This window comes from Eptesicus fuscus, chromosome 25 (assembly GCF_027574615.1).
Source record: "Eptesicus fuscus isolate TK198812 chromosome 25, DD_ASM_mEF_20220401, whole genome shotgun sequence".
Classification (NCBI taxonomy): domain Eukaryota; kingdom Metazoa; phylum Chordata; class Mammalia; order Chiroptera; family Vespertilionidae; genus Eptesicus; species Eptesicus fuscus.
The window spans coordinates 11,347,258-11,625,461 of NC_072497.1; the positions used below are offsets into that span (position 1 = coordinate 11,347,258).

Consider the following 278,204-nt stretch of genomic DNA (forward strand, 5'->3'; position numbering starts at 1 on the left):
TGCTCCTTTATTTTTTTAAAAAAATTATCTTTATTGTTGAAAGGAGGCAGCCACTCCATGATTCTCTCTCATCATTGATGTTTCTATCTCTCTCTCTCCCTTCCTTTCTGAAAGAAATAAAAATATATTTTAAAATAAACAAGTAAATGAAATAAGGTATATGTTTAATTCGTTTTCCAATTTATTCTTTTTTTTTTAAAAATATATTTTATTGATTTTTTACAGAGAGGAAGGGAGAGGGATAGAGAGCTAGAAACATCGATGAGAGAGAATCATCGACCAGCTGCCTCCTGCACACCCCCTACCAGGGATGTGCCCGCAGCCAATGTACATGCCCTTGACCGGAATCGAACCTGGGACCCTTCAGTCCGCAGACCGACGCTCTATCCACTGAGCCAAACCGGTTTCGGCCCAATTTATTCTTATTAAAAAAATAAGATCAGCCCTAGCTGGTTTGGCCCAGTGGACAGAGCGTCGGCCTGTGGACTGAAGGGTCCCGGGTTCGATTCCGGTCAAGGGCATGTACCTTGGTTGCGGGCACATCCCCAGTGGGGGGTGTGCAGGAGGCAGCTGATCGATGTTTCTCTCTCATCGGTATTTCTAGCTCTCTATCCCTCTCCCTTCCTCTCCGTAAAAAGTCCATAAAATATATATTTTTAAAAAAGAGATCATGTATTCTATCCCTAGAGCTTGATTCTCGGGGAGAGTTTTGGGGTCTTGGCGTAGAGAGGGAAGTCGTCTGTGCTGGTGTACGGCCCCCTCCCGGCCACCAGGAGGTGCCGATGAGGTGCTGAGGGCGGCCATGGCTTTGATGGGGCCCCCAAGAAAACACGGCAGAGGAGTTGGGGAGAAAGATGTGGGGAGAACAGAGAGTGCTGCTTTACGGTTTGACCTTCTTCCCCAGGCTGTTTGAGGTCTGCCTGTCCGTCCCAGAAACCACTGAACCCTACCCTTTACACGCGTCAGTTTTATGGCCTGGGAAACCGACCTCAATAAAGTGATAAAAAAGGGGAGAGCCACCTGTCAGGAGAGTTAGAGGGGGACGTGTAGGAAGCCGACCCGCCCACGGAGTCCGGGAGCCGGCTGGCTCTGCGTGGCAGCTCCTTCCAAGTACATGACATCGCTCCTAAGGAGAAGTGTGCGTGTGTGTGTGTTGGTGTGTGTGTGTGTGTGTGTGTGTGTGTGTGTGTGAATGCTTTCCCGGGCTCTTGGTCATACGGGCCATGCTTAGGGCTTGAAATGATCATGTCCACAGCAGCCGGCTGATTGGCAACTTTTGTTTTTAAATGCCATTTAAAAAAAAAATTCTCGCCCTAACCGGTGTGGCTCAGTGGATAGAGCGTTGGCCTTCGGACTGAAGGGTCCCGGGTTCGATTCCGGTCAAGGGCATGTACCTTGGTTGTGGGCACATCCCTTCCCAGGGGGTGTGCAGGAGGCAGCTGATGGATGTTTCTCTCATCGATGTTTCTAGCTCTCTGTCCCTCTCCCTTCCTCTCTGTAAAAAATCAATTAAAAATATTTTAAAAAATTCTCACCTGAGGATATTTTTCCCCATTGATCTCTAGAGAGAGTGGAAGTGAGGGAAGAGGGAGGGAGGGAGGGATGATGGGAGAGACACACATCGATTGGTTACCTCCCACACCACCACCCCCCTCCCCCCGCCACTTGGGCCTGGACCTGGACCTGCACCTCAACCGAGGTGCATGCCCTTGACGGGACTCGAGCCCGGGACCCTTCAGTCCACAGGCCAACACTCCATCCGCTGAGCCACACGGGCCAGGGCCCAGCCCTTCTGCTCCCCGTCGGAAGAGGCCCGAGGGAGAGCAGGGTGTAGCCCTGGAATGAGGAGGGCCTGCGGGCACACCCCGGGCGGGAGCGAGCCCCATCCCCCTCAGCCCGCAGGAAACGGTGACCCAGCCCCGCAGCCACGCCCAGGCATCACGCTGTGGAGGAGCGGTGAGACATCCGCCCGGCCTGGGCGCTCATTGTGTGCGTGCGGCCTGAGATGACGCCCTGTGGTCGGAGCAGGTTGCACGAGGTGCTCCAGGGAGCCGCTGGCGCCGGGCCACCCGGCCAGCCGTGTCCCCGGGGATTAGGGCTGCCCTCGGCGGCCGGGTGAGCGGGGAGGTGTCTGCCTCTGCATTCCAGCGGATGGAGCTCACAGGAACCGGCTCACAGGAACCGGCGATGGAATTTCAGCCCCAGCCAGGAGCCAGGGCCGCCCTGGGGGGCGGGGAGGGGAGGCCTGCACCCAGCAACATTCCTCAGATAACTCCGGGCCTGGGGTTCGAGGGCTGCGGGGCAGGGGGAGCCAGGTTGCACATCATGGTCTCACTGGCAGGCTTCTTTCTTTCTTTCTTTCTTTCTTCTTTCTTTCTTTCTTTCTTTCTTTCTTTCTTTTTTTTTCAAATCCAGAGGTGTTTTAATCTCCCTGCCTGCTGTCCTCAAGAGTCCTCAATGGGTCAGGGACAGGGCCACTGTGAGAGGAGCACAGAGAAGGGAAGCTGGAAGTGGGGGCTTACCCGGAGACTCGGACCCAGGTCCCACTTGTGGGGAGCCAGCTTGGAGTGCCTGGGGGGACAGGCAAGAACATAGGACCACCTTGGTTGCTGGCTGGCTCCCTGGCCTCCCCTCAGCATCCTGTCCTCTTGAGGAGCCATTTACACAGGATCCCAGGTGGGGCTCAGTGTCCATGTGAGGCCACAAGGGCCCTCAGCCCAGGACGGCAAGCACACAGCCTGCCTTGGGTTCCAGAGGAGCAGCAGGTAGGTTTCCAGGGTTGAGCAGATCGCAGCAGGACAGACCGCCTGGGTAAGGTGGTTGCAGTCCATTTGTCTGTTTCCCAGGGCTGCTAAGGTGGTAGGATGGCTCCTGTACCAGCCGGTAGGTGATGTATCTGCCTGCGGTTTCGCTGGGCCGGATGATCCTCACTACCCGCCCTCCTGGGCCTTGCACTCCTCTAGTGTCTGGTCCAGCTCGTCCTGAGTCACCAGGTAGCCTCGGTCATGGCACAGCTGCACAATGGTCTTGCGAATCTTCCACAGTCGGTAGGTCTCCTCCTCGTCCTCCATGCCTACCTACCGCCGCTCGCACTCACTGCGCCTGTGCCCGCCCTTTCTTTCTTTTTTTTTTTTTAAATGTATCTTTATTGATTTCAGAGAAGAAGGGAGAGGGAGCGGGAGAGAGAGAAACATCCACGAGGAGAGAGAATCATGGATCGGCTGCCTCCTGCACGCCCCCACCTGGGGATCGAGCCCGCGCCCTCTATTCTTTCCTTCATACTTCCTTGTTAATTTTGTGTTTGTCCCCGGCCAAAACTTCATGACTTCAGGAGTAAGTCTACCTAGATATATTTTAAAAGCTGGGAAATTTTAGTGTCACCTTTTCATCTGTTTGGACACGAATGTTCGTAAAATGAGATACGTAGAAGAGTTATGCTGTTATTGAGATATTTTTAGCCCTAGCTGGTGTGGCTCAGTGGATAGAGCGTCAGCCTGTGGACTGAAGGGTCCCGGGTTCGATTCCGGTCAAGGGCACAGGCCTGGGTTGCAGGCTCGATCCCCAGGATCGGACGTGCAGGAGGCAGCTGATCCATGATTCTCTCTCATCATTGATGTTTCTATCGCCCTCTCCCTCTCTCTTCCTCTCTGAAATTTGATTTGATTGATTTCATTGGTTTGTAGGGTTGATTTTACTTCATTTGATCGAATTGATTAGATCTGATTGATGGGTTTCTTTGATTGATTGGATTGATCTGCTTTGCCTTGATCAATTTGATTGACTTGCTTTGTTTTGCTTGATTTGATTTGATTTGTCCTTTTTATTACTGATGACCCGACTGGCCTCACCTCCATCAGCTAATAAATGATTTATCTTCTTCGGCCAGGGCTCTCACTAACATGTAAAGAACATACTAACATGGATGCCAAGAGGGAAATGCAGCCTGGCTGGTGTGGCTCAGTAGCTGAGTGTTGACCCAAGAACCAGGAGGTCTCCGTTCGATTCCCGGTCAAGGGCACACGTCCGGGTTGCGGGCTCGATACCCAGTGTGGGGCGTGCAGGAGGCAGCTGATCCATGATTCTCTCTCATTGTGGATGTTTTTCTCTCTCTCTCCCCCCTCCCTTCCTCTCTGAAATCAATCAATCAATCAACCAATCAATAAAAATAAATGTATCCTCCTGGATCAGAGGTCAACACTCAACCATGGAGCCGCGCCAGCCGGGCTGAAATACTTTCCACATTTAAAAACCATGTACAGCCCTACCAGGTTTGGCTCAGTGGATTGAGCCTCAGCCTTCGGACTAAAGGGTCCCGGGTTCGATTCTTGTCAAGGGCACATGCCCGGTTGTGGGTTCAATCCCCAGTAAGGTGTGCAGGAGGCAGCCAATCAATGATTCTCGCTCATTGATGTTTCTATCTCCCTCTCCCTTCCTCTCCGAAATCAATAAAAAAAATATTAAAAAAAAAATAAAATAAAAGCAGTGTACACTCTCCGATCGCCCTCTTGAGCGCCCTTCCCTCACCCCTGTTAAATGCATCGCCTGTGTGACCGGGCGGGGCGGCGCCCTCTCCCGAGGGCCCTGAGGCACGAAGCGTGTAGGAAGGAGGCCTGGGTGTGGAGACGGCGGTCTGAGAAGGACTTTGAAGATTGTTTTCTCATCTGCTCTCTATTTTTCCTCCGAAGCGGGGGGCGAGGTGGGGAGGCCTTCGGGGAAGCTTATCTCTGTCTTTCGCCATAAACCCTTTGGCTCCTACACGGAGAAGAGTCTCCAGCTAAGCGTGGCGTGGCGGCAAAGGTGAAGCGCTCGGCGCTTTGAAGTGAAATCTTTTTTTTATTTTTTTTATTTGTTAGTGGAATGAGACCCTCTGTGTGCCTCTCTCCTTCCCCTCCTCCCTCCGCTTCCCAGGTCGCTAACTAGCATCTTTATTATTGTCATCTTTAAATTCCTCCTTTCTCTCACCCTAGCCCGTTTGGCTCAGTGGATAGAGCGTCAGCCTTCAGACTGAAAGGTCACGGGTTGGATTCCCGTCAAGGGCATGTCAAGGGCAAGCACCTCGGTTGCAGGCTCCATCCCTGGCCCCGGTGGGGGTGGGGGCAGGTACGGGAGACAGCTAGGCAATGTGTCTCTCTCACATTGATGTTTCTCTCTCTCCGTCTCTTCCCCTGCCCCTCCCTGCCACTCTCTCTTTAAAAAAATCAATGGAAAAATATCCTCGGGTGAGGATTAACGGCAACAACAAAAAACAGCCAAACGTTTCTTTCTACAAACGGCATGTAACTATGATACCAGAAAATACTTTACAAGTGGAAAGGTTAAGGGAGGGATGAAAGTGTTCAAAGACAGGGTTGTGGCCCGGCCGGCGTGGCTCAGGGGTGAAGCATCGACCTAGGAACCAGTAGCTCACGGCTCGATTCCGGGTCAGGGCACACGCCCGGGTTGTGGGCTCCATCCCCAGTAGGGGGCGTGCAGGAGGCAGGCGATCCATGATGCTCTCTCATCATGGGTGTTTCTCTCTCTCTCTCTCTCTGTTCTCTCTCTCTCTCTCTCTCTCCCTCTCCTTCCTCTCTGAAATCAATAAAAAAAACCATATACTTTAAAACAAAACAAAACTGCCCTGGCCGGTTTGGCTCAGTGGATAGAGCGTCGGCCTTCAGACTGAAGGGTCCCAGGTTCGATTCCGGTCAAGGGCATGGACCTTGGTTGCGGGCACATCCCCAGTGGGAGGTGTGCAGGAGGCAGCTGATCGATGTTTCTACTCTCTATCCCTCTCCCTTCCTCTCTGAAATCAATAAAGATATATTTTAACAAAACACACACACAAAAAACACACAAAGCAAAACTAAACACACACACACACACACACACACACACACACACACACACACACACACGGGGCTGTGGTTAGGACTCCCCAGCGAGGGGCCAGGCACTTTGGCAAAGACTCGGGGACCGTAGCCATGAACGCGGGTGGGGTCAGCAGTGTCAGGTCCGTGTGTGCACGCCGGTCTTTCAAACCATCAGCAGGCTTTGCTGTCACGGAGCGAGGGAGCGTGCCCAGAACACACGCCCCGCGGCTCTTCCTTCTCGGGTTTCTGCGGCTTCGCCCCGCGTCTTAGGAGGAAAGGCTCGGGGCCCTCCCTCCCGTTGTTCCTCGAGGAAAGCGGGTGTTGAATGTCGACTCAGATCCGGGGCGGTGAGTGTAAGTTCAAATGGTTCTTCCAGATGAGGCGTTGTCTCCCGGAGGGTTTGTTTTTTTCCTTTTTTTTCTTCCCTAGTACAAATAAGCATACAGCACGTCGCCTTTTCCAGTGTTTTCTGATTTCCATGCAGATATTCCAGCCCTTTGTAGAGCACGAATCTGGATCGTTCTAGAAATTGCTCTGACGGAGAGAAAGGATGAGGGAGAGGGAGAGAGAAACATCGATGCGGAGAGAGAATCATGGATCGGCTGCCTCCTGTACGCCTCCCACTGGGGATCGAGCCTGCAACCTGGGCATGTGCCCTTGACCGGGAATCGAACTGTGACCTCCTGGTTCACAGGTTGACGCTCAATCACTGAGCCACACCGGCTGGGCATATTGTTTTATTTACTTATGCATTCAATGGTTGATTCTTTTTATTTTTTAATATATCTTCATTGATTTCAGAGAGGAAGGGAGAGATAGAAACATCAATGATGAGAGAGAATCATTGATCAGCTGCCTCCTGCATGTCCCCTACTGGGGATCAAGCCTGCAACCCAGGCATGTCCCTTTGACCGGAATCAAACCTGGGACCCTTCAGTCTGCAGGCTGACGCTCTATCCACTGAGCCAAACCATCCGGGGCTGCTTGATTCTTCCATGTGCCCTGATCGGGGCTCGAACCATACAAAGACAACGGTGTATATAAACCATACATAGACAGTGGGTATATTTAGTGTCCTCATAACTGTTTCAATGAAATATCTTTAAGATTTTACGCATGAATCTACATGGAAAAAGGAAAGTGACGTTCCTCATTGATTATGCAATCAGTATCTTGATGTTTTCCCTTTGACATGATGACACAGAAACTTGAGCCGTATGGCACATTGTGTCTAAGTCTCAATTGAAAAGACCGCCGGTTCTTGAACGCGTGTTCAGATTGTCCGCATTTCCCTCCCCCCCCCCACATGTGATGAGCATCTCGGTGCACGGCAGTATTTATTACGTGTGACTGTTTCCTTAGGCTAAGCTCCCACAGGTGGGATTACTGGGTCACAGCCCTGGATAGACTTAAGATCGCAGTTACAGATGTTGCTAAATTGTCTTCCCAAAAGTTTGTCCTAGTCAACAGGCTGGTAGCAAAATATCTATACTAATAAAAGGGTAATATGCTAATTAGACCGGGAGACCTTCTGGACGTCCTTCCAGACAAAGCCATGGTGGCGGGGCTGAGGCAGAGGCGGTTAGGGGAGAGCAGGCGGGCAGGGGGGGCAGTTGGGGGCAAGCAGGCCGGCAGGGGTGCAGTTGGCAGTGATCAGGCCAGCGGGGGCAGGGGGGGGGAGCAGTTGGGGGCGCGGTTCCATTCCGGGTCAGGGCACATGCCTGGGTTGCGGGCTCCATCCCCAGTGCAGAGCATGCAGGAGGCAGCCGATCCATGATTCTCTCTCATCACGGATGTTTCTCTCTCTCCCTCCCTCTGTCTTCCTCTCTGAAATCAATAAAAACATAGTTTTTAAAAAATGTACCGAAGCACGGTGACCGTGGCTCGATTCGCTTTGAGTCTCGCAGGGACTTGCCAGAGAACCTTCCTGAAACCTTCACCGTGGACATCAGCTGGTGTCCCGACCTCTGACGTTTCCCTTTAGTCGAGCGCAGAGGAGCTGAAGTTGGCGTCTTCCCGAGCTGGGCCCGGTTGGCTCAGGGAGCAGCCCAGCCTGGATCACTGACGATAAGGGGTTTTCACGCCTGCAGTTATCCAGCGGGATCCGTGCCTGTTGAATTGTCCTGGAAAGGCCCTTTTCTCTGCTCTTCACGCGCCTCCTTTCCCTGTCCTCTCCGACCCTGAGCGGTAGTTGCTAAGGACAGCAGTTTCTCAGTATCTGCCGAGGAGGGGAGGAGGGGCTGGTTCCAAGCCCCTGTGGGTACCACAGTCCATGGATGATGCTCAAGTCCCTTATAGGAAGTGGCCATAGTATTTGCATATAACACATATTTGCATGTAATGTGTATTTCCATATTACATGTATTTGCATATAAGATATATTTGCTATACCATATTTGCATATAACACGTTACTATATATATAAAAGGCTAAGCGACCATTGCATCCAAAACGGCCGAACAGGCTGTGTGGGGGCGACCAGGCCTGAGGGGGGGCAGTTGGGGCGACCAAACCGGCGGGGGGGGGGAGGGCAGTGAGCGGCAACCAGGTTGGCAGGGAGGGCAATTGGGGTGACCATGCCAGCAGGGGGTGCAGTTTTGGGCGACCAGGTTGGCAGGGCGGGGGGGCAGTTAGGTGTAATCAGGCAGGCAGGCAGGTGAGCAGTTAGGAGCTAGTGGTCCCGGATTGTGAGGGGGATGTCCTGTGGACCGGGCCTAAACTGGTAGTCGGACATCCTCCGAGGGGTCCCAGATTGGAGAGGGTGCAGGCTGGGCTGAGGGGACACCCCCCCACACGAATTTTGTGCATCGGGCCTCTAGTTTGCATATAATGCGTATTTGCATATAACATGAATTTGCATGTAACACCTATTTGCATATAACGTGTATTTGCATATAATGTGTATTTGCAAAGAGGCTACAGCAGAGTGTGCTTACACAGCCCCTTTATTCCTAAGGATTCAGTTTAGTGCTTGGTGTCCGACAAACTCTAGGTTTACGTGTTGGGCCTTTCTGAGATTTTTTTCACCGCAAAATATTTTTTTAAATCATCACCCAAGGATATTTTCCCATTGATTTTTAGAGAGTGCAAGGGAAGAAGGAGGAGAGAGAGAGAGAGAAAGGAACACCTGTGTGAGAGAGACACATCAATTGGTTGCCTCCTACATGCGCCCCCAACTCGGGCTGGGATCGAGCCTAAAAGCAAGATATGTGCCTTTGACCAGAAAGGAACCCACAACCTCTCTCTCTCTCCCTCTTCCTCCCTTCCACTCTCTCTAAAAACCAATGGAGCCCTCGCTGGTCTGGCTCGACCTGCAGACTGAAGGGTCCCGGGTTCGATTCCGGTCAGGGGCATGTACCTGGGTTGTGGGCACATCCCCAGTAGGGGGTGTGCAGGAGGCAGCTGATCCATGTTTCTCTCTCATCAATGTTTCTAACTCTCTATCCCTCTCCCTTCCTCTCTGTAAAAAAAAAAAAAAAATATCAATAAAGTATATTTAAAAATAAAATAATATAAAAATCAATGGAGCCCTAGCTGGTCTGGCTCAGTGGATAGAGCGTCAGCCTGCAGACTGAAGGGTCCCGATTTCGGTTCCCGGTCAGGGCACATGCCTGGGTTGTGGGCTCCATCCCAGTGTGGGGCGTGCAGGAGGCAGCCGATCCATGATTCTCTCTCATCATGGATGTTTCGCTCTCTCTCCCTCTCCCTTCCTCTCTGAAGTCAATAACAGAATATTAACACTTAAAAAATAAATCAGTGGAAAAATGTCCTTGGGTGAGGATTCACAACAACAAAACACACGGAAGAGCCTTTTGCATCCCGTGAGTTCCCTGAGCACTCTGCACCCGACCGTCACCAGGTCCCTCCTGTGCACCCTCCCCGCAACCCCCCCCCCCCCTCCGGGACGGGGCCCCAGGCTTGCTCTAAGTCCCACGGCCAGCCTAGAGCTTGGGAGAAATCTCTCTCTTTATTAGATTCCGAATTAGATCTCTTTGCCGGAGGAAACAGACAGATCTCCAGGGGCCCCGCCGCGCCGCCCAGGGCCAGGCCCAGGTCTCTCCGTGTGAGCGGGAAAGGGTATTTGCTAGACATTCCTTTCTGGCCAGAGCAGTGGTCCTGACACGCAAGTCGGGGAGCATTCTTTATTCTTACACGAACGAGACCAGCGCTTTCAAAACAACCAATTTAAGGAACTGGAACGCGTTAGGCATCTTTGTCCTCCTTCCTTCTAGACGTCCAAGGAATGGGAGGGTCAAAAGGGGCCCCCGAGCCCGGCCAGGGTGGCTCAGTGGTTGAGCATCGACCTATGAGCCAGGAGGTCACGGTTCGATTCCCGGTCGGGGCACGTGCCCGGGTTGCGGGCTCCATCCCCAGTAGGGGGTGTGCAGGAGGCGGCCAATCCATGATTCTCTCTCATCAGTGATGTGTCTACCTCTCTCTCCTCTCCCTTCCTCTCTGAAACCAATACAAATATCTGTAAAAATAAATAAATAAAGCCTTTCCTGATTGAATAAGAAATTAGCCTTTTTTTGTCTCAAAAGCTAGCTAGGCATCAAGTTTGCAAACAAGTAAAAAAATGTCAAATTCTAAAATCGTTGAGCACGATGATTTTGCTAGTTTTCCCTCGATTTAGAGACTTTCATGACCACGGATTCCGAGGGACCAGCAGTCCCTCCAGGTCAGTGGTCGGCAAACTCATTATGAGTCCACAGAGCCAAATATCAACAGGACAACGATGGAAATTTCTTTGGAGAGCCACGTTTTTTAAACTTAAACTTCTTCTAAAGCCACTTCTTCAAAAGAGACTCGCCCAGGCCGTGGTATTTTGTGGGAGAGCCGCACTCAAGGGGCCAAAGAGCCGCATGTGGCTCGCGAGCCGCGGTTTGCTGACCACGGCCCTAGTTTATTGTCTTGCTGGTGTATCAGCTCGGAGCGGACCGGGGCAGCGGTTTGCTGAGATGAGCTGAGGTCCCTGCTCGTTCCTAACAGGGTGCATTCCGGGTCCCCCCCGGGGCTTTGCCCCGGACGGCTGTCCGCCGCAGGCTTGTCTCGTGGTGACCACGCCAGTCCCCGCCGAGTCCCGTGACCGAGATGCGCTGAGGGTGAGGCCGGCTCCCCTCCCCCCACCGCTGCGGGGACCAAGCTCCCACGAGCCGAGGGCCTGATTCGTTCCGACAGCGCGCAGTGGGGGCTTCGCGGCCTCTGCGGCCCCCTCCCGGCCGTGCTCTCTGCGGTCCCACCCTGCAGGCCTTACTCACCCTGTCGGCTGCTTCTTTTCTTTTTAAAAATATATTTCTATGGATGTCAGAGAGGAAGCGGGAGGGAGAGAGAGAAAGATGGAAACATCCATGATGAGAGAATCATGGATCGGCTGCCTCCTGCACGCCCCGCTCCTGGGGATCGAGTCTGCACCCCGGGCACGTGCCCTGACCTCCTGGTTCCTAGGTGGGCGCTCTAACCACTGAGCCACGTCGGCCGGGGCGCCTTTGTTTTATTTTAATTTAGATCTTTGAGCCTGTGGTTCAGAGCGATGTCTGATGCGGTTCTTGGCGCGGTACCTCGAATTCTCAGCAGAACGTAAGGTAATCTGGAGATCCGTTGACGCCAGAAAGATCTCTAGATTTACCTGGAGAGAAACATCCCTTTTTTGGCCCATCCCCTGTGAGATCCTCACATCAGGAATGGCTTTATTTTTTTATTTTTACATATATTTTTATTGGTCTCAGAGAGGAAGGGAGAGGTAGAGAGAGAGAGAAACACCAATGATGAGAGAGAATCATGGACCGGCCGCCTCCTGCATGCCCCACACTGGGGATGGAGCCCTCAACCCGGGCATGTGCCCTGACCGGGAATCGAACCCGTGACCTCCTGGCTCCTAGGTCGACGCTCAACCACTGAGCCACCCTGGCCGGGATCGGGGGCCCCTTTTGCCCCTCCCATTCCTAGGACGTCTAGAAGGAAGGAGGAAAAGATGCCTAAAGCGTTCCAATTCCTCAAAGCCACGAAGCCTGGTCTAGGCAAGGAGTAGGCATCACTCCCTGGCCGAAAGGAAAGCAGGTCCGCACTTGAAATCCACCAGGTGGGAGCCCGGCCGGCGTGGCTCAGGGGTTGAGCGTCAACCTATGAACCAGGAGGTCACGGTTCGATTCCCGGTCAGGGCACACGCCCGGGTTGCGGGCTCATCCCCAGTGGCGGGCGTGCAGGAGGCGGCCGATGGATGATTCTCTCTCATCGTGGATGTTTCGCTCTCTCTCTCCCTCTCCCTCTCCCTTCCTCTCTGACATCAATAAAAAAAAATATTTTCAAAAAAGAAAGAAAGCTCAGAGCTGCTCAAATATCCCGAGCTGTCAGGGTGCAGCCCCACCCGTGTGGGTGCTAGTCTGTGCAATCCCACTCACCCTGCAAGGAGGCCATTTTCAAGTGCAGCTTTGAACCTCCAAAATCCCTTTGTTGTCCTGCCTGGGGTCCTCCTCGGCGTGTTCAGGGCCAGGCAGCCCGGAGGAGACCTGACCTCCTCACCGCCAAGGACCGGCGCTCTCCCGTGTCTGAAAGTATGTTTTTGTCCAAGTCTCTTGGAATTGGGTTCTGTTTGTTGTTTTGTTTTGTTTTTTTTTTACTTTCTATTCCAGCCTGCACTTTCATCTTTGTTTTCTATTTTGCATTTGAATTTGCACTTCAAGGCCCAGCAGAGTCCTCTCGGATTGAAATGCACTAAGACTTCCATCTCCAAGGAAAAGATTTCGATCCGGAGCGCGGAAGGCACACGAGAGGCTGTTGTATAATCGAGGGACAGCACAGGCCATTCCACATGTGTGCTCACAGTGCCATGACCTCTCCCGCCTCGCCCGGGAGCGTTCTGGAGTTTGTAAGAGAGATAACCAGCAGGGCCCGGCCGGCGTGCCTCCGTGGGTGAGCGCCAAACCATGAACTAGGATGTCAGGGTTCGATTCCCGGTCAGGGCACATGCCCGGGTTGTAGGCTCCATCCCCAGTAGGGGGCGTGGCAGAGGCAGCTGATAATCATTCTCTGTCATCCCTGGTGTTTTTTTATTTTTATTTAAAAAAAATATATCTTGCCCTAGCTGGTTTGGCTCAATGGATAGAGCGTCACCCTGTGGACTAAAGGGTCCCAGGTTCGATTCCGGTCAAGGGCACGTGTCCGGGTTGCAGGCTTGATTCCCAGGAGGCAGCCAATCCATGATTCCCTCTCATCATGGATGTTTCTATCTCTCTCCCTCTCCCTTCCTCTCTGAAATCAATAAAAATCTGTTAAAAATATATATATATTTGTTACTGATTTCAGAGAAGAAGAGAGTAGGAGAAAGAGATAGATACATCCATGATGAGAGAGAATCATGGATTGGCTGCCTCCTGCACGCCCCCTACTGGGGATCGAGCCCGCAACCCGGGCATGTGCCCTTGACCGGGAATTGGACCATGACCTCCTGGTTCCTAGGTCAACGCTCAACCACTGAGCCACACCAGCCGGGCTCATCATTGATATGTCTCTCTCTCTCTCTCCCCTCCCTTTCCCTTCCTTTCTGAAACCAGTAAAAACATGTAAAACCATATCCTCATGTCACCGTGACTCCCGCCGCGTCTGAGGGATCTCGCTCTGACCTCATTTCCTGTTTTGCACACTTTCTTAGCGCGGTGTGTGCGGGGAGCCGCCCACTAGCTGGCCGGGAGCCCCGGGCTGGCGGGCCCTGGTCACCAGCCCTCCACGCGTGCTCCGTGCCTCCCGAGGGGAGGGTCTGGCTCCTCTTCGTCTGGTGGGAACACGGTGGGCATCCAGAGCCCGGAGCGCTGGGTCGCCTCCGCCCTGCATCCCAGCCCGCCTGGGAGGGGTGGCCCAGGAGGCCCGTCCCCGCGACCTTGACCTTGGGCGGGTTATCGGGCGCACATGGCCTGGGCTTCCTCCCTTTGTCTGCAGGCATCAGTCAGTAGATGCAGTCGTAGTAGGCACGGCCCATCCTTCCTCAGCCTTCCCGTTGCTCTTGCCCTCAGTGCTAGATGGTTCTCTCGCCCTGGCTGGTTTGGCTCCATGGATAGAGCCCGGCCCGAGGACCGACGGGTTCCGGGTTCAATTCTGGTCTAAGGGCATGTTCCTGGGTTGCAGGCTCCATTCCCGGGCCTGATTGCATGCAGGAGGCAGCAGGTCGAGGTGTCTCTTGCACATTGATGTTTCTCTCTGCCTCTCGCTCTCTCTCTCCCCCTCCCTTGGGGGAAAAAAAAAGATTATTCTCTGTTTCTCTCTCTCCCTCTCTCTCCATCTCTTTTTCTCTCTTCCTCCTCCCTTGGGAAAAATAAAGATTGCTCGCTCTCGCTCTCTCTCTCTCTCTCCCTCTCTCTCTCTCTCCCTCTCTCTCTATCTCTCTCTCTCTCTTCCTCGTTCTCTCTCTCTCTCTCTCTTCTCTCTCTCTCTCTCCCCCCTCTCTCTCTCTCTCTCTCTCTCTCCTCCTCCCCCCCCCCCCCCGCCCCAGGCAGGATGTTTCTCGGCAGCAGCATCTCTGCTTCTCGCTCACAGCCCTGCGAGGGACAGAGCGTCCCTGCCGGGAATTGATGAGCCGCGGCATGTGAAACCCACAGGGCACCGCTCTCCCGTCAGGTCTCCGCTCGGTGGCGAGGCAAGAGGCCTCCTCCACGGAAGCATGTTCCTCGTGCATCCGTCCCAGAGACCGTCCTAGGGGCACGGGACACCCCGCCTGGCCATTCCCGGGGACAGGGTGCTGCACAGGCCCGCCTCCCAGCGAGCCGCTTTCCTCCGTCTCAGCCAGCCTGCGACACGGGCAGGGGCCATCGCACCATGACGCCTGTGGCTGTCGGTGTACGAACATCCTTCTGCACGCTTTCTGTAAAAATGGCCTGGCCCGGCCGGTGTGGCTCAGTGGATAGAGCATTGGCCTGCGGACCGAAGGGTCCCGGGTTCGATTCCGGTCAAGGACACAGGCCCGGGTTGCAGGCTCGATCCCCAGTAGCGGGTGTGCAGGAGGCAGCCGGTCCATGACTCTCTCTCATCATGGATGTTTCTATCTCTCTCTCCCTCTCCCTTCCTCTCTGGAATCAATAAAAATATATATAAAAAAAGATTTGGCTCTAACCGGTGTGGCTCAGTGGATAGAGCATCGGCCTGTGGACCAAAGGGTCCCGGGTTCGATTCTGGTCAAGGGCATCTACTTTGGTTGCAGGCACATCCCCAGTAGGAGGTGTGCAGAGGCAGCTGATCGATGTTTCTCTCTCATCGATGTTTCTAACTCTCTATGCCTCTCCCTTCCTCTCTGTAAAAAAAATCAATAAAATATATTTAAAAAATAAAAATAAAAGAGTTGAATAAAAGGATGCTCAGGCCTCGTGAGGAGACATCCGTGTCCACAGGGCCGTGCAGGGAGCTTAATAACGGTGTGATGTCTGTCTGGTGCCCGGCTGGTGTGGCAGCGAGGGGACCCCGGGGGCGTGGCCCGAGCAGAGTCCGTGGGAGGCGGGTTGAACCTGATTCTATCCTGAGTGGCCCCGCTCCTTCGGCGACCTTGACCTCGGAGCGGAAGCCTGGGCCCTGGGAGTGTATTTACAGGGCACATTCTTTGTGGGCCAGAGAATGCAGAGACGCAAGCTTTCTAACGTCGGATAAACACTGCCGATGCCCCCAGACACGGGACCTCTTACATGGGCGCCCCTCCCCAGCCTCTCTCGGCCTCACCCCAGGCCCTGCCCAGTGATTTGCATGGGGATGGGGAAGTCAAACAGCAGCATCATGGTGTGTGTGTGTGTGTTTTAATTTTTATGAAGTGCATCTAATTTTTTAAAGAATATATTTGTATTGATTTCAGAGAAGAAGGGAGAGAGAGAGGGAGAGAGATAGAAACTTCATTGATGAGAGGGAATCATGGACGGGCTGCCTCCTGCACGCCCCCTACTGGGGATCAAGCCCACCACCTGGGCCTGTGCCCTGACCGGGAATCGAACCCGGGGCCCTTCAGTCTGCAGGCCAACGCTCTATCCGCTGAGCCACACCGGCCAGGGCGCCGTGGCTTCGATGTTACTTCTGGAAGTACGTGTGACGTTGAACCTCCTCTTAGGGTTTTTGTGTTGAGGTTTGTATTTCTCTTCCCGGGGATTTTCTCTGTACTTTCCCCATTCTGTTGGCTTATCATTATTGTTATTTTTTTTTTATTGAACTCAGAGAGGAAGGGAGAGGGAGAGAGAAACATCCATGATGAGAGAGTCATGGATCGGCTGCCTCCTGCACGCCCCCCACTGGGGATCCAGCCTGCACCCGGGGCCTGTGCCCTGACCTCCTGGTTCAGGGGTTGATGCTCAACCACGGAGCCGTGCCGGCCGGGCTGCTGGCTTATTTTTCATCTGTTCATAGGAGCCCGTCCTAAATGAAGGGAGTTAGCTCTTCGTGTCCCCGTTGCGAGTATTTCCCCGACTCATTGTTTGGTGTTGAGTGTCATGTCCTGCATAGAAAGTGACTGTCCGTCCCATCCCTGTCCCCTCCCCACCATAGCCACTCTTCTCCCAGGCTTCCTCTTATGACTCCGTTTTTACATTTAGAAACTTTGATCCTCTGACGTGCAGAGACTTTGACATTGAGGTGGGTATGAGGAGTGAGAGGAGTCCGGCTTTGTCTTTTCCCAGCTAGCTACCTTCCCTAGCGGCATTGACCACGCCGAGCAGTGACCTCTTTCCTTCCCATGCTGCCTTCACAGTCACCTCACCCGCCTTTACCGTGTACCTTTATGGGGCATTTCGTTCTCTTAAGCATTTCGAATCCTTTATCGCGGTCCACTGATCCGTCTAGTATTGCTTCTCCGATTCCAAACTGGTTTTCGTTGTGTGTTTTTTTTTGTTGTTAACCCTCACCCCAGGATGTTTTTTCTCCCAGTGATTTTTAGAGAGAGTGGAGGAGAGAAAGAAAGAGAGAGGGAGAGAGAGAGAAAGAGAGAAACATCAATGTGAGAGAGACACATCAATTGGCTGCCTCCCACACGCGCCCTGACCTGGGCCGGGGATCGAACCTGCGACCCAGGTGCGTGTCCTTGACCGGGAATCGAACCGGCCACCCTTGGGGCCCAGTGCTGTAACCACTGGGCCAAATCAGCTAGGGCGAGGCTTCCCTGTTTTTGTTAAACCCACCTCACCCCTCACTTGTTTTCGCGAAAGGCGAGTCCTCCTTTTCAGCAGGTCAGGCCCCGTGCAGGGCGCTCTGCACATCCCCCGTCCTGTTTTCCGACCTGACCTTTGAGTTCCATGAAAGCGGCCTGTGTTGTGTTGGCTATTTTTATTTTTATTTTGTTGTTTTTTTTTTGCCCGTGAATAAAATGTCCCAACCTCAGGACGGCTTTGTCCTGCCGTAGATCAGCTCCCACACACATTCCGCGGACACACTGCGTGGGGAGCGCACATAATAAGACGAGGAATGCCGCCCGTTTGTTTGCGAACCAGGGTGGAGTGTGCACCCTGAACCCCCCCCCCTGGCCCCCCGCCCCCAGAGCCACATTCAAGTACAGAAACGGCCTGGACAGCTGGCTCAGAGGTCAAGCATCGACCTAGGAACCAGGAGGTCACGGTTTGATTCTGGGTCAGGGCACACGCCCGGGTTGCGGGCTCGACCCCCAGTAGGGGGCGTGCAGGAGGCAGCCAATCCATGATTCTCTCCCATCATTGATGTTTCTGTCTCTCTCTCCCTTTCCCTTCCTCTCTGAGATCAGTTTTAAAAATATACAGAAATTGCCAAATTTGGCTCAGTGGATAGAGCGTCAGCCTGCGGACTGAAAGGTCCCAGGTTCGATTCCGGTCAAGGGCACGTACCTTGGTTGCGGGCACATCCCCAGTGGGGGGGTGTGCAGGAGGCAGCTGATCGATGTTTCTCTCACATCGATGTTTCTAACTCTATCTCTCTCCCTCCCTCTCTGTAAAAAAATCAATAAAATATATTAAAAAAATAATAAAAATAAAAATATACAGAAATGATGTGTTTAGACCACTGGCTCCCAACCTTTTTTTGGCCACGGCCCACCTAAGCATCTCTAACATCCTGATGCCCCCCTCGGTGACATAGAATTCTTCTTATTAAAAAAGGGAACTCCCATTCACATGGAGGAAGCCTCAAAGGCCATGAACTTGGTCTAAACCAGCTGCCAAAGAACATGGCCTCCATGAGAGAGAAAAACAGAAGGACGAAAGAAAGGACAGTGGACGTACTGAGGAAGAGATCACTAAGGAAGTGTTTAAAAAAATAATAATAATGTGAAGGGCTATGAAAAAATAGCAAATAAAGTTTCAAAACATGTAACAGAGAACTGAGATGCAAAAATATGTCACCGTATGTATGTATAGGCTGTCCACGAGGCCCCTCGAACCCTAAGACATTCACTGTGAATAACGCATTCTTGAATCGCCCCCCTTAAACATCAAACTGCCCCCCTGGGGGCGTGTGCCCCACGTTGGGAACCACTGGTCTAGACGCAGTGGACGCTTTTTCTTCATCAATAAAACACACCCGTCACAGCAACCTTTCTACTTCTCGAAAGGTGGAAGGCGAGCTCTCAATATAGTTCGTGACGTAAGCCCGTGCTAAATCTGAGAGGGAAAGGGTGTTGGCGTTTAGGTGGGTGTCGTCAGAAGGAGCAGGAGTGTGTGTGTGTGTGTGTGTGTGTGTGTGTGTGTGGGAGGGGGGGCGGGGCAGGACTCAGGGACATGGGGGTCAATCATGCCAGACCTTCAGGCAAGTCTCCATGGGAAGCTCTAGCAGAGAATTCCTACGCGGCTATTTTTGAAAGGGAGAAGGCGTCTGATCACCGAAAGGAAAAGAAAAAGGAAAAGAAAGCTTAAAGCTGCATTGACATCCAGGTCTCTGGCGGTTCCATGTTTCTGTCTGCTGACCAATCATGGGCAGAAAGCTCCTTTTATTTGTTTTATTCTATACCTTTTTATTGATCTCAGAGAGGAAGGGAGAGGGAGAGAGAGAGACATCCATGATGAGAGAGAATCATGGATCGCCTGCCTCCTGCACACGCCCCGACCAGGGCCTGAGCCTGCAACGGAGGTCCATGCCTTTGACCAGAATTGAGCCCGGGACCCATCGATCCGCAGACCGACGCTCTCTCCACGGAGCCAAACTGGCCAGGGCCAAAACATCACATTTTGCACATGGACTTAGAGTTTGGCAAACTGTATCTATCCCAAGGAGGCAGCGCCGCCGAGCAGTCTTGTCATTTCCCCACGTGTTACAAGCCGGGTGGGAGCCCGGGACAGATCAGGTGCCTCATACATGATTCATGGGCGCCCAGCGGCGGCGTGGTGCGCGCCCGGCGACCATCTGCTGGACAGGCAGGTGCGTGTTGCTCCTCCCACGTGTGGCGGGTCTCTCTTGTGAGAAACACACCGTGGCATTTCTGTGTGTGTGTGTGTTTTAAAGAATATATCTTTATTGATTTCAGAGAGGATGGGAGAGGGAGAGAGGGAGAGAAACATCCATGATGAGAGAGAATCGTGGATCAGCTGCCTCCTGCACGCCCCACACTGGGGATCGAACCCACAACCCAGGCCTGTGCCCTTGACCGGAATTGAACCCGGGACCCTTCAGTCCGCAGGTTAACACTCTATCCACTGAGCCACGCCGGCCAGGGCCACCTTATCCTGTAACGCGGGATAACATGGTGTAAGTCGCTCTCACAGGCTACCATTCTTCCGGCGGATTTGGGTGTGGGTCTACGGAAATCGCTTTCATGTTCCTGAAGACAAACGCCTTCGATTCCCTTGTAAAAGTACATTTTATAGAGCTTTGAGTTGTCTTATTGTTTTTTTTTTTTCTTTTTCAAGGTCCTGGTGTTTATTTTCGTTTCGCTATGTGGGTAAGTCACCACGGGGGACCGGTTCCTCTGACTCAGCTTTTATGGCACAGCCATTGTGTTCAGTATGAAGCTGGTGTGTGTGTGTGTGTGTGTGTGTGTGTGTGTGGAAATAGAGCCCCTCTAAAGGGTATATTTCTCTTTATCTAACCTTTATAAATACTTATAATAATTACAAATATTGTGCCCGGCTGGTGTGGCTTAGTGGTTGAGTGTCGTCGACCTATGAACCAGGAGGTCACCGGTTTGATTCCCGAGTTGCAGCCCGATCCCCAGTAGGGGGCGTGCAGGAGGCAGCTGATGGATGATTCTGTCTCATCATTGACGCTTCTCTCTCTTCCTCTCCCTTCCTTTCTCTGAAATCAATAGAAACATATTTAAAAAAAAAAGAAAATATAGAAACAAAAAATAATATATAAGGCCCTGACCGGTGTGGCTCAGTAGATAGAGCGTCGGCCTGCAGACTGAAAGGTCCCAGGTTCGATTCCGGTCAAGGGCATGTACCTTGGTTGCGGGCACATCCCCAGTGGGGGGTGTGCAGGAGGCAGCTGATCGATGCTTCTCTCTCATCGATGTTTCTAACTCTCTGTCCCTCTCCCTTCCTCTCTGTAAAAGAAATCAATAAAATGTATTTTAAAAAACTAATATATAAGTATCAAAAAGGTACAGAGAGCCTGGCCCACATGGCTCACTGATTGAACGTTGACCTATGAACCAGGAAGTCACCAGTTTGGTTCCCGGGTTGCGGGATTGATCCCCAATAAAAACATTTAAGAAGAAGAGGAAGAAGAGGAAGAGGAAGAGGAAGAAGAGGAAGAAGAAGAGGAGGGAGAGGAGGAAGAAGAGGAGGAAGAAGAGGAGGAGGAGGCGGAGAGGAGGAGGAGGAGGCGGAAGAGGAGGAGGAGGAGGCAGAGGAGGAGGAGGAGGCAGAGGAGGAGGAGGAGGAGGAGGAAGAAGAAGAAGAAGGGCCCACAAAGGGGGAATGTGCCTGCCTAAGGCTGACCAGAAGGGGTGCGAGCCCGACCCCTCCCCACGCGCCTGGAAGGCCGGACCTTAAACGTGGCCATCAGGCGCTGAGCCCGGCCGTCAGGCGCTGCCGATGTCGTCTGCACCGGGTTGAGGTCGAGTCTGGCTCGTTCAAGCCAGAAAGCTGACCGAGCAGAAGGGCAGGAGGGGAGAGGAAGGGGGGAGTTTCAGCCCAAATATTGAGCCCACGGGAAATAATTGATGCTTGTGTACAAAGGGCCTGCTGATGGAACACGGCTCTTAGCTACTCATTAAAAAAGAGACCCACCCTTCGGGGCTGTCTACTTCGCAACACTTCGTTACCCTGTAATTGGAGTTCCCGGGTCAGCAGAATCTGAAACGTGGGCAAGTCCCTGGATGCTGTAATTTTACTTTGTGGCTGATTCCAACTTGCTCTGCGCTCCGGGAGTCTGACCGGGAGTCTGACCGAGGGGCGTTCTGTCGCGGATAAGCTGTCAAGTACTGATATGCCTCTCGGCTTTACAGCCAGAGGGAGCAGGACCAGTAACATCTTTAGTTTTTTGTTTTTTAAAAATATATTTTATTGATTTTTTTTTTTTTACAGAGAGGAAAGGAGAGGGATACAGAGTTAGGAACATCGATGAGAGAGAAACATCCATCAGCTGCCTCCTGCACACCCCCTACTGGGGATGTGCCCTGCAACCAAGGTACATGCCCTTGACCGGAATCAAACCTGGGACCTTTCAGTCCGAAGGCCGACGCTCTATCTACTGAGCCAAACCAGTCAGAGCAACATCTCCAGTTTTTTTGTTTGTTTGTTTGTTTTTAATCCTTAACCGAGGATAATTTCCATTGATTTTTTTTTTTAAGAGAGAGAGGAAGAGAGAGGGAAAGACAGAGAGGATCATCGATGTGAGAGAGACACATAAGTTGGTTGCCTCCTGCACACGCCCCGACCAGGGACCAACCCGGGGAGGAGCCTGCAACCGAGGTACGTGCCCTTGACCGGAATCCAACCCGGGACCCTTTGGTCCGCAGGCCGACGGTCAAGAGCTCTCAACAAGTTACAGTCAAGATGTTTGCCCAGCCTGAGTGGCTCAGTGGTTGAGCATTAACCTATGAACCAGGAGGTCACGGTTCGATTCCCAGGGAGGGCACGTGCCCAGGTTGCGGGCTCGATCCCCAGTGGGGGGCGTGCAGGAGACAGCCGATCTGTGATTCTCTCTCATCATGGATGTTTCTATCTCTCTCTCTCTCCTTCTTCCTTCCTCGCTTTGAAGTCAATTTTTAAAAAGTATAACAAAAATTAACAAGCTTTTCCTGGAAAAAATCCTGTGAAAAAACCAGCTATACATTGGGAAGAAAATATTTGCAAACCACATATTCAACCAGTCCTTGTATCTAGACTATATAAAGAACTCTCAAGACTCAGTAGTAAAAAAAAAAAAAAAAAAAAGCCTTGGCCAGTTTGGCTCAGTGGATAGAGTGTCGGCCTGTGAACTGAAGGGTCCCGGGTTTGATTCCCAGTCAAGGGCACGTACCTGGGTTTCGGGCTTGATCCCCGGGGCGGGGGGGGGGGGGCGTGTAGGAGGCAGCCGATCCATGATTCTCTCTCATCATGGATGTTTCTATCTCTCCCTCTCCCTTCCTTTGAGATCAATAAAATTATATATATATTTTTAAAAAAAGTCCTGCCCAGCTAGCGTGGCTCGGTGGTTGAGCATCTACCCATGAACCAGGAGGTCAGGGTTCGATTCCCCGTCAGGACACATGCCCGGGTGGCGGGCTTGATCCCCAGTAGGGGGCGTGCAGGAGGCAGCCGATCCATGACTTTCTCTCATCATTGCTGTTTCTATCTCTCTCTCTCTCTCTCCCTCTCCCTTCCTCCCTGACATCAATAAAAATATATTTAAAAAGTAGACAAAAGACATTGACATGGAAAGGGATGTGCAGGTGGCGAGTAAGCACGGGAAATGCTGTTTCACATCCCAGCCATTAGAGAGATGCAAAAGGAAGCCGGGAGATAGCATCACACACCTGTCAGGACGGCTAAAAGGAGACACAGTGGCAACAGCCAGCGCCGACCAGGGCGTGGAGAAACTGGACCCTGCGTGCGCCGCTGGTAGGAGTGTAGGATGGCACGGCCAGGCCGGAAAAGAGCTTGGCAGTTCCTTCCGAAACTAAAAATGGATTTACGATAGGACTGAGCATTTGAATTCTCGGGCACGTATCCCAGAGAAGTGAGGAGCTCTTGGCATGCAAGGATTCGCACACAAATATTCATAGAAGGCCCTGGTCGGTGTGGCTCGGTGGATGGAGTGTCGGCTTGGGGACTGAAAGGTCCCGAGTTCGATTCCGGCCGGTCGGGGGCATGTAACTTGGTTGCAGGCACATCCCAGTGGGGGGTGTGTAGGAGGCAGCTGATCGATGTTTCTAACTCTTTATCCCTCTCCTTTCCTCTCTGTAAAAAGCAATAAAAGCTACACTAATAACAGAGAAATAGGCAAATTGACCGTACCTCTGCCTAAAAATCAGCCAATCAGGAGTACATATGCAAATTAACCCAACAAAGATGGCGGGTTAATTTGCATATGCAGGTGTGGAGCGGCCAGGCGGGATGTCTGCTATGAGGGGGAGGGCGGGGGGCCGGAGGGAGCTACAGGAGCAGTGCTCTGGCTGGGAGCAAGGACTGCAGGCTCCCGGGCGGCCCGGAGCGAAGCCAGGGGAAGGAAGGCCTATTCTTGCACAAATCTTCGTGCAACGGGCCTCTAGTATATATATAAAAACAAACAAACAAATATTCATAGAAGGTTTAGTCCTGAGAGCCAACAGCTGGAACCTACTCAGGTGTCTTCCAATGGGTAACGGTGACGTCAGAACATCCACACAGTGGAAGGAATGGGCCAGCCAGCGTGGCTCAGCGGTTGAGTGTCAGCCTATGAACCGGGAGGTCACAGTTCAATTCCCGGTCAGGGCACATGCCCGGGTTGTGGGCTGGATCCCCAGTAAGGGGCGTGCAGGAGGCAGCCGATCCATGATTCTCTCTCATCATGGGTGTTTCTCTCTCCCTCTCCCTCTTTCTTCCTCTCTGACATTAATAAATACATTTTTATTTTTTAAAAAAGGAAGGAATCTGTGATACATGCAACAACGTGTATAAACCTCCAAGAAATTGTGCTGAGTTGAAAAAGCCAATTCAGAAAAGGTCGCACACTGTGTGATTCCAGTTATGTCATATTGGTGAAGGAATATAATTATAGAGATGGAGAGTGGATTTGTGGTGGCCAGGGGTTAGGGATTGGGGGTGGGGGGGAGAAGATAGTTGTGCCTCCCTCTCTTCCTCTCCCTCCCTCTCTCTCTAAAATCAAACAAAGCATGCCCTTGGGTGAGGATTAAAAAAGGAAAAAAACCTGAGAAAAAAATTCAAAAGACGGGCACGTCGTAGGAAGAGATAATATAAATAATGCGTCGAACAGGGAAAAATGAATGAAGGAGTGAGTGAAAAGTAGGCTGCGTTGCTAAATGTTCCAGTCCAACCGCCTGGACTATCTCTAAGGGAGGAATTCAGACGAGAGTCGTGGGGTGTTGCCCACACGTCTCAGTTGAGTTGCATGGATTGTATGTGCAAGAAGGGTTTTATGCTATTTTAGGCGCCGGTTTCTTTCTGCCTTCGGGATATCAGAGAAATGAATTTGGCTCAAGAATGTTTCCACTCAACCCCAAGAGTCAGGAAACCACACCCTTTTAAAACACAACCCTTGCTCTCTCTCTTTCACACACACACACACGCATGCACGCACGCACGCACGCACGCACACATGCTGAAGCTCAGCCTGGTGTGTGTGTGTGTGTGTGTGTGTGTGTGTGTGTGTGTGTTTAATGCGCCCAGCTTTCATACAGCTTTTCATTTCCATGGACTATGCGCTCGCCAATGGAAGTATTAATCACGTTTAAAATTAGAGCTTGTCCCAGGAACAAAGTATGTAGCGTGATGATATGTTATCTTTCCACCATGGGTTCGATCCACAAAGAGCCACATCCCACGCCGGCCTCATCGTGTCAGGGATGAGCAAGACCTCGGCTTGTGACTCCTCAGAGCCCCGAGAGTTGTGGCTAGCAAGGGCCTTAGGATGCATCTGCCTCGGCCCCCGCTCACGCATACCTCCCCGCCCCCCATGGGACCCCACTTCTCTTGTGCCCATGAGACCACTTTTGCACCAGAAGATGTTTCCCAGATTATCCAACTCATGCTCTTCTTAAAAAAAAACAACCAATTTTTTTTCTTTTATTGATTTAGAGAGGAAGGGAGAGGGAGAGAGAGATAGAAACATCAATGATGAGGAGAGAGAATCATGGATCGGCTGCCTCCTGCATGCCCCACGCTGGGGGTGGAGCCCGCACCCCGGCGTGAGCCACGCCCCTCATGCTGTTTTCGATGCTTTCACCATCTTGGTCCACCCTTTGTCATCCAAAGGGAACATTGATTTAGTGTTGATGAACCGGCTGGCTTTCCTTCAGCTGTTCGTGATGCCCTTTCAAAAGGAGAAGCCAGGACTGGCAGGGGCAGGAGATAAAAAATGCTCTCCCAACCCAGCCGGCGTAGCTCAGTGGTTGAACTTCAACCTGTGAACCAGGAGGTCAGGGTTCGATTCCCGGTCAGGGCACATGCCCGGGTTGCAGGCTCCATCCCCAGTGTGTGTGTGGGGGTGTGGGTGTGTGCAGGAGGCAGCTGATCCAAGATTCTCTCTCACCATTGATGTTTCTCTCTCTCTCTCTCTCTCTCTCTCGCCCTCTTTCTTCTTCTCTATGACATCGATAAAAACATATTTTAAAAAAGAAAAGTCTATATTATCGATGTCCTCTCCCTCTCCTGTGATTTGTTCTAAGTTGACCATCCACTGTCTCTTTTGGAAATAAATGTAGATATTTTACTTCCTTTTACAAGTTATTTGAAATATAAAAATCTATTTGCTTCTTTTTAAGTGGAGTGGCACTAACGTTTCTATATTTTGTTTGTTTTAAAAGATAATTATTATAAACTAGAGGCCCGGTGCACGAAATTCGTGCATGGGGGTGTGTGTCCCTCAGCCCGGCCTGCAATGTTGCCGCCAGCGTCCCTCACCCCTGCCTCTGGCCAGAGGCCCCTCCCCTCCCTCCGTGTAGCTGAGGAGCGGACACTGGGCTCGAGTTGCCGCGGCGATGTTGCCAGTGTCCTGCCCCGGCTGCTGTGGGTGCTGCCATCTTTGTTGTGGAGTGATGGTTAATTTGCTTATTACTCTTTTATTAGATAGGATGCTTTTTAAAAAATATATATTTTATTGATTTTTTACAGAGAGGAAGGGAGAGATATAGAGAGGTAGAAACATTGATGAGAGAGAGAAACATTGATCAGCTGCCTCCTGCACACCCCTTACTGGGGATGTGCCTGCAACCAAGGTACATGCCCTTGACCAGAATCGAATCTGGGACCCTTCAGTCCGCAGGCCAACGCTCTATCCACTGAGCCACACCAGTTAGGGTGATAGGATGCTGTATCACAAACACTGTAAAAATAAAATCCAAACATTACCCTCAGAGGGACTGGACCATTCAGCTTCTTTTTAGGAATCAGTCTCTCTCTCTCTCTCTCCATATATATGTGTAAATAAATACACAGAAATTGATCTGGAAATATACTCTCTGTGTATTTGTGCCTAAAAAGATCTTCTTTATTTAATGTTACAATGACTTTATCGGCAGAGGAGAACTCTGAATCAATTTATAGAATTTTTAACCCCCCCCCCCACACTGAGTTATGGCATCGGAGTAAGATCAGGAGTATTATTATTACTATTATTTTTACAATGCTTTGATACAGTTCTCCTACTTGTAGTATTTTGTATGTCGTAGATTCTCTCCTGGGACATAATCGAGAACCTCCTGTTCCGTCCCAGTGTTCTTGAACTTCCCCTTTGCATTTCATACACACACTCCTATCTCGGGCCCGAAATAACGTAAATATCTCTTTCTAAGGATATATATATATATATATATATATATGTAACGGAAATATATACATAGAAAACATAAACCTGTAACATGTGCGTGTGCCCATCGTTACTCCTTGGGTCACGGCTGTTTTGCCAAGTGGCTCATTCTAAGACTCACGAAGATTTTGCACACGCTGTGTTTTTTTTTTTCTTCTTTTTTCTTCATTCTGAGCCGCAGACACCAAAAATCCCACAGGAAGTTGTCTTTGTAAGTGTTGTGGTTGTTTCGCTTCCTGTTCAGTGTGCATGAGATGATCAGAATTGAGATAAAACTGTGGAACCGAAAGAGATTCTTGGGGGAAGCGTTACTTTGGGGGAGAAGCTCAAACGTGCGTGTATTTCTTCCCAACCAGAAATCTGGAGGAGCTCTAACCACTCTCCTACCTCAGCCTTAACGTTGTGGTGGAATGTCCACGTTGTTTTGGTGTTTCGTGGGTAAACTCTTTGTTGCTAAAGGGGCAACTGAATTCTGCTTTCCATGTCTTAGTGAAAGCATCTCCCCAAATATAAACCAAAGCGACGGAGCGGTCCTTTTAGTTTTTGACAACAGTGTTTTACCATTATTATTATTTTTTATTAATCCTCGCCTGAGGATGTTCTTCCATTGATTTTCAGAGAGAGAGTGGGAGGGAAGGGGAGAGACACAGAGAGAGAAACATCGATGTGAGAGAGACACACTGATTGGTTGCTTCCCCAATGGGCCCTCGTTGGGGCCGGGGATCCAGCCTGCCTCCGAGGTACTATGTGCCTTTGACTGGGATCAAACCCGAGACCCTTCGGTCTGCAGGCCAACGCTCTACCCACTGAGCCAAACCAGCGGCTAGTGCTACCATTATTTTTACAAAGGATACAAAGTTTCTCTGCGTTTTTGGAGCAAAGGTGATACATAAAATATACATCCGTCAGTTTAATTTAGATATAAATACCATGGAACAATTTAAAAAGGACACTATAATTCAAGGAAGGGTTTTTAAAAATATATATATATTATTGATTTTTTTTTTTTACAGAGAGGAAGGGAGAGGGATAGAGTGTTAGAATCATCGATGAGAGAGAAACATTGATCAGCTGCCTCCTGCACACCCCCTACTGGGGATGTGCCCGCAACCAAGGTACATGCCCTTGACCAGAATCGAACCTGGAACCCTTCAGTCCGCAGGCCGACGCTCTATCCACTGAGCCAAACAGGTTAGGGCCACAACTACCTTTTAAAATAAAAAGTCTCCCACCTTCATAAGAAATAGCGTTTGCTCATAAGGACATATTAATTACAGTTCTTATAAGAAGAAATAACACTGTGTCTAAAAACAAAGAAAAATACACACATGACTTTTTAAAAAAGTGACTTTAACCATTTCTAGGCAAGGGAGGTTGGCGAAGGGGGGGTGATAAGGCTTTGATTTGAAGAGTGCCATTTATCCTGGTTCAGGTAGCTTTGGAATGCAGAATATATGGTACTTTATATTGAAAATCTTAATTGTTTATGTATGACATACAGATACTTACTGGTTAAGATAAGTGTGATCTTTTCATACCGCTGAATTCGAAAGAGAAAACCATCATGTAGAACTTGATGTTTACGCTTTTATCCAGCTCTGGTGTACCTTTAGTGGCTGTATCCTGGGTTCTTTAAGGGTGTTATCATTTAAGGTTACTAAGAATTCCTGGCATGTGTGAGGAGCTTTGCATTTTACCAAGTGTAGGGTAACGCTTCTTTGCATGTTCCTTGGTGTTTATCAAGGCCGCCGGCCAGCACGGTGGGCAGTTTGAGTAATGGCCCAGTAAACCGGACCGTGGACTGCACGTCTTTGCACAGGCTGAGCTGGAAGAACTGGGTTTAGAATTGTAAGGCAGCCAGACCCCTCTCCACTCACTACTAAGAATTTCAGCATTTAAAAAAAAAGTATATATATATTTATTTTTATTGATTTCAGAGAGGAAGGGAGAGGGCGAGAGAGACACATCCATGATGAGAAAGAATCATAGATCGGCTGCCTCTTGCACACCCCACACTGGGGATCCATCCTGCAGCCGGGGGCATGTGCCCTAACTGGGAGTCCAACCGTGACCTCCTGGTTCATAGGTCAACGCTCAACCACTGAGCCACGCTGGCCGGGCAAGAATTCCAGCATTTTTGATGGCGACATGTATTTTTTTAAGATCTGGCTCGTTGCACTTGGAGAAAAAGACTTCGGATAGACCTCGAGGGCTTAATGTGAGTGAACCAGCCTGCTTGCCCGGAATGCCCGTGACCTCATTACCGGTTTTACTCAGGTCAGTCGGGTTGTCAAGAATCAGTGTAATTATTTTGACCTTGTTAGGAGCTCATCAGCGATGAGAGCCAGGATGCACTTTACAGAAAGAAGAACAAAAAAACACACCGCACACCACAGGCATGTTGCCTCCCATGGAGCAGCAGGCCCCCAACACGTGGTGCAGCTGTGAGCACCGTTATTTCCCAGGTTAAGGAAGGATGCGCGGGTAGGAGGTGCAGGGGCTGGGGCTGATCTAGGACAAAATGGATAAGTATCTTTAGAAGTTTAAAAAAAAAATAGGATTGGGCTCAGGGGCTTGTTGCTTGGGGGCGATTTCCGCCGGACCCTCAGTTAAAAACAAACAGGAAGACTCGCGCGCCGGCGGAAACCAGGCCCCCAAGTTACTTCGGGAAACTGGCCTTTTCCTTCCGCGACGGGGGGCGTCCTGCAGCAGGAAGCGGGCGGGGGGCGCTGGCCCCGCCCACAAGAAGGCCCCGCCCACCGCATCCAAACCACGCCCCCAACGCGCCCCTGCCCCCCAGCGTGGCCCCGCCCCCTCCCAGCTGAGCATGCTCAGTGGGCCGCGCCGCGCCGGCAGGTTTGCGTGGCCGCCCGCGGTTGCCGGCGCCGGCTCAGACCGCCGACGCCGCGTCCCTTCCCCGCGCGCTGTTCCAGCGAAGTTGCGCTGAAGCCGGTTTCCGAGGAACCTCCGGGCGGGCAGCGGGGACGGCAGGAGGTCCCCGGAGGCTGCGGAGGGACGAGCGGGCGAGGCGGACGCGGCCGGGCAGCCCGAGCTTGGGGAGGCCGCGCGGGGCGGCCACACTCGGAGGGAGGGAGGCGCCGGCCGGGCGCGCCCCGTGGAGAGGACCCGGGCGGGGCGGGCCGGACGGGCGGGCGTTCCCCGGACTTTTGTCCGAGTTGAGTCCCCTCCCCGTGGGCCGGGCCTCTCCCCCCCGCCTTCAGCCCCGCTCGCTCCCGGGAGATGTTTATCTGCGCTGTGGCGTGAGGAGCCGGCGGGCCGGTGGCGCGGAGTTTCAGGTCCGGGGAGCCTCGCGCGGCGCCGGAGGGAGACAAGATGTCGGCCAGGGCCGCGGCCGCCAAGGTGAGCGAGCGCCTCCCAGGGCCGCTGGGGTCCGTCCCGAGCGCGAGTGCGGCCGCCGCCGGCGTCGGGCCCGCGCCCCGCCCTCCTCCTCCCCGCGGGCGGCGGCCCGGGGGCGACGGCGGGCACCCCGGGCGGGGGCGGGGGCGGCGGGCGCGCGGGGCCGCCGTCGGGCAGGTGCATCGCCGCGGGCGTCGGTGCCAGGCTCCGGCTCACGGCGGGCGGGGCGGGGACGCGCAACAGGTTCCGCGCCGGGGAACTGGGCGTCGGGAGTGGGGGCTGCGGGCCTCCTGCGGTGGGACGGAGGTCGGGGTTGGGGGGGGGAGGTCCCCCCGCCAGCGAGCCCGGTAGCCGTGCGTTTGGAGGGGCGGGTGGTTCGGTGCCGGCGAAACCGTGCAGTTTCGATCTGATGTCACTCGCGGTGGAATGCGCGCCCCGCCGATAAGACATTGAGGCTGTAAAACACTCAGCTGGGCAGTAGGTAGTCTTTTTTTTTTCTTTTTTCTTCTTTCTTCCCGTCCTGTATTATTTATCGAAGGCAACATTGAAAATTTAAAAAACAACAACGCACTTTTTAATAGTTTCGTTTGAATTTAAAACTTTCAAAAAAGTTAACACCAAATACCCTCCCACCGAGTGAGTGGACAATGAGATGAAACTCTTAAAAGTGAAAACAAAGATCTGTGGGTCTCAGAAAAGAAAAAAAAAAAAAAGTAACATTGTTCTCTCTGCAATTTGTTTTTTCCACGCGTTTTGAAGTCTTCTGCTGTTTTCTGGGTCCTTCGAAACCTTGTTTCCAAGAACCCGTGAAAAATCCTCTCCTTTTGTACATTGTGATCTCTTTCATCAGAAAGAAGTTACTTGTTCTTCAGGAACACAGAGGTGTGAAGAGTAAAAAGTCTCCCCCTTAGAAGATAAATTCACCACTTGAAACAGTGTGGGAGTACTTGGACAGTTTGTGGTTTTAGGTATTTATTTATTTTGTGTTTTTTTTTTCTATTTGAGATGTTTATTCAGAGTATCTGGGAGCAGGTACATAATAAAAGGCCCGGATTGTGGTTACCTTTAGTCCTGAGTAAATTCTTTTAAGGAATGTAGTATTCTTTCTTTAAGAAGACTTTAATAATAATAATAAAAAAAAGACAAGAAAAAAAAAGAAGACGACTTTAATCGGGTTCTTTTGACTTGATAGCAATGAAGACCAACCTAAAGATAAAACTTGATCCGATGACTTAAAAAAAAAAAAATTTTTTTTTTTTTTTTTGCTTTGATTTTAAAATAAACGCACAGTATGTACCGCCGATGGGGCTTGCTTTCCGGGGAGGAAGGCTTTGCTTCCCAGATTACAGAGAATGTCACTTTGTTCCCCAAGTGGGATCTCTCCCGCTTGGTAGCCAAGACAGCACACTTTTCAGAGGTTATCTGGAGGCTGGGGAGAAGTGAAGTTTTCCGTGGGTTGCCCAGTAAGACGGTTTAGAAGGCGTCATACTTTTCCCCCTGAATTACGGCATTGAGGTTTTACGCCGTAATGGAAAGCATCACACGTTAAATACTGCATTGTAGGGAGTGTGCATTCTTACATTCTTATGAGTAGAATGTGAGTTGACAGCTTATTTTTGTTTGTGTTGTGTTTTATTTTTTTAAAACCCTCACCCGAGGATATTTTTCCATTGATTTTTAGAGAGAGAGGGAAAGACTGGAGAGAAATATCGATGTGAGAGAAACACATTGATTCGTTGCCTCCTGCACACGCCCTGACCAGGGCCCGGCCTGGGTGCCCTTGACCGGAATCGAACCCAGGACCCTTTGTTCTGCAGGCGGACTAGGGCTGAAAACTTATTTTTTTAAAATGCTGTATTCCGAAATGAAATAATACTCAGCCATCTGTTTTCAAGTCACATTTATTTCTTTAAGGGAATTAAAGTGCTTACTAAAAGGTAGGCTCTGTACTCAATCTCTTTCATATCATACTCTTGTTTCTCCCCCCTCCCCCCCAGTTTAAAAAGGAAATGAAGACATTAATTTGGCAGCTTGCTTTTTTATTTTTAGCATAATAGTTTGTAGAACTCTAATACCTTTGATTTGATGTTCTTTGTAATGATTGAGTGGTTTTCTGTCCCAGAAACCTGCTATGGATCATCATTGCCTAACTTGTTCCCAGGATTTTGCTATTGTAGTAAGCAGCGTTATATTATTATATTTATGTACTTATGTAGTATTACCATATGTCGAATTTTTAAAAATGTAATTTTTGGGTCAAAGGGTATGTGCACTTAAGTTTCTGATAAATACCAGTAATTTTTTCTCCAAAAAGATTGTACTGAGGAATTCATATAATAATTATTGGTAAATTGGCAGCAAGAGGGAAAATTAGAATATGTGATTAAAATAACGTAGATTATTGGAGAGAGGATGGATTATTGAGTAAATAGTGCTGGGACTGTTGGTTAATTTTTTTTCTTTCTTTCTTTTCATTTTAAGTCTGAGTTTTCCTCAGGCCATAGGCGAAAAAAAAAAGTGGTTTTATTTTTGTTTTGTTTTTTTGCAAAAGAGCAAATAAAGCAAATCATAGAACACTAGGAGAAAGTGTAGGATACTTGTAAGAAATACATACCTGAGTTACAAAGGGCTTCTCTGTACTAATATTGACTTTAGAAGTAATAAAGGAAAAGGTTTTGATAGGTGTGATACACACCTGGATTTGTGAACACAATTGCTAGTGTATCTGATACAAAATGACTCAGATGTTGGAATCAGGAATTGGAGGGTAGCTCTCCGTCTCACCAAAGCATTGTTAATCATGCAAGGAAGTGGTATGAATAATTATTAGAATCATTCCCATTGGTTGAATCACGGAAGTTGCAGTGGCTTCTGCATTTTCAAGCTGTGTCACTTTGTGGAGAAGTTGTAACATTTAAAATTGTGCTATTCTATATAAGCTTGCCAGCTCTTCCTGCTGGCACATTTCCATTATGTCACAGGGACAGCACCTTTCCCCTGGTCATCTCTAAAAGTGTAGTGTGGTTTGGTATGAGAATTCTGTACGCCTCTTCTCAGGAATCAGTTCATTGTATCAAGTGGAGCATTAGTAGATGAACACTGGGAAGTTAAGAACTGTAGAAATTAGCCAAGTTAGTGAACCAAACCAATTGAAAATTAGCCTTTACAGACAGGGATTGTGTCCGGAATGGCTGTTACAATGTAGTTCTAATGTTGATACTTACTGATGAATGCGTATTTGTTTCAGATTGCTTTAAAGGTAAAGGAAAAAGTCACTGTCCTTTCTGAGGATTCACTTGGTTGTGTAGTAAATTTTCCTGGACCTGATAAGTTTATACAATAATCATTACTCACTAGAAATATTTTGATAGTATTTAAGGCAAAAGGCTTTTAATTTTTTATGTTGGCGTGTTTGGCATTTTAGACATTCCTGGTCAAACTTTCATTTATGTACTTAGCGGATAATCCTGACTACAGTTGCAACTCTTATGTTTGTTTTAGGACAGCTCTGTTAGCTGCCTTTTTTTTCTTGAAATCTTCACCCGAGGATATTTTTCCATTGATTTTTAGAGAAAGTGGAAGAGAGAGAGAGAAAGAGAAACATGATGTCAGAGAAACACATCGATCGGTTGCCTTCTGCACACGCCCTGACCAAGGCCCCGGGCTGGGGAGGAGCCTGTGACCGAGGTACGTGCTCCTGACGGGGGAATTGAACCCGGGACCCTTTAGTCCGCAGGCCTATGCTCTCTCCACTGAACTAAATTGGCCAGGGCTCTGTTAGCTACTTTTCAAATCATACACTGCCCTTTCTCCCAGGTGGTGTAGTAGCACAAATAATTCAGTTTCTGGGTGTGACCCTACCGTGATAAAAATTCCCTTTCTACTGAAAGACCCCGAATCTGGCTGTAAGTTCAGGGGTAGTGCCTGCCCTTCATGCCTGGCTCTCGGTCACCCCTCAGTATGGGGTGCTGGTGCACATGGCAGTGGCTGAAGACAAGTTAGTGGGTTGATCAAAGCTATTTTTTTATTACTAGAGTTATTCTTTAAAATCAAATGTTAAGTAAGATGAAAAGATAGTTGATGTCTAAGAGGATATTTCTGAAATACTTGACTGGAACTTGCTTTGCATCTCTGAGTTTTAAAAGACAATCTTTTAGGGAGAGAGAGTTTTAAATGGAATTTAAAATTGGCGTGTGCGTTTCAGAGCAGATTTTCAGGGTAAGGTAGCAGTAAAAATAGGCCTTGTGCTGTCTCCGACCTAGAGTCCTCCTGATTTATTTATTGCCGAGAAGGCGGCTTCAGGTTCCTCCTTTATGGGGCAGCCAGGTGCTTTATTTCCATTCCTCCTCAGGCAGGTACATTCTTAATCCTGAGCGTGTGTGCTGAGCACATGCGCAGGGAATTTCATTTTACACCCGAGGAATGGATGCCAATAACTAACTCTGATCAGCTAGACCACAGAGGCACTGCTTTAAGGCTTCCGAAAACCGCCCCGGCCGGTTGCTCAGTGGATAGAGCTTTGGCCCTGAGGGTCTCCCGATTCCCGGTCAAGGGCAAGTATGTGGTTGCAGGTTTTGGTCCCGCAGGCTCTGTGTGGGAAGCAACCAGTCCTTGTGTCTCTCTCACATCCGTTTCTCTCCCCTCCTCCTCCTCCTCTCTCTCTTTCCCTCCCTCCCACTCTCTAAAAACCAATGGAAAAAAATAAAAAATATTCTCAGGTGAGAAAAACACACACCAAAATAAACAAAACCAATGTTGCCAGAATTCATACCCTAAAACACACCATTTGCGATTGAAGAACAAACCCCTGACCGTTGTGCATGTAGAGTTAGCTACTGAATCTCAGATGGCCCTTAACATGATTAGCTCTCTCCATGTAGGACATGATGATCAAATCTAGGAGGGCATCGGTAATGACTGATTTTTTTGCTTAGTTCACCAAACATTAACCGAGCACATTTTGTTTTGGATCCCTGTTCTTCAGAAGCTTATGGTTTTCAACTGTATACTGTAATAATCGGTTGTGAACTGCATAACTCATTTTTAAAATCCAAAGAATACATGTTGCTTACTCATGAAAAATAAGTGTGAGCACAATTGTGGTCATCTTATAATAACAGCATTCTGGTGTACTTTTGGTGGGGGAAAGGGATGCAATTATACCTAAACTCGGGGCTTGCTGAAACAGTTGATTTTTTTGCATTCTTTGTTTATTTTTTTAAAAAGCTTTCATTAAATCTGGATACATCCATGTGTTTAGTAAAAGTATTTCCCTAGGGGAAAAGGTTAAGAACTAGAAAGTAATTAGAATTTAGTTACTTATGACTCCTTGAATGTACTGCTGTGGGAAACGTACAGGATGCTGCTGGCTGTACTGCTTATTTAGGGTCGGACAAGCTGTGAAATATGTAACAGTTTGGATCTTTTTCAACAGATACTGCAAACCTGGCATGGCCCAGGCACTGTTTCAGACGGGAGACAGAGCCGTGCACATAGGGTTGTTTGCACCCAGGCAGCGTTTTAATGGTGTGGGCAGAGAGCAACAGGTGAAATGCTATGCGCGATGAAGAACGCTGGAATCCCTAGCGTGCTTTCTGTGGTGCCCGTTTTGTGGCTTTTCTTTATAATTTCACCGCTTAATCATGGATGCCTTCACACTAGTTTTGCCTGTGAACGTTGCGCAGTCTGTTGTGTGTGGCTGCTGCTGCTCAGTATTGTGTCAGATGATTGATGTTGTGGGTAACTGTAGTTCATTAGTTCTCATTGTATTCACGCATGAAATTCCCAGTACTCCATTGTGTGAGGGCTCGCTGCCAGATTGGCTGGGAAAAAAGACTTTGAGTTAGATGTTGGCGATTTCTTGGAGAAAAATAGTGTATACCTCTGTCAGGGGCAAGAGTTAGATGAGTGTGCCTACTAGTCACCGGTGTTCACCTGGAAAGCCAGTGTCAGCCCAGCCGAGGGGGCTCAGTGCGCTTCCACCTCTGCACCAGGAGGTCACGGATCGATTCCCCATCAGGACACATGCCCGGGTTGTGGACTCGATTTCCAGTGTGAGGCGTGGAGGGGGCAGCTGATGAATGACTCTGGCGCATCATTGATGTTTCTCTCTCTCTCCTTCTCCCTCTCTGAAATCAATACAAATATATTGAAAAAATAAAAAGAAGCTAGTTTTAGTTTTGAGGGCATTTTATGGCTAAGGTCTTAAAATCCATCATCTTAAAGTACATTTTTATAGATATCCATTTATTTGACTCTGATCAGACCAGTAAAAGCCAGAATCAGGCAAAATACATGCTTTGGACAGAAACAACTAAAAACAAGTCTACTTTTCAGAGCATGCATGTAGGGAATTTGCCCACGTGACACCTAGAGGCACTTTGGGAGATGTATTTACTGGTGGTTTTTGTCTTTCGCAGTGCTAAGTGTTGGAATATTGAAACAAACACACAAACATATCCCAGCTCCATTTGGATGCTGCGTGCCTCTAAAGTCAGAAGGCAGCGGCCATGGCAGGAGATGTGCCCTCTGGTTGTAAATATGAGGATGTGTGTCGATCATAAAGGATGGCCCCGTAATGTCGAACACCGACTCTGACAAGCTAAGTGTGTTGTGTGCACATTTCACTTCATCTTAACGCTGGCAGGTACTATTTCTACTTATGGGTGAGACTCCGGTAGCTAATCGCACCCCTGCGTGTACGCTTTGTATTCCTGCGAGCAGACGCTAGAGGTTCTCGCCCTGGCGGAGTGTCTGGAGCTGCCTGGAATGGCGCTGGGTGAGTCCATGAGTCATGAGGCCGGGAGAGAGTGGGGTCAGAGAGCGCAGGCTGGGCTGCGGAAGTGGCTGTTGCCCAACTCCAGCTGGTTGGCACCGGGGAGCCAGGCCAGCTCTTCCAGTTTCTTAACGCAGGTGGTAACCCAGATGTTTGTGTAACTTACCCCCAGGTGTTGCCAGCTGATGGCCTTCTCTTCTCTTTTCACTTTGAAATGCATTACCTGTGTAAAAGTTACTGTGTAGTAACCCACGGAAACACCATCCACATCAAAGACTGGACAGTGCCAGCTGCTCAGACGCTCCACCCACTGCTTGCCTCTTCCTGGTGACGGCGGCACCCTATGCAATGGAAGGGCGCACTGTCCGACCGCAAGCTCCATCTGTGGTGGCCTTCCTGTTCACACCTTCCTCCCCAAGGCAGCCACTGTGCTCACCTCGCTTTACGGTCAGATGTGGTTGCATATGCATCCATTCATCTTCACTGCAGCCCAGGATTCTGTTGTATGACTAGACCATGATCGATAGACAGCTGTCCAGGATTCTGTTGTATGACTACACCGTGACTGACAGACAGCTGTCCAGGATTCTGTTGTATGACTAGACCATGATCGACAGACAGCTGTCCAGGATTCTGTTGTATGACTAGACCATGATCGACAGACAGCTGTCCAGGATTCTGTTGTATGACTAGACCATGATCGACAGACAGCTGTCCAGGATTCTGTTGTATGACTAGACCACGATTGACAGCTGTCCATGATTTTGTTGTATGACTAGACCACGATTGACAGCTGTGCAGGATTCTGTTGTATGACTAGACAATGATTGACAGCTGTCCAGGATTCTGTTGTATGACTAGACCACGATTGACAGCTGTGCAGGATTCTGTTGTATGACTAGACAATGATTGACAGCTGTCCAGGATTCTGTTGTATGACTAGACTAGACCATGATTGACAGCTGTCCATGATTCTGTTGTATGACTAGACCACGATTGACAGCTGTCCAGGATTCTGTTGTATGACTAGACCACGATTGACAGACAGCTGTCCATGATTCTGTTGTATGACTAGACCACAATTGACAGCTGTCCAGGATTCTGTTGTATGACTAGACCATGATTGCTGGACATCTGGTTATCTCCTGATTTTGGCTGCTAAGAATCATGCTTCCATGAACACGTGACTGTGTGTCTTGGTGAACATTGCACATATTTATGCGTGTAGGCACTGCCACTGGATTATTTAACGTGTCTTCAGTTTTAGTAGGTAACGTGTTCTGCAGAGAGGTTGTACCACTTACACTCCTCTTCTCCGTGGCTGGCAGTTTCTGTGCTCTGCATTTCCAGCACACTTGGTGCCAGGTCCTGTAAGGTGAGCCCTTCCAGTGGGTCTGAAGTGTCATCTCAGTGTAGTTTTCATTGACGTTTGTCTGACTGATGAGCAACTTAAGAAAAATTTATTTCAGAGAGGAAGCTAGAGTGAGAGAGAGAAACATCATTGATGAGAGAGAATCGTAGATCTGCCTCCTGCACGCCCCCACTGGGGATCGAGCCCACAACCCAGGCATGTGCCCTGACCGGGAATTGAACCGTGACCTCCTGGTTCATAGGTCAGTGCTCAACCATTGAGCTACACTGGCCAGACAATGAGCCACTTTTTATGTTTATGGCCTGATCAAGTCTTTCGTCCGTTTTTTTTTTTTTTTCCCGTCCGCTTTTATTTGGGGTTATTTTTTCTTGATTTGTCTCATATTTTTGGGGGGATCAAAACTAGATTATATGTACTGTAGATACAGTTTTCAGCCTGGTAGTAACGTCTTCATGGTGTTTTCATGACCGGAAGTTCTTAATTTGAATGTGGCCTGAGTGTAGTGACCTAGAGAAAGGCCAGCCAGGGAGGCGTTTCCAGAGGGGGACCTGTCAGCTGGCATGATCTTGCAGAGAGGACTCGGGTACAGTCACCCTAAGTCTTTATGGCTTTATGGCTCTAGGCTCTGGACTCTGAGTCCTGGGTCTGCCACTTAGGAAGGAGCTGATTGCTTATCTGTGAAATGCCGCAGATAGAATACCAGCATCCGCTCAGGGTGGCTGTGGGCTTGCTCAGCACAGGGCCCAGCACACCGTAAGCCCCGAGGTTAGTTCAGAAACATCCGAGTGAAGCCCATTTTAGTGCCAGGGAAGAGGCACATAGGAATCATGTCTGTGCGTACACTTATATCGACAATATAATGTGTGTGTGTATTTATATATGTGATACTGGACAAATGTCAGCCTGAAGGTTAGGAGTCCCAGCCCAGCAAGATGTGCTGTGGTTTCAAAAATGACCCTTGAGCTCCCGAGATACTTTTTAAAAATTGCAATCACATGAAAGAAGAGATGCAGTCTTCAGTCGGATGGATTTGGGGATGGAGAGGAAAGACTTCTCAAACCAGTGCCCCTGGCTCAGCTGGGAGGTGTCGGTGGGTGACTGAGTGACAGCACATTCTGTTCAGTTTTTACCTCCGGAGACCTCGTCTCTTTCCACTGTTCCATCTGTACTTTTTACCATTTACACACCCTTCCCCAGCACACATACACACACTATCCTCTGTTATAATCTCTATTCCTGTAATAGCCTCCTAAGCAGTATCATCCCTCCCCCGCCCTCTTTACAATCTGTTTTTCTAAAAAGATCTTTTCAAAATCCCTGTTTTTTAGTGCCCCCCCCCCCCCCCCCCCCCCCCCCCCCCCCCCCCCGTGCTTCAGGGCACACACTCATTCTACAACTCCTAGGCTCTTACTGCCTCTAGGAGTGAAAGCCAACTCCATCCCATGGTCACCAGGCTCCCACGGGATCACTTGGCCCTGCCTCCGCCTCCAGCCTCATCTGCATCTTTCTCCTTCGTGCTCGCTGATCTCAAACTACGCCGGCCCCTCTGGTTCCTACAGGTCTGCGAACCCGGCCAGGTTCCTCTGGAGTTCACTCGGCACTGTTTTCCTTTTTCTTGTTTTTATGTACGCCTGTGATTACTTTTTAATTGTGGAATTTTTTTTGGGGTCATCTAGTTCTCCCACTAGACTGTATGCCCCATGAGATCAAAGGTCGTGCTGATTGTATGACTGTCTGGCATATAATACTCTCAAATATTGTTTGAATGAATGAGAGAAGCATGCTCCTACCCTAGGGCTCTTGCATGAGCTGTTTTCTCTACCTAAAAAGCTTCCCACCCCCATCCCTCCGTCACCTCGCACCTGTCCAGTTCCTCTCCTCTGGAACCTTGCCCTGAACCAGAAAGGAGGCTAGCGTTCTGCCTTCCCTTCCCTTACTTCCCCTTTAGAGACTTACAGCAGTTGTACCCACTGACTGCTGGCTGTTTGCTTTGCCTGTATCCTCCCTGGCTTCTCCTCAAGGTGGTTCCGTTCTTCCTTTTTTCTTCTAAAACATTTGTAGTCCCCAGGGTCATCTTGGTCCCTAGGTAACTGGATCTGTTCTCTCGGGTTTAATACTACTTTGCTGATTACTCCTGAGCCCTTATCTCCTCCAGATCTCGGTCTTGACCTTCAGACGAACTGCCCACTGTCCATATCTCTGTGCCGATCGTTCCTCAGACACCTTAAATTGAGGATTTTAAACTAATATTTATAATACTCTTCCTGCCTTTTCACTCAGTCACCTAATTCAGAAACCTGTCATCCTTGACTCCTCCCCTTTCACTTTAGCTTTCTGATTGGTCTCCCTCCCTCAGATCCATCCTCCCACACAGCAGCCTTCAGAAAGAGTTGGACTGGCATTCGATTGCCTAACCGCCCTGGTGTTTCCCCTGGAGCTTACGATGGTAGCATTACGAGACCTGTTGCGATGGTGCTTGCGGCTTCTCTTTTCACTCCTTCCACTCCACACATTGTACTTTCCGGCCATATCAAAGCCAGCGTCGTGTGCAGCTCCATCACAGCGTCAGAAGCCTTGCCGACATGCTGTTTCTGCCCCCGAAACAACTCCCCCTTTTCCTGGCCATCCTTCTAGCTCGAGCTCAAGTGCTTTCTCGGAGATCCGGTCTGTCTCATAGCAGGCAGGGTCCTCGCCATCCTCCGTGGTCACCTCTCCTGTACACCATTCATTTGTGTGGTCAGCCTTCCCCTGGAGCCCTGGGGAGGAGGAGGGACCTCATTTGCCTCCACAGCACTGAGTATATCTGGTCAGTGTTTGTCGAATGAATGAATGAACCTCTTACTAAGTAGCACAGGGTGGTGACATTGAACTGGCTGCCTCTACTCGTATGCATAGATGCTGTTAAGGAGGGAAGGTTTTCTTCATCTGGAGAGCACTTGCTGTATTTATTGTTTTGCACCTGGCCTTCTTCCAGCGACAGGTTCGCCTGTGTTTTCAGTTCTGTCCTCCTGCCTTTCCCCCATTGCTTTGTCGTCAGCCCTGGAGGACGGGAACCTGCCTGGACTCGGGATCTGGAGTTTGGCCGGAAGCCCTTCAGAGTTGGTGAGCTGAGCGGTGTCTTTGCCAGCTGGAGCGCAGAACAAAGAAACCAAACAAACTCTTGGTGGAGTCTGAAATGCAGCTTTTTGCTTCTTCAGAAATTGCGATTCTAGTCAGCGATGCTGACTTAGAAATGCACGGAGAACCCAGAGCCCAGCAGCCACGCGGTGCAGTGTCCCTGCTGGAGTGCGGCGTTGATTCTGAACTTGCAGCCTGTTTGGAACTGGGACGCTATTGGACCACAACTGGAATTACAGTCTAATGGCATTGGGGGCCAGGGAGGACTTTTTACTTGGGAAAATCTCATCCGATCCCCTAACTTTGGGAGGACAGCTAAGGCCACCTGTCTAGGTGACGGCAGATTTGGGCTCTGATCTCGCTCTTTCTGCTCTAGTTCGTTCTCTGTTTCACAGCGTGTTTTCAGTTACTCAGGGGTGACTGACAGGGCTGGGATCCTGCAGTAGGAGCAGCACCTTGTCCGTGGTTTCCCACAAACCTAAAAGCTTTGGGAATGAGACTGATAATCACAAGGTCTTTGTCCAAGTTACACAATTATGCTTCCTGCTCTTAAATGTATTTTTATTGATTTCAGAAAGGAAGGGCGAGGGGGAGAGAGAGAGAGAAACTTCAGTGATGAGAAAGAAGCACTGATCGGCTGCCTCCTGCATGCTCCACACTGGGGATGGAGCCCGAAGCCTGGGCATGTGTCCTGACCAGGAATCAAATCGTGACCTCCTGGTTCATAGGCTGATGCTCAACCATGAGCCACGCTTGCTGGGCTCTTTTTTTTAAATAAGAAAAATGACAAGCACGTTTACAACAAGGATGTTGAGTTTTAAAATCATTTATTTGACTAGGTAACAGATGAACCTGATAGAACACTGCCAAAGGGCTCCTAGTGGAGGAAAACAGGATTCCCCTCCTCCCCCCATTCCCATTTCTGCCCCCGGGGCCACTTGCTGCTTAGATAGTCTCCAGAGGAAACCCTCCTGCTCTTGCCTTTCTGTAGCGCTCTCGAAGGAGTGCTGATGCGTTTCCTAGTGCAGACGTCTCACATGAGTGTGAGCCTCCGGTGTCTGAGCCACTCACTGCAGGCCCCTGCCCCTCTGCCCTTCAGCAGGTTATAGGGTGTTTTTCACCGTAGCAGAGTGGAAAGAATTCTACGCTGGGAACCATGGGCCTGACAGCTAGGCTTTCGTTCTGTTGTTCCTCATTTGCACACCCCAAGTCTGTGTCTTCATCGACCTGCTCCCCCTCGGTGCATTGAGAACTCTGTGGGGTCTGCCTGGTTACACAGCAGCCTGGGGAGAATTGTGCTGCTTTTGCCACTGAAGGAGCCCAGGGGCTGGAGAGAAGAGATGACAGGGTTCACTGACTGAACTGGGAGTGAGTGCCCCTCTCTCTCTCTCTCTCTCTCTCTCTCTCTGTCTCTCTGTTTTATGTGATAGGATTGCAAGGCATAACTCATTTATATATTTATTCTGGATTAAATTGGGTTAGTGTGTTTGCTGCTCAAGAGCCTAATAGCTACCTACCCTTTCTGCTGTTTCACTCTCTGTGTCCTTGTACATAGGCCTCCCGTCTGGTAAGTCACGCTAACAAGACTCCGCTTGGCTTTCCTGGAGAAGCGAGGTATCTGTATATATAAAAGCCTAAGTGACCGGAACGCCAGAATGACTGGAATGCCTGGTCACTGTGACGTGCACTGACCACCAGGGGGCAGATGCTCAGTGCAGGGGTTGCCCCCTGGTGGTCAGTGTGCTCCCACAGCCAACCTCCCATGGCCAGCCAACCTCCCGCGGTCCCTCCCCCTGTCTGGCAGGTCCCAGTCGGCCCTGATTGCTGGCCAGGCCTATGGACCCCACCCGTGCACAAATTTTGTGCACCGGGCCTCTAGTTATATTATCACCCTTCTCGGGGAAGCCATTGAGCTAGTTGAGAGGTGTATTTTTCTAATCCCTCCAAAGAAGAAACATACTTGGATTGGAATGCTGAGAAGAATTGTTTTAGTATTTTTATTTCCCCCCTTATCTTACACAAATAAAATAACTTGAATTTCTCTTACCGAATGCCTCTTGATATAAATCCCTTAGTAACAGTAGAATAAATACCTTTCATAGTTAACAATGAAACAAAATAATCTTCTTAAATATTATTTGGTTTTCCTCAAAGCTAAGTGAAAAACAGTATTTGAAGTTTCAAATGGGATTTGGTAAATGTGGTTTAAGAGACTTTGGGAATGGAGAAAGGAAAGGCCAAAGCTAAAATAATCCCGTAATCTCTTCATTGAAGATGAGGATGTCAGCACTGTGTCTGTCCTTGCAGCCCTCTTCCTACTCACGTTAAACAGATGAGGCTGACAGTGTGTAAGCTGCTTCATAGAGTTAACAGTAAACGCATCTCCCATTGGATTAAAATTCTCTTAAAGTGGAAAACTGTGGTCATCACAGCCACACGGAGGACGATAAACCCTTTCGTACCAGAGACCTTGCCCAGGCATTTGCTGTTACCAGGTCACTGTCAGTTGGCACGATGGGGGAGGGATTGAGGAGGCAGGGGCGCCATGCCACTGGGTAGAGGAGTGGGTCAGCAGGAGCTGAGCTCGAGCTATGCAGGCAGTTCTCATTTTTGTATGTCAGCCAGGATGAGGCAACCTGGAAATTACTGCAGTATCTTGATCATGTATATTTTAGTAGAACTCTTTTAAAAAATATATATTTTTATTTATTTCAGAGAGGAAGAGAGAGAGAGAGAGAGAGAGAGAGAGCGAAAGAAACATCAATGATGAGGAGAATCATTGATCAGCTGCCTCCTGCACGGCCCCCAGTGGGGATCGAGCCCACAACCTGGACATGTGCCCTTGACCAGAATCGAACCTGGGACCGACGGTTCAGTCTGCAGGTCGATACTCTATCCACCGAGCCAAACCTGCTAGGGTTATTTGAGTAGAATTCTTTTTAAAAAAATATATTTTATTGATCCTTTACAGAGAGGAAGGGAGAGGGATAGAGTGTTAGAAATATCGATGAGAGAGAAACATTGATCAGCTGCCTCCTGTACACCCCCTACTGGGGATGTGCCCGCATCCAAGGTACGTGCCCTTGACCGGAATCGAACCTGGGACCCTTCAGTCCACAGACCGACGCTCTATCCACTGAGCCAAACCAGCTAGGGCTTGAGTAGAATTCTTAATGCTTAGCAGAATTACTGATACCATCATTGCTTCACATTGGTGGAGGAATTTTCTTTTAGTACATTAAATCCTGGTCAATTTTCGTTAAAACCACAAAACAGATTTGTTTCCAGCGGAGGTCTCATTAAAGGGAGGTTTGGCTGCACTTGACGGGAAGATTGAAACAAAACGCTGGGAAGGCGGCGGTTTTATCTGTGGGAGCGAACAGAGAGCCTTTCTCTCCCTCTCATTCATCCGGCAGGAAGGCGAATCCAGTTGCTGTGAATTTAGGGAAGCAGGCTTCATACGGATTCATTTTCTAAAGTAGCATCAGTCTTCCATCAAAATTGCTGTGGGGAAGGAGAAATGGGCCCCGGGCACCTCGCTGGGCCTCTCCCCTCGATGGGCATCTCCTGTGATGTTAGTGATGTTAATGACAGCGGTGCAGTAAATGGAAAACAGACTCAGTGTGACACAGGCAAGTACAGCAGTGGTAAGGAGTGACACTCTGAGAATGCCATGCTCAGCATTCTCCCCGCCACCCCCTTGGTTAACGCTGCAGAGGCTTGAAAAAACTTGTTTATAGCCCTCGCTGGTGTGGCTCAGTGGGTAGAGCGTCAGCCTGAGGATTGAAGGGTCCCGGGTTGGATTCTGATCAAGGGCTCACACCTCAGTTGCAGTCTCCCATTCCCAGCCTGTGCAGGAGGCAACCGATCGATGTGTCTCTCTCACATTGATGTTTCTCTCTCTTTTCCCTCTCCCTTCCACTCTAAAAATGAATGGAAAAATATGCTCGGGTGAGGATTGACAGAAAAACCAACAAGGTTTGTTTATAGATGTATTATATTCAGGAACACTAATTTCAAAAGTGGTCACAGTAAAAGAGATGGAATCACTTTAAGCTTCCAAGATCCATTAACCCAATTTATAGGACATTTATTTTGAATTCTTCAGTGCTCACCGGTGGATGGTAATGCATTTCCCTCCCTCGTAAGCGTTTCTTTATAGTAGATGACTCTCAGTGCACAGTGGTTTGAGGAGTGCCTTCATGGGAGCGTGCATCGCCCTAATTTTATGGTGATTCTTGGGGAGGTGTTTTTGGAGCTTTTCTTCATTGTGTGTGTGGATGTGTGTGTGCAGTGGTATCCTAGAAAAACCGCTTTTTTTTCCATAGAAACAAAGCCCAGAAGACAAATCTGTAGCAAAATCTTACCTCGGCGGGGCAGAGTGTTAACGGTGATAGTAAAGCAACCACTGACAGACCTGTCAGATGGTCCCATCTCAATTCCTGGAGCCTGAGTATTTGTAACCCTGGAGCCCAGAGGTGTTTGACTTTCCCTTTTCTTTGCATAGCAGACGGAATGCTTTAAACTGTCGCCTGTGTCAATAGATATTTCACAACAGTCCATCCCAACTTTGATTCTTCCCTACCTCACGTTAAGTATAAAGTTGCAGCGTGAGCTGGGTCTGGCAAGAAAATGAACAGAGAACGGCCTCTGTCCAAATTAAGTTAAAAACACAGGAAGTTCCTGTGAGTCGTTTCCTGTCCCTTCCAACAAAAGCAAACAAAAAAACCTCCCCTAGTTATGCAGCTCTTTTCAGAGTTGCTAATGTGAATAGTATGACTTCTGATGTGCTAAACGGTTTGCTGGGTGTTCTCGCTCACTTGATTGAAGACGTTTTCCTCAAAGACAAATGCCTCGTTTTTCTCTCTCTCCCCAGAGCACAGCCATGGAGGAAACGGCTATCTGGGAACAGCACACGGTGACGCTTCACAGGGTGAGTTCTGCTGCCGTGAATCATGGTGCGCAGCTCAGGATGTTGGCAGCTCCGGACACAATGGGGGAGAGCAGATGTCAGGAAGCCGAAGAAAGGGGCGAGCTTTCCTCTGCCCTGCTTAAGATTAGAATCGCATAAACTCTCCCCAAGGTCAGCACTGACCCGGCTGCTTCCCAAACATCCTTTCCCTGGGCATCTGTATACTTGCCTTTTACTCCTGACGGAAGAGATCACTGACTTGGTCAATTTGGAGGGATCAGATAAAAGACGCTGTGCCCTGGACACATGGTAAACTGCTTCGACATTTCTGAGGACAGATGCATGTGTTGTAGGCTTGGGGTTTTACATTAACCAGGTCGTGTGGGCAGTAAAATCTTAAAGGAGGCTTTTGGATTTGAAACACGCAGACCCCAAGCCATCGCTTAAGCCAGTGGTCGGCAAACTCATTATGAGTCAACAGAGCCAAATACCAACAGTACAACGATTGAGATTTCTTTTGAGAGCCAAATTTTTTAAACTTAAACTTCTTCTAACGCCACCTCTTCAAAATAGACTCGCCCAGGCCATGGTATTTTGTGGAAGAGCCACACTCAAGAGGCCAAAGAGCCGCATGTGACTCCCGAGCCGCAGTTTGCAGACCACGGGCTTAAGCAGTTGCAGATGGACACAGAGCAAGTAGCAGAAAGCTGGGTCAGAGTAAGAGCTTGTCTGCCCTGCACTTGCATCCTACGCTGTCTCTTCCCCTTTACAAATGGGCAAGCGATCCCATCCCCTTCTAAAGTTGTGGTCTCCACAGGTGGTGGTGTGTTGTTTTTTTTAACTTATTGACGAGAGAGAGAGAGAGAGAGAGAGAGAGAGAGAGAGAGAGAGAGAAACATTGATTTGTTGTTCCACTTATGCATTCATCAGTTGCTTCTTGTATGTGCACTGACTGGGGATCAAAACTGCAACCTTGGTGTGTTGGGACGATGCTCTAACCTACTGAGCTACCTGGCCAGGGTCCACAGGTTTAAATTGGGCTAATGGCACCTATTTGTGCTTGACATAAAGTAAGTCTCTCCCATGATCCCCCTCTGAAGAGAGCTGACTATTACCCTGCCCTGTAGAGAGCGAACAGAAAGAGATTAGAGAACATACTTGGCCCTCACCAGCCGTGTCCTCACCAGGAAAGTGGGACGGGGAAAGCGTTTCTGAACTCGGCCCTGGTTATCTCAGGAATGTTTGAATCTGCACATGATCGATAATGGGTGCATTAATTATTAAAAACAGCGATTTCAGATAAGATGCAGTGGGTTTTTCTTATGCCTCCCTAAAGGATGATAAAAGAAATCACTAAATAATACTAATGTTAACTGTTAATTTATAAGGCTAAAATATGACTTCTGTTTGTTTGAAATGTACTGATAGGTAAAATATTTCAACCAGATTAAACATATAAAATAACTTCATACCTTAAAATTATTTAATTAGCTGGTATTATTTTATCACATTACATTTATTTTCTGAATACCTTTATTGTTTTCGTTGGTATGACTGACATACAGTAAAATTCATGTGTACAGTAAAATTCAACTGTACAGCTTAGTGTACAGTTCCGAGTTTGGCAAATACATGTAACCACCACCACAGTAAAAATATAGAGCAGCCATCACCCTGAAACTTGTGCCCATTTATAGTCGGCTCTGCCCCTCACCCCAGCACATAGCAACCGCTGATGTGTGTTCTGTTCTTACACAGAAATGTCTAGCCTTTTCCAGAATGCCATGTCAGCGAGCTCACACTACATATATGTAGCCTTTTGAGACTGGTTTCTTCTAACGTATTTGAAATTTCTTGTATCAGTAATTCTTTGTTTTATTTTCTTTTGTTGTTGTTAGTTTCTTCTTATTGCCCAGTAATATTCCAGCATATGAATGTAGAGAGATTTACTTACTCATTCTCCAGTTTTGATACATTTGGCCTGTTTTCAGTTTTGGGTGATTATGAATCAGTCTGCTCTAGTATACACGTTTTTGTATGAACCTAACTTTTCATTTCTCTTGGGTAAATACTTAGGATGGAATTGCTGAGTCTTATGGTAAAGGAATATTTATCTTATAAGACGCTGCCAAACTGTCTACCATTTTGCATCCTCGCTGCTAGTACGTATGAGCTCCAGTTGCTGTGTATTTTCACCAACCCTCGATATTATCAGGGTTGTTAGGGTTTTTTGTTTTCTTAATTTTAGCCACACAGATAGGTGTATAGTGGTATGTGGTTGTGGTTTTAGTTTCTAGTTCTCTTAAGACGAATGATGTTGAGTATCTGCTTATGTGCTAACTTGTCGTCCATATAGCTTCTTTGGTAAAATGTGTTCACATCTCTTGCCCATTTTTAATTGGGTTATTTGTTTTCTTATTATTGAGTGTTTTCTTATAATTGTGGTAAAATACACCAAACATAAAATTTACCATCTGTTCAAGTCCTTTGCCCATTTTTTAATTGGCTCATTTGTTTTTTTAATTGTTGAGTTGTAGGAATTCTTTACCTACTTTAGATATTAACCCCTTATCAGATATGTGACTTGCAAATATTTTTTCCTATTCTATGGGTTGTCTTTCCATCTGTTGAGGTGCACAAAAGTTGTTCCTGAGTTGTGAGAGTTGTTTCTATACTCAGGATACACGTTTAATTTCTTGCTGTCTTTGTCAGAAACCAGTGACCCTTTGTGTGCGGTCTTTCCTTGGTCTCGTCTGTTGGTCGAAGTGTCTGTCTTCCTGCAGTTACTTCTGCCGTGACTGTCACAGCTGTAAAAACGGTTTTCTTCTTCGTCTGTTGGTGTGGTCAGCTTCTTGCTTTTGGAATGTTGAACAGTCTTGCATTCCCACGATAAATTTCACTTGATTGTGATATAGCATCCATCTTCTATATTGGATTGATTTGCTCATATTTTTTGAAGATACGTGTTTCTGTGTTCATCAAATACTGGTCCGTACTTGTGTGTGTGTATTGTTCTTACCTGGTTTTGGTGTCGGGGAAAAGCTATGCGCATCAGAACAATCCCTGCACAGTTGATGCTACTTCTTCCTTCAGTGTTTGGTAGAATTCATCTGGACGCTTCTTTGTGGGAAGGCTTTTAACTATAAATTCAGTTTGTGATGTTGTGTAGGACTGTCCAGTTATGTGTTTCTTCTTTGTTAGCGCTTCTTTTTGGGTAGCTTGGTAATTTGCATCTTTCAGAGTATTTGTCCCTTTCATCTAATTTATGAACATAAAGTTGTTAACAGTGGTCTCTTATTTTATTGCTATAGGGTCTGTAATGAGGCCCTGTTCTTATTTTTGATATTGGTCATTTGTGTCTTCTTTTATTTCTTGGTCTGGCTGGCTAGAGGTTTAGCAATTTCGATTGATCTTTTCAAAATACCAGTTTTTGTTTTCATTGATATATTTTGTTTTGTTTTTTATTTGATTGATTTCTGCTCTTATTTTTATATTTCCTTTTTTCGGCTGATGTTGGGTTTTAATTGTTCTCTTAATAAGTTCTTAAGGTAGAAGCTAGATCATTCTTTTGAGACCATAGGTGTAATTTGGCATTATCACATTCCATTTGTTTTTCCCTAGTACCTCTTAGTTTTTAAATAAACAAAATGAAGTAAGACCCATTAGCTAAAAGATGTTTCTCCTTCCTACTGTTTTGCCTCGTCTTGTTAGGCATGCACGTGTGGGGAACACGGTATTTACTGCAGATCACTAGCTGAGGGAAAGCAGGGAAAGCTCTTGAACGTTGAGAAATCAGAAACCCTTTTCTGAATGAGCTGAGTGTCACACATCCTCGGCACAGTGGGCACAGTCCCCGGCACGTCTGAGCGCCCGTCCAGAAGATGAGGGCCGTTTCTTCTGTAGCTGCCTCTCCCGTGCTCAGTGTCCTCCGCCGTGGGAAGGGGCCAGCCCACAGAGCTGTCCCACGAGTTCCGTGGCGATGAGCTGGGGATGCCGTTCCCAGAGCTGCTGCGCTGGGCCGAATGGGAGTCCTCAGCACCGTCCCTGCGGGCGTGGTGTTTGGGAGGTTCTTGCCGTAGCCCTGTCGGTGCGAGCCGACTCACACCAGCCACACTGCACTCGGCTCACTCTCCGCCGCTGCAGAAGGGGCGTTCAGGTAGCCCGTCCCTGGTGTTCTGAGTTGGTCCAGGGTAAAGTCTGGCTCTGCGAGAATATTGTTGGCTAGCTTTTCCTGTCAAGACCCAGGTGATGTTTTAGGCTTTGCAGGCCGTTAATCTCTCACGACTACTCAACTCTGCGCTGGCATTGCAAAAGCAGCCATAAATAGTAGATGGACAAGTGGGTGTGGCTGCGTTCCAGTAAAACTTTCTTTACAAAACTGGGCAGCTTCCCAGCTCTGGCCAGCAGGCCAGGGTGTCTGACCACTGGCGGAGAGCAGTGACTTCCGTTTTCTTACCGTGAAGAGAATCCTCTGGGCCATCCCACCTGTGAGGTTCTGAGTCCCTCTGTCTGCCTCTGCCTAAATCTCCCGTTGAAATGGAGGGCCATGGCCTCCGGCTTCCATTTCTGAGAGGCATTGCCAGAGGAATGAGAAGAGCAGTAAGCGAAGGAGGTGATTGGAGGCTGTCATTTCGGGGCTAGCCATGTGTGGCCAAGTAAGGACAAATCCGTGTTCTTTGACATCTGATGGTCAATTACATGTAAGGCAGAAGTAACTTTGTCTGTTAAAAGAATAGAAAGTCTGTAGATGAAAACACAGTAGTTTCTGCTGTTAGCTGTCAAGAATAATGCACGATGTGCTTCTGCGTTGCCCATGCTCCTGTTGGCATGCCCAGAGGAGACTCTTCACCTGGAGTGTTAGATACTCTGAGGCCCACTCTCCCAGGCGATCGGTGGCCTCCAGCCAGCCTGCCCTCCTATTCACTCTGCCAGGCTGGGGACGTTGTTGCTGGTCCGCTGTGTGCCACGCACGGTCACACCCCTGGAATGATGCCGGAGAAGAACTACAGGCCGACTGCTGGCCTCGCGGGCTCTGCTCTGCCCACTGGCCCTGAGTGACAGTGGATATGGTCCTCAGGTAGCTGTCCCCCCTGTCTCCCATGCATCGTAAGCTCCTTAAGGGGAGGAAATGTTCGTCGGTGTTATATCCCCGTAGTGCTCGGCACTTAGTTAAAAGCCCAATAAAAGTTAATTTCCTAGGAGACCACCCTAGTCAACAAAGTCACTCTCAGGAAGTCCGCATAGCAGCCTTACGTATGTAATGCGAAGACATCCATAATTTACGATTGTCTAGCCTTCTTATTAAAGATGTAAGACGCAGGTGAAATTAATTTTATTGTAGATCTTATTTAGCTCAGTATATCCAAAATAATACCATTTTCAACATGTGAGCAATATTTAAAAATTGATGTACTTTTGTTTTTCCATAGTCTTACAAAACCAGTGCACATTTTACAATTTCAGCACATCCCTGTTAAGACTAGCCACATTTTCAGCACTCAGCGGTTACATGTCTTTTGTTTATCATAAATTTAGTTTCCCTGCCAGGCAAAGGTTTGAACACAAAAGCTATTGCCGCTCATGGCTGCTTATGGTCTCAAAAAGATGAACTATGGTGAGAGGAAAATTCTTGGATGCTCATTCTTCCATTCAAAAGCTACAACATAATGTGTGTGCACATGCAAATAAGTGAGATCATATTATACTGCTTTAACCCTCCACCCCACACCCCAAAATAATTAACATTATCTTGGACATTTTCTCATGTAAAAACCAACTACCTTCTGACACACCTAAAAATTTGTGTGGTAAAGAGATATGAGAAAATAGAATATTTTGCATTTCTATTGAGAATTCCACCGTAGTCTTTCAGTGAGTCCAGCCCCAAGCCTGCGATCGCCTCGGAGAAATAATAATTCTGCTGCTGTCAGAGTTGATGACTGGGAACAGGGTTAACATGTTTTCACATGTGCTGTTCCTCTTCCCGTGTAAACAAATGGCTTTCCCATGTCTCCTGCAGCTGCTGCTAATGCAGTTCTTCCCCTAGTCTGGTGGAACCGTATCCCCACACGTAAGTGTATGTCAGTGCTGTCGCCGGTCCTCTCGGGGTCTCTTGTCGCGTGGAGTGTCAGGGTGTCACCCTCGGTGAGCGTCCCGAGGCCGGGCGTGGAGACCGCACCCGTCTCCTTGCCCGTTCGCCAGCTTCTCGGTGCCCTGGCTCCCTGGAGGTCGGTTTTACCGGATAGAGCTCTCGGGCTCACTGTTCCTCTGGAGGATCTCTGCATTGTCTTTGGCATGTCACGTTGCTCTCCAAACGTGATGATAATCTAAGTTTCTTTTCTTCCTAAGTTATGAGCTCTTTTTAAAGTTCCCAGTTAGCTCTTGAATTCTGTCACCTGGGTTCATGCTTGCGTGTTCTGTGGGGAAGTGACTCTGCTGCTCCTTGTCTTCATCGTGATGTTGTAAGGGATTCGATCCTGACACTCTTTTTGCTTATTTTTATGCGAAATTAGTTTCTTTGAGGTTTTAGAAATTGGCTTAGTTTCCTTGCACGTGTGTGTGTGTGTGTGTGTGTGTGTGTGTGTGTGAGAGAGAGAGAGAGAGAGAGAGAGAGAGAGAGATGCATGTGTTATAGAACATACCTGCTGCTTTCTGACACATCTTTTTTTTAAGCAAGAGTCTTGTCATACTTTTTTTTATATATATTTTATTGATTTTAGAGAGGAAGGGAGAGGGGGAGAGAGAGAGATAGAAACATCAATGATGAGAATCATTGATTGGCTGCCTCTTGCACGCCCCCTACTGGGGATCGAACCTGGGACCTTTCAGTCCGCAGGCTGACGCTCTATCCATTGAGCTAAACCAGCTAGGGCTGACACTTACATCTTATCTCTGCGCCCTTTGGACACGTTGCCCTGGCTGTTCTCTGCTTTGTCTCTGCTGTTCCTGTCCTGTCAAGGCCGCTTCCCTGCCAGCAGCGCCTCCTGTGTGGAGCTGGGCCGAGGGCGTGGCGCCCAGTGTGCAGAGCCCGGGGTTACACAGCTCCGGGGTTCAGGCTCCATGGCAGGTCCTGTTCCCTCCTGCGGTTGGAGTAGGCAGTCCCTCCGTGTCAGCTGCTGTTCCCACGTTGTTTTGCCATTCTTCCCAGCGAATGCCTGTTATTATTTGGGGTTCTCAGGTCGTGGGTGTGTCAGACACCTGTGGCTTTCCTCCCAGGTAGCTTAGCGCCGATGTTTCAAGTCTATGCGCTCTATGGTTTCAAGTCTTTAATCCCCGTGAGTTAATTTGTGTGTATGGTGTAAGATAGTGGGCTAGTTTCATTCTCCTTTCTGTGTCTGTAGATTTGTCTTTTCTGAACATTTCCCATGAGTTGAATTATACTATAGATGGTCTTTTATGATTGGCTTCTTCACTCGGCATAATGTTTTCAAGGGGGTTCATCTATCTCATAGCATATGCTAGTACTTCATTTCTTTTTAGAGCAAATAAGAGTCCATTGTAAGCATGTACCACACTTTATTTGTCGGTTCACCAGTTGGTGGGCATTTGGGCTGTTTCTCTCTGTGGCTCTAGTAACTGCTGCTGTTAGGAAATGTGGGTGTAAGTCTTCGTGCAGGGAGATGCTTTCATTTTTCTCGGGCCTGTAGGCGTGAAGTTGCAGGTGGTTTATTCCTTTTTAAGGAGAGTTTTTTCCTTTTTGCCACTTGAGTAGGCTTTGGGGTGGGAGTGAAGGTCGTGACGTACACCCAGGCCCCGGTGGACATGGTCTCGTGGTTTGCATGGCAGAGGGCTGTGGAAAACATGCGGGAAGATGCTGCTCTGGCTTATGATTCCGGACCCCTCGGAGAACTGAGGTTTCCTTACACTGCTCCGCATATTTCACTTCCTCCTCAGCAAAGCGATGGTGTGGATTTCTTTGAGATTATCTTAGTTCTTAAAGAACATTCGAGTAATTGGCAGTTCTTACTATTCTCTTACTCCATTTAATGCATTAGAGCGCATGCCCATTCCAGGCCAGATCCTTTGGTGAGTAACCATTCGGGCAAGGGAGTGGGGACCACAGATGAAATACTATTGTCATTTTTGCATTTCAATGTTTTTAGTTTGTAGAGTGCGACATAATGAACAGCTATTTTTCTTAATTAGTGACATTTTACTGTGATTATTACTCTAGGCTCCGGGATTTGGATTTGGAATTGCGATCTCTGGTGGGAGAGATAACCCCCACTTCCAGAGCGGGGAGACCTCGATCGTCATTTCGGACGTGCTGAAGGGAGGGCCCGCCGAAGGGCAGCTGCAGTAAGTGTGTCCCCTGGGCGCTGTGCTCGCATGGGGCCGGCTCGGGCCCTGGGCGCTGTGCACTGACCGCCCAGCAGGTTCTCTAAGTGAATGTGTGTTTTTCCTTATCTCGATCCTGAATGGAAAGTAAGTACATGAACCTTAGATAGAAGGTCACTGTGAAAATAGTGGAACAAACAGCGTTTACTCAGTTTGAGGTAGAATCTAGCCTTTAGGAACCTCTCACCCTGAGCCTTGCTGTTTTGTTCAGTAAGGTTATCAAGAGAAAGAGGCCAAAGATACACTAGCAAAAAAGTAAGAGTATAACCAGAAGGATTAAAAGAAAATCAAAAGAGAAGGAGTATTTATTTTTTTAAAGGGAGAAGAACTTTTCCCGGCTATATAAATAGTATCATTTATGCCCTGTACTTGTACCAGCGGAATTACTCTGTGTTGTGGTACCTGCTCAGTCCTTTAGGAAACGGGTTAATGGCTTTGTTTTGTTTTTGTTTTTTAATATATTTATATTGATTTCAGAGAGGAAGGGAGGTAGAGAGAGAGAGAGAAACATCAGTGATGAGAGAGAATCATTGATCGGCTGCCTCCTGCACGCCCCCCACTGGGGATGGAGCCTGCAACCTGGGCATGTGCCCTGACCGGGAATGGAACCGTGACCTTCTGGTTCAGAGGTTGACGCTCAAGCCCTGAGCCACACCGGCTGGGCCATGTGTTAATGGGTTTAAAAAAAAAATGAATGACCTGTGGGTACTTGCTAATAAGCGTGTTTGTGAGAGATCTGAAAGTAAATAGTTTGACATTTCATCACTGATCTGAAGACAAATAGATTACCTAGTCCATAATTACAGTATTTTTTAGAAGTACTCATCTTGAAAATACCTTCACAAACTTATCTGTATGTTTTTCTCTAACGTGCTATTTTGGTGGCTTTTTTCTTAGGGAAAATGACCGTGTTGCGATGGTTAATGGAGTTTCGATGGATAATGTTGAACATGCTTTTGCTGTTCAGCAACTAAGGAAAAGTGGGAAGAATGCAAAAATTGTGAGTCTCTTTTACCTTTAATCAAGTAAAGATACCAGCTTTATTGTCGATAGCATTTCTGGTGTTTGACTGTGTCCTTCCTCTTTAAGAAAATGAAATCTGGGGAATATTGAGGAGTAGAAGAGGTGAAGTGGCACTGATCTCTATCGATGTGTTAGCAGTTCCATAGGAAGGGAAGAGGTGGATGGAAGCATTGCCGAACAAGCACAATATTTCTGTCCAGTGAAGTGAATTGTAGAGGCCCTCATCAGCAAAGCGTGGACCTGCAGCCAGCTGAGGGGAAGATGATTCAGGGCTGGAGTTGTCATGGCAGATGATTGAGGGTCAAGAGGAAGTCATTTAAATATCGCACATGATCTCTCATGCAAACGTGGGAGAACTGATGGACTGAGAGAATAGGAGAGGATGGAGGAGAATCGCAAATAAGATAGATATGGAAAAGTGTCAGAAGTAAAAGACAGGGCGTGGTACCCAAGATGCTACAGCCCTCTGATGAGACCAAGTGAGTACCAGGTGAGAAGGCCAAGGGCAGACCAGGCCTCAGAGGCCACTTGACCAGGAAGTAGACCTTGACCAAGTGCATGTAGACCTTGACCTCCAGGGAGCGAAGGAAGTAAGTGGACCTGGAAAGTTGGACCAGTGACCAGGGTCATTGAGGCAAGAGAACCTGGAGAAGTAACTCACACAGACCAGAGATTACATCCTGGGGAGACAGAGACACTGCAGGCAGAGTGTGCTGGTGACGGGGAGCCGCGTCTGAGCGCTGACACTGAGCTGAACATAGTGTGGAGGTGGAATACGTTACTCTCCTGGAGGTCCAGCAGGGCCGTCACAGGCCTTGATACTGACGGTTCTGAAGTTATTAAGGAGTCAAGTTGGGCTTGCAAGTTTGCTATGGTTTGGTAGCAACTACAGTAGTATTTTAAAAATATATTTTTATTGATTTCAGAGAGGAAGGGAGAGGGAGAGAGGGAAAGAAACATCAGTGATGAGAGAGAATCATTGATCGACTGCCTCCTGCACGCTCCCTACTGGGGATCAAGCCTGAAAGCCAATCGAACCGTGACCTCATGGTTCATAGGTCAATGCTCAATCACTGAGCCACGCCGGCCGGGCCTATAGTACATTTTTGTTATTGGAGTAGAGTGCACCATTTATTTATTCAAACCACCAGTAATTGTTAGTTTTCCTTTAGGCTTGTGATGATTGCACCCAGAAGGTCTTTCTGAATTAAAGCAAGGACTTTCTGAGGCCCACTCTCCCAAATTTGGTTCTTAAGCAGATCTCTATCAGGAGAGCAGAAAACCCAACCATTATGGGAACGTATTCCTTGGTGATGTGTTATCATTGTTCCTTATTTCTCTCTGATTCATAATTAACTTAAAGTGGCACCAGAATAGTGTAATTTTCCTCTCTCTCAGGAACGGAAGCCTCCTGTGCTTGAAAGCAGTCACTCACTCACAGTCTTCTCTGTAGACCATTCGCAGGAAGAAGAAAGTTCAGATTCCTGTGAGTCGTCCTGACCCGGAGCCCGTGTCCGAGAACGAGGAGGATAGTTACGATGAGGACGTGCCTGACCACAGAGGCAGCCGTGGGGGCACGGTCAGCAGGCGGAGTGAGAAGAGCTGGGCGAGGGACAGGAGCGCGAGCCGCGAGAGGAGTCTGTCCCCGCGATCCGACAGGCGATCGGTGGCCTCCAGCCAGCCTGCCAGACCCACCAAAGTCACGTTGGTCAAGTCTCGGAAAAATGAAGGTATCCATCTTCTCGGTTATCGTTTCCATGGAAAAATTTTACACAGATTTTAACGAGAAGTGAACGTGCATCTCTTCCTGTCTTTGCTTTTGTTCCCTGTTCTCTCCGTTCTTGTGTCCTGCTGCTGCTGTAAGTCAGCTCCTGCTAGGACAGCTTCAGACATTACCTGTTTTCTCTTCTTTTTAAATATATTTTTATTGATTTTAGAGAGGAAGGGAGGGGGAGAGAGAGAGAAACATCAATGACAAGAGAGAATCATTGATCAGCTGCCTCCTGCACGCCCTTGGAGTAAATGAATAAATTAGTATAAGGAATATTTTGGAGTCATCTCTGTTCTGGTCATTTGTTACTTTTGGACAGAGTTTCCCATATTTCTCTGTGACACAACAACCTTTTCTAAACCACATAGTAGATGGCCTAGATCCCCTAACAGTGGTCGGCAAACTCATTAGTCCACAGAGCCAAATATCAACAATACAACGATTGAAATTTCTTTTGAGAGCCAAATTTTTTAAACTTAAACTTCTTCTAACGCCACTTCTTCAAAATAGACTCGCCCAGGCCGTGGTATTTTGTGGAAGAGCCACACTCAAGGGGCCAAAGAGAAACATGTGGCTCGCGAGCCGCAGTTTGCCGACCACAGCCCTAGAACAGCGGTCGCCAGCAGGTCGTCCGTGGACCCCTGGTGGTCCGTGAGGTCCAAAAGGTTGGCGATCGCTGCTCTCGAGAGTCATTTTCCTTTTCCACCCGAGTCTGTTCCTGCTTGTGGGCACTCTGTATGTTTGCCTTAAGTTAAACTGTAACTGATGTAACTTTTAGAAGTTCGAGTAGATCTCTTAACTTATCTCCTATTAAAAAGTTCTCTATTTCCCATCTTGGTTCTTCTTCTTCTTCTTTTTAATGTAGTGGCACTAAGAGTCCTTTTCCCCCTTCTAGTAGCACTAGCAGTAACCCTTCTTCTGTTGGCACTGTGTTGTAGTCATTGTTCTAATGAAAAAGGAAATGTACAGCTCTGCAGACCTCTGGACTCTGCTGGTGGTTTCCTCAACTCTGACCGACTCCTCGCCCACGGAGGCAGTTACTGTTGCCTCATTCCTGGCTCCTTGGTGGTGTGAAAAGGGCAGGAGTGGCTGTCTGTCTCTAGCCCAGACCCACCTGGCTAGCTGTCAGCCTTTGTCTGCACTAACACCCAGGAGTGTGTGCTAATGAATGCCCTGGGCATGGCTCTCCAGGGCCACAGGCACGCAGGATCAGATAGAAAGACTTTTGCTCTAGAAACTTGGGAAAACAAAAACAGAACATGCGTGGTAAGGCAGGCCATCCCTGGAATTGTCCTTTTCCAGAGTTCTCCGCCTCACCCGCCAGAGAGAACGGGTCTTCTCCGCGGGGCGGGGCCCCTTCAGGAAAATGGGAGCGCGGTGTGCATGCCATCTTGTGTTTGCCCCATGCACTTGCCTCTGCTTGCACACTGAGTGCAGGCTCCCCGAGGATGGAAGGCAACGCTGTCTTACAGAGGGGCCAAGAATAAGTTCTTGGTACTGATTCTGTTTTAAAACTTTAAAAAACACATACATTTTTATTGATTTCAGAGAGGAAGGGAGAGAGAGAGAGAGAGACATCAATGATGAGAGAGAATCATTGATCGGCTGCCTCCTGCACGCCCCCCACTGGGACAACCAGGGCGTGTGCCTTGACCGGGAATCGAACTGTGACCTCCTGGTTCTTGGTCGACACTCAACCACTGAGCCACACCAGCCGGGCTATTTTAAAACTCCTTATGCAGTGATACTTTTAAAAGTCTGATACTTTTAAACTTTAAGTGTTTAGGATTTTGCACTAAAGACATTTCGATATGTTATTTCAGAGTATGGTCTCCGACTGGCCAGCCATATATTTGTGAAGGAAATTTCACAAGACAGCTTGGCAGCGAGAGATGGCAATATTCAAGAAGGCGATGTTGTCTTAAAGGTACACTCTTACGTTGTAGTGAACGGAAACAGAAAGCGAGTTCTGGTGGGACCACATGGCTTCTGCCCACATTTGAACAATTTTCCCAAAAGAATTGAAATTCAGGGTTTGGGGGCTGGCTACACGTCAACACCGATGTCCTTCGTTAGGCATAGAGTCATCCTGAGAGAATGCATCGCTCTGAGTTTATATCACTCACTAGTAGAACCACGGTGTAGGAAGCTGTGTTCCTTTTTATGCCACAAGTGGTTTTGACACCTGCTTTGGATATTATTGAGATGTTTATTCTGTTAGTTTGCTGTATAAGTTATAGAAAGTGGCGGCGTTGGGAGAGGGGCTAGGGGATGTGGGTTTTCTGTCAGGGCGACAGTGTAGTAAAGATGTTATTGTTCCGGGAAGGAGGAGGACTTGGGAATAAGCAAACGGTGAACAATGTTTTGGGTTGTACAGCGAGCCAGGGAGCAGTGTAGCTGTTCCTGTTCCTAGTGGACGTGAGTGACTGTTTGTATTTGTGTCATTTGCTTCCCACCCATGGCTGCTTTTCTGTTGCAGATCAATGGGACCGTGACGGAGAACATGTCCCTGACGGACGCAAAGACGCTGATTGAGAGGTCGAAGGGCAAGCTGAAGATGGTGGTGCAGAGAGACGAGCGGGCCACGCTGCTGAACGTGCCTGACCTCTCGGACAGCATCCACTCCGCCAACGCCTCGGAGCGGGACGGTGAGGGCAGGCCTCGTCCGGGTTCCCTTTACGTGACCAGTTCTTAAAGTGCTAGGGACGCTTGACGTGTTCGAGTGAAATAATTTCCTACAAGCCAGCCACCTTCAGAATCTAAGAATTACAGTTGTATATGCATGGTTCATTTTACTTTCCCAGTTTTACAGAGAAGTAATGAACATGCATCAGTGTGTAAGCTTAAGGTCTAAGCGTGATGATTTGATTGCATGCATGCTGAACTGATTGCCACAGTTACGGTGGGGTTGGGTGTTTTTGTTTTTAAGCGTCCACATGCGAGTGAGGCCACGCAGTGTTTTGTCCTTGTCTGACTTACCACTTAGCACGATGCCTTCCAGGCCCATCCATGCTGTCACTCTGTGTATGTTTTCCTGTGGGCAGCACACTACTGCTCATCAGTGGCCGCTGAAGTCACTGCTTAAATCAACCATTTTACGTGAATTAGATTTAGTGCTTATCTCCATTGTCATTGGAGTATCTTATATTTCACTGAGCTCATTTCATGGGAAACTAAATGGCCCCCTTTTATTTAACAGACATTTCAGAAATTCATTCGCTGGCATCGGATCATTCTGGTCGGTCACATGACAGGGCTCCCCGCCACAGCCGGTCGCGATCTCCTGACCAGCGGTCAGAGCCTTCTGACCATTCCAGACATTCGCCACAGCAGCCCAGCAGCGGCAGGTAATCACAATGTTTTTTAAAAATATATATTTTTATTGATTTCAGAGAGGGAGGGAGGGAGGGAGAGAGAGAGAGAGAGAGAAAGAGAGAAAGAAACATCAGTGTTGAGAATCATGGATTGGCTGCCTCCTGCATGCCCCCTACTGGGGATCGAGCCTGCAAACCCGGGCATGTGCCCTGACCTGGAATTGAACTGTGACCTGATTCATAACTCAACTTTCAACCACAGAGCCACACTGGCCGGGCGGTAATCACACTCTTGTCCAAAATAGAATAGTTATGTGTGCTAGGTCTGTGTTTCTAGCATTACTTACAAATAAATCTAGAAGATAGATTATGTCTGTTTTTCTTTTCTTTTCTTTTTTTTTAAAGATATATTTTATTGATTTTATACAGAGAGGAAGGGAGAGGGATAGAGAGTCAGAAACATCGATGAGAGAGAAACATCAGAAACATCGATTAGCTGCTTCCTGCACACCTCCTACTGGAGATGTGCCCGCAACCAAGGTACATGCCCTTGACAGGAATCGAACCTGGGACCCTTGATTCCACAGGCCGATGCTCTATCCACTGAGCCAAACCGGTTAGGGCTATGTCTGTTTTTCTTAATCAATTTAGGTATTTCTTATCTAGAAAATCAGAGGTCAAACTTCTCCTTAAAGGGCCAAATAGTAAAATATTTTAGGCATGCGAACCATGCAGTCTCTTGTCACTACTCAGCTGTCTTTGTATCACAGAAGGAACCGTAGATAATATGTAAATGAATAGGCCTGGCTGTGTTCCAATAATACTTTATTTATAAAGACAGTTGGCCCACAGCTGCACTTTGCTGAGGCCTGCAAGCTTACATAATCCACTGCTCAGGGAAGGTAACCATAGTAGGAGTCCTCTATTAGTCTGGTGTATAGAACACGGGTTCCAGAGTGCAACCTGCGGACCAAAGCCAGCCTGCTGCCTCGTTTTGCAAATAAAGTTTTATTACAACCCTTTCTGCAATAACATAATTAAAAGGTTGCATCAGAGGCTGCATGGCCCACAGCAGAAAAAGTTAGCCAATCCCTGATCTAGAATGTTAAAATATATTTTTTTTAAGCTAAAAAACAATATATGGGTAGAGAGAAGGATTACACTGATTTTCTTCAGACCTTGTAGTTTGTTGCTCAGTTTGTTTTGTGTTTTATTCAGTCTTATTTCAGAGCTCACTCTGGGCCAAGACTTGTGCCTGTGTGAAAACACCAAGTTTTAATGTGAAGTCTAGAATACGTTAAACAGCACAGCTCTAGATCTGCATGTATTATTGAATAATGCCTCCATCTCTTGGTAGATAACAGAAATGCTCTAAAGAGAGCATTGATTTTCCAAATGTTAAGAAAAATGTAATGGAATTATGTGAGTCCCATCTGAAATGTTATTGAAATCATAATAATTGTATTACATAATAATTGTACTATAATCATAATACAGTATTTTCATTGGCTGCCTCCTGCACCCCCCCCCCCCCTGGAGTCTGCAACCTGGCATGTGCCCTGACTGGGACTCGAACCATGACCTCCTGGTTTATAGGTCGGCGCTCAACCACTGACCCACGCCGGCCGGGCACCTGCTGGCTTTTTATAACAGTTTGACAGCTGTTGGAGGAAGCCCTGTCATCGTGTTTAAAGTTGTTCTCTTACAAAGGCCGTTCGCAGCCTTCTTCACGCCCGTGACTTCCCGTTTGATCCTTGTGTAGTCACCGGAGCAGAGAGGAGGAGAGAGCGTCCAAACCTGGGGCTGTCTCGCCGCCCGTGAAGCACGCGGACGATCGCGCCCCGAAGGCAGTGGAAGAGGTCACCGTGGAGAGAAATGAGAAGGCAGCATCCGCTCTTCCAGGTGAGCCTCGGGCACCCAGTCGGAGGACATGCCCTCAGGCTGCGGGGTTTGGGGGCACTTCAAAGGTGCTGCTAGTATTATTGTTAGTATTACAGCTACCGCTTCCTGCGTTGAATCTGTCTGTCTGTAACTTCCAGCATTTTCTCTCTGGTGGAGAGTGGACAGTAGGCATGCATGGGTAGTTTTCTGGGTAGGAATTCCTCATGGTTCACAGCTACTCCCCGTGAGGAAGGCTGTTCTCCCGCTGCTCCCTGAGAAGGACTGTTAGGGTGGCTGAAGGAGCACAGTGTAAGTTGTCCGCTTAATGAACGTGTTTTCACAAGCACTAGTAAGTGTGCCCTGTAGAGCTGTGTGTGAGGTCAGACAGAAGAATCTGCAAGGTTTCGAGATCTGCTTGCTTGAAAGGCCTGAGATTTCGGTTCAACTGTCTCTTAGCTCCTTTTCTCAAATCTTTGGCTCTGCTTGTTGAGTGGTGGGAATGTGGATGATTAAAAATAACTTTCTCATAGGGAAGATGGAAGGCTGCTGGATGGCCACAGCAGAAATGTAGGCTCTCCTAATTCTTCGTCTTCTGTGGCACTTCCTTACGCCTGGATGACTCAGGCCCTCCCAGCTGGTCCTGTGGCAGGCACGGGCGATCCTGTCACACCATGCCTGCTGCAAAGACGTTAGAGTTTGTTACTGACCCACACTCTCCACATGTAATACACGTGCCTTACCAGGTTCTCTGAACTTACATGTTTTGCAGACTGGCTTCTTACATTATTTATTTTTAATAATGATTTCTGCACCATTTAAATGTTCTCGCTTTTAGAACCAAAGCCTGTGTATGCTCAGGTTGGACAACCAGATGTGGATTTACCTGTCAGCCCGTCTGATGGTGTCCTGCCCAATTCCACGCATGAAGACGGCATCCTTCGGTAACGCGGCTTTGACTTGTGCTGTCCTCTCTATCCGTTACTAAGCGCCATTGAACGTGAGAGTTCAGTTTCGGTCCATATGGCGTATATTTAAAAACACTGCATACCATTAATGCTGTGATTGGGTTTAAAAATTATTTATATGATAGAATCAGAGATTAGAGAACAACAAGGAACTTTCTGGATATGTACTTTTTTCTCATCATTGTCTCCTACCTAGTTTTTAGGTCATGAATTAAAAAATTGTTTTCTATTTAGACACCAGATGTTTGACAAACTTCGTAATGCCCTAGCATTTTTTTTTTTTAATCAGTGTTTCTCCATTTCAGCACTATTGACCTTTAGGCCAAATCTCTGTTTCTTAGTGGCCTGTTTAGTAGCATCCCTGGCCACTAGCTGAGAGTACACATCCCTCCTTCCCCAACCCTCCCCCCAGGTGTGCCAACCAGAAATGGTTCCAGACGCAGCCCTGGTTGAGAACCTGCTCTGGATTAGTTAGCGTCTCCAAGTTTTTATATCCTACACTTTTTATCACTGTATATTCTTCAGTGGATGGGATTGAGATGTACATTTTATAACCAGGTTCCCGCCATCTTGATGATGGAGTTAGTGTGTCCTGCTGCCTCTGTGGTGCCGTGACGCGGCGCTGTGAGACTGACGGAAGGCTGTCCTCCCGCAGTAGTGTGGGCCGGGCCACATTTCAGACCTGATGGTCCTTCAGTTCATTCTGAGTATGGCTTCGTGGTAGCAGTTTGCTGTAACTTCTCCAGCCTCTCTTCGCCGTTTCAAAGGAGATACTTGTTTCAACAGGCCCAGCATGAAACTGGTCAAATTCAGAAAAGGAGATAGCGTGGGTTTGCGACTGGCTGGTGGCAATGATGTTGGAATATTTGTCGCTGGCGTTCTAGAAGATAGCCCTGCAGCCAAAGAAGGCTTGGAAGAGGGCGATCAAATTCTCAGGGTACGTCCGCGCACTCAGGCATGTGGGGTTGAAGCACGTAGAGCTCAGGGAGAGGCGTCAACATGGCAGACCCACCATACGACACAGAATAACCTACGCCACGGTCTCTTGAGCCAACTAAACATGCAGACCAAGAACACGAGGCCCGGCTGTGCCGGGCCTGTCACCGGTGCCCGCGTTTGCTCTGGTTGAGGGCTGCGCTGTGTTGTACACCGCGTGGTGCTCTGGTCTCATTGTGACCCGCAGGACAGAGTAAGTCCGAGATCCCTGTAATAGGCACCTTTTAGTTCAGCTACACGTTCAGGCGGCAAGGCTCTGCCGTGAGCCACGCTCAGCAGTGGCCAGCATCGGGCGCTGCTCCCCGTGGGAGTGGGCGTGGCTGCCGTCCCCACAGCCCCGGGGACCTTCTGCGCCCAGGGACGGCTCCTGCACGGGGAGCGGGGGGTTCCTCCAGGCAAATGTGGAGCTGCCCTGGTTCTGCCCTCACCCCCAGGAGCCAGGGAAGCCCAATGGTGCCGCCTGCTGCCTTCTCTTTTGCCTGCCTTTTTTCTAGCAGTGTGGCCAGTAACATGGGGACATCTTTCCCTGTCTCTTCCCTTGTTAAAATACCCACACTCCCGCTAGTGCGCCCTTGTCATCAGCAGGTCCATCTCCCGAGTGTGAGTTCTCACGTGCTCTACTTCTCACCCTCCGGCTGTCCGTGCCCCTCGGTCCTGGCGGCTCCCTGCCCGTAGGCTCCCTCCTCCTGTGTCCTGACTCACTCTCCGACCCACAGTCCCGTGGGCCATGTTCCTCTCGTCCCCTCCTGCTCTTCAGCCTCCTCTGTCGCATTTCTCTCTGCTTCCCTTTCGGTCCGTGCTGCCATGGAGGTGAGTAGTCTGGCTTCCTCCGTCACCACTGCGCCTCTGCCGTTCATAAGCCACCAGAGGCCTCGTGGCGTCTGCAGCCTGCGCTCTCCTTGTCGTCCTCGCTGAGCTCTGAGAGCTCGCTACCCTTCGTGAACACTCCCTTGGGCTCCGCAGCACTGCCCTCTGTCCTCCTCTGATCGTGGATGCTCCTTTCCTGCCTTCCTCAGTGACTTCCAAACTTGGGGAATACACCCATTTAGAACTCTCTCTCAAAAGTGTCTTTCTGTTTTGGTTGTACAAGTAGTGCAACGCGCAGTCACACTGACATCGGGACGAGGCCCTGTTGGTCCTGAGGAGCGGCTGATGCAGTAACTGTCGCCTGGCAGCCGCTGAGCGTACCCCAGTCCTCAGATGTTCTCACAGCGATGCCTCAGCGCATCCGCTGTTTCTTTTCCATCTCGTTTCCTGCTTATTTCTTTTGCAGAGTCTTTGCACATTTACAGAACTTATAATTTAAATTTTTAAAGCCAGAGATTTTTCAGTAATAATAGGTATTTAGGATTAGAAGTTGTCTTTGGTCTAAAGTGGTTAGATTTTGCACTGAATAGTCTTTAAAGTCAGGGTGCATGGTGACTGCTATTTATTTATTTATTTATTTTATAAATATATTTTTATTGATTTCAGAGATGAAGGGAGAGGGAGAGAGATGGAAACATTAATGATGATAGAGAACCATTGATTGGTTGCCTCTTGCATGCCCTCGACCCAGGCATGTGCCCTTGCCCGGAATCAAACCTGGGGCCCTTTACTCTGCAGGCTGATGCTCTATCCACTGAGCCAAACCAGCTAAGGTGTGACTGCTCTTTAAATGAATTTACACCTTCACTCACTTCACTTGGTTTATGCTTTTTTAAAATTATATTCTTTCTCCAAAGTCAATGTTTCCATCTGACAGATGTGGTCTTTTTAAGTTAGGTAAACTGAGAGTAGTTGCTTCCTGTGTAGATAAGCGTTTTGTGACCCATAAGTACGGCCACGAGTGACTTGTGAACGGCCTTTTGACAGGTCAACAACGTCGACTTCACCAACATCATCCGAGAGGAAGCCGTGCTCTTCCTGCTCGACCTGCCCCGGGGGGAGGAGGTGACCATCCTGGCGCAGCAGAAGAAGGACGGTGAGCGCCGGCGGGAGGCGGGAACGGGACACAGGCTGTGGGCAGCTGCGGGCTGAGATAGGAGTTCATTTCCTTTTAAATCCGGCGCTCAGAGTCGGGTGAATGGGTTCATCTCACAGCGCCGTGATAGGACCACCCAGCCTTACGGCGTTCCAGCTTAAGGAGGATGCCGACCAACCCAGGGCGAGGCTCAGGAAAATCCCTTTGTGCATTCGCCGGCAGAAGCACACAGAAGCGCCCAGGGCATCTGCCGAATTCGGGGCCGACGTTATCTGGGCAGTGCTCTGGTGTTGGTTAGGGCCCACGCCCCGGAACGCCTGGTTCTCTCTGTCCCTGTAGCACAGGGCTCCCCGCCTCGGCCCCGACGGGGGGCTCAGGCCTTCTTTGTCGTGGGGGCTCTTCTGTGCCTTTAGGGCACTAGGGAGCATCCCTGGCCCCCACCCACTAGTGCCGGTAGCACCCACACCCTCCTCCCCACACCTCTCCTGCAAAGTGGAGGTGCTGGCCTTCCCATCTCGTGAGGTAGTGGTGACGTGTACGTGGCCAAGTGCCCGTCACGGTCCGGGTCAGCGTCTGGTGACACTATTATTTTGTTGTTAGTATCATCAATAGCCTCTTCGCATCGTGAATTCTCATCAGCTTCATTTCTTATCCCACTAGCCATTGATGGTGTTTTTGTCTTGATTCTTTTTAGTTTACCGCCGCATCGTAGAATCAGATGTAGGAGATTCTTTCTATATCAGAACCCACTTTGAATACGAGAAGGAATCTCCGTATGGACTTAGTTTTAACAAAGGAGAGGTGTTCCGGGTCGTGGATACCTTGTACAATGGAAAACTGGGCTCCTGGCTCGCTATTCGAATTGGCAAAAATCACAAGGAGGTGGAACGAGGCATCATCCCCAATAAGAACAGGTAAGACTGTTTGGCTGCTCCTCAACCCAGTCAGTAACGAGGACAGAGTTCAGTCCCCTGGGGGATGCTGGGAATGTGAAGATTCATCTTCATTGTCTCATCGTGTCTGTAATGGTCCCAGTGGTACAACCCCTTCATTTCAGTGTAACCAGTAAGATGTAAGCTGCATGTGAGATTCTGTCCAGAATTTTGACAGTTCACTCCTTGGGGGTCTTCTTCCATTCTGTGGTTTTAAAACACCTTTATGTGATGGGTGTCTCCTCTCGCGCAGGGCTGAGCAGTTAGCCAGTGTGCAGTACACGCTCCCTAAGACAGCAGGAGGGGACCGCGCTGACTTCTGGAGGTTCCGGGGCCTTCGCAGCTCCAAGAGGAATCTCCGCAAAAGCCGGGAGGACTTGTCGGCCCAGCCGGTGCAGACCAAGTTTCCAGCCTACGAGCGAGTGGTCCTCCGGGAAGGTAGTTTCTCCTCCGCACACGGGCCCGTCCCCTTAGTGTCCACGTGCTTACGGAAGACAGGTATAAACTGTGCCGCTCTTCCCGGATTTCTCCACAGCCGGGTTCCTGCGGCCGGTCACCATCTTCGGGCCAATCGCCGACGTGGCCAGAGAGAAGCTGGCGAGAGAGGAACCGGATATTTACCAGATTGCAAGTAGGTCGCCTCCACGCTGTGGTGGGAGGCTGAGGGGTTCGTTCACTTGGTGCCCCTCCAAGGGCTGGGCTGGTCTCTTCACCTGAGAGAAGCAACAATTTGCTTTTGTTTTTTCAAAATATATTTTTACTGATTTCAGAGAGGAAGGGGGAGAGAGAGAGACAGAAACATCAGTGATGAGAATCACTGATCCACTGTCTTCTGCACGCCTCACTGGGGATCGAGCCCACAACCTGGGCAGGTGCCCTGACTGGGAGTCAAACCATGACCTCCTGGTGCATAGGTTGACGCTCAGGCACTGAGTCATGCCGGCCGGGCTAAATTGAATTGCCATATTTGACAATTTCTCTTGGGCAAGTGACCATCTTAACTTTGGCTCAAGTTCCATTTCCTGATTCTCTTTGAGATGTTGGTGTTGTTTACTGTAGAGTATGAGTTTTGATGTTTTGAACATACTGTGTCCCAGTATTGCATTATACAGAGGTTTGGGGGCGCCCCTTTAAACCTCGCACCCGAGGCAAGGCCTCACTTGCTTCTTCTAAGCCCAGCCTCGTGGGAAGCACTGGTCTAACCCAGCGGTTCCCATTCAGGGCAGATCCTCCCCATTGGCCGCCCGGAGCCATTTTTGTTGTCATAATGGGAGCGAGGGAGGTGGGGGTGCTCCTGGCATGTGGTGGGTGGAGGCCGTGGCACAGGACACCAGCTGCGGGTCCCAGTGCCCAGCGTGTCAGCAGTGCCGGTGGCTGAGGCGTTCTCATCTCGCCGGCGGCAATTTGATGTTTTGTCTTGTCCTGACTCCACGAACAGAAAGCGAACCTCGGGATGCGGGGACTGACCAGCGTAGCTCCGGCATCATCCGCCTCCACACGATAAAGCAGATAATAGACCAGGTGAGCGCAGCAACGCTGGCTTCGTTCTCAGCTGCGAGTGTCGAGTGTCGTGGTTCTGAGCGGGATGCGGTTTGGTTCATTTGAAAGTAGAAAGTCGTTTTTCTACAGTTATTGCCGGTGTACCATGCCGAAAGGCGTAGTAATGGTCCCTTTCAGGGGAATAGTGTTACATGCATCTGGAGATGGTTTTGGTTGCCACGAAAACAGTCAAACACATCAACAGACTGTTCACATTGCCTTGCACGGCTCTAGTTTACCTGCGATCCTATGGCCGGGAGTCTGCTTTTACTCTGCAGACCATGTCAGGAGCATTAAGTTGTCATACGTGTAATCACTCTAACGCCGTGATTTTCAGCCGGTGTGCCGCAGGAATTCTTAAAACATGCGATACCTGATTATTTAGTCAGGGTACTGACCTTTTCCCCTTAGATTGTCAAATAAAAAATGACCAACACAACAGTAACCATCGGTATGAATGAATCAGAATTATACTTTTTTTTTTTTTTTGTCACAACAGCAAAAAATTACAGTATGTTTTTTGGTGTGCCACAGAATTTCAGTACTTAGTTCATGAGCTATGAGATGAAGAAAGATTGAAAATTGCTAATCTAACCGAACACAGGCAGTATCGTCAGCTTGCAAGTATTGGGGCCAGCTTGAAAGTGAGCTGCTTGAAGTTGTTTATTTGTTGTTAGGTTGGGCTAGACATTGTATTGAATTAATTTCTAATGACAGTTTCCTGAGACGTCGGAGCACATGTGACGTCCATCACGATTGGTGATAGTCAGGCGGTGCCCTTTTCTGTGCTGACTCCAATTCCCTGTCTTGTGTCCTCACTCGTTTTTTGTGTGTTTCCAGGACAAACATGCTTTATTAGATGTCACACCAAATGCAGTCGATCGCCTGAACTACGCCCAGTGGTACCCGATCGTGGTCTTCCTTAACCCCGACTCTAAGCAAGGCGTGAAAACCATGAGGATGCGGTTATGCCCAGAATCTCGGAAGAGTGCCAGGAAGTTATACGAGCGGTCTCATAAACTGCGGAAAAATAACCACCATCTTTTTACCAGTGAGTGTCGTAAGGCCTCTCAGCCTGAGTGTCTGGGCAGCAACATGTGGGCCAGAGCGCTGTGTCGTTCAACACTGAACCTCTGCCACCTTGGCCTGTGAGGCTGCCCCGGGCAGTGCAGGCACGTGGGGAGAAAATGACCATAGGGCAGGGGTCTGTCCTCAACCCCATCTTTCAAACGGCTCAGCGACGGTGCGTGAGGCTGGCAGGTCCAGTGGCCTCGCTGTCAACCAATGTCCTCCATTTATTTTTCAGCCACAATTAACTTAAATTCAATGAACGACGGCTGGTATGGTGCGCTGAAGGAAGCCATTCAGCAACAGCAGAACCAGCTGGTTTGGGTCTCAGAGGGAAAGGTAAGACATTTCCTATTGTCTCATCTTTTAACCTGCTTTCTACATCACGTAACTGATCGGAGATGCTTTGGGTTCCTTCGTTTTCTAATGGGTCTGGTTTTTATCATTTGTGTGGAGGGGTTACGTGAGTTGTTTTTGGTGGCAAGATATTCCGAAATTCTCTCAACTATTGACTTACCACTTCAATGGTGTTTCCTCAAAAGCCCTCTTAAATGATAACTAATGGACAGGGCTGGGTCCTGTCTCTGCCCCTGTCTCGCCTGGGAATGACTTTGAACCTGGCTTCAGTTTCCTCCTGTGAAAGAGGGGAGCCTGGTGGGCGACAAGAGCATCCCCCAAACGCTGCCCTCAGCACAGGACGTTCAGGACTCGCTGTGAGGACAGAGGTCCCTCTGAGGGCCAGGGGCGGGCCCCCTGCTGCCCGTAGCCCCGCAGGGAGGGCACGGTCTCCAGGGCCTGCTAGACTGACAGGTGCGCTGCCCAGTCCATGCCCAGGGGTCTGTCTTCCCCACTCAGCACCTGCTCACATTCTTGCAGCACACCCCGGAGTGTCGCTCAGAGTAAGACTTCCTTTCGGCTTTAAGGTCTGATTTATCCACATCCAAACGGCAGGCTTTAAAGCACCCGTTTCTGCTGTCACTCTTCCTGGTGTGGGCCGTCTTTCCCGGAGCGGTCTGTTGGTTCTGTTGGGAGAGCTGATGTTTGCTCACAGCGGACAGTGCAGAGAACTTTTTGATTTCAGTGTCTTACCTGAAGCATCCGTTCTGGCTGCTAGGGGAGGTTGTGAACGTCTGTTTTTTTATTTTGTTCTCCATATTCTCCATCGGCTTGGGCTGTGTTGTGCCTGCCCCTGCATGGCCCCTCCCCCCGCCTGGCTGTGATGCAGATGCTCGGCCGTGCATGCTGCATGCTCCGGGCCCGGCATGGTCCCCACCCAGGACACCCAGCCCGCAGTGCAGAGGCTGACACGCTCCCGGGAGGGGGGGGGGGGGGGGGGGCGGTGCTGCTGCTCCCACTGCGCCATGCAGAGCGCCTGTCCGGACCCTCCCCCTCAGCACCGCTCGGGCCAGGCTCTCTGTGAGCCCCGTCATACTCTGAAGAACTGACACGCAGCTGGGACCCCTGAGCCACGGGAAGCGGGGAGAAAAACCACCACCTGGCAGCCACCGCCTCACTAACCTCCTCTGCCCGCTGCTCTGGGACAGCACTCCCTGCTGGCGCCCTCTCTCGGCCAGACTGCTGATCGCACTGGTGGTTCTCGGATGAGATTAGCTTGGCAATGCAGAGCGCACTGTCTCCCTACCTGAGAGGTTAAACCCTCAGAGCTCCCTTTCTTTTCTGTCCTCCCTCTTCGTTTCCTTTCTTTGCTTGGATTTCAGAGTAAAGGTCTAACCCCCCCCCAACTTCTTATGTGAGGAAAGTAGGCTGTTTGTTATCAGGATGGATTGTTGCATTCGGTAAATCAGAGAGAGTGGTTACAGTTTAGATCAAGCTTGATTTATCCCCCCCTTCCATTTCCCATCCAAGTGTATTTTACCTGAACGATCCTACAGCACTCCCTTCACACGGCCTCTCCACGCTCGCTGCGGCTCTGGCTGCTGTGGAGAGCCGTGCACGCCCGACGCAGTCCTACCCCCTCCTCACCGAGAAAGGTCGTCCTGAGGCGGAGCAGGCGTCTGTCCCCTCCGGTCCCTGCAGCCCTGCGTCGGGCTCACTGGCCACTTCCTGCCTGGCCTGCTGGGCAGCAGCGAGGTGGTTGTGAGTCCCAGTTGCCCTTCCCCCAGGCCTTCCCTCTCCCCTGGCCGGTGCTGGGTTGCAGTCCTCAGCCCTGCAGGGTCAAGGTCACAGCAGAGGTAGGGAGACTGCTCTTCTTCAGCAGCACAGAGAGAGAGGAAGCCACGGAGGTTCGGGGGGCAGACCCTGCCGGGACATGACTCCTCCTGTCCTGAGCCTCCAGGAGGCCCAGCACCCTCGTCTTCCCACCAAGAAGGCAGTGCAGGGCCGGCTCTTCCTCAGCAGGCGCGGCTGCGGGGAGCCTCCAGGTGGCTCCGCCTCACGTTTGTCCTGGGCGTGGACGAAAGATTGTCAGACTTCTGGGTGCCACCCCCTTCGGCGCTCATGCTGACTGCGCACCGTGTCCAGGCGAGAAAGACCTTTGTGGACTGTTCCGTGTGATCAGTCCAAGGGTGAGGTCTTGTCCAGTGGCAGCCTGTCGGTGCCGCTCTCCCCTCCTTCCTTCGGGCACCTCTCGTCCTCTCTGACGACAGCGCCCTCGATCTCGGTCACTTGTTAAAGAGAGTCCGGCTGCGTTCCTCCCGTGCCATCCGCTGGTGCTCCTCTTTGAACCCTCACAGAAAAACGCGTAGGGGCAGCCAGTCCTTAGTGAGGCTTTCCCTTGTGTTGTACAGAAGCTTAAGCTCTGCCTGGCTGGTGTGGCCCAGTGGGTGAGCATCAGCCTATGAACCAGGAGGTCACGGTTCCATTCCCGGTCAGGGCACATGCCCGGGGTTGTGGGCTCGATCCCCAGTAGGGGGCGTGCAGGAGGCAGCCGATCCATGATTCTCCTCTCTATCATTTCTACCTATCCCTCTCCGTTCCTCTCTGAAATCAATAGACATATTTAAAAAGTAATAAAAGAGGCTTAAGCTCTTCCTCCACTACAGTGTGTTTTCATGGCTGTTCTCACGCGCTGTCCTGTCCGTGTGTCCCTGTGTGCGCGTGGTGTGGCAGTACCTTCCCCCCCACCTTGCTTTGGGCTGACACGCTGCTGACTGACTGGGCTTAGGAACCCGAGTGGTGCCAGGATCCTTTCCTTGTCTTCCGGGCTGGGCCCCAGAGGCCAGCTCCGTCCTGATTGGCCAGCGACATTCCCTTCATCCAAGCACAGGTCTCCCGGGTGCTGTGTGTCTGCATGTGCGCGTGTGCAGTCTTCTTGACCTGTCCGCAGCGGAAATGTCGAGAACTCGGGGTGATTTCTTCGAGCCCGATCCCTGTCAGCCTCCCTTGTGAACGCAAGGCCCTCCCTCACAGGATACTGAGTAAAACTTGTAATTTACTTTCATTTGACCCAGGCGGATGGTGCTACCAGTGACGACCTTGACTTGCATGACGATCGCCTGTCCTACCTGTCAGCCCCAGGTAGCGAGTACTCAATGTATAGCACGGACAGTAGACACACTTCTGACTATGAAGACACAGACACAGAAGGCGGGGCCTACACTGATCAAGAACTAGATGAGACTCTTAATGATGAGGTGGGGACCCCCCCGGAGTCCGCCATTACCCGGTCCTCTGAGCCCGTAAGAGAGGATTCCTCTGGGATGCATCACGAAAACCAGACATTTCCTCCTTACTCACCACAAGCGCAGCCACAGCCCGTCCATAGAATAGACTCCCCGGGATTTAAAACAGCCTCTCAACAGGTAAGCGGCACGCATCCCACGGTGCGCAGATAGGGTGCATTGTTGGATTTGAGGATGGTGGTTGAGTTGAAGAATACATTCTGTCCCGGCCGGCGTGGCTCAGGGTTTGAGCGTCAACCTATGAACCAGGAGGTCACGGTTCGATTCCCGGCCAAGGGCACATGCCTGGGTTGTGGGCTCCATCCCCAGTAGGCGGCGTGCAGTAGGCAGCCGATCCATGATTCTCTCTCATCATTGATGTTTATCTCTCTCTCCCTCTCCCTTCCTCTCTGAGATCATTAGAAATATATCTTTTAAAAAATATATATATTCTGACCTTTTTCCAGATTAAGAAGTAACTTTTAATTTCGAGTTGAGAATACCAAGGACTTAATTCTGTGTGTGCTCGTCTCACACAGCAGTGTACTGAGTTTCCTTTTAGCATAGGACCTAGCGTCATAGCTTTGTTATTCTGCACGTTAGCGACGTATGTCTTCAGCCACGATCCATGGAGGTAGGAAGCTGGCAGTGACCAGAAGCACTATTAAAGTATCTCAAACCCTTCACAGAAAGCAGACGCCTCATCTCCAGGCCCTTACCTTTCGCCCGAAACAAACCCAGCACCACCCACCTCTGCTGTCAATCACAGTGTCAAGTTCACTCATGTCAGAATGGAGGCGCCCACCCCTCCCGCCTCTCACTCCCCACCAGCTGACTCTTTGCCAACACCCAGGGCCGAGGCCGCCCACTCCCTGCTCAGGGACCACGGAGCTGCACTGCCGTCGCATGTAGACCCACCACAGGTACCCGGCCGCGGGCCCACGCCTCGCTCCTCTCCGGTCCCTTTGCTTCACCCTGGGCCGCACAGAGCGCTTCCGGCAGCAGCAGCATTCCGTCCGGTGTGCATGGCTTCCGGTGGCACGTGGGTCATTGCGGGTTAGGCCTGTCATTGAGGTTTTTTGCTTTATATTTTTTTAAATCTTATTTTGGGGTTTTCCGTGTCTTCTAGAATTCCTTACTATATAATGGAGACCCCTCCTAGACGTTTTTCTTTTTTATAAATCACGGTGTGTGCAAATTTTCTTTGTGATTTTTATTTTCAGTGTCCAATCAAGGGGAATGAATGGTTCGGGGCGCTGATTAACTTTCTGCTAAGTGGAATAATGAACGCAGTGTTTGTTTATTAGCTCAGGCGGGCACGTAAAGCCCCCTGCACTGCACATGTTGAGCTCTCGCGGAAACTGGCTTCTCCACTAATCTCCGCCCTGGTCATAACCAGTGGGGCACGCCGCTTATGGAACTACAGGAAGCCGTAGTTCTGTTACAGTCGGTGAGAAGGAGAGACAGGCCTGTGCCCTTACCCCTGGCTCTTGTGTGCAGGTGTACCGGAAGGACCCCTACCCCGAGGACATGATCCGGCAGAATCACGTGGTGAAGCAGCCGGCTGGGGGGCACCCCGCGCTGAGGCCCGACAGGGACCCCAAACCCAGCTACGAGCCTCATGCCCCGTACGTGGAGAAGCAAGCCAGCAGGGACCTGGAGCAGCCCACGTACAGATACGACTCCGCGGGCTACGCAGACCAGTTCTCGCGGCACGTGGACCACCGCCTGCGCTATGAGGAGCGCATCCCTGCCTACGAGGAGCACTGGTCCTACTACGAGGACAAGCAGCCCTACCAGCCGCGGCCCTCCGACAGTCAGCACCCCCGGGACCTGGACCCCAGGCAGCACCCCGAAGAGCCCTCGGAGCGGGGCTACTTCCCGCGGTTCGAGGAGCCAGCCCCTCTGCCCTATGACAGCAGACCCCGCTACGACCAGCCGCCCCGGACCTCCACCCTGCGGCACGAGGAGCCCCCGGCTCCCGGGTATGAGGTGCATGGCAGGTACAGGCCCGAGGCGCCGCCCCCCGCGGGCCCCCAGGCCCCTGAGCCCAAGCAGTGTTACGAGCAGTACCCACGGAGCTACGAGCAAGTCCCCGCACCAGGCTTTACCTCAAAGGCAGGCCGCTACGAGCCGCTCCACGGTGCTGCGCTGGTCCCTCCTCTCGTACCTGCCTCTCAGCACAAGCCGGACGTGCCGCCGCCCAGCACCAAGCCCCTGCCTCCGCCCCCGGCTCCCGCCGAGGAGGAGGACCCAGCCATGAAGCCCCAGTCCGTGCTCACCAGGGTGAAGATGTTTGAGAACAAGAGGTCTGCGTCCTTGGAGAACAAGAAGGATGAGAACCACACCGGCTTTAAGGTAAAGACGGGACTGTCTCTCCCTCCCCCCCACCCCCCCCTTGCAGCCTGCTTTGTCGTGATCTGTTCCGGGCGTGTTGGTCTTATTTTTGCAGCCTCCAGAGGCAACGTCTAAACCACCAGGGGCTCCCGTCGTCGGACCTAAAGCCACTCTTCAGAGTCAGTTCAGCGAACACGACAAGACCCTGTACAGGTGGGTGCCCGTGCTGGGGTGGGAGTGGGGCTGGCCCGGCATGGGCCCTCTTGGGCAGGGAGCCAGCCTTCGTGTGAGGGAGAAAGGAAGAGGGAGACCGTCTGTCTGTCCTTGAATGACCTGCACCCTGTCTGACTAAAACGGTGGCCCTGGACAGAAAGGAAAGGTCTTCACTAGACCTCTAGCAGGAAACGTGGAAAATGCGTTTTTCTAGCCAGTGATTGAAGTAAGAGGGTTAAAGCCCTGACACTGGCAGTTTGGCTGCACATTGGCTAGAATAGCAATCAGTGAGTGTGCGGTGCAGTGAGGGGGGCCCCGGGCCGCGTCGGGGGTGCTCGGGTCCTGGCGCAGCCGCGAGAGAAACCTGGCCAGCGGGCCCTCACCGGACCTCCGGGTGCTGCTGAGAGACAGGCTGGATCGGAACACGGCCTCTGCTTGACGGACGTGTTCAACGTGCTTACAGTTGTGCTTGTGATAGAGGAACTGTCTGTCGTATACATTCTCCTCTTGAATAATGTTGGGTGCTCTTCACGAACATAGAAACTATGTGGTGTCTCCTTAGCAGAATTGTTAGCAGATGAGCTGTGCTATGAAAACTAAGAACGGAAGCTGAGCCCTCCTTAAGTGTTTCCAGACGCACTGAGCAGAGCATGACCGCGGTGCATTCATTTGCCTGAAAACTTACCTTCTTCCCCATCTGCTTCCTGTGCCCTCGAGCACTATGCCCCTTACAGGCTGTTTCCTTGTCTGCGGACCATTTCTTGGTCCTGGATTAATGTTCCTACACATCTTTTAAAGTCTAAGCCTCTCCCGGTCAGTGCTTGTTGCTGACCTTGGCCTGGGTACTTTGAGAAGTTCTCCACTGGGTTGGTTCCATTTCCCTTTCTCTCAATAACTGTTTTTAACCTGCTGTGAGGCCGCTAACCAGATCATTGTCAAGCTTAGTAGATGGTATTGAACCTGTGGGCCGGAAGCGGCTGCCTTTTGAGCCTCGTGTGTGAAGACGTGGGAGGTAAAACGTCCATGTTGACTGGGGCTGCTCAGCAGTCACTGAAGGGTCGCGGTCAGCCATTTCCAGGCCCCAGTGTCCTGGTGACATCACCACCTACAAGGTTGTCCCGTTTGCCGTTCATTGTCAGGATCCCAGAACCGCAAAAGCCTCAGCCGAAGCCCCCGGAAGATATTGTCCGGTCAAACCACTACGACCCCGAGGAGGATGAAGAGTACTACCGGAAACAGCTCTCCTACTTCGACCGGAGAAGTTTTGAGAACAAGCCTTCCGCACACATTCCCGCAGGCCACCTCCCAGAGCCGGCCAAGCCGGCTCACCCCCAGCATCCGCCAGGCCTTTCTAGTTATTCCGCGAAGTAAGTCATTTAGCCCGAGACTTAACCTTTTGAGAGGGAGATGCCACATAAAGGCTCGATTGTGTAGCGCAGCCATCTCGGGAAGCTCCGTGCATCTTGAGGGCGATGGTTGAGTGTGTGGTACACGCTCTCAGCAGCCTCCAGCGGGTCAGCGCGGGCACGCGTCCTAGCTGGAGGCACTGCGTTTGCCTCTGTTCTTAAACTCTCAGAGCAGATGCAGAAAGTGTTTGCATTAGGAGAGGTGTTAACATCAAAGGTAAGAAAGGATGGCTGGACCATAAGAGTTTCAGAGAGGAAGGGAGAGGGAGAGAGAGAGAAACATCAATGAGGAGAGAGAATCATGGATTGGCTGCCTCCTGCACACCCCCTACTGGGGATTGAGCCCGCAACTCGGGCATGTGCCCTGACCGGAAGTCGAACCTCCTGGTTCCTAGGTCGACACTCAACTTTTTTGGTAAGAGAACCTTTATCTGGTCCAATCACAGGTAGAAGAAGTAATTCCTAGAGGAAGTGGGCTTAGGAAACAAGTTATGGAGGCGAAGGAAGGGCCGTGGGAGTGAGGAAGCCAGTGTAGCGTGCCCGGGTCGGGGAAGGGGAGGGAAGGCTGGGGCCAGGAGGGAGAGCGCCTTGGTGGATATTTTTAATGACATTTCGTTGCGTTTGCTGCGAATTGCTGCGTTAGATTGACGGTTTTCTTTCGTTTTCTATTGCGCTTGCTTGGCCGTCCCCTAGATTTCTTGGCTCTTACCCTAGCTATGACTACTTGAGAAGGAGCGTCAAGTGGTAAGACTGGCGTCCACGTGAGGCTGTTCCATCAGGTGTGCCTCCCCCTGTCCTTGGCGTTATGTGCACTTCCAGATTCGAACCCACCTTCAAACGCTCGTGTCAGTGCGGAAAGCCAGCTAGCGGCGCAGTTTTAAAGCTAACGGTCCAACGGGAGTCTGTGAGGGTCACTCGACGTGTGTGTTGTGGGTGCACATAACGCCAGGCAGTCGGCTCTGCGAGGGTGTAGATGGCGGCGTGCCAGTGATGGGTCTCTGCAGGGTTTCTCCTGTGTGCGTTTTCTGTGTCCCATGTGAACAATGGCAGCCTGAGCAAATAAGCGTGCGCAGCACAATCTGACTTCAGTGAGCCTGAGATGGAGCAGGATCTGCTCCTCTAGCTGTTCACAAAAGATGGATCTGGGAGATCAAGGGCCAAGTGTAAAGTGAACGATGCCCGCTCCCTCGTGCCCTGGAGCGGCCACACTCGCTCGTTGACCTGGTGTCTCTGCCCTCGCAGGCCGAGTTTGCAGAGTTGTCCCTGAGACCGATGGCCCAAAGCCAAAGGCATTCACTGCCCAGCCCTCGCTGAAGGAGGGGCTGGCTCCACGTGTGCACCGTGTCTGGGCGCACCGGAGTGGCCTTGGCCCTCAGATACGACATTGGAAGTGAGCCTAAGGAAGATTTTGGCCTGGGAATATTTTTTAAAACATTTGCAAGACATTTTAAATTGTGAACAGCAGAGTGAGCTAGTCCACGTGTACCCAGAATTCCGTTTGCCTCTGGTTGCCATCGCCTGGGTGTTTCCCTGCAGTGCCTGTGTGTCTCTGCATTCCTTGTGCTGGTGAACGGTGGGATTTGTTTGCCCATTTTGCTAGAGGAGCTACCATACTCATAAGAGCACATTGTGAAATTTCTAGATAAAAAAACAGCTTAGCGATACTTGGAGAAGGAGAACGTGTTTTGTCCGTGTGAGTCCGTGTTCAGGTGTTGGCATTGTCTTCATTTCTTCACAGGGGCAAGTCTGCTGACGCTGATGCCTTCGGCGACAGACGCTATGACTCAGTCCAGCCCACGCCACCCCCACCCCCGCTGCCCGCCCAGTACTCCCAGCCTCCCCAGCCCAGCTCCAGCTCCTCGCTCCACGCCCACGCTAAGGGAGCCCACGGGGAAGGTAGGACATCCAGAAGATGGCAGCATCACTATAATAGAGTAATTCTCAAAAAATTAAATTCTTGCCGAAACCGGTTTGGCTCAGTGGATAGAGCATCGGCCTGTGGACTCAAGGGTCCCAGGTTCGATTCCGGTCAAGGGCATGTACCTTGGTTGCGGGCACATCCCCAGTAGGGGGTGTGCAAGAGGCAGCTGATCGATGTTTCTCTCTCATCGATGTTTCTAACTCTCTATCCCTCTCTCTTCCTCTCTGTAAAAAATCAATAAAATATATTTAAAAAAAAAAATTAAATTCTTGCTTCTAAGCACATAGTTTTTCATGTAAGAAATATTACATAGCCCAGCCGGTGTGGCTCAATGGTTGAGCGTTGACCTATGAACCCAGGAGGTCACGGCTCGATTCCCGGTCAGGGCACACGCCTGGGTTGCGGGCTCGATCCCCTGTGTGAAACTTGCAGGAGGCAGCCGATCCATGATTCTCTCTCATCATGGATGTTTCTATCTCTCTCTCCTCTCCCTTCCTCTCTGAAATCAATAAAATACATTTTTTAAAGTTTTAAAAATAGTTGTGTATTTTTTTTCCAGGTAATTCGGTGTCATTGGATTTTCAGAATTCTCTAGTGTCCAAACCAGAACCACCTCCATCTCAGAACAAGCCAGTCGCTTTCAGAACGATGAGCCGCGAGGAGCCCGCTCAGCCCACCTTCTACCCCCAGAAAGGTTTCCCAGACAAAGCGCCCGTGAACGGCACCGAGCAGCCTCAGAAGACAGTCGCCCCAGCCTACAACCGCTTCACCCCCAAGCCGTACACCAGCTCCGCGCGGCCATTTGAGCGCAAGTTTGAAAGCCCTAAGTTCAGCCACAACCTTCTGCCGAGTGAAACCGCTCACAAGCCTGACGTGTCTTCAAAAGTCCCGACTTCTCCCAAGACCCTGGTGAAGGCCCAGCCTCCCGAGTTTGACAGCGGAGTGGAGACCTTCTCCATCCACGCCGAGAAGCCCCGGTACCAAGTGAACAACCTCAGCGCCGGGCCCCGAGCCGTTCCCGGGAGGTGAGAGCCCCCTCCTCCGGCCTCGTGATCTATCAGACAGGAGTTGATGTTGCTTAGCTGATTTGGGACTTGACATGGTCGTTTTAGCTCAAACTTGAACCTGAGTACTGTTTTTTATTTTTGTTTGTTTTTTTTTAATATAATTCTATTAATTTCAGAGAGGAAGGGAGAGGGAGAGAGAGATAGAAACATCAACAATGAGAGAGAATCATTGATTGGCTGCCTCCTGCAGGCCCCCCCACTGGGGATCAAGCCTGCAACCTGGGCAAGTGGCCTTGACCAGACTCAAACCTGGGACCCTTCCAGTCCACAGGCCGATGCTCTATCCACTGAGCCACACTGGCTAGGGCCTGAGCACTGTTGACCAAAACGTTGCCATGAAGGCTATCGTGCAAGAGGCACAAGAAATAATGAAGCTGATGGTCCCCTGTGGCCTGTAGGCCTTTTCCTTAGCCCGCTTTTACCTGGGACTGGGTCGAGTGACATTGCTCTGTGCCCAAGGTCGCACGGCTGGGGTGCGGGGAGCATAGATCCAGCCCATTCTCTTACCAGCCATGGCTTCCCGTGACCCCAGAAACAGCGGCATCCATGTTCCTCGGCCACTGTTCACTCAGCAGTGATGTTAAAAGAAACAAAGGTGGCCCTGGCCGGTTTGGCTCAGTGGATAGAGCATCAGCCCGTGGACTGAAGGGTCCCGGGTTCGATTCCAGTCAAGGGCATGCACCTTGGTTGCAGGCTCGATCCCCGGCCCTGCTCAGGGCTCGCGTGGGATGAGTTGCCTTCAAAAAGGAAATGGATCTCTCCAGGGAGAAGCTGCTATAAGCCCTGGGAGTCACATCGGCCCCTGAAAGCGTCAGCTGTTCCCGTAGGGCCCTCCCTGGGGGCGGGGAAGGGGAACAGAGTGCAGCCCGTGCAGGGCGGGAGGGACTCACGCGAGTTTCTGACCTCAGCCCGTCGGCAGTGGAGGAGGACAATGACGAGGACGGCCACACCGTGGTGGCCACGGCCCGCGGCGTGTTCAGCAGCAACGGCGGGGTGCTGAGCTCCATCGAGACGGGCGTCAGCATCATCATCCCCCAGGGAGCCATCCCGGAGGGCGTGGAGCAGGAGATCTACTTCAAGGTCTGCCGCGACAACAGCATCCTCCCGCCGCTCGACAAGGAGAAAGGTAACGGGGCTTTCTCGCTCCGCGTCCCTAACTCGGCTGCCGGGAGCTGCGGTGGGAGGACTATCGGGCCCTCTCCTGCCAAGCAGAGCTGCTCCTTCATCAGAGTGCCCGGCTGGCGTCCCGGCACGCGGTGTCCCGCAGCGAGGCCACGGGGCTGGGCCTTCCACTCGGCGTGCTCCCTTCCTGCGTGACAGGCCGTTGGGCGTCGCTCCTCCCGTCTGCGGCGGTCTCAGCCAGCCTCTCCACGTTGGTCTTTGAGTCATTCCCTCTTCCATCTCTGGAGACGGGGGAGGGAGCACCCGCTCAGCCAGGCTTTGCTCTGTGCCTGTCACCTGCTGGAAGAACCAGCCTCGGGGACAGTCTGACTCCCCCCCGGGCCCAGCACTAGCACACACCAGCAGGGAGGGAGTGCCCTGTCAGGCGTGACAGTCCATGTGTGGGGGCTCCTTAAGGAATCGGGTGCTGCTGCTCTCCCTGTCTTCCCGCATCTGTTAGGGTGCCGTGATGATCAATGCTACGGCTCCTCTTAGAGCCTTTGAGTGCAGCTTCCCTGCTGGGCACGCATTCCTGTCCCTCACTTCCCAGCATCTGGCCCCAGTACTAACGCATGGTGGCCCTGCGTGAGCCCCCACACCAAGTGAGTGGCATTGAAAACGCAGGATGTAGGTCACGTATAAGAAGTACGTGTGCATGTCCCTTACACTAAAGAACCTGTGCCCGCCTGCAGGAGCCAGCAGCTCTGGCTGTTCATCCCTGGAAATGTGGCTACTTGGAGTTAAAATGTGCTGGAAGTGCCACACACGCGGGTTTCCCAGATTTAGTGTATTGACGACATGTCCACGTGATTTGGGGATACACTGGGTTAAAGTCGCTGCTAGAACATGTAGAACTACCTGTGTGGCTTCCGTTCCGTTTTCCTTAGTGCTGCTGTAGAGAGCTAAGCCATTAGCTTGTCATTAATATTATTAGAAGGAGAGGAGAACCGGGTGCAGAGGAAGACAGCCATCTAATCTCTCCCCCACCTCCAGGTGAGACCCTGCTGAGCCCGCTGGTGATGTGTGGGCCCCATGGCCTCAAGTTCCTGAAGCCCGTGGAGCTGCGCCTGCCACACTGTGCGTCCATGACTCCTGACGGTTGGTCTTTTGCTCTAAAATCATCCGACTCCTCGTCGGGTATGCTCCTTCACTCTGTCCTTTGGGGCTTTGGGACTGTCATTGATTAACCTTGGGCTGAGGGCGCTCCGGGCTGTTAGCAAACCTTTGTGCTGCATCGACTGAATGAGCAGGGGAGGTAGAGAGGTGTCTGCCTTTCAGCCATTGGTGATTGGCCAAAGGGTGACTGTTTCTTGGTGTGCAGCAAAATGAGGTCTTCTGTCACAGTTTTTAAGATGGGAGGCCTGGCCGGGCAGCTCAGTTGGTTGGAGCGTCGTCCTGATAACACTAAGGTTGCAGGTTTGATTCCCGGTCAGGCACATGCAGGAATCAACCAATGAAGCTTGACTAAGTGGAACAACAAATCAATGTCTCTCTCTCTCTCTCTCTCTCTCTCTCTCACTCTCACTCTCCCTCTCTCCTCCCCCATTCCTCTCTAAAAAATAAATACGTACATACATAAATAAGTAATTTTTTTAAGGTGCAGTGGGAGAATTGATGCTATCCTACATATGCAGGCATTTTCACCTTCTTACTAAAATGATTTGACTCCTTTTATATGATTCTATTTTGGGTCACTGTTCTTTAGTTTTTCAATCCTCAACGCATGTGTAACAGGAACTTGAAAGACAGAAGACCTTCCCCTGGGATCACACCTGGCTGTGGCTTTTCAGTGTAAACATCTAAGTCACTTCTGCTGTGCACACTACTTTTAAGTGGATTTGTGTTACGGTCCTAATTGCACAGCTTCCATTGTATTTTCACGTTTCTCACTTCCTTGGGCGACTGGTCAGTTCCCAGTTGGAACTTGGTGTATTTGGGGTTTGGTCACTTTGCTTGATCCTGATCTAGAAAAATAAGAATATGTAGTCCTGCTTCTGAATTTTTGGTAAATCTGGTGAGCATTATGCAGTATGATATTAAAGTGGTTTCATTGCTAGCTTTACCCAGTGGCCAGGTAAGTCTCTATTGAACGAGTAAAAAATGTTTTACATAAATGTTAAAGGCACGCTTTAAAATTAAATACCCATTGCATTTTGAAGTTACTTATTACATGTTCCTACAAGCTAATATCTTTTTAAAGTATGATGCTTTGTAAAACACTGTGTAATATGAAGTGAGAATTCTTGTGATCCGTCCACAGTGTGTTAATTATCATAGTTTCAGGTTATAATCTAGGGCAGTGGTCGGCAAACTCATTAGTCGACAGAGCCAAATATCAACAGTACGACTGAAATTTCTTTGGAGAGCCAAAATTTTTAAACTTCTTCTAACGCCACTTCTTCAAAATAGACTCGCCCAGGCTGTGGTATTTTGTGGAAGAGCCACACTCAAGGGGCCAAGGAGCCGCATGTGGCTCGTGAGCCGCAGTTTGCTGACCACAGATCTAGTGGGTCAGCATTTCTATGCCTTACCGTGTGCTCACGCCACTTAATCGAGTCATCGTCTAGTTTGGGTATAAATGCAGCATGATAAGGACATAGAAGGAAATTGTATGTAAACATATGTATGTCTGTTGGCCTGTGGTTGCAAAGCGTTGTGGGTAGTGACTACAGGTGACGTGAGCTTGCTTCCCTCACAGGTGACCCTAAGACCTGGCAAAACAAGTGTCTTCCTGGAGATCCCAACTACCTGGTGGGAGCCAACTGCGTGTCTGTCCTGATCGACCACTTCTGATTCCGGGACAGGACCTTGCTGCGTCACGTGAGCCTGGGCCGGCCTTCCTCTCCGAACAGAACCACTCTCCCAAGTATTACACGTCCCCGAGCTGATGCTGCGTGGGCAGTGCTGAGCGCTTTGTCTGAACTGACGCTTCGAGAGCGCCCTCCTGCGCCCTGGGCAGAAGACAACGTGAACTGCGGGCTGTGCCGGAAGAACGTGGCCTCGGCGAGGGGTTCACAGACGTTGGCTTCGTAATGATTGTACTTCCTGTGGTCACTGCTTCACTTCACACACTGATTTCCGTTAAAATACCAGCCAGGAAAGGGGTGCATCCGCGTTCTGTTCTTTTCAAAGTACACGGTTTCCCACTTGACGGTGGCCCTGGCCTGGCGCACACACGTTATGTTATTATGCATGGGGTAACACGCACACATCTAAATGCACCCGGGATAGAACACGTGTGGTGGACTGAACCAATGGACAGCCAGCGGATTGATCGCCTTGGGCAGAGGGTCCAGCAAAGACGCAGACTGACGGTCCATGAAAACATGCTTCTTGGGGAAGGGCACCAAAGCACGTGCCTGTGCCGGGGCCTCTGGATCTCGAATTAACCACGTCACCAGACACACTAACCAGCAGGAACGCCTTACCTCCTGTTCTTAACCCTTCGGTCGTCTCTGTGTAGGCTGGGTCTCATGGCTTCTGGCACATCGGACACTGAATCATGAAGCAGGTTGAGCAGATTGTGGATGGTGGTTGCAGGAGCGTGCGGTCACCCAGAAGGGAATGATGGTGTGATTTGGGGATTTTTTTGGGCAAGGGGCAGTGGTAGCTTTGTTTCTTGTTTTTTGTTTTTTCTTTTTGGCTATGCATTCAAAAATTTTGATGTTTTAAGGATGCTTGTACATAACGCGTGCATACCACTTTTGTTCTTGGTTTGTACATTAACTTTTATAAACTTTCCCTTTTTTTATACATAAACAAAACCAAGTTTCTTAAGGCTACCTTTGTATTCTCTCCTGTACCTCTTGAGCCTTGAACTTTGACCTCTGCAGCAATAAAGCAGCATTTTTATGACACACACAAGGTCATTTTTTTAAAGAAAAAGAAATGCACAGAGTTGTTACATTTTTAAGTGCTGCATTTAAAAGATACAGTTACTCAGAATTCTCTAGTTTGATTAAACTCTTGCAAAATACCCCTCCTGTAATTTGTGATACACTGCTGTGCCCTAAAGTGTATTTTTGTACTAATAGACGATTTATTACGGCACATCAGCACGACTTCCGTTTGGATAATACACCACTACATTCTGTTAACCATTAGGTGTGACTGGATTTCTTTTGCGGTTATTAAAAAAAAGTCTCAAATTTCTAAATCTGCAGAATAAAACTTTTAAAATAAAGCGCTGGCTTGGTCTGTTGGCCCAGTGTTTGTGGTTTCGTGCAACTTGGTAAGCCTGTTTTTAAATCCTGCCCACAGGAGGCCTGGTGGGTGGGTGCGGCGCGTGTCCCCGTGGCCAGAGGGTCCTGTAGGATGAGCAGCGCCGTCACTGAGGCCTGGAGACGGAGCAAGAGGAGAAGCATGTGCCCCGGAGAGCGTCCCACGCGTCTATCAACGTGCGTGCGTGTGTTGGTGTGTGTCCGTGTTCCCTAGAGCCTCCTGCAGGCCCCGTCCTGGGGATGGAGCCCACAGCCCAGACATGTGCCCTGACCAGGAATACAACCGTGACCTGGTTCATGGGTTGACACTCAACGACTGAGCCACCCTGGCCAGGCATGTTCCTTTTTTAAAGAAACTATTCAAGGACTTCCGGTTCAAGGTGACCCTCATCCTTCAAAACCAAATGATGAATTTTACTCCATTATTTTCTGTTCCGTTGATGGATGAGAATTATCAACTCCCGTGTGCCTTGACTCAAAATTTTTATTCGCTTTCCCTAAAGGCATAACTTTTTTTTTTCATGTATAATTATGTTTGAGTCCGTGTGTGTGGACGTGAATAATTGCTTAGTCTAATGAAATCGTGGCGGTGTATGTTTCTTATAACCCGATTTAATAGTAATGCCAGTTTAGTGGATTTAAGTGGAACTTACTTCTTAGCCTCATTGCCCTCCTGGAACAATTATTATTTCCCAGGGGCTCCTCACAGAATTCTCATCAGTAGCTCAGAAGTTTCAGGAACTTCAGTGTTCACACGAGCTTAGGATATAGAATTCAAATGAATAGATAGTAGTTGACCACTACCTGCTAAGGACTTGTCAGGTGTATTACAGGGTCCTTATTAACCGAATACTGTCACCCAGCATTCATAGAGTGCCTTCATCGTTGCAAAATACTTCTCTATATTCACAATCTTATTTTTATGTTCATTGATAAGAGAACATGGGTTGGTTGTCTCCCATATGTACCCCGACTCAGGATGGGACCTGCAACCCAGTTAGGTGCCCAGACCAGGAACTGAACCCACAACCCTGGCATGTGCCCTGAACGAATGGAACCGGTGACGACCTGGTTCATGCGTCCATGCTCAACCACCGAGCCACACCAGCCGGGCAGTAATTCTGTATTTCGTTTTGAGGAGCAGCCAGATGGTTTTCCATTCCCAACAGCAATGAACAGGGGTCCAATTTCTCTACATCCATGCCTTCACTTGTCATTCACAGGGGTTTGCTTTTTTAGTATCTTTTTATTGATTTCAGAGAGAGAGAGACATCAATGATGAGCAAATCATGAATCGGCTGCCTCCTGCACACCCCTCACTGGAAATCAAGCCCACAACCTGTGCATGTGCCCTGACAGGGAATCGAACCTGGGGCCCTTCAATTTGCAGGCCGACACTTATCCACTGAACCAAACAGGCTAGGGCTAGTAGGTTTTAATATAGTCATCTTGAATGGATGTACTAGTCAAGAGGTATGTCATTGTATAATTTTCTTATGGTGGTAAACTATACGTAGGATAAAAATTACCGTTGGAGCCCTATGTCGGGTGCAATTGGGTTACATTGAGGACATTCCATTGTTGTGCAGCCATCCTCGGCACCATCCATCCACAGAACCCTCATCTTCCCCAACTGAGACTGCCCATCAAACAGTCACCCCCCCCCCCGCCCCACCTCCCTTCCTGTGGCCCCTGGCAACCACCCTTGTACTTTCTGTGTCTGAACGGGACTACTATAGGTACCTCACATAAGTGGACTCCTACAGGATCTGACCGTCTGTGGCCGGCTTATCTCCCTCAGCACGGGTCCGCATTTCCTACCTTTTTACGACACCACATTTTGCTTCTCCACTCATCCGTGGATGGGCCCGTGGCTTATTTCCACCGATTGGCTATACCCATGGGAGTGCAGATACCCCGGAGTCCCTGCTTTCAGTCCTTGGGGGCGTAGACTCAGCAGTGGAATGGCTGGATCCGTAAGGATCATATGAGAATTCTATGTGTCATTTTTTATTTTATTTTTTGGAAACACCATATCGTTTTCCCTAGTGGCTACACGGGTGCCTTGGTGCTTAGAGAGCCTTTTGTTGGGGGTGTGAATAAATGAATGAGTAAGGTGACTACAGGGAGACGGAAACTTCCTGGCAGTCGGGGGGATCCTGCTCTGGCACTGATCCAAGCCCTGCGAATTTCTAGAGAACGTCTCCAGGAAATGTGAATTTATACGCCAGCGCTCTAAAGGATGCCTGAAGGGGCTCCGTCCTGCGAGAGATAAGGACCCGAGGAGAAAGCAGCACTGGCCGCAGGCCAGCGTTTTGAGGTCAGCCACTTTATCTGCGGCGTTCCCCACCCCCTGTGCGTCCCTCGGCCATCCCATTAAATTGGAAAATGGATCCCATCCCTGCTAAGGTGTTGGCTGATAAAGGCTTGAGCTATTGCCCCTTCAAGGGGAATTTGCATTTTAATAGAGGCTCAGCAAGCCCCAAAGGAATCGATATCTCTAACGGTGAAATTTCAAGCATCCCGGAGGCCCCGCACAGCGTTTCTTATCCAACTGAGGGTCTCGCTCCGATCACCCACAGGCCTGGGGGCATAACACACCATTTCCCGTTAGCACATACTATGCAACGTTGCCTTTTTATGCCTCCTCCCTTCAGACTTCTTAACACTCCTGGGTCTCTTAACATGTCAACAGTTTTTCCCCACGCAGGGTGGTCTTTAAATCGTCACCCCACCCGGCCACAAGGCGAAATACGACCATCAAAACTTGCCAGCTTTCTTGGTATTCCAAGGAAGGCGGCGATAATCAGGTATATTTACAATCTTAACCTGGCAAAAGGGAATGGAGATGATTTAATAGGTCCTTTTTTTAAAAAAAAATGTATTTTTTTCATTGATTTCAGAGAGGGAGAGGGAGAAACATCAATGATGAAAGACAATCATGGATCGGCTGCCTCCTGCACGCCCCCTACTGGGGATCGAGCCTGCAACCTTTGGCCGAGGGCCCTAACCGGGAATCCAACCTCGACCTCCTGGTTCACAGGTCCACGCTCAACCATTGAGCCACTCGGTCCGGGCTTAATAGGTCCTTAAATTCGTTTTGTGCGGTTTGTGTTACACCCAAACTTTCCACTTGGATCTAAAGCCTTGCAAATGAAAGGTGGGTCCCAGACCTCCGTTGCGGGCTGGGGATGTTTTCCATGCAATTCCTTCCGGGCCGGGTCCTCAGGGGCTGGCCAGGGACATGCTGCCACTGCGGCAAAGCGGCGCCCGGGATCCCGCAGTTGCGCTTGGAGAGGCTGCTCGCTGCCGCCACGCCTGGGGCAGAGCGTTTGGAAATACTGATCACACCTGCGCTCCCCACCGGCCCGGCGGTCTCTATGGCTCCCCGACCCTCACCCCCAAAGGCGCGCACCCAGGCTCTGCCCGCGGGCCCGGCTCGCAGGCCACTCCAGCGCCCCAGCCCGGGAGGCGGCTGCCCTCGCCCTTGACACGCCGCCCGCGGTGCCCGCTTCCATCCCTGCGACCCGAAAGCCGCCACGGCCGCACCTGCGCCTGCGCGCTCCCGGCCCAGCGCGCGGCTCCCAGGACAGACCGGCTCGCGCACGCGCACGCGCACACGCACGCGCTCGGGCCGGGCAGCGCACGCGCACGGGGAGCGCGCGGGAGACGGCGGGAGAGGGCGCAGCGCAGCGCGGCGCGCCGGGCGGCGGCGGCGGCGGCGGCATGGACGCGGGCACCGGCTGGGGTTGCGGGCGCCCGGCTCCCCGCCCGCGGCCGCCGCACCCCCCGCGGCCCGCAGCGACGCCGCCCCCGCGCCCGGCGCAACTTGCCGCCTCAGACCCGCTGTGAGGTGAGGCGGCGGCGCCGGGCCGGGCAGGGGGGCGCGCGAGACGTGCGGGCGGCGGCGCGATGCCTCCGGCCGGCGGTGCCCGCGCGCTGCCCCGCAGCCTGTCCCGCCTGCGCCCGTGCCCCGGCCGCTCCCGCGTGGTGCTGGCGCTCGGGGCCACGCAGATGGCGCTCGGCTGCCTCATCGTGGCCGTGAGCTTCGCCGCGCTGGCGCTCACCACCTCGGCCCGCGTCCGCCACTCCTGCCCGTTCTGGGCCGGCTTCTCGGTGAGTGTCCGCGGCCGGGCGGGCGCGCGGGCGGGCGGACGAGCGGGGGACTGACTTCCCAACTCCGGGCGCGCAACTCCGGGGACCCTCCCACCCCACACCTGGCCTCGGTCCGAGCGCCCTTTCCCTTCCCTGTCGCGGAGCCGCCGTTACTTTTCGGAGAGGAACCAGCCGGGTTGCCCGCCCTCCGCCGGCCTGTGCGCCGTGGACCCGGCACCCGCCTCCCCCTTACCCCCCGTCCCCCGTCCCTCTCCCCCGTCAGCCAAGCGGCTGCGACCCGGCCGGGGACGGGCTGGGGGTGGGGGGTTGAACCGGGTCCGGGGCTGCGTCTCGCCCGGGAGGCTCAGGGCGCGGGGACTCGGCGGCGGGGACTCGGCGTTTCCCGCGTCCGCAGGCGCCCCGCAGCCGGCGTCCGGGGCCACGTTTTCTGAGACCGATTTTCAGGCGGTTGATTCCCCATGAACGAAGCCTCCGTAGGGGAAAGCCACCAGGACCTCTCTCTTCAGGGCTTGTCTCCAAGAGTTGGTTGTTTGGCCATTTTATAGCCTTTTGGTGAAAGTTGCTTCCTCCCTCCCCCCTCCCCCCATCCCCATCCCCAACCCCATCCTCATCCCCATCCCCAAATTTTTTTAAAAAAGTGGACCGCCCAGCCGGCAGGGCTCAGTGGTTGAGCGTTGACCTATGACCCAGGAGGTCAGGGCACAGGCCCGGGTTGCGGGCTCCATCCCCAGTGTGGGGCGTGCAGGAGGCAGCTGATCCGTGATTCTCTCTCATCATGGATGTTTCTCTCTCTCCCTCTCCCTTCCTCTCTGAAATAAAAAAATAAAAATATATATATATATATTAAAACATAAATTAATTAAAAAAAGAGAGTGGATCCATGGAAACAGGACAAATATACGCAGCCCCTATATATTTATTTGTAAAGAGAGGCAGGCACGTCTGAGAACTCTTGGCATCTGTGGCCGCCTTGGGGCTTAGGCATAAGGATCCACTCAGTATATGTTTTGTTTTGTTTTTTAAATATATTTTTGATTTCAGAGAGGATGGGAGAGGGAGAGGGAGAGAGAAACATCAATGATGGGAGAGAATCATGGATCGGCTGCCTCCTGCACACCTCCTACTGGGGATGTGCCCGCAACCAAGGTACATGCCCTTGACCGGAATCGAACCCGGGACCCTTCAGTCCGCAGGCCAACGCTCTATCCACTGAACCAAACCAGCCAGGGCCACGCAGTATGTTTTTGATTCCACCTTCGGGAAATCCAAGAGCAAGGCTTGGGGATGGATGGATGTGTGGTGTGTGTTCTTGAGTTTTGCATTTTCAACATTTCTGCCCCGCCTCGTGGGCTGGCGTGCGTGTCTTTGGCCTCTGTTGTCTGATTCCACGGCGTGGCTTTTCACATGAGGTCCCAGCAGCCGGAACGGGGATCGGCCCAGGTGCGGTCGTTCAGCCTAATGGGGCATCGTTATAAAAGCCTATCTCAGCCTCAGGGAGGGCTGAGGCGTGGAGGGCTGATTAGGAGAAAGAAGCAGCGGCCACAGCTGTGAGTGCTGGAATCGGAGGGAGGAGGCTGGAGGCAGGGATCCGGGAGCCGTGGTTCAGATGGGCCACTGACTATATATAGTCTCTGCACATCTGTTGCTCAGGGCTTTTTTGGTGTTATTTAATATGCATTGTTTTCGTGTCGGCTGTCTAGTGGGCGCTGAGGTTGGCGCGTGCTGGCACCCGCCCACAGGTGGCAGACTGGTAACTTTAGTTTCCCTTCATCACCCCTCTCCGTATACTCTCTTTTCCCATTGTGCCTTAGCCATGACTTTGGGACTCCCAAAGGGCGTAACCGGAGCTGCCTTTAAAACACACACACACACACACATATATATAATTGATTTCAGAGAGGAAGGAAGAGGGAGAGAGAGAGAGAGAAACATCAGTGATGAGAGAGAATCATGGATCAGTTGCCTCCTGCATGCCCCCCACTGGGGATGGAGCCCACAACCAGGGGGCATGTGCTCTGACCGGGAATCGAACCCTGACCTCCTGGTTCATAGGTGGACCGACGCTCTACCACTGAGCCACAAGGGCCAGGCACTATCCCTTTTTAAACAGAGCCCTTCAGTGTTCGTGGCTGGATGTTTTGATGTTCAGCCTAAGCTTGGCAGAAAAATCTGCCTGCAGGGCCCTGGGGGCCGGGTCTTCTAACCGGGTTTGTCAGTCGGCCCCTGTACTGCTGGGTAGTTCAAAGCAGGTGGCCCCCGAGTCTTTCTTTTGCCCTTTTCAAAGGTCAGGGAGAGCTGATCTGAAACCAGGCAGTGAATGGAAAACAGCTTTTCTTTAAGGTTCAGTACTTAAGGCTAAGGCATCCCCCAGAAGGAAATGTTTAAAGAGGGATTTGAAGAGAAAATCTCGCTGCACAGGAAAAGAGGCTGGCTTCTGAAAGACCCTGACTTCAGATTTCAGAGAAGAGAGAATCCTTGAGTGATTATTTCCTAGAGCATTTAGGAAACACCGGGTTCACTGTTGACTAGTATGAAACTTCAGCACCATGGAGATTGGCAGTGGCTTAAAGAGCGGAGAGTTCACCCATGGAGGGTACAGACGTTACAGAGGGAGGGCAGGTGTAGTCGTCAGCGTGGGTGACCATACTAAGTACCACAAACTGGGGGGCTTAAGCAACACATGTTTATCTCTCACTGTCCTGGGGGGGCAGGAAGTCCAAGTTAAGGGCGCCAGCAACCAGTTCCTGGTGAGAGCTCTCTTCCTGGCTTGCAAATGGCCACATGATGGTTGGGGGGAAGAGAGAGGGAGAGAAAGAGATCTGCTCTCTTCTTTTTCTGATAAGGGCACTAATCCCAACATGGGGCCCCACCCTTATGACCTCATCTAACCCCAACCACCCTCTAATACCATGCCATTGAGGACGAGGGGCTTCAACATATGAATATTATTGGGGGTGGGGTGGGGGAGGAGACACAGTTCAGTCCAGAGCAGCAGGGGTGGTAGTTATGAAGGGCCAAGGGAGAATATTGGTGTTCTTGCCTGTGATTACCTAGGCTTGCTTTTGTCCTCACCTAAGTTGAAATGTTTCCATTACTCTCTCTTTTAAAGCAGTAAGCACAGACCTATTAGATGCTCCATATTTGTTGGTTCCAAAACAGATCATGGTTTTATGGGCCTGAAGGGTGTGCTGTGATGGAGGACCAGGATCAGCAGAGCCCATACCTAGAAGTAGGATTCCTGGAATGGGCACCTTAATGTCATTAAAATTGCCAAATTGTTCATCTAATTTCCCTGCTTTCTATTCCTATGGCTTTCCCTGTTCTAAACATTTCCTATAAATGTGTACCTTCTGTGTCTGGCTTGTTACTTAGCACAATGTTTTCAAGTTCATTCGTGCCAGCAGGCAGAGGGAGGGGACGGCGACCGGCGGTGGTGGGGTGGCGATGGGGGTCAGGGCCAGCTGCTCGCCGGCCAGCACCGTCCCCCAATTGGCCCGCCAGTCACCTCCCACAGAGGGAGGCCACTGGGGGCGGCGGCGATTGGTCCTCCAGTTGCCTCCTGCAGAGGGAGGCCACTGCTGGTGGGGCGATGGGGGGCGGGGCCGGCCAGCGCCATCCCCCGATCTGCCCACTGGTCGCCTCCTGCAGAGGAAGGCCAGACTGTGGCTTAGGCCCGCTCCCCATGGGGAACGGGCCTAAGCTGTCAGTTGGACATCCCCCAAGGGCTCCCAGACTGTGAGAGGGCACAGGTTGGGCTGAGGGATCCCCCCTGAGTGCACGAATTTTTGTGCACTGGGCCTCTAGTTTCATATAAATGGGTACCTTCTGTGTCTAGCTTGTTACTTAGCATAATGTTTTCAAAGTTCATCCATGTTGTAGCATGAAACAATACTTTCTTTTAATGGCAAATGATATTCCATTATATGGATATACCACATTTTGTTTAACCATCTATCAGTTGGTGGACATTTGGGTTGTCTCCATTTTTTGACTAGTCTGATTAATGTGACTATGAACATTAGTGTACATTTCAGTTCCAGAATTTCTGTTAATTTCTCTACTTTTATTATATTATCCATGTGGTGAGATGTTGTTCTACCACTTTCCTTTAGTTTTTTAGTTATGGTTTCCTTTAGTTCTTTAACATTTAAAAAAGCTTATTTAAAGTAATTGTCTAGTAAGTCCAACGTCTGTACTTTCTCACAGGCAGTTTATTCTTTATTGCCTTTTCTTTTGTGTTAGACCATATTTACTTGTTTCTTTCCATGCCTCCTATATTTTCCTTGAAGAGTGCACATGTTTCACATTGTCATGTCATAACTCTGTAAATCATATTCTCCCCTCCCATTGGTTTTGTAATTTCTCTGAAGGAATTTTGTGAAGCCTGCATTTCTTATTGTGTGTGGCCACTGAGGTATCTGCTTCATTAGCCTATGGTTTGCTAATGATTAGCTAGAAGTTTTCTTAAATACCTGGATCCACAAAAGTCTCCCTGTATTTGCTCTGTGTGCATGTTGGGGCACACCTTTAATAATCAGCCAGACAGCCCGGCCAGTGTGGTTCAGTGGTTGAGCACTGACCCATGTACCAGGAGGTCACTGGTTCGATTCCTGCTCAAGGCACGTGCCCAGGTTGCTTTCTGGTTAGTGTATTGTTTGCCCAAACTGTTAGCATTACCCCAGGAAGTAGAGATTAAAGTGTTTACCTGGAAACGTTTTGACCAAAACATCCCTGGGTAGGAGCTTTAGCTGTGGGAGAGTTCCCAGTCAAAGGAACTAAAAATAAGCCTTTTGATCTGGTGTTCCAGGGAGCCACCAGACACGTCAAAAGAAACAATGGCATTTTCTAGTGAAAGAGCTCCTTTCTGATTCCTCTGATGTTATGATTGTGGGCTGCTCCCTACAAGGCCACCGCTGGGGAGTGAGCGCTGGAACCGGAGTGGAAGGACCACAAAGCCCAGTGTTCTTACTGAGATTCAGTCGCTTTTGTTGAACAAACCCTCCCTGTGTTGCTGTACGCCTTTGATACTTTTTAGAGTTCCTAACAAGTTGGTTCTGACCGTTTTTGCAGTTTTCCCGTAGCTTTTATTGAGAGGTAGAATTTTGCAGCTCTTTAATGGGGTCCCTCCCTCACCTTCTAATAATCTAGAAAAGTTTATTTCAGCATATTTAAGATTATTGTAAAGTTTCCAAAAAGAACACCAAACTTCCACTAATTATCCTTGACTGTTCTTGGCTCCAGGAAGTGTAATTTATATTGTGTTGCTTTGTGGTGTTTCTAAAAACACCCAATTAGCCTATTTTCCTAAACCAGGGTTCCCCTCTCGTGGATGCTTATGGGGCCAGACAGGTAACTAAGGAAGATGCTGCCTCTGATGCTTCTGTCAGCTTCCAGAAGCCAGAGTTTTTTGTTATTTTCAGTTCTTATTTTATTTTATTTTTTAAAATATATTTTATTGATTTTTTACAGAGAGGAAGAGAGAGGGATAGAGAGTTAGAAACATCGATGATAGAGAAACATCGATCAGCTGCCTCTTGCACAACCCCTACTGGGGATGTGCCCGCAACCAAGGTACATGCCCTTGACCGGAATCGAACCTGGGACCTTTCAGTCCGCAGGCCGACGCTCTATCCACTGAGCCAAACCGGTTTTGGCTCAGTTCTTATTTTATTGACATGAAATTCACGTAACATAAAATGGAACTTTTAAAAATATATATTTTTTATTGATTTCAGAGAGGAAGGGAGAGGGAGAGAGGGATAGAAACATCAGTGATAAGAGAGAATCATTGATCGGCTGCCTCCTGCACGCCCCCACTGGGGGTCGAGCCCACAACCCAGGCACGTGCCCTGACCGGGAATCGAACTGTGACCTCCTGGTTCATAGGTAGATGCTCAACCACGGAGCCACACGGGCCAGGTTGTGATGTGGTTCTTAATTTCTCCTTCATTTTTTGAAGGATAGTTGTATAGGATAGACAGGTTTTTGTTGACACTTTTTTCTTTCAGCACTTAAAAAATCTCATTCCACTGCCTTCTGGCCTTCATTGTTGTCTTTTTAATTCCCACCCAAGGATATGCTTTTCATTGATGAGAGAGAGAGAGAGAGAGAGAGAGAGAGAGAGAGATTAACATCAACAACAGCAAAAGGATGAAGTGCACCCACCCCCTCCCCAAGAGGGTGCACCGTGGGTCTCCCAGCTCTGGGTGTGGGCATGGTTCTCAGGAATCTGCATGGGTCTCTCTGAACCACCGTCCCTGCCCCATCTGAGATGAGCAGGTGTCCCTGCCAGGTGTCTTTCACAACCACATCCTGTGGCCCTCATGTTGGCGATGGGCAGGTGTTGGGTAATCGGAGGCCATTATTTGCCAGGCTTGGTGTTTTTCTGGTATATATATATAAAAAAATCCCTGAGACATTTCATAGACATCAGTGTGTATCCGTTCTCTGAGCTCTAAGGGCTAATAACCAAAGCCAGAATCCTGGCTTCTTGGTCTCCTAGCAACCGATTCTCTCCTAGCCCTTTTTTTCTTTTTTTGAACTTTTTGTTGAAGTCTAACATACACACAGAGAATTGCACAAATTGTCGGGTGCTCTGTCAGCTCCATGTGTTTTTTTGCAAAATGAACATCTCTGCAGAGGCAGCACCCAGATCAAGAAGCAGAACCTCCCCTGCACCCCAAGAGCCCCTTGTGCCCCCTTCCTGTGACTAGCACCCCAAAGGCAACCCGTCTTCTGAGTTTTAGCAGCCTATATTAATTTTTGCTTGATCTTGAAATTTACATAAACGGGAACAGAGTATGCATTATTTAGTATTGGATTTCTTACACGAAGCAGCATGTTTGTGAAATGCCATCCGTACCGTTGAGTGTAGCTGAGGTTCGTTGGTGTCCGTTGCCATTGGATGAATATATCAGATTGACTTATCAGTCTGCTGTTGACGGGCATCTGGGTGGTCTCCACGTGGAGCTGTTAGGGTCGGTGCTGCCCGATGCATGCTTGTATGTGGACTTGGGGGAACAGGTGCCCCCGTTTGGATGGCGTGTGCATGGGAGTGGACTCTCTGGGCATAGGGTACACATGCGGTCACCCGTCCTGGTTACTGATAGTTTTCCAAAGTGTTGACTCGATGGCCTCTCCCTTCAGCGCTGTGGGGGGGTTCTGGTTGCTACTTGATGGGCCTTGGTGGTCCTCGCGTGGCCGTTTTGGTGGTCCTCGCGTGGCCGTTTTGGTGGTCCCCGTGTGGCCGTTTTGGTGGTCCTCGCGTGGCCGTTTTGGTGGTCCCCGTGTGGCCGTTTTGGTGGTCCTCGCGTGGCCGTTTTGGTGGTCCTCGTGTGGCCGTTTTGGTGGTCCCCGCGTGGCCGTTTTGGTGGTCCTCGCGTGGCCGTTTTGGTGGTCCTCGCGTGGCTTTTGCCCCAAGGAAGGAAGAGCCACTTCCCTGCCCTTTGCCCCCAGTGGCATTTCCACCGCATGCTGGCTGTAAGTGTCTCCACTCGGGCAAAGACTGAGGAGCACGCAGGCTTTGCTTGGGAGGGGCTCCCGGCATCCTGCTCCTTCTTGTGGCCCCAGCTGCGGTCTCGTTCCCTACCTCTGTCTGTGCTCATTTCAGATCAGGGGGAGAAGTGAGGTTGTCCAGTCCGGGGAGGGTAAGATGGCTGGACCCTGAAGCTCCTTGGATTTCCGAAGAGGAATGTATGGCATCTAGTGCCTATCACTAATGGCTTAAACTCTCTATAGAGGTAGTCAGACAGTAAAACTGAGCCGTAAGCTTTAAACAGCGCCGGGGGTAAAGCAGAGGGACGCAGAGAAGTTGGAAGTAATGGGCAAAGATACACAAGACAGGTACCCGGTGGACAGAGCAACATTACATCCAGGCAGGAGGCATCCAAAAGAGTGAGGAAGGTTAGTTTAGAATAGCAACAGGTAAATTCTGCACCGGAGATAAAAGTGTCCCGATCCTTTACCAAAAATACAACCTCAAAGTCCATAAAGTAAAATACAGCGAGAAATTGACCAAAGCACAGTTGCGGTCTAAAAGGTGCTCATTTCCGCCCTTCACAGATAAGACACAATGAATAAAGATAAGACACGATTTATAATACCAAAGGACAGTTGAACAGCTATGTACCAGTGTTCTGCCGGCAGACAAATACCCATTTATTTCAAGTATCCATGAGCCATTTTAAAAATGGATTACATTCTAGCTCTCAAGAAGAGCACCAGGTTATTCCCAAAATACTGTAGAAATTGTGTATCTGTGACTGCCATGTGACAGCCCTGGAATCGAGCCGTGACCTCCTGGTTCATGGGTCAACCCTCACCCACTGAGCCACACCATCCATGAAATTTGATGAATTTCGGTGCCAACATGCAAAATACTTGTAATAGCGATGAATTCATCTGCTGGCTTTTTATCTTAGCGTTCCAGACTGGTGCGATGATCTCATCTCGATTTGGTGTCTGGCTTTTGAGGGCGCAGGACCCAGGTTATAATCCCCCCTGTTTTTAAACAAGTCCCCGTCCTTGGAACAGGCCAGGCCTCTGTGCCCGGGACCCCCACCCACGTCTCTCCCAGGCCACGCGGGGTGGCGGCACCTGCCCGCTGTGTTAACATCTTGCGGAAATGAAGGCCCTCGTCTGCTTAGCATTCCTCCAATGTGCCAGTGTCGTAACCTTATTAAAAGAGGAGATGAGGTGGCCTGGCACTTCCTTCCTGGGTGCTCGCCAGCCTTCTGCTCAGATAATCCCCTCCCCACGATCTGGAGCTGGCCGTGATTGACACTGGGCTTATTGATTGCGGCTTCCTCCGCTGGCTTTTCTTTTCATCTCCAGGACTCCCCATTACGTTTTAAAATGAATATTTAAAAATCCATCTAGTGTATAACAAAGTCAGAGTCAGAGCATCAAGTGGCTGGTAATGCAAGCAGCCGTCCCGGCTCTGCCCTGTGCGAGCGCACCCTCGCCCCAGGGACACCCACTTCCCAGTCAGCCAGGCTTGGTTGCTTTTATTCCTTTTTTGTGTGGGGAAAACAAACAGTCCTTATTTTTTAAAAATATGTTTTTCTTGATTTCAGAGAGAGGAAGGGATAGAAAGAGAGAGAGAAACATCAATGATGAGAATCATGGATCGGCTGCCTCCTCCACGCCCCCTACTGGGGATCGAGCCCGAAACCTGGGCCTGTGCCCTGACTGGGAATTGAATGTGACCTCCTGGTTCATGGGTCGATGCTCAACCACTGGGCCACACTGGCCAAGCTAGAATATAGTCTTGACTATTGTATTTGTTTGACAAACGAAAGTGACAGTAGGGTTAAGTATACTCGGCATTTATAAAATGAAGAGGAAAGCTAGTCAGCCAGGCTCTGTGACAACATATTTATCATGAAGATCACAGGGAACAAGGCAATACATTTACAAAATAGGACAGTGTCAGGCATGCCCAACTTCCATGAAAATAGGTAAAAATAGATTTCTTACCATTTCTCCTTTTTTATAACTGACCCCATCTTGTTCTCAGACGCCTGTTGTCAGGATCGTTACTGTCTTGAGAAAAATCTCGTTTGTGGAAAAATGCTCTGCAGCGAGGCACATAAAAAAGTTGTGATGTGACAAGTTTTCCATTAAATGAAAACTAGAAAGCGACCAGAAGATAGCGGGAACGCTGGCAAGCTTTTTTTCCCCTTGTCAATTTAGAAGTGACGGGAGAATGGCTTCTATGATTACTCGCCGTATGAATTGGAAAACAAGGGATGCCAACGTGGACGTTATGTTTCTTTGATGGTGGTCAGGCAGGCCCAGACTCTTGTAGTCTCCCAGGTAGCATGTACAGTCATTAGCTTAGAAGATTCCTAACAACCTGTTTGTAATCGCTCAATTTCTCAAAATATGGTAATGACTCGACCCTAGTTGATGATGGTCCTTTAAGCACTGGGGTAGCCCTGGCCAGTGTGGCTCAGCTGGTTGGGCGTCGCCTTGTGCACCTAGAGGTCGCTGGTTTGATTCTTGGTCAGGGCACATGCCCAGGTTTCCCGCTCGATCCCGGTAGAGGGCGTGCAGTAGGCAGCCCATGGATGTTTCTCTCTCTCCCGTCCTCTCTCAAAATCAGTAAACAATCTTAAAAAAAAATTTTTTTTAAAGGAACTGTTACAGCCAGCTGGCATGGCTCAGTGGTTGAGCATCAACCTATGAACCAGGAGGTCACTGTTCCATTCCTGGTCAGGGCACATGCCCGGGTTGTGGGCTCGATCCCCAGTGCAGGGTGTGTAGGAGGCAACCAGTTGATGTTTCTCACATCAGTGTTTCTCTCTCTCTCGCCCCCTCCCTCCCTTCCACTCTCTCTAAAAATCAGTGGCACATTCATATAACTTTTATTATAGTGTATTGCTATAATTATACTTTATTAGTTATTTTTGTTTATCTCTCACTATTCCTAATATATAAATTAAACTTAATTTATATGGATAGGTATGTATGAATAGGAAAAAACACAGTATCGATAGGGTTTGGTAGTAGGGAGGTTTCAGGCATCCATAGGGGTCTTGGAACGTATCCCCTATGGATAAGGGGGGCAGCTGCAAAGTCATTCTCTGTATCTTCCATTTTCAGTCAAGGAAATGAGGCAAAGGGAACGCCCCCAGATAGTTAGATCCCCGGCTGAAGGACTGAGACACCCTACGTGCAGTGGAAGGCCTAATAAGGGGGAAGACTGATAAAATGGACCACAACTCCATCAGCATCCTGTGTGTCAGACACCCACCCCCGGAACTGGCGAGTCGGGACATAGCACTGTCTCCCTCCCCATCCATCCCTATTACACTAAAAGCAGCCACAAATCAATAGGGAGGCATTAATGTCCCATGGCAACGTCTGCAGCAGACTCTCGTCGAGAGTCACTGGGCACGTCGCTGAAGAGATACCAAAGGCAAGTAACCGGAAAAGTGCTGAACTCAGAAGATGCAAATGAAAATAGCTCCTTTCTTTGTGTGTGTGTGTGTGTGTGGGGGGGAGTTCCCCCAAGCTAGTAAAGAGCCTTTACATAGGCTCTCAGTGTGCGTGAGCTGTAGGGGTGACTACTCTCATACCCGCTAGAGGGAATGACGGAGGTGCAGCCTTTATGGCTGGTGACTCACGGGTCCTATTTCAAAGGATCTAGACTAAAATCAGCGACGGCAATGAAGCCTACGTGTGAAGCTATCACTGTGGCTTTATTGTTAATCCTCACCCAAGGATATTTTTTCCCATTGCTTTTCAGAGAGAGTGGGCGGGAGGGAGAGAGGAAGGGAGGGACAGAGGGAGACAGACCTGTAGCACAGTTCCATTTTGTTTTCCCTGCTGTCCTTTTGTCCGTCCACCCAAGACTCAGAGTGGATCCTTGGCTATCTGGGGGGAGGTGGTGGTCTCCAGGACCATTAAAGATAGGTCAGATCAGAGCTGGTTGTGCAGGGTTATTCTTCCCAACCTCCCTCCCCCTCTCCCTCTCCCTTCCATTCATTGTCCCATCCATCCATCCACCCACTATCCACCCATCCTTCTACTCACTCGTCCATCCATCCATCCATCCATCCATCCATCCATCCATCCTTCCATCCACCCACGTACCCACGTCCTCACCCCATCCACTCACCCATCTATCTACCCACCTACCCATCCATCTACCCACCCACTCACCCATCCATTCATCTATTTATCCTTCTACCCATTTCTTCATCCACCCACCCAGTCATCCCTCCATTCATCTGTCCGTTCATTCATTGATCCATCATCCACCCACCCAGTCACCTACCATTCATGCATAAAGATCGGAGTGCCTGCTGTGTGCCCAGTCCTGTGTTTGGAGCTGGGGTTATATATGTTAGACAAGAAAGACCAGGTCTTGCCTGGTGAGCTCACGTGGCTGCCAGCAGTTCTGCTCACCCATGACTATATTTAAACTTTCATTTGGCAAGCGTCAGGGGTGACTGACAGCTCCATCTTTGTATTTTGTGGTTTCTAAATGTGACGCTGTTTCTTGACATTTTCATTATACTAACTTTGATATGAGCTGGTGAATGGCAGCACAAGAAAACCCCCACGTTATCAAACCTGTCAGTTCTGGGTGCTCTTTATAATATAGTGACGCATTTGGCAATGTGGGCGTGGACTGAGAATACTGGCCATTTTATATTCTGTGTCCTAGTCATGCATATTTAAACAATTCAGAAAATTTACTTTTTCCTTTTAAGAAAAATGGGAAAGTGATGCTTTCAAAAATGGAAATATATATTTTTGAGTGTGTGAGAGTGTAGCTGTCCAAAAGCTTCCCGTGAGAGAATTGATTAGGGATGTATAAGGCTAACCACAGGGCTGTTCTCAAATCAATTTCAGACTTCCAGTGATTCTAGGAACATCCCGTCCCAGTTTGTGCTTTGATCATTATTTTACTCCACCGACTCTTAAACATGTCTGTTTTCTCGCTTGATATTCCGTTTGAAAGATAATTTGTATAATAAGTAAGTAGGTTTGGTGCGTATTACAGTATTCCATCGCCAGAAAGAGCCAGGGAGTATTCTGCTCAGGTGGTGATGGATTTGTTCATCTCTGTGTCAGTTTTGCATGTTCAAGGTGAAGAGGTCTTAGAGACTGTCCTCACAGGGAAATGCTAGAAGATAATGCAGCAACCTGTGTTTATTTTAGAAGGAGAAAGGTTGTTGAGCAAATTTCTCTAGGCCAATGGTAGGCAAACTCATTAGTCAACAGAGCCAAATATCAACAGTACAACGATTGAAATTTCTTTTGAGAGCCAAATTTTTAAAACTTAAACTTCTTCTAACGCCACTTCTTCAAAATAGACTCGCCCAGGGCCGTGGTATTTTGTGGAAGAGCCACACTCAAGGGGCCAAAGAGTTTGCCGACCACGGCTCTAGGCTTTCTGTAGGTGAGATTTCTAAGCTCGTTCATGTAAATGAGCAAACAATAGATATCTTCAGAAAAATAACTAAACGCCTCTGCATTTATTTCATTTCTGAAAAAAAGAAAGTATGGACGTGCATAAGCCAAATGCAGAATATTATTAATAACAAGTAAATCAGGAGATGACAAGAACTGGCATAAACAATGCAGCAATGAGCAATTAAAACAAGAAAATGTGAAGCTAAGTTTGACTGGTTGCTACCAATGTGGTTGTTCAAAACATCTGGGAGGTGAGGGGGCGTAGAAAACACAGGTACCTACAGAACCTGCAGGCATGTGTGTTATCGCTATTCACGAGTTGGATATATAATTTTAAATAGGTGTTTAAAAAATTGTATAGAAAAGAGATGTATAATTTCCAAGTGTCTCGAAAAAGGAAACAACAAACCAATAGAAAAGTTGACCAAAAAAGCAAACACAGGAATAATAGAAACACAAAAGACAAGAAAATATCATAAACAAGCATGAACACAGCAGGGGACATCAGCTCTGTTAGCGCTGGAGGGACATTCCGGCAAAAGCCCTTGAAGACGAGGAAAGCACAGTGGGTTAAGTGCGGCTTCTGGACTGGGAGAGAGCTGGCGAGGAGAAGTGCGCGGTAAGAGCTTAGGTGCTCAGGGGGCCTCCGCCAACGTTTTGATAAAATCCTGGGCTCCCTCTGCGGTCCGCGTCCCCTCCCCCGCCCCACGTCGTGCATAACTTAAACTTGCAGTCAACTCCGTGATAAGATGTCTTTAAAATGTGTTTGCTGTAACTTCCGAATCCGTGATCTCAATCATTATCCTAAAATGTTCTAAATTGCTTCTTCTTCTTACCGTTGGTAGTGTGCCGCATATTATTCCATTCTGATTTTTCCGCTGAGCAAAACGTAATTGCTTTTGTGGAACATAGCTCTGTGGATGGTGTAATCAAATATTAAAAATAGAACTGCAGGGTTTTGCAGAAAATGCAATTAAAGAAGCCGTGGACGTGTGTGTCTCTTCACTCCTTTTCCTAACTTCTTTTCAGACTAGGGCTATTAGAGAAAATCAGATCTTGATTTGAGGTGATTTATATGGAAAAATGTATTTGAATTATATTTGCAAGATAATATACACTACTCATATGTTACATGAAAGTTCCTTTTTCTTTTTTAACTCATTATTGCGCATAGGGCTGGAGACTTAAAACAGCCTTTCTTCAGTATGGATTAAAAAAAATTTTTTAGTTTATTTTTAGAGAGACAGGAAGGGAGAGAGGGAGAGAGAGAGAAACACCAACGATGAGAGAGAATCATGGATCAGCTGCCTCCTGCACGCCCCCTACTGGGCATCGAGCCCACAACCCGGGTATGTGCCCTGACCGGGAATCGGACCTGCGACCTTTCAGTGCATGGCACGACACCCAACAACTGAGCTGCTGGGGAGGTCACTGCATCTGTCCAGGGCCACCTGGTCAGAGGGGAACGATCCCTTCATGCCACCAGCCTCCGTTTCGGGGTCGTAGGAGTGTCTGAACCTGTAGGTGGACATGGGCCATGAGTGAGGGGCAGGGGTCTAGGTAGAACCTCGATGTCCCGTGTGTCACTTCATCTAGACCAGGGGTGGGGAACGTCCGGCCTACAGGCCGCATGAGGCCCGCGGGGTCATGTGGTCTGGCTCTGCCAAGGCATTGGGGGTGAGTTGATGAAGTGTTTGAGCAGATAGAGCAGGCTGATTTTTAAGTGGGTAATTTTGCATGACCCGAGAGTGATGTTATGAATATCCAGATGGCCCTTGGCAGAGAAAAGGTTCCCCACCCCTGCTCTAGACAGTCGGCGGCGGGCTGGTCCTCACGCCCGTGGGATGGTCAGCAGTGCAGGACATCCCCCTGCCCCTTCCTCCTTTGTCCTCCTGACGCTCGGCCTCCTCCCGGGCCTCACTAAGTGCCAGGACACAGACTCGCTTGGCACACACGTCTCTGCCTGGGCAGCCTAGGAGGACCAGGGCGGGTCTGAGGGCAGAGGGCAGGAGAGAGGGCCACCTGGGGGTGGAAGGGCCCAGGGAGGGAGGCTGGCAGCCTGTGGGCCCCGCAGTGGCCAAGTCTGGACTGCAGAGGGCGCTCCGAGGTGCCACTGTGAATGTTGGGGAACTTGGGGGACACTTCAGGGCAGGAATTCCGCGAATGGAGTGTGCTCTGGGGAGATGAGCTCAGAGGGCTCAGAACAGAGGAGCACAGTGCGGGTCTGGCCCTGAGAACAGGCCGGCTCCCAGGAAACCCCGGCCAGGGCCCTTTAAGGGACAGGTTTTGGAGTCTGCATACGTACGTAGTGTGTGTTTATAGCATTAGGACAGTGGGCCTTAGTCATAATCATTTGGAAATGGAGCAACGATTTTTCTACCAGACAGGTCCGCCTCCTGTTGTAATTGCAGTGGGTTTAAAAGTTGATGCAGGTCTGTGAGTTCGCGGCGTAATTAGACTCTGAAAGCTTTTCATTACACTTAATGTGATTTTAATGGAATTAATGTACTGTACCAACAAATACATTGTTTTTATTGCGCAAAGAGGACACTTCTGAAAGGAGAGAATCAAAACGACTTGCAAATGCTTTACCTAACTTGCTTCCCCAGGCGGGGCGACACACCTGCCCACTTCGCTGTTCCTTTCCCACGCGGGCTCCGGAGGAGGAGAGGGCGGGAGGCTCTCACCTGCCCTTGGGGGCTGGTTGGATTTCATCTTTGAAACTTGCATTTATGTCTTTTTAAAAAAATAGTTTTTTTAAAATTGATTTCAGAGAGGAAGGGAGAGAGAGAAACATCAATGATGAGAGAGAATCGTGGTCCTGCTGCCTCCTGCACGCCTCCTACTGGGGATCGAGCCCACAACACGGGCATGTGCCCTGACCGGGAATCGAACCGTGGCCTCCTGGTTCCTAGTTTGATGCTCAGTCACTGAGCCACGCCAGCCAGCAGGGCTGCTTTTATGTCTTAAATCTGAAGTGCCCCTTTCTGCTTGGGCCCTGACTGCCTGGGTGACTCATCTTCATAGGAGACCTTGTGGGAAAACACTAGGACCTACTTACAACGGGGCCTCCGGAATAGGGCCCTGCTGAAGGGGAGCCACCTCCTCTCTTCACTGTGCCTGTTGGGATGTTGGGGTGAAGGTGAGGGGACCGTCCAGGATTTGAGTGACCAGGAGGAGGGGTGCCCTGTGGAAGATAAAGATGACAGCGGGACACTGGGTTGGGGAGAGGGAGTGCAGGTGCACTTTTGGACAGGAGCTGAGAGGGAGACCTGGGGCTCTGTGCTAGAGAATAACCTGCGTGTGTGTGTGTGTGTGTGTATGCGCGCACGTGTGTTCTAGAAGCGATCCTTCAGGTTGCAACTGTCCATACTGTTTCGATTGTGTGCTAAAGGTCCTGAAGCATCTCACCATCCTGCGCCGTTTGTCTTTGCAGGTGCTGCTGTCAGGACTCATTGGTGTCGTCTCCTGGAAAAGGCCTCTCTCCCTCGTGGTAAGTCGCACCTGCTCTCCGTGGTGGCCTTGGGACAGGGCTGTGTCCTCTGTGGTGTGAGCGCGTCCAGGGCGATGGGCGCAGAGTTGCGCATGTGGCCTGCCTGCTCCGCTTCCGGGAGTGCCGCTCAGGTGTTTGCCTGAGATGCTCAGGGGCCTTCCTCTCTGTTTGCTCCCTGCCGGTGCCCTCCTACGAGGACATGCCGCGAACCAAGACGATCTAGTAAGTGTAGATGCATTTTGTCTAGACGGGGAAACACGTGCGTGCATATAGGTATGCTCATGTATGACCACACAGATAGGACATGTTTTAGTGGAGTGCAAGGAATGTCAGCTCTCTGTGTGTTTTGGAGACTGTGCGCCTCTGTAAGGGATGTTTATCGGAGTAGAAGAGTGAAGAGAGAAGTATCGCTCATCCTGGCCCGTGTGGCTCATTTGTTTGGATGTCATCCCGTGCACTGAAAGGTCACTGGTTCGATTCCTGGTCAGAGCACATGCCTGGGTTATGGGCTCGATCCTCAGTAGGAGGCATGTAAGAGGCAGCCTATTGATGTTTCTCTCTCCCTCTCCCTCTCTCTAAAAATCAATACATACATTTATGTATATGTATATATATTTATGTATCTATCTAATAAAAGAGTAACATGCCAATTGACCGCACCTTCGCGACACCCACCAGCCAATCAGGAGTGCGTATGCAAATTAACCCAACAAAGATGGCGGGTTAATTTGCATACATAGGTGCCAAGCGGCCTGGGGCGGGGCAGGGCAGGGCGGGATGCTTGCATCGTCTCCATGGCGATGACGCAGGCGTTCCGCACCACCCCAGCCGTTCTGGGCCTCTGGGCACCTTGGGAAGGCGGAAAGGCGGCTCTGGCCAGAGCGAAGGCACTGCCGGCAGCCAGGGGAAGGAAGGCCCGTTCTTGCACGAATCTTGGTGCATCGGGCCTCTAGTTTGTATATAAGTGAATGGTTTCTCACGTTGCTTTGGGATGGTCCTGGGGAGACATGGAACGGGGATGTTGGTTTCTCCATCTCTAAAGCACCCCAAGCAAATTTGTGTCTGTGGGTCTACAGGCATGTTCTTCTCCGCATACGCATGAATATGTTTATGTGTCCACGTCTGTGCTAGGGCAGGAGGTTTTCCCGGCTCTGGTGGATAATGGAAAAGACGGCGTGGCTTCTTTCTTTTTTTGTAGTAATGAATTATTTACATCTCTTCTTTAAGTGATTAGACTTGGAGGTGATGACATGGACCGGGTAGTAACGGAGATAGAAAGGAACGTGGACCACCCAGCTAATGTGGCTCAGTGGTTGAGCATCGACCTATGAACCAGGAGATCGCCGGTTCGATTCCCGGTCGGCTGCCTCCTGCATGCCCCCTACTTGGGATCCAGCCCACAACCCGGGCATGTGCCTTGACTGGGAATTGAACCTGTGATCTCCTGGTTCATAGGTCAATGCTCAACCACTGAGCCACACCAGCCGGGCTGCATCGTCCATTCTTGACAAGAGTTGTCTTGTGTCCACCTTGGAAAGCCCTGCCTCCTCTAGATTGCCTCCCTTCCTAATGGACTTGCTTTGCCCTGGAGCCTTCACATTCTCCTAATAGGAAAAAGTCGTTAAGGAAAAAATAAAACCTCAGACGCTGAGGTAGCTCTCATATAAGAAAAGTAATAAATGAAGTGTCCCTCGATTCAAAATGCGTCTTCTTTCACTAAGAAGGCAATTACTGTTATAAAGATACAGCCTTAGAAAAATTATTATGGCTGAGAAGTGTGTGCTGTGTCCGACCACGGCACAGTTAATTTTAAAAGTATTACCAAGCATACAAATCATAAGACTGAAATGCTGAACTATACTAATTTGAAAGTGAATTTAATATGCTATTCTGAGGGACTGTCTGTACTTACCCGGCTTTTAAAAAATTGTAACTTAGAGGCTATTAGTTACCAGATTTTCTTCCAAATGTCCAACCTCTTTTAATGAAGAGTATTACTCAAGGACCTTATCTTTCATCTCCGAATAGTTTCATGTGGTACAATAAGTAACGGTAATATTGGAACATCCATATTTCACCCTGATTGTATGGGTATTAAATCAAATTGTTGCATTTTTATCAAAACACAACAATGCTGATTGGGAATGAAAAGAAGTCTCAAAGGATCAAATTTGTTTTGCTATGTTTGCTTTGATTCCCCAATAGAAAAATGGATTGAAATTGATTTAAGAATAGCGATATGTAGGCAATATGATCTAATGATGAAGAGAAATTTACTTTTTCTTATTTTTTTACGAAGAGAATTTTTAAAAATCAGTTACACTGATTATTTGCACGCTGACTTCAGGAGGGAGAAAGAAACGGTCTGCCTTTCGTATAATATATGTGATATTGTTAACAAACACAGGTCTTTTAAAAATATATATATTTTTTATTGATTTCAGAGAGGAAGGGAGAGGGAGAGAGAGAAAAAAACATCAATGATGAAAGAGAATCATTGATCTGCTGCCTCCTGCATGCCCCATACTGGGGACCGAGCCCGCAACCCCAGGCGTATGCCTTGACCAGGAATCGAACCGTGACCTCCTGGTTCATAGATTGAAGCTCAGCCACTGAGCCAGGCAGGCCAGGCAATACATGCTCATTTAAATGTCATTCTCTTGCAAATTCTAAGTCGGCTGAACACAGGGCAAAACCTGGATGGGTTTCATCTAATGGGAACAAGAGAGAATTTAAATGCTCATGCCTCTTGGTTAATGGAATCTGAAAAGCTGTCAAATGACAAGGGATGGATAATATCGTGCGATAATAAACAAATGAACCAAATGATTGGCCTGGGGGAGCAAGAATGGAAAGAAAAAAGCCTAGGAAATACCCAAAGGCAAGTTAATAAGGAAAAAGGACTAAAACGTCCCAACAAATGAGATAATGACAGCGGCCCACCGAGGAGAGCGCCGGGCTGGCTGGCAAACGTGGGCAGGCAGCTGGCATGTCAGAATGAGCGGCAGCTGGGCTGTGGAGGATGAGTGGGAAGGACGGGCTCGTAAATGGCAAGATGATGAGTGAGTTAGTAAATCTGTCAGGTGATGAATGAGCTGACGATCCCCATCGGACAGATGACAGAGAGGGCCGAGTGGAAAGGCAGTCAGCGCAGACAGCGGGAGGCAGAAAGCCTGCGTACCCAGAACCGGGCACTTGCAGATGCAGTTTCGCCTGGCCGGGTAGGTCCCTTGGTTGCTGCAACGTTGTCCCTGAATGCCAAGGAGTCAACCAGTGAGTGCGGAAATAAGTGGGACCACAAAACCATGTGTTTGTCCCTCTCCCTCTCTCCGCCCCTGCTTTTCTCCATCCCTCCTCTCTCTCTCTCTCTCTCAAATCCATTTTAAAAATTTAAATGCACCCTAGCAGGTTTGGCTCAGTGGATAGAGCATCGGCCTGCAGAATGAAGGGTCCCAAGTTCAATTCCAGTCAAAAGCACCTACCTGGTTCAGTCCCCAGCCCCGATCAAGGCACATGTGGGAGGCAACCAATCAACATGTCTCTCTCACATCGATGTCTCTCTCTCTCTTCCTCCCTCCCTCTCTCTCTCCCCCCCTCTCTCATCCCCCCCTCTCTCCCTCTCCCTTTCCCTTCCACTCTCTAAAAATCAATGGGAAAAATATCCTCAGGTGAGGATTAACAACAACAAAAATTATTTAAATGCAATTTTATATGCACGAATAGGGTCATGTAACCAATCACAGTATTTGATCTGCTTTGGCAACAACATACCGGAACTTCCATTAAAAACAGATTGTACACAGTGTGCTCATGGCTATGAGGACTGCTTTGCATTCTACGCCTACCACCTGCTAGCTGTCAGCGTCTTCATTCCTGGGGGTTTTCACCTATAAAATGGGCATCCTGCTAGGAGGGCCTTTCCTCGTTCAGTAGGAGGTCACTTGAGGATTAAAGTCCGGATGGGAAGCTTAGAACAGCACCCGGCACAGTATAAGCCATGAAGAGCGACTGCTAGCCGCTTTGATAGGGTTTCTTTCTCGGAGTGTGCGTCCCGTCTGACACCTCCTCGGTGTCCACAGCAGCAGGGGGTCCTCCCCAAGACTTCATCCTGGTTGAGTGGAGGAGATACTGACGAGTTCCCTTCTCTCTTCCCGGACGGTAATGAGGATTGCAAACATTTTGGGGAAGGGAGGGTGTCTAGGGTATTTTTTTTCTTTATTTTTCAGAGTTTAGTTTTCAAATTTGAGAAACAAGAGTTAAATTTAAATTCCTGTTTGTAACTGATTCACAAAAAATAATAATTTAAGTAAGATTAAAAGGAAAGTAATGAAATTAAAATCCAAGAAACAAGTCAGTCAAAAGACACCCACAAAAATTCTTTGAGAAGAGTTATAAGTACATTACCCTCTGTTACTATGGATTAAGATAAAATAGAGAACATGAATAGAGAAATAAAAAAATGTAATAATGTAAGGAAGGGATTTTATTTATTTTTAAACAATTTCTAATATATATTTTTATTGATTTGAGAGAGGAAGGGAGAGGGAGAGGTAGAAACATCAGTGATGAGAGAGAATTATTAATCAGTTGCCTCCTGTACACCCCCTATTAGGGATCGAGCCCAGGACCAGGGCATGTGCCCTGACCGAGAATCGAACCGTGACCTCCTGGTTCCTAGGTGAGCCACGCGGGCCGGACTCCGTTGGTGATCTTATAGCTCATTCGATCTAAACATCCTTGTGCTGCCACAGAAGAGAGTAGGGTTGGCTGAGTTTCTTGTCTCAAATAACTAGTTGGGGCTTTGCACAATGGTCTGGCTTGGGCCTCCCCCCCCCCCCCGCCCCCCCCCAGTCCCTAGTAAGAAAACCTAGAAAAGCGAGAGTGGATAGAATTTGGAAGACAGTGTAATAAATAGATGCTTTTGTTCTTTTTTTTTTTTTCCGAGTCCCTGGCACAGACTCTCTAAAACCATTCCAATTTCCGGAATGCTGAGCGTGCCTTTTATATGCTAATTGTGTTGGTGTGGAAAACCCCACACAATCTCATATTTCCAGTCATCTGCCACGGAGGAACAAGGCGGCTGCGCCACGAGGTTCCAGCGTCTCCGTATCACGGGGAGCAGGGCCTCGCTCGCTGGCTCCGGAACAGCTGAGGAATATGCGGGGCAGAGGCAGAAGCGAGGTGTGCTTACTTTGCAGAGTTAAAAAAACCAGGATCGGTATCTTGGGTGCCTGCACTTCGAGTTTCAGGTTCAATTTCCCGTGTGATTTCTAGCAGCTGGGCTTCTCTGTGGTGTCCGTGTGTAGAGGCAGGGGCTACGGGAAGGTGGGTGTCCGTGGGGAAAGCGTGTCCTGTTTGCAGATGTTGGTTTCCACCTAATAATGACCAGTTTGCAGCTCAGGCGCTAAAACCCACCCATAGAAAACAGCCTGCCCTGGCCGGCGTGGCTCCGAGCCTGAGCATCGACCTAGGAACCAGGAGGTCACGGTTCGATTCCCAGTCAGGGCACATGCCCGGGTTGTGAGCTCCATCCCCAGTAGGGGGCGTGCAGGAGGCAGCCGCCAATCCGTGTTTCTCTCTCATCATTGATGTGTCTCTCTCTCTCCCTCTCCCTTCCTCTCTCTCTCTCTCTCTGAAAGTCAAGAAAACATATTAAAAAAAATAAATGCGAGGTTTTCCACATGATGTGGCCGTAAATTCAGAAATCTCTCAATGCAGGCGATGATAAAAGACACGAGCGAGCTACACAATGTACGTTTAAACGACTGTTTGTATTTGAAATTCACAGAACAGCACCGAAGGGAAAGTGAGCTTAAGTCCAGACTTCAGCTTGCTGCTCTTTCACGCTAAGACACAGTGGTTCCCGGAGTTAAGGAGAAGCCTGCCATCCGCCCCTCCCCTCCACATCTGCCTGATTGCAATTTATCTCTCTTTCTTCCTCCGTAGAGTTCCTGTGGCGATCACACGCTTTCCCCCAGAGGGTGAATTTTCACTCCTGTCTGCTCTGTTCCTTGCCGTTTCCAAATCATGTATTAGCGGTGCCACGGTGAGGGTTTAATTCTCACGTTGTAATTGGATTCCTCGCTTCTGTCTCCGGTCTCTTGTGATCGGCATCTCTCCGATTATCGCCTCCAGCCCTGCCCGGACGGGCGGTATATTGGTGTGAGGGTCTCCGGGTCCGGGAGGTGCTAGGGGAGCGCCCGTTTTCTTCCCTGTTGTCAGGCTCTGTTTCCGTGGTCCTTGTGGTTCCGTTTGTTTCCCTGCTTGCCGGGGGTGGTGTGTTTGCCCACACTCCCTGCCGCGCTGTCTCGCTCATACGTGACGCAGTCTGTAGTGTGTGTCCCTGCCTCTCCTCCCTGACGACCTTCAGCCAGCTTGCCATTCCCTGTTAGAGACGATGCCACCTGCCAGCCATGTTTTTCTCCCCGCCCGCCCCCAGCGAAGCATGGGGAGAGTCCAGGCAGCCTGAGCCCTTGTGGAGGCCCTACGCTCTTGACTTTGAGTATTGTGTAAGTAAACTAAATGTAACATTCGCCCCCGCCGGCGTGGCTCAGGGGTTGAGCGTGGACCTATGAACCGGGAGGTCACGGTTTGATTCCCAGTCAGGGCACATGCCCAGGTTGCAGGCTCGGTCCCCAGTAGGGGGCGTGCAGGAGGCAGCTGATTAGTGATTCTCTCTCATCATGGATGTTTCTATGTCTCTCTCCCCCTCCTTTCCTCTCTGAAATCAACAAAAATCTATTTTAAAAATAATATGATCAGCATTTAAATGGCAGCTGTTCACATTTTCATTTCACCTGACCAGGTAATCATCCTGTATGTTTTGTATAAAAGAAAGGCTAGAGTGTCTAGATGGTTTGAATAGAGAGACACATTGGAAATGCAATGTCCCATTTAGTGACTGCTTTAAACAGTTGGGTTCTTGGCAAATGAACTTAAAAATAAAAAGAGCTTGGCAAATTTTTTTCTGTAGGTCCTAGATCCCTTGATATAACTTGCTCTTGTGGGGAAAAAAAATATGAGACAAGTATAAAAAATGGGCTCAGTGTGATAGAAGAAAAGTCTGTGTGGTTTTTTTAGAAATGTGCTGAATTCTGAGTTAATTAAAACCAAGACGTCACGTGATATTCCGAACGTGTTATATTTAGCTTTTTCCTTAAGAAGAAGTCACCTCTTCTCTGTAAATGTAACTCTCTTGGTTTCTCAAATCTGCCAGCCACACAGGATCATGGTTCTCCTTTAAGATGCAGGTGAACAGCTTGCACCTTAATGCCCATATTTGGGAAACCCAGCATGCTCCATTCCTGCCCTCCACCCCCAAGACTAACGGGCCTGGTCTTAAAGGTTTGCCTGGTCACCCTGACTCCGGTTTCCTGCCCTCACAGGAGAGTTTTGTTTGTTTGTTTTCTATATTACATTTAAGTCTATGAGCCATTTTGAGTTAGTTTTTGCATATGATGTGACATGTACGTTGAGGTTGATAACTTGAATTTTTCCAGCACCATTAAAAAAATTATTTTTTTATTGATTTCAGAGAGGAAGGGAGAGGGAGAGAGAGATAGAAACATCAGTGATGAGAGAGCATCATGGGTCGGCATGCCCCCTACTGGGGATGGAGCCCGAAACCCGGGCACGTGTCCTTGACCGGAATCAAACGTGGGACTCTTAGGTCCGCAGGCCAGTGCTCTAACCCCTGAGCCAAACCAGCCAGGGCGAGCAGCACCATTTTTTTGAAAAGATCATCCTTCTTGTCTGGCCAGTGTTGCTAAGTGGTTAGAGGATCAGCACACGGAGTGAAGGGTCTTGGGTTCAATTCCCAATCAAGGGCACCTACCTACCTCAGTTGCAGGTTCAATTCCCAGCCCCTGTCAGGGCGCGAGTGGGAGGCAATCAATCGATGTGTCTCTCTCACATTGATGTTTCTCTCTCACTCTCCCCTTCCCTCCCACGCACTCTAAAAGTAATAAAAACTTATCCACAAGTGATGATTGAGAAAATAGACATATGCAGTTCAGTCACACTGAAGGCAAATAAGAATTCTCCTGGAAGCTGGTAAAGCTCGAGTCCATTAAATAGCCAGGCTCCTTTATATTAGATTTTCAAATGAATGAGAAATTAATGAAGAGCTCTCACAGTCGCCTCGGAATGGGCATAGTTATAGCCCTCTCCTGCTTGCCAGAAATAAGCCCACCTCATTTTTCCCTGCCAGCCGTTTCAGCGCCTGTCGCCTGTCGCAGAAAACGGGACAAGGGTGTTTCCCACCACAAAGACAGGTTTTGGGACCTTTGAGCCGTTTGTGAGCTTTGTCAGTTCTGGAACATTCTGCCTTGGCGTGCAGAGTCCCTGTTTTTATGTTTATTTGCTTACATATCAGTTATTCTCCAAGTCAATTCCCCAATGTTGGTTTCCAAACGGCACGGTCCGGGAGACGGGCATCGCGCTCGGGATCGCTCCTCACGGTGCGGGCCTGTCCGCTGAGCACCTCGAGCTGGTGCGTGAGCTGACGATGGCCCCTGGCCTTCCACTCCTTTGATGGATTCACTTACTTTTTTTCACCAGAGGATATTGTTCCCATTGGTTTTTAATTTTTTTTAGAATATGTTTTTATTGATTTTAGAGAGGAAGGGAGAGAGAGAGAGAGAAACATTAATGATGAGAGAGAATCATAATCGGCTGCCACCTGCACACCCCGAACTGGGGATCGAGCCCGCATGGACCAGGAATTGAACCATGACCCCCTGGTTCATGGGTTGACACTCAACCACTGAGCCACACAGGCCTGGCTTGTTAGAGTTTTTTTTAAAATCACGGATCGACAGTGAATTTTCTCTTAGGACCTTTCTTTCTGTTGTGAGATGATTGTGGGAGAGATGGCCTTCATCCTGTTAATATGGTGAATTGCCTCCATTGACCTTGAGTGTTCAGCCAACTCGCTCTCCCAGATTCAACTCACCTTTCTCGTGCTGCATCTCGGTTTGGTTTGTCTGTGGCTCAGGATTTTTTATTGCATCCTCATTTTGAAAATGTCCTTGTCAGAGTTTTATATTAAGATTAGGTTTTCTTCATAACACACCAGGGAATAATCCCTTTTATCCTTTCCTGGAGGCATTTATTTGAGACCAGTGTTACTTCTTTAAATGCTCAGTAGCCCATGCCTAACCAGTGTGGCTCAGTGGATAGAGCATCGGCCTGCGGACTCAAAGGTCCCGGGTTCGATTCCGGTCAAGGGCATGTACCTTGGTTGCGGGCACATCCCCAGTAGGGGGTGTACAGGAGGCGGCTGATTGATGTTTCTCTCCCATTGATGTTTCTAACTCTCTCTCCCTCTCCCTTCCTCTCTGTAAAAACTCAATAAAATATATTTTAAAAAAATCAGTAAAATATATTTTAAAAAAATAAAATAAATGCTCAGTAGCCCAGCCAGTGTGGCTTAGTGGTTGAGCGTCGACCCTAACCGGGGACCGAACCTGCAACCTTGGCATATCGGGACGATGCTCTAACCAACTGATCCGCCAGGCCAGGGCTGAGTTGCGTTTTCTCTGATGTGGTTTCTTTGCTTGTTCTCTGTCAGATGTTGTGTTTCCTCCCCAGCTTGTATCATTTACGTTTTCAGCCTCCTGCTTCTGCCCTCCGTATGCTGATTCTTCCCTCGTGGCTTTTATTTCATGAACTTTCGGTCCTGTATTGCGTGACACAGCTTTCCGCGGAGCCTCCGAAAATAGTATTTGGTTTTCAGCAGGGACCGTGCTCTGTGAACACTTTAAATGAAGAGGGAAAAAAGCCTGCTTCTGCTCTAGAAGTATTTTGTTGTGCTGTACTCCCATCTCCTTCTGCTCTCATTATGTTTTTATCATGCGCTCTATTTATGCCTCCTCCTCGGTTCTGCTCCATAGTAGCCATCTGTTCTGGAATTTGGCTGTCTCCGTCCTTCAAACCACGGCACTTCTTAGGAGGCACATGGGTTTGCTGCGCCTGGTGAACCAAGAGGTCACAGGTTCGATTCCCGGTCAGGGCACATGCCCGAGTTTCAGGCTCCATCCCCCGTAGGGGCCATGCAGGAGGCAGCTGATCCATGTTTCTATCTCTCTATCCCTTTTCCCTTCCCCTCCACCTAAAATCAATAAAAACATTTAAAAAATGTAGAAATGTCATCCTGGCATAAGATTAACCAAGTATCAATGTGTTTGGATTTTAAGATTAAATGGCAGTGAGTGGGGCTGGATTTCTGTGAATTGTAAGTCATAATCACGCCTGGGCCCCTAACAGGCGCATCCGTATTAATGTATGTGTGAAACTTCCCAAAGTACAGTCTTTAAATGTCCACAGTAACCACCGTGAATTCAGTCACTTGCTTAGAGGTAAATGGGAGAGGCATAGAAAGCCTGTATGAGCAGGGGAGCCACTCGGATGATTATAAACAATTCAGCAGGCCAGGAAAACTTCATCAGCACGTTCTTAATGGCTGATTGGATCCTAGGAGGCAGACCGTTGGCTAAGATTTGCCTTTTCCCACACCGCCTCTCTCTGCCTTGTAGGATTCAGAAAATGGGGGGTCGGGGAGGTAAAAACCCAGTCATGCTTCCCAAGATGCCCTGCCCTAGCTGGTGTGGCTCAGTGGATAGAGCATGCCCTGCCCTAGCTGCCCTGCCCTAGCTGGTGTGGCTCAGTGGATAGAGCATCGGTCTGTGGACTGAAGGGTCCCAGGTTCAATTCCGGCGAAGGGCACAGGCCTGGGTTGCGGGCTCGATCCCCACTAGGGGGCGTGCAGGAGGCAGCCGACCAGTGATTCTCTCATCGATGTTTCTATCTCTCTCTCCCTCTCCCTTCCTCTCTAAAATCAATAAAAATATATTTGAAAAAAAAAAAAAAGAAAAGAAAGAAAGGATGCCCTGGTTTTTCCAACCACATTAGGGGATGATGTTGCCAGCTTCGAGGAGCAGGTATCCTCTAGTAAAATCAGCTCCTGCCTGGCCAGTGTGGCTCAGTGGTTGAGCATCAACCAATGAAGCAGGTGGTCACAGTTCAATTCCCAGAGAGAGGGATGGAAACACCAATGATGAGAGAGAATCATGGATGGGGCTGCCTCCTGCACGCCCCCTAATGGGGATCGAGCCCACAACCTGGGCATGTGCCCCTGACCGGTATTCCAACCATGACCTCCTAGTTCATGGGTCAACACTCAACCACTGAGCCACACTGGGCAGACACGTGTCATTATTGTGTCATTATCAGGTAGCCCTTTATCTGTGATTTAACTAGGATGGCTCTTTGTTACCAAGGAGCGGACCCAAGGGATTGTATTGTTCAGTTCACACATGGTGGCGGCATAGATTCGTCATTGCTTTTCTTCCCCAGAAAGCCTTGCTTGTGCACTAGGTCACTATCAGAAACTTGAACGCCTTTCTCTGGTTCTGCCAGAAATACCAGGGAACGCAGAGGAGTATCCAGTAGACAGTAAAGACGAGAGCGCCTGGGCAGGCATTGCAATCAAGGAGATGAAATAAGCAAGTGATTACTGAGAGCCATCGAAAGAGGGATGGGTAGTTGGCATTTCTCTGTTCGATGCATTGGAACTCTTAGCTGGTTTAGTGTTTGCCTCAGATAATTTTTAATATTTTCTATTGGGTCTAGTAATAAAAGTATTAAGGTCATTAACATAAAGTGTTTGAAAATGTTTTTCTTTTTTTTAACCACTTTGTCTTTATTACTTCACATGCTGAACAAAAAAGCCACAAATGTCATATTCAGATCACATTGAATTTCCTGAAAATTTGCATGTGGGTAACTGCTATGGCATGCTGTACCTCTGATGTTAAAATTGACAAAAATATATTTCATCTCCTGAAGCAAGAAAATAAACATTGAAGTTCACTTTTAAAAGAAAATAACTTTCCATGGCCAGTGTTGCCCAGTGGTTGAGCATCAACCTAGGAACCAGGAGGTCACGGTTTGATTCCCGGTCGGGGCACATGCCTGGGTTGCAGGCTCGATCCCCATTAGTGGCCATGTGGGAGGCAACCAATTGATGTGGCTCTCTCACATCTGTGTTTGTCTCTCTCTCCTCCCCTCCCTTCTACTCTCTTAAAAAAATCAATGGGAAAATACCTCCAGTGAGGATTAACTAAAAACAAACACAAAAACCTGTTATCTTTTCTCACCCGTTTGAGTATGACAATCTGCTGCCTGGGTAAAGATGCCATTGATGGACACTGATGATTTTCACAGTCACAGGGGGTAGCTTAACCTGTGGTGCTGCTTGGTAATTTAAGTGAACACCTTAGCAAGAAAAAATAACACACACACAAAAGAAAAGAAAACGCTGAAATATCAGTTCAGTTGTTGGCAGTGGCTTTCATCTTATTTCCCATTTCTCTGTCTCTTGGTTGCTGAGTATTTTTTTAACTCGGGGTACAGCTGATCTCTCTGGGGGAGTTTTTCGCAGAATTCTCAGCTGCAGGAGGTTTCTTTGGGACTTGACCTAACTTTAATTTGCAAGGACATAGAAGCAGATGAATTTTCTCATTGTAAAAACAAAATGAATGCCTCGATGATGTATTTGCTTTTTGTAGCAGGCTTCTGTCAGTAGGATTGATGCTTGAGGGTATTTTGTTAGATCTTGTGTGGCACGGAAAGTTATTACTCAGAGTTTACCCGATTTCAGCTGGCAAACTTGCATCAGAACAGGGAATATCATTTTGTGTTTAATATTGCAGTTCTAGTGCCATTATCAGATTGCATTTTCATGCTGAATTACAAAAATTTTATGTCACTAACACTTAATGATATTTGTAATAAGATGGTGTTTAGATGCTATTCTTCAAATAATGTGTTTTGAATTGCTTTCCTTTGAATATATTTGCACTAAAGAGGAACTGAGTTTAATTTGGTTCTTTAAAGAGTTTACCCATTTCCTGGGTAGTTTTAAAAAAACAAACAGGTAGCCCTGGCTGGTTTGGCCCAGTGGATAGAGTGTGGGCCTGCAGACTGGGGAGTCCTGGGTTCGATTCTGGCCAGGGGCACATGCCCGGGTTGCGGGTTCGATCCCCAGTGGGGGACATGCAGGAGGCAGATGATCAATGGTTCTCTCATCATTGATGTTTCTATCTCTCTCTCCCTCTCCTTCCTTTCTGAAATCAATAAAGATATATTTAAAAAACAACAACAAAAAACAACAACAGGTAAATTCGCCCAGCTGGTGTGGCTCAGTGGTTGAGCATGGACCTATGAACCAGGAGGTCAGGGTTCTATTCCCGGTCAGGGCACATGCCCTGGGTTGTGGGCTCGGTCCCCAGTAAGGGAGGGTGCAGGAGGCAGTTTCTTCTTTGCAAATCAATAGGAAAGGAGCACATTTGCTAAGATCCATAGAAGTAATGGCAGAAGATTTCAGATAGACCGAGTTAATGAAATGACTCATGGTGGCTATTAGAGCTGATACACACACACACACACACACACACACACACACACACACAGTGTACACACCATAGACTGAGAGAGATGATACCCTTGGGTTCTCTGTTCTTTCTCATCAAACCCTCAGGCTGATATAGTAAGAATTAAATTTAAGAGATTCACATTATCGAAATTCTTGATCAGTGATGCCCAAAATTAAGTGGTAATCTCTTGAGAGAGTGCGTTTGTTTGTAGCGCCTTCTTACTCATTTCTGCTAAAATGGTGGTTGTTAACGAGACCAGGTGCTTTCCAAAAGATGAACTAGCTTGCCCCAGCAAAAACACTTCACTGAAACGAAACGTGCTTTATGGGTGGTTTGGTCGTAGTTGTCTAACTGACGGAGTTTGATGCAAAAATATCAGTGCTGGCACAGTGAAAGGATGAGGCAAGCCTGCCCTTACCACGCCTTCCTTCTTCATAGACTCTCGGGGCCCTGGAGAAGGTGACTGGTGGGACATGGTTAGGAGGCCTTAAACTCGAGCCAGGGGAGGGGGTGGCGAAGGCAAAGCCGGCGGGCGTCCTCTGGGGCCGTGGTTCATTCCCGCCCAGGTTTGCTAGAAGCGAACCCACTCACTCAAGGTGCAGGCTCTTGCCTTCCTGTCCACCTTCTGTTTCTCCCACGTTCATTGAGTTCCCTCCATCTAAAAACATTCCCAACCTTGACTCTTGATATTTGCTTTTTTATAAAACATAAATTTATTTGTTTGTTAATCCTCACGGGAGGATGTTTTTTCCCAATGATTTTTAGAGATGGGGCGGGGGGAGATGTGAGAGAGCGACATGGATTGGTTGCCTCCCGCACGGACCCCACTGGGAGCAGGGAGCAAACCTGCGACCCTCAGGTGCGCCGGCAGATGCGCTAACTACTGACCCACACTGGTCAGGGCTATTGATTTTCTTTTTAGAGAGAGGGGAGGGGGAAAAAAGAGAGAAATATCGATGAGAGAGACCATCGATTGGCTGCCTCCTGCACACCCCTCACCAGGGATCGAGCCCGCAACCCGGGCATGTGCCCTGACCGGGAATCGAACCCGCGACCTCTTGCTTCTTGGGACAAGGCTCAGCCACGGGCGTGACACTGACTGTCTGTATCGCTGTCCCGGGCCAGAACCGAGCCGCACCCTCGTGGAGGAGTTGGGGCTCCGGGGCTCTCCTTGCAGGGTTGGGTAAGGACGACCCTTTCAGTCTTTCCCAATCACCAGTGCGGTAACCTGCGCGCCTGCCGGCATCTGAGGACTCACGCATTGCGTCGCCTTCGTGACGCAATGCGCGCAGCCTCCACCGACGCACCGCGCAGTGTCTGTGACGCAATACGCACGCCCCCTGGCCCCGCCCAGATGCCCGGCGCGCCGATTTACCCACAATTCCCACTGCGCGCGCCGCTCTCCAGTCGCCGCTTCCCGTACCGCACGGCTGAAGTTCCCGCCGGGGCCGGGCTCCCGCCGCCGGGGACATGCTGCCGAAGCCGCGGAGCCGGGGCCGCCCCAGCTCCCAGGCCGACAGGGACTCGGGCCGCGGCGGAGACAGCCGGGCCCCGAGAAGTGCTGTCGCCGAGGAGGCCCCGAGCACCTCCCGCGGGGGGGGCGGCTCGCAGGACCCCCGCCGCTCCTCGTCGCAGGGCGGCCGCCGGGCCGACGCTCCCCTGGCCGTGGGGCCCAGGTCCCAGAAGCAGCTGGAGCTGAAGGTGGCCGAGCTGGTGCAGTTCCTGCTGATTAAAGACCAGAGGAAGATCCCCATCAAGCGCACCGACATCGTGAAGCACGTCCTGGGCGACTACAAGGACATGTTCCCCGACCTCCTGCACCGCGCCGCCGAGCGCCTGCAGTACGTGTTCGGGTACCGGCTGGTGGAGCTGGAGCCCAAGAGCAACACCTACATCCTCATCAACAGCCTGGAGCCCGTGGAGGAGGACGCCGAGCTGCGGGGCGACCAGGGCACGCCCACCACCGGCCTGCTCATGATCGTCCTGGGGCTCATCTTCATGAAGGGCAACACCGTCAAGGAGACGGAGGTCTGGGACTTCCTGCGTCGCCTCGGGGTGTACCCCACCAAGAAGCATCTGATCTTCGGCGACCCGAAGAAGCTCATCACCGAGGACTTTGTGCGGCAGCGGTACCTGGAGTACCGGCGGATCCCGCACACGGACCCCGTGGACTATGAGTTGCAGTGGGGCCCGCGAACCCACCTGGAAACGAGCAAGATGAAAGTCCTGAAGTTTGTGGCCAAAGTCCACAATCAGGACCCCAAGGACTGGCCGGCCCAGTACTGCGAGGCCCTGGCGGAGGAGGAGGACAGGGCCCGACCGCAGACCAGCGCCCCATCTCAGACCAGCGCCCGATCTCAGACCAGCGCCCCATCTCAGAGCAGCGCCCGATCTCAGACCAGCGCCCCATCTCAGACCAGCGCCCGACCTCAGACCAGTGCCCCAGCCCCCTCCTCTTGAAGTCATAGGTTCCGGGGGACTCCTGGGGACGAGGGTCAAAGGCACAGGCCTGAGAGGGGTGTCAATGGGGCAGAGGGCCTATTTCTGTAAAGCTGAAATGTGTGTAGCTTTAGGATGTGTTTGCAAACTTTTGTTCTTTTACTGTTATAAAGTATTTGGTTCCAAGTTTTCATTTATAAAAATATGAGAGGATTTATTTTGTTTTAGTGTCTGTATTTTGTGTGTGTGTGTGTATATAAATTTGGCTAGCTTTATAAAACTAATTGGAAAAGTTTGTACTGTGATTTGGAACAAAGAACATCAGTCATTTGTGTTGGTGCCAAGTCAGTATAAGTGGCTGTTATATGGCCTCCAAACTGCCCCAGTTTGTAAGGAAAAATAAAAGCCTTTATAAATTAAAAATAAGAATATTGCTGATATCCTCTTTTTTTGCCTCAGCACAGCTATTTTATGTTTTCTACGTATAAGAAAATTGTATTTCCTCAGCAACTTTTTTGCATTCGTGATTATTATTTAGCTCTGTAGCTTACGATTTAGCTTTTTTCCTTCCCTCGTTATAATAAATACTTTATCTTTGAAGCAGTTAAGCATTGTGCATTTTTTAAGTCGTGATTAAAGTCCTGAGAAATTTCGTGACTCAGAACCAACGTTTTTTTTAAAAGGACAGTTTTTGCTACATATTACAGTAAATAGTGTTTTGTAGAAGTTGCTTTACGTCCAGATGTGCGTGTGCACATGGCATCATGACGTGAAATACATTTCTCTTACAGTGACAGGTCACAGAAAAGGCAGTAAACCCTTTAGTGATGAACTGCACCTGCTTGGGGAGCAGACGCCCTGGCTTCAGATTCAGGCTCCACCTGACCACGTATATTCAGGCAGGTTTCTTTACTTGCTTACAGCCGTTACCTCACCTGTCAGATGGGCTGCTGCCGCCGATATGGTGGTAATGTGACAATTAGATGTGGAAGTATCTGTCAGGTTCTTGGCACCATGCCTGGGGTTTAGTACTTTGTTCCTTACATTTTTAAAAAATATGTTTTTTATTTCCTTTGGTCTGGAGCAGTTAAAAAATTATTTTTAAGGTTTCCTTTCATTATCGGTTTCCTTTCACTATCTTGCTCGAAGTCATTCCTAGAATTTGAATAACTGGTTCGAAAGTTATGGCAATATTCTAGTCTATGGTTTTATGAAAAAAAACATAATTCTTGGTATACGGTGAGTATAGCCCATATAAAATAGTAAAAGCAGGGAAATTAGATGTTAAGATTGCCCCTGGCTATTGTAGGATAGGGAAAAGGGCATAGGTTCTGAGGTGGCCAAACTGAATTATGGCTCATGTTTTGTCAGCATGGTGATTTGGGGTAGGTTTTCAGCTCTCTGAGTCTCAATTTATCTGCAAAAAGGGGAAAATAGTAACTATAATTATAGGGGTTTTCCCCCCCTAATCCTCACCTGCGGATATTTTTCCATTGAGTTTTAGAGAGAGTGAAAGGGAGAGAGAGTGAGAGAAACATCGATGTGAGAGACATGGCTTGGCTCACACACATGCTGACCAGGGCCCGGGATCAAGCCTGCAACCGAAGTACATGCCCTTCACTGGAATCGAACCCGGGACCCTTCAGTCCACAGGCTGGTGCTCTATCCACTGAGCCAAACCGGCCAGGCTGTAGTTTCTTGTGTGGATTAAATGAACCTGAAGAAAAGAGCTCGTGGTCTCCACTCTCCCGCCGTAGCTTCTGCAAAATGCTGCTCACGGAGGCTCAGCAAGGAACTTTCAGGGGTGAATAGAATTGTTTTGGGGGAAGAAACTGCAAATTAATCATGAAAACAGTTAAAAAAGGGAACTGGATCAACCCTCCCCTGGAAGTATCTACAAGAGTCTGGTGGGCAGGTGGGGGCACGGAGGAATGGGGTGGGCTCCTGGTTCCCTTCTGTTGGAGGGAATCGCATTGATTTCATCGGTGGAATGTAGTTGGCCCTGCAGACCTTCCTCCTGGTTTGCATTTTCTTTCCGGCGGAGCATCCTGCCCACTGGCCGCGTCCCTTCCCCTCCGGTGTGTTCTCACACTGCATTTTCCTCCTTATGGGGAAAACGGTCATAACCCAGCCCATTATCAGTTCTGTCTGAGGCACATCCCCCCCCACCCCGCCTGCCCCCCACTTTTCTCATAGAGATGTTAACAATTTACCATCAGCGAATTGCCAGGTGGTTTCAGTTTTAAAACAGAAAGCAGTACCGACCAGATCTTTCCTTCTCACCCTTCCCAGAGGGGTCGGAAGTCAGTGGGTCTCGTGCCGTTGCAGGGTTCAGAGCTGTGAAGTACAGAGACACGAGCATTATGCGGTGGTGTCTGGCGAGCTTTTCCACCTGAAGACTTGGCGTTAGATTGTAGCCCTGTGCGACTTGCTGCTTCATTGGACTTTGGTTTTGAGATTTTGCCAGTTAGATCTGATTCATCACTTTATTGTTCTTCCATCTGGGGGAATAAGTTTGTTTATCCATTCCCTAACGCTTACGTTTTTTTCCAGTTTTTTGCTATTTGCAGGCCGTAGACATGGTGCTTCCTTAGGCATGTGTGGGAGACTTGTGTATGGTTCCACTGCCAACATTTCAGAGCTCCTTGGTGCCGATCCTCTCTCCTGCGCCTGCCCCAGCCAGGTGGACATACCTCTGTGCCTGCAGGGAGGTCCCAATGCGGAGTCCTTACTTTATTCGACAATGTATCGATCCCCTCCCATGTACAGAGCACACGGCCTGCCATTTTCCTGGGTCTAAAAGCTAATTCTCTTTTTTAATTGAAAAATGAGAACAAAATTGTTTTGATGCACTCACCATACACACACACACACACACACACACACACATTCACTTAAAATCGACTTACCAAATTGATTTCTAAAGTCGGGAGAGAAAAATCAATGTAACAAATTATAAAATATAATAAATATGATCGTTACTAAAGAGATTCATCCTGTAACAGCACTCACTGTGATCCCTAGGAATATTCCGGTGAGGATTGAAAAAAATAACAATAAGTAGAAGAAAGGTCTTCTAAGAAATAAACTTCCTTCATTTGATTTTCTTTAGTGACCAGTTGTTATTTTTGAGGCTCTGGAAAGCTATTTTGAGACTGTCTGTTGTATAGTATTTTCAAGTTTAGCCTCCTCAACACTGTAGCAGGTATTTCCAATAAGTCATGGTACGGCCCATGGCTTTTCAGAGCGTACCTTTTCTGTTTGATGTGAGGGAAGCCGCGCTTGCAGTTCTGAGAAACAAGACTTTTCCTTTAAAACACGCCACGCGTGTAACGACGGGAGCGACGGGAAGCTCTTCGGCAGCCAAATCGTCTTCGCTGCGCGCCTCTCCGGGTGAGTCACCAGCTCTGTGCGGGTCTCTTGCAGGTCACCTTTTTCATGCTGCTGTCCGCCGTGTGCGTGATGCTGAACTTGGCCGGCTCCATCCTCTCCTGCCAGAACGCTCAGCTCGTCCGCGCCCTGGGAGCCTGCCAGCTGGTGAGCACAGACCCGCCCGCCTTCCCTGAGGGGTGGCTGCAGGGGGTCACTGTAAGACAGCTGTGTCACCTCCCGCCTTTCTTCGGATATTTCACGGCTGTCTAAGGCGGTGGTCGGCAAACTGCGGCTCGCAAGCCACATGCGGCTCTTTGGCCCCTTGAGTGTGGCTCTTCCACAAAATACCACGGCCCGGGCGAGTCTATTTTGAAGAAGTGGCATTAGAAGAAGTTTAAATTTTAAAAATTTGACTCTCAAAAGAAATTTCAATCATTGTACTGTTGATATTTGGCTCTGTTGACTAATAAGTTTGCCAACCACTGGGCTAAGGAATTGAGTTTAAGGTGGTTCGTTTCTCCAAATTCTCCCAGACGAACGCGTGTACCACTCTGTAAATCAGTTACTAATAGAATATTCCTACGGATCACAGTGAGTGCTGTTTCAGAATGAATCTCTTTAGTAACGATCATATTTTAGCATTTGTTGCATTGATTTTTCTCTCCTGAATTTTTAAAAATCAATTTGGTAAGCTGATTTTAAGTGACTGTGTGTGTGTGTGTGTGTGTGTGTGTGTGTGTGTGTGTGTGTGGTGAGTGCATCAAAACAACGTGGTTCTCATTTTTCAATTAAAAAAGAGAATTAGCTTTTAGATCCAGGAAAATGGCAGGCCGTGTGCTCTGTACATGGGAGGGGACCAGTAAGGTGCTTGTTGCACGGAGTGAGGACTGCATAGCATGATTTAGTTGCAGGAGCAGTGATACACGCATGTGGCTGGGGCAGAAAGGGAAGTATGTCCAGTCACACTGAGTAAGTGTGTGGTGGAACGTCTAATAGGACCTTGGCTGCTGGGTATGGGGGCATTAGCATTGGTTTCTTTTTTAAATATATTTTTATTGATTTCAGAGGGGAGAGGGAGAGGGAGAGAGAGAGAAACATCCATGATGAGAGAGAATCGTGGATCGGCCGGCAATGCCCCACACTGGGGATCGAGCCGGCAACCCGAGCGTGTGCCCTGACCTGGAATCGAACAATGACTGCCTGGTTCATGGGTTGAGGCTCAACCACTGAGCCATCCCAGGCAGCTGACAGCACTTTAGACCAGAACAAAGTCATTTGGCCACAGCTTGGTGACAGGGAGACCACGTGGCAGCCCAGGCCTTCACCCCACTATTGTCTGTGTCCGTGGGTTATGCATATTTTGTTCATTAGATTCCGCATGTGAGTGAGATCATGTGATTCTGTCTTCCTCTGATTGGCTTATTACGCTTAGCATAACACTCCCCAGGTCCCTCCATGCTGTCTCAAAGGGGCAGGGATCCCTGCTTTCACTGCTGCATAGTGTTCCCTGGTGTAAATGTCCCACAGCATGTGTGTTTTTAAATATATTTTTATTAATTTCAGGGAAGAAGGAAGAGGGAGAGAAAGACAGAAACATCAACGATGAGAGAGAATCACGGATCGGCTGCCTCCTGCACGGCCCCCCACTGGGGATCGAGCCCGCAACCTGGGCATGTGCCCTTGACTGGAATCGAACCTGAGACCCTTGAGTCCGCAGGCTGACGCTCTATCCACTGAGCCACACCGGCCAGGGCGTCCCACAGCGTTTTTATCCACTCGTCTGCTGATAGGCACTGGGCTCTTTCCAGATGTTGGTCATTGTAACTAGCGCCGCTATGAACACGGGGTGCATATGTTCTCTCATGTTCGTGTTTCTGGTTTTTAAGGATATATTCCTAGAACGGCTCGCTGGGTCAAACAGCAGTTCCATTGTTAATTTTTTTAAGGAAGTCCACGCTGCTCTCCACAGTGGCTGCCCCAGTCTGCGTTCCCACCAGCAGTGCACGAGGGTTCCCTTTCCTCCGCATCCTCGCCAGCACTTGTTGTTTGTAGGTTTGGTGACGGCAGCCACTCTGACAGGTGTGAGGCGATACCTCCTTGTTTCAGTTTGCATCTCTCTAATGATCAGTGACTTTAAGCATTTTTCATCTGTCTCTTGGCCGTCTGTATGTCCACTTTGGAGAAGTGTCTAGTTAGGTCCTTTGCCCATTTTCTTAAGTTGGATTGTTTGTCTTCCTTTGGTTAGGTTGCGTGAGTTCTTTATATATTCTGGAAATTAACCTCTTATCCTTGGCAAATATATCCTCCCATACAGTGGGCTCCCTTTTCATTCTTAAAAAAAATAATAATAATTTACTATTTTCATGATCTTGAGGTTATTTACATCTACTGTACCTTATGTGGAAATGCAGTACTGTGTTTTAAAATGTACTTTAAAACTGGTCGTCTCCCAAGTGTTCTGTGAGTGGACGATTCCCCAGCAGGTTACCCTTGGGGATTGGCTTTCTTCCCTCGGGGTGATTCACAGCTTCATCCGGTGTGGCCACCAGGCTGTCCCTCTCCACGGGGTAGTGTCCGTGGTCTGTAGATGGGACCGTCGTGGGCCATTCCCTGTGAGGGCCATCTCTGCTCCCTCGGGTTTGGCCATCGTGCGGAAGGCGGGGGGAACGTCCACGTGTAGACTTGGGACCAGCCTCTTTGGGCCGAAGGCTGTCGTCGGGTTTTTCCTGAGGCTTGTGGCTGCATTGAGTGCCTGCACTCCAGCCTCAAAATGGAAAGCGTCCGGTAACCAAGGCAACACCAATGATGTAGCCACAGCCCTCGGAAGAGCCCCACAGTAACCAGGGCAACCTGACTGAGCTTCGTCCTGGTGGAGCATCAGTTACGAGAGGACACGCCGTAGGCGGCAGGTTCGGGAAGGTCGGGCTTGAAAGATGCAGGAAAACGTGGCTGAGCGTCCGCAGCCCCCTTTGAGGCGTGTCTGTCGTCGTCTGGTCTCCTTCACAGCTCCCGGGATTGCCAGAAGGTGTAGCTTTTTAAAAAATACATGTTTTTGGCCTGGCCACATGGCTCCGTGGTTGAGCATTGACCTATGAACCAGGGAGGTCACAGTTTGATTCCAGGTGGGGGCATGTGCCCAGGTTGCTGGCTCAATCCCCAGTGTGTGTGTGGGTGTGTGTGGGGGGGGGGGGGGGTTTAGCTTATCAGTGATTCCCTCTCCTCATTGATGTTTCTGTCTCTCTTTCCCGCCTGGGCTGGTGTGGCTTAGTGTGCTGGGCATTACCTCCGGCACCAAGAGGCTGCTGGTTGGATTCCCGGCCAGGGCACAGGCCCAGGTTGCAGGCTGGATCCCCAGTAGGGGGCGCGCAGGAGGCAGCCAATCGATGTTCCGGTCTCACGTGGATGTTTCTCTGTCTCCCTTCCTCTCTCTCTAAAAATCAATGAAAATACTAAGAAAATAACACCAACAACAAACCACATTTGCACTCTGAATGTTGACCCCCCTTAACCTCATCTGCTGTGCACCCCGACCCCAGGACCCCTCCGCTCAGAGAGGTTCTGTGGCTTGTCCCAGGTCACCCCGTGGGCGACGGTCACCCCATAAGAGAGTGGGTCCGATTTTGTCCCTCGTGCTTTGGTTTCTCTGTGTCTTGGCTGGTTCATTGCCCTCAGGGACGGCTGTCCACTGGGTATCCCCGAGATTCGCAGGCTGCCCGCGGGGGCACCCCCTCTTTCTGTTGAATCAGCCCTTCCCACTCCTGGCCAGGCGGACAGACCAGCTCAGGGCTCCAGAGATTCATGGGAAACGGCAGCACCTTCATCTGCAGAGCTCGGCTTCGTCCCGTGGCCCGACCCCCAGGGCCGCTCCGGCAATAAACCCGTCGGCCCCGCACGCCGGGATGTCGGGGTCAGGGAGCTCATCGGGAGGTTCCTGGGATTTCCTGAGAATTAATCAGCCCTTCAGTGAGACACGGAAGATGTATGTCCACGTCTGTCCCTGTGTCGCTGAGGGGGGATTGGACGCCCAGCCTCCCTGCCTTGTCCCCGAGGACGCTGTGCGGCCGCTTACGTTGACCAGTGACTCCCAGGCCCAGACAGGACCACATGCAGTCATTCTTCTCGCGGTTTCTAAAACGTCTTCAAGTGGTTGCAGCCCACTTTAAAAATAAGTAAATATTTGTGATTGCAGAGAGGAAAGGAGCGGGAGGGAGAGAAACATCAATTTGAAGCCATTCCTCCCCATGTTCTCCATGGCTTTTGCCAACAAAATAAAAGAAACATTTTTGACTTCATGACTGAGACTAAACGGGATGTTTGAACTGAGGCGTGTGCGTGTGCGTGCGGCTGCGGTGTGCCCGCCAGGCTGCGTGCTTGTGGCGAGCTGTGCCCGTGTCCCCTGTCCCGTCAGATTAAGTTTGACAGCGTGGAGGTGTGCATCTGCTGTGAGGCGCAGCACCCGGCGGCCGGCTGCAGCAACCTCGGGGAGACGCTGAAGCTGAACCCGCTGCGGGAGGACTGCAACGCCGTGCGGCTGACCCTCAAGGTGACGCCCCGGAGCCGGCCCGCGTCCCGTCCGAGCACACGGCGTTTCGCGCGGTCTCATCCATGTGTGCGTGCTCTCGGTGCGCGTCCCCCGCGGTCAGTTAGGTCCAGAGGGACTCTCTCGGGGACTCATCTCCGAGGGTCACAGATTTCCACTGGAGGTGCCGTTTCTCCTCGGTTCCCGTTCTTACCTCCTCCCTTTCCTGCCCGGGCGGATGTGAAGAGGGTGGGAGGGGGTGGAGGTCTGGACGAACTGCGATTCCTGCTTCCCTAACGTGTTTGCTGTCCCGCCGTCAGGGAACAGATGGCTGCTGACTTTCCCTTTTTTAAAAATATATATTTCTATTGATGTCAGAGAGGAAGGGAGAGGGAGAGAGATAGAAACATCCACGATGAGAGAGAATCATGGACGGCTGCCTCCTGCACGCCCCCACACTGGTGATCCAGCCCCCAACGCCCTGACTGGGAATCGAACCAGCAACCTCTTGGTTCATAGATCGACGCTCAGCCATGAGCCACACCAGCCAGGCAAGGCCAGTGTTGACTGTGAAAATAAAAAGTCTCAGTACAAAGCGTCCGTGAGGTGGAGGCGGTTGGCAGGCTGGTGCTGGACTGGGAGGCGTGCTCAGGGCTGCCCGGCTGCCCCGGGCGCTGACCTCCGCGTCTCCCCTCGCAGGACCTGCTCTTCAGCGTGTGCGCCCTCAACGTCCTCTCCACCATCGTGTGCGCCCTGGCCACCGCCATGTGCTGCATGCAGATGGTCTCCACCGACATCCTGCACCTGGTGAGTGGCCCCCGGCCCCTCCTCCGGGCGGGGGGGAGGGACACCGACGGACGGGCGTGGGAGAGTGGACATCTGGCTTCCCGCCAGCAGCCCCGGGGACAGCATGGCCTGACGTCCCTGGTGCGTGCAGATCCGTGGAGGTCAGTGCGTGCCGCCCTCGGGACGAGAGAGGACTTGTACTGTGGTGCCATCGGCGTGTTCGCTTCCGTGCTGTTGGGTGGACAGAGCCCTGCCCCTCGGGGTGCTCCTGTGGGGCCACAGCCTCTAGTCCAGGCCGCCCCTGGGCCCGCCCTCCAGGCCCGGCGCCGCCTCAGGCTCCGCGTTCCCTGAGCTCACAGGAGGGCTGCTCAGAAGGTGCATTCTTCTCAGATGAAGAAACTGCTCACCTGTGCCCTTTAGATTTTTTAAAAAGTTATGTTTCCATTGATTTCAGAGAGGAAGGGAGAGGGAGAGAGCGAGAGGAACATCAATGGTGAGAGAGAATCATGGATCGGCTGCCTCCTACACACCCCACACTGGGGATGGAGCCTGCAACCCGGGCCTGTGCCCTGACCGGGAATTGTGACCTGCTGGTTCCTAGGTCGATGCTCAGCCGCTGGGCCACACCGGCCGGGCTCTAGTCAGATGCTTTGCAGAGGAGGACCCTTGCAGGAAGGGCTCTGTGTAACGAGGGCCACTGTGCCTGGTCTCAGTGCTAGGAAGGGGTCAGCCCAGCCCCACTCAAGGCCACCAGCACCTTCACCTCCCCAGTTCACCCAGGCCTGGTCCAGCCGCCACTGTGGCCGGCTCTCCTGGGACCCACAGGGACCTTCATGAGGCCTGGGTTCAACAGAAATGCGTCTGGGTGGCAGGTGCTGCGTACCTATCAGACAGAGCAGGGCTGGTGGGCCTCTGAGGAATGAAAAGCTGGTTACTGCCTTGCTGGTGTGCTCAGTGGTTAGAGCATCGGCCCACACACCAAAGGGTGGTGGGGTCGTCCCCCAGTCCCGGTGAGTATGTGTGTGGGAGGCAACCAGTTGATGTGGCTCACCTTCTCCCTCCCTTCCTCTCTCTCTAACAATCAATTTTAAAAATAAAAAAATAAATGTAATAGAAGGTGTGTTTACCGGCAAGGCCCAACAGTTTTAAGTGACGTAAGTCCCAAACCAAAGCTCGTGTAGTGAGCTCACCTACACCCAGGCCACCCAGCTGTCCCTCACTGTGCCCCTCTCTTTTCCAGTTCCTCCCACACAGGGCGCATCCCACCAGCCCTGCCTGCGTGACCCCGCACGGCACCATCCTCCACCAGACGCTGGACTTCGATGAGTTCGTCCCCCCGCTGCCGCCTCCCCCCTACTACCCTCCCGAGTACACCTGCACGCCCACGGCCGAGGCCCACAGGTGGGTGCGGCCGCCGATGCCTCGGGGACGGGCTGACGCAGGGGCGATGGGGACGATCGGGCAGATACACGGGCAGAGGCCGCGCCCATCTTCAGCGGAGAAGCTGGGGGGTGGGGGGGACAGGCCATGAGAGCAGGTTGGTCAGAACAGACAGAGCGTGGGCAGCGGAGGGAAGGGACTCAGAGCGAGAGGGTTCTCTGGGGCTCTCTCCAGGGACACGGAACCAAACCCAGGAAACCGAGCCACTGGTGATAATAGCCATCGATAGGACTTGGGATTGCTGGTTAAAGATGAGTTAGCTGTGGGATCATTTTAATTTTAATTTTTTAAAATATTTTCTCAGAAAGGAAAAGAGAGGGAGAGATAGGAACATCAGTGATGAGAGAGAATCATGGATCGGCTGCCTCCTGCACGCCCCCTGCTGGGGATCGAGCCTGCAACCCGGGCATGTGCCCTGACCGGGAATCAAACCTCAACCTCCTGGTTCCTAGGTCGACGCTCAACCACCGAGCCATGCCGGCCGGGCTTCCACTTTAATGGACAGAGCCATTGAGTGTATTGACAGTGGTGTTATCTTTCCAGAAAACTAAAGCTAACACTGCCGAGCGAATTAGGCTTTTACTTCACCAACACGATGAGTGTCCGACCAGGGAAGCCGACAGGCGAAATGTCAGCCTTTGGGGGTTCCTCCCCAGGGGGTGACAGGCGGTGTTCGCCTCCGCAGGGGCCTCCACCTGGACTTGGCTCCCGCTCCGTTCGGCACCTTGTACAGCGTGGCCATCAACAGCCCCGGCCTGCTCTACCCCGCGGAGCTGCCCCCGCCCTACGAGGCCGTGGTGGGCCCGGCCCCGCCCAGCCAGGTGAGACCCGGCCCGGGAAACCGGCTCCCCGCACGGGGCCTGCTGCCCGCGTGGGTCTCTGCCCGAGCCTTCAGCGAGCCGGTGGGACGTGGGTGTCACTAGCCCGTGGTGGGGGGCAGGCAGCAGGGCCCGAGGGCAGAACCTGGGCCCCAACCCTGGCATTGGCGCCTCTTCCCCTCGGCCCCCTCAGGCGTGTCTGAGCCTAACAGCTGTACTTTTCTCCCCCACTTCTACTGCCTGTATATAAATTTATGTATCTCTATTGATTTCAGGGAGAGGAAGGGAGAGAGAGAGAAGCATCAATGATGAGAGAGAAGCATCGATCAGCTGCCTCCTGCACACCCCACACTGGGGATGGAGCCCGCAACCCGGGCATGTGCCCTTGACCAGAATGGAACCCTGGACCCTTCAGTCCACAGGCTGATGCTCTGTCTACTGAGCCAAACCGGCTAGGGCGCCTTTATATATTTTTTAAATTTTTTTTATTGATTCAGAGAGGAAGGGAAAGGGAGGGAGGGAGAAACATCAAAAGTCACAGAGAAATGGCCTTGCGTTGGACCAGGGCGTCCTCCGCCTCACACCCCAGGACTTTCAGGGGGACGGGGGACATCAGTGCCCGCCGCACAGAATTTCCTACGAGAAGGTGGGCTCCGGGTCGCCCTCCTGACCGGCCCCTCGCTGCCTGTTTCTGGCTGCAGGTCCCGAGCACAGACCAGCAGGGGGCCCAGACCAGCTCCCGGGACCCCGACGCCTCTGCCGGCTTCTGCGCCCAAGGTAACCTCCCCCGTCGGATTGGAGATGAGATGTTTTTCCTTTTTTTTTAAAAAAAAAATGTTTTTATAAACTGATGGACAAAAAGATAGATACAGAGGCAGTAAAGCGTCAAACAGACTGTCAGATTACAGCGGGGAGGTTAGGGAGAGGTGGGGAGATAAGAGATCAACCGAAGGACTTGTATGCATGCTTATAAGCATCACCAATGGACGCGAGACACTGGGGGGTGAGGGCATGTATGGGAGTGGGTGGGGGGCAATGGTAAGGTATGTACACATATAATACCTTAATAAAAAAAACAATAAAAAAATGTTTTCACTGGTTTCAGAGAGCACCAGCCGCCCAGGCTCCCAGGGTGGCACTGCGCCAGGCCCCAGCCACCTGTCCCCCGATGGCCCCGCGGGGGCCCCGCCACCAGCCCGGCACCCCGGCCTCGCCTCCCCCGGGGACCCCAACGTGGGCACACGGACACCTCCGGGCCCTGGCCGCCTGGCCCGCTCCACCAGCGACCCCACCGCGTGCTCCTCCGGGGCTGCAGGTACGACCGCCCCGCCCACCTGCGGCCCCGCCCACCTGCGGCCCCGCCCACCTGCGGCCCCGCGTGCTGGGAACCCAGTGACACGTGGTCTGATGTTCGGGTCCCCAAGGGCGGTGGACAGTCTGAGGCCCCAGCTGTGCCGCCAGCAGGCCCGCTGCTCTGCCCGGGACAGGAGGCGGGAAGTCTGGGGTGATGAGAGCCTCCGGGCTGCTCACCAGCTCGGGCCGAGGTGCCGAGCGCCAGGCTTTGACCCTGAGCCTTTGGGGCTCCACCCGGGACTGGCCCGGGCTGTGCACTCCCCGCCAGCGTCCCGGGATCTTGTTGCCCAGATTCGGCCTCTGTCCTCCCCTCCTGGGGCCGCCCGCCGCACCGGCTGAGCGCTGATTCTAGCCGAGGGGACGGAGGGGGCCTCCGCCGGGGGCCCTTCTCCCCGGCCGCTTTGCTTGTGCCCGTCCACAGCCCCTCGGCCCCGGGAGGTGCAGCCCGCCAGGCCAGTGCCACCTTAGCGCGGAGCTGAGGGGCCAGGAGGGACCAGGAAGCAGGACATGCCCGCCGCCGACCCAGGACCCAGAGCTCCCAGCAGAACGCGGTCCCTGCGTGTGTCGGCCTTTCCGAGAGGCACGGGGTTTGGTTTGGTGCGGGCCGTTTTCACACGTCGTCTTTCCCCTTGACTTCCAGTCTCCCGGTCTCGCTCTGCCGTGGCTGCCTGCGCCCGCCGACACCAGCCGTCCCCACCCGGGCACCCCGACACCTGGGAACCGCAGCGGCGCCCGGAGCCCGAGGCCTCGCCTTCGGTCGCCAAACAGCGGCCGCGCTCCGTCGTGGACAGCAAGGCCCACGCGGGCCCCGGGGGCCTGGTGGCTAAGTTTCTGGGGCGCTCCAGCTGCCCCCTCGCCCCGGCAGAGCGCCCCGTGGAGGGGGCCGGCTTCAGCGCGGCCGTGCTGGACCAGGTGTGACCGCCCAGCTGTGGGCGCGGACACGGACAGGCTGGCGTCAGAGGGGCCTGCGGGAGCCGTGCTCGTGGGGGTGGCTGCTGGCCCCTCTCCCAGGGGGAGCCGGTCCATCGTATCCTTGGGGGACACACGGCCTGCCCAGCCCAGTCACACCGAGGAGGACCGTCCGTCTCGTGTCCCGTGGGAACCCTGGTCTTGTCAGGCACATGGGCTCGGACTGACCAGCGGCACAAGCAGCCGGGGGCAGGCGACTGCCGGGTAATGAGGACGCGAAGTACTTCCCGCCCGGATCCTCCCGGTCTGGTTCCCAGACGTGGACAGAGGTGGCCCGGAGGAGGAGGCTGCTTTCTCCTGACCTGGCCCCGCTGTGCCCGCGGGCTGAAGGGCACCGTGCCAATGTGCAAAGGGCAGGCGTGGCAGGGGCTTTGTGGGGAGCCCATCTCAGCCCTCCCCCCGCGGGGGCCTCGCCCCGGCGCGCTCTCCACTGTCTACCTGGTGCGAGTTCCACGGAGCCGACACTGTGACTGAATCCGTAACAGGAAGCCCTTGGGATGAGCCGCTGCTTCCCGCTTTTCTTGGATCTGCCCCCCCGCCCCCCACCCCTGGACTGGCCTCGAGGGTGGAGGTCTGGGGAGAGGCCCGGGGCCCCCGGATCCGTGTGTCTCCTGAGAAAGCAGATCTCTGCCGGCCCAGCCAGGCGGCGGCAGCCGTGTCGGCGTTGGGAGGACCCAGGTTGCCATTTCTTTGCAGAACACCCCCCGTGGGGTCTGCGGGAGCAGCCAGGCGGCTGGGCACCTCTGCAGCCACGGCAACACCCGGACCCACAGCGCAGCCACCAGCACCTGAACGGCCCTGCCCTGGACGAGGCCGCGAGAGCCCACGGGCCTGGCGTGGGGAGGACTGGACGGGCCCCCGCGGCTGCTCGGGGGCGCTCCCCTCTGCTCTGTGGTCACGGCGGCCGACGTGAGAAGGGGAGCCGGGTGTATAGGTCGGGGAAGGAGCCGTGTGATGGTCCGGGATCGACTGGCCGCTGCGCCCCGCCTCCGCGGACAGACAGGACCCCCCGGACACGGCAGGTGAGGGCGAGCACCTCGCGCAGACTGCACGGCGGGAAACCTCTGGGTTCTCTCCTTTAATTAAACGTACGGGTGGCTGACGTGGGTTCACGGGGCACGGTCGATGACGTGCTGTGTGCACAGGCTCACCAGCCGCCTCAGTCGGTGGGTGAAGAAAGCTGGGACTTATTTACGGGAAGGGGCTGGGGAGGGGACGTGGGAACGAAAGGGCTGCAAGCGCCGAGGCCGGACACGGGGTGGTGATCCCCCCTCACGTGCCCTCACCGGGGGACACCTGTCCCAGTGGGTCGGCCCGAGCTGGTGGCCTGGCGTGCGGCCGGAAGGCAGGTAAGCGCTCAGGGTTCTAGGAGTTTCCATTCCCTGTTCGACCTGGTGTCCCGGGGCACTTCCTGGTCCTTGCCCGCCTGTGGCGAGGAGCTTCCACGTGGCCGCGAAGGGCTGTCGCCCCGAAGCCCTAACAGGTAGGACCACACGGGCTCGGGTGGGCTTCCGCGCTACAAGGTCCGTCTGCGGCACCTTGCGCCCAGCACCCCGTCACACCTCCTCCCGTCACCGTGTGTTAGGACCCCCACCCCACCCCGCGCCTCTGGCAGCCACAGCAGCGGTTTGTGTCCCCGATTCTCACACCGGGGTGACAGCGGGCGGCTCAGAGCTGTGTCTCAGGTCCGCCATTTCCTCCGGCTCAGGCCGAGGGTTCCTTACGCCCGGTCCTCTAACGCGGGGCGCGGGTTGCCGTGTGCCGGCCACCGTGAATGCTGCTGCAGTGGACACGGTGCGTGTCTCTGAACGCAGGGTTTGGAGTTTGGGGGCGCACGCCCAGGGGCGGGGTTGTGGGTCGTGGGGGAGCTCTGATCTCAGTCTCTTAGGAAACGCCAGACCGCTTCCCCCGGTCGCTGCACCATCCACGTTCCCAGCAGCAGTGAGTGAGGGGCCCCCCTCCCACAGCCTCCCCCCCACTTGCTGCTGGTCCTGTTGAGAATGCCCCTCTGGCAGGGGGAGGGAGGTGGGAGCTCTGCAGCTTGGAGCTCATCTCCCCGGTTTCTGTGTCTGTTGGGAGGGCATTTTCCGGCCTCGGGCCCTTTCTGATGGGGTGCTGGCGTGGCGTCGGCCGAGGTATTTCTGTTTTGGAAACCAGCCCTTTGGCGGAGCTGCTGTTTGCGAGGAGCATCCCCATCTGGCCTCTGGGCCTCGGTGTCACTTCCTTGCTGTGCAGCTGTTCAGGGTGATGGGGTCCCAGTCACTCATTTCTGCCTTTCCTTCCTGGCCTCGGGGTCAGGTTCATAGAGGCTCCCTGTGACCGGTCCACGAGTTTGGTACCGTTTCCTTCTGTGGTTCTGGGTCTTACATGCGGGTCTTGGATTCGTGTTGCGTTAACGTGTGTACGTGGGGGGACACTAACCCCGTTTCATTCGTTTGCATGTGGTTTTCTCAGCTGAGGGCTTCGCAAGTCCCCAGCCAAGTTCCTGTGAGGGCTTTCCAAGGGGCCCCCGTCGAGCTCTGGAGGGGCCTTTACAGCGTCTCGGGGGTCGCGGGGTCACAGTGTCCCTGGGCCAGGCCCTGGGGGGCTGTCTGCAGTTGTGCGACCAGGGAATGAGGACCGCCCGCCCGGGGGGAGCTCGGGCTCCTGTGTGTGAAGTGCTGTTGGATTTGGATTTTGTGTATCATTGGGTGCCCTCCCCCCACACCTCACTGTCAGCCGTGGGTTTCCTCCCCAGGCGCCGTTCAGCCGCCCTGGGCCCCACGGGGAGGCCCCTTCCCTCCAGCTCCTCCCCCCCCCGAGGGTGTGGGCTCCCCGGCGGCCCCCTCACAGCCAAGGTGGGTCCCCTTGTTCAGGGTCCCCAGGCTGACAGGTGGGGCCTCCCCACGCCAGGTGACACGGACCGTGGCCCCGGAGAGAAGCCTGGGAGCCGGGACAGGCTGCAGGAGACCCAGGTGAGGAGACGCTGAGGGGGTCCGGCTCCGTTCCACACACGCGTGCACCCCTCCCGGGGGCCCAGGTGGCCTCTCCCCAGTCGGCAGCCTGTCTCCCCACTGGGAAGAGGGGGAGCCAGGTGGCCTGTCACCATCGCTGACCCTGCTTGCCCCCGGCCGACCTGGGCGGGGAGAGGCCCGGAGGGCCGCGGGGCGGCGTGCAGAGGTGCGTGCAGGTCCGGCGCCTCCGTTACAAAGCAGCACACGGTGAGGACGACGTCAGGTTTATTAGGTTCAGCGAGGCTCCCTAAGGTGGCGCATGCAGCACACGGCACGCCGTGCCGACGGGGACCCGAGCGCAGTGGTCAGCGGGTAAGGCTTCTTGTCACAGTGTATCTCCCGGACACGCGCCGGCGGCCGGCGGCCTCGGGGGCAGGGCTAGGCTGGGGTCACCGCCCGCCGGGACGGCTCGCCGGGAGGCGCCTGGCCCCCAGGAGGGGCGGGGCCGAGGTTTCTGTGTTTTTGGGAAGCACGTGTGTGTGGACGGGGATTGTAGAGGGGCTGGTGCCCGGGCTGCCCGCCTCGTCCCCGGAAGCCTCCGGGCTGAGGGCCTGTGGGCGGAGTCAGCCCCGTGGGGTTGCTAAGGAGGGGGTTTGATGTTGTGGCCTCGTCCTTTCTTTACCTCAGCAACGGCTCCTCCTCGGAGTGCAAGTCCGTCGTGCCTCCCCAGCGTCACTTAAGGACGTCCTGAGCGGGGCCTCCCAGGACCCCATCCCGCCGCCCAGGAGCTGGCTGTCGCCGGGCCTCGCTCGCGCTCGGAGGACAGACTGCACAGCACAGGTACACACACCTTTGTCCGCCCGACGAGAACAGATCGACGCGCACACGTGGCGGCTCTCCTTGGAGGAAGACGGACCTCTCGTCGGGGGAGCGTGGGGTCCGGCCTCGGCTCCTAGATGTACAGCGGGGTCTCCTGGCCCGTGAGGAGCCGGAACATGGCGGCGGGCATGGTCTTCATATGAATCTGCCAACGAGAAGGGGCTGAGGTCTCCCCCCGCCTCCCGCGCAGGCTGAGCAGGCGGCACGGATGGGAGGGGCTCGCGTGGGGCCTCGGGTCTCACCTCCCCGACCGAGTTGGACAGAGCCTGCACGATCTTCTCGTGGGCCGTGGCCACCACGCTCTGCCCGTTGATCTCGATGATGCGGTGGCCGACGCGGACGCCCCCTCGCTCGGCGATGCCACCCCGCATGAGGCTGCAGATCTGAGCAGACAGACAGGCATCAGCACGGGGTCCCGCCACACCGCCCGGCACGCCTGCCCCCAAGACGGGAAAGGACTCCACCTGCAGGCGCTGCCCGATGGTTATCGTCTCTCTCAGGTTGTTTTGTCTTTTTAGGGATCCTCACACCTAACGCAGGGACCCCACAGGGACCCCGCCTGTCACAGCTGGAGTTGGGGGGCAGGCTGCCCTTCTCAGAAGGCGGCATCTCCCAGCGGGAGACTCGCTTGGTGGGCGGTGGTGTGTGGGGGGGACCCATTTAGAAAAAGCGACAACGGGGTCGTCAGGGCCTGTCTGCCCGCGGCGCCCTGTGCTTTGGGCGTCGTGAGGCTGAAAATGGAAAAGGCACTTGATGGGAACAGACTAACTCCGACGTCGGCAAACTTTTCCAGGGCACCTGGCTGCCTGGCACCGTGTCAGTGGGCACGGCCGTCCCAGTGAGGAGAGACCGGCCGGCCGTCAGGGCCTCCGTGCACGCCTGTGGCCTGGTTACTGACGCCGCGGGCCCCGCTACAGACAGACCCCGACTGCCCACCGATGCCCCCACTTCCAGCTGGAGCCCGGGGACGAGGGACCTCACCCTGTGAAACGGGACAGACCACGGCATTCCCGACCCGCCCAGCCTCAGACAGCTCCACTTCCTGGTCCCTGCCCGGACGGACGGACGGACGGACGGACCGGGGCCCAGCAGCACATGCATCAATGGACTAGACTGACAGCCACCCCCACATTCATGCGGCGCGAGTCACAGCAGCCACGAGGTGAGGCAGGTTCTAGGGGCGCTGCCACGGCCTCCACCACAGACCCCCAGACTCGGGAGGTGCTGGGCAGCAAGGCTGCCCTGACACAAGGGGCAGAACCGGCCCCTCCCAGCTCGGGGCCCCGCCCGCAGCAGGCAGCGAGGGGAACGTTCTCTGCCTTCCAGGAGGTTCCCTGCACCAAGGACACCCTCCCGCGGCCCAGCGCAGGCCGAGAACAGGAGCCTGGGCTGCAGAGCCGGCCTGACAGCTCCCGGGCCGCTCGCTGTGGTGGGAGTGAGTCGGACGCTGCTGGGGGCCGGGAGGGGCCCGCCGCCCCCCTGCCTGGCTGTGTCCCGGGCGGACCTGCGCCCAGACCCGAGCGTGGCCGAGGGAGCGGACTCACAATCCCGTTCTGCACGCTGAAGCCCAGCTGGTACTTGAGGTCCGGCCGCTTGATGAGGACCGTGGTGACGGGCGGGCAGCTGACGATGTTGAGCTTCACTTGCGTCTGGTTCTTCAGACCCTGCAGAGCGGGACGGGGTCAGGTGAGCAGGCCGAGCAGGAGGCCTGTGTCCCTCGGAGGAGTAAAGGCGTCGCCCACCCTGACCCGCGGGCAGGGAACCCAGGTGCAGGGTGTGCTGTGGCCCGCGCCCTGAGCTGCCCTCTGCTCGGGGCAGAGCCAGATGCCGGCCCCAGTCACCGGGGGGCCTTCCTGGGGGAGGACGGTGGGGACAGGAGTGCCTGGCTCAGTGGGCGTCTGCCGGTGTCCACGCGAGACGGCGCCACCGAGAGCCAAGGGCGGCTCGGGCCCCGAGAACGAGACAGGAAGCGCCCAGGTCTTGGGAGGGCGGCCAAGCCTCCCCACGGCTCCTCAGGCCGGTCCTCAGCCCAGAGGCGGCTTGGGGCTGCCCGGAGCGGGTGGGCGGCCGCACACAGCCCCTCAGAGCAGTGGGCCAGCGCCCGGCACCCACAGCCCCCGGCGGGAGGCTCCACGCCACCCAGGCCAGGGGCACCACTGCCGGAGGCACGTCCCTCGTCTGTCTGTGAGGGCCAGCTCCTGGGGTCAGGCTGACGAGGGGGGAGAGGTGTCCTGCACCTCGACCACGGTGGGCGGGGACAGACCAGACAGGCCACAGCGGGGCCGCCGTCCGGGGTCCCTGAGAGACCCATCCGCCTCACCCCTGTGGGGCCTCAGGCTGCAAGCAGCAGGCCCACCCTCTTACCGGAGACCTGCCTCCCAGGTGACCAGGCAAACCAGGACGGGCCGGTCGCCCTACACCTCCAGGCAGCGTGGGGCAGCCTGGGCTACGGGACAGCCCCGCGAGCGGAGGCACAGCCTCAGGTGGGTCCCTGGACCCACGCCTGGAGCACAGGGGGGCGGGGCCGCTCGTGCGCCTACCTTGATGATGCCCTGGCAGGTGGCGAGGGGCAGCCCCACCAGGCTGGTGCCGTCGATGGACATGATCTGGTCGCCGATGCTCAGCTTCCCCGAGCGGGCGGCGGGGCCCCCGTTCATCATGTTGGCCAGGATCACGGTGGGCAGGATGGAGCCCCAGCCCGACTCCACCACCACCACGCCCAGGATCTCGCCCTTGTGCTTCTCCAGCTGCAGCTGCCGGGGGGAGGGGGGTGAGTGGGGCCATGTGGGGCCCGGAGCTGCTACCCCCACCCCACCCCCCGGCCTCCAACCACCCTGGGAGCAAAGACTCCGGACTCGACCCTGAGCCTGGTTGGCTTTTGCCTAAAAAAGTCCTTTTCTTCTCTCACTTCACAGTCTCTCTCAGGGAGCTGCCTGTCACTCCTCTCCTCACAGCAGCCGCCGGTCCACGCGCCCCAGGGTCCCGGCTCCTGTCACAGGAGCCCCACGTCTTCACTCCTCGTCGCTCCAGACTCCCCGGGCGGAGCACCCAGCACCCAGGTCCCCCTGCAAAGCGCCCTCCCGCCGCTCAGAACCCTCCGGGCTGGGAGCGGGCAGCCCAGCAGGAAGGCCCGCCTCCTGGCCGTTGGACAGACGTCGTCCGCGCTTCGTTCCCAGGCCCTCCTCTCACCCAGTGCCCAGCTCCTCGGAGGCAGGGGCCAGAGGGGCATCGCGGGCGGCGGGCCTCACCTCCTTGCAGTTCTCCGAGTTGGAGAAGTGGACGAGGTCGTCGTTGTACATCTCCTGGGAGCTGACGAGGTCGCTGTACTCCTTCTGGCTCAGGTCCTCGGGGTTGATGCCGTTGGCGCGCAGGAACTCCTGGTAGGCCACGCTGAAGGCCTGGCCGATGGACTGCGCGATGAGCTGGGCCTGTGGGGAGGGCACCTCAGAGGGCCGCGGCGGCGCTGGGCACGGTGCCCACGGGAGCCTGAGGGGAACTGGGCCGCTCCGCGGCCGCCCGGGGCCTCCTGCTGCCGGACCTGCGGGCCGGGCTGACTGCCCACCGGACGGACGGTGCAGGGCGGGCACAGCGTCAATAAAGGCAACCTGACCAGCTACCTGCTCACGACCACGGTGACCACTGCTTCCTCCCCCCCCCCCAACAGGGACGCGAGCCCTGGGCCCTGGGCGTGTCCCGTCCTTTCCCCCGGCTCAGAGCCTGAGGCCGAGGGGCCCAGGGACCCCAGGGATGCCCCGGCCTGGACTCACCCGAGAGCCCGAGGAGGCCCCAGCCCTCGGGAGCCAGGACCTGCCCACCCCATGGGGTCTCCACCTTCTCCCTGCACCCCTAGGGGACAGCTTGCAGGGGCTGCCCAGCCCCCCAGGAGGCCACCCCCGCATCTCTGTGCTGCGGGCTCCCTCCCCTCTCCCCTGGCCCTCCGGAGCCCTGTGCCCGACTGGGGTGGGGCTTGGACCCGGCACACGGGGGCTCCCCGCTCCGAGGGGGCCGAGAGGGCAGGGGCAGCTGCTTGGGCCCAGCACCTTCATCTGTGCAGCTCACCTACCCTGCCTGGGGGACCGAGGCTCAAAGAGCCACTGGTGTCCTCATGCCGCCTCAGGGTCTCCAGGTGCTCCTCTCTGCTCAGACCCTCCGCCCGGCCTCACCTAGCGACCACCTGGGTGGGGCCACCCTCTGGGCCCTACCCTCTGGGCAGCTGCGGGGCGTCCCCTCACCCCCACCAAGGGAGTCCTTCTCACTCCTCCCAGGACGAGGGCACGGGCACACACAGCTCACCTCCCTCCCTCAGGACGGACAACACGGCCACAGCAGCTCCGACAAGCCCCCTGCCCGTACCCCTGCCCTCAGCCCCGTCCTCAGCCCCCTGCCCGTACCCCTGCGGGGCCGGCACCCGGAGCCTCTCCTCCCAGGGCCCTAGGACGTCCCCAGGCCCGCGCCTCACAGCGCCCTCCTGCCCGGGCACCTGCGTGTGGTGGAAGGAGGTGTGCACGGGGCCATGTTCAATGTCTCCTCCTGGAAACGGCCGGGCCCACCGCATTTCGGGGACGTCGGCTTCTGCGAGAAGCCTGACCGCCCCGCCCACCCCGTCCTCGACAGGAAGCGGTCGGACGTCCCCGAGGCCCTCGAGCAGCAGCCAGGTGGCCCCCACTAGGCGCCTGGCCCCGGAGCCTGCGGGCCTGCAGTGCTGGGGTCCGCGCGGTGGGCGCTCACTCACGTCCTCGGACTCGAACACGTGGCAGATCATCTTGTACTGCTTCTTCCCCTCGGGGGCGCCCGGCGTGGTCTCGATGCAGTCCTGCGAGGCCGCCCGCGGCATGCGCCGCCGCGCCATGAGCACCACGATGTTCCCGATGTCCGCGATGTAGGAGATGGTGCGCAGGGCGTGGTCCATCATGGTTTCCTGCAGGGAGGCCGGGTCAGGGAACGCTCGGACACGCCTGGAAAGCACGCTCCAGCCCCGGCCTGTGTGGCTCCGTGGATAGAGCACCGGCCTGTAGACTGAAGGGTCCCGGGTTCCATTCCGGGTCAGGGCACAGGCCCAGGCTGCGGGCTCGATCCCCAGTAGGGGGCGTGCAGGAGGCAGCTGATCCGTGATTCTCATCACTGGTGTTTCTATCTCTCGCTCCCTCTCCCTCTCTGAAATCAATAAAAATACATTTAAAAAACAAGTAAGTGGGTTTTGTTTAAAAAAACACTCCAGTTCATGGTTCCTTGAACCCGACACGCGTGATGCCTGGGCCAGACCCCTCCTGGCCTGCGCCCTGCGTCCTGCTAAGTGCCCCCTGGGGGACAGGCCCCCCCACAGTCCCCCCCCCCCCGCCATGCGAATCACAGCGTTAGAGAACAGAGCGGGAGAGCAGTGACTCACGGCCAGGGCCAACCCGCCTTCATTCACCCCAAAAGGACACTCTGGGAGCAGGTGCAGGGGGCTCTCATCCCTGGGAAGCCCGACCCGCCTGGGCCCAGACGGTGCCCCGCAGAGCGCGTACCTGGCCCAGACCCTGCCCCGCGGACGAGGGAAGGAAGCCTCGAGGCCAGTGTTCGCCGCGGGGCCAGTCCGCGGAGGGAGCCCACACCGCCTGGGCCGCGTCGGGGACACGGCAGCTCCCTGACCCCACGGGTGGGCCCCTCGGCCCCTGGAGGGCCCGTCACCCCAAGGAGGCTGCACACAGAGGCCCTGTGTCCTCTCCCCACAAAGAAAGCCGTTTCTCAGCCTCCCAGCCTCCCCTCCTGCCAGGACACTTCTCCTCCCAGCGGTGTGTCCCGCTCGGCTGGGGGTGGGGGTAACCACAGGGGCCACGTTTCCGGGAGGGACACGGGAAGGGACCGGGGGGAGGGGGGCTCCCCGCACCTCCCCATTCTGGCCCGTCGGAGCCGCCTGGTCAGCCTCTCGGTGCCAGAGATGTGGTCCCCCCACTTCCCAGCTCAGGGCAATGGGGGGCCGCTTCCCACGGGCGGGGCGCCTCCTGGCGGGGCCCCAGCACGGCCAGGCCCTCCCACCGACCGTCCACGTCCACTCCCCAGCCCCTCCCGGCTGCTCCTCCCCAGCCCCGGCCGCACTTCACGTTTCTCAGTCGGACCAATTTCCTGCCGCAACCCTCCGGTCACCCTCACCGGCACCTGGAACCCCGTGGCCGCCCACACCCAGACCCGTCACCCCCGACGCCCCCGGGCAGCCTGACCCCAGCTCACAGGACCGCCTGGCCCGGCCTCCTGGGACCCGGGTGCCCGCTGCAGCCAGCCCCGCCCCTGGCCACTCCGGCGCCTGCGCCCGCTCACCTGCGTGTCCGCATTGAGCACCTTGATCCTCTGGGTGGAGATGAAGAGGTCCACCTCCGTCAGCGTCTGCGCGTCCCCCTCCGAGTGCTGCGGGCGGCGGGGGCACCGTGAGCGCGGGAGCCGCTGGGCAGAGCCCGCCTGTCCCCCCAGCCCAGGGGACGCCGCCCGCCCGGCGTGGAGCTGCCGTCGGAGGGAGAGCTGCCGGAGCCCAGAGCGGGAGCTGCCGAGTGAGCTCTGCGGAGCGAGCGAGCGGCAGGGGAGGCGGCGCTCCGAGGAGGCTGAGCGCAGAGGGAGGCCGCACCGTTCCGGCTCAGCATCCGGAGTCCCGCCGCCCCCACGCGCGGTCTCGGCCTCAGCCACACCTGGCTCCCGCAGGGCACGGTCCGCGCCCCGGGCTGTTCCTTAGACTCGACCCGGGAAGAAACCGCCCAAGACGCGGGGTTAAAACGTCAGCGTTTTCTTCCGATGGGAACCGTCACCGTCACTCATCCCCCGCCCCCCAGCAGGCTGGGCCCGTCTTCCACAAACCCCGAGGGCAGCACAACCCCGAGCGGCCGGCCGAGCGGACGGCCTGCGTGCTGCCCTCGCCGTGGCCTGGGACAGGCGGGGACGCTGTCACACGCGCCCGTTCTGTCACCTCCTGGAGCACGCGTCACGGCCACCGGCTTCGGCCACCTGCCCCCGGCCCCGTCTGCGCCCCCATCGCGGCGGAGGGGCGAGGAGGCAGGCGCCCGCTTTGGGACGGGTGAGCAGCCCTGGAGCCCCCGCGCCTGATCTTTCCGTCCTACGCGAGCTCCGCCCAGCGCTCGGGGGAAGGCTCCCGTGGGCGCTCGGCCGCCACGTCGCACGGCTTTCAATGCCCACGAAGACGAGGGAAGCCAACGATTCGCTGACAACAGCCTCGGGACGGGCGGAGCTGCTCTCCCGTCTGTAAAACGGTCCCTTCCCATCCAGGTGCCTTTCAAGCTTGGTTCTAGGACTTTTGCTAAAAAATGGCTCAGTGGACAGAGCGCTGGCCTGCGGGCTGAAGGGTCCTGGGTTCGATCCTGGTCAGGGCAAAGGCCCGGGTTGTGGGCTCGATCCCCAGTGGGGCGCGTGCAGGAAGCAGCCGATGGATGATTCTCTCTCATCGTGGATGTTTCTGTCTCTCCCTCCCTCTCTCTGAAGTCAATTAAAAAAAAAATTTTTTTTAAAGAGGCTCCAGGTGGGGAGGGAGGCCTGAACCTCGTGCCGTGTAAGCTCAAGCGGTGCCAGCCGAGCCTGCCGGGCTGTCCGTGCGCCGGGAGCTGTGCGAAGGGCAGGCACTTACTGAACAGCCAGGTTTGCAAACAAAGAACAAAGACTCTCCCGTCCGCACGCCTGTCACACCCCAGAGAGTCTGCAGGGGGGAGGCGTCTCTCGGGGGCGCGCGGGAACTTCTATTACCCGGGCTGAGTAAATTAAGCTTAATGAGTCTTTAGCTATCGGAACGGTTTAATTAATTCTCCACAGGAGGCCGCATGAGCCACGTCACGTGGCCGCTCCGATGCCCCCCTTAAACACGCCTGTGTGAGGCCCAGCGTCAGCCACGTCCCAGCACCCCAACACTCAGACGGAAACGGCAAAGGGCCGGGTTCAATGCTCCCATCGGGGGCGGGCACCATCAGCGCCTGCGGTTTCATTAAGCCCGCGTCTGCCAGGAAGAGGAAGAGCCATTGGCGCGTCATCTGTGTTTCCAGTGGGGACCCCCCTCCCCCGCCGACCTGCTCAGCACGAACAGCGACCCCGCGCTACCCACCGCCTTCTTCTTAATCTTAGCCGCTTTCTGCATCCTCTGCCGCGTGTGGGAGGGAAGACAGAGAAGGGAGGGCGGCAGAGTTACTTCCGCGTCGTCCACACCCCAGCGCTCGGACCTCCTGCCCAGGGGACGGAGCGGCCACCCCCTCCCTCAGTGGGCACAGGGCTCCCCCCCCCACGCGGGCCGGAGGGTCCTGACCCCGGGCGCGAGGGCGAGGCTGAGGAGGGGCACAGCAGGCAGGGCCCGCTGCCCTTTGGGGCTCACGCTGAGCACCCCGTTCCCTCTGAGGACGGGGGGGGGGGGGGGGGGGCTCGCCCCAGGGCAGCGCACCCACAGGCCGCCCGCCCTCCCCAGCCATCCGCTCTGGGGCCTCGGCCTCGTCCTGCCCAGCGCGCCCGGCGGTCAGCCAGGCGGCCACCTTGCGGAGCTGCGAGGGGTGGTCTTCCTCGAGGCCACGAGGTGGATGAGACGCGCGGCCTGTTCCCCTCCCACAGGCACCGGTTCTCTCGCCACGAGGAGCCCAGGCGGGAGCTGAACGGCCGCTCCCGTTCGCGTGGCCTCTGGGCGTGGCCGGTGAGCACGGAGCAGCTGCCTGCGCCCGCCCCCCCCTACCTTGACGCGGCCGACGGCCTCCTGGGCCTGCATCATCCGGATGTTCTTGGACGGGTTCCGCTCCGACAGCAGCTGCGTGGAGCCCAGGTAGTTGGCAGCGAAGATGATGCCGTCGATGAGGTCCTCGGGCTCGCAGGGCCCTGGAACTGAAGGGCCCCGTCAGCTCTCCGGGGGGCGCAGAGGGCGTCCCGGCCAGGCCACGGGCGGGTCACGGCGGGCGCCCTGAGCCCACGGCCGTCCGCACGCCTGCGCTGAGCCGCACTGGGCCTGGGAGCCCGCGGGTTCTGAAGGTGACGGTCGGCCCTGGCTCAGGAGGGGCCCCGCCTGCCCCCGTGGCAGCGCTCGGGGCCACTGCCCCCCTCAGGCCCTTTGGTGACAGGTGAGGGGCGGTGGGAGCCTGACCCGTTGGTCTCACCGAGCCGGCGTGACCGTGAGTGAGGAGGGGAGGCTGCAGGAGGGGGCCCAGCGGGAACCTCCCGCCCACCCAGCGGCAGCCGAGGTCCAGGGTGGGGATGGGGCGTCCCCTCCGAATCGAATTCCACCTGCGGAGGCTGCTGCCTGTGCACCCGGCCTCGGCAGAGCGTGGTCGGCTCCCCGGCCTTTCTGAGTCCCCATGCCCGTGGCAGCCCAGGCCCCCGAGGAGCTTCACTCAGACTGGCCCCACCGCCCCCGAAGGAGCCCCAACGACCTGGGGCATCTGGGGACGGGGCGGCTCCCGGTGCAGAGGGGCCACCCGAGGCGCCCGCTCCCGGGAAGACGCGGCGAAGCCCGCCAGCCGCCCCCCGCGCTCCGTCCTCCGGGGCTGCTGCTCCTTCACGCGAGGGCGAGGGGCGCACAGCCCGCCGGCCCGCCCGCCGCCCTGGCACCAGCAGGGAGAATGGGAGCCGCAGGGAGGGGCCGGCGGGCGGGCACGCAGCCCCGAAGCAGCACGCGGAGCGTCCACCCTGAGCTGAGGCCACGGGAGGGAGACAGGACAGGGTGAGGCCCCGAGGCGACCGGTCCGTCCGTGGTCCGTGGACGACACCTGTCCTCCCCGAGTGTGAGAACGCGTCTGCACAGGACGAGGAGGACGGGGCTGCGGGCGCCTCCCTGCCGGAGGGAGCCCAGGCCTGCCCACCTCCCAGCCGGGAAGGGCGGTCCCGAGCCGTGCCCTGGACCCCGCCCGCCCGCCTCCCGCGGGGGCTGTGGGGAGCTGGGTGTGCACAGGGGCTCCCAGGGACTCCTGACCCGGGGGGCTCACTGGCCCTGAGCCCTGAGCCTGCCCCTGCCCTCCGGGGCTGCGAGGACGGCTGGAGCGTAGGCCTCGAGGTGCAGTCCCGCAGAGCCCACCCTGTCCCCGCCAGGAGGCAGACCCCAGACGCCCCGGGTTACACGCAGGAATGGTCCACGTCACGTCAAGTGACTTCGCCCGAGACCACCATCACCCGCGCAGGCCCGAAGCACACGGAGCCCCAACCCAGCATGAGGACGGCACTAGATGTAACGCACACGGAGCTCCCAGGCCGACACAGTCACCAACTAAGGCTCCAGGACGGCGTGCGGTGAACGCTGTGAGGGAGGACCCGGGCGCTGCCCTAGGAGCTGAAGGGTGAACCGGAACCAGCCACGGGAGGAGAGAGCTCTCCGGGCTGAGGCAGGAGCAGGTGCAAAGGCCCTGGGGTGGCACTTAGACCAGACACAAAGTGCAAACCGCCTGGGCGTGGGGGTGCGGGCTGGCCGCGGGAACAAGCCGAGGCTACGGAGACAGCTCCAGGCAGACGGGAGGGCCCGGGGCCTCATCCAGGACTCGCTGCAGGATATGGGGAAGTGACGAGGGCCACACCCAGGACTCGCTGCCTTTAGACAGTAACTGGCTGCAGAGAGGCACGCTGGTGCGGCCACTATGGAAAACAGTGTGAAGATTCCTCAAAAAAACCTGGAGGTAGAATTACCACAGGACCCAGCAATTCCATTTCTGGGCACTTCTCTAAAACACACACACATGCCCGTGTGGCTCAGTGGATAGAGCATTGGCCTGCGGACTGAAGGGTCCCTCCCAGGTTCGATTCCGGTCAGAGCACATGCCTGGGATGCGGGCCCCATCCCCAGTAGGGGGCATGTAGGAGGCAGCCGATCAATGATTCTCTCTCATCACTGACGTTTCTCTCTCCCTCCCTCTCCCTTCCTCTCTGAAGTCAATAAAAAAACATAAAAATAAATACAATAAAAGCTGTTGAGCAAAACACGTTACTTTAAAAAACCACATACACACACCAAAAAAACCCCACCACGAACTCAAAAGATACATGCACCCCTGTGTTCTTCGCAGAATTGTAACAGCCGGACATGGAAGCAACCGAGGCGTCATCAATGGACGAGAGGATAAAGAAGGGGTGATGGTCACCCCCCACGGGCTCTGCAGCCTCGAATGACCAGACGCACGGGGACCTTGCCTGGCCCAGCACCATCGCACCCCCATGGAGAGCTTTCTGCACAAGCGCCGCGGGGGAGCCCCAAAGCCTCAGCGCCCCGTGCTTTGCCGGCACACACACTGCCCCCCAGAGGAGATTCGGTCGCTTACCAGCCACAAAGCTCGGGAAGGAGGCCGCCTTCTTTGTCTGTTGGGGGGAAAAGACAGTGACAGGTGAGCAGGGGCCCCAACCAGGCTGGGGCGGGAGCAGCTCAGAGCGAGCGCTGAACCCGGCCCGGCCCTGAGGTGTCGGCTCCAGGGGCGGGCGGGCCTCGCTCGGGCACCGAGATGGCGGGAGGGCGCGTGTAATCGACTCCCGAGGAAAACCCTGCTTCCATGTTATCCTCGGAAAGGGAGGACGGGGCGCAAGAGGCCGTTGGCTAACACCGGGGACACACTCCGTGCGGCCGGCCTCCCCCGAAGGCTCTGGGTGGACGGGGACGGGGACCCGCTCTGTGCGGCCGGCCTCCCCCGAACGCTCTGGGTGGACGGGGACGGGGACCCGCTATGTGCGGCCGGCCTCCCTGAAGCCTCTGGGTGGACGGGGACGGGGACCCGCTCTGTGCGGCCGGCCTCCCCCGAACGCTCTGGGTGGACGGGGACGGGGACCCGCTCTGTGCGGCCGGCCTCCCCCGAAGCCTCTGGGTGGACGGGGACGGGGACCCGCTCTGTCTGCCGGCCTCCCCCGAAGGCTCCGGGTGGAAGGAGACCCGCTCTGTGCGGCCGGCCTCTCCCGAAGCCTCTGGGTGGACATGGACCCGCTCCTTGCGGTCGGCCTTCCCCCGAAGCCTCTGGGTGGACGGGGACGGGGACCCGCTCGGTCCGGCCGACCTCCCCCGAAGGCTCTGGGTGGACGGGGACGGGGACCCGCTCTGTCTGCCGGCCTCCCCCGAAGGCTCTGGGTGGACGGGGACGGGGACCCGCTCGGTCCGGCCGGCCTCCCCCGAAGGCTCTGGGTGGACGGGGACGGGGACCCGCTCTGTCTGCCGGCCTCCCCCGAAGGCTCTGGGTGGACGGGGACGGGGACCCGCTCTGTGCGGCCGGCCTCCCCCGAAGCCTCTGGGTGGACATGGACCCGCTCTGTCTGCCGGCCTCCCCCGAAGGCTCTGGGTGGACGGGGACCCGCTCGGTCCGGCCGGCCTCCCCCCGAACGCTCTGGGCGGACGGGGACGGGGACCCGCTCAGTCCCGCCGGCCTCCCCCGAAGGCTCTGGGTGGACGGGGACGGGGACCCGCTCTGTCTGCCGGCCTCCCCCGAAGCCTCCGGGTGGACGGGGACCCGCTCTGTGCGGCCGGCCTCCCCCGAAGCCTCTGGGTGGACGGGGACCCGCTCTGTCGGCCGGCCTCCCCCGAAGCCTCTGGGTGGACGGGGACTGGGACTCGCTTGTCCGGCCGGCCTCCCCCGAAGCCTCTGGGTGGACGGGGACGGGGACCCGCTCGGTCCGGCCGGCCTCCCCCGAAGCCTCCGGGTGGACGGGGACCCGCTCTGTGCGGCCGGCCTCCCCCGAAGGCTCTGGGTGGACGGGGACGGGGACCCGCTCGGTCCGGCCGGCCTCCCCCGAAGGCTCTGGGTGGACGGGGACGGGGACGGGGACCCGCTCGGTCCGGCCGACCTCCCCCGAAGGCTCTGGGTGGACGGGGACGGGGACGGGGACCCGCTCGGTCCGGCCGACCTCCCCCGAAGGCTCTGGGTGGACGGGGACGGGGACGGGGACCCGCTCGGTCCGGCCGGCCTCCCCCGAAGGCTCTGGGTGGACGGGGACGGGGACCCGCTCTGTCTGCCGGCCTCCCCCGAACGCTCTGGGCGGAGGGGACGGGGACCCGCTTGGTCCGGCCGGCCTCCCCCGAAGGTTCTGGGTGGACGGGGACGGGGACCCGCTCTGTCTGCCGGCCTCCCCCGAAGACTCTGGGTGGACGGGGACGGGGACCCGCTCTGTCTGCCGGCCTCCCCCGAAGGCTCTGGGTGGACGCGGACCCGATCTTTCTACCGGCCTCCCCCGAACGCTCTGGGTGGCAGGGTAAGGGGACCCGCTCTGTCCGCCAGCCTACCCCGAAAGCACCGGGTGGACGGGGACGGGGACCCGCTCGGTCCGGCCGGACTCCCCCGAAGGCTCCGGGTGGAAGGAGACCCGCTCTGTGCGGCCGGCCTCCCCCGAAGGCTCTGGGTGGACATGGACCCGCTCCTTGCGAACAGCCTTCCCCCGAAGCCTCTGGGTGGACGGGGACGGGGACCCACTCTGTCTGCCGGCCTCCCCCGAAGGCTCTGGGTGGACGGGGACGGGGACCCGCTCGGTCCGGCCGACCTCCCCCGAAGGCTCTGGGTGGACGGGGACGGGGACCCGCTCGGTCCGGCCGGCCTCCCCCGAAGGCTCTGGGTGGACGGGGACGGGGACCCGCTCTGTCTGCCGGCCTCCCCCGAAGCCTCCGGGTGGACGGGGACCCGCTTGGTCCGGCCGGCCTCCCCCGAAGGTGCTGGGTGGACGGGGACGGGGACCCGCTCTGTCTGCCGGCCTCCCCCGAAGGCTCTGGGTGGACGCGGACCCGCTCTGTGCGGCCGGCCTCCCCCGAAGCCTCTGGGTGGACGCGGATCCGCTCGGTCCGGCCGGCCTCCCCCGAAGCCTCTGGGTGGACGGGGACTGGGACTCGCTCTGTCCGGCCGGCCTCCCCCGAAGGCTCTGGGTGGACGGGGACGGGGACCCGCTCGGTCCGGCCGGCCTCCCCCGAAGGCTCTGGGTGGACGGGGACGGGGACCCGCTCGGTCCGGCCGGCCTCCCCCGAAGCCTCCGGGTGGACGGGGACCCGCTCTGTGCGGCCGGCCTCCCCTGAAACCTCTGGGTGGACGGGGACGGGGACTCGCTATGTGCCGCCGGCCTCCCCCGAAGGCTCTGGGCGGACGGGGACGAGGACCCGCTCGGTCCGGCCGGCCTCCCCCGAAGATTCCGGGTGGAAGGAGACCCGCTCTGTCTGCCGGCCTCCCCCGAAGCCTCTGGGTGGACATGGACCCGCTCCTTGCGAACAGCCTTCCCCCGAAGCCTCTGGGTGGACGGGGACGGGGACCCACTCTGTCTGCCGGCCTCCCCCGAAGGCTCTGGGAGGCAGGGTAAGGGGACCCGCTCTGTCTGCCGGCCTCTCCCGAAGGCTCTGGGTGGACGGGAACGGGGACCCGATCTTTCTGCCGGCCTCCCCGAAGCCTCCGGGTGGACGGGGACGGGAACCCGCTCTGTCTGCCGGCCTCCCCCGAAGCCTCTGGGTGGACGGGGACGGGGACCCGCTCAGTGCCGCCGGCCTCCCCCGAAGCCTCTGGGTGGACGGGGACGGGGACCCGCTCTGTCTGCCGGCCTCCCCCGAAGGCTCTGGGTGGACGGGGACGGGGACCCGCTCTGTGCGGCCGGCCTCCCCCGAAGCCTCTGGGTGGACGGGGACGGGGACCCGCTCTGTCTGCCGGCCTCCCCCGAAGCCTCCGGGTGGACGGGGACCCGCTCTGTGCGGCTGCCTCCCCCGAAGCCTCTGGGTGGACGGGGACGGGGACCCGCTCTGTCTGCCGGCCTCCCCCGATGGCTCTGGGTGGACGCGGATCCGCTCGGTCTGGCCGGACTCCCCCCAAGCCTCTGGGTGGACGGGGACTGGGACCCGCTTGTCCGGCCGGCCTCCCCCGAAGGCTCTGTATGGACGGGGACGGGGACCCGCTCTGTCTGCCGGCCTCCCCCGAACGCTCTGGGCGGACGGGGACGGGGACCCGCTCGGTCCGGCCGGCCTCCCCAGAAGGCTCCGGGTGGAAGGAGACCCGCTCTGTGCGGCCGGCCTCCCCCGAAGCCTCTGGGTGGACATGGACCCGCTCTGTCTGCCGGCCTCCCCCGAAGGCTCTGGGTGGACGGGGACGGGGACCCGCTCTGTCTGCCGGCCTCCCCCGAAGGCTCTGGGTGGACGGGGACGGGGACCCGCTCTGTCTGCCGGCCTCCCCCGAAGCCTCTGGGTGGACGGGGACGGGGACCCACTCTGTCTGCCGGCCTCCCCCGAACGCTCTGGGTGGCAGGGTAAGGGGACCCGCTCTGTCCGCCAGTCTACCCCGAAGGCTCCGGGTGGACGGGGACGGGGACCCGCTCTGTCTGGCCGGCCTCCCCCGAAGGCTCCGGGTGGAAGGAGACCCGCTCTGTGCGGCCGGCCTCCCCCGAAGCCTCTGGGTGGACATGGACCCGCTCCTTGCGGTCGGGCTTCCCCCGAAGCCTCTGGGTGGACGGGGACGGGGACCCGCTCGGTCCGGCCGACCTCCCCCGAAGCCTCTGGGTGGACGGGGACGGGGACCCGCTCGGTACGGCCGACCTCCCCCGAAGGCTCTGGGTGGACAGGGACGGGACCCGCTCTGTCTGCCGGCCTCCCCCGAAGCCTCCGGGTGGACGGGGACCCGCTTGGTCCGGCCGGCCTCCCCCGAAGCCTCCGGGTGGACGGGAACCGCTCTGTGCGGCCGGCCTCCCCCGAAGGCTCTGGGTGGACGGGGACGGGGACCCGCTCTGTCTGCCGGCCTCCCCCGAAGGCTCTGGGTGGACGGGGACCCGCTCTGTGCGGCCGTCCTCCCCCGAAGGCTCTGGGTGGACAGGGACGGGAACCGCTCTGTCTGCCGGCATCCCCCGAAGGTTCTGGGTGGACGGGGACGGGGACCCACTCGGTCCGGCCGGACTCCCCCGAAGGCTCCGGGTGGACGGGGACGGGGACCCGCTCAGTCCCGCCGGCCTCCCTGAAGCCTCTGGGTGGACGGGGACCCGCTCTGTCTGCCGGCCTCCCCCGAAGGCTCTGGGTGGACGGGGACGGGGACCCGCTCGGTCCGGCCGGCCTCCCCCGAAGGCTCTGGGTGGACGGGGACGGGGACCCGCTCTCTCTGCCGGCCTCCCCCGAAGGCTCTGGGTGGACGGGGACGGGGACCCGCTCGGTCCGGCCGATCTCCCCCGAAGGCTCTGGGTGGACGGGGACGGGGACCCGCTCGGTCCGGCCTGCCTCCCCCGAAGGCTCTGGGTGGACGGGGACGGGGACCCGCTCGGTCCGGCCGGCCTCCCCCGAAGCCTCCGGGTGGACGGGGACGGGGACCCGCTCTGTCTGCCGGCCTCCCCCGAAGCCTCCGGGTGGACGGGGACCCGCTCTGTCTGCCGGCCTCCCCCGAAGCCTCTGGGTGGACGGGGACTGGGACTCGCTCTGTCCGGCCGGCCTCCCCCGAAGCCTCTGGATGGACGGGGACGGGGACCCGCTCTGTCTGCCGGCCTCCCCCAAAGGCTCTGGGTGGACGGGGATGGGGACCCGCTCGGTCCGGCCGACCTCCCCCGAAGGCTCTGGGTGGACGGGGACGGGGACGGGGACTTGCTCGGTCCGGCCTGCCTCCCCCGAAGGCTCTGGGTGGACGGGGACGGGGACCCGCTCGGTCCGGCCGGCCTCCCCCGAAGGCTCTGGGTGGACGGGGACGGGGACCCGCTCTGTCTGCCGGCCTCCCCCGAAGGCTCCGGGTGGACGGGGACGGGGACCCGCTCGGTCCGGCCGGCCTCCCCCGAAGGCTCTGGGTGGACGGGGACGGGGACCCGCTCTGTGCGGCCGGCCTCCCCCGAAGGCTCTGGGTGGACGGGGACGGGGACCCGCTCTGTCTGCCGGCCTCCCCCGAAGCCTCCGGGTGGACGGGGACCCGCTCTGTGCGGCCGGCCTCCCCCGAAGCCTCTGGGTGGACGGGGACGGGGACCCGCTCTGTCTGCCGGCCTCCCCCGAAGGCTCTGGGTGGACGGGGACGCACTCTGTCTGCCGGCCTCCCCCGAAGGCTCTGGGTAGACGCGGATCCGCTCGGTACGGCCGACCTCCCCCGAAGCCTCCGGGTGGACGGGGACGGGGACCCGCTCGGTCCGGCCTGCCTCCCCCGAAGGCTCTGGGTGGACGGGGACGGGGACCCGCTCTGTCTGCCGGCCTCCCCCGAAGCCTCCGGGTGGACGGGGACCCGCTCTGTGCGGCCGGCCTCCCCCGAAGGCTCTGGGTGGACGAGGACGGGAACCGCTCTGTCTGCCGGCATCCCCCGAAGGCTCTGGGTGGACGGGGACCCGCTCTGTGCGGCCGGCCTCCCCCGAAGGCTCTGGGTGGACGGGGACGGGGACCCGCTCGGTCCGGTCGGCCTCCCCAGAAGGCTCCGGGTGGAAGGAGACCCGCTCTGTGCGGCCGGCCGCCCCCGAAGCCTCTGGGTGGACATGGACCCGCTCCTTGCGGTCGGCCTTCCCCCGAAGCCTCTGGGTGGACGGGGAGGGGGACCCGCTCGGTCCGGCCGACCTCCCCCGATGGCTCTGGGTGGACGGGGACGGGGACCCGCTCGGTCCGGCCAGCCTCCCCAGAAGGCTCTGGGTGGACGGGGACGGGGACCCGCTCTGTCTGCCAGCCTCCCCCGAAGCCTCCGGGTGGACGGAGACCCGCTCTGTGCGGCCGGCCTCCCCCGAAGGCTCTGGGTGGGCAGGGACGGGAACCGCTCTGTCTGCCGGCATCCCCCGAAGGTTCTGGGTGGACGGGGACGGGGACCCGCTCTGTCTGCCGGCCTCCCCCGAAGCCTCCGGGTGGACGGGGACCCGCTTGGTCCGGCCGGCCTCCCCCGAAGGTTCTGGGTGGACGGGGACGGGGACCCGCTCTGTCTGCCGGCCTCCCCCGAAGCCTCTGGGTGGACGGGGACGGGGACCCGCTCTGTCTGCCGGCCTCCCCCGAAGGCTCCGGGTGGACGGGGACGGGGACCCGCTCAGTCCGGCCGGCCTCCCCCGAAGCCTCTGGGTGGACGGGGACGGGGACCCGCTCGGTCCGGCCGACCTCCCCCGAAGCCTCTGGGAGGACGGGTACGGGGACCCGCTCTGTGCGGCCGGCCTCCCCCGAAGGCTCTGGGTTAACTGGGACGGGGACCCGCTCTGTGCGGCCGGCCTTCCCCGAAGGCTCTGGCTGGACGGGGACGGGGACCCGCTCTGTCTGCCGGCCTCCCCCGAAGGCTCTGGGTGGACGGGGACAGGGACCCGCTCTGTCTGCCGGCCTCCCCCAAAGGCTCTGGGTGGACGGGGACCCGCTCTGTGCGGCCGGCCTCCCCCGAGGCTCTGGGTGGAAGGAGACCCGCTCTGTGCGGCCGGCCTCCCCCGAGGCTCTGGGTGGAAGGAGACCCGCTCTGTGCGGCCGGCCTCCCCCGAGGCTCTGGGTGGACATGGACCCGCTCCTTGCGGTCGGCCTTCCCCCGAAGCCTCTGGGTGGACGGGGACCCGCTCTGTCTGCCGGCCTCCCCCGAAGGCTCTGGGTGGACGCGGACCCGCTCTGTGCGGACGGCCTCCCCCAAAGCCTCTGGGTGGACGGGGACGGGGACCCGCTCTGTCGGCCGGCCTCCCCCGAAGGCTCTGGGTGGCAGGGTAAGGGGACCCTTTCTGTCCGCCAGCCTACCCCGAAAGCTCCGGGTGGACGGGGATGAGAACCTGCTCTCTCTGCCGGCCTCCCCTGAAGGCTCTGGGTGGACAGGGAAGGGGACCCGCTCTGTGCGGCCGGCCTCCCCCGAAGGCTCTGGGTGGACGGGGTCGGGGACCCGCTCGGTCCGGCCAGCCTCCCCCGAAGGCTCTGGGTGGACGGGGACCCGCTCGGTCCGGCCGGCCTCCCCCGAAGGCTCCGGGTGGACGGGGACGGGGACCCGCTCTGTCCGGCCGGCCTCCCCCGAAGACTCTGGGTGGACGGGGAAGGGGACCCGCTCGGTACGGCCGGCCTCCCCCGAAGGCTCCGGGTGGACGGGGACCCGCTCGGTCCGGCCGGCCTCCCCCGAAGCCTCTGGGTGGACGGGGACGGGGACCCGCTCTGTCCGGCCGGCCTCCCCCGAAGGCTCTGGGTGGACGGGGACGGGACCCGCTCTGTCTGCCGGCCTCCCCCGAAGCCTCCGGGTGGACGGGGACCCGCTCTGTCTGCCGGCCTCCCCCGAAGGCTCTGGGTGGACGGGGACGGGGACCCGCTCTGTCCTGCCGGCCTCCCCCGAAGGCTCCGGGTGGACGGGGACCCGCTCTGTGCGGCCGGCCTCCCCCGAAGGCTCTGGGTGGACGGGGACCCGCTCTGTCTGCCGGCCTCCCCCGAAGCCTCTGGGTGGACGGGGACCCGCTCTGTGCGGCCGGCCTCCCCCGAAGGCTCTGGGTGGAAGGAGACCCGCTCTGTGCGGCCGGCCTCCCCCGAAGGCTCTGGGTGGACGGGGACGGGGACCCGCTCTGTCTGCCGGCCTCCCCCGAAGCCTCTGGGTGGACAGGGACGGGGACCCGCTCCGTGCCGCCGGCCTCCCCCGAAGCCTCTGGGTGGATGGGGACAGGGACCCGCTCCGTGTGGCCGGCCTCCCCCGAAGCCTCTGGGCGGACGGGGACGGGGACCCGCTCGGTCCGGCCGGCCTCCCCCAAAGGCTCTGGGTGGACGGGGACGGGGACCCGCTCTGTCTGCCGGCCTACCCCGAAGCCTCTGGGTGGTCATGGACCTGCTCTGTCCGGCCGGCATCCCCCGAAGGCTCCGGGTGGACAGGGACGGGGACCCGCTGTGTCTCCCGGCCTCCCCCGAAGGCTCTGGGTGGAAGGAGACCCGCTCTGTGCGGCCGGCCTCCCCCGAAGCCTCTGGGTGGACGGGGACGGGGACCGGCTCTGTCCGGCCGGCCTCCCCCGAAGCCTCTGGGTGGACGGGGACGGGGACCCGCTCTGTGCGTCCGGCCTCCCCCGAACGCTCTGGGCGGACGGGGACGGGGACCCGCTCGGTCTGCCGGCCTCCCCCGAAACCTCCGGGTGGACGAGGACCCGCTCTGTGCGGCCGTCCTCCCCCGAAGGCTCTGGGTGGACTGGGACGGGAACCGCTCTGTCTGCCGGCCTCCCCCGAAGGCTCTGGGTGGACGGGGACGGGGACCCGCTCTGTCTGCCGGCCTCCCCCGAACGCTCTGGGTGGACGGGGACGGGGACCCGCTCAGTCCCGCCGGCCTCCCTGAAGCCTCTGGGTGGACGGGGACCCGCTCTGTCTGCCGGCCTCCCCCGAAGGCTCTGGGTGGACGGGGACGGGGACCCGCTCTGTCTGCCGGCCTCCCCCGAAGGCTCTGGGTGGACGCGGATCCGCTCGGTCCGGCCGGCCTCCCCCGAAGCCTCTGGGTGGACATGGACCCGCTCCTTGCGGTCGGCCTTCCCCTGAAGCCTCTGGATGGACGGGGACGGGGACCCGCTCTGTGCGGCCGGCATCCCCCGAAGCCTCTGGGTGGACGGGAACCCGCTGTCTGCCGGCCTCCCCCGAAGCCTCTGGGTGGACGGGGACGGGGACCCGCTCTGTCTGCCGGCCTCCCCCGAAGCCTCCGGGTGGACGGGGACCCGCTCTGTCTGCCGGCCTCCCCCGAAGCCTCCGGGTGGACGGGGACCCGCTTGGTCCGGCCGGCCTCCCCCGAAGGCTCTGGGTTAACGGGGACGGGGACCCGCTCTGTGCGGCCGGCCTCCCCCGAAGGCTCTGGGTGGACGCGGACCCGCTCTGTGCGGCCGGCCTCCCCCGAAGGCTCTGGCTGGACGGGGACGGGGACCCGCTCTGTCTGCCGGCCTCCCCCGAAGCCTCCGGGTGGACGGGGACGGGGACCCGCTCCGTGCGGCCGTCCTCCCCCGAAGCCTCTGGGTGGACGGGGACGGGGACCCGCTCTGTCTGCCGGCCTCCCCCGAAGGCTCTGGGTGGACGGGGACCCGCTCTGTGCGGCCGTCCTCCCCCGAAGCCTCTGGGTGGACGGGGACGGGGACCCGCTCTGTCTGCCGGCCTCCCCCGAAGGCTCTGGGTGGACGGGGACGGGGACCCGCTCTGTCTGCCGGCCTCCCCCGAAGCCTCCGGGTGGACGGGGACCCGCTCGGTCCGGCCGGCCTCCCCCGAAGGCTCTGGGTGGACGGGGACGGGGACCCGCTCTGTGCGGCCGGCCTACCCCAAAGGCTCGGGGTGGACAGGGACGGGAACCGCTCTGTTTGCCGGCCTCCCCCGAAGCCTCAGGGTGGACGGGGACCCACTCGGTCCGGCCGGCCTCCCCCGAAGGCTCCGGGTGGAAGGAGACCCGCTCTGTGTGGCCGGCCTCCCCCGAAGCATCTGGGTGGACATGGACCCGCTCTGTCCGGCCGGACTCCCCCGAAGGCTCTGGGTGGCAGGGTAAGGGGACCCTTTCTGTCCGCCAGCCTACCCCGAAAGCTCCGGGTGGACGGGGACGGGAACCTGCTCTCTCTGCCGGCCTCCCCCGAAGGCTCTGGGTGGACGCGGACCCGCTCTGTGCGGCCGGCCTCCCCCGAAGGCTCTAGGTGGACGGGGACCCACTGTGCGCGCCGGCCTCCCCCTAAGGCTCTGGGTGGACGGGGACCCGCTGTCTGCCGGCCTCCCCCGAAGGCTCTGGGTGGCAGGGTAAGGGGACCCTTTCTGTCCGCCAGCCTACCCCGAAAGCTCCGGGTGGACGGGGACGGGAACCTGCTCTCTCTGCCGGCCTCCCCCGAAGGCTCTGGGTGGACGGGGACGGGGACCGGCTCTGTCCGGCCGGCCTCCCCCGAAGCCTCTGGGTGGACAGGGAAGGGGACCCGCTCTGTCCGGCCGGCCTCCCCCGAAGCCTCTGGGTGGACGGGGACCCGCTCGGTGCGGCCGGCCTCCCCCGAAGGCTCTGGGTGGACGGGGACGGGGACCCGCTCCGTGCGTTCGGCCTCCCCCCGAAGCCTCTGGGTGGACGGGGACGGGGACCGGCTCTGTCCGGCCGGCCTCCCCCCGAAGCCTCTGGGTGGACAGGGAAGGGGACCCGCTCTGTCCGGCCGGCCTCCCCCGAAGGTGCTGGGTGGACGGGGACGGGGACCCGCTCGGTCCGGCCGGCCTCCCCCGAAGGCTCCGGGTGGAAGGAGACCCGCTCTGGGCGGCCGGCCTCCCCCGAAGCCTCTGGGTGGACATGGACCCGCTCCGTGCGGTCGGCCTCCCCCCGAAGCCTCTGGGTGGACGGGGACGGGGACCCGCTCGGTCCGGCCGGCTTCCCCCCGAAGCCTCTGGGTGGACGGGGACGGGGACCCGCTCTGTCTGCCGGCCTCCCCCGAAGGCTCCGGGTGGACGGGGACTCGCTCTGTCTGCCGGCCTCCCCCGAAGCCTCCGCGTGGACGGGGACCCGCTCTGTCTGCCGGCCTCCCCCGAACGCTCTGGGTGGCAGGGTAAGGGGACCCGCTCTGTCCGCCAGTCTACCCCGAAAGCACCGGGTGGACGGGGACGGGGACCCGCTCGGTCCGGCCGGCCTCCCCCGAGGCTCTGGGTGGACGGGGACGGGGACCCGCTCTGTCTGCCGGCCTCCCCCGAAGGCTCTGGGTGGACGGGGACGGGGACCCGCTCTGTCTGCCGGCCTCCCCCGAAGGCTCTGGGTGGCAGGGTAAGGGGACCCTTTCTGTCCACCAGCCTACCCCGAAAGCTCCGGGTGGACGGGGACGGGAACCTGCTCTCTCTGCCGGCCTCCCCCGAAGGTTCTGGGTGGACGGGGACGGGGACCCGCTCCGTGCGTTCGGCCTCCCGCGAAGGCTTTGGGTTGACGGGGACGGGGACCCGCTCGGTCCGGCTGGCCTCCCCCAAAGGCTCTGGTTGGACGGGAACCCGCTGTCTGCCGGCCTCCTCCGAAGGCTCTGGGTGGACGCGGACCTGCTCTATGCGGCCGGCCTCCCCCGAAGGTTCTAGGTGGACGGGGACCCACTGTGCGCGCCGGCCTCCCCCGAAGGCTCTGGGTGGACTGGGACGGGGACCAGCTCTGTGCGGCCGGCCTCCTCCCGAAGGCTCTGGGTGTATGGGAACCCGCTCTGTCAGCTGGCTACCCCGAAGGCTCTGGGTGGACGGGGACGGGGACCTGCTCTGTCAGTCGGCCTCCCCTCGAAGGCTCTGGGTGGACGGGGACGGGGACCCGCTCTGTCAGCCGGCCTCCCCCGCCGGCTCTGGGTGGACGGCGACCCGCCCTGTCAGCACGCTCCACCGAAGGCTCTGGGTGGATGGGGACGGGGACCTGTGGAGAGGGAGGGGCCCTGCGGACTCGGCCTTACCTCCGGGAGGTTGTTGTTGTCCACGGGCCCGTTGAGATCGGAGCGCTGCTGCTTGCGCGGCTCCGGACCGTTTCGCACCTGGAGACGGGAGAGAAGGAAGCCAGAGCTGGAGAAGCCGTCTGGTACAGGTGTGCAAACAGCAAGTGTACGTAGCACGTGTGCATGTTAAAGCAGGGGTTTGTAGTGTGTGTGTATAAACGTGTGTGGTGTTAACATCAACAGCACATGTGAGTAATTTGTACACACAAACTACGTGTATGCAGTATGTGCACACATAAACTTCATGTGTGTGTAGCACATGTTCATGTAAACTGCTTGTATATGCAGTGTTGTGCATGCGTGTGCCCTGGGTGAGCTGCAGGGCCCCTCCTGCAGGGGGCGCCTGGCCCAGGACCATCCTACACAGGTCCCACTGGAGCCTGTTCCTTCCTGAGCTCCGAGGTAACTTCCCAGGGCCACTGCCTGCACGTCCCACGCCGGCCGAGGCGCACCGCGGGCTCCCACAGGCAGGACAGGGCTCCCCCCACGCTGGCCAACCCTTTAAGGAAAGCAAATTCAGGACGTGCCCCGACTCCCTCCGCGGTCCTGCGCCCTTGCCAGGTCCGTTCACACAGACCCTGACGGTACTGTACCGTCTTGTCTCTAAGAGCTCTACCTTCCCCGGGCTGAGCGCACGCACAGCTGCCCGAGGGCCGTGCTGTCTCACTAGGAGCCGACAGGCGTAGGAATCTCCAAACGCCGAAACACCAACAGCCGCACCGACAGCACCTGCTGGACAGTGAAGGTCGGTGTCCCCTCCAGATTCACAGGCTGAAAGCACCGGGTGTACTGGTCAATGACGCGGGTTTGGCGTGCGGTCAATGACGCACATGGTAACCTTCCAGGTGATGTAGCAAGAGGTGGGGCTTGGACAGGTGGTCAGGATCATGGGTGAGGAGGGCGGGCCCTGAGGGATTGGGGCCCCTGCAGAGTGGCCTCGGAGCCCTCCCACACGAGGACACGGCGTTGGCGCCATCTGTGCACCGGTCCTCACGGACACGGGCCTGCCTGCATGTGACCGGGACGCCAGCCTCCGGAGTGACACTGCACGCTGTGGTTTGTCAGCTGCCCGCTCCGTGGGCAGCAGCCTGAACCGACTAAGAGCCCACCCTCCTGAGAGGGTCCGGCTCGGGCTGGAGTCTGACTGTCCCGGTGGAGGGAGCGCCAGGGATGTAGAGCGAGAATCTCCCCAGGACAGGATACCCCGGGCATGGCGCCACCTGGCGCTGGGCCCGTGGCAAACGGGAGAGGCGTCCCCTCTAGGGCAGTACAAGGTCGTGTAACTCCCCAAAGTCCGCGGGCCGGCCCGCCGGCCCTCCCTCACCCCCCCCCCCCCCCCTGCAGGAGTCCGCATTTTCTCCAACTTCCTCCCGACCACTTGTCACCATGACAACCACAGCTGCTACCGAGGCTGCCGGGTGGGCTTGTGCTGCTTCTCAGGAGATCCCATCTGCTCTCCAGTTCCCACCTCCGGGGAGGGGGCTGGGCAGCCTGGACGCAGCGTCCAGAGTGGATGTGGTGGGCCCAGGGCTGCTGGCACCTCAGATGAAGATGCTTCCCCCGAGACACAGCAGCCAGGCACCTCCCCAATAGGCTGAGCATCGTCCCCTGCACGAGGAGGTCAGGGTTCGATTCCCGGTCAGGGCACACGCCCGGGGTGTGGGCTCTATCCCCAGTGTGGGGCAAGCAGGGGGCAGCCAATCCATGACTCTCTCATCATGGATGTTTCTCTCTCTTTCTCTCTCTGGAATCAATAAAACACAGTCACACATTTTTAAAAGATATAAAAATCAGAGCCCGGCCAGGGGTCCCCTGGTCCCTGCAGCCCACAGGGAGGGCAGGGCCACGCCCTCCCGACAACCTCAGCGCCTTCAGCTGGAGCCCGCATCGGCCACCCCCAACGCAGATGGCCGTGAAACATGGGAAGTGCCATGTGCTAATGTGGCGGGACCCCTCCCAGGGCCCCCATGGAGCTCTGAAAACAGAACGAGACCATGTGGCCGGGCCCGGCCCCACCCGCCAGGACCAGGGCCAGCTGCTCCGGGCCGAGGCGTGCGGGTAACAGGCATCTGCTCCACTGAATGAGCTGCTCTATCGACACCGGCTCCGGCGGGAAAGGAGACCAGAGTCTAGCGTGTCAATGCCGACTCCGTCCGCTCGATTTCACCGACGATACGGCACAGTTGCCCCCAGCGCCGTGCATGAGACACAGTGACCAGCACACACCCTCTGGCGCTCACGGGCACTCACACCGTCACAGTGTAGGCCTCCCGCCTCCCAGCTCCTCCTGAGTGACAGGCGTGTCAGTGCACGCGACAGCAGCTTGGCGCAAGCCCAGCACGATCCCCAGTGGACAGTCCACCTGCCCTCACACATGACTCCGTGTCAGAGACCCGCCCCCCACCCCACCGGGGGTAGAGGCGTGATCCGTGAGGTGACAGCCTTCTCTGGAAATCCTTCTACGTTCCCTGTTTCCAAAGGCGGCCGTCACCGCGACTCATCGACTATTCCCACAAAGATGCCCTCCCAACTCTGGGAGGTGGGAGGAGGGGAGGGTGGTCAGCTGGCACCCTCTGGGCGACGGATGCTCCACGGGGACCCAGCCAAGGTCCCGCAGGGTCACAGGAAGGCCTGGTTCAGGACCCTGGACAGCTCCCCGACCAGCAGCCCTCCCTGACCTGGAGGCGCTCAGGAGCCAGGAGGTGAGATGTGCCCAGAGCCTGGCTGCGTAGCCCATGAGGCGGGTGGGGGAGGGGCTCTGTAATGGTGCTGGCGATAAAGAAAGAAAGAAAACGACAACATTGTTCTTTTCCTTTCCTTCCTCAAGTCACTCCCGAGATCCTCATCTGCAGGAGGACAGGAGTCAGACAGAATTTACCCTCCTAACAGGGACCCCCTCGGGTGGTGGCTCTTACCAAAGTCGACCTGCGGTTGACAAGCATTGTGGCGAGACCCACTGGGGAACGAGCCCACGGGTCTGTCTTTTCTTAAAAAATGTATGTTTATTGATGAAGCGAGGAAGGGAGAGGGAGCGAGAGAGAGAAACATCCATGACTAGAGGGAATCACAGATCGGCTGCCTCCTGCACACCCCACACTGGGGATCAAGCCCGCAACCCGGGCCTGTGCCCTGACCGGGAATCGAACTGTGACCTCCTGGTTCCTGGGTCGATGCTCAACCGCTGAGCCACGCCGGCCGGGCCAGCAGGTCTGTCTTTATATCTCTGGGGGGAGTCCCAGGCCCAGGGCGGAGGTGTCAGAGGCCCTGATCTCAGGACACAGGCCACGCGGTGATGCGAGGAGGGTGGCCCTCCAGGAGAATCAGTCCCGTCCCTGCCAAAGCCAGCACACAGCAGACCACCCAGGCACGATGACAAGTTACCATCCTTGTCACGGCTGCGGAGCCGTGATGTCTGGTGCTGGACAAACACGCTCTTATTGGTCAGCAAACCCCCCACAAGGGGCCCCGGTGACCAGCCCGGTCCCCCATGCTCCCACCTGGAGCTGCGAGGCCACGCCTGGGGTCCTCGCCCCCACTCACCACCTGGCTGGCGGAGAGCAGAGGCCAACAGGGTGGGCGCGAAGATGCCACTGGATCCAGATGTCTCGCACGTACGCGGACGAGCACACCCGCGTGCTCCCTGGAGGGATGCGCAGGCGGACCGCACACACCACACGGTGTGCCCGAGCGGAGCAGTCAGAGGCCAGGGAGCCCTGACAGTCGCGTGGCACGGGGACTGCAGGCCCAGACCTGGGGCCTGAGGTGCTTGCCCGATGGGGAGCGCCCCAACATGGCAAAGCCCGCAGCACACGCAGAACCGCCACACGTGATGGGACACCCCGAAGGTGAAGTCAACACCTGCTTGATAATCTCTCAATGGAACAACAGGGCCCCGGCTGGTGTGGCTCAGTGGACAGAGCGTCGGCCTGCAGACTGAAGGGTCCCAGGTTCGATTCCCGGTCAGGGCACATGCCTGGGTTGCGGGCTCGGTCCCCATGAGGGGACATGCAGGAGGCAGCTGGTCAGTGATTCTCTCTCATCACTGATTCTCTCTCCTTCTCCCTTCCTCTCTGCTATCAATAAAAAGTATATTTTTAAAAATTTAAAAACAAAATATTTTTTTTTAAAGAAAGAACAAAAGAGCTGGCCGGCATGGCTCAGTGGTTGAACGTCGACCTATGAACCAAGAGGTCACGGTTCAACTCCCGGTCAGGGCACATGCCTGGGTTGCGGGCTCGATCCCCATTAGGGGGCGTGCAGGAGGCAGCCGACTGATGTTGCCCTCTCCCTGTCTCTCTAAAAATCAATGAAAAAAACTTTAAAATAAAAACAACAAAAGGCACCGAATTATGCTCCTTATCTCCCAAACACAGCTCTTTCTATATATGTTCAAACGCCTGAACTCTCCTGGGGGAGAAACCTGTAAAAAAAGGCTAAAGCAGTTCATTCGCACTCTGTCCACAGAACCAGCCAAACAGCAGTCTCTTGTCACAAACCTCATGATCCCGTCTGTAAGCACTCAGATGGGCTTTCTGAAGGCAGCTTCCCCAGTTGTTTACTAGGACCCGCGCTTACGTTGTTATAATTAAGGAAAATGCGCGTGACTAGAACCGACAGGCCTCATGCGCATGGTTTCTTCTCCGAGACTTTGTCAAACCTCCACACAATTATTTCCAAGATGGTTCTTTACAGCAAACTGCCCAGCACACCATGGCCCCACGATCTCAGCGAAAGGTCACCCCAACACTGGCCACAGCGGCAGGCTCCTGCCAGCAGCCACGCCCTCGCCCGTGTCCTGCGGCCGTGACAGCCCAGGGAGCACCCCACCAGGAGCAGGGCCAGGGCCAGCAGGCAGGACCCCATCTCTGTGAGTGGGTTAGGGTGTCTTTGGAGAGCACAGGTTGCCCATCAGCATTTCCTAACGCCCCTGAGGGGTGAATGTGAGTGACAGGTGAGCATGAGTGACAGGTGAGCGTGAGTGACAGATGAATGTGAGAGGTGAGCCTGAGTGACAGGTGAGCGTGAGTGACAGATGAAGGTGAGTGACAGGTGAGCGTGAATGACAGGTGAGCATGAGTGACAGGTGAGCGTGAGTGACAGGTGAATGTGAGTGAGAGGTGAACGTGAGTGACAGGTGAGCATGAGTGACAGGTGAGTGTGAGTGACAGGTGAATGTGAGTGAGAGGTGAACGTGAGTGACAGGTGAGCATGACAGGTGAGCATGATTGACAGGTGAGCGTGAGTGAAAGGTGAGCGTGAGTGACAGGTGAGTGTGTGACAGGTGAATGTGAGTGATGGGGCAGAATGAAGCCCATGTTCTGAATGGACCCTGGGCTCTTGGGGTCCCACGTTCCCGTCCCGGTAAGCCGAGTCCTACCTGCTCTTGGGGCCACGTGGGCCTCTCCTCGGGGGTCCTGCCCTTGGTCTTGAGGCCTCTCGGGGGGTCTCCGGGGAGCCTGGCCTGGGGAGGGAGGCTGAGCGATGTGGGCCTGCCCTCATGTCTGCTGGGGCCGCGGCCGGCCTCGCTGGGCAGGCCTGCCTCTGTGGGGCCCCCCGGCCCTGGCTCGGGCCCCAGCATCGGCGCGTGCTCGGGGCTGGCCTCCCCGGCACTGGCGATGCTGGTCATACTCAAGCTCATCTTGATCTCGGCCACGATCTGGTCGATGTCCTCCTCCTGGTCCTCCAGGTCCCCGCCCCGGCGCCGGGGGCGGTAGGGAGACGCGCCGCCCGCATTCCCGTTGGCCTCCGGGGGGTAGTAGTCCCGGTAACTCTCCTCCTCGTCGGGGCAGTAGTGAAGGCCCTCCTCCTGGTCCGGGGCCTCCAGCACGGACGCCTCGTCCTCCGGGATGGGGAGGTGGCCGCCCTCGTGCCCGTGGCCCGCCGAGTCCGTCCAGTCCTCCACGGCCTCCTGGCACTCATCCGTCTCCAGGCAGCCCTCGCCGTGGCAGCCCTCGGCCTCCAGGTAGCTGTCGTCCTCGGGGCAGTAGCGGATGTAGTACGTGACGCCCTCCTCCTCGGGGAGGCCCTCGTCATAGTCCTCCTCCTCCGACGTGTTGTTCACGTAGTCGGAGCTGGAGTCCCCGTCGGGGCTGTGGTCGGGGCTGTGGTCGGGGCAGCCCCGCTCGGGGGGCGGGGGGCTCTCAGGCCGCACTAGGCCTGGGGCCACGTATCCCTCCAGGGGCAGCTCGGCGTCCTGGCCCTCGGGCTCCTGGCCGGGGGGCGCGGGGCCCGGCCGGGCTCTGTGGTCCAGCATGCTGCTCGCTGTGCTCTGGCGCGTGCGGTGGGCCATGGCAGGGGCTCACGCCGCCATTGTCATCGGGAGGCTGCCGCTGCGGGAGGAAGGTCAGAGAGAGCAGTCAGCACCCCACGAGGCAACGGGGACCCTTCCGGGTGCTTCCCCTATTGACGTACATCTGTTCAAACAGCGTGCCCTCCCACCCCAGCTGGCACGTCTGTCAGAAGGCACAGCCGTGCAGAGAGAAGGAGGACAGGCATGGCTCCAACCAATCTCCGAACGTCTGCACCCTAAAAATGCAGGTGACCCAGGCCAAGGTCAAAGGATCTGGTTGTTTGCTCTCAAACACAGAGAGAAGCCCTGGCTGGTTTGGCTCAGTGGATAGAGCATCGGCCTGCAGATTGAGGGTCCTGGGTTCGATTCCGGTCAAGGGCACATGCCTGGGTTGTGGGCTCGATCCCCAGTGTGGGGCATGCGGGAGGCAGCCGATCCACGATTCTCTGTCATCACTGAGGTTTCTCTCTTCCATTCCCTCTCCCTTCCTCTCTGCCTAAAATCAGTAAGAACACATTTAAAAACACACAAAAAAGAAGCAACAGATGTTTAAACACACACACACACACACACACACACACACACACACACACCCGAGGCTGCAGGCCGGGAAGCCACCGCCCCTCAGAGCGGGGCTGGGCCTCGGCGGCCTCCCGGCACCACCCCCCTGAGAATGTGTCAAGTGACGGAAGGACACTGAGTGACGTGTCACCAGGGAAGGAGGTGCGTCTGCCGCAGCCCAGACCGCCTGGGAGGACGCGGAGGGGCCGCGGCGCGCTCCGGAGGACGGGGGTCACAGGTGCTGCCGTCACCGGCCCACGCACAAGCTGAGGTGAAGAACCATCCTGGCGTCGAGCGGCAGTGCCCTGTGCGCCCGGGAGCGTGTGGTCAGCCGCTTTGGAAGATGAAGGTCACTTCCCGCAGGACTGGCCGAGGCCGTTAGTGCTGCGCTCGCTCGGGGACCGGACAGACAGGTGCCCGGCCGGATCCGAATGCCCACCACCGTCTACCGCGGGGCCTCACGGGGCTCCGCTGAGCCCCCTTTGAGAATGCCAGCCGACACACTCGTGTCATTAACAAGAACGAGGCACCGTTAATTAGACCAGGGCATCGTTAATAAAAAATTACATCCAGAAAGGACTCGCTTCCCTCGACTTAATCACACGGATGATGTTGGCTCGACCTATCGCAGCTCCTCGGGCTCCTTTCTTAGCACAGTTTTCATCTTTTAGAGAAAAGTGTCAGTGGATTTTTTTTTCTCTCCCGACATGCAACTTAAAAGAGGGGGGAAAAAAGGTTGGGTGTCAGAGCGGGAATTTGTCGAGTCTTTGAGAACGCACATGGCAAGTCTAGAAGCAAATCGTAATGGCTGGCCTCCTGTCCTTTCTCCTCTTCCTCCAAGGCAGGAGACTGAGATTAGCCACTGAGTGCGACGCACGCCCCACCCAGGATGTGGTTCCTCCTCACAGCCTCCCCCAACCCGGAGCCCCCACGCCCATCCCCCTGAAGGGGCCTCCCTCCAGCAAAACAATCCCACGGCGGAAGCAAGACCTCACTCCACGCGGGGCCCCTCTCTCTTACCGGAAACGAGTGGTCTGGCCAGGCCGGGGAGACCCTCCGGGCGATGAGATCTTTCTGGAATAAAACAGAATGAAAAGAGGGAATTACTCTGACTTCGGAAACAACACGGTGCTCGCAGCGCGCTCCTTCACGTGCAGAAATGTGAGTGAGTGAGCGGCGTTGTCAAAGTGTGCCGGTGATCACTGAGGAGAGGGTCAGAAACGACCGGAAACAAAGTAAAAAAAAAAAAATGTCGCTTCAGCTGCCTTAAGAACACAAATACAGGGACGGCTTATGTTCCCTCAGGAAGGAGGGACTGCCCGCATTTCAATGAGGCGCCTCACGCCCCATGAATATGCATTTCCCCACCACAAAGCTGGACGCTCAGGGTGCACAGAACCATATCCGGGGACACGTTCAGACCAGGAGAGTGTGCCCGTGGGGGCTGGGGCTGGGTTGGCGGGGGGATAAGAGGAGAGGGAGGGGCAGGCCCCTCTCCTCCCCCCTGCCCAGGTTCACAGCCCACCCTGCCTCTGGGATGGGTGGTTCCTACAGCAAAGAGAAAAGAGGCCATGACCTCAGCTGCTCTCAAACACAGAGAGCTCTGCAAGTTGAAACCGCAGGGGAAGGGTCTCAGATTGAAGGGTTGGAGGCTGGGCCCCGGGTTGGAGCTGGACTCCTTGAGGGGAGGAGAAGCAGATGAGCAGGAAGCCTGGCGTCCGCAAGACGACGGGGACTTATTAGTCTTTATTAAAAAAAGTGTTTCCTGATTTTTAAAGGAAGCGGAAGGGAGACAGAGAAACATCGACGTGAGAGTGAAACATGGACCGGCTGCCTCCTGCACGCCCCCCAATGTGGATGGAGCCCACAACCCGGGCATGTGCCCTGACCGGGAGTCGAACTGTGACCTCCTGGTTCCTAGACTGACACTCAACCCCTGAGCCGCGCCTGAGCACCGTGGGCCTCCAAGATGACCATGTGCCCAGGAACCCAGCTTCCCCCTCTTCCTCCAGAGACTCGGAGCGGTCTGTGGGCTGGGCCGGCTTCCCTGCCCGCTGCCATCCGGGGTTGCCCACACCTGGAGGGAGGAGCCGGCCCTCAGACTGTAGGTCTCATTCATAGCAGCCTGAGTACCCCCCATGCTTCAGATCCCCCCAAAGCCCGAGTCCTCAGCCAGCTTTGGAAGGACGTTGGAGCATTGCTTATATAACACGCTCTTCACCCGCAGAGCCAGGCCCGCATCAGGACCTGATTGAGAACCGGGTTTTAAGTGTTTATTTATAGGCATCACGCAAACACCCTGGTGGCCGGGGGAGGCACCGGGCTCTGGGCTCCGGTCCACCACAATTCATTAGCATTCTCCCCGTGCCTGTCTGCTCTCATCTCCCCGGCAGCAGGCTAACTGCAGGGCAAGGTCACCACCACGGGCCCAGCACCAGTTTCCATTTTCTCCAAAGAAAAGGATGCATTTCTTTTGTTTGGCTGCAATGCCTCCCCCACCCCCTCGCATGCAATAGCTAAAGCAGGGGCGTGTTATTCTGATGACCTGCCTCTCTGACGGACAGTCCACCTTGAAGATGGGCCATGGACGCAGAGACCAGGCCAGGCCCTGGGGGTCGGCTGTTGTCTCCCAGCTGGCTCTGTGTCCAGCACCCAGCCAGGCACAGCTGGGAGGGTCTGCTCCGTCCCCGCAGCCGGAATGAACACACCGAAGCAAACAGGACTGGGACACTGGGATTTTCTCAGCCACGAGGGCCTGGCCATACCTCCTTCTGCCCAGCACAGGACCCCGTCCTCTTTCTACCCCTCGGAGGGAAGCGGCTGCCGTGTTGAGAGGAAATCAGCACCACGGAGAGCTGCCCCCAGCATGGACCAGGTGCGCGGACACTCAGTCAGCACCACGGAGAGCTCCCCCCCTTGGACCAGGTTGTGCACCTCAATCAGCACCACGGAGAGTTCCCCCAAACGGACCAGATGTTGTGGGGACCCCTTGATAGGCACTATGGAGAGGCCCTCATGGACCAGATGTAAGGGTGCTCAGTCAGCACCATGGAGAGCTTCCCCTGTGGACCAGAGTGTGCACCTCAATCAGCACCACGGAAAGCTCCCCAACAAGCCAGATGTGGTGGGGACCCCTTGATAGGCACTATGGAGAGGCCCTCACGGACCAGGCGTGTGGTGCTCTGTCATCACCACGGAGAGCTCCCCTGGACCACACCTGAGGCCTCCTGCCCACAGCCCTGTGAGGTCCTTTTCCAAGTGGCTCCCCCAGCCCCAGTCAAGCCTTCGGATGACGGTCTCCCTGGCGCACATCTCGACCCTGAGCCAGAACCAACCCACTGAGCTGCTCCCAGACTCCTCACTCACCGATTCGATGCCCAAGATCACAAATGTTGGCTGTTTTGCACCAAGTTTTGGCCGTAATTGGTTGCATAGAAATAGAGAACCCGTACGATCATAGTCTCTATCTTAAGCAGATTGTGGCTACACATTCTTCTTCTCTTTTTTTTTTTTTTTTCACCTTTTGGTGTGGTGAATATTTTATAATAATTTAATCCAAAAGCTTGGGTTAGGTCAACACTCTGGTTTGCAGTCCCAAGTGGCGGATCCTAAAAGGGGGTGGGGACACACGATAGGCACGCACGCCACCCTGGTGGGTGATCAGGGACATAAAGGACTTAGGGAAGCCCCGTCTAAGGGGTGGGGAGTCATGGAGAGCTGTCACTGGGCAAGAAGGGGCAGAGGATTAGCTCTATTAGCATCGTAAGATGGGGAGACTCTGTAGGCTAAGACAGTGGGAGCCTGGGTCTGAGAGGCAGGCCAGCACATCCCCTGGCAGGCCTTGAGGGGTGTGTGTGCATGTGTGTGTGTGTGTGTGTCTGCCTGTCTGTGTCTCGCCTTCAGGTTCCAGAAGAAGCAGAAGTGCATTCCATTCCTTAGAAGTGGCTGAGCTGGTCCGAGTCATCTGACCCAGTAACAGAATCCGGAACCAGGGAAGTCTGGCAGACCTGGCCGGTATCAACCTGAACCATTCAAGACCACTATGTTATATCCCCTTTAAGGGCCTGAATCCAAAACATCACCACACGGGCAACTGTCCTCAACGTACTCGTCCAGAGAAGGGCCGTGTCCCAGATCCATCTTAATGGCAACAATCCCTTTTCTCGCCGAGACATGACAACCGAAGCAACAATGATGCCTAATAGAGTCTGAGCTTGCTTTCCTTTAAAAATAAAAATAAAAATCCCTCGGTTGAAGTGACAGAGTGTGGAGAGCGGCAACAGTGTTTGGACAGGATCAAACCTTGGACTAATGAGAGGGCACAGTCCTCTCATGGCGAAGTCACGTGCAAGTCCCAGTTGGAGGCAGAGCCCTCCCAGCACAATGTAGCCAAAGGCTATAGCTGTAAGCTTGAACCTATGGTCTGGACACGTGGTCCCACGTGTCTGAGGGATGTGGGCGTGATAGAGTTCAGGTGCCTGTAATGGAATAGATTGGAACATTGATACCATCTTGACCACACCCTTACTTTACCTCCTGGAATCCGGCTGTAAAATAAAGACTTGGCTTGTGGATGCTGTCGCTGTCTCTCCATCAGAGAAGCAGCATCCCACTGAGACTCAGCTTTCATTCTCGTCTGTCTTTTCTCAATCCTTCACCGCCCCCACTCAGGCTCATCCTTGGCCGTGCTGGCGCGGCACAACAGAGGAGTTTAAGCACGCTTTCAGCGTTCTCTTTTTGACCTTGGCTTTTGGGAAAATGACTGCTGAGAGTCTGGACCGACTCTGTTTGTTCTCATCAGTCACTACGCTCTGCAGGCCCTTGAGGATGGGAGCAGGAAGATGGCGACAGACGTGGAGGGGGAAGGGAAGCGTGCTCACTGTGGGAGGCGCATGAGATGGCAAAAGACAGTGCAGGTGACTCTGAAGTCCCCGTGCCCAGCAATGCTCGACTGCCACCTTGCAGGGCAGGACGCAGACTGGACAGGCCGTGCTCAGTCACTTGGCGCCAGGCCCGGCTCAGGTACCATCCTAAAGTCATGATGCCCCTCAGAACCCCTCCCATCACCACCTCAAGTCCAAGGATCCCTTCTTCCCACCCCCTCACCCCCCGAGGCAGCCAGAGGCAATGCTACGGGGGTTCCGAGTCCAAGACCCGACTCTAGATCCCGCCTCTGCTTACGCACTGGGACCAGTGTCCCTGCACCGCACTGAGCCTCAGGCGCCACATCGGAACCACAGGAGATTGCAATGGAGGAGACTGCGGTCACATCATTTGCAGGACACGTGTGGCCAGAGAAAACCCGAGGGACTCTACGCGAGGCTGCTGGAGGGCAGACCTACACCCAACTCAACCACCACCACGAAGGTCATTTCCAAAGAGACGCCACCTAGACAGGAGCCGAAAACAAAAACCTAGGAATCCATGTAATGTAAATATCTACACACACACACACACACACACACACACCAGACTGGTACAAAAAGCCCACCTGCTCCTCTGCTGAAAGACAGGAGGAGACCCAGGAGAATAAGGTCTCCACAGGCTGTGAGCGTGGTTTTATTTGGGGGGTGGTTTTCTGAGCACATTTTTACTTCCGAGTCGCTTCCTGAAGGTAGGATGGCCGAGCCCCTACCTGGAGCGCTTCGTACTGTTCCACAACTTCGCCAACAGGATGGAGACTGCTGTCGAGCTTGGGTTTCTGTCCCTCGGCGTAATTTTAACTCGATCCTCTTACATAAGGTGTTGAACATCTTTTCGTTCACGCAAAAGACCATTTGCACCTCCTGGTTCATGGGTTGTTGCTCAACTACTGAGCCACGCCAGCCAGGCCCTTTTAATTTTTAACTCGATTGGATTTTAAGGAAATGAGCTTTCTCTGTGATTCTAGCTGCACTTACCAGTATTGTTCCTGGTTTATCGTTTGGTCTTTCACCCTTCTTACGGTGTCTCCCCCCCGCCCCCCTTAACGGGAAGGTGTTATTCCCCCGAATGCAACGGAATTCATCAGTCTTTTCTTACGTTGCTTTGCGTTTTGGATCATAATTTCCCACTACAGACTATAAAAGAACCCATTTGCATTTTCTCCCAGTACTTGTGATAGCTACTAGCTATCAAGAGCCCTTTGAAATCTAGGCTGGGAGATGATCAATGATATCAATTAAGCTTTTATCTTAATCCAAGTGGCTACTGTGAAGTGATGGAAATACGTGTTGGTCTCTGCCCTAGTGCCCGGCACACAGAGCGCCTGAAACCCGTACAGTGTCCCAGGGGTGACCACACTTGGAGCGTCTTTGCTCCGATAGCTGGTCTTCGGCCTGGTCGCTGACAGATCCTGAAACCCTGGTCATTTCTCGGGTGGCACGAGTGTCTGTGGCCAACTGAGGCGATTCTGTCTAGGCTCCGGGATGGGGACTGGGTCACCATAAAGTGCAAGGCATGATCAGAAGCTTGGAATTTTCAGTCAACCTATGGAACCAGGAGGTCACGGTTCAATTCCCGGTCAGGGCACATGCCCGGGTCTCCAGGCTCGATCCCCAGTAGGGAGGCATGCAGGAGGCAGCCGATCCGTGATTCTCTCTCATCATTGATGTTTCTCTCTCTCTCCCTCTCCCTTCCTCTCTGAAATCAATAAAACATTAAAAAGCAGCAGCAGCAGCAGCAGCAGCAGTGACCGCTGGACTGGAGGTCTTGGCGGTGCTTCGGGACCTGGATGGTGGAAGTGTCAGCAGAAGGGGCGGAAGTGTGACTGAGCGGGTGGAAGAGAGGACAGGAGGGGAGGGACTGGAGGAAGCCAGTAGAGACAGGAGTTGCACAGCAAACAGGGCAAAAAAATAATGATGATGGTGATGAAAGAAAATAGGAGAGTAGCAAAGGAGATGGGAGTAGAACTTGCTTCTCTTTTTTCAGACGGAGAGGACAGTGTGCCTGTGACTGTGCGGGAAATGAGAGCCGTACGTGGTGCTGGGGGCCGAGAGCCGTGCCAGGGGCATCTGGTATTGAATGGAGGAGGGCAGCTCTGAGAGGAGGCGTGGTTTCCCATCTCGGTAACCGCGGGAAGGATGTGTGCACAGATGCTGGCAGGCAGTGGTGTGATGGGGTGGGGTCTGAGCCAACCGCGTGAGTTCTGCTTCATCAGAAATCCTGGAAAAGCCCTGGCCGGTGTGGCTCAGTGGATAGAGCGATGCCTGGGTCCCAGGTTCGGTTCTGGTCCAGGGCATGTACCTGGGTTGCCGGTTCGCTCTCCGCCCCCGATCGGGGCACACGCTAGTATTTTGTTGAGGATCTCAGCATCTGTGTTCACCAGGGATACTGGCCTATCGTTCTCTTCCTCTGTAGTGTCCTTCCCCGGTTCTGGAATTAGGAGAACGCTGGCCTCATAAAAAGAGCTGGAGCGTGCCTTCCTCCGGGATGTTCTGGAATAGCTGGAGGAGGATAGGGTAGGCTGTTCTCTGAAGGTTTGGTAAAACTCCCGTGTGAAGCTGTCCGGACCAGGACTTGTATTTGCTGGGAGCTTCTTTCGATTACTGCTATTTCATCAGTTGTTATCAGTCTATTCGGGTTTTCTGATTCTCCCTGATTCAGTTTTGGGAGATTGTGTTTCTCTAGGAATTTACCCATTTCCTCCACACCGTCCAGCTGTGGGCACATGGCTGTTCATAGCATTTCCTTACGCTCCTTTGTGTTTCGCTCTACCCCTCAGCTACTCCCCTCCCTGCCCACAGATGCCGCACCAGCTCAGGCAGTGCCACGGTGACTGTGCCACCTTTGTTTCCTGGGACCCAGGTCTGGGGGGGGGGGGGGAGTTACAGGGGCTGCGCCTGCAGCCTTGCCCAGAGCCCGGCTGGGGGCGGGGCGGGCACCTGCTCTCCTAGACACCCTCCCATCGGGGCTGAGGCTCACCCCAGGACCTTCCTCCACTCCATCGTCTGTGCATCTTCATATCACTTCCCAAAATACCACTCTGCAGTTACTTCCGGAGACTGAAGTGGGATCCCCCAAGTACATACAATTAAGATGAAAATTGTAATTTTAAATTACTGCTCATTTGAGTCAACGGAAGGCGTTCCCATCGCCAAGCCGAATGCGAACAGCAGCATCCCAATTAACCCTCAGAGGCCTCCGCTCCTTCGAACGACCCTCTGCACCCCCGAGACGCAGCTCCTGAAACACACGCGAGACACGGCCACGGTCTCTCCCGCTTTGCAAAACGAGTTTCTCCGGCGCACCCTGAAGGAGCAGCGCTGCCCGTGGGCGTGCGGCGACGGCTGAGCCCGCAGGGCCAGCACAGGCCAGGGGACAGGGCGCGAGGTCCCCCTGGTCAGCCCTGTTTCCCAGGGTGGAGGCGTGACACTCAGGCCTTCTGCTGGCTGCCCGCCCCGTAACCACCCATTCTTGGAGCTCCAGAGCGACCCCCTTGGGCTCTCCCTCCCGGAGGCCACGGAGCTGGCAAGCTCTCGGGCCTGTGCCCTGACCGGGAATCGAACCCAGTGACCTCCTGGTTCATAGGTCAATGCTCAACCACTGAGCCACACCGGCCGGGGCCTCCCAACTTCCTTTTATAGAGATGTAAGCGGGCCAGCGTCCCCCTAAGTAAAATAACTGTACAAGTGCTTCCGTGGGGGCAGGAGCGACGTTATGTGTAGTGAGTGGCCGGTCCACGCTTCCTCATACAAGAACTGCCGTCTTTAGGAACCCCCCCGCCCCCCATAGACCCAGCCAAACATCTGTGACACTGTCACTCAGAGCAGGACAGATGGCGGCGGCTTAGAAACCTGTTCATGAGCATCGACGCTGCCGGCGGGGACCGTCAACAAGACGGTCTCGATGCGCGGACGGCCCACTAGCGTGATCCCAGACGCCAAGTACTGGGAGTGCGGGCGGGGGTGGGGTGAAAGGTCGTCCACAGGCAAACAGCGGGCGATTTAGAAGTGGCCACAGGGAAGGTCGCCAGCCCGCCGACCCGGAGGCCGGGCCCCAGCGCCTCCGCGGGCCCTGGGCGAGGCGAGCAGGCACCGCCCTCCTGCGTGTCAGAGGCAGCTGGCCCATCTCCTCTCTCGGGAGGGCGTCTGAGACCCACACGCACGGCCACTCACCCTGCTTCCGAGCACCAACACCACAACGCACGGAGGACACCGCACGGCAGCAGCCCCCGGACGGGAGCTGGGCCTCGTCAGTCACCTCTTCCGGCCGCTGACAGAATGGGATCACCCCGTTCTCCCAGCAGAGACCACAAGCATCCACATCTATGGGGCAAAGCCCGACACGACGGGAGGGGCGATGACGAATGACTGTCATCATCGGAGACCAGCAGCCCCGTCGTACACGCAGGCGCAAAATCGGCGGAGACGGGTCACCTGGACAGCATGGATCCGACTGGCGTCCGCAGCACAATCCAACCAACAAGAGCAACACGCACGTCTCAAGCTCATGGGCAGCACCCACCCAGCGTCTGAGTCCGTGTGGGCTGCGGCCACAAGACCGCAGTCTGGCGGCTGATGAACAAACAACAGACACTTACTTCTCCCGGTTCTGATGGAAGCCCAAGATGAGGCGCCAGCGTGGTCAGGTGAGGGAGCTCTGTGGGTCTGAGACGTCTCCTGTGTCCCCACCTGGCAGACGGGGTACTGGGAGGGAATCAGAGAATGTGGGCCTGGCATGTGTCCAGCACGGACTGGAACCCCGACTCTTCCTGAAGTCCCAGCATGCTCTGTGCTCAGGAACAGGTCACAGCTGCCTGGCCCTGGTCCGCGCAGCCTCCGGGCTCGGCGGGAAAGCCGAGAGGAACAGACCCACACACAGGGCGCCCTCACGGGGCGGTGCCTCCATGCAGACCCGCCTTCGGATGCCGGCGCTTCAGCGCTCAGGAAAAGCACAGGATGCGAGCATTTCCGCAGCCCACACACCCAGGAACCCCACCACGCATTCTCTTTCTCCACTTCGATCCCTCGAGCACAAGGATCGCGTTGAGCTTATAAAGTACCGACGCCAGTCTCTGACTGGGCTGTGGCTGAAATCAGCAAACGGACCCGTCAAACTCGGCGCGAGACAGGAGAGGCCGAGCAGGACGCCCATCCCGGCCACCAGAGCATCTCCCAGCTGCTCGATCCTGCGTTGTTTGTGGCTCGCAAGGACCGTGGCAGAAGGGACAACGTGAGGGCAGGTGCTGAGGAGGACAATCCAAAGCCAGCGACTGGACTCGCCCAAGGCCCCCGGGACGGGACGGTGGCAGAGCCGGTTCGAATGGCGCGCTCGGTACTCCGAATGCTGCCCTCCTTCCCCAGTACCGTGCTTCTCCTTACAAAAGCACCGTGTCTCCGGCAAGGCCGGGGCCCAGGCAGGGAGAGGCGGGCGGGGAGGCTCCGGCGGGGGGCTGGCCCACGGGCGGGCGGGCAGAGCGGCCGGAGCCTTGGGACGCCGGGCTGCCCTAAGGTACGAGGCGAGTTCAGAAACGTCCCGATGGCGGAGGAAGGGAACCTGGGCAAGAAGGGGCCTCGCTCCCAGCACACTCGGCTCCCAGGTGACTGCAGGGGTGACGCGGAGGCGGCTGACCGCGGGGACAGCCGACTGCCAACCGTCCACACGTCCCAGAGGGGATTTCTCTAAAGGATCAGAACGCTCCTCTTTGGGGCGGCCCGCCTCCCGCCCCAGCCCGGCTGTCGCCTGGCCGCAGCCACAGCTGCCCGGCTCTGTGCTGCCTGCCCGAGCGCTCGGCTCCAGGAGGATTCCTCATGGAACACAACTCGGGCCCGGCCTGGTGCGGGAGAGGAGGCACGGAGCCAGGCTCGCGCTGCACGGAAGAACCGCACTCCGGGGGCTTCGTTCGCTCGTTCGCCCAGCAAGCAGCCCAAAGGGCCTGGAGCGGCCGGGCGCTGTCCCGCGGCCGGGGACTCAGAGGTGAGCCAAGCCTTCACGCTGGCGTGGGAAGAGACAGACAAAAACCAGACAAGCACTGCATGTCACTCACACACTGCACGTCGTGAGAAAGGGGGAGCGATGCTGACTTATGCAGGCTGGTCGGGAAGCTGGCACAGAAACGGAGACTCCAAGCCCGTTGAGGGAGCAGCCAGGTGGACGTCTGGACCAGGGGCATGCGGGTGAGGAACAGCAGGTGCAAAGGCCCCGAGGTGAGCGTGAGCTTGGTCATCTGAGGACCAGGGGAGATGCGGGAAAGAGCCGTAGTCAGCTCGGCCACTGAGGAGGGATGTGAGGGTCCTGGGTCAAGGTGGCAGGGGGATGGGGTGGGGACAACGTGTGGCTGTCTGCTGGGAACCTGGATGGCTTGGAGGGGCCACAGCCTGGAGCAAGGGAGGGAGCTGGGGAAAATCAGGCATGGAATTTGGGAATGGAGTGGGCACTGGAGAGCCACTGAGGGCTTGAGCGAGGGACACCAGGCCCGGCCGGGGCCCAACCCACCATGGGACAGCCCCGCAGACCCACCGGGAAACCCCACAGCCGGTACGGAAACCCTACCTCACGCAGCAATAGCACCCCAACAACATGTACGGCTCCCGAGCCCATGGGGAGTCTGGAACCTCACAAGCTGGGTGACCTTGAGGTCCCTGTCCTCCCCGGCTCCCTTGTGCCTGGAGAGAGGACGGTCGGAGCTGGGGACGGGCTGCAGGAGAGGAGCGGAGCCTCGCCCACGGCAGCTGACTCAGCCTGTGCCAGCAGGCGGCTCTGAGACACCAGCTGGACCCAGCCCAGGTGGTGGGCGGGGGCCTCAGGGAGGGGGACGGAGCCAGAAGTCCTCCCCACGGGCACGCGGCCCGGCCACCTGGGCCACCTTTTGGTGAGCCGTCATCTCACACGTGACCCATGTTGGGACCGGGCTGGTGGCCACATCACTCCCCACCGGCCCCCACATGGCCCCGTGCCTCACGGCCGCCCAGCAAGGGCAGGGCTCTCTCTCGCCGTGTCTCTAAGGCAGGGTGGGGAACGTCCGGCCCTCGGCATGTAAGGCCCCGCCGAGGCATGAGGGGTGAGTTAATTCGCCATTTGGCCAAACAGAGCGGGCTGATTTTGAGGTGGTGATTCTGTACGGCGCACGAATGATGTTATAAACACCCAGATGGCCCGGGCAGAGAAAAAGGTCCCCACCCTGCTCGAAGGCCAGGCTGCCCCTGATTCGGAAGGCCCGTGGGGCCTCTGGGCCCACCTGCCCTCAGGCGCTCGCCCAGACAATAAAGGCTTCTCCACCTCTTCAGACCCTGGTGCCACCAGAGCCCTCACCTGCGGAGCCGTCAGGTGAGCAGGCAAAGCCCAGGACGGGAGGAGCGGGCCTCAGCGCCAGCTCCCCGCCGAGTGCTTTTCCCGAGCTGCCACGGTGTCCAGGCACCACCCCGGGGTCTGAGCCGCGGGCTCTCTCAGCTCGCCGGTGTGACGGGTGTCTGACAATCAGCCCCGCTGCCATCTAGCTGCTCAGCTGCCCTGGCTAAGTGGCTTATTTCTGTGCCTCCACTTCACATCCCACCAATTACTCCTGTGAAACTATTTTCTTTCTTCAAGAAAGGGGGTTAAGTACTCAAGGGACAGCTATGCAGACACGTGAACAGGTGTCGGGTCCAGGGTGGCCGAGAAAGCGGGCAGAGGTGGAAGGGAGCAGCGGGTTGACTGTCACCTACTGGGCCCTCCTGCCAGCACCCACCTCGCCACACACACACACACACACATGCACACGCGTGCATCTGGTTCAGCCCACACTCCTCCTAGGCACAGAAGCCCGGACCCTGGAGAAGGAAAGGGGGGAGGTGCCGTGCTCCCGAACAAATTCCCAAGGTCTGCAGAGACAGGCCCCACAGAAGGCTGTTGGGGTGCCCCACCCGGCCCAGCTCCGGAGGCCACCCCCAGTCTCTCGTCCAGTGCTGGCGGCCCCCACCAGGAGGCCCTCTCCGGCCCAGCTGCAGATGGAGCTGCAGAGCCAGCCACCAGGAGTGAGGGTACAGGGCAGGGAGCCCTAGCAGCTCTGGAGGACACCAGACCTTGTCCCCGGCCGGGTGGACTGCCCGGGAGAGGAGAGAAGCCCCCACCGCCCCCCGCCCCCTCCCCTCACCAGCAGGACCACTAACCCAGAGGCCTGAGCCGCTGGCCACCCACAGGTTCTGGGCACCTGCATGCCCCTCGGGAGAGTTGTTCCCTTGCGCCCGGGGAACCTTTCGGGTCATGCTTTCTGAAACAGCTGTTCTTTATCAGAGAAAAAGGGGGGAAATTCCAGAGAGGGGGCAGAGGTGGAGACGCCAGAGACGGGCTCAGCCCAGAGGACCAAGCCCTGGAACGAGACCCCAGCATGAGGAACCTGCCCTTCGCAAAGCCAGTGGTGAGATGGCTCAGCCATCTGTGTCTGGCCCCCAAGCGGCCCAATGTGAATAGATGTGGAAAAAATGCCGTCTTCCTTCTGCAAGTAAATACTAAGTTAAGACAAGCAGGGTCCATTCTCGGTGAACCTGGGGCAGGGTGGCCCCCCGCGAGGCCCCTCTGGAACGCCTGGGCACAGGGCCCCGGGCAACTCGTCCCCAGCCCAGTCTTGGCACACAGGCCCGGGCACAAAGCCCAGCTTGGGGCGCGGGGGGCTCAGTGGGCCCTGACCACCAGTCGGTGCTCCCACCTCCCGGGGGCAGCGGGAAGGAGCCGGGCCAACGGGACAGGACCCCCTCGCTCCGTCCCAGCCCCAGCCCCGCGCTGGAGGCCCAGAGGCCCAGGTGTGCGGAATTTTAATTGAGGACGGTCTCCCGCATGGTCGGGAAAAGGAGGAGGGGGCGAAGATCCGGGCTCGGCTTCCTGGGAGCCAGGGAACCCCGAGGCGCCCCCAAACTCGGGAGCTGCCGCCCGGAGCAGGGACTTAGTGCCAGGGCCCAGTGGGGCCGCCAGATGCATAGTGACCCCAGCCCTGCAGAGCCCGTGCAGACAGGCCCCGCCGGCCAGCGCCCCTCGTCCGCGCCGGTCGCCCCTCGCCACGGAATCCCCCGCCCAGGATGCGCGAAAAGCCGCTCGCTCCGCGGGTCCAGGGGTAACTGATCCGCACCCCCACCCGCCAGTTCGTCCGGCCGCCCCGCCGGGTCCGAGGGACAGAACTGGGGCCCGGGCCCCGGGGCCCCGGCCACCGCGCCCCTCACCCAGCTCCCTTGCCGGCCTGCGCCCCAGGCTGCAGCCGGGGCCCCCACTTACCTGGCTCGGGCGCGGGGCTGCGCGGCCGCCCGGCCACCCCCGCCGCCACCGCAGGTCTTTGTGAGCCCGCGCCGCGCCGCACGCCACCCGGGAAGCTGGATGGCGGCGGACGCGCCCCGGACGCGGCGTGAGCACGCAGGGCCGCCTCTGCCGCGTGCCCCGCACCGGCCTCCCCCCCACCCACCCCCGCCCCCGCCCCCGCCCGGGATGTGGCTCGGAAAACGCCAGCGGGCCACCCGCGCGCGCCCGGCGGGAAGAAAGGAGGACAAAGATGCGGTCGTGCCCAGCCCCTCCCCCCGAGCCCTCACCAGGACAGTCGGCGGGGCGGGCGCACGGGAGGGCGCACCTGGGGCCGGGTCCTGCGGGGCTGATCTCGGGGACCCTGGCCGCAGCCCGGGCTCTGGAAGCAGCTACGCCCCAAGCGTCCGGGCCTGGGGAGCACGCAGATCCCCGGGCGCGCCCCAGACCTGCCAGATCGGGAGCCCGGGGTCTGGTCCTCCGGTGCAGAGCGGGCGATGGAGGCTCCGCGGCGCCCGCACCCGCCCCGCGCCGCCGTGCTGCCCCCTGGCGGTTCGGGAGCGTCTTCGTGCGGCGCGCAGGGGCCCTGGCGACCGCGCCCTGCTCGGTGCTGGGAGGGCAGTGGGCGTCCAGCGAGAAGCCCTCGGGGATTGCAGCTCCGGAAAGCGCATCGGCAAGGGTTGGTCCCCCCGCCGATCCGCTGGGCGCGAGCCGCATTCCAGGTCTCTGCTCACCGCCCATCACCCCCGTTTCTGGCGCCTCCGCGCTGTCTGTGCCTGGCCTGCCGGCCCCCCAGACGGCCTCCCCCAGGCCTCTCCTTCCGTCCTGAAGGGGGAGGACCCGAAGCCCGTCCACTTCCAGAGACTCACACACACCCAAGGAGTGGGCGACCCACCCCACAGCGCAGCAACCCCCCTGGAAGCCCTTCTGTTGTGCTGGAGACGCTGGTGTCACCTCTGACCCCTCGCCCTTTCATTCAGTCCCAGGACCCACGTGGTCACCTGAGGTTCTGCCTGGAGACCTGCAGGGGGTGCCCGGCTCCCGGGAGGCCTGGTCAGTTGCCTCCTGTTTCCTTGTCTTTGCTGGTTTGGGCGGGTGTGGGGGAAGGAACCCTGAAGCAGAACAGAAGGCCAGGGAGGAAGGGGAGGTCTGAGTGGGGCGACCCCCAGGAGAGGGGCTGAGGAAGCCGAGTCCTGCTCTGGGCTAAGGCGGACGTGATGTGGATTCCTGTGCCCTGAGCCCTTGGCTCCCTCCCGCTCGCTCTGCAACCCCTCTCCCCCTCCAAACAAAACACATGGATCCAGAGAGCCAGACCCTCCAGCTGGGGGGGCTGGTCCTGGTGGGCAGCTTTGTAACAGAATGCCAAACACAGCCCGAGCCCCAGCAGGCCAGGGCGGGCGCCCCTCGCTCCCTGCAGTGCTCTGTCTCCTGCTGGACGTCTGGTCGCCCAGCCCACAAAGCTCAGCGTCATCGACTGCTCCGGACGGAGCTTTTCCCCAAATGCCAGTGACTGGGCAGCAACAGCTGGGAAGACAGGACTCCACAGCCTTAACCATTAAGAATGGGGTCCCAGCGCCCTCATCTTCTGGCCTCATTCCAACGTGGTCCGATCCCGAAGGGGAACCAGACGCCTGTGTCTGCGATGGCCCGCGGCCCTGCGTGTCGCGGCGTGGGCAAGCTGGGAGCTCTGTGCTCTGCCCCCAACCACCTCGAGAGAGCCCTCCCCAGGGGCCCGGGCTGGGCCCGCCGCTGAGGCTGGCCCTCCTGCACCCAGGAGCCACCGTGCTGCTCCCACAGGCCGCCAGGTGCCGGCAGCAGCCCCCGGGACTCCCAACGGGGTGGGCTTATACCGTCACTACTCAGTGACTTCTTAAAGACTCCTGGAGTGGCGCAAGCCTTTCTCAGTATTCCACCAAACTAGAGAGCCGTAACGTAAAAGATTCCCAAACTTGGCTTCCGAAAAATTCCTGTATGGCAACCGCCACCATAGCAAAGTCAACAACAAACCAGGACCGAGAGATGTGCACCTTCCCTCATATACAGAGGGACCACGCAACGGATTAACGTGGAACGTTCTCAAAGACGCACTGTTCGTGAGAGAACGGAGAGACGATGCGTGCCGTGTGCCAACACGGGTGTAAAACCACAAAGGAAAAGGTGTGAGCGGACACGTGCTCGTGCGCTGTCATCATTTGACACACGTATTACCCGTCCCAGAGCTGTTAAACGGTCACTCTTAACCCTGGTTCTTAACGCTCTGGAGAGGAACAGGCCTCTGAAATCTGTCACCTCTTCCCCCAGAGGAAAAAAATAGACCCTCGGACCTGCACCACGGGGGACACCTCTGGCACTGTGGGTTGAACCCCACCGCTGCACTACCTGCCGCCATCTAGTGGCCACGCACGTGAATTGCAGACTTCGTGCCAATACCCTCAAGCTCAAAGGGGTTCCAGGCCTGGCTTCCTGCCAGGCCTTTCCAAAAACTTGTCAATGCCTCGGCACACACCATAAGGTAGTTTTTAAAAAGAATGCATGCTGCCCTGACCGGTTTGGCTCAGTAGATAGAGCGTCGGCCTGTGGACTCAAGGGTCCCAGGTTCGATTCCGGTCAAGGGCATGTACCTTGGTTGTGGGCACATCCCCAGTAGAGAGCGTGCAGGAGGCAGCTGATCGATGTTTCTCTCTCATCGATGTTTCTAACTCTCTCTCCCTCTCCCTTCTTCTCTGTAAAAAATCAATACAATATATTTAAAAAAAAAAAAAGAATGCCTGCCTTCCGACTGCGTGAGGGCGCAGGCCGGGCTGAGGAATGCCCCCCCCCAGTGCACAAATTTTGTGCACCGGGCCTCTAGTGTACATATTTTAAAATCCCCAAGATGCAGGATGCATGGAAAGAAATGGGATCTAAGCCACCCCACGGTGGCCTTTGCTTCTCTTACCTTCGGGATGGGAGTCTGGGGAAATTCACTAAGCGGCTCACTCTCCAGCAGGTCTTTCCAAGGCCCGGTGCTGTCCTCAGTAGACACAGACACGCTGTGGGAAACCGCGGGAGCCAAGGTCCTCCCTAAAAAGAAAACAGCATTGTGGGGGTGTCGTTTTTTCTTACTGAAATACCGTGGAGGAGACACTTTTCCCACGGAGACCGTGAGCAGCAGCAAGTGCGAGCCTAGAGCTGCCAGAGCCCCCTAGAGAGTAACAGGCCTCTGAAATGGAGAGTAACAGGCCTCTGAAATGGAGAGTAACAGGCCTCTGAAATGGAGAGTAACTGGCCTCTGAAATGGAGAGTAACAGGCCTCTGAAACGGAGAGTAACAGGCCTCTGAAACGGAGAGTAACAGGCCTCTGAAATGGAGAGTAACAGGCCTCTGAAATGGAGAGTAACAGGCCTCTGAAACGGAGAGTAACAGGCCTCTGAAACGGAGAGTAACAGGCCTCTGAAATGACGCCACGCGAGGCCCGAGAGCAGCAGCGTTTATCGTCACGGGGCCTCTTTCCGTTCCAGAAGCAATCTCCCTGGTCACCCCGGCACCTGGGGAGCACGTTTCAGAAGGAATTAAAGCACCGAGTAGGTCGAGCTCGTGGGGGCAGAGGCTCAGGGAGGTCTCCGGAGCAACGCCTCCCACGGCTGAACCCGCTGTCCCGAGAGGCACAGACCATGCTGGGCCCGAGTCGGTGTCACAGGGGCATGGGGGGGGGGGGCTGTGGATGGAGGGAGCACTTTGCAACCATCGGCGCTGGGCTCTGTGGTGATCTTCAACAGGGCGTGGGCCCATGGACGGCTTTTCCAGGGGCAGGCCTGGGAGCGGAATGCCCTCCCCGCCAGGCTCCGAGTGCGCCTCTCCCTCCTTTACGTGGTGGATGCCAGAGTACCACATTCCCACGTCAGGACGTGGGGCCTGACCCAGGCGAATCTGCCATGACCTGGCCAAGGCTGAGAGCGTTTTTGGTTGTCACAGACGGGCTGATGCTTGTGGATAGGGACCGGGGCTTCTGCTGAACATCCTACAGGGCACAGGGCAGCCCCCATACAAAAGGGCCTGGGCCAAGCCAAGATGTCAGCAGTGCCGAGACCGAGCAAACCTAAGTATCTTCTAATGTGTCCATGTATTTACATTTAAAAAAACCTTATCCTATATAATAAAGAGGGAATATGCAAATTGACCATCACTTCAGCACAAAGATGGCGGCGCCACAGCGGAGGCGGGGTTTTCCGTAACACAAGATGGCTGCACCCGCAGTGGAGGCCAAGTTCGCGTAACGAGCCTTAACGAGCAACCGGCAGGGACCTGAGGCTGCGCGCGCCCCCACCCCGCCGCCCCAGTGGGGCTTGACAGGGGACCTCAGGCCGCGCTCCCCACCCTGATGCCAGGCCGGGAGACCTCAGGCCATGCCCCCTGCCCAGCAGGGCTTGACAGGGCACTTCAGGCCATGCTCTCCGCCCGGCGGGGCTTGAGGGGGGACCTCAGGCCACACCCCCCACAGGCCAGGGGACCTTAGGCCGCACCCCCCTGGCCGGGCACCAGGCCAGGGACCTCAGGCCACGCCCCCAACTAGTGGGACTTGATGGGGGACCTTAGGCCATGCCCCCCCACCCTGTCACTGGGCCAGGGGACCTCAGGCCATGCCACCCACCCTGGCATCAGGCTGGGGGACCTGAGGCTGCGCCCTCCGCCTGGCGGGGCTTGACAAGGGTGGGACCGGCCAGGTCTGTATCTAGCCCAATAGGGGGGGGCAGCCGGGTCTGGGTCTCGCGCAACTTTGAGGTGGGGACTTGACTCTGGGTCCTGTGGTGCGCCCCAGACTCTGACAGGAGGAAGATTTTCATATACATTTTACTACTTTTCTTTCCTCTCGGACACTTCTATTATAGAGAAAGGGCAAACAGCAATATTAAAATATTTCCTCTAATTAATCCCCTTTTAATGTGCATGAATTTCGTGCACCGGGCCACTAGTAAATATATAAAAGCTCGTCACAAGTGGGGAATGACTTAAAGCAATAAAAAGTACTGCTACAGCCCTAGCCAGTTTGGCTGTGGATAGATAGAGTGTGGGCCTGGGGACTAAAGGGTCCCGGGTTCAATTCCAGTTGGGGGCAATGCCAGGGTTGTGGGCTCCATCCCCAGCAGGAGGCAGCCGATCAGTGATTCTCTCTCATCACTGATGTTTCTATTTCTCTCTCCCTCTCCCTTCCTCTCTGAAATCAATAAAAAATATGTTAAAAAGAAAGAACTATAACACATTGCTCCATTTCTATGGTCTCTGAGATCACAGAGAACCAGATAGCGACAGGGCTGTGGCCAGCTTCTGGGTCCCTCCCAGGGGGGTGGGGTCTTCCTCGCAGCCCACCCCGTGGTCCTGCTGGCCGCTCCTGGGCAGAGCAGTGGCACTTGGGAATTCTCCCGGTGATGCCCGGGCCCTGTCCCTGTCCCTGCACCCCAGACCCAGGCCTGGAGCTGAGCCCGCCCCCCCACACACACACAAGTGCCAACTGCTGGCCCAGCACTGTGTGGGGCCGTCCCAGCCCCCTCTCCGCAGCACCATGGAGCTCCTGCCAAGGGCAGGACAGCGCGGACACCGCCTTAGGGACGAGGAGACGATAGGTGGTGCCCTGGTGAGGAGGGCTGCAGGGAGGGCATTCGGGATCCTTCTGCTCCTGGGGCTGCCTGGCACCTGTTCCCGCCTCCACCCCGAGCTCTCACCATCACTGTGGGCTCCTGGCTCCCTTCCTGGCCCGCCTACCCGTCTTGGAAGGATGCCTAGAAGCCTGCACTCGGGAGGCAGCGGCCGGAAAGCCGCCTCCTGGTGTCCAGAGACGGACGGGAGCATTGTTTCTTGGTGGCAGGGTCGCTCTCTCTGGCTGGGCGCTTGGTTTCTCAGGAAGCTTCTGTGCAGGCCGCTCGGCACCAAGCCCAGCGTCCTGGGGGCACGGGCTCCAGCGTGGCCCTGGCAGCTTCGTCGCGGTGGCCTGTCCGCTCCCAGAAAGGCCTCCTGGGCTGCCAGGCCTGGAGCTGCTCTCCGAAGTGCAGCCTTTTCCTTCTGGACTTGGGACGTGGCTCGCAGGCCTTTCTTTGTCTGCGTGAGCATCTGATTGAACTGAAGTCACCCTCCCGCTCTGTGTGAGGCTGAGATTCTTTTGACGTGTGCAGTGGCCGCTGACCTGACTACAGGTGTGTCATAAAACATGGTAATGATATCTTAAACGCGCGCACACACGGGCTCTGGCTGCCAAGAGAGGGTTTGGGGGGATGGGAGTGGGTGCAGGGAGCCCAGGCGAAGGGGGTGGGGAGCAGCAGATGGACCCGAGCTATTTGCAAGGCTAAAGAAAGAGGGCTTTGTGAGGGCTGTGTGTGTGTGTGTGTGTGTGTGTGTGTACAATTGTTGGAGGCGAGGCCGTGTCAGAATTCAACTTCAGTCTCTGGCTTGTGCAACTTGAAGAAAGATGATGCAGGCCTGGGGGGGAGTTCAAGTGTGTTTTCCACTGTTGCCATGACAACCATTAGCTTCTTGCCCTTACGATAGGCTGGGCCTTCTATGTTTGAGGAACGGGAGTGACAACAGGAGTCAATTTCCTGCTCAGCCACAGCAACCAGCCAGCCCCGGGGCCAGCACCATAGCTGGGGGGGTGGGGGGGTGCCCTCTGGCATGGGGACCAGGTTCTGCCAACCTCAGCTCCCGGGGCATCCCCTTCCTCGGTTCCCAATCGCCTGTGTTATGTCCATAGCCTTGTTGCAAACAACCACACTTTTCATTAGCAAATGAGTTCCGCGCCTGTTTTCCTCTGAGCTCCAATCTCTATTCCGATCACCTCTAGGGGCTGGGGATATCCACCCCATAGCGCACCTGAAAACCACCCCGTGGCTTATCCTCTGGGAGAAGGCCAGCCCCGTCCACCGCCCGCGCCTCAGCCTGTGCGCCTGCCTGGCCAAGGGCGGCCCGTGCGCCTTATCTCCACGTTCTCAGGAGGCGCGTCTTGGCAGCCTTCCTCTCACACAAGCCAGTTCTGTCCGTTTATAAAGGTGCAGGATACGTTTTGGCTTTCCAACAACTAAGATGTGAATTTAAGCCGAGAGGCAGCTTTCTACACCAAAGGCATAGGGAACACTCGTGCCAGGCTGTGGGCACAGAACTCACAGCTGTTCTGGCTTGGAACCCGACAGGGTTTCGCATCCGCAACTCACAGCCCTGGCTGCGGGGAACCCCGGGTCACATCCGCAGGTCACCTCGAGACACAGACACCTGTTCTTTCTGTCACTGCGAGCTGAACGTGGTTATCCAAGCAAAGAGGACAGACAGGGCCATACCCTTCCCAGGTCCCCTTTCTTAAAAGAGTTGATTGTAGAGAGAAAGAGGCAGGGAGGGAGGGAAGGGGTTGAGAGAGAGAGAGAGAGAGAGAGAGAGAGAGAGAGAGAGGGGAAGGGAGGGAAGGGGTGAAACGAGAGGGAGAGAAGGAAGGGAAGGGGTGAAGAGAGAGGAGGAAAGGAGGGGAGGGGTGGAGAGAGAGAGGGATTTTTTGTTCCATATATCTATGCATTCATTGGTTGATCCTTGTATGTACTCTTGACCAGAATCGAACCCGGGACCAGGCTAGGGCATTGCTTTTAACTTTTAAGTAACAACTCAGTGCTACACTTGTCTTCCCTAACAGCGGGCTCAATGTGGACATACCTCAGCATCCAATTATCCATGAGTTATAAGGTGTTAACCCTTTCCCACACACTGTGCACTCATTCTATGCATCCATCGCAGATTCTGGAAAGTCAGGTGATACTTGTTTAAGGTGGGGGGAGTATGGGCGGGGGGGGGGGCGGTTGGGAGGGTTAGACACCAACCAAAGAACCTGTATGCATAGCAGCATAACCAGTGGACTCAGTCAATGGGCCGGGGGGAGGGGGTGAAGGCCGGGGGGCGGGGGCAGGGGCAGGCTGGGAGAGGACAATGGTGGGTAAGGAGGACATTGGTAATACTTTCAACAATAAAGAATCTTTAAAAAGGAAGAAAGTCCGGCCAAAGGCCTGCTGTGCCTCCAGGCCTCCTCTGAGCCCTGCTCCCTCTCCTCCTCCGTCAGCTGCTTTAACGGTTCACGTCTATTTCAGAAGCCGTTCCCCCCGGACCGTAAGCACCTCAGCAAGGGTTCTGTCCTTCCGCACATCCCGCGGGGGCTGCTGTGTCCGGCACCTGAGTGACGGTTCCTCTACACACGCACTGCCCTCTCCACGGCCACTGGTCTTTACAGATGCGGCCGACTGTGCAGCCCAGAGCTCACGCCCCGTTCTCCACAAACCTTCCTGCCCGTAGTGTAGGACTGAGCACCCCAAACACCTGCCCCGAGGGGCTTGTGAGCATGAGTTGTTCCAGAAAAGCCAAACATCGGAGCCACACCTCCTGTGTGTGTCCATCCGCCTCCTCTCTCTCTCTCTCTCTCTCTCTCACACTCTCTCTCTCTCTCTCACACACACACACCCTTTCACACAGCCAGTGTACTGTCTGAAATGACCCCATTTTAGAACAGGAAGAATTTATTTCTATGAATGTGATTTTAATAATATTCCTTAGGCATTCGGTGATCAAAATTTTCTCCAAATAAAGCCCAAAGTGATTAACACACACACACACACACACACACACACACACACAGTGTATGTCCCCCCAAAAATGTATATGCACTTAGCTGATAGCTCAATTGATCTTTCTTTTCAGATTTAACCCATTTGAATTCATAATTATTCAAAGCGTGTATACATTTTTGGGGGACACACACTGTGTATATATATAATTTTTTGAATCTCATCCTGTAATTTGGTTTTTAACTTTGAAGTGACGGAAGGAGTGACGGATTCAAAGCCAAAGTGCCCTCAGAGGTGCTTCCCCGGCCATTACGCAGCTTCTTACACGCATCAGGCCTGCTCCAGCTCCACCAGGACGCCCCCGCAGTCCTTGGGGTGCAGGAAGATGACGGGTTTCCCGTGGGCCCCTATTTTGGCCTCGTCACTCAGGCTGCGGATCTTCTTTTCTTTCAAGTCCGTCACAGCGGCGTTTATGTCATCCACCTGGAGAGAGGGAGACACAGAGTGCATGGGAGACCACGGCGCCACCACCTCACAGGGTCCTGAGAGGAGAAGCCCCCGCGCACGGCTCTCCCCTCCGCCTGGAGCAGAGCCTCTGTGAACCCCCACGAACATCAGCTCACACTGGAGGGAAAAGAAGTGCGGAGTCCTCCTGGGTGAGCAACCACGACGCTGAAGGTTTTCAGCATTTTCACCAAGACCCTGCTGCCTGAACGGGGTTAGGGAAAGCGCGGCTAGTTCTAGTCACACCAGACCCACCGCCCGGGGGCGGCCTGCAGAGGCCGGAAGCACGCGTGGCAGCATCCGTGAATGTAAAATGGTCTCTCTGGCCTGGCCGGTGGGGCTCAGTGGTTGAGCCCCAGGAACAGGGAGGGAGGGTAAGGTTCGTTTCCTGGTCAGGGCACATGCCTGGGTTGCGGGCTTGATCCCCAGTGGGCGCAGGAGGCAGCCAATTGAGGATTCTCTCTCATCATCGATGTTTCTATCTCCCTCTCCCTTTTTCTGAAATCAGTAAGAATATATTTAAAACAAACAAATATATAAAAATTAAATAATCTATATGGCTTGTGTTTTATTTCTAACGGACAGCACCGTATGAAATTGTCACTGTAATACGCACTATATGTGGTCAGTGACAAGTTCAAGGCCATCGCCCTGGAACAAATGATGCTTTTGACCAGGGCATCTGTGGGGCCGAGTCCCAAGACAGCCCATCCTGTTCTGAGGAAGATCCAGGTTTTAAACCAGCTGACGGGAGTAAGCCCCTCGGCCGGGGACAGCTCCTCTCAGACCCAGGAATGTTTGCCTAGCGAAGCCGCTCGGTTTTTTACGGAGAGCAGCGACTAATGATGGTGTCTCATGTTAACGTAAGGACTAACCACACTCTCCACAGCTTCCCGTCACCCACCTTCGTTTTACACTGAACCACATTTCCCTCTCCCCTCCGATCTCCACTCCTACATCCACTGTTCCGTTACTGAGCTTGCACTATCCCCACTTCACTGCACTTCTAACTCACACCGCTCCCTTTGAAGGCCTGGGCTCTGATGTCGGACCCAGACAGTGAGTGTGGGACAGGGAACAGCGGGTTCAAAGGCGGGGGATCCTGCTTGTCATCCTTGGGGGTCTCAGATAAACCCCAAGTCTACTGCAATAAAGACTTGCAGCCAAAATTAACCTTCTAAGGCAGGGGGGATAATGGTGAACTATCAGGCCTTGTAAGTTCCCTAACATCTACGGCCCCCACCTCGGATTTTAAGTTCAGCTCATACACTGAGGGCCACTGGGCGCCGTCTAGCGGTGCAGACGCTGGAATCAGAACAAACCTAGTTTGGACAAAACTAGTTAGCAGCCTGCCACTGACTAGTCGTGTGACCATGGGCAAGCTAGTCTCAGTCCGCCTCCTCACCTGTCAATGGGGAGAATGGCGCCCCCCTGGGGTAGCTCTAAGAAATGAAGAAAATAATGCACGTGGCGCACTTGGTGGACTGGCAGTCGTTCCGGTAACTCTCTGCCTTTCCACGTGCTGCTCCCTCCGCCCGGAGGGCTTCCTCCTCGTCCCCCTGGGGAACCCCTTCACAGATGCCTTCCCACCTCCTCGGCCTGCCACCAGCAGCCAACCTCTCCCTCATCTGTTAGTGAGGAGACGCGGACATGAATTCTGCTCATCACAGGACAGACTGCCTGCTGTGGCTGCCCCTCCCCAGTGGGGGCACGGTCCGTCCTGTTCGCCGCTGAACCGAGTCCTCAGCGCGCACAGTAGGTTCTCAAATACTAGTGTGTCTGCAATATGAACTGAGTCAATCCTTGAAATCAGCACGCCTCTCTTCTGGATTCGGAGAGGCCTAACTGTGACATTCCTCCTATCAGAAGAAATTAAACTGGAGTGTAATTGCTATTGTTGATATTCCAAAAATGATTATCTGAGCATGAGCCTCTCCTGATGGGGGCTCCCAGGAGGAAGTTCTAGTCCAACATGCCATGTTTTCCTCAGGAATTGTTAGCAGACACACTTGAGGGGATCTGGAAAAACCACAGTCAGTCACTGAAAATGTGTTGCTTTTGTAATAAGAAAGAAGTTCGCAGAACCTTCAGGACAGGAAACAATTCCATGAATACTCAGCATGAATACGGGACTTCTCACTTCAACAGGTCTTTTCACTGCTGCTTCTAATGGCCTGTGGGAGTGAAAGCAGCTGCATTCCTGTTATAGTGGAGGTCATATGGGATCAATATATCAGAGAGTGGAAACTCAAATCTGTTTGGCCAACTTCGGTGACTTTTAAGAAAATGTTTTTATTTATTTCAGAGAGGGAGGGAGGCAAAGGGAGAGAGAGAGAGAGAGAGAGAGAGACAGAGAAATCAATGATGAGAATCATCCAATGGCTGCCTCCTGCACGCCACCCACTGGGGATCCAGCCCACAACCCGGGCAGGTACCCTGACTGGGAAGCGAACCGGGACCTCCTGATTCATAGGTCGATGCTCAACCACTGAGACACACTGGCTAGGCTTCAGTGACTTTTGCCGAAGCTGCTGAGTCCAGATTTGATAAACTATATTATTATTTGCAGTTTTCTAGAGGAAAAGAAAATATATCTATGGATCCTTCTCTTCCCCTTTAAAGAACTTCATGCCCTAGCCAGTTTGGCTCAGTGGCTAGAGCGTCAGCCCAAGGACTGAAGGGTCCCAGATTCGATTCCGGTCAAGGGCATGTGCCTCAGTTGCAGGCTCCATCCCCAGCCCTGGTCAGGATGTGGGTTGTGGGAGGCAACCAATCGATGTGTCTGTCTGTCTGTCTCTCTCTCTCTCTCTCTCTCTCTCTCTCTCTCTTCCACTCTCTCTAAAAATCAATGGGAAAATATCTGCAGGTGATTAGCAAAAAAAAAAAAAAAAAAAAAGAGCTGCATACAAAATTTCTGATGACAGTGACCGTATCAGTCTCAAGAAGCAAAAGACACTTTGTGAGAGAGAAATGTAAGTGCCACGCCTTAGAGCAAACAGAATACCTCAATGCAGACGTGGTGCATCCCTCCGGCCTTGTTTTTCTGCAGGAATCCCGCAATCGGACTGTCACTTCCCAGCGGGTGAAGCAGCTCCATTTTGGTGTTCCCGAGGTCGACAAAAACCACAGACACTCCGTGCTCGGGAAGAGGGGACACCTCGCTCACCTGGGCCCCCAGGACGTCCCGATAAAATGCCCTGGCCTTCTCCAAGTCCGGCACGGCTATGGCCACGTGGTTGAGTCGCCCTAGGGCCCACACGGCACCTGTCACACCACGTGAGGCCTGGGAGGTGGAAGAGGCTCTCACCACGGGAACGGGAGCCTGAAGTCGTGACAACAGCCCTGAAAAACAGAACAGTCGCTGACACGCCTCTGACATTCATGCACGTTCAGGACTATTCCTAAAGTACTCACTCCCTTCTGCAATAACTGCCTGAGATTAAAAAGCTCATTCTCAGCTCTTTTATTTTAGATTCAGAGCAAAGAATGGTCTCTTCCATACGTTGACTGATAACGCGTACAGGGTGGCTGCCATTACCATGAATGATATACAATAGGATGACTTGCTATTCTCTGCACTCCACGCGGATACGCTTGGATGTGACAGTGAAAGAACACACTTCCCGATGAGAACCATTCGGTTCCTGATCTATAACCGTTTTTGGTTTTTTAAAAAAATATATTTTATTGAATTTTTACAGGGAGGAAGTGAGAGGGATAGAGAGTTAGAAACATCAATGAGAGAAAATCATGGATCAGCCACCTCCTGCACACTCCCTACTGGGGATGTGCCCACAACCAAGGTACATGCCCTTGACTGGAATCGAACCTGGGACCCTTCAGTCCACAGGCCGACGCTCTATCCACTGAGCCACACCGGTTAGGGGTTAGGGCACCGGTTTTGGTGTTTACAGTCTGTAACAAGTTTATGAAAGCCCTGACCATACAGTACTATTTAATGTGCGTTTTATTCAAATGGCTGTCCACCAGCCAAAATACCTCATTGTTGGGGAGAAAAGCAGCAAAGATCTCCCCACCTGAGTTATCTCTGTAAGCGAAGGGGCAGCTGGAGTTTGACAGGCGTCTCTCTCCCATCGAGGTTTTTGCTTGGTTTTTTGTTCTCTCTCTCTCTCTCTCTCTCTCTTCCACTCTAAGAAAATCAATGGAGCCCTAACCGGTGTGGCTCAGTGGATAGAGCGTCAGCCTGCGGACTGAAAGATCCCAGGTTCCATTCTGGTCAAGGGCACGTACCTTGGTTGTGGGCACATCCCCAGTGGGGGGTGTGCAGGAGGCAGCTGATGGATGTTTCTCTCTCATCGATGTTTCTAACTCTCTCTCCCTCTCCCTTCCTCTCTGTAAAAAATCAATGAAATGTATTTAAAAAGGAAACCAATGAAAAAAATATATCCTGAGGACTAACAACCCAAAAAATCTCACTCCACAACTAAAGACTGCTTGCACTGGGCCCATGCTTTGGCACACCCGGTGCTGTGGGCGCTGCATCATCCCATGAATCCACAACTTACTACGTTTTCTGACCAGTGCTCTCCTTTCGCTCTGGAAAAGGTTACAGGGCGCTGACTGTAGGACATGCCTGGTATTTATTGACTGACACCCTGGTGGTATTCCAAGCCTCGTCTTCTTTTTGCATTTTGCTGCAATAACACTGACTTACAAATTTCCCCGGTCAACATTAGCCCAGGTCTGTCTGACTTCAAGGTCAATGTTGTTAAACCGTGATGTTTAGCGTTCTCATTCCTCTGAAATGCTTTCATCCTTCTTTCTGATCCTCAGTTTTTAGTATCTTTAGTGTATGCTCCGTGAGCCGTATCGACTTGCTAAGAGATGGCTTTCTGAGAGAAAAGGAGATGCCTCTTTTATGAGTTTGGTGTTTGTTTTTTGGGGGGCGTGGGGACAAAGGGCAGCTTGCAGTGGTGTGTGCGGTGAGATGCTGACTTGTACTTTTACCGAGAAGATGAGGAAGGAGGGCCTGGGAGGGCGTGTCAGGGGCAAAACTTGCCCATCACCTGCTCATTAGAGGTTCGTTTTAACAAGCTGCGCTCAGCCTTTGGTTATAGTATTTGTAAAAATATATATTTTATTGTTTATTTTACAGAGAGGAAGGGAGAGGGATAGAGAGTTAGAAACATCGATCAGCTGCCTCCTGCACACCCCACACTGGGGATGTGCCCGCAGCCAAGGTATATGCCCTTGACCGGAATCGAACCTGGGACCCTTGAGTCCGCAGGCTGACGCTCTATCCACTGAGCAACACCGGTCAGGGCAAGGTTACAGTATTTTTTCATGTACACGTAGCACCTCTTTATACGGATCATGTGCGGATTCTCCTACTCTGCACTTGTCTCCTTGGGGCTCAGCACTCAGCCATGACAGATGGGTAAGACAGACTATAGTGATTGCCCTGGCTGGCGTGGCTCAATGGTTAGAGCGTCGGTCCGCACACCGGAGGGTCTCGGGTTCGATTCCCGGTCAAGGGCGTGTACCTGGATTGCAGGTTCGATCCCTAGTCCTGGTCAGGGCACATGTGTGGGAGACAACCAATCGATGTGTCTCTCTCTCATCCATGTTTCTCTCTCTCTCTCTCTCCCCCCTTTCCTTCCACTCTCCCTAGAAATCAATGAAAAAAATGTCCTCACTCCTCAGGTGAGGATTAAAAAATATATGTATATATATTTTTTAAGACAATAGTGATCGCCCTAGCTGGTTTGGCTCAGTGGATGGAGGGATGGCCTACGGACTGAGGGATCCCGGGTTTGATCCCCAGTAAGGGGCGTGCAGGAGGCAGCGGATCCATGATTCTCATCGTAGCTGTTTCTTTCTCTCCCTCTCTGAAATCAATAAAAACACTAGTATATTGCCCTAGCCGGTTTGGCTCAGTGGATGGAGCGTCGGCCTGTGAACTGAAGGGTCCCGGGTTCCATTCTGGTCAAGGGCACATGCCCGGGTTGCCGGCTCCATCCCCAGTGGGGGGCATGCAGGAGGCATCCGATCCATGATTCTCTCTCTTCCTTCCTCTCTGAAATCAATAAAGAAATATATTTATAAATATAAAAAATGTTTTTATTATTGATTTCAGAGAGGGAGAGAGAGAGACATCCATGATGAGAATCAGGGACCCGCTGCCTCCTGCACGCCCCCTCCTGGGGGTCGAGCCCGCACCCTGGGATGTGCCCTGAGCTCCTGGGTCCTAGGTCGGCCCGTTGGGTAGCCTTTTTTTTTTTTTAATGGAGATGTAGAGAACCAAGGCACCTGCTAGCATGGCACCCGCGTCCCTCCTTCCTGCTTATTCACAAGGAGCAGCTATCCAGGAGCCACTGTCCACGGCTGACCCTCAGGGCTCCCGGCGGGCAGGGGTGCTGGGAGGCCAGCTCACGGTTTTGTTTGGTTTTTATGTGGTTAATCCTCACCTGAGGACATATATGTGTGTGTGTACATATATATAATATTTTTTTTTTAATAGTGGAAGGGAGGGAGGTGGGAGAGATTCATCGATGGGTTGTCTCCCGCACGCTTTCGGGGGGGCCCGCGCTAACCACTGAGCCCGCCGGCCGGGCTCACTCACGTGTTTATTTTTGTTTGTTTTTGTTTGAACAGGACCTGCCCTTCCTTTGGTGTCTCTTCTCTAAGGTGCGCCCTCAAATACACTCCCAGTCCCTCTGCCGTTGACTTCCGTCCCGGCCTGCTGTCTGCCCCCAAGGACAGGCTCCCGCGTCTCTCGGGGCTTCAGGAAAAAGGGGCGCCGTCACCGGCACACCCTCCAGGGGCGGCTGTGAGGCGCCCCCGGGAGGAGGCCCCCACCCCCTCCGCTAACCTGAGGCGTTTCTGGGAGCCACCTTCGGCCTCAGGGTGCGGACGGCGGCCGCGCACCGCGCCCCCTGGCCGCCCCGCCTCGGTCCCGGGCGTCCCGCCCCCGGAGCCCCGCACCACGGCGAACCCCGACGGCGCGGGGTAGTCACCTCCTGCGCACGCCGCCGCCACAGCTGCCCTCAGCACCTGCGCCATCTTGGGAAGCGACGGGCTACGCGGCGACGTGCGTCAGACGGGGCGTCGGCGGCTCGGCCGAGGGGCGGGGCAACGCGGCCAGAGGAGGAGCTGGGCGCTTAAGGGGGCGGGGCTACGAGCCAGAGGAGGATCTGGGCGCTTAAGGGGGCGGGGCTACGAGCCAGAGGAGGATCTGGGCGCTTAAGGGGGCGGGGCTACGAGCCAGAGGAGGGGCGGGGCAAGATGCCGGGGGCGGGCCTACGACGCTAGGGGGCGTGGCGAGTGTTGCAGAATCCCTGCAGGGTGCTGGGTTTGGACCCGCCCTTCTTTACAATACAGTGTGCTGTGAAGCCACCTAGTGCATCGAAAGCGGACACTGGAAAGGAGAAGGCGTCACGCACTGTGGGGCGCTCAGGAATGCAAAAAAACAGATTTTTTTTGGAGGCGTTCAAAGGCGCTGGAGCCCACCAATGGCTCGTTTCCGTTCCCTGCGCCGTCCCCTGCGCAAGCGCAGCGACGGTTCTCGCGCGGCCATTGGCTCGGGCTAGGGGTGGGTCCGGAACTTGTGTGCGGCGGAACCTTTTCCTCTGCGCTCCAGGTGGCGCGGGGGGGGCGCAACTCTGTGGCGCGTTTCCGGGCACCCTCCTTCCTGGGCATGCGGCGCAGCGAGCGGGGTTTTAAACAGCCATGGCCCCGCCGGTCTGGCGTGAGCGGACCCTGAAGCGGTGTCTGGACGAGCTCGGTAAAAACACCAGCCGGCCGGAGAGCTTCCTCACGTGAGTGCGCGGAGCCCGGGCTCGGGATTGGGCCCAGGTCTCCGGGGGGCGCGGGCTGCGGGCCCCTGTCAATTTCTGGACTAGAGGGAAGCTAACGGGAAGCCTAGATCTCTTTCCCCCAAATTTCAGACCGGTTCCGCCCCCTTAGCCGATCAAAATTTCAGTCGTGTGCAGACTCACAGATACTACGTTCACACTTTTATGTATTAATCAACAAGATTGTCCAGATTCTTGGGGACCAGAATCTATACTTAAAATTGATATTTCCTTCAAATTTGATTTTGCACAAGACTGGGGCCTTATTTCCCCCTTTAATTTAAGAGTACTGCGAGATTATTACCAGACTGACGAATCTCAGAGCGAAGGCAGGGGGTGTGGGGGTAGAAAGGGATTAACCAAAGACCTTATCCTACCTAATAATCCTACCTAATAATAGACAAATATGCAAATTGACCGTACCTTCGCTATGCCCGCGATTGGCCAGGAGGCGCGGGGGGGCGGGACTCGGGGGGGCCGATTGGGCCGGCAGGACGCTGAGCTCGCTTCGCCAGCGGCGGCTCGAGCTCAGCATCTGCGCCATGGCTGTGCTGCGGCACAGAAGGGGCCTCTGGGGCAGTGAGCTTACGTCCCACCGCAGACCATCAAAAGCGAGGGAGCTGGGTGCCTGTCCGCTCAGGCACCAGGCCTTTCAGAAGCCTCCGCCCCACCGGAGGCTTCTGAAAGGCCTGGTGCACCAGCGGACAGGCACCCAGCACCCCGTGATCAAAAGCGAAAGCATGTAGGGGACCCTACACGTGCATGATTCAATCATGCACTGGGCCTCTATGTGTATATAAATGTATCCCGTGGACACAGACAATATTACGGGGAAGGAGAGGGGTGGGGATGCGAGGTGGAGCGGGTCACTGCGGGGGTGGGGGGGGTGGAAGGTGACGTCTGTAATACTTTAAACAAGAAAGATAAATTTTTAAAAATATCTTATTTAAATTCTTCCCCTGCTCCCTTGCTAGGATTCAAGATAAATTGGCATCAAACTTCACTTCCTTAACAAAAGTACTTTATGACTTTAATAAAACACTAGAGAGCGGCAGGATCCACGGAAGTCCTTTACAGAAGCTGGTGATACAGAGTTTTGACGACGAGCAGATTTGGCAACAACTGGAACTGCAGAATGAGCCGGTGTTGCAGTGCTTTGAGAATGCCGTCCGTGAGGCCATTGAAGACGAAGACCTCAGTCTCCTCCCGGAGGAGGAGGAGCAGGAGGGTGAAGAGGATGGCTCAGAGATGGAGGCGGAGGGCCAGGAGGGCCTAGAACAAGATGAGGAGGAGGAGGAGGAAGAGGAAGGGTCAGACCTGAGTGGTGGTGATCCCAAAGGAGAGGAGACAACCAAACACCCCGGCAAAGGTGATGGGAGGAAAAGCCCCGTGTTCAGCGATGAGGATTCCGACCTTGACTTTGATATCGGCAAGCTGGAACGGCAGAGCAAGGTGCAAAGCAAGATGCCCAAGAAACCCAGGGAGAAGTCCATAGTGGATGACAAATTCTTCAAACTCTCTGAAATGGAGAGCTTCTTAGAAACCGTGGAAAAAGAAGAGGAAGGAAAAGATGATGACGAGGACGAAGAGATTGATCTATTTGAAGACATTGATTCTGATGGAGATGAGGGAGGACTGTTTGGAAGTCAGAAACCTAAGGTAACGTGTTGGGAGAGGAGAGAAAGAGTACCTTCTACCTCCTCAAATGCAATGCCTCTAGATCGACTCAAAGAAATTGATGAAAAATTAAACCAGAGCCACCATTGCCTTATCATAGGCCACTGTCGCTTAATAGCCACAATGACACCTGTTAGAGACGTTCAGCACTTTCCCTCAAACGTGTATTTCCCCCAAGCACCGCAAATAATAGTGACAGGAAGGCATTTGTGTACTTTATCAGGCAGGGATGTTTTGGAAATAATTGTAGTTAGAAGATGAAGAGAGAGGAATATCGTATAAAGGATTCCTACTTTTAGTTTGCTACGGTCTAGTACCGTGCTCGGCAAACTGCGGCTCGCGAGCCACATGCGGCTCTTTGGCCCCTTGAGTGTGGCTCTTCCACAAAATACCTCGGCCTGGGCGAGTCTGTTTTGAAGTGGCATTAGAAGAAGTGTAAATTTAAAAAATTTGGCTGTCAAAAGAAATTTCAGTCGTTGTACTGTTGATATTTGGCTCTGTTGACTAATGAGTTTGCCGACCACTGGTCTAGTAGTTCTTAGGGTTTCTTGGTAGTGTTACCAGCTGGCCAGTTTTCCCTATCCGTTACCTAATATGAGCGTGGCTTAATGCACTTTCCTGTCCTTCATGAAAAGTGTCTTTGTTTCAGTCGGGTAAAAGTTCCAGAAACCTGAAGTACAAAGATTTCTTTGACCCGGTGGAAAGTGACGAAGACATGGCAGGTGCTCCCGACGAGGGCCCGGGCTCCGACGTAGAAGAGGGCGGACCTGCTGACCGAGGCAGCGAGGAGAGCCTCTCTGACACGTGAGTGTTCAGTGACCTTTTCACGCAGGCAGGGCGAGGCCAGTCGTGCGCATGCTCACAGCTTCATGGGCCTGAGGAGCTAGGTTCTCGGAGATCACTTGTCTCCAGTAGCCAGAGACTAGTCCACCTAAAAGGGCGTTAGGGTTCACCTAATGAGGGTGAATGAAGCCTTTAGTGCAAGGAGCTTTGATTTGGTTTTTGTGCCAATAAAGGTAAACTGTTGTTATTTGTGTGAGTTAACTTTGTATGATAGATTGATGTGCAATTTTTTTTCCTTTTTTTTTGTGTGGGGGGGGTGTTAATCCTCACCTGAGGATATTTTTCCCGTTGAGTTTTTTAGAGAGAATGTAAGGGAGGGAAGGAAGGAGGAGGGGAGAGAGAGAACCATCGATTGGCTGCCTCCCACCTGCACCCCGATCTGGACCAGAGATGGAACCTGGAACCCCTGGGTGCACCGGGCCGATGCTCCAACCACTGAGCTAGCAGTAATTTATTCTCTTTGTGTTGGACACTTTTTGTTCTGTTTCACCTAAATAATTCCTTCTGTCCTTCCTTAATAGCGGAATGCCTTTAGAAGTTCTGGATATTTAGTTGCATTAGGTATACAGAAGAAAACTTGCATTATGAGAAAAGGTGTTTCTTTTCGTTTCCCTAATGAAAAGGGGTGTTTTTCCTTCGATAAGTGTTTTGGTACCACAGGGACGAAGAGAATGACCTTGAAGAAACTGAAGACAATAAACAACGTAAAGAGACCTCGAAGAGAGTGACCTTCGCCCTGCCAGATGACGAGGAATCTGGAGGTGATGAGGAAACTGAAGAGACACGTGTCTTAAATGCACAGAAAGATCCTGCGGAAGTTAAATCCTCCTTTGAAAAAAGGCAGGAAAAGGTAATCGATAGGAATTTGAGGGATTTGTCAGATGCTTTCCTGATTGGAATTTGCACACTGCTAACTGATCTACCGTGTTTCTCGGTGGAATGCTGAATCACCCTTTAAAAATCACATCTCACAACTCTGTGCAGCTCACTCCATAGAGACGCCGTGTGGAAGCAGCGAACTTGTAAAAATGGGGTGGGGGGGGTTAGTATTTGCAGCTCCCCACCCCACCACAGGACAGGAATAGGACGTCACCACTGTCAGGAGCCACGCATTTCTTTCCCACTCTTAAAAATAGCAGTTCTTTTACTCAAGTATACATCCAGTTTTGTTTCCTAATTATGGGATAACTCCGCCTCTCTCTCCCTCTCTCTCTCTCCCCTCTCTCTCTCTCTCTCTCTCTCTCTCTCTCTCTCTCAGATGAATGAGAAAATCGCATCGTTGGAAAAGGAGCTGCTGGAGAAGAAGCCGTGGCAGCTTCAGGGGGAAGTGACGGCGCAGAAGCGCCCGGAGAACAGCCTGCTGGAGGAGACCCTGCACTTCGACCACGCCGTCCGCATGGGTGCGTGCCCGCCTGGTCCGGGAGGGGCCGGGCCCCAGAACTCCCATCCCTAACAGGTTCCCGGGTGTGGATGCCACTGGCCCGGATGATAGCTCCCTAACCACCCGTGTCCCTGCCCCCAGCGCCGGTGATCACCGAGGAGACCACCCTCCAGCTCGAAGACCTCATCAAGCAGCGGATCCGAGACCAGGTCCGTGAGTGAAGCTGCACTTCCTTTAACGCTGGCGGGCACTTCTAGAAACAGCCCGCGCGTGCTGTGGGAGAGGAATGACCTCTGTTTTCATGGGAATTTTATGTCGGTTGCTCATGTAAAGGCCCTAAGTCTGTGGTGTGAGGTGCGGTCCTCACATGCCCCGGGGGTACATGTGTGGTGCCGGAGGAGAAAGGCGGCCAGGGCCCTGGCCAGGGTCCCCTCACCGTGCCAACCCCTTGGGTGGTGTGGGATGAAAAGGGGTGGCCAGGGCCCTGGCCAGGGTCCCCTCACCGTGCCAACCCCTTGGGTGGTGTGGGATGAAGCTGGTGGTGGGTGGCGGGTGTGGTCACTGACCTCTGACTCGATGTGGTCACACCCAGGACCCGGGGTCTGGGCACAGTATCTGATGTGACAGACGAGAGGCCTGTTTTATTCACATGTTAAACACCTAGCAAAGAGCTTTTGCTGCAGAATTGGCCTTTTGTCCACTCGGAACACAACGTGCATGTCTGCCGTGTTAATGAGAGGAGGCTTTAGACGTGTGTGTGAAGTGGCTTAAAGCGGGAGGGTCTGCAGAGAGGGCGTGCCTGCAGAGGACCTTCACATTTGAGGGACACGAGAACCCGTGATGGGGAAACGGAATTAAAGTGGGTGACCGGGAGAAAGACGCCTTTAAACAGAAGCCAACAGGGATGCTGGAGTGGGGCCTCCGCTTTCCCCCAAGACTTACTCTGCCGTGAACAGTCGTTTCGGGGTTGGGAGTTACTTCCTTTGGCGACAGGTTGCTTCCTCTGGGATGGTGGCGGGTACAATGGGGGCAGATCCGTGAGCGAGCCTGGTAGGAAAGGAGACTTGGTGAGTGCGTGTGCCCTTCCCCCTCCCATTCCAGGCGTGGGATGATGTCGTCCGGAAGGAGAAGCCTAAGGAGGATGCGTTCGAATATAAGAAGCGGTTAACACTGGACCACGAGAAGAGCAAGCTGAGCCTCGCGGAAATATATGAGCAGGAGTACATCAAACTCAGCCAGGTGAGGGACCACGAAGGCAGAGCTGGTGTTAAGAGAATGGGAGGACCGGTTCCGTGGTGGCCGAAATGCATGAAACAGAAACCGTGAGCTCTCGGTTCCCTGGTCTCAGTGTGAGGCTCCGAGCAAGCTCGGAAAGGTGGGTTACAATGTTCCCACTGAGGGGGGAGGGAGGGAGGTCTTGTTCACAGTGGTCACCTGATACTCCACAGCTAGTGATTAACTTCTCCAGCGATATTACAGTAGTGCTGCAAGTAAAAACTGGATGTTTTATTGACTTTAGAGAGGAAGGGAGGGAGAGAGAGAAACATCAACGATGAGAGAGAATCATTGATCGGCCGCCTCCTGCACACCCTACGCTGGGGATTGAACCTGCAACCCAGGCATGTGCCCTGACGGGGACTCAAACTGTGACCTCCTGGTTCCATAGGTCGACGCTCAACCACTGAGCCACATGGCCAGGCAGTGCTACAATTTTTAAATCATTTCTCATTCATACTTTAGAAGTTGCTGGTGTGTTTTATAAGATTATCAGTGAATCCATTCATATTCTTAGGTCTGGTGGGTAATTTCGGTTTTTCTTTTTATTTAGATTCTTTAAAAAGTATCTCTTTAATAGGACAAAGTCCAGTTTCCAATATAATAATTGTCAGCTATCCCTTTACATTTGGTTTGATAGGAATGCGGCCAGTTGTGCTTGGGGATGAGGTGACATGGTTAAGACTCCCACCAGCTGGGTTAATTAATGCCCCTTCAGCAGCAAAGCAAGAAGTGCCCTGGCAGGTGGAGAACTAGGAGGCTCTGAGTCAGCGTTCCTCCTGGCTGCCTGGCCCGGGGCGGTAGCGGAAGGGACCTGTGTCCCGCCCGGGGGATGCTGCCAGGAGGCTCGGTACACAGTCAGGGACCATGGGGTGTTGTCTGGTGATGCCCCTTAAGCCGCTTAGTCTGATGGTGTTCAACTTCCTTTCTAAGCAAAAAACAGAAGAAGAAGAAAACCCAGAGCACGTGGAAATCCAGAAGATGATGGATTCCCTCTTCTTAAAACTGGACGCCCTCTCCAACTTCCACTTCATCCCCAAACCAGTGAGTGTGCTCACCCTTTCGCATGTACAGGGAGCGGATGTGATCGCAGCCCCTTGCTGAGCTTGGGTGAGACTAGCTCTTCCTTCGGTCTCTGTTTGTTAGAGTCCGGTTTTAGGAGCTGGGAAACGAGAAAACATATTAAGTAGTTTATTTTTACTCATTTGTTCCAGTGAACATTTTTCCTTGTATCTTTTTCCATATATTTCTTTTTTATTTAATACATTTTTTAATTGATTTCAAAGAGAGGAAAGGAGAGGGAAGGAGAGACAGAAACATCAATGATGAGAGAGAAACATGGATTGGCTGCCTCCTGCATGCCCTCTACTGGGGATCGAGCCCGCATCCCAGGCATGTGCCCTTGACCGGGAATCGAACCGTGACCTCCTGGGTCATGGGTCGACTCCCAACCACACTGGCTGGGCTCCATATATTTCTTACAGTGAGCTCCCCCTCCCGGACCCCAACCAAGGGCAAGGTAATATTTACAGAAATCAAAGGTTCTATTAAACAGCAGGTAAGATTGAGAACGTACACAAGCATGGGAGAGGGGAATGGCTCAGTCACAGAGGAGAGAACTGGTGTGTGAGTCCGGCAGAGGTGTCCCGCAGAAGGGTAGGACAGGGTGCCCCTGGGGCAGTGCTGAGACAGGAGACCCTCGAACCCTCAGGCAGCGTGAGTGCTGCCCAGTTAGCTTGGCTCCCGCCCTCTCACAGCTCACGTTTTAAATAACCTCCCGAGAGTATTTCACGGATTCGACTATAAGTTGCTAGGTCCACAACCCCGTTTCCTTAGGTGCGGACTGTTTCTTACTCCTAAGCCATGTGCCGTCTCTTCCAGCCTGTCCCGGAGATTAAAGTTGTGTCCAACCTGCCGGCCATCACCATGGAGGAGGTCGCCCCCGTGAGCGTCAGCGACGCAGCTCTCCTGGCCCCAGAGGAAGTCAAGGTGAGGAGCGGGGAAACGCAGATCAGCTGATAAGCAGTTGTTCGCGGCCAGATCTCCATTTGTTGTCGTTCTCCTGGAGCTTGTAGTTTTCAGTCTAACGTATCTCAGCAGTTCCTAAGTATAATCAAGTTAATAATGTTATAATGGTATTTAATATCCAAATACCAGACTCCTATAATCGCTATTACTACAATTTGCAGGTATGAGACTTATTACAAAAACTGTGGTAAATAGCCAATATCAGTATCTTGTTCTGATGCTAGCAGGGCTAGGTTTCAAACAAATTGCATGTATTGCATATACACGGAGTGGCCAGATTATGATGATCTCTGAACACATAATAACCTGGCCACTCAGTGTGTATCTCTAGAATAGAAGGCTAATATGCAAATTGTCCCCTTGACCAGTAGTTTGACCAGCAGGCAGGTCGGCCAACCGCCCATGTCCTCTCCCCCTGGCCAGGCTGGCCAGACCCCACCCATGCACGAATTCATGCACCGGGCCTCACACACACACACACACACACACACACACACACACACACACTGAGTGACCAAATTATTATGCATTCAGAGATCATCATAATATGGCCACTCGGTGTACACTAGCAATCTCTTAACGTCAGCATTTCCCCCATCTATTGCACATCGGGAATGGGTTGGGGTCTAGCACATGAGCCTTGGGTGTCGGTAGAGGTTGGCCAGGCCAAGCACAGGCGGTCGCTGCCTGTGGACACTGGCGCTCATCCTGGCACAGTAAGATCTGCCTTCCCGGCGGGCCTAGCCGCGCTGCCCCTCCCCTCACTTGCTGTGCTGCTCCCACACCCCCCTTCAGACTCTGCCGGCGACAGCCCTGGCAGCCAGGCTGGCCTCTGAGGAGAGCGAGGCGGCTGAGCGCCCCCGGAGGCTCTCCTGTCTCTGAGGCCCGGCAACCAGCCCAGTGGCTGGCATCAGCCGCTGAACACGGGGGCCCCCTTGGCAGGTCCCGGTGCTATCGAGTATGTCCCCTAACGAGCATGCTGGTGGTTACTTTTTAAAAGGAGAAGAATAAAGCTGGAGATATAAAAACCGCTGCTGAGCAAACAGCCACCGACAAGAAACGAGAAAGGAGGAAGAGGAAACTCCGGAAGCACCTGAAGATACAGGAGAAGGAGAGGCGCAGGAGACTCCTGGAGAAGAGCAGCGCAGACCCGGCGGGGAAGCTCAGCAAAGCCGCGGCTTCCGAGAAGCTCAGGCAGCTGACCAAGGCCGGCAAGGCCTCGCTGCTGCAGGTGAGCCGCAGGCGCTGGAGGGGCCGCAGGGAGGCGCGTGGCCACATGTAGGTGACCCTGTCCACCGGGTGGCACAGCCGGCGACACCGCCCGCCTGCGGGTGCAGAGGCCCTGGTGACCGGAACACAGCCTCACCCCTGCTCCTCACAGCATTCCTCGCTACTCCCTCTTCCCTTAAGTTTCAAGAGCACTGGAGCAGCGGCGAATGCGTAGACTATCTCTATGCTGACCGTTGGAATGTTTCACAAGTTCACCTAGTCCTTTTTCAATTTATATATATATATATATATAATGCATATATATTTTTATCCTCACCCGAGGATATTTTCTTCCATTGATTTGTAGAGAGAGTGGAAGGGAGGAGGGAGGGGGAGAGAGTGAGGGAGAGGAAAAGGGAGAAGAACATCGATGTGAGAGAGACACTCATCGATTGGTTGCCTCCCACTGGGGCCGGGGATCAAACCTGCCATCCGGGTACGGGCCCTTGACCGGGAATCAAACCCGAGACCCTTCAGTCCGGGGCTGACACTAACCACTGGGAACACCAGCCAGGGATCCGTTTGTATTTTGACAGGATGTTGTCGTCATTGGGGTTCTTCGCCTTGAGCACGTTTTGTACATGAGCACGTGTTATTTTTAATTGCAGGATGAAGGTAAAGACAAAGCCTTAAAGTCCTCTCAAGCCTTCTTTTCTAAGTTACAAGATCAAGTGAAAATGCAAATCAGCGACGCAAAGAAGACAGAAAAGAAAAAGAAGAAGCGACAGGACATTTCTGTTCATAAACTGAAGCTGTAATATATGTGGACTCTAATGTAAATAGGAATGTAAGTTTATGTGCAGTCACCGCTCTGTTTTATAAATAAAGTGTTTTCAGAACTTTACTCGGCCCAGGCGGCAGATGTGTGAGAATTCCCCGGAGTGAAGAGACCCTCCAGGCTGCCTTGGAAAGCCCCGGTGTGGGCCGTGCAGGAGGCACAGTCCATGGTTCTCTCCTTCCTCTATGAAATCAATCAATATATATATATATTTAAATGTCATTACCTTTACCGTGAGGTCTTCCCTTCCCGCGCTTTCAAATTATAACTTCCCTCCCCGCCCTCACTGATGCTCCTTTCTCTCCAAAGGACTTGTCTTTTGATTCTCTTTGTTTTATATATATATTCCCTCTACCTTCCTCACCCAGAATGTACTCTCCAGGAAGGCAGGGACTCCCCACACCCATTGGACATGACCTCACTCGAGGGAGGCACTCACTCCATATTTAATGGTGAACTCCCCATTCATGTCCCGTCCCTCTGTTAGTTCATGCGACACAGTTGTGAAGTAAGTAGCGCTGGCCAGCGTTGCAGGCAGTGAGCGGCCCAGGACAGCAGGCGGGCCCCGGGCTGAGGAAGCCGACGTGCCGGTCATTCTTGGGGATGCTGGAGGCAGCGGGTGTCAGTGCTGCAGAGCTGCCGATGAAGCCACTTCTCAGTTACACACCGCCATTATTAGACATGGAATCCATAACCTCACAGTTAGACTAGATTAATGATAAGTACCCCAACCTCATCACTCCCTAGTCACACTAGGCCCCCCTGATCCACCGTTTCCCTTTCCACCATTTTCGTTACCTGTGACGTGGGAAATTCCAGGAGTAATTCATGTTTTAAGTTGCCTGCCATTCTGTGTGGCTTGGTCATTTCACAAGGACCTGCGCAGCCCTGCCCGAGGGAAGGGTGCCTTTGTCCAGCGTGTTCACACTGTGGACGCGCCCCACCCATCAGGCACTTAGCAGCTGTCTCCGTTATCACGTCAATCATCAGAGAGAGGTCCTAGTCGCATAACTTCTAGTACAGCATACTGTTATCATTGTTCTATTTCATTATTGGCTATTGTCAATCTCTCATGAATTAAACTCAATCATCCGTGTGTATTTGCAGCAAAGTCTATGCAGGGTTCGGTACTATCCGCGGTTTCAGCCATCCGCGGGGGGCTTCGGAGGTACCCCAGGAATAAGGGGGGTGCTGACCTGACCGACTACATTGTATCATTCCTTTGCGCTTGGGGTCACATCTCCTGGAACCAGGCGCGGACAGCACAGCACACCCCAACCCTCTGCCTCCTGGATGGAGGGAAGCCTCCCAGGAGGAGGGGAGAGATCGATCACTCGGGCCTCCACTGGGCGAGCCTGTGCGCGCCGCGACGCGGGGATCGGCTGGTTGTGCCTGGGCGCGGCGCGCGGAGCCCCGAGGGAGGTGCGGGCCGCCGGGCCGGGGGGCACGGGGCGCAGGGGGCGCGGCGGGGCCGGGAGGGAGGGGAGCGGGCGGCGCGAGGTGGCCGGGCTCGGAGGGAGGGAGGGAGGGAGACAGGCGGAAGCGTGGGAGGCCCCCGCGCGGTGGCGAAGCCCCAGGCGTGCACCCAGGTGCGCGGACGCGGCCCCCGGGAAGGAAGGGCCGGGCTCACCCCGCGCCCGGGGTGCAGGCAGGAGTGACCCGGGCCGTCCCCTCTCCTGGAAACAGTTACCGACGCCATGGTTTTAAGAAGGGGCCGGGTGTAGTCACATCGTCCCTTTTTTAAAAAACGGATCACTGGGGGGCTCAGAGCGAGGTCCGGGAGGTCACCCGAGCCCCGTCCCCGGCCGCCCCGCCGGCGGGTCGCACGGAGGTTGCACGGGGACCTTTGCCGGTCGCAGTCCCAGCTTGTCCTGAGCGACGCCCGGTGCAGGCTTTCCAGCTCGCTTTGCGCCCCTCTGAGCCGCACGTGCGTATTTTGCAGGAGCGGGAAGCTGACTGAGCGAATAATATGAAGTCCAACGGAAGCCCGCCTTTCCCTCTGTCCAGCCAGGGAAGGTCCAGGCAAACCACTGCTCCCTTCCCCCGGGGCTCCCCTTTGCTTTACCGCCTGGCACCCCCCCAGGTCCTCCAGGCCTCATGATGCCCGGGGGGAAATCGCCCGCCAGGAAAAGGCCCCGTCGGAGTCTGTCCAGCAGCAGAACTAACAAAAATGGACCGAAGCCCATTGTTCTGTGTTTCAACAACGCGCCGCCGGCTAAACTGGCCTGCCCGGTGTGCCGTCAAATGGTGCCCCGCTATGACTTAAACCGGCACCTCGATGACCTGTGTGCTCACCGCGATGACGTCACTCCGGTGGCCCCCGTAGAAGTAACCGATGCTACCGCGGGGGTAACACCGGAGGAGAAGTCGTCACCATCCAAGACAAACTCAACCCCCGACCAAAGCGGCTCGGCAGCAAGGGGCGTCAAAAAGCAGACCAGCCCCTACTTTAAAGGCACTGGGGACGGCGCGTGCCCAAATCGAGGCGCGGAGCTGACATCTCGGGACGTCCGAGTGGTTCCCTTGGGCAGCCTGGCGTCTAAATTATCCAGAAGATGCGTGCAGGCGAGCGGGGCCGTGGAGAAGGAGGCCGTGGCCGGTCACACTGCTGTGGTCAGGATGGTGGGGAGCCCTGCGGAGGCAGAGGACGAGGATGGGGGTGTGGGGAGCAGTTCCCAAAAGGAAAACGTGCTTTGCTGTGATTCTCTGACGGAGGAAGACACTGTCCAAGGCGCTGCGTTGACGGCAGCTGCAAACCCCAAGCCTCCCCAGGACGGGGGGAGGCCCACCCTTGCTCCTGCCTTCCCAGAGAACGCGCCCGTGGTATCGCCCCGACGACCTCCTCCGTCCGCTCCCGAGGACCGTCTGGCCAAGCAGGAAGGGATGGAACAAGGTGATGGTGAAGGTGCCGGGACACGGGAGGCAGGTGTTGGTGAAGAAGTCGGAGTGACCGAGGCTCCGGCATCTGAAACGCAGCTGTCCCCTCGGGAGGCACAATCTCGCAGTTCTGCGCAGGACGCTGCCGAGGGGAGGAACTTGAACAGACTCCCTCTGGAAGGTGCCGGCGGCGGCAGCTTAGAGGATGAGACGGCTGGCGGGGTCCCTTCGGGGCCCGGGTCGAGCTGTGGCGGTCCTGGGGGAGCAGCCCCGGCTCCGGCCCACCACCCTTACTACCTCCGCAGCTTCCTGCTGGTGCTGGGAGCCGTCTTGGAGAACGAGGACGACAGCATGCTCTTCGACGAGCAGGAGAAGGGGATTGTCACCAGATTCCATCAGCTGTCAGGTATCGTAAGCACGTGCTCCCGGGGTTTCGTCTCCCGTTTGCTGGCCGGACGCGGGCCGTGATGTGACGAGCAGCAGTCTAGTGGCCACAAGGCGTCAGTGTGGTTTTGAGAATCAACTGGGAGGGCTCCGAGGAACCGGCCTTCCCATGGCTTCCTCCAGGGAAGGACAGGTGTGGAAAAGAGGCGGGATTTTTGTGCCCTGTGAGGTCTGTGCCTGGAGTATCCTGCCTTCATATGTATCCAGCAGGCCCTCCGATAATGTTGTGTTTTAATATATTTATATTGACTTCAGAGAGGAAGGGAGAGGGTGAGAGAGAGAGAAACATCAACGATGAGAGAGAATCGTGGATCGGCTGCCTCCTGCACGCCCCACACTGGGGATGGAGCCTGCCACCGGGGCACCTGACCGGGAGTCGAACCGTGACCAGGATCCTGGTTCATAGGTTGATGCTCAACCACGGAGCCACACCGGCCGGGCTCCAATAATGTTTTGTTCATCATCTTTTCATTATAATGCTGATGAGATGCCATAGGAACTAAACTCTCATTTATATCCATTATTCTACGGTGAAATTGGTTTTGTTACACTCTTAAAGCCGCGGAATTTATTGATGTGATTGATAGGTGGCAAACAGCCTTCTTCTGGATTAAAAAGTAAGAGTGAGCCCTAACCAGTTTCGCTCAGTGGATAGAGCGTCGGCCTGCGGACTGAAGGGTCCCAGGTTCGATTCCAGTCAAGGGCATGTACCTTGGTTGCGGGCACATCCCCAGTAGGGGGTGTGCAGGAGGCAGCTGATCCATGTTTCTCTCTCATCGATGTTTCTTATTCTCTATCCCTCTCCCTTCCTCTCTGTAAAAAATCAATAAAATATATTTTTTTAAAAAGTAAGCGTGACAGTGCGCCTTCCCAAAGCGCCCTTTGCATGCTGAGCGGCCACTCGGCCCGAGGCAGGCTGTTTGGATTCTGCACAGCCTGTCCTCAGGAATGAAGGCAGAAGGAGAGAGCAGGCCACGGGACACTGAAGCAGACTTTCCCCCCGGCAATATTTTAGGCTCCTGGACTCGGCCTCTCGGAGTCTGGGCGTGGAGGAAATGGAAGCGTCCAGGCTAAATCGGTCCATTTGAAAACATGAGCCTGTGCCTCGGCTGCTTGGCCGCCGGCGGTGGCTCTGGGCCAGAGGTCCAGGTTTGCAACAAAAGCCGCCCTTGTGACAGCCGCACTGTTTACCCAAAGGGCCGAGGTGGAGCCAGAGTCCCTCCCGAGGCGGGAACAGCTCGCGAGGAGGCCACACTGACCTTGGGTGCTGCGTAGCCAGGTCTGACTTCTCGGGAGCTGTTTAAAAACCCGGAACGTTACTACTCACGTGAAAGGGGAAGGTTTTTGTTTTTAAGTTCACACGGTGGAATTATTAAGGAATCCCTTTTGTTGTTGTTAATCCTCACGCGCGGATATTTTTTCCATTATTTTTTAAAAGAGTGGAAGGGGGAGAGAGAGAGAGAGAGAGAGAGAGAGAGAAGAGAAACATCGATGTGAGAGGGACACATCCACGGGTTGCCTCCTGCACGTGCTCCCACTGGAAATCTAAGCCGCCAACCCTTCGGTGTGCGGGCCGATGCTCTAACCACTGAGCAACACGCTGGCCAGGGCCACCCCCTCCCTTCTGTGGGAGAGAGAATGAAGTCTCAGGAGGGTACCACACAATCCACAAGTGGCAGAACTGGCCCCGGGCTTTCCATCTGGGCATCTCCCCATCCCTGGGGGGCAAGCACACACGCAAGGAGCCATTCCCCACGGGAACTTTCTGTTCCAAACACGGTACATCTTCCGCAGGAAGGAAAGACTTCCGGGGGAGATCGGTGGAGGAGGCGTATATGTGTTTCTAGTGGCGTGTATTTTACCTCGGTTTTAAAAAGCAAATGATAACCTGTACGTTGTTTTGGAGAAGAAAGATAACATTCCCCCCCCCCCCCCCTTTTTTCGTCACCTGCTTGCAGATAGCGCTCAGAAGTTATACGTCAGACTTTTCCAGCGTAAGTTCGGCTGGATTAAGAGGCATAAGTTGGAATATGAAGAGATCGCCGCTGACTTGGCGCCCGTGGTTGGAGAACTGGAACAAGCCGGCTTTCTGCAGACAGGTACGGTTCATCCAAGGAAATGTAAGATGGAAATAGGACGCGAGGAATTGCATTTCTTTGCCTTTAGGGTAATGAGACAGTGTCTGCACTTGTTTTCTTCTTTGTTGTTGCTAATCCTCACACAAGGATATTTTTCCCCATTGATTTTTAGAGAGATTAGAAGGGAGGGAGTGAGGGGGAGAGAGAAACATTGATGTGAGAGAGACACACCGATCGGTTGCCTCCTGCACGTACCCGACCTGGGGCCGGGGATCCAACCTGCAACCCAGGTACATGCCCTTGGAATCGAACCCGCAACCCTTCTGTGTGCGGGCCAACGCTCTGGCCACTGAGCACGCCAGCCAGGGCAGATCTCCGTTCCTTTCTAGTGAGAAGTAGGTCTGTTTTACCTTCTCTGAGTTCTCTGCCTTTCATACCCTGAGATCACTGGTTGGGCAGACGGACATTTCTACCGCGAATTCCGTTCCACGTGCACCTCATGAGGCCTCCATAGAGCCAGTACCGCTAGAACATGCTGTGACTCTTTAAAACGTTCCTTCTGGAAAAACCGTTTCAGAATCCGAGTTGCGAGAACTCCCCGAGGTGCTTGACCTGCTTTCCGCTCCTGAGCTGAGGACCCTGGCGAAGACCTTCCACCTGGGCCACGCCGGCGGCCAAAAGCAGCCGCTGGCCGAGGCCCTGCTCAGACTGGCCCGGCAGCCCTCCGTCTGCGCCTGGGGCAGGAACCCGCCCGGAGTCGGGGCGGTCATCTTGAAAAGGTCTGGCTGGCTCCTGTCACCGTAAAAGCATTTAGAAATCCTGATCGCGCACACTAACCTCTGACAGGCAGTACCTGCTTTTGAACTGTCATCGCTGATTTCACTTGCAATGCGATTGGGGACGGGGGAGAGCCCTCACTCATTCCACGAGCCTGGATTCCTTCGTGGCTTGTTACTCATAATTCCTGTGACACCATCCTAATGCCTGAGGCCACGGAAAATCTGGAGGCGAGAGAATGCAGGCGATAGGCCTCTGGTAAATCCTGGTATTTTTTATTCAAGAAAAATGCAGTTCTAACTACTGTTCTCGCAGGATTTAAGAGTAAACTATTCAGTCTTTTTTTTTTTTTTTTTTTGACGGGGGACTCTCCATTAAGCATAATACTTAGTCTAAACTGTCCCTGGAGTGAGAATCGCTAATGTCAAACGGGCGATACTTTCACGCGTTTCCCTGCTAGTTTACACGTTCACGACCAGCGTCAGCCCCATCCTGCTCTCTCCTGGAGCCCCCGGTGTGTGAAACCACTGGGAAAGGAAATGTCGCTGAGGCTTCCCTGAGTCCCTGGGGGAGAAGCTGCAGGGTCACACAGCAGGAGGGTGGGTCGCCTGGAGGCTGAGAACAGTGAGCACCGCTCCCCCCACCTCCCCCACTCCCCAGGTCTGTTGTATCTGAGAATCATCTGATGTCCGTGTCATCCTCTGTGTCTCAGAGCCAAGGACCTGGCGGGCCCGTCGCTGAGAGTGTGCCGAGGCCCCCGGGCCGTGTTCTCCCGGGCCCTGCTGCTCTTCTCCTTGACCGACTCCCCGGAGGAGGAGGACGCCGCCTGCGGGGGGCAGGGCCAGCTCTCCACGGTGCTGCTGGTCAACCTGGGCCGCGTGGCCTTCCCTCGGTACACGGTCCGTCGGCACGCCCGGGTCTTCCAGGACAGAGACGACCTCCTCAGGTCAGTGCTGGGTGCTTCGCCCTCACGCAAGTCCCCTCACTCCCCTGCCAGCCGCAGCGCAAGCCCGCGTTCACGGTGTACACATCCTGAGGCTCTACAGAGAACGTAGCAATGTGCTCAGCCGGCCCGTGTGGCCGAGGTGGTTGAGTGTCACCCTGTGAACCAGGAGGTCACGGTTCGGTTCCCAGTCAGGGTTGCAGACTTGATCCCCAGTAGGGGCATGCAGGAGGCAGCTGATTGGTGTTTCTTTATCTCCCTCTCTTTTCCTCTCTGAAATCAAGAATATATATATATATATACATACATACACACACACACACACACACATACACATGAGTGGCCAGATTATTATGATCTCTGAACGCATAGTAATCTGGCCACTCAGTATGTGTGTGTGTGTGTATGTATATATATATTAGAGGCCCGGTGCATGAATTCGTGCATGGGTGGGATCTGGCCAGCCTGGCCAGGGGGAGGGGACATGTGCGGTTGGCCAGCCTGCCTGCTGGTCGAACTCTTGGTCGAGGGGACAATTTGCATATTAGCCTTTTATTACATAGGATATACACTGAGTGGCCAGATGATGATGCGCTCAGAGATCATCATCATCTGGCCACTCCGTGTATATCCCATATAATAAATGATTATGCGTTCAGAGATCATAATGGCAGGGAGCATTGTTTAAAACGTAGACATTCGCACAAACCTGCTTTGTGACTGTTGTTGGCACACACGAGGCTGAAGGTGAATGCCCTCCTGGTAATCAGACTCCCGACAAAGCTAATGCCGACGTATATGCGTATACCAGACTCGGGCCCGTGACAGACAGAAACTCCCCGTGTCTGTTTTGGTAGATGGGCTTAGGGGACATTTGGTGTGACTGGCAAGAGCAGGTTTCTGGGCTGCCCGAGTCCTCTGAGTGACAGCGGCCCATCAGTATGGCAGGTAGACGATGGGACAGGTCACGTCACCACGTGGTGGGAACCCTGTTCTCGCTCTCGTCCCCTGTGTTCGTTCTAGGCCACGCCAGGGAAGCGACAGGTTCAGTTATTACCGGAATAAAGTTTAAATCCTTTCCATTCTTTTCAAAGACACGCGTTTGCCCTTCTGAACTGGGTCTAGTGGGAGGTGCAAGTGTTTCCCGTGAATGCTCACTCACATCTGAAGCTGAGATGGCGTGGGATCTTCCCCCAGGTACGCAGCCGCCGCCCACATGCTGAGTGACATTTCCGCCGCAATGGCCGCTGGGAACTGGAAGGAAGCTCACGCGCTCTGTCAAGGCGCCAGGAGGGACTGGAAGGAGCTGAAACACCACCCTTCCCTGAGGTGAGGTCTGGGGTGTTTCCTAAGTGCCTGTCAGAAGGGACTCACAGTCCTGACTGGCTTGTTCCTGCCACGTGGGGTGATGTTCTTCATGGAGCACCTTCTGCTTCTGTTCTGTGGTCAGCCCTGCCGTGGAGGTGCCTTTCCTAGCTGCTCTGCACAGAATCGATAGAAGGAAAGGTCTGTGAGTTTGGGGGGTTCATATGATGCAGATCCCTGTGCAACACACATTCATGTGAGCACACGGGCGGAAGCGGGGGGGGGGGCTGTCGGTGGCCATCCCTGGGGTGCCGGCTTCCGCACCTATTGCTCAGCTGAACTCAATGTGCGGGGAACCCAGCAGCAGACAGATGTTGTGGGAAGCCCACGTGCCAGACCTGTTCTCTCAAAGGAAATTCAAACATAGGTTATTCTGAAAAAGAAAACTGAATTGGCCCGGCTGGTGTGGCTCAGTGGTTCAGCATCAACCTATGAACCAGTTCAATTCCCGGTCAGGGTACATGCCTAGGTTTCGGGCTCCATCCCCAGTAGGGGGCATGCAGGAGGCAACCGATCATGATTCTCTCTCATCATTTACATTTCTGTCTCTCTTTGCCTCTCCCTTCCTCTCTGAAATAAATATATATATATATAAAATAGATAAATATGCTAATTAACCGGGACACCGTAACGGGTCGATGGACAGGAGCAGGTTGCGTGCGCAGTGTCGGGGGCGGGGCAGCAGGGACCTCCACATGCCTGCACTGGGGGAGGGCCTAATCAGCAGTGGCCGTTGCTGCTTCAAGGCCCGGAGAGGGAGTCAAGGCCAGACTGGCGACTTGAGGGTTGGTGGCGCCGTGCAATTTCGAATTGCACGCTGGGCTCCTAATATATATATATATATATATAACTGAATTGAACATTTCCTTCCAAATTTCAAGGTCACAGCACATGATCCTTTATTCTTATTTATTTTTATTTATTTACTTTATTTTTATTTATTTTTTTTAAATATATTTATTTTAATATACTTTATTGATTTTTTACAGAGAGGAAGGGAGAGGGATAGAGAGTTAGAAACATCGATGAGAGAGAAACATCGATCAGCTGCCTCCTGCACACCCGCTACTGGGGATGTGCCCGCAACCAAGGTACATGCCCTTGACCTGGAATCGAACCTGGGACCCTTCAGTCCGCAGGCCGACGCTCTATCCACTGAGCCACACCGGTCTCGGCTATTTATTTACTTTAGAGAGAGGAAGGGAGAGAGAGAAACATCGATGTGAGAGCAGCACATTGCCCGCCTGCCTCCTGCTCGCCCCTCCTGGGGATGGAGCTGGGGAGCCAGGCGTTGCACACAGGCCACAGCATTGCGAATAGACCTTTTCCTAAAAGATATGCATTCAGCCCACTGTGTGAGCTCGTGCCCGTCTCCCGGCAAAGGGGCCGGTGACCAAACCGCGGTGCACGCTCCCCGCAGGCGCCACGAGGACCTGCCGCTGTTCCTGCGCTGCTTCACCGTCGGGTGGGTGTACACCAGGATCCTGTCTCGGGCCGTGGAGATCTTGCAGCGACTCCACCTGTATGAGGTGAGGACACGGACTTCCGCCCGGCTTTTGGGGACGTGTCAGCGGCGAGCTGCGGAGGGCATTTTCCACGGACACGTGTGTGGGCGGCCTGCGGGCTCCTGGGCCGGTGGGAAGGTGGCTGGGTGGCCAGCTGTTTGGCGAGTTGACGAGGGTGCCCCAGTCCGGCCTGAGGGTCCCGCAGAGCCCGTGTGGCACCGGGGAGGTCTCTTGACAAGCTCGGAGGGGAGCCCCCCCATCTGCGGTGTGTCCCGGACGGCTGTCAGGGACCGTCTGGACGTAACTGAGTCACAAACCCGAAACGCGGTGGTGTCCTTTGTTACGCCAAGCCGCGTGCGATGGTTCAAGGTGACCTCTGTCACGTTCGGCATCCTGTATTGGAAAATGGCGTTTCTCAGAGGTTATGCCAAAGCTGGGTTCCTCACCTGAGTCCCGGAATCCCAAGAGGATCCGTGGGAGGGGCTCTGGGGAGTCTGTGGACCCCACACTTGTGTGTATGTGGATCCTGCCCGCCCCAAACTCCTCCCGGGGTGACCTGCTGGGTTCCAGGATCGGGTGGGATCGCGCCCCGACCAGGGCTCGCTGCCTGAGCTGGATCCTGTGTGGCCCGCCGGTGACGTGTGTGCAGCGATGTCGTGCAGTGCTCACAGGCGGCCGGGGACCTGGTGGAAAGTGGGGAGCCTCGGGGAGCTCGGGCCACTCCGGGGCGACCTCGGCCTCCGTGCAGGATGGAGCTGGGCTCTGCACATCCGTGGCCAGCCTTGTTTACTTCTGGTGCGCGCGCGTCTAACGAGCTTCCTTTGTTGTCGCAACAGGAAGCGGTCCAGGAGCTGGAGGAGCTTTTGTCCCAGAAAGTCTATTGTCCCGACAGCAGAGGCCGGTGGTGGGACCGGCTGGCTCTCAACCTCCACCAGCACTTGAAACGCCTCGAACCGGTACTCAGTCATTAGATGGGATGGCCAATAGCTGATACCTTAAAAACCAAATGTTTTTAAAAATATATATTTTTATTGATTTCAGAGAGGAAGGGAGAGGGAGAAACATCCATGATGAGAGAGAATCATGGATCGGCTGCCTCCTGCACACCCCCCACTGGGGATGGAGCCTGCAACCCGGGCATGTGCCTGACCGGGAATCGAACTGTGACCTCTTGGTTCATGGGTCGATGCTCAACCACTGAGCCACACCGGCCAGGCAGGACATTATTATTATTTTTTTACTCTTTATTGTTGGAAGTATTGCATATGTCCCCCCTTTCCCATTGACCCCTTCCAGCCCGCCCCCGGCGCCGGCCATTCATTTTTTAAACCTTTGTCCGTGTCCCAACCCGAAAAGAAATAACAAGGTCGCTAACCCAAGCATGACAATGAAGGGAGCGGGGTTGGCAGTGGGGCCTGTGCTGGGGTTTAGGATTGATCAGGGGTCAGGGGCCAGGGGCCAGGAGAGCTGGACGCCTCGGCCCTCAGCAGGCACTTTCTGCTTGGAAACGGGGGTTTGTCCCCCGCTGCACGGGGCCTCGAGGTGCTGGGAGTCCGTGCAGGCACTTGGTGAATCACTGCCTCGGGGAAGCGCCGGGCCTCGCCTCTGAGCAGGCCGCCTTCTCTCCCGGGCGCTGGTGTTCTCTGGCGGGGACCCTGGACGTGGGGGGACCTTCTGCGCCAAGCAGCGTGGGGCCTCCGAAGGCGGTGGCAGCTGCGCCCCTGCCCGGTGGCAACAGTGGCCCTTTGTGCGGCCGCCCGAGCCCCGCCCGCCTCCGTGCCAGCCTGGCCTTGGCCATGAATGGAGGGCTGTGCCCCTGGGAGCCCTCACTTCTCCCGGCAGCACATGAAGTGAGTCAGGGTGACATCGGGCGGAAAGACTGGCCCTGGGCCTGGAAACAGGATGGAGTGTTTTCTCTGCCTCCGCCTGGAGAGGCGCCTTGTGGCCAAGAGCGGCGGGCGGGAGCTGTTTTCTCTCCGGGAGGAGGGCGAGGTAGCAGCAGAAAGCACCTGCCGGCCCCCAGGCCCCGGGGGGAGAGGCTGTGCTGAGGTTGCTGCTTCTTTCATTGTAACAAAGGTTCAGGCGTTGACACCTCCCCCCGCCCCCCTTCCGGGACCCCGTTCTTTGTAGGCGATCAAGTGCATCGCAGAAGGGCTGGCCGACCCCGAGGTGAGGACGGGGCATCGCCTGTCGCTGTATCAGAGAGCCGTGCGCCTGAGGGCGTCGCCCAGCTGTCGGAGGTACCGGCACCTCCTCCAGCAGCTGCCGGAAGTCACCGTGCAGGACGTGAAGCACGTGAGTCCCCGTCCTGTGGGGTCTTCCCGAGTGGAGGCAGCCAGGAACCATTCGGGTGTCGCCGTCTGGTAGCCTAGGCCGGCCGGGCTGGCTGGCTGGAAATCCCCGGGGTCAGAAGCTCACAGCCTTTGCCGGTGTCACCTTCTCGGTCAGGGCGCCGGGAGAGCAGCTCTGGGCCCACATCTCCCCCGGGCCGAGGCAGTGACCTGGGAGGTGCCACTGTGGGGGTCACCCGGCCTCAGAATGGGTGGCTTGGTGGGCATGTGAGACTGGGGGTCCCCAGGTTTGCGCCCTGCAGCTGCAGTGAGGCTCATGGCCGTTCTGTCGCCGTCTCAGGTGACCATCACGGGCCGGCTGTGCCCGCAGCTCGGGATGGGCAAGTCCGTGTTTGTGATGGAGGCCGGGGGGCCCGCCGCCCCGGCCACAGCCCTGTGCTCCGTGGAGGAGCTGGCGCTGGACCATTACAGACGCAGCGGCTTCGACCAAGGTAACTAACGCACGGCATCTCTCCTGGCCCCGGTCACCGTGACGTCAGCTGTCGCCCACCACCTGTCGCCGCCGACAGCAGGGGCAGGCGTTGGCTCAGGCTGAAGGACCGACAGGTCCGGGGGTGGCAGCACAGGGCACCAGAGAAGGTCTAGAAAGAGCAGGGACTTGCATTCCTTGCAGAGTGAGCTCGCTCCTCCCAGGTGAGGCAGGAATCAGTCAGGGACCAGCAGAGCTCTGTCTCCCTTTCCAAGAAGTGGGTGGCATCACCCCACTGCTCCGCGGCACTGCACTTTGAGAACCACTTCTTCACGGCTCTGACATGTGCATGTGACTTTCCCAGGGTTGCTGAGACCCGCCTTGGCTCCCGTAGGTAAGCCACGGAATAGAAGAAATGAGCCCGGCCAGTGTGGGTCAGTGGTTGAGCATCGACCTATGAACCAGGAGGTCAATTCGATTCCCAGACAAGACACATGCCTGGGTTGTGGGCTCGATCCCCAGTGTGGGGCGTGCAGGAGGCAGCCAATCAGTGCTTCTCTCTCATCATTGATGTTTCTCTCTCTCCCTTTCCCTTCCTCTCTGAAATCAGTAAAATTAAAAAAAAAAAAAAGCAGAAAAGCAGCAGGAACGGCATGAGAGTGGCATCTGAATCCAAGGCGGCTCTGTGGCTCCCTTAGCGTCGAGGAGGCAGGTGGTGGTGGTGTTCAGCCCAAGGAGACACGGGTCTGTCTTGTGTGTGGCTTCCTCAGGGATCCACGGGGAAGGCTCCACCTTCACCACGCTGTTTGGCCTCCTCCTGTGGGACATCATCTTCATGGACGGCATCGCAGACGCCTTCAGAAACGCCTACCAGGTAACCGGTCCGGCTCCAGCCCAGGGGGTGCTCGCTGGGTGAGCAGACGCGTCGGCACGTCCGTGATTCACGCCCACTGGGCCCCGTGTCGGCGGCCGCTCACCACTTGCCTGTTACGGTCTCCTGTCACGGTGCTCACTCCAGTCGCAGCGTTCCATTAGAAACGGTGGTGGATCTGCAGCCTGGACCGTGTTGGAGCCCGTCGGGTCCAGGTGTGCGCCGGGTGCCGTCCCAGGTGCTGCCGCCTGTGCCCAGAGTCCCATGCTGTGTGCATGCCTCTTGAGAAAAAGGACGCGCCCGTTTAGCCAGATGGGCCCGTGTCCGGATGTCACGTGTGGAATGGTCTCTGACGCATCGGTCCTCACTAGGCATTCCCGCTGGACTTGTGTACGGACAGCTTCTTCGCAAGCAGGCGGCCGGCCATCGAGGCCAGGCTGCAGCTGATCCATGATGCCCCCGCAGAGCGCCTGCGAGACTGGGTGGCGGCCACGTGGCAGGCCCAGGAAGGCAGGGCGGCGTCCGTCGTCAGCTGGGACCGCTTCGCTTCTCTGCAGCAAGCTCAGGTGAAAGTCTGCACGCAACACACACACACACAACACACACACACACAACACACACACACGGATGTGTATGTGTGCTTACATGCATGCATCTGTGTATACACACATGCATATGTATCTGTGTGTGTGCATGTGTGTATGTGACAGTATCCCAGCCCCGATGCCAGTTATCAATGGGGACGTGTCAGGGCACCCAAGCCCCGGTTATGCCTTCTCCCGAGTTGACAGCTTCCCTTTGTCTGACCTTTGGCCCCGGCAGTGAGGACGCTGTCCCTGTGGCTGCTGGCCTCTGCAAGTCATCGCTGTCACATTCCAAATGGCTTCCTCACTGCCCCCAGGATTTTCCCGGCGGGCGGAGGATGGTAACTGACAGAGGAAAGCTGGCTTGCAGAGCTGCCGGGGGATTTTCACCAGTGGGATTCCACGGAGTCCTCCCGTCTCGGGATCACTGGGAGTATTCCAGGGCCTGGGGCACCGGGGAGTGGCTGCTGACCCATGTGTTCTGTGTTCAGGACCTCGTTTCCTGCCTGGGGGGGCCCGTCCTCAGCGGGGTGTGCCGGCGCCTGGCCGAGGACTTCCGACACTGCCGAGGCGGCCTCCCCGACCTGGTGGTGTGGAGCTCCCAAGATCACCGCTTCAAGGTCAGTGGAGCCAGAGTGGAAGGTCGGCTCTGTAACTTGATTAGCGGCTTCATCCAAGGCCACAATCTAGCCTTTTCTCGCCTGGTTGTTGGCAAGACTAAATCCCTAGAGAACTCCTGGACTGAGGGCCAGGGCTCCTCGGTGGCGGGTGGCAAAGGCCTCCCATTCCTTGCGCGTGGGCCTCTCCACGGGGCAGCATGTCTGAGCACACAGTCAGTCTCTCCTCACCTGGTCCCCCTTCCATCCCATCCTTTGTGCTGTGTTCTATTAGTAGGAGTGAGTCACCAGGGACAGCCCACACACAAGGGAGCCCTCTGTGGGGTGCACACCGGGGGCCGGGGGCCGGGGAGCTGTGTGTGAAGCACCTCATGTGGTGTGGGCGAGGCACCTCCCTTGCCTCACAGGTTTGGTTGCCTTCTTGTGAGTTTTGTGACTGAGAAAAACATTCTGGATACAAGTCCTTTATCGGATATATTTCGCCCATCTATGGCTTGTTTCTCATCCTCTCAATACTGTCTTCTTAAGAGCAGGGGTTTTAAATGTCGACAGTGTGTAGTGGGATGAGCCATTTAAATACCCAGTGGCAGCCACTCTGGCTGCTCTGTTTCCGTGGAGACTGATCCCTGAAAACTGCTCTTCCAGCTGGTGGAAGTCAAGGGCCCCAACGACCGCCTTTCGCATAAGCAGATGGTCTGGCTGGACGCGCTGCAGAGGCTGGGGGCCGACGTCGAGGTCTGCCACGTCGCGGCCGTGGGAGCCAAGAGCAAAGGCCTGAACTGAGAACTGTGGGTGGGAGTCTCTGTCACACGCGGGTCTGAGATTCTCAAAAGCATGAGTATAATCAATCGCATTTAAATTTGATTTTGGCACTGTCACGAATAAACCTGATGGTAAACTTGGTACTGGCTTGAATACATGCATTGATGCCACATAGCAGGCCGTGAACTTTTGAAAAGATGAAAACCTTCATGGCCATTTTAGGATTGGAGGCATCTAAGTTACAAAAAAAAAAAAAACCACCACCACCAACAAATGAGACTCACAGCTTTTATAAAAGTAGCCTGCACAAGGTTTCCTTCTCGCTTTATAATTATCCAAGAAGGGCATAGCAGTGGACATTCTGATTTCTTTAGCAATTAGAACACCAATTGTGAGCAAGTTCCTCAGTCCATCGGTCAGTGCTCACTCTTACTCACTGGGCCTGTCGCCAAAGGAGTGACCATCTTTATCAGGGGCCAGTCCCTTTCCGTGCTTCCTGGGAGCATCCTCGTGACCAGATGGGGCAGTTTTCTGTGCAGACTGGAATTGAACCCGGGACCCTTCAGTCTGCAGGCCAGCACTCTATCCACTGAGCCAAACCAGCCAGGGTTCAGACTGGGCTCCGCCAATGGGAAGCCGCAGGCTGGGGAGGTGTGAGGCAGGCGACGTGTCCGACGGCAGGCCCAGGAGGCAGTAGTCCTGGGGCCATCGGGGAATGTTACTCCCAGCCTTTTAATTTATTAGATGGAATGGCAGGTCAGGCCATGGTCCGTTCATACCCACATGGCCTTCACTCAGCCGGTTCTGAAGTGGCGTTAAACATGTCGGTGATCACTCAGCTTTAGAAGCAGGAATGCTGAGTGCATCTCTCCCTCTCTCTCACTCACACACACGCGCACACACACACACTCACACACACACACACGGACAGCTGGAAGGAAATGCCTTGGCTTCCTGAGCCACTGCCCTCGAGGATGACGCCACACGGACACCATGACCAGGTTCTGTGGAGTTTATTCGCGGCCAGAACCCCCCTCACGCTCACTGGAACTAGGCCTCCCTTCCGGCTCCTCTGCTTCCCCTCGCGTCAGTCCCTCCAGGCACAAAGGCTGAGCTTTCTCGCCAAGTCCCGTTCAGCTGCTCGAGTGACCGACAGCAGGCCGGCCGCCGCAGGGTGTGGCCCATGGTGCCCACCGGTAGCCCAGGTTAACAGACTTCTTAAATAAAGTTAGACGTTTTTGGTTTTAAAATTGGTTTCTTCACGAAGTAACAGGAAGACATTGTACATCTTTACGTTCCTACCAGAGTCCAGGCTGCGATGGTGCGGCCCAGGCTTCGCACGCAGGGCTGCGGGCCGAGTGGGGCGCTCTCTGGCACGGCACACGGAACCCCCGGGACCTGTCGCCCCGTCCGCGGTGCTCCGAGGTGCCGGGCAGCGGCGAGGGCTAGGACTTAGGCTGTGACGGTTGTTCTTCATATTCTGCCCAGTGAGCTGTGGCACAATAATCATGACACAACTGTCCAGCAAGATACAATGAGAAACCATACCTTACATATGATTATCATACAAAAACACGACATTTCCTATCTGAAACAGTATTAATAGTACCTAGTTTTTTAAGTTGCAAATCAAAACATGACTGAAGGAGCTGACATCAACGTGCGGAGGAAGAAGATGAGAAGTGAGGATCAGAACCCGCCCCAGAGGTCACCAGTTCGCGCTCTGTCACCGTAAGGCAGCAGCTTCGTGGCAGAAGGATCAGTCGTGTCCTGTGGCAGGGCGATCGCTGTGTGTCCTGCGGGGGGTGGGACGGGCTCCCCAAAAGGACTGGGAAGTGTTCAATGGCAATGACTGCTACTGACGTCAATGGAGAAAAGCCCTTTTCCTCCAGGCAACGGACTGGCAGGAACACGGTGTGTCCACCAGGTGATCGCCTAAGACACAGCAGGAACGTCTGTCCCTTTGATTCCAGACACATTATCTAACAGTTTATAAAAGGCGGATAGTTCAATAGAAATAGCTATCTGTGACGTATAACGGTAAAACATACTTTTGAAAACACCTGTTTTAGAAAAGGAAGTCAGCGAACTAGACGCTGTACTATAAAAAATTTATAAAAGCTTAGGATGGCCGAGACCGGTTTGGCTCAGTGGATAGAGCGTCGGCCTGCGGACTCAAGGGTCCCGGGTTCGATTCCGGTCAAGGGCATGTACCTTGATTGCGGGCACATCCCCGGTGGGGGGTGTGCAGGAGGCAGCTGATCGATGTTTCTCTCTCATCGATGTTTCTGGCTTTCTGTCCCTCTCTCTTCCTCTCTGTAAAAAATCAATTAAAAAAAAAAAAAAGAAAAAAAAAAGCTTAGGATGGCAGCTTTAACAAAGTAACAGCCAAACTTGGAAACATTCACCCTTTGAGCGGAATGAGGGTGCTGGGGGCCTGGTGCTGACGTCACCGCCGGCATGAGCTGGGCTCTGGCCACGCGGCTTTGGCTCTCGCGCACAATTTCAAACAAGGGAGCTTCAGACCAACACTCCTCCGCCCGTCCCCTCTGGATACTGCTATCAAAAGCTGTGTGTGTGTGTGTGTGTGTGTGTGTGTGTGTGTGTGTGTAGGCCTCTTGCTATTTATTAAAGTGGCAGGATTCCCAGTGGCCATTTTTACTACTCTTGTTCTCTACTCCTAAGCGTTTTACGAACTTTGTCTGAACCCTAGCTGATTGGGCTCAGTGGATAGAGTGCTGGCCTGCAGACTGAAGGGTCCCGGGTTCAATTCCAGTCAAGGACACATGCCTGAGTTGCAGGTTCAATCACCAGTGTGTGTGTGTGGGGGGGTGCCTGAGGCAGCCGATCAATGGTTCTCTCTCATCACTGATGTTTCGCTCGCTCTCTCTCCCTTTCTATCTGAAATCAATTAAAATTATTTTTTTAAAAAGACTTTGTCTGAGGAACTTTTGTGCTGGTGGCCTGACTCATGACCCCATCAGTGATTTCCCAGAGGAAGTGTCAACAGTGGACCACACTGGACATACAGAGGGGAAAGCCCTCCTTCTGGGGGTGGGCTCAGTGTGGATGGCCTGGCGCCTCGCCCCAGGCCTGGACCCCACAGACCTGCTGTGTCCTTGGGGACTTTCGGGGGGACGGAACGTGGCTTTGGGGACTCCTGCCTATTGGCATGAACTTACTTAGTGTGAAAAGCCTGTTTCAATATGCAGTGGGATTTGAACTTCCTAACCGCAAAAACAAATTCTATTTAACTGTGGTACTCATACCTTCATATTAGCGTCAAAGGCACTTCTAAGTTCCATTATATTATCTACAGCAAATGCTTCTTAAAGTTCACAGTGCATATCGTTTTAAGGCTAGTCCTAAGAAGGTAAGGGCAAACGCACGATTTTAAGACACAGTGATCTCCGGTCCCAAAGCGATGGAAATAAATTACAGTGCTGGACATGGATCCCCGGTGAGTTCAACTAGAGGCGATAGGAAGGTACCAGAGAGAGACACCAATACCTCCTGACGGCAGCTGGGGGTTAGCGATGCTCCCTGAAAAGAGGCTACACACTAACTTCATCCTCTCCTGACCTGTGCTGCTCTGGTTGCTCATCAGAGGGTCAGGTACCCTCCCTAGGCAGCGGGAGAAGGGGTGCGGACACCACCTGATTCACGTGATCACAGTAGTAAGTGTGGAATGCCTGCCTGCAGATCAGCAGTGAGCCGGACCTAGACAACGGAAAAGGACATCGAGACCAAAATGAATGCCTGTCTCCTAGGAACAGCGAGGGAAGCACAACTCAGCACGTTTCCAACATTAGTGCAAATCTCAATGGTTATTCTTACATATAAGATTATTAGGGCTTCAAATGCCTAGGTTAGCAACTCAATTCCGAGGGAAAACATCCCTAGCCCCTCAAAACGTTCAGAAAATACTCCTTTTCAGTCTTCGTTTGCCAGTGTCTCCGTAGATAGCCAGATTTTGGCCCCACTTAAAAACTTGCTCAGTGGTGTTCCTGAAATGCTTCGCCGGCAGAGGTTGCCGACTGGGGAGAAGGGAAACGAGGAGGAGAGGAACTCCGGCGTCCCCGAGGTGTCGTGGGGGCTGCGGGCCCGGAAGTACATCCGGCTCTGGTCCAGCTCGGCGTAGCAGGCCTCCAGCGGGCCGGCCCGGTGCTGCCGGAGCGTCCTGCTCAGCACGTCCACCTCGTCGGCCAGCAGCGAGAGCCGGTGGAAGGCGGTGATGAAGCCCCCGCGATCGATCTGGGCCTCGGGGACCCAGCGGAAGTAGCACAGTTTCCAGAGCTTTATGTGCGTGCCCGACAGATGGGGCAGGAGCACGCCGTGCAGGTCGGCCGGTTTGCAAAGCCACTGTCGGAAGAACTGCTCCAGGCCGCCGTCCTGGCCCTCGGCGTGCGGAGGCGGGTCCGGCCTCACTTGCAAGATGAGTGAGTTCCTCCGTGGGAGTGGTTCTTGGTCACCGAGGAGTCCGTTCCGGAGGGAGGCCGGCACCCCCCGCAGGGTGGAGCTGTAGTTTCTCTGTGGGAGAGAGAGGTTAGCACGGTCCCGGCTTCCCTTTAGAAAGACAGCCCAGGTGCGATGGCAGGTAAGCCCTCGGGGCTACGAGAGACGGGTGGGGCTTCGGCCTGGAGGACTGAGCTCCTGCCACTGCTCCTCCACTGTGGGTGCTATTCCAGGCCTGACCCCACTAGCCTGCACGGGTGGGCGCTGATAGCTAGCCATTACTTTGCCTAAGTGCCAATTTCTAACATTTCTGGCTTGGACCAAATCCAGCCTGGCTGATTCTAGAAGGAACATCAGGCAGTGGACGGGTCTCAGGAGCGGGGGCCCCAGGCCCAGAGCTGTGACCTGCTGACTCTCAGACGCTGCCCAGGCTCCGTGGGCCTCCGGAGCCGAGGAGGAAAAAAGTGCCCGATCCCACAAAGCCTGCCCTGCAGACTCGTCCCGGGAGGGAGCTGACTTATAAGGCTGTGCTGTGGGCGGAGTTTCTGGGGTGCCCCGTCATTACCTTGGTCCGCTTGAAGGCCTTCACGGCGCTGTTGCGCACGCAGGGCGTGCTCCTCCCGACGTACAAGGGGTTGTGGAAGAGGGTGCGGTCCTTCGCGGTGAACTGGAGAGACCAGTCCCACACCGACGGGAACTTCAAACCCTTTTCATCACCCAACTGGATGTTTTTGCTTATAGCAAATTCCTGCAAAATAAAACGTTTGAATCTCTGAAAAAGATACCAAAGGTTTTCTCCCGCGAGTTCCTGGTTTTGGACGGGCCATTCATTCGTCACCACACAATGGACTGTCTGACCCAGAGCCACACGGCCCACGAGCGCGGCACGGCTTCCCTCCATTCGGGCACCTCAGGCCCGAGGACACGTCACACCCTGCGTGAGCGAGCACACGCTCTTCCTGAAGACGGAAGGAAGCTGGCCCCCTGGGCCACGGGGGTGTTCTATGAGAAGTCAGGTCTCCCGCATGTGCTACCGCAAACGTCCACGTTGTCTTACAGTTGCAGCATCTTACCCCGTAAGCCCATGACCATACATTTATGCGGTTACCTGTCAGGTATGAAACTGTCTTTGCTGGTATGCATATATGCATAACCCATGGACACAGGCAACAGGGTGGTGAAGGCCTGGGCCAGGGGGCAGGGGGCAAGGGTGGCTGGAGGGCTCAGTGACGGGAGAGGGGGACATATGTCATATTTCAACAATACAGATTTTTTAAAACAATTTTTAAAAAAAATTAAAACTAAAGCTGCCTCTGGATGGAGCCGCTGCCATCTATCTAAGTGGAGAGCCCACGTCGCCTGTCCAGGGACCGCAGTGCCTGGACCCCACCCAGGGGCAGGGCGGGGGACAGTTCTAAAGGACGTATTTGAAATGCACAGCCACCTGTCCTCGAGTCGCTCTCAATAAGGTGTTAGCAACAGCGCCGCCCGCCGCAGTGCCCTCACCGTGCTCTGCTTCACCCGCTGGTGCGGAGAGTTGAACAGGAAGGTGCCGAACAGGGAGATGCGGGTGCTGTCGCCCAGCACGGCCAGGTAGATCTCGGAGAACTCGAAGGCGGCCGGGTACTGGTCCAGCAGCTGCCACGTGGCGTCCAGGAACAGCAGGAACAGCGGCGACTGGCACGTGGAACCAGAAGGGGGGTTACTAACCGCGTCCTTCGCTTCACACACTTCAAATTCATCGCTGACGTGAGGAAGACATGACTGACAGAACCCTTGGCCCAAAGCCCCGGCCCGCAGCTGAGCTAAGGATCCGAGGACGGATGAAACAGCTCACGTCACCCCCGGGGAGCTCGTTCGGGGGACGAGCACCGCAGCCCGCACTTCCCCGAGGGGCGTGCGAAGCGGAGGCAGCGCACCAACAGGCGTGGGCCCGTAGGACGGGAACAGGGAAATGGGCTGGAGCCTCGCCCGGACCCACTGATTAAGCACATAAAACCCACAGGACACCCACCCAAAACCCAACTCCGTAAATAGCTTTTGGTTGACCCTGCAGGCGCGGCTTCCAGAAACGTCCCGGAGTTTCAGAAAATGACTGGCACCCCAGGCCACAGGCCGGGCCCCAAGGACAGCCGCGGTGCCTCCTCCTGACACAGCCCGGCGACAAGACCTTGCAGGGCCGCTCGCAGCTCCGCGAGGGATCCGAGGCGGCACTGACCCCCAGCCGTGACCAGCATGACCCCTGCACTTCCATTCTGGTTCCCCCGTTTTTAACTGTGTCCCGGGCAGCGGCAGCGCCCTTGACCGGTCAAAGCGGTCCCAGCGCCTGGGATGTTTCTGTGGCGATGGAAAAGCCCCGCCCGGGACTGCGGCCGGGCGCAGTGCGTCTGCGACAAGCCCCCCATTCGTAACACGGGCGCCCGGGGTACGACAACGTGACACTGCCAAGCGGGGTTTTCAACAACCTAACGTGCTGGCCGTCTGCTTTGCGGAAGAGTGAACGCATCTCTTCAAGTATTTTCAACTTAGAGAAACGCCACAGCCACTTCTTTGGATTTCACTTGTGCAGTGACATGACCTTCAGCACATGCCCCACGTGGGCTCGAATCCACTCGTCAGTCCTGGACTGCGGGCTGCGCCGTGTTACGTGCAGCATTTAAAAAGTCCCCCCCGTCACCCGGCCAGCGTGGCTCAGTGGTTGAGCATCGACCTATGAACCAGGAGGTCAGGGTTCGAATGCCTGTCAGGGCACATGCCCGGGTTGCGGGCTCGATCCCCAGTGGGGGTTGTGCGGGAGGCAGCCGATCCATGATTCCTTCTCATCATAGATGTTTCTCTCTCTCTCCCTCTCCCTTCCCCTCGGAAATCAATAAAAATGTATTAAAAATAAAAACAGAAAGCCCCGTCCGTCCCAGGGGAACATCTCCCCGCCCCCGCAGACGGGCGTCAGCATGAGCTGCGTTACCTCCTTCTCCGACCTCTTCAGGTGGTTGCACCTGTCCAGGAACTGGTACCCCGACATCACCCACTCCTTCTGTATCAGACTCTGGAACCCGGGGATGGTCCTGAAGTAGGGATCCAGCATCACTTGCACAAGAGACGCAACAATGCAGCTCAAGTCTCTGCCCTCCTCCTCTGTCAGAAACGGAGAGAAAGTGAGGACACGGAGAGTGCGGAGGACGGGAAGGAAGGGAGGTGGGCGAGTCTGTGTTCTGTGAGGGGTCAGCAATTCTCAAACAGTAGGCCTAAACAATTTTCTTAAGTAATAACAAAAAGCCCTCTAAAACTGTATACTTACTAAAAATTACTGACTTCTACATTCAGAGAGGGTGAGTTTTGCAGTACGTAAGTTGTACCTCAATAAACTTTAAGAAAACACATCTGGTAAGGCAGTGGTAGTCGAGCGCGGGCCATTTGCATCACAGCAAACGCCGGGCAGGCGTGCCGAGTGGAACCGAGCAGCGGCTGTGACACCCACTGGTGAGCGAGATGCTCCCTACGGGCTCCGCGTGCCCGAGCTCACATCTGACTGTACCGCCAGCCGCGGCCGGCAAGAGTGCACTGCTACTGCTCCCCGGGCTTTTAAGTATCTTTACTGAAGCCGCGGCATTGGACAGCGGGCAGAAATACTTCTGTGAGCTTCGGCAGCACTGTGTATTCACATCCTATGCAATGTGACTTAGTGTATCATCGGGAAGCTCGTGCTTTATCAAACCTTATCCATAAGCTTAGCAATTCCATTGGCATGGAGTTATTCAATACGTAAGTACATTTTGCTAACGGAAAGATCTTATGTTGCAATTATTCCTGCTAACCAGCAGACAAATTCACATTACTGGCTATCCGCCTAGGTCAATTTCTTGGCACCAAACTGTTCCTTTAGAGGCACACTGAGCCGGAGCCGGAGCCGGAGCGTTTGCACCACCACCGGTTTGAATGAGGCAGATGGCACGATTACAGAGAGCATGCGTGGCCAAGACTGACACTCGGCGTGACTCCATAAGGCCTGGGAGCGCCTTCCCCAGCGCAGGGGGGAGGATGCACACCGGCAGGAAGCCGCCTCCCTCCCGCTCGCCCACGTGCAGGCTTTGTGCCGTGCTCTAACGTGTGAGACCTGCAGTGTGTTTGGTGGCAGTGTCGTCAGTAGGAGATGGCTGAGATTACAGACACGGACGTGAACGTGGACGGCGGTGCCACGCTGGCTGGTGACGGACCACAGCAGTGAGTTACCTTGGAGGACCACAGAGACCCGCCTGCTTTCTAGGGTGTACACAAGTTCTGCTGAGTGTCTCAGGAATGCCCTGGGGAGCGGAGAGAAAAAATACTGTGAAAAACCCCATTTCCACGATAAAGATTTTTTTTAAAGTCCTTGAAATCAAGCAAATCTAATCTTTCACTATACACATTTGTATTCTCCATAACCTTTGTGAACTTCATCAGTATTTATGTGATTCTTCAACAGAGGACAGTCTGGTTTTTCTATCAGGGAAATTCACTGACCTTTCAGAGAAGAAAAGAGTTGATTTAGACAACATTCTTGAAATGATGAGAGACAGAGATAGAGAGAGATCAGGGGCTGCCAGGGAGCAGGGTTGGGGGGAGTGGGCGTGTGACTAAATGGGCAGGAGGGAGCCTGTGGTGATGGGGTTGTGCTTTGACGGTGGCGGTGCTCACAGGGATGTAGACATGTGATAAAACCACACAGAACCCTCCCCAAACCCCCTCCCCCGCCACGAGCATGTATAGCTGCTGAAGTGAGGAGGCCTGTAGCCTGTACCCTGTCGATTTCCTGGCTGCCGGACCACAGCCAAGTTTCATAAGATGCGGCCATGTTGGAGGCTGGGGGAAGACGCTGGCTCTTTGAACTCTTTTTGCATCTCCTGTGAGTCTGTAATTCTCTATCTATATATAAAACCCTAATATGCAAATGGATCGGACGGCGGAACCGAACAACGGGTCGCTATGATATGCACTGGCCAGCAGGGGGTGTGCGCGAACATGGCGGGCGTCAGCCCCAGAGGGATGGTGGAGCAGGGGAGCGGGGGCGCCAGACCAAGGCGGGGCACCAGTCGCTGTTATCGGGGCAAGCCTCTGGGGCTTACTAAAAATTCTTTGCTCCCGCGCATCGCGGTCCCACCCAGCACTTGCACCTGCTGCCGGCCCGGATCACTAGGCACCATCAGCGGGTGCAAGCGGCAGCTGCCAGCCCCGATTGCCCCTCAGGGCTTCTCCACCTCCCCATGCTCCTGAGGGGCGATTGGGGCTAGCAGCCGCCACTCACACCCACTGCCAGTGGCCAGCGCTGGTCCTGATGGCTTGGTGCTGGCAGCAGGTGCGAGTGGCGGCTGCCAGCCCTGATTGCCCCTCAGGGCTTCTCCACCTCCCCCTGCTCCTGAGGGGCGATTGGGGCTGGAAGCCGCCACTCACACCCACTGCCAGTGGCCAGCGCTGGTCCTGATGGCTTGGTGCTGGCAGCAGATGCGAGTGGCGGCTGCCAGCCCTGATTGCTCCTCAGGGCTCCTCTACTTCCCCCTGCTCCTGAGGGGCGATCGGGGCAGCAGCTGCCGTTTCCACCTGCTGATGGCACTGGACCCGCTCACACGCGCTGCTGGCGCCGGCCCCAATTGCTCTGTGCCGTCAGTGGGTGCAAGCGGGGCCAGCGCTGTCAGCGCATGGGAGCGGCGGGGGCAGGAGTGGGTCTGCCAGCAGACGGGACCGGGGGGCCTTGGTGGGAGGGGCTGGGTGGGGGCGCAGAGGATTGGCCAAGACCTGCCCCTGTGCCCACCTCAAACTCGAGGCCCACAGTTCCTTTCAAGGTGCATGCATTCGTGCACTGGGCCCCTAGTTTCAAAATATAAAGTCAAAGAAAAAGAGGAAAGTAGTTGTACAAACCTCACATATTCTAGCCACCGAGTGCTTTCCAGTGAGGATAACCATCTCTCTTCAGTTTCTTCAAAAGGCTCTGTAATAAACACATCATTATATAAGCATGCAGTTACACTCACACACACACACACACACACACACACACACACACACAAAGATACGCTTTCAGGCGTTTTAAGCTTAATTTTACGATTAATACCAGAGTAAGTGGAAAGTGGCTTAAATCTCAGTGTGTCCATATGGCAGCAAGTTGTTTTTTCATAAAAGCACCCCACCCTGCCTGTCATGATTTCAAGGTGATTTATTGGGCTCATTTTCCCTCCCAAACGGAAAGCATTTGTTTGCAGTTTATTCTCCTGACCTTCTCATACAGTAATAATTTGTACAAACATTTCAATAAACCTCTACTTAAATAAATCTATTTCTACAATTTTAAGGAATATCACTTTTTCTGACATGCCTCATACAATGCTGTATTCCCCCATTCACTACGCACACAAATATAAAATAAAGAAGACGTTACCGTTAACACACAGCTGTTTAAGTTTTATGAAAGCCGCTTGTATTTCTTGGATGTTGGGCAGGGTCTTATCCAAATCTGACTTATAAACATCACTTCTCTGCGGGTGACTCTTAGTTATTGCATTACAAATCCTAATGAAACAAAATCCTTTAGTCACTGTCACTCATTTATTCCACATGCATTTCCTGAACACCTCCTATGAGCCAATCACTGCCCTAAGAGCTGGGGACAGAGAGACGAACAAGACAGGCCAGGCCTCCGCCGCCATGGGTTTCCCTTCCTGGGGGAGGTGGGGGGAAATGAGGAACTAGCGGGCTGTGGTGAGCCCCGAGGGTAGTGTGTTCAGGTGAGCGCAGGCGAGTCCCGGCCCCGTGGTTAGAAAAGCCCCCGTGTAGCTGATGCTGAAGCCAAACCCGAGAAGACTAGGAGGCATTGCAGACTTGGGGGAAAGGGTTCTAGATGACGGACAGCTGGTGCAAAGGGCCTGTGGCAGGACCGAGCTGAGAGGACGTGTGTGAAGTGACAGGAGGAGGTGATGGCTCGGACACAGGAAGGAAAGAGAAAGAGGAAGGCATCAGGAGGGACCCAAGGTTCTGAGAGCAGCTGAGAGAGGGGCGGTGGCCCTGTCTGGAGATGGCCTTGGACATGGTGAGCTGACGGGGCTTCTGAGCTTCTTCTCTAGGCCTGGGGTGAACTAACACGACCAGCCAGTCCCACTACTGTCAGCAGGTCCCTGTGTGGTGAGCACCTCTGGTCGATCTTCCGCTGCTGCAGCAGGTCCTTGACGAGGGCCGTCCGCACCAGGGCACTGCCGTTCGGGTGGCTCCAGCTCCAGAGCTAGAACGGAAGAGAGCCTCGCGTGACCGGGCGGGAGACAGGGCCTCGCGGGACCGGGTGGGAAATGGGCACCCGTGCTCTGAAACCCAACAGCTGTCACTCACCGGCATCCTTCTTCCAACGAAAGAGTGGGAAAAGGTCTTCAGGTCCTGGTCGGCCAAGGAGCTGGGCACCACGAAGTACTCTGGAAGGCTGAGGGCAGAAAGCAAACCACACCATCAGGCCCCGTGCTTTGGGCAGGGGCAGGGTGCCCGTGACCCCACGTGTAGTCAAACCCATTCCTCCCCACTGAATGTGCACCCCACTTCGCAGCCACCCGGTGGACACCGTGAGGACACTGACCGTCCCAGGATGGCAGGGAAAAGCCAAAGGAGCATGGGAATGTTACCCAGAAGGACTACCAAGCTAACAGGACTGAGAAGCATACCCACCTTTGTTCTCCTGACGGCTAAGGCACCTGAAACCCAGCAAACCACAAACCTCCCAAGAAGCTCCAGCGCCCTCCCCACTCCCTCCTCCCTCCTCCCCATCCAAAGACAGGCCGACTCCAGGGCGCCATCTGACAGCAGTTTCTCGTGGGCAGCCCCGTGCCACACAAGACACCTCCTCTCTCTTTCCTCCACGCGGCCGGGCAGGCGGACAGGCAGGCCTCGCTGGCCCAGGCAGGTGCTTCTCAACACGGCCGGGCTGGCTGCCACTGGGCCCTGCCAGTCACATCACCGTGACGCCCAGACCCACGGGATGGAGCAGGAGGTGCAAAGCGCCACCCACTGAGCGAGCCCCTGGCCAAAACCCTGAACCCGAATCTAATGAGTCCCCAGTTAAACCTCTGGATGGAGCGAACACGCTACAGGAAGCGCAGGAGGCAGAGGAACACACTGAAGGCCACCGCTGGGAAAAGCCAGCAATATCGAGAAAGTGGAACATTCTACAGAACAAATGATCAGGTTTTGAAAAAAAAAAAAAAGGCAGTTAACGGGGTGGGCGGGGACTGTCCTCCATCTAAAGGCCGAGAGTCCTCCCAAACAAGGTCAGTGTGTCCCTGACCTTGACAAACTGACCATAAGACTTTTACAAGATGCAAACTGCCCTCCCCCCCCCACACACACACACGCACACACGGACTGGATGACCCACGCAGTAGGAAGGCTTGCCCACTTCTTCCAGTGGAGACTGGTGCTGTCGTTATGTTAAAAAAGGCCCTCATCGTCACTATAAAGTATCCACTAAAGCATTATTAACAACTACCCGCACATCACAGCCGGAAGTGATCTGTGCCCGCAGAGCCTGGTTGTCACGCGTGGAGCCGGGACTCACCACGTGGATATCATGTAGCCCTCGTTAACGGAGCACACTCTCCACCCGGAGGCGCCCGTCCGCTTGACCTCGCGGTCCCAGTCGGAGTACGTCTCAAAGAGGGGCGTCTTCTGGCTGCTGCCAGCCCCACCGCCGCCCGTGGGGATCCCGTTGAGTGTGCTGGCTACAAGAAAAAGCAGCGTTATTGGGTGTTTTCAGTCTCGTCTCCAACATGCCCGTCCTCTCTGTCGCAAACACCCTCAGGTGGCACCTCCTCCCTCTTGTCCTGTGAGTCTCTCCAAGAGGGTCTCCCTCCTCCCAGCAGCCTGACCCGGCGCCCTCTCTCAGAGCACTCCCTCCGTGCTGTCCTCGCCGCCCCCTCCTGAGCCCCTTCCCGTCCTGGCTCCGTCTCCAGTGCCTCCCTGGTCACTCTGGACCGCGCCAGCATTTCCCTCCTCTCTTTCCCGGCCACCTGCCCCAGCGCTTCCTCGCCCTTTACCGTCTCCTTAGCGTCCATTGTCTCCCACCCCTGCCGTTCTGTGGAAGCCATTCTCGAGCCTCCCTCATCCCTCTGCCCCAAATCGTGGCGAAATCCAGGTCATTGCTCCTTTCCTCCACCCACAGGCACCTCTGCTCCCAGGCCATCAAACCATCACCTTCTAACAGGCCTTCCCCCGCTGCTGCGGCTCACCGCACAGTTCTCTTCTCCATCCACTGCTTTCCTGGGCCGAGCCCACAGGGATCCCTCGCCCTGCACCGGAGAGCCGGGCCCTACGGCACTCGGCGGGAAGGCCTGGGCTCGAAGCTCCGGAGCAGGAGCCCTCCCTACCGGGAGCACTGCTCTCCTGGGAGCACGCCCACAGCCCGGGAAGAGGTCCCAGCAGTCAGCCCGCCTCCTGCCAGTCTGGTGGCAGAGGGCACACCTTTCTGGTCCAGCGTCTCCTGTCTCCCAGGGCGAGGTGCACGGTGGCAGGCCTCCCAGCTGACACCCCGACACTGCTGCGCTGCACTTGTCACAGCGGGCCTGCCCTGGCTTTCCCGTTATTCCCGGTACAGCCATGTCCAGGAAGAGGCCACACCCATCCCAACACTGTATTCACTGAGCGGGCGGCTCTGGATTATGAAGGGTCTTCGTGCCAGGCGAGGAATCTGGAATTCTATGCCGTAAATGGGGTGGGGAACGGCCAGCCCTCGGCTGCAGAAGACCCAGGATATCACTCGGCCTGGCCCTGCCAAGGCAGCGGGGGTGAGTTAACTGACCCCACAGAGCAGGCTGATTTTTAAGCTGACAGTTCTGTATGCCCGCAGCTGATGTCATAAGGACCCAATGGCCCTTGGCAGGAAAAAGGTTCCCCACCCCTCGCCCCCGCTGTAAGTGCCTCAGAACTGCCCACTGGTTCTGACTTTGAAGAACGGAAGCGCTAACCCTAAGCACGCACGCTGGAGACCCATCCATCTCGCAGCCTCCCCCAGAACGCAGGACCTGCACGGAATTCCCAGGCAATGCCCTCTGTGGCCACACTGGTCCCAAGAACCACATCCCACAGAAAGAGCCTCGATACTGAAAACCCAAGTGACCAAGGTGAAGGGGGGACCCATGTGAGGGGCTTGGCCGTGCAGGGAACACCTGGCAGAGTTTAACACCTGCTTGTGATGGAAAACCACCAACTAGCAAACCAGAACAAGAGGGAATTTCCTTCACTTGAGAGAGGGATTCATCAGAAACCCACAGCAAGCAGCATCCGAACCAACACCCGGAACAGACGGCCTGTCATCACCTCCCTTCCACATGCCCCCGAGGTCCTCGCCGCACGAGGCCATCGCCACCAGCCAGCAGCAGGGAGCTCACGCTCAGTTCGGTGAGGCTGTGGCGGCGGCCTGGCAGCACACTCCCCGCTGAGTCTAAAACCGAGCCCCGTTCAGGGCTCTGACGTTACGGGCTTCAGTGCGCCAGGCCGAGACCTCGCCACCTCTGGGTGAAAAGAAAGCCCGTCGCTCCGATGACGCTGCGGAATTGGATGCCGTGAAGAAGGCGAAGGCAGAGCGGTGACCACTCAGATGCTTCAGATGCTTGAGGAGGTGAGTCAGCACAGGGGCTCGAACCCGGGCCGTGACCTTGGGGGCCACGCGGTAGGTGAGGAACCTCGAGTGTGAGGGAGACAGCTGCACTGGGGTCTGAAAGACTGACAAGCAACAAACTTGGAGTCCCTATCCCGCCTCCAGTGAACTGGCCCCGAGTGTGAAAGTTTCCAACAAACACGAGGGGAGTGAACCCTGGGACCTGTGTTAACAGGAAGATGAGCCTCACAGAAAACGCGCTGTCCTGCTGGGAGGCCGCGGCATTTCGAGTACGTCGCGGACTAGCGCTGCTCGCTGGGGCCGAAGGTCATGCATGAGGCTGGCAATCCTTCAGGAGCAGACCCTGACGCCTTATCGCCTTACAACAAGGATGAGCCTGTGCTTTTCGGATAGCATCTGCCCAATCAGCTGACAGAGCAAAACAGCCTTGTGGCTTCTTTCCAGGTCAAAGGCACCATTGTTCCCCGGGCCGCGGTGACGAGCGGCGTGCGCTGGGGGTGCGTGCAGCTCGCGGAGCTCCAGGACCGCACAGAAGGCCGGTGACTGCGGAGCGTCTCGGAGATGCTCTGCGCTCGTTACCACCTCCGTCACTGCCACCCTGTGGGGGAACAGCTCTGAGTGAGAGCCCAGGGCCATCTAAGACTCCTCAGAGAACGCAGGGACATCCTCCCCCTCAGGCCTTCCTTGTGCAAACAGCTCTGTCACCGACCTGCCTGCAAAAAGGGACTTCTCTAACCCGCCCCTGAGCCCAGATGCCATCCAGAGGCTCCGGTGGGTACTGGGCCTCTCTCACTCATGGTCGTGGCCTCTGACTGCAGAGTGTGGGAGTCTCAGGCTCCGTCAGATCCTAAAGAAGCCGCTGATGCTGCTGCAACAGCACGGAGGGCGTCACAGGCTGTGAGGAACCTCACAGAACACTGGCCAAGTGTCACGCTTAGGAAGTACTTGTCCGAGGAGGAGGAGCCTGACGGATGTGAATGAAATGCTCCTGAACGCTTTAAGCATGTATCAATGTTATCAACAAGCTACATGCAAGAGGATACAGAGAACTGACTGATGCACACAAGGAAATTCAGGGGAGGGCTCTGGGCTGAATAAACTACCTGAGGTCTCATTAACCCAGAGACACCCCAGGACTGGAGGAAGAAAACCGAAAGTCAGTGAAGCAGCAGCAGGTCAGCCAATGCAGAACGAAGCTCCTGTGACTGAGGTTGGGACCTGTACGCTGGGCTCCGCCGTTTCTACCAGAAAAGAAGCATCAGCAAGAACTGGCCTGGATCATCAAGAAATGTAAGCGGGAATCAGAGACTCTCCTACCACTCCTGTACCCCTGAAACATCCCTTCCTGCTGCTGTCCTTGACCATGACCCTGATGATCACATCGACAGCTCGGGCTGACCCAAAGGGAGACTCTATGCTGCTTTTACACAATAAGGAGTTTCTTTATGTTCAGAAGTGAACTTAAATCAACTGCGCTGTTCAAGTCTAGATTACAATTAGTTATATTTTGGTAAGAAACTGTCATACTCTATAAACACTGTGCCACGAGGAAAAAGCTCCGTCTGACAAGCATGACCTTCACGTGTCCTCCATGAAAGATCCTTCCCAGGTGTCTTCCAAAGCAGTGAGACTGCCCTTATGCCTCATGCAATGCAGGTACTGTTCCCACATCTTAATGCATTTACAATCGAGTGATACTCCGGTACATTTTACTCCACAGATTACCTAAATTACTACCATATGTTTTAAGGCAACAAAATGTCAAGACCAGTACAATTAATAATTTATAAGATCCCTCCAGACCATGCTGGGTGAATGGACCTTTCACTATAAACATGTAACTGATTTATTTTTCTCCCGTGAAGAGGGGGCGACCATATGACTCAGTAAGCAGGCGATCGTGCGGTCACGAGCCCACAAGGGGCTAATGTAAGATATGACCTCTTCATTTTCTCTCCATCCTTTTATGAGGTTTTAAGAAATGGTTGATTAAAATTACATTCGTATATAGAACTAATGCACAGAATTACATGACCATCTGGACTTCTCCGTGGTGATGTCAGTGCCGACACAAATATGTGGACAGAACTATTTTACATTTATAAAAACTGCCTCGCTCTAGCCCATTTGGCTCAGTGGATAGAGCGTCGGCCTGCGGACTGAAGGGTCCCGGGTTCGATTCTGGTCAAGGGTGAGTACCTCAGTTGCAGGCTCGATCCCTGGCCCTGGGTGCATGCAGGAGGCAACCAATCGGTGTGTCTCTCTTATCATCGATATTTCTCTCTCTCTCTCCCCGTCTCCCTTCCTCTATGGAATCAATAAATCAAACCCTTCCTCTTCCTTCCGCCAATCTCATCCTGTTGTGAAGTCCACTAAAAAGTGTCCCCACCTCAGCTTCTGAAATCACACCTAGCCAGAAAAGACTGTGCGTTTCAAACATCTCTTCATTTCCTGCAGGTTTCTTAAAAGATGAGATTAACTTAAGCTACAACTGGCAAAGGAAGAATGCACCCATCCCCGTCATAAACACAAGCCGAGGCCGTGGCAGACGTGGGCCCACTTCCTGTGACGGCTGCTCACGGGCTCTGCCTGCCGCGGCTTCAGGAACCCCGACCAGCCCCGTGTCTGCACACAGCGCTTCCTCTCTCCGGGCGGAAGCTAGCACTCCCACAACCCCCAAGGCGCATGTCGCAGGCGGCTTCTGAGGAACACAGAATAAACCGACACCATGCAGAGGGACAGTCACAATATGGAACGTTTTCATATTTACCTGAGTTGTGGTATTTTTTCCCAACATATTCAAATGCAAAGAGTAGCTGGAGGTCTGTTGGCTGGGAATAATGAGCTATGGCAAGGCACACCTAGGAAAGATTCTGCATTTAGAATTCCAAGTTAACACACGAGGTCAATGCAATGTACGTTAAGGCTTGGTTGTGGGCGCATCTTGGGGCAGTGACTTCCATGCTGTTCTGGGGACCTGGAATGTGGGAGAGCCCCGGGGCCAGGTTCTCACTCACTGCTGCGCCCCAGACACTGTTTCACCTTCAGTGAGTAGATGGTATGCAGCAAGTGCTCACTGAGTTGAATTGTAACAGGAAAGTAATTTTATTCAAATAAATGACCCTTGAAAACTAGAGAAGCATTCTCCCACACCCACTCCGAAAAAAGAGAAAGCCTCGGCTTGCGCATCTGCAAAATGGAGACATCGCTAGAACCGGGCAGGAATCGCTCGCCCTGATGCGCGCGTGGCCTCCGGGGGAGCGCCAGACGTGAAATGCGCTGCTCCTCCTTCGTAGCTGCTGCTGGCAGAACGCCCTGTGCTGACCAGGCCCTGGACTGGATGGTGGGAGGAAACCCTCTGAGGTGAGCGAGAAGGAAGAAGCTGAAGACAGTGCAAGGAGGATAGCAGAGCCCTTACTGAGAAAGAGTTAAGATGGTCCAGCAGGAAAAGCACGAAGCCGCACGACATACTGTGGACAGTGGGCGAGCAAGAAAGGTGTTGCCAGTTGTTAGTTTGGGGGGGGGCTGATGCAAATCCCATGAACTGGTCGGTATGTGTCAGCTTCTGGCTTTAGAATGAGAAGCTTCCTACAGAACGCTTCCTGTCTTACTGACATACACCGCTAAGAAGACGGAGGTCACTGTTAGTTTTAGTGTTGACCAAAACAAGAACCACCAACTTCCCGAAACGTCAGTAACATCTCTGTCCTCAGGGCCTGCAGCGCAGCCTCTGAGTCCCACCAATGGCACGCAGGCGCTCTTGGGTGCATCCGCAGCCTCGGCTGCTCAGCAGCTCCCTGGAAGCACTTCTTCAGGAAAAACCCACCGAACGCTGCGCCCTGCAACAGCCCCATCACTGCTGGTCCTCTGCTGCCCTTTTCTCAGACTGTCTTCCAGTTCTGTCCAGTTCTCTGCACGACCACAGCCACCTCTGTAAGCTCCTCTCACCTGATGGCATCTCTGTGGCTTCCCTACATTCTGGAAACAATCCCCACACTTAGGAATTCTCCCCCGAAGGTGGATCCTGACCAACAACTCTGCTCTCGGGATAGAACCTGCTGTGGCTCCCAGATGCCTCCACAGCAACGTCAACCCTCCTGACTCTCCACAAGCCGGCTCTCCTCTCCTCGACCGCCCTCGCCTTCCCAGCGTCCCCTCAGTGCCCCTGCACATGCTCCGTCTGACATGGCCCAGCCACCTTCCCTGCCACACGCTGCTCGGGGAAACCGCTCCCCACCGCCCCCCACAGGCTGTGTGTGTGGCTGCACCTCCACGCTAGTCCCATTATAGCTGTGAGAGTCAGTAAACAGTCAGACACAGGCTCTGTCTTCCTCCCGCGGTGAGTCCATTCCTCGGGCTAGCTGCCGCATCTCTCCCTCACTCAGCGGCCAGGGACTGAGCCTCCGTGTCCTGGCCCCGGGGAGGCGGCCGTGAGCAAGAGCGACACAGACCCCCGTCCTCACTAAGCGTGGGTCCAGGGGGAGACAGACAATCGACAGGAGGGTGAGAAAGCCGGAGTCAGAGCAGTCTCAGGGCTACAGGAGCCGGAAACGCAGCCGGAGGGCGTTGAGCGGGCAGTGAGGACGGGCAGGTCAGCGATGGAGAGGCAGAAGCGGGCCCTCACCGCAGACCCAGCGGGACCTGGCGGCTCTGCATTCGCCATCTCGGCAGGAGCGTCCTGCGCTGGAAGGCCTGGCGGACAAAGCGGTTAGTAATGTAACAAGGAGATGCTCCGGCCAACAGCACTGTGCCGCTCTCAGACCTTCAGAAAGCAGCCACGTGCCATTGGTTAGAGTGCTTTATGGCCACGGAGCAGGAACAAGCCACTATCTGCTGGGCCCAACCCCACACAGCCCGTTCTATGAAGCCCTGAAACACGGCACATCGCACAGAAGGGTTAGGAGACAAGCGTTACGTCTGCGAGCACGGGGAGGAGAGAAGACTGTAGAATACAGTGAGGCAGGCGCCGTCTAACCACGCGCATGTGGTGGACGGGGGCGGGGGGGAGGGGGGAGCACAACTGAGCTGGGTGCTGGGTGGAGGGGTTACGAGAGTGCAGACCTCCTGGGGTTGATCGAGGGCATCCCTGGGAGCCAGACAAGGCACCTACACGCGTGCCCTGGGCTGCGCTGCGGGTGCTGGTCTAGGGCATTCAGAGAAGGGAGCCAGGAACCCCCTTCCCTCGGCTTTCCCGGACTCTGTTAAGAGCCTCCGCCCACAGGCCTCGCTCCCATCACTAAGTCTGGAGGACTTGCAAAAGTAGGTCTCATTTGCATACATAATTACTCTCATTATGCAATGTCCTCCCTAAGCATCACCCGGTTTACCCAGCAGAGAGCTCGGAACATGTTATTCTAAAACAACTCACAAAGTCAGCGTTCCCCGAGAAAACTCGGCATTCGCGTTTCTAGGAGAGAACACCACGCTGGCGCTTCCCCACTCACTAACTTGAGATGAAAACCTTCCCCAGAAATGACAGTGAGCTAGAGTTTTTGTTACTAACTCACGAAGGAATGGAGCTTTGGTGCCACATGCGACGTAACCCTGTGCTGGAAGACGAGTGAATCAGGGCAAAGTGTTCTCTCTATATTCCAGCGCCTCTTCTGTTCCCTGCGCGCCCGCCTCAGGACCACATAGAAGGGCTGGGGCTGCGGCAGCAGCTTTTAGATCTGGGACAGCGGGGAAGGGTTTCTGCCAGAAACGGGTCTTGGGCCTAGAAAGCCGGCCTAGCGGGCTTGTGTGGACAGTTCAATGAGCCCCCCACTTCCAAGCAGCACAGCGGACAAGGGACACCCTGACGCTCATCCATCTGGCAGCCAGTCCTTTATGTGGGAACATCTTTTATGTTGCTACTCTGTACTGTGACTTAATTTCCATTTGTTGGTGCTTTATTTTCTCAACTAGACCTGGCACACTGCTCAGACGGCTCAGGAGCAGGCCAAATCATTGTGATTCCCGTCACTGAGAGTGTCACCTGATAGACACGGTCGAGAGTGGGAGCAATGTAAACTTTCTGGAAGAATACTGGGCCACTGTATCAAGTTCTTTCTTTAAAAATACCATGTTCTGGCCCTACCTGGTTTGGCTAAGTGGATAGAGCGTCGGCCTATGGACTGAAGGGTCCCGGGTTCGATTCTGGCCAAGGACACATGCCCAGGTTGCGGGCTCCATCCCCAGTGGGGGCATGCAGGAGGCAACCGATCCATGATTCTCTCTCATCATTAATGTTTTTCTCTCTCTCCCTCTCCCTTCCTCTCTAAATTCAATTTAAAAATATTTTTTAAAATATACCCTGTTCTAAGTCGGGCTCCTGAGTTCTGTGCTGTCACTAGTCTCGACATTCTATGCTCTGAAGTCAGGGTTTTCATCAACAGAACCCTGATCCTTAATCGGCTGAATTACTAGTACATATTTAAGTTCAACAAGGTAACTTAGCTACTTTTCAATCTTTTCCATCTTTTAAAAGAAAGAAACCAACCGGAAATGGTCTTCTGTAAAAGACGCACTCATCTCCACAATACTTTGCACTATTTTAGGAGCTGATAAAAAAGTATATGGAATATTTTAAAGCAGCGAAAGAGTCCAAGAAAATAGTTCTATTAATATCCCTGGCTTTGAATTTACTTAGGAAGATATCTGACAAATTCCTCTAAAAAAGAAGAAAAAAAAATGTGGGCAACTGAGAAATGCAAACTTCCTCAGAGAACTGAAATGGATCGGGATGGTGCACAGCCCAGGACCCGATCGAGCTGAACCAGAACAAAACCAGCCATTACCTTTTTGGCACTTTCAGGCCCTGATTCATCAAAGCGAAACCGGACGATCCTGAAGTCTTTACAGTAAATGATTAACTCGGTTGGATTGAACTTCAGTTTCTGGTTGGGGCCCAGGACTTTCTGCTTCCTCTTGTGGTCATTTACTGAGAGAGAAGAGATCACAGTGTGAGAACGTTATTTCTTGTTACTGTCTCTGGAGCACCCTAACGCGTGCGAGTGATGCCAACTGGAAGGACAGCCACCCCTGAGCACCGCCTCCCGGGACCCTCACAGTACTTATCTGTGCGTCCTTGCACTTTGGGGGATCGATTTTATTTATTTATTTTTTATATATTTTATTGATTTTTTACAGAGAGGAAGGGAGAGGGATAGAGAGTTAGAAACATCGATGAGAGAGAAACATCGATCAGCTGCCTCCTGCACACCCCCCATTGGGGATGTGCCCGCAACCAAGGTATATGCCCTTGACCGGAATCGAACCTGAGACCCTTGAGTCCTCAGGCCGACGCTCTATACACTGAGCCAAACCAGTTAGGGCTGGGGATCGATTTTAACTTTGCTTTTGAAGGTATTTAAAGTGATTGTTTGCACACCAACCACCACCATCTAGATACATTTTATGATTAAAATTTTAATTTAAAAGAGGACAAATACTAGAAAATATAAAAAGCGATTCATTTTATAGCTCCATTTTAAATTAATTTTTTTTACCTCTGTCTTTCATGAACGTTCCTGGGATTTAAAAAAAAAAGAAAAAACAAAGAGAGAAAACCTATAAAAATAAACTTCCAACCCAAGTATCTGAGTATCTTCAAGCATTTCTTCCAGGGTAGAATCAGCTTTAGGGACTAAGTAAAGAATAATATGGCCCAGCCAGTGTAGCTCAGTGGTTTGATTCCCGGTCAGGGCACATGCCTGTGTTGCGGGCTCCATCCCCAGTAGGGGGAGTGCAGGAGGCAGCCGAGCCATGATTCTCTCTCACCATTGATGTTTCTATCTCTCTCGCCCTCTCCCTTTCTCTCTGAAATCAATAAATATATACAGACATCTATATATATAAAAGGCTAAGTGACCGTCCGACTGTCCGGTACATATGACGCACACTGACCACCAGGGAGCAGACGCTCAATGCAGGAGCTGCCTGGCTGTGGTGACTCGGGAGCGGCGGTTCTTGGGTGACTCACCCCAGAACCAGAGAGGAGGGAGCCCGATTTCTTCTAACTAATTTCCTTTCAATGGGCATGAATCTGTGCACGGGGCCACTAGTATACATATGAAAAGAATAACATACCTGTGACGATTTGCTCAATACACGTTAAAGGGACATCATGTTCACCAAGAAGAAGGTTTCTGTAATGGAATTTCTGAAATACAAAGTTATGTTCACGTCAATTCTTTTCCCATTAACCTCGCACTGGTGATATTAGCCTTAAGTTACTCCTAGAGTCAAAGGCCTTGGCACAAACAGCATACAACAACCTACCTGTAATGGCATCGGGTCATCTGTAATGAAGGAAATTTTGAAGTTACTGCATATCAGCTTTCCCCACAGATCATACTGGCTCGTGTCCGTTGCAATGCATTTTCTCACAAAGCTGACTTCATTCACAACAATTTCTCCTTTAAAAAAAGAAAGCCATCATTGTGTGCGCTACCTCTCCACGTGTCAGCAGGCGCGGTGTGACCTAGGAGGCCTGTCAGGATGGCGACAGGAAGAACCGTGAGCACCTGCACCCTCCGCTCCACTTGGAAGACCCTGACACGGGGCACGGTGAGCGGGAGGTCTGAGAGGCTCAGCCGATGGGCGGACCTGGGCCTGCACTCTGCCCTCCTCACTGAAAGGCATCTGGAGAGGAAGCCAACTACACCCCCCCCTTCGCCGTGTCATTTGATGGAATATCTGTGTTTCATTACACACAGCTAGATCTCCCAAACCTATGTCTTTGATTTATTTTTTAAGAAACAAGAAAGAGTTCAGCTTTACCCTCAAAAGTGATGCTGCAATCTATTTATTTTACGTACATGCCATAAATCCAAATAGAGTTTCCCTCTGCACTCCAATGACCCCTTTGTTGGTGGTACAACTTTACAATATCATTTTAGAGTTAAAAGGGAAGATTAAAGAAAAGCAAGAAACCAAAATACAAGGGAAAATGTGCTTTCAAGAGAATAATTTTCCACAACTATTTAAAGCCTGTTTATCATTAATTCTAAGTTTCAAGGTCTAAAGCTCCATCAGACCCTGAGCCATTTTTAAGCAAATAGGGTGCGGATCTGCTTGGTCTGTTTCTGAGGATGCAAACCTCTAACAGAAACAGACAGAACCTGCTTGCTGACAAGCCCCAAGCACCGGCCGCGTCACGAAGATCCCAATTACAGGCCCCACACAGCCCTCTCTACGCGACTACGGCACACACAGCCTCGGATGCCGGACAAAAGGTCGATTCATGTCCCGGGAGGAGCCGGACAGTGTGAGATTTCATCAGGCTGTTCAGACGGGTGCACAATTTAAAACAGGAATTGTTTATTTACTTCTGGAACGCTCCATGTAGTATTTTCAGACTGTGGCTGACCACGAGGAGCTAAAACTGGGGACAGCAAAGCGCAGGCTAGGGGGGACTCCTGTACAGAGCCAGTGCAGAGGCTGGCAAGGTGGAGCGTTAGCCAGTCAAGGAGGTGAAAGAGCTGGTCCTGCTGAAGCGGGTTTTACTCACAGAGCTTCCCGAACAGTTTCCGAGCAGGAGCTGCAAGGTCCAGAGACTGACTGAGTGAGGTGGGAGTGAGGACGTGAGCCGGGCAGCAGCAGCCAGGTGGGGAGCCCCCACTCGCACGGGGCAGGTGAGGCACAGCCTGGAGCTATGGCGCTGGTTGGCTGCACTGCTCACGGTGCCTCGTGTTTGCTCTTCCTAAAGCAACGTGCCCACGAGTCAAAGCACTACCCCACCAGCCTGCATCCTCTCTCAGAGCCACCCCCGGAAAGACATGAACACACAATGCATCCGAGAGAGAGGGTCTTTCCTAAGGGACGCACGGCCCAACATGAAGCAGCTCACAGAGAGGCAGAACACAGAACAGCACACAGGGCCGAGGTGCCATGAGGGTGTAGAGACACACGAGACCTCCACCACCAAGGGCGGTCTTCATTCCCAGACGGCCCACGGCCATGCGCTTCCCTGATCCGATTACAAAAGCCTCCGACAATCAGTGCACTCACCATCAATGGGCGTGTGACTCTCACCATGAAAATGCCGCTGGCCCCGCCGAGGGGAAGAGGGACAGAGCGGAGCCGACACGCAGCCTGAGCAGGATGGGCCTTCCCGGATGGGCCTCCCCGCCCCGATCTGGCTCAGGTGACCTTCCTCTGCACCCTTGTCGCCCTGCCTTCCTCCCGGGGAGCATTTCCCCAACGAACTGACGCTGTCCGGGGCAGGGCCGTCTCCTCCAGCTTCCAACTCCTCGGCCTGAAGCAAGGACCACGGGTTCGGTGCCTGCAGAACCGTGAGCCCGGGGCCAGACGGGCGCCCGGCCCTGCGCTCAGCGGGGAAGGTGCCAGCAGAGCGGCGTGCCTGGTCACCCGTGAGGCCTGGGCACCTCCACGCTGCCTCCGGACGAGGTGCCAGGCTGTGCTCCACCCGCTTCCACTCACCACATCCCCGTGCAGACCTGCTGGCCCTCGGGCCGCCAAGGTGACTTAGGCCCCGTCTCGGGCTTTGAGCTTCATGAAGCAGGCGAGCTGAAAACTCCAGCACACACCACAGCCTAATTACACTGTTCGTCAGGTTCTTTTTTTCTCTCTCTCTCTCTGCTTCATAAAAGGAGGCTCGTTTTAAATTCAGGTTCACGTTCCTACGGAGCCGTCGGTAACCGAACACAAACAATGATTTTGTGTTCTGATCCTCATCTGCTTACTGGATTACGAGTTCAAGCCCTGGGCAGCTGGGGGTAGGATATCCTTGAACCCCAGGCGCTGTGCCAAAGCAGAACATGCGAGACTGCACGGGGAACAATGGCTTCTTGTCCCGGGTGCCACGTGAGGCCACAGGTGACCCGCCACGGCTCCGCGTGGTTTCTGACTGCTGAAGGCGGGGCCGTCGCTGCTTCCCTCACTCCACTCGCCCCCTCGATTGACGGGGAGGCTGCGGAGCAGAGGAGGAGCAGCGAGGTGCCGGGGGAGTCGGAGAGGGGACGTGACAGGCGAGGCAGGAAGCCGAGACCACGACAGGGCGGCCAGACGGAAAGAAACCGGGAAGCGTGGGGGAAGGACAGATGAGAAGGCAGGCGGCAGACACGCTAATTTGGGGTTGGCTGGAAGTTCTGGAAGGACTAGGCTAAGTGCAAACAGAACGCCGAGGCCACCACGCGTGCAAGCTCAGAGCCACCGCAAAAAATCAACATGGGTCAGAAGGGCCAGACTTAGCTGCGACTCCCGGACAAGCAAACCACACAGTCAGACAGGCTCACAGCTTCCCCAGAAACCTGCGCCTTTTAGGTAGAAAGGGAAGTTTTTAGGTTAATTCTACAGAACAGATGACCCCCGAGGGGAAGTCCTTCAAGCCTATTGACATTAACATTCCCATAAGCTTGTCTCAGATGTAAAAGCGACGTTTTAAAAACCCAGCCCTGCATTTGCAGCCGAGACCATGTTACGTACGGGCGTCAAATCCTAACGCTGAAGCGGGAATGAAGCCTGACGAGGGGCCTCGAAGGTCAGTCTTGTTCTAACCCAGTGAGTCTCCACGGGAAGGACATTGTGCCCCGGGGGGGGGGGAGGGTTGGGGGGCAGTTTGGGGGACAATGGAGACTCGCTGGTGGTCTCAATGAGGCGGTGGAAGAGGGGGCCCCCACCCTGGTGGAGGCCAGGGATGTGGATAAACACCCTGCCCAGCACAGAACAGCCCCCCACCCCCCACGAGATGATGGGCCCCAAAACAGCAAGAGGGCCTCTGTGGGGAAGGCCCTGGCCTTTCTAGACTGCAACACGTGCACCTGCAGAAACAGCTGACACCTCCGGGAAAAACACAAAAAACAACAATCGCCAAGTCAGGAATTCAAAGTTCACTGAGCTGTGTTACTGGTTTCCACAGACCCAGACGCAATCAACGCCGCTTTTCGTGCTAGTACAGCGCCGGCCAGACAGGCGGGGCAAAGAGTACTCCACTACCTCAGTCATCAGAGCCAGCTTGGGGAAAAGAGCGGGTTCAGCCCCGGCTGGTGGCTCAGTGGTTAGAGCTCCAGCCCGAGGACTTGAAGGGTCTCGGGTTCGATTCCCCGTTAAGGGCAGGTGCCTGGGTGGCAGGTTCCATCCCCGGCCCCTGTTGGGATGAATTTGGGAAGCAACCCAGGGATGTTTCTCTCTCTCTCTCTCTCTCTCTCTCTCTGTCCCCCTCCCTTGCACTCTCTCTAAAAAATATCAATGGGCCCTAGCCGGTGTTGCTCAGTGGATAGAGCATCAGCCTGTGGACTGAAGGGTCCCAAGTTCCATTCCGGTCAAGGGCACATGCCCCGGTTGTGGGCTCGATCCCCAGTGGGGGGCGTGCAGGAGGCAGCCGATCCACAATTCTCTCTCATCATTGATGTTTCTCTCTCTCTCTCTCTCTCTCTCTCCCTCTCCTTCCTCTCTGAAATCAATAAAAAAAATATATTAAGAATAAAAATAAAATAAATCAATGGGCCCTGGCCGGTTTGGCTTAGTGGATAAGGGTGCCAGCCTGTGGACTGAAGGGTCCCGGGTTTGATTCCGGGTCAAGGGCTTAAAAAAAAAAAAAAAAAATCAAAGGAAAAAATATCCTTGGATCAGGATTAACCCCCCAAAAAAGGGCATTTCAAGAGACAAGGAAAGAGGGCTGACATTCTGGGCCACGTTCTAGGATGCTTTCCGTTTTCAAGGACAAACCCCAATAGAAGCATCCCTTTCCGATGATGTTGTTCCAAGCAGAGCTTTTTTTCCTGCGGGCCGCCCCCCAACCCCGACCCCCGCTGGTTAGATTATTTTTTTTTAACCCGATAAAGTTTAAAAAGTGAAAAGAGCAGTCAGACGGGACCCACACCCGTCCCTCCGCCAGCACGGACCTGCCAGCACCCCCAGCGAGCGCTCACCTGGCAGCAGCACCGGCTCCAGCTTTTTAATCTTCGGCTCCGAATCAAACTTGTCCTCGGCCTGAAACACGGGCGCAAACGGCACCATTCAACACGCCCCCCCCCGGGAGGCAGACACCAAACCCCACGCTCTGCTTTCTTCGCGGTGGCCCCAGGGGACGGACCCCGATCCGCACCCGGCCCGCCCGTCCGTCCGTCCGTCCGTCTGTCCCCCCTTCAATCCTTTCCCTTTTTTTTTTTTTTAACCAAGTTCTTTTTAAAGATCGACTCGGGAGTCGGACACTAAGACATCAAAGGACGGGCAGGTGCCCCAACCCCATCAGGTGCCCGCGAGCCCTGCGGTCAGTCACGTGGGCGGCCGCCCTGGGGGCGACGGGACGGGACGGGACGGTCGCTGGGCTCGTAGCTCCGGGCGCAGAATGGCAGCGGCCGGCGGAGTTTTACAACTTTTCCCCGAGTGAGTGGGGGCTCTGGCACCCGCGCGGCTGGGGACAGGGGGACGGGGGGACCAGGGGACACGGGGACGGGGTGGCCTCCGGGTCCCCGGCTCCCCGGAAGCGCGGAGGAGGAGGGGGCCGTGTACCTGGGGCGGCGGCAGCAGGTAGGACCTGAAGGTGGGTCTGGGCGGCTTGAGGGAGAACATGGTGCCGCCGCCGCCGCCGCCGTCGCCTTCCCGCCCCGGCCCGCTCGCCAGCCGGGACCCGCCGCGGGCTGAGCGCTCCCCGTGTGGCCAGCCGGGCCCGGCGCACGGACGGGCGGGGACGCGGCGGAGCGCCCGCCCGAGCGGGGAGGAGCCGGGGCAGAGTCGGGACGGGGCCGACGGCGACCGCCCGGGCCCATCCCCGGAAGGGGCCCCGCGCCCCGCCCCGAGAGACGGCGCGCGCGGGGCCGGCGGCCGGGCGCTCTGGGCCTCTAGGCCTCGCCCGCGCCGTCACGCGGGGCCGGCGCCGCGCACCCGCCGCCGGGACCTCCTCAGCGAGGGCGCTGGGGGGAGCGGCGCGCGGCAGCCATCTTGGGCGCGCAGCCGGGGGAGGGCGCGCCTACGGTGGCCCGCGGGGGTCACGGCGACCCGCAGGGGTCACGGCGGCCCCCAGGGAGCTACGGTGGCCCGCGGGGGTCAAGGCGGCCCGCGGAGGTCTTGCCGGCCCCCTGGGAACTGCGGCGACAGCGGGAGTGGGCCCGTGACCGTGGCGCGGGGCCTCCTCTGTGGCGTCTGTCCCTCTTCTCCGGGGACCCTCTTCCCTTGGGTGCTGCTCAGTAGTCACCCCGCTCGCGCGATCACTGTTGTGTGGAGTCGTGGAGTCGAGCCCAGCGTGGGAGGGGTCGGCTCTGGGAGGGGGGACCCGTGCAGCCCGGGACAGGTGAGCCTGGGAGAGGGGACAGGTGAGCCTGGGAGAGGGGACAGGTGAGCCCGGGAGAGGGGACCCGTGCAACCCGGGACAGGTGAGCCTGGGAGAGGGGACAGGTGCAGCCCGGGAGAGGGGACAGGTGCAGCCCGGGAGAGGGGACAGGTGAGCCGGGGAGAGGGGACAGGTGAGCCCGGGAGAGGGGACAGGTGAGCCGGGGAGAGGGGACCCATGCAGCCCAGGACAGGTGAGCCTGGGAGAGGGGACAGGTGCTGCCCAGGAGAGGGGACAGGTGAGCCTGGGAGAGGGGACCCGTGCAGCCCGGGACAGGTGAGCCTGGGAGAGGGGACCCGTGCAGCCCGGGACAGGTGAGCCCGGGAGAGGGGACAGGTGAGCCCGGGAGAGGGGACCCGTGCAGCCCGGGACAGGTGAGCCTGGGAGAGGGGACCCGTGCAGCCCAGGACAGGTGAGCCTGGGAGAGGGGACAGGTGAGCCCGGGAGAGGGGACCCGTGCAGCCCGGGACAGGTGAGCCTGGGAGAGGGGACCCGTGCAGCCCGGGACAGGTGAGCCCGGGAGAGGGGACAGGTGAGCCCGGGACAGGGGACCCGTCTCCAAAGCACATCGCGGTCGGGCTGCAGGTGGAGCCCCCTCAGAGGCCCCACACCCGGGGAAGATGGGGTGCGGGGATGCGGGGACTGCTGCCTGAAGACTTAGGCCCGCCACCCAGACCCCTCCATCTCGTCTGTTGACTCCCACCCTCCTTGTATTAAACATTAATGCGGAAAAAGATGTGAAACAAGCTGCCTCCTTTTTCTTGCTCATCGCACCTGTAAGGGTGTGAGTGGGCAGCTGAATGGCCAGCACCCTCGCCGAGTGGGGGCTCCCACGGGCCATGGATCAATCATTGCGCAGAGCACAGGGGCTTCCCCACGTCGGGCACCAGGCACCGGGCATGACTGAACTCAACGGGGCCTGAACTGGAGCAGCCTTTGGGGGAGGCGGGGCATGTGACATTTTGGTGAACCTGGGAGTTGAGACTAGACCCTTCTTAGGCTTTGGAGAATAAAACCCTGATCCATTTCACCATTCACATCCCAGGGAAGCGCCAGTGTGACAAGTGTTGCTAATGGAAATATTTAAAATTTTTCAATTAAAATTCCAAAGGTTGCCTTTCTCCCCCTCCTCCCCCTCCTCCTCCTCCTCCTCCTCCTCCTCCTCCTCCTCCTCCCCTCCTCCCCCTCCTCCTCCTCCTCCTCCTCCCCCTCCTCCCCCTTCTCCTCCTCCTCCTCCTCCTCCTCCTTCTCCTCCTCCAAATAAAGTATTTTGTATTCAGAACCCTACTGGTCCTTCTGGGGAACTTGTTTGCGGGACACAAGACTCCATTTTGCACAGGAACCAAGATTGTGTTTTAAAATGCTAAGCCCGCCCTAGCCGATGTGGCTCAGTGGATAGAGCATCAGCCTGTGGACTGAAGGGCCCCAAGTTCGATTCCAGTCAAGGGCACATGCTCAGGTTGTGGGCTCGATCCCCACTAGGGGATGTGCAGGAGGCAAGCCCATCCATGATTCTCTCTCATCCTTGATGTTTCTCTCTCTCTCCCTCTCCCTTCCTCTCTGAAATCAATAAAAGTATATATATATATATATAAAAAAAAGTTAAGCCCACTGGGTTATAGGTGTTAAAAGCACTATTGTGCACATACATTAAAGGTTTTTCTTAATGAATAGTTAGTGATTGATCTACATTAAATGGATTAAACAAAACAAAGAGAAAATATCAGATTTGTGGCTACCTGGTTGGGGGAGGGGGAAAGGGGAGAAATGTGGGTAACGGTCCGACCTTCCAATGCATAACTGGGATAAGTAAGTCCTGTGGGCGTCACGTACAACATGATGGCTGCAGTTAGCACGATTGTGTGTATACACGGAGTAGCCAGATTATGATGATCTCTGAACACATAATAATCTGGCCACTCAGTGTATATCCTATATAATAAAAGGCTAATATGCAAATTGTCCCCTCGACCAGGAGTTCGACCAGCAGGCAGGTCGGACAACTGCCCATGTCCCCTCCCCCTGGCCAGGCTGGCCGGACCTCACCCATGCACGAATTCATGCACCGGGCCTCTGATATGTGTGTGTGTATATACATACACATACACTGAGTGGCCAGATTATTATGCGTTCAGAGATCATCATAATCTGGCCACTCAGTATATATGAACGCTGTTAAGAGTAAATCTGAAGAGTTCTCATGACAAGGAAAAAAATTATTTTGGCTTCTTCTCATTATGTCCACGTGATGATGGATTCGAACTAAACTTATTGTGGTAACCATGTCTCAATCTCAGTGAAATCGTAAGGCTACACGCTTTAAGCTTATACGGTGATGTATGTCAGTTACATCTCAAAAAAGCTGGGAAGCAATGGATGATTACCCACGCATACTCTTCAATCAATATGTGCGTGTTTCTTTATTTTTACTTTATATATATTTTTTATCAATTTCAGACAGGAAAGGAAAGGGGGGAGAGAGAGAAACATCCATGATGAGAGAGAATCATGGATCGGCTGCCTCCTGCATGTCTCCTACTTGGGATGGAGCCTGCAACCCAGGCATGTGCCCCGTCCAGGAATCGAACCGTGACCTCCTGGTTCCTAGCTCAATCTCTGAGGCATGCAGGCCTGGCTGTTTTCTTTTTCTTTTTAAATATCTATTGATTTCAGAGAGGAAGGAAGAGGGAAAGAGAGCCCTAACCGGTTTGGCTCAGTGGGTAGAGCGCCGGCCTGCGGACTGAAGGGTCCCAGGTTCGATTCCAGTCAAGGGCATGTACCTTGGTTGCGGGCACATCCCCAGTAGTGGGTGTGCAGGAGGCAGCTGATTGATGTTTCTACCTCTCTATCCCTCTCCCTTCTTCTCTGTAAAAAAATCAATAAAATATATTAAAAAAAAAAAAAAAGAGGGAAAGAGAGATAGAAACATCAATGATGAGAGAGAAGAGAGAATCATTGATCGGCTGCCTCCTGCATGCCCCCCACTGGGGATAGAGCCCACAACCCAGGCATGTGCCCTTGACCGGAATCGAACCTGGGACCCTTGAGTCCACAGGCCGACGCTCTATCCACTGAGCCACGCCGGCCGGGCTGTTTACTTTGTTTTTAAAGGGCTTGCTCTGTGACGTGGGTTTTCCCGAATAGGTTTTCTTCGACTCTGTAACCGTCCTGTGTGACCACGTGGTTGAAAAGTGGGAAAACTCTGACCTGACACTAAATCTTACGACCGTTTCAGGTACCTCTGTGTATCGGCCCGCCTGGGCTGCCGCCACAAAACACCACAGGCCGGCGGGGTGGCTGCAGCCACGGAGATGGGTTTCTCACCGTTCTGGAGGCTGGGAGCTCAAGACCACGGTAGGTCTCTGGTGTGAGCGCTTCATCTGGCTTCCAACACAGAGGCTGTGTCCTCACAGGGCTGTGGTGGGAGGGAGGTGGGGAGGGAGGGAGGGAGCGAGCTCATGAGTGCTGGAGAGCACTCTGGTATCTTCTCCTTTTTAAATAGATTTTTATTGATTTTAAAGAGCTTTTTGTTTAATATATTTTTATTGACTTCAGAGAGGAAGGGAGAGGGAGAGAGAGAGAGAAACATCCATGATGAGAAAGAATCATGGATCGGCTGCCTCCTGCATGCCCCCTACTGGGGTTCGAGCCCACAACCCCGGCCTGTGCCCTGACCAGGAATCAAACCGTGACCTCCTGGTTCCCAGGTCGATGCTCATCCGCTGAGCCACGCCGGTCGGGCTCTGGTGTCTTCTTCTCAGGGCACTCATCCTTTATGGCCTCATCTATCCGTAATGACCTCCTAACGGCCGTGTCTCCAGAGACAGTCACACTGGGGTCAGGGCTCCAACGTAGGAATTTGGGGAGGACACAAGGGAGCCCACGCCGTGCCTGGAATTTCCATCCCGTGTCCTTTCAGGCCGACGTTTTTGGAACCTGATGATGATGATCAGATGGCCAAGAGGGTGCTGGTCCTCTGCGGCTCTGATTTCAAAAGCCGGAGGAGCCAAGCGCATCAGCATTCCGTTTCGGCGGGAGTTTTCTCTCGCGTGGTCTCCGTCTTCATTCCACACGTGGCGACGAGGCTGCCCACGCTGCCGGCGTGCCCAGGTGCGTCTAACCTGCCCTGCACGCCCGGAGCCCTCCTGGGGCGGCCGTGTAAACTCTTAGACCTTAACGACGGGAACCCCGGCGTCTGGTCTGCGCTCACCGTCAGCAGATTCCCTTTCTCCGCTCGCTCGGTCACGGCCAGGGACAGGCGAGGCGTCCAGGGGACCCCTCGAGGGGCACAGCGAGCCTCCTCCGTGTCTGTCGGTCGGTCTTGGTGCTCCGCCAGCCGTGCGGCTTCTGACACCGCGTAGGGGGGGATGTCGGTGCTGCGGGACCGCGTGATCTTGTGAACTTGGTATTTCCACTCCGCGGTCCACGCCTGATCCAGGATCGATCCGTACCCCGCGCCCCACTGGCTCACCCCGCCGACCAGCTTCCTCCCGTGGGAATACACAAAGCTCGTGGACTCCAGGGTCTGACAGGCATTGAACGCCTCATTGGGGTCGGAGCGTGGCCTTTTCATGTCCCCGGGGGGGCCGGGCACAGCCCCCTCCATCGCTGCCGTTCCCACCGTGAGCTGCGCGTTTTGCAAATCCGATTTCTGCTCTGCGGGCAGGGCCTTCGTTTCTTCTCTTCCCCTTTCCCAGTCCGCCTGCCTTTCGTCCCCTCCCGCATAAATCCCTGTTTCTGGGCCTGATTTTGACTCCGACGGGTCCTCGATGTTGTCTAACGCCAGTCGACTGCCCCGTGGCGTGGCTGGGGCGCTCCTGCCCGGGGAGAGGCGAAGGCTGCCCTGCCTCCCCGGGACCAGGTGCACCTGGGGGTCCTTTTCTTCCTTCCCACGGAAGGAGCAGCCTCTCTTCGTGCCGAACCCCGAGCCCAGTGGCCTGGAGAGAGAGGCGTCGTCGCCCGGCTCCTCCGCGGGGAAGTGGAAGCGGTACCCGCCGGCGCTGTCGGCGCTGTTGACGCTGCTCTGCCGCAGCAGGAAGGTGGCCTCGCACTCGGAGGAGGCGCGGGAGCGCGTGTGCATGAGCTCGGACCTGTCGATCCCCGCCAGGGTCTCCAGGGCGCTTGCCATCCGGCCCGACAGCTCTTCCAGCTGCGAGAGCCGCAGGTCCACCGTCTGCAGCGCCGTCTTCATGAAACTCTCCCGCTCGTTGATCTCCTCCAGCCGCATGGACATGTTTTCAACCCTGGCCAACAGCAAAAGAGAGGCTTACTCAGCTGAGATGGTGGCATCCTCAACAAAAAAGCAACATTGTGTGATAGTTACACTAGAGGCCCGATGCACGAAGACTCGTGCAAGAACAGGCCTTCCTTCCCCTGGCTGCCGACACCGCCTTTCCGCCTTCCCATGCTGCCCAGAGGCCTGGAGCAGGTCTGAATGCCTGCATCGTTGCCATGTCGACGACTCAAGTGTCCTGCCCCACCCCCAGCCTCTCAGTGCCTGCGTATGCAAATTAACCCACCATCTTTGTTGGGTTAATTTGCATTCTCACTCCTGATTGGCTGGTGGGTGTCGTGAAGGTACGGTCAATTTGCATCTTACTCTTTTATTGGTGTAGATGTTTTTACAGTCTTTCTTCTTTAAAAAAAAATTATTATTGATTTCAGAGAGGACCGGAGAGGGGTGGGGGGAATAGAGAGAGAGAGAGAGAGAGAGAGAGAGAGAGAGAAGCATCAATGATGAGAGAGAATCATTGATGGGCTGACTCCTGCATGTCCCCTACTGGGGATGGAGTCCACAACCAGGAATGCAACCAGCACCTCCTGTTTCCTAGGTTGACGCTCAACCACTGTGCCATCCTGGCTGGGCTCCATTTAAATTAGATTGAAACCATTGTACATAACACTTCCCATTGCATTCAAATAGCAGGTACAACACTGTATACACTGCGGGACTTCTGGAGCAACTTCCAAGAGAATACCCATGAATAGACGCTTCTCTGTTACAACATACAGGGTCGAAGTTCAAGTCCTCATGCTGAGAGTCCCTGTGTGTCCAAGGCCAGAGCTCTGACACGGGGAGCCGTGCAGTCAGCCAGCCGTGAAACCTCGTTTCATACGCCTTACGCCGCCGTCAGCTCTTCGCGGACAGCCACCCCCCTTCGCCTGCGAGGCATCCCGGGAATCATACGGGAGCGTTTCCCTAATGACAGAGCTCACTGCTCCCATAAAGTCATCATGTTCCGTGGGAGTCCTGGGCCCGGCTGGTACTCACGATCCCACAGCGTTTTCTCTCGAGTTCTGAGAACAGGCCTGCCCTGTCATTTCATTCCAGGTCGGCAGATCAAAAAGGCGTCTAATCCAGCCCCGAGTTTCCACCCAACTCTTACAGCCTCCGCCGACTTCTTCCTCGGGGCTGCCTTTTAAGTTGGGTAATTGTAGGGAGGCAGCCCAGGGCAGAGCCCGACCGGGCTTACCTACACGCGAAAGATTGCACAAGGAACACGACTTGAGAGTCTTAAATCTTCCGGCTTTCTCATTCCTTTGTGGGTTTTTTTTAATGATTACCTTTCCTTTTTTTTTTTTTTTAATTGATTTCAGAGAGGAAGGGAGAGAGAGACAGAAGCATCCATGATGAGAGAGAATATTCTACCGGCTGCCTCCTGCACGCCCCCTACTGGGATCCAGCCCGCAATCTGGGCACGTGCCCTGACCAGGAATCGAACTGAGACCTCCTGGTTCATACGTGGATGCTCCACCCCGGAGCCAGGCCGGCCGGGCTCCCTCTGTCTTGTTTGTGCGCCAAGCCGGCTAGGGAGGCCCTGTGAGGAGGAAGGCCCGGTGCTGCCTGTGCCGGAGCGGGTGTGTCTCATTCTGGGGTGTGTCTCCGGCAAAAGCAGAACCACACCCTGTACGCCCAACATGAATGACTAACAGAGCTGGCTTTTTTTTTTTTTTTAATCTCTATCTACCTGATACCTGTATCTCTCTCTCTGGATCAGTTCTCAAAGCCAGGTCAGGAACAAACGTGTCATTCACGAGGCACCCCGAGACTCCAGGACAGAACCCATCCCCCCGCGTGCACGTGACGTCGACTCCTGTGAACGTATAAGCTGAAGACATCCCCAGTGGGATCGTCCCAGACTTCTCCTCCATCCCTGCCTGTTTGTCTTCCTAGCACCTTCTCTCCATCGGAGGAATCACCCACCTCCTTTTCTTTTCTTTCTTTTTTTATGTATTTTTATTGGGTTCAGAGAGGAAGGGAGAGGGAGGTGGAAAACATCCTCAATGAGAGAGAATCATGGATCGGCCGCCTCCTGCACGCCCCCTTCTGGGGATCGAGCCGACAACCCGGGCCTGTGCCCTGACTGGGAATCGAACCAGTGACCTCCTGGTTCCTAGGTCGATGCTCAACCACCGAGCCACGCAGGCCAAGCATCACCCGCCTCCTTTTGATGAGGTGGGTGCGGATCTCTCTTCCGGGGCCTCTTCCGGTTACTGCCTCATGTCTCGCCTTCTTGTCTTCCTGTAAGGGCCTCTGTTCCCAGCATCTTCTCCTCCTGGTCCCGTGGGCAGAGACTGTCCAGTAAGGTGCCAAGGCCACGAGTTGCTGATGACCTATCAAGCCTCAAGGAAACCCAGGACCTTAACTCAGATCCACAAACCTGGCAAGAACCTACGGAACCCATGCCCAGCTGGCGTGGCTCCGTGGCTGAGCGTTGACCTAGGAACCAGGAGGTCACGGTTCCATTCCCCGTCAGGGCACAGGCCCAGGTTGCAGGCTCCATCCCCAGTATGGGGTGTGCAGGAGGCAGCCGGTCCATGATTCTCTCTCATCACGGATGTTTTTCTCTCTCTCTCCCTCTCCCTTCCTTTCTGACATCAATAAAAATATATTAAGCCCAGGCGGCATGGCTCAGTGATTGAACGTCGACCTATGAACCAGAAAGTCACGGTTCGAATTCCCGTGTTACGCGAGGCAGCTGATCAATGAGTCTCTCTCACCATTGATGTTTCTCTCCCTCTCTCTCCCTCTCCCTTCCTCTCTGACATCAATCAAAATATATTTTTTAAATGCATATAAAGTTATAGAAATGGGAGGAACATTGCAGCCTCCAAGGTTTGATTTTAGAGTCATCCCTGGTGCCAAAAATGAGGTGAAAATCATTCATGTGATTTCCCCCGCTCCTCAGCTGGCCTGGTCCGGCTTCTCCGGAACCCTCCTCCTCTCTGTCCCTGGCATTCACGTGTGACTCAGCCCGGGAAGGGAACAATGGGACGGGCAGGAATGCGCTCCCATCCCAGGCGTTGGGGCGCAGGGAAACAGGAAGGGGCCTGTGCCTTCCCACTGCGTGCGCGGGGAGCCCCTGGGGGGAAAAGGCAATTTGGTAGTGACCTGATCATCACATTCCTGGAGCCCGGGTCCAAGAATGGCAAAAATCCCAGCAATGCCGGGGGGAGGGGGCGGGGGACGGAACAGCATTTCCATTGTCCGTGACTGGCTGTGACTCAATCCAAGTCCGTAACTAACTCGAGAGTGGAAATTTCCCATCACGGACCCGGGGTGCCTCCTCTGTCCTGGAAGAAATACCGAGTAGATCTGGAAAGCTCAGGAATCGCATTTCAAACAGTGAGGCAGCATTTCCAAGTTTCCTCAAAGCCCTGGCCGGTGTGGCTCAGCGGCTAGAGCGTCGGCCTGCGGACTGAAGGGTCCCGGGTTCCGTTCCGGTCAAGGGCATGTGCCCGGGTTGCGGGCTCCATCCCCGGTGTGGGGCGTGCAGGAGGCAGCCGATCCATGATTCTCGCATCATTGATGTTTCTCTCTCTTCTCTCCCTCTCCCTTCCGCTCTCTGAAATCAATAAAAAAAATTTTTTTTAAAGAAAATGTACCTCATTAAGGCCAAAGGACGGTGTGAAAACCCTGGAGTTTGGCATTTCGTTACAAGGTGACCAGGTCCAGGAGGGGACAGAGGCCTGGCACCGGCCGCTGCCGGGGGCCGAGCGAGCGTCGCCGGCCTGAGCGAGCACCAGGGCGGCTCCAGGAGTGTGGCCGGGTCTGCTGTGATTGCAGGGCCCTGGACTGGGAATCGCGCCGAGCTGTTCTTTGAGGTCCCCCCGTGTCTTTATGCTTCTCCGTAAACACAGGTGTCTCCGTCAGGAACCTGTAATTCTGAGCGCCCAGGGCTATACGATGAGCTAGCGTCCCCTTACTTAGCACGGCTGCCTCTCCAGGCTCGCCCTCCTACCCACGTTGTTGGTTCAACTCTGGAGCCACGTGGGGGTTTTTTAACCAGTTATCACCCGAGGATATTTTTTCCATTGATTTTTAGAGAGAATGGAAGGGAGGGGAAGGAGACAGAGAGAAACATCGATGTGAGAGAGATACATCGGTGGGTTGCCTCCTGCACGCTCCCCGGCCAGGGCCCGGGCCAGAGAGGAGCCTGCAACCGAGGTGCGTGCCCTTGACCGGAATGGAACCCGGGACCCTTTGGTCCGCAGGCCGGCATTCTATCCGCTGAGCCACACCAGCCAGGCTGGGAGTGCATATCAAATGAACTTGGGCAGGCCCCCTCAGAACGGGGCAGAGGGCCCCCCCCCTTGTCCCCCGCAAACCCGGGCCCTGCGTGGGCGGTGCCGCGCCCCGGGCCCACCTGTCGCAGGTGACGCGGATGCGCTCGTCGCTGGACGACTGCTGCTCGTCCTCCTTCTCCTGGAAGTGCTCCTGCACGCACTGCGCCTCGAACTCGTGCAGCCGCTTCAGCTCCTCGTCGCTGAGAAACAGCTCTGGGCAGCACGCGTGTGTTTGTGTTTTTAATGTATTTGTATTGATTTCAGAGAGGAAGGGAGAGGGGAGAGAGAGAGAGGAACATCCATGAGGAGAGAGCATCATGGGTCGGCTGCCTCCTACTGGGGATGGAGCCCGCAACCCGGGCCTGTGCCCTGACCAGGAATCGAACCGTGGCCTCCTGGTTCATAGGTCGACGGTCAACCACTGAGCCCCACTGTGGGGGGGAGGGGGGGGACGGGCGGGACGTGGGCCCTCAGGAAGGCGGGCACCTACTCAGCCCGCGGTCCTGCTCGTCCTGGTCCCCTCCCCGCTTCCTCCGGCAGCGGCCGCTGAGCCGCAGGGCGATGATGTAGAGGTGGCTCAGGACGATCATGGGCGGAGGCAGGACCGGCCGGTCGTGGAACGTCATGATGAGCTGGTACCGCTGGAACTTCCACACCTGGTTGGATATGGACTTCACTTCAAAGAAGGTGTTGCTTTAAAAGAGGAGACGTTTCCCGTCAGGCGGGGGGAGGATCTCTTACACGATCTTCCCAGAGCCGTTAGCGTTACCGTGAAACGACGACTCAGTGAACTGGCCCCGGCCCGTGTGGCTCAGGGGATAGCGCGTCGGCCTGCGAGTCATAGGGTCCCCCCGGGTTCGATTCCGGTCAAGGGCATGCACCTCGGTGGCAGGCTCCTCCCCGGCCCAGGCCTGGTCAGGGCTCGTGCAGGAGGCAACCCATCGACGTGACTCACATCGATGTTTCTCTCTGTCTTTCCCTCTCTCTTCCTCTCTCTCTAAAAATCAATGGAAAAATAATATCCTCAGGTGAGGATTAAAAAAGAAAAAAAGCCCCAGTGACATTCTGTGAAAATGCGCGGCAGCGTGGGGGCGTTCTGCGAGGAAACGGAAACCCCGTAGAGTGACAGGAACAAGCAGGCGCTCGTCCGCCGGACACGCACTTGAACACGGCGATGAGCAGGTTGACCAGCAGGATGTTGGCCACCAGCAGGTAGCAGGCCATGATGGCCGGGGTCAGCCAGGCGCCCGGGATGCAGGGGGGCAGACGCTTGCCTTCCTCGTCGTACTGGTTGTCGCCGCAGGGAGCTGAAACGGAAGGTGGTCATTTTGTGCTCGCTTTGACGTAGAAGGGAAAGAATCAATAGCTCACCGAGGTTATTACGTGACCTATGTCTTTTTTAATATGATTTTCTTTTCTGTGAAAAATAGCAACTCATATAAAGGAGATAAGGGTCCGGCTGGTATGGCTCAGGGGTTGAGCATCGACCTAGGAACCAGGAGGTCACGGTTCGATCCCTGGTCCAGGGCACGTGCCCGGGGTGCGGGCTCCATCCCCAGTAGGGGGCGTGCAGGAGGCAGCCGATGGATGTTGCTCTCTCCCTCTCCCTTCCCCTCCCTCTCTCTCAAATCAATACAAAAAATATTTTAAAAGGCAAATCATCTTTCCTTTCTCTGCCCATTTGAAATGCCACTTGGATCACATGGGATCTATTTTGTGGAGAAAAGATAGGGTGGTCCCAACAGCCATTAGTGACATAATCTCCATCAATTTCTAGTCTACATACTTCTCATTTATTTACAGTTTAAAAAAACAACTATTGACACCAGAAAACCAGAGAAGTATTTGCACCCAGGATAAAGCCATCAGTAACTAGCTAAGGAAGAGACTAATTAACGAACGAACACGCACACTTCATGGGCGCTCGACACGGGTGGGGAACGTCCGGCCCACGGGCCGTATAAAGCCTGAGGAATTGTGTGGCCTGGCCCCGCCAAGGCATTGGGGGCGAGTTAACGAAATGTTGGAGCCAACAGAGCCGGCTAATTTTTAAGAGGATCATTTTGTATGGCCCGCAAATGATGTGATAAAAATACCCAAACGGCCCTTGGCGGGAGAAAGGTTCCCCACCCCTGGTAGAGTCCTAAGTTCTGTGTAAACTTACGGTTAATTTCCATGGCGTAGACTATACGGCGATTGAGGGAAAGAAAATAATATGGCCGTTGAGAGAAAAGTAAAATGATTAACAACACAAGACATGCAAAGTCTTCCTGCTCTGGAACGACAGATTCACGCTTGCAAACGGTGGTCTGTTTAGAAGAATTGTCCGCATTATTAATTCTAGGAAATATATATACATATATGTATGTACGTAGGTATTTCATGCGTATTTACTTTATCACGTGACATAAGCAATAGCAAAAGCTCAGCAGTTAAAAGCACCGCGAGAAAGACACAGGGCTACCGGCAGATGGTCATTTTAATGTGCAGGTTAGCCCAGTGGTCGGCAAACTCATGCGTCAACAGAACGGCAAACCTCGGCTCTCGACCATTGGGTTAGCCCATCAGGCACCCTCAGTATCCCAACCCAAACACCTCCCAGGCACCAGTAGTACAAAATAAGTATGTAGTAATCAGATCAAGAATCAAAAGCCCATCCGGCGTGGCTCAGTGGTTGGGTGTCAACCCATGAACCAGGAGGTCACGGCACATGCCCTCCCCGCCCTGAGCGAGGCCTACCGCCTGCCTGGGGAGCAGGGAAGCAAGCCTTACTATGAATTCTAGTCTTACGGTCTGTCTGGTCTGCAAACACCTCCCCGTAGATCATCCAGTAGGGCATGTAGAAGATGTTCCGGGCCAGCCTCCAGGAGGGCTCCTCGTCGGGGTGCAGGATGGCCTGGCGGGCGACGCCGAAGCTCATCAGCACCACCAGCATGATGACCACGAAGTACAGCATGTCAATCATCTGTCAATCAAAGTGCAGCATGTCAATCATCTGTCAATCAAAGTGCAGCATGTCCATCAAAGTGCAGCATGTCCATCAAAGTGCAGCATGTCAATCATCTGTCCATCCAAGGAAATGGGTCCCTGATGGTCTCAAGTTCACATGGTTCCTGATCTTGCTCAACCCAAAGACTTCATCAGTGCTCCACAAGGACAAAGAAAGCCTCTTTGCCTGGCCGGCGTGGCTCCGTGGTTGAGCGTTGACCTATCAACCTGGAGGTCACGGTTCAATTCCCAGTCATGGCCCACGCCCCGGTTGCGGGCTTGATCCCCAGTAGGGGGCATGCAGGAGGCAGCCGCTCAATGGTTCTCTCTCCTCATTGATGTTTCTAATCTCTCTCTCCCTCTCCCTTCCTCTCTGAAACAAATAACACTGATTTTTTTTTTTTAAAAGAAGGGCCCTTGTCAGTTGGCTCAGTGGATAGAGCATTGGTCCCAGGTTCAACTCCTGGTCAAGAGCATGTACCTCAGTGGCAGACTCAATCCCTGGCCCTGGACGGGGCGTGTGCAGGAGGCAACCCATCGATGTGTCTCTCTCAAACCCACGTTTCTCTCTGTCTGTCCCCCTGCCTTCCACTCTCTCTCTAAAAATCCACGGTAGAAGGAGGGAGAGGAGGAGGAGGTGGAGGAAGGAGGAAGAACAAGAAGAAGAAGGAAGAGGGAACCAACGACAAAGGAAAGACCAAATGACATGAAAGGAAGCCAGGCACGAGGCGCGGCCCGTGCTAACCGCACCGCGGCGTCTGCAGGGGCCGTGGGCCGGACTCACCATCTTCCCGATCATCATCACGTAAGGCCCCAGGTACTTGTTGACCCCGAAGATGTCCAGGACGCGGATGTACCAGAAGATGATGTCCACGCAGTAGATGACGCGGCCGTAGCCCATGTACGGCTCCCGCTGCAGGCGCAGGACGGCCCCGACCAGGAACACGGAGATGGCCACCAGGTCCGTGATGTTCCAGTACTCCTGCAGCCACACCTTCACCTTCTGGCTGAGCTTGCCCGGCTCCGACATGAGGATCTGAAAACGGACGCCGCGGAGCCATGAGCGGGGAGTGCCGTCTGGGAGGCCTCGTCCTCTACGGATCCGAGGCCCATGGGGGCGTCGGGACATTCCAGGGGACACGGTTCCCTTCCCTGCTCAGGACCTCGAAACACCAGTCCTCTCAGGCGGGCAGAGATCTCTAGCAGCAGCCGGCCAGCGTGGCTCCGTGGTTACGCACTGACCTATGCACCAGGAGGTCACGGTTGGATTCCCGGTCAGGGCACAGGCCCGGGTGGCGGGCTCAATCCCATGTGGGGCGTGCAGGAGGCAGCCGATCCGTGATTCTCTCGCATCATTGATGTTTCTCTCTCTCTCCCTCTCCCTTCCTCTCTGAAGTCAATAAAAACATATTTAAAAAATAAAAAGATCTCTAGGAAGGGAAATTCCACGGAATCCTCTGTTGTTCCTCGATCCCGGGTTTCGCACGCTCTCAGGAAATGCCTTGGGGATGATACCCTCTGGCTGCAGGGGAGGCAGCTGCCTCTGATGTCTTTTCTAATTCTCTGGACCCGCGCCTGTGAGCGGACGTTCCAGGAGGAAAGTCTGGAGCGGAGATGGGCCCGCGTCGTCCCACGGAAGGGAGGCCACCCAGTTGGGAGGACAGAGCCGGGGGCGGGGATATTGAGCTGCCAGGATTCCTCTTGGCAGTTTAGATCGGGGAAGGCGGGGGCGGGGGAAGCTTGATTTTCTCCAACATGAGCTCTTAGCCTTTGAAAAATCGCTGATTAAAAAAATCACTACTTCAGCCCGGCCAGCGTGGCTCAGTGTTTGAGCGTCAACCTGTGAACCAGGAGGTCACGGTTGGATTCCTGGTCAGGGCACACGCCTGGGTTGTGGGCTCCATCCCTATGTTTGGGCGTGCAGGCGGCAGCCGATCCATGATTCTCTCTCGTCATTGATGTTTCTCTCTCTCTCTCTCTCTCCCTCTCCCTTTCTCTCTGAAATCAATAAAAATATATTTATTGCCCTAGCTAGTTTGGCTCAGTGGATAGAGCGTCGACCTGCAGACTGAAGGGTCCCAGGTTCAATTCCAGTCAAGGGCACATGTCCAGGTTGCTGGCTCGATCCCCAGTAGGGGGCGTGCAGCAGGCAGGCAATCTATGATTCTCTCTCATCCTTGATGTTTCTCTCTCTCCCTCTCCCTTCCTCTCTGAAATCAATATAAAAATATATATACACCGAGTGGCCAGATTATTATGATCTCTGAACGCATAATAATCTGGCCACTCAGTGTGTATGTTTGTGTGTATGTTTGTGTGTGTGTGTGTGTGTGTGTGTGTGTGTGTGTGTGTATAAGGCCCAATGCATGAATTTGTGCATGGATGGGGTCCGGCCAGCCTGGCCAGGGGGAGGGGACATAGGTGGTTGGCCGGCCTGCCTGCTGGTCGAACTCCTGGTCGAGGGGACAATTTACATATTAGCCTTTTATTATATAGAATATACACTGAGTGGCCAGATTATTATGCATTCAGAGATCATCATCATCTGGCCACTCAGTGTATTATTTATTAAGAGAAAGGAAGGAAGGAAGGAAACTGGTTTTAAAAGCAGAAGTAGTTGCGTCAGAGTTGAGGTCGGTGGCGTGGGCCGGGCGGCCGGGGGAGCACCTGCCTCTCGGACCTTCTCCAGGGCCAGGGTGACGATGTAGGCGATGACGACCCACTCCTGCAGGCAGGGCCAGCGCTCCATGCGCACCAGGATGATGTAGTTGAACAGCAGCAGGTAGCCCAGGTACGAGATCTGCGAGACAGGAGAGCCGTGAGCCGCCTCCGGGCAGACAGCCCGCTCCGGAAGGAAGTTTGGAACCCGAGTTCCAACACGGGGGTGGGGTCGGGCCCTGCCCAGGCATTAGGGGTGAGTTCAGGAAATGGTTGACCAAATAGAGCAGGCTGATTTTTTTTTTTTTTTAATGTCTTATTGATGTCAGAGAGGAAGGGAGAGGGAGCAAGAGAGAGAGAAACATCCATGAGGAGAGAGCATCATGGATCGGCTGCCTCCTGCACGCCCCCTACTGGGGATCAAGCCCACAGTCCCGGGCATGTGTCCTGATTGGGGATCGAACCATGATCTCCTGGTTCATGTGTCGATGCTCAACCACTGAGCCACGCTGGCCGGGCTCTTTTTTAAAAAATTAAGGTTTTTTTTTTTTTTTTTTTTTTAATATATTTTATTCGCCCTAGCTGGTTTGGCTCAGTGGATGGAGAGTCAGCCTGCGGACTGAAGGGTCCCAGGTTCAATTCCAGCCAAGGGCGCAGGCCTGGGTTGTGGGCTCTATCCCCAGTGGGGGGCGTGCAGGAGGCAGCCGATCAATGGTTCTCTTTCATCATTGATGTTTCTAGCTCTCTTTCCCTCTCTCTTCCTCTATGAAATAAAGATATATATTTAAATATATATTTATTTCTTTGTTTTTTTACAGAGAGGAAGGGAGAGGGAGAGAGAGTTAGGAACATCGATGAGAGAGAAACATCGATCAGCTGCCTCCTACACACCCCCTACTGGGGATGTGCCCGCAACCAAGGTACATGCCCTTGACCGGAATCGAACCTGGGACCCTTCAGTCCGCAGGCCGATGCTCTATCCACTGAGCCACACCGGTTAGGCAAGGTGTTTTTTTTTGAGGTAACGTTAGCTAATAGTGTGATGTGACGTTCAGGGGCGTGTTCTGTCGTGTGCTCGCCGCCCGAAATCTAGTCTCCTCGCGGCCTCGACACTTCCAGGTTCTCACACGTCTCCCTGCTCTAAACAGGCTGCGCGGCAGAGGCTACGGGGAGGCCTCACCGTGTAAAACCAGAACTTGACGATGGGCGCGTTGTAGAACTCGCAGATCTTCGTCCCGATGGGGATGCCTCTCTGCTTCCTGTGCTCACTCTCCTCGTCCCCCTTTCTGGAGCCGGCGTCTGCGCCCGGGTCCTGGGAAACACGCAGGCAGGTTGCTGCTTGGGAACGGCAGGCGCCCGCCCCCCCCCCCCCCCCCAGCACCATATTCCGCAGGCAGGCGCGTTAGACACCATCACCAAAACGCCCCCCACGGACGCCCCGTCCACATTCTGGGGGAGAGAAACCGGAACGATCTTGAGAACGAGAGCGGACGGGCGCTCGTACGATCCGGGCGACACTGACCATGGCCTCCTCTTCCTTTTCTTTGCCGTTCTCGTTCTCCTTGGACGTCTGATAGGAGAAGTCGTCGTAGGTGCGGAATTCCAGAAACAGGATGGTGGGCGGGAGGAGAATCCCCAGGATGACCTGCGGGTGGGGGGGAGCATGGACATCTAGGCGGTGCCACGATGGCGCGGGGGTGGGGGGGGGGCGGTGCTCGCCAGGGGTCAGGACGATGAATGGACAGGGCCCGAGTGTGCCGCACACCAGCGGGACGGTCGAATGGAAGGAAGGAAAGAGCCCTCCCCGCCCCTCCCTTTCCCGGTAAGAATCGAGGGCTTGGGCGAAGGGGGGGTGGCCTTTGAGACGGGAGTCAGCCACCCTCCCGGGTCCTGGCACCTGAATAAACCTCTTTCCTTTTGCCCGGCTGGCTCGGCTCAGGGGTTGAGCATCGACCTGTGAACCAGGAGGTCACGGTTCGATTCCCGATCAGGACACATGCCCGGGTTGTGGGCTCCATCCCCACTAGGGGGCGTGCAGGAGGCAGCCGATCCATGATTCTCTCTCCTCATTGATGTTTCTCTCTCCCTCTCTCTCCCTTCCTCTCTGAAATCAATTTTTTTTTTCTTTTTAATATTTTTCTAAAAATCCACAGTGAGTGCTTTGCTCGGCCAGGCAGAGGGCACGGGCTCCCCGCTGCCACGCGTCACCTCCCATCCTCACCCGCCCGGCCGCGCGTTGCGTGCACACACACACACACACACACACACACACACCTTCAGGCCAGGGTTCTTGCGCATGCGCAGCCGCCCCATCCACATGTCGGTGAGCAGCATCTGGCTGCAGGTGTGGGCGATGAAGTCCCGGTGCTTGGCGGCCACGGCCAGCTTGAGGCAGGTCGAGTTGCTCCAGTTCCTCAGCTCGTAGGTGAGCAGCTTCATGGCCACCTGCTCGTCGTGCCGGTAGGACTGGTCCAGCAGCTCCACGGCCAGCTGCCCGAAGTCTCTGCACGGGAGGATGGGGGATCGGCGACGTGGCTCAGGGGTTCAGGATCCACCCATGAGCCAGGGGGTCAGGGTTCGACTCCCGGTCAGGGCACAGGCCCGGGTTGTGGGCTCGATCCCCATTAGGGGGTGTGCAGGAGGCAGCCGATCGATGATTCTCTCTCCTCATGGATGTTTCTCTCTCTCCCTCTCCCTTCCCCTCTCTCTAAAAATCAATGAAAAATATTTTAAAATCCTATATAATAAAAGGTTAATATGCAAATCGACCAATCAGCGGAACGACCGGTCGCTATGACGGGCACTGACCACCAGGGGGCAGACGGGCAGACGATCAATGCAGGAGCTGCACCCCCCCCCCCCCCCCCCGTGGTCAGTGCGCTCCCACAGGGGGAGGGCCACTCAGCCAGAAGCCAGGCTGACGGCTGGTGAATGCCGCGGTGGTGGCGGGAGCCTCTCCCGCCTCCATGGCAGGGCTAAGGATGTCCGACTAAGCCGTCAGTGGGACATCCCCCGGGGGCTCCCAGACTGCCTAAGAGTGCAGGCTGGGCTGAAGGACACCTCCCCCACCCCCCGAGTGCACAAATGTAGGGCACCGGGCCTCCAGTAATAATAATAATAAAGTAAAATAAAAACGAATGGAAACATATCCTTGGGTGAGGATTAACTAAAAAAAGGAAAAATGAAAAAAAAGGGAGTGGGCTAAAAAGGGGCCCCTCCTCCCCCCCCCCCCCCGCCCCCCAGAGAGACAAGGGCCCGGACCGCAGCCCCTCCCGCCCCCCGCCCCGCGGCACGCACTTGGAGTTGCTGTCCAGGTCCTGGGAGATGTCGTCCACCAGCTCGCTCTCCGAGGACTCGTGGGCCATGGCCTTGTAGAGCTTGCAGGCCACCAGCGCGCGGGCCATGCTCTCCTCGCCGCGCTGCCACAGGAACACGGCCATGCGCTGCCGCTTCGTCAGCACGGCCCACACCAGCAGCTCGTGGAAGGGGTGCTGGAAGCGGCTCACGGCCGGGTCGTCCACGTCCACATCCGCCTCCTCCTCCTTCTTCTTCTTCTTCTTCTTCTTCCCTTTGGCCGGGGTCTCGTCATCCTGCGGGCAGAGGCGCAGAGCGTTCCCCGCGGCTCCACCCCCAACGTGCCACCGAGGGCTTCGCGACGGCCCGGAGGAAGAGGCCTCTCGGCCCGGCCAGCGGGGGGAGAGGGGGACTCCGTGGTCAGGCCTCGAGCTGTGAGCCAGGAGGTCCCCGTTCAATTCCCGGTCAGGGCACAGGCCCGGGTTGCGGGCTCCATCCCCAGTAGGGGGCGTGCAGGAGGCAGCCGATCCATGATTCTCTCTCATCATGGATGTTTCTCTCTCCCTCTCTCTCTCTTCCTCTCTGACATCAATAAAAATAAATTTTTAAAAAATAGAAAGAGCCCTGGCTGGTTTGGCTTAGTGGATGGCGCGTCGGCCTGCGGACTCAGGGGTCCCAGGTTCGATTCCCGGTTGGGGCACATGCCCAGGTTGTGGGCTCCATCCCCAGTGCAGGGGCGTGCGGGAGGCAGCCGATCGATGATTCTCTCCCATCACTGATGTTTCTATCTCTCTCTCTCTCTCTCCCTCTCTCTCCCTTCCTCTCTGACATCAATAAAAAATATATTTTAAAAAAATAGAAAGAAAGAAAACAAACACGTTCGATTTTATGTTAAACAACACAAGACGAAGATGGCACGTATGTTTGACCGAACTATGGTGAACTGCTGAACACACACCGACTTACTTCCATTCCCAGAAGTTTAAGCGCTTTCGGCTGCATCACGAAAGGGGGGAGAGAGAGAAATCAGTCAACAGGGAACTGATGCTCGTAGTACATGGGTCGCAGGGTAGAGGGGGCCCGGCCGGCGTGGCTCAGTGGCTGAACGTCGACCTAGGAACCAGGAGGTCACAGTTCGATTCCCGGTCAGGGCACATGCCCGGGTTGTGGGCTCCATCCCCAGGAGGCAAAAAAAGACATATTTTTTTAAAAAAGAAAAAGAAGGGCCGGTGTGCTGGGGACGGGTGACGGGCTTGGCCTGGAACAGGCCTGGTCGGAAAGGGCAGCGAGGAGCCCCCTGCGGCTAGGGCACCCGGACCGCCCCGTGCACGGCCGCTCCGTCCTACCCGCTTGGGCCCGAACAGGTTGTTGTACAGCGTGCGGAAGCTCTTGCGGGTGTAGTGGCAGCGGTAGGCGCCGCCCATGAGGTACTCCAGCACCAGCCCGATGTCGATGAGGCTGATGTGGTAATCGGGCGGCAGGTTGCCCTGCGAGGGAAGAGGCTGCGTCTCAGGCCCCGCGAGGAGCGAGGACCTTGTCACTCCCCTGGGGCCCGAGCGGTCCCTCCTGGCCACCGCGTGGGTGCAGTGAGCAAAGGGGCGTTAAATAGTGCTCAGGCCCGGCCGGCGTGGCTCCGTGGTTGAGCGTCGACCTATGAACCAGGAGGCCACGGTTCGATTCCCGGTCAGGGCACGTGCCCGGGTTGTGGGCTCCACCCCCAGTAGGAGGCGTGCAGGAGGCAGCTGGTCCAGGATTCTCTCTCATCGTGGATGTTTCTCTCTCTCTTTCCCCCTCTCGCTTCCTCTCTGAAATCAATAAAGGTAAATTTTTTAAAAAGTGCCCTGGCCGGTTTGGCTCCATGGATAGAGCGTCGGCCTTCGGACCGAAGGGTCCCGGGTTCGATTCCGGTCAAGGGCAGGTGTCTCGGTTGCAGGCTCCTCCCCAGGCCCGGGCCCTGATTGGGGCGCGTGCAGGAGGCAACCCATCGATGTGTCTCTCTCACATAGATGTTTCTCTCTGTCTTCCCCTCTCTCTTCCAGTCTCCCTGAAAATCAATGGAGCAATGTCCTCGGGGGAGAATTAACAAAAACAAACAGTACGACGCCCACGGGCGAGGAGAGTGGAAGGGCCCACGAACCTTCTTGACGTCCCTGACCAGCAGGTGAAGCGTGTTGGGCGGACCCAGTCTCTGCAAGGCAAGCGTTCAGCCCGTGACCTCGGCTCCTCGTCACCGCGGAGCCGCCCTGCCCTGCTCCGTGGGATCGCGGCACAGGGGCCCGGGTCGGCCTGCCTCTCCCGACACCGGGCGGGCGGTGGTTAGGACGCGTCCACCACGGGCACAGGGTGGCGGTGGCGGGTGGGGGGGCACGGGGGCCCAGGGGGGAGGTGGGGGCGCCCCCCCCCCCCCCCGCCCGCTCACGCACCGTGTTGTAGAGCTCCTCCAGCCGCGGGATGGTGAGGAAGTGTTGCATGTTGACCCCGTTCTCTATCAGCAGCTTCACGAACTCCACGCGGTCCAGCACCAGCGCGTCCAGCATGGCCTGCTCCAGCGCGTTCACCTGCGCGCGGGGGAGGCGGGGGGGGGGGGGGTCACCTCGCGGGGCGGATCCCGCTCCCCGCTCCCCCAGGCCCCAGAGCGTCCCCACCCCGGGCCTCTCGGCTCTCCGTCTGCAGCGGGGGGGCCTGCCTCCCCTCCCCGTGCTCATGGCGTTGGCCTCTGTCTCAGACCCACCATCCAAGCGGATAAGAGGAGGACGACGCCTGATGGTCCTTCTCTATATTGACATGTTGTCGCTGTGAATCCTCACCCGAGGATGTGTCCCCAGTGATTTCAGAGAGCGGGGGGGGGGGGGGGGGGGGAGGGAGGGTGGGCCGTGAGCCGACTCCCCACGCACCCAGTTCAGCAGCTCTATCTTCCGGGGGTCCGTCTCCTCCTCCACCTCCTCCTTCCCCTTCCCCTTCCGCTTGCCTTTCCCTTTCCCTCGGCCGCCCTTGGTGGTGGCCGTCGGCGGCTTCTTCTCCCGCTCGGTGGCCTTGCTGTCCGCCGGGGGCGCCAGGCTCCCCAGGGGCTGCCGTCCGCAGAAATGGGGGAGAAAGCAAACATGAGAGCCGGTGGTCCCAAGGTGACCCTCACCTCTGCATACGTGCACCCATGTGCACGTTGGCGCACACATGTGCTCGTGAGAACATGAGTACACATACATGTGTGCACGCACTCGCACACAGTTCTCTAGGCCTCCGGGGTTTCATGGAACGGAGCTTGAAAACTGAGTGCTCTCAATGCAATCGTTGTGTTTCCTTTTAATGAGCTATTTTCTTTCTTTTTTAAAAATCTAAAATATATTTTTATTGATTTCAGAGAGGCAGGGAGAGAGAGAGAGAAACATCCATGAGGAGAGGGAATCATGGACCGGCTGCCTCCTGCATGCCCCACACTGGGGATCGAGCCCCCAACCTGGGCCTGTGCTCTGATGGGGAATCGAATCCTGACCTCCTGGTTCCTATGTCGACGCTCCACCCCTGAGCCACGCCAGCCGGGCTCTCGTTCCTCTTCTTTAAAAGGGTGAGCACCCCTTTCCACGGGCCACGCTAAAGAGTGGGCGCCCGGCTCGGCAGGAGGCAGCCGATCCATGATTCCCTCTCATCACGGATGTTCCTATCTCTCTCCCTTCTCCCTTCCCCTCTGAGATCAATAAAGATATATTTTAAGAAAATACATAGCGAGTGGTCATTTCCCCGAGAGATTAGTGCTGGGAGCTCTTCCTTCCCCCTGGTTCCTTGAGGTGAAAGAGCGACGCCCCCTCCTGATCCTAGCCCCATGGTCGGCAAACCGCGGCTCGCGAGCCACATGCAGCTCCATGGCCCCTTGAGTGTGGCTCTTCCACAAAATACCACGGCCTGGGCGAGTCTACTTTGAAGAAGTGGCATTAGAAGAAGTTTAAGTTTAAAAAATTTGGCTCTCCAAAGAAATTTCAGTCGTTGTGCTGTTGATATTTGGCTCTGTGGACTCATGAGTTTGCCGACCACGGCCCTAGCAGATCTCTCGGCGGGTCCTCCCGGAGGACGGTGTGAGGGGTGGGGGGAGCGCCTACTGTGCGTCGTCTGGGCCAGGTCGGGATGGAGGGGATGACTCGGGAGACTGCTCACCGGCCAGTGGGGCCCAAAGACGAAGATCTGGCTCCGCGCTATGTCCACGCGGTTCCACGCCAGCGCCAGGCTCAGCTGGTCCGGGGCGGACGCGTTGGTTCCTGGGAAGGCAAGGGAGCAGGCGATGCTCTCTCCGTGCCTGGGCCGCCCGGTCCCACGGGTGCTGGGCGGTGAGCTGGGCTCCAGGCATCCCCCTCCCTCCCCCGCAACCACCACCACCAGGGCTCTAATTAAGCGCTGCTGCCTTTTCTCCCAGCTAAGAACTCCATCTCCTCTCAGGGCTGCCCGGGAGGAGTGTGCAGGCAACCTCTGCCTGTGTGTTGTTTTTGTTTTTGTGTGTTTAATATATATTTTTATTGACTCCAGAGAGAGGAAGGGAGAGGGAGAGAGAGATACAGAAACATCTGCCCTGGCCGGTTTGGCTCAGTGGCTAGAGCATCAGCCCACTGAAGGGCCCCGGGTTCAATTCCAGTCAAGGGCATGTACCTCGGTTGTAGGCTCGATCCCCGGCCAGGAGGCAGCCAAGCGATGTGTCTCTCTCACATCGATGTTTCTCTCTCTCTCTGTCTCTCCCCCTCTCTTCCACCCTCTCAAATAAAAAAAAAATCAATGAAAAAAAACAACAACATCATGATGAGAGAGAATCATGGATCGGCTGCTTCCTGCACGCCCCCCACTGGGGATCGAGCCCACAACCCGGGCATGTGCCCCGACCAGGAATCGAACCGTGACCTCCTGGTTCATGGGTCGATGCTCAACCACGGAGCCTGGCACATACTGAGAT

At 54.8% G+C, this 278,204-nt stretch overlaps 9 protein-coding genes, 2 long non-coding RNA genes and 1 other non-coding gene across 16 annotated transcripts in view; 7 read left to right on the top strand and 5 right to left on the bottom strand.

Moving 5' to 3' along the window:
• Positions 1 to 29,570: 29,570 nt before the first annotated feature.
• TJP1 (tight junction protein 1) lies at positions 29,571 to 85,988 on the top strand. 5 transcript variants are annotated; one of them, XM_028137170.2, is made up of 28 exons: positions 29,571 to 30,074; positions 46,212 to 46,268; positions 54,421 to 54,545; positions 55,482 to 55,584; positions 57,061 to 57,337; positions 59,202 to 59,305; positions 59,858 to 60,026; positions 60,578 to 60,725; positions 62,455 to 62,594; positions 63,409 to 63,514; positions 64,325 to 64,475; positions 66,389 to 66,497; positions 67,192 to 67,411; positions 67,683 to 67,867; positions 67,965 to 68,060; positions 68,868 to 68,950; positions 69,809 to 70,019; positions 70,275 to 70,375; positions 73,447 to 73,797; positions 74,346 to 74,579; positions 75,157 to 76,014; positions 76,109 to 76,206; positions 77,346 to 77,573; positions 79,351 to 79,508; positions 80,093 to 80,558; positions 81,509 to 81,726; positions 82,755 to 82,898; positions 84,460 to 85,988. In XM_028137170.2, the coding sequence occupies exons 1-28, from the start codon at positions 30,048 to 30,050 to the stop codon at positions 84,552 to 84,554; spliced, it is 5,262 nt and encodes a 1,753-aa protein (XP_027992971.2). In that variant the 5' UTR covers positions 29,571 to 30,047; the 3' UTR covers positions 84,555 to 85,988. The 5 variants fall into 5 exon arrangements, with proteins under 5 accessions (XP_027992971.2, XP_027992973.2, XP_027992974.2 ...); XM_028137172.2 differs by having other exon boundaries at positions 82,755 to 82,859; XM_028137173.2 differs by having other exon boundaries at positions 82,755 to 82,838.
• A 3,905-nt stretch (positions 85,989 to 89,893) lies between these two features.
• On the top strand, positions 89,894 to 136,077 carry ENTREP2 (endosomal transmembrane epsin interactor 2). The gene is made up of 10 exons (XM_028137185.2): positions 89,894 to 90,097; positions 106,461 to 106,517; positions 125,819 to 125,929; positions 130,173 to 130,307; positions 130,983 to 131,090; positions 132,310 to 132,470; positions 133,195 to 133,330; positions 134,029 to 134,104; positions 134,433 to 134,642; positions 135,321 to 136,077. The coding sequence occupies exons 1-10, from the start codon at positions 89,894 to 89,896 to the stop codon at positions 135,596 to 135,598; spliced, it is 1,476 nt and encodes a 491-aa protein (XP_027992986.2). The 3' UTR covers positions 135,599 to 136,077.
• Positions 121,327 to 122,605, top strand: NSMCE3 (NSE3 homolog, SMC5-SMC6 complex component). The gene has a single exon (XM_008160157.3). The coding sequence runs from the start codon at positions 121,424 to 121,426 to the stop codon at positions 122,411 to 122,413; it is 990 nt and encodes a 329-aa protein (XP_008158379.2). The 5' UTR covers positions 121,327 to 121,423; the 3' UTR covers positions 122,414 to 122,605.
• A 3,375-nt stretch (positions 136,078 to 139,452) lies between the features above and the next one.
• On the bottom strand, positions 139,453 to 170,581 carry APBA2 (amyloid beta precursor protein binding family A member 2). The gene is made up of 13 exons (XM_008160152.3): positions 170,543 to 170,581; positions 168,050 to 169,001; positions 162,634 to 162,711; positions 150,708 to 150,744; positions 148,148 to 148,293; positions 147,536 to 147,571; positions 145,759 to 145,845; positions 144,194 to 144,379; positions 142,710 to 142,889; positions 142,002 to 142,214; positions 141,006 to 141,125; positions 139,704 to 139,844; positions 139,453 to 139,606 (listed from the first exon to the last, which is right to left on the bottom strand). The coding sequence occupies exons 2-13, from the start codon at positions 168,959 to 168,961 to the stop codon at positions 139,535 to 139,537; spliced, it is 2,208 nt and encodes a 735-aa protein (XP_008158374.1). The 5' UTR covers positions 168,962 to 169,001; positions 170,543 to 170,581; the 3' UTR covers positions 139,453 to 139,534.
• On the top strand, positions 139,838 to 141,012 carry LOC129148336 (uncharacterized). Its single transcript, XR_008555400.1, has 3 exons — positions 139,838 to 139,961; positions 140,255 to 140,623; positions 140,788 to 141,012. It is a non-coding gene; the product is annotated as an uncharacterized LOC129148336 (long non-coding RNA).
• Positions 170,582 to 192,207: 21,626 nt separating the features above from the next.
• MCEE (methylmalonyl-CoA epimerase) lies at positions 192,208 to 199,841 on the bottom strand. The gene is made up of 3 exons (XM_008160151.3): positions 199,749 to 199,841; positions 195,776 to 196,113; positions 192,208 to 192,750 (listed from the first exon to the last, which is right to left on the bottom strand). Exons 1-3 carry the CDS (start codon positions 199,792 to 199,794, stop codon positions 192,598 to 192,600), a joined length of 537 nt encoding a protein of 178 aa, XP_008158373.2. The 5' UTR covers positions 199,795 to 199,841; the 3' UTR covers positions 192,208 to 192,597.
• A 579-nt stretch (positions 199,842 to 200,420) lies between these two features.
• On the top strand, positions 200,421 to 209,902 carry MPHOSPH10 (M-phase phosphoprotein 10). The gene is made up of 11 exons (XM_008160150.3): positions 200,421 to 200,549; positions 201,560 to 202,244; positions 202,912 to 203,066; positions 203,766 to 203,955; positions 204,364 to 204,505; positions 204,628 to 204,695; positions 205,588 to 205,725; positions 206,695 to 206,805; positions 207,643 to 207,750; positions 208,790 to 209,020; positions 209,667 to 209,902. Exons 1-11 carry the CDS (start codon positions 200,461 to 200,463, stop codon positions 209,814 to 209,816), a joined length of 2,067 nt encoding a protein of 688 aa, XP_008158372.2. The 5' UTR covers positions 200,421 to 200,460; the 3' UTR covers positions 209,817 to 209,902.
• Positions 209,903 to 211,416: 1,514 nt separating this feature from the next.
• On the top strand, positions 211,417 to 225,559 carry FAN1 (FANCD2 and FANCI associated nuclease 1). The gene is made up of 13 exons (XM_008160149.3): positions 211,417 to 213,119; positions 215,116 to 215,256; positions 215,813 to 216,014; positions 216,725 to 216,958; positions 218,153 to 218,284; positions 219,741 to 219,849; positions 220,662 to 220,781; positions 221,956 to 222,120; positions 222,457 to 222,607; positions 223,356 to 223,459; positions 223,828 to 224,022; positions 224,532 to 224,660; positions 225,303 to 225,559. Exons 1-13 carry the CDS (start codon positions 211,934 to 211,936, stop codon positions 225,438 to 225,440), a joined length of 3,006 nt encoding a protein of 1,001 aa, XP_008158371.2. The 5' UTR covers positions 211,417 to 211,933; the 3' UTR covers positions 225,441 to 225,559.
• Positions 225,560 to 226,417: 858 nt separating this feature from the next.
• Positions 226,418 to 254,218, bottom strand: MTMR10 (myotubularin related protein 10). Its single transcript, XM_054713259.1, has 18 exons — positions 253,951 to 254,218; positions 253,368 to 253,428; positions 248,755 to 248,891; positions 248,563 to 248,635; positions 247,272 to 247,414; positions 243,266 to 243,356; positions 238,438 to 238,600; positions 237,225 to 237,312; positions 237,032 to 237,120; positions 236,284 to 236,414; positions 235,767 to 235,836; positions 234,105 to 234,175; positions 232,840 to 233,009; positions 231,381 to 231,551; positions 230,440 to 230,622; positions 229,257 to 229,949; positions 229,002 to 229,139; positions 226,418 to 227,401 (listed from the first exon to the last, which is right to left on the bottom strand). Exons 1-16 carry the CDS (start codon positions 254,008 to 254,010, stop codon positions 229,353 to 229,355), a joined length of 2,298 nt encoding a protein of 765 aa, XP_054569234.1. The 5' UTR covers positions 254,011 to 254,218; the 3' UTR covers positions 226,418 to 227,401; positions 229,002 to 229,139; positions 229,257 to 229,352.
• On the bottom strand, positions 232,147 to 232,265 carry LOC114229188 (small nucleolar RNA SNORA77). The gene has a single exon (XR_003615281.2). It is a non-coding gene; the product is annotated as a small nucleolar RNA SNORA77 (small nucleolar RNA).
• LOC129148337 (uncharacterized) lies at positions 253,751 to 275,463 on the top strand. The gene is made up of 3 exons (XR_008555401.1): positions 253,751 to 253,824; positions 258,003 to 258,121; positions 275,314 to 275,463. It is a non-coding gene; the product is annotated as an uncharacterized LOC129148337 (long non-coding RNA).
• The window catches only part of TRPM1 (transient receptor potential cation channel subfamily M member 1), a 35,983-nt gene continuing 16,104 nt past the window's right edge, over positions 258,326 to 278,204 (bottom strand). Inside the window, exons 10-27 of the mRNA XM_054713258.1 lie at positions 277,421 to 277,521; positions 276,169 to 276,342; positions 275,698 to 275,832; positions 275,412 to 275,462; positions 274,621 to 274,761; positions 274,241 to 274,270; positions 273,278 to 273,570; positions 272,255 to 272,483; positions 271,503 to 271,625; positions 271,161 to 271,292; positions 269,994 to 270,122; positions 268,107 to 268,358; positions 267,125 to 267,299; positions 266,499 to 266,519; positions 265,497 to 265,641; positions 264,825 to 265,027; positions 264,415 to 264,547; positions 258,326 to 260,010 (exon numbers count right to left, since the gene is read on the bottom strand). Of these exons, the coding sequence (XP_054569233.1) occupies positions 258,783 to 260,010; positions 264,415 to 264,547; positions 264,825 to 265,027; positions 265,497 to 265,641; positions 266,499 to 266,519; positions 267,125 to 267,299; positions 268,107 to 268,358; positions 269,994 to 270,122; positions 271,161 to 271,292; positions 271,503 to 271,625; positions 272,255 to 272,483; positions 273,278 to 273,570; positions 274,241 to 274,270; positions 274,621 to 274,761; positions 275,412 to 275,462; positions 275,698 to 275,832; positions 276,169 to 276,342; positions 277,421 to 277,521 (3,695 nt within the window). The 3' untranslated portion in view covers positions 258,326 to 258,782. The remainder of the gene's footprint in view (positions 260,011 to 264,414; positions 264,548 to 264,824; positions 265,028 to 265,496; positions 265,642 to 266,498; positions 266,520 to 267,124; positions 267,300 to 268,106; positions 268,359 to 269,993; positions 270,123 to 271,160; positions 271,293 to 271,502; positions 271,626 to 272,254; positions 272,484 to 273,277; positions 273,571 to 274,240; positions 274,271 to 274,620; positions 274,762 to 275,411; positions 275,463 to 275,697; positions 275,833 to 276,168; positions 276,343 to 277,420; positions 277,522 to 278,204) is intronic.

Excerpts from the sequence above, each read along its gene's own strand:
- TJP1 (XM_028137170.2), top strand. The coding sequence starts at position 30,048 with ATGTCGGCCAGGGCCGCGGCCGCCAAG. Across the intron at positions 30,075-46,211 it reads CCAGGGCCGCGGCCGCCAAG|AGCACAGCCATGGAGGAAAC; the intron begins GTGAGCGAGCGC and ends CTCTCTCCCCAG. Across the intron at positions 62,595-63,408 it reads GGCAGCATCCGCTCTTCCAG|AACCAAAGCCTGTGTATGCT; the intron begins GTGAGCCTCGGG and ends TCTCGCTTTTAG.
- ENTREP2 (XM_028137185.2), top strand. The coding sequence starts at position 89,894 with ATGCCTCCGGCCGGCGGTGCCCGCGCGCTGCCCCGCAGCCTGTCCCGC. Across the intron at positions 125,930-130,172 it reads CCCTGGGAGCCTGCCAGCTG|ATTAAGTTTGACAGCGTGGA; the intron begins GTGAGCACAGAC and ends CTGTCCCGTCAG. Across the intron at positions 133,331-134,028 it reads GCCCGGCCCCGCCCAGCCAG|GTCCCGAGCACAGACCAGCA; the intron begins GTGAGACCCGGC and ends TTCTGGCTGCAG.
- NSMCE3 (XM_008160157.3), top strand. The coding sequence starts at position 121,424 with ATGCTGCCGAAGCCGCGGAGCCGGGGCCGCCCCAGCTCCCAGGCCGAC.
- APBA2 (XM_008160152.3), bottom strand. The coding sequence starts at position 168,961 with ATGGCCCACCGCACGCGCCAGAGCACAGCGAGCAGCATGCTGGACCAC. Across the intron at positions 148,294-150,707 it reads CTTCCCGAGCTTTGTGGCTG|TTCCAGGGCCCTGCGAGCCC; the intron begins GTAAGCGACCGA and ends GGGGCCCTTCAG. Across the intron at positions 141,126-142,001 it reads CCTGCCAGGGCATCATCAAG|GGTCTGAAGAACCAGACGCA; the intron begins GTAGGCGCACGA and ends CCCGCTCTGCAG.
- MCEE (XM_008160151.3), bottom strand. The coding sequence starts at position 199,794 with ATGGCGCAGGTGCTGAGGGCAGCTGTGGCGGCGGCGTGCGCAGGAG. Across the intron at positions 196,114-199,748 it reads GGCGGCGGCGTGCGCAGGAG|GGCTGTTGTCACGACTTCAG; the intron begins GTGACTACCCCG and ends TCTGTTTTTCAG. Across the intron at positions 192,751-195,775 it reads TGCACCACGTCTGCATTGAG|GTGGATGACATAAACGCCGC; the intron begins GTATTCTGTTTG and ends CCCTCTCTCCAG.
- MPHOSPH10 (XM_008160150.3), top strand. The coding sequence starts at position 200,461 with ATGGCCCCGCCGGTCTGGCGTGAGCGGACCCTGAAGCGGTGTCTGGAC. Across the intron at positions 206,806-207,642 it reads TCCACTTCATCCCCAAACCA|CCTGTCCCGGAGATTAAAGT; the intron begins GTGAGTGTGCTC and ends CGTCTCTTCCAG. Across the intron at positions 209,021-209,666 it reads GCAAGGCCTCGCTGCTGCAG|GATGAAGGTAAAGACAAAGC; the intron begins GTGAGCCGCAGG and ends TTTTAATTGCAG.
- FAN1 (XM_008160149.3), top strand. The coding sequence starts at position 211,934 with ATGATGCCCGGGGGGAAATCGCCCGCCAGGAAAAGGCCCCGTCGGAGT. Across the intron at positions 219,850-220,661 it reads AGCGACTCCACCTGTATGAG|GAAGCGGTCCAGGAGCTGGA; the intron begins GTGAGGACACGG and ends TTGTCGCAACAG. Across the intron at positions 222,608-223,355 it reads ACGCAGCGGCTTCGACCAAG|GGATCCACGGGGAAGGCTCC; the intron begins GTAACTAACGCA and ends TGGCTTCCTCAG.
- MTMR10 (XM_054713259.1), bottom strand. The coding sequence starts at position 254,010 with ATGTTCTCCCTCAAGCCGCCCAGACCCACCTTCAGGTCCTACCTGCTG. Across the intron at positions 248,636-248,754 it reads ATGACCCGATGCCATTACAG|AAATTCCATTACAGAAACCT; the intron begins GTAGGTTGTTGT and ends TTTGTATTTCAG. Across the intron at positions 237,313-238,437 it reads GGCTACATGATATCCACGTG|CCTTCCAGAGTACTTCGTGG; the intron begins GTGAGTCCCGGC and ends TTCTGCCCTCAG.